At 48.9% G+C, this 270,447-nt stretch overlaps 4 protein-coding genes, 1 long non-coding RNA gene and 1 pseudogene across 13 annotated transcripts in view; all 6 read left to right on the top strand.

Moving 5' to 3' along the window:
- The first annotated feature begins 38,428 nt into the window (after positions 1-38,428).
- UBL4B (ubiquitin like 4B) lies at positions 38,429-39,921 on the top strand. Its single transcript, XM_007977649.3, has one exon. The coding sequence runs from the start codon at positions 38,523-38,525 to the stop codon at positions 39,045-39,047; it is 525 nt and encodes a 174-aa protein (XP_007975840.2). The 5' UTR covers positions 38,429-38,522; the 3' UTR covers positions 39,048-39,921.
- Positions 39,922-78,549: 38,628 nt separating this feature from the next.
- SLC6A17 (solute carrier family 6 member 17) lies at positions 78,550-130,209 on the top strand. 4 transcript variants are annotated; one of them, XM_037998182.2, is made up of 12 exons: positions 78,550-78,956; positions 94,821-95,193; positions 100,402-100,496; positions 102,242-102,368; positions 103,045-103,226; positions 104,900-105,010; positions 119,960-120,201; positions 120,485-120,677; positions 122,565-122,757; positions 123,591-123,750; positions 125,443-125,605; positions 126,091-130,209. In XM_037998182.2, the coding sequence occupies exons 2-12, from the start codon at positions 94,908-94,910 to the stop codon at positions 126,457-126,459; spliced, it is 2,121 nt and encodes a 706-aa protein (XP_037854110.1). In that variant the 5' UTR covers positions 78,550-78,956; positions 94,821-94,907; the 3' UTR covers positions 126,460-130,209. The 4 variants fall into 4 exon arrangements, with proteins under 4 accessions (XP_037854110.1, XP_007975836.2, XP_007975838.2 ...); XM_007977645.3 differs by having other exon boundaries at positions 78,551-78,956; positions 100,339-100,496; XM_007977647.3 differs by lacking the exon at positions 78,550-78,956 and adding an exon at positions 83,530-88,300 and having other exon boundaries at positions 100,339-100,496.
- Positions 127,375-130,209, top strand: LOC119624323 (uncharacterized; annotated as a pseudogene).
- Positions 130,210-139,674: 9,465 nt separating this feature from the next.
- Positions 139,675-208,265, top strand: KCNC4 (potassium voltage-gated channel subfamily C member 4). Of its 6 annotated transcripts, none has more exons than XM_073008497.1 (4): positions 139,675-141,379; positions 152,162-153,098; positions 155,167-155,370; positions 207,807-208,265. In XM_073008497.1, the coding sequence occupies exons 1-4, from the start codon at positions 140,711-140,713 to the stop codon at positions 207,887-207,889; spliced, it is 1,893 nt and encodes a 630-aa protein (XP_072864598.1). In that variant the 5' UTR covers positions 139,675-140,710; the 3' UTR covers positions 207,890-208,265. The 6 variants fall into 6 exon arrangements, with proteins under 6 accessions (XP_072864598.1, XP_007975835.2, XP_007975834.2 ...); XM_007977644.3 differs by lacking the exon at positions 207,807-208,265 and adding an exon at positions 176,442-177,464; XM_007977643.3 differs by lacking the exon at positions 207,807-208,265 and adding an exon at positions 162,034-177,464.
- A 3,130-nt stretch (positions 208,266-211,395) lies between these two features.
- LOC103224252 (uncharacterized) lies at positions 211,396-244,239 on the top strand. The gene is made up of 4 exons (XR_494037.3): positions 211,396-211,517; positions 226,553-226,698; positions 229,029-229,081; positions 242,842-244,239. It is a non-coding gene; the product is annotated as an uncharacterized lncRNA (long non-coding RNA).
- Positions 244,240-267,827: 23,588 nt separating this feature from the next.
- RBM15 (RNA binding motif protein 15) overlaps positions 267,828-270,447 on the top strand; it is a 7,785-nt gene continuing 5,165 nt past the window's right edge. Inside the window, exon 1 of the mRNA XM_007977636.3 lies at positions 267,828-270,447. This exon is cut by the window's right edge and continues 777 nt beyond it. Within this exon, the coding sequence (XP_007975827.1) occupies positions 268,362-270,447 (2,086 nt within the window). The 5' untranslated portion in view covers positions 267,828-268,361.

Below are 270,447 nucleotides of genomic sequence, written 5' to 3'. Positions count from 1 at the left end.
CTTAACACTTGAGAGGTTTATGACCAACACAGCCAGATGTGGGGCAGAATTTCAAGATAATTTGTGAGTTCACCATTCATGCTGTTTAATAACCAATTGAATCATAACAGCATTTGTCACTGAAAAAGTGTCCGTGGAGTAAGAGATGAGTGGATGGCAAGATCCAGATAATTCCAGGCCCTATAATGAAAAAACTGAACAAAATCCCTCTCCATCTGCTGAGAAGAGCTACCTTTTAAATGGAAATGATACTTACTAGCTGTTTTACACTGGCTGAATGTTTAATTTGTTCATTTAATAGGAGAGCCTACCATGTGATCCCCATTTGCTGGTACCAGGATACAGTGGCACACACGACATGTGATCCCTGCCTTCATAGTGCTTACACTTTGCTGGAATGGAAGTGTCTCATCCACATTGAAGAAAATCATCATTTGGATGTGAATTAGAGTAGAATCTGGTCTTGTGAGAAGAGTTCCTGGCTCTGGGCCTCAACTGTAAGGTCAATTCTTCATTTAGAGAAACATCAGCCACGGCACCACATTCCCTTTCATTCTCTACTTCCCTCAGCCTGCACCACAGGAAGGACAATGCGCTCCTTTCCCCCTCAGTGGATTTCCAGAAGGGATTGGCACGATGAGAAAGAGGTAACCTCAGATCTGAGATTTGCTTGACATACACAAAACTTCTTTCCGACAGGGAAAACTCAGTTGCTTTTTTTTTCCTTCAAAGGAAAGACAGTTGGTATTATGTTTGTCCTGTTTAGATACTGAAATCCTAAATTGATTCATATAAAAATTCTGGGTTTGGGAACCCAAGAAGATTGTTTCTCATTAGTGACACTCTTCCTGGAAGGTCAGACTGAGGAATGGTAAATAAACCTGTGGATCTGGTGCTTCCTCCTCACTCATGATGAGAGAGAGTGAGAGAGCGAGAGTGAGAGTGCGAGTGGAGAGGAGAGGAGAGGAGGAGAAGAGAGGAGAGAAGAGAGGACAGAGGACAGGAGGAGAGAAGAGGGGAGGGGAGAGGAAGGGAGGGGAGGGGACGGAAAGGAAAAGAAAAGAAAAAAACTTTGTGTTGTGGACACCCAGACTCCTTGGCTGTGATTCTAACAACCCAGGCTGAAGTCTGCTTTGGAGTAAAATTTCTGGGAAGTTTTTTCTTTTTGACTGATGTGATCTGATTCATTGGGAAAGACACTTTACCTCTCTGTGCTACAGGTTCTTATGCGAAAATGGGAAGAAATGGGTCTGTACTCCAGCTTTGTGGGAATGAATGTGATAGGAATGATATGCGTGTTTTTTGAGCCTGAATTCCCCACTGAACCTATGGTTTTCTGCTCATTCTCTCTGCCCAGTGCACTGAGATTGGGTTGTAATGGAGGGAGGGGCCAGAGAGGTGGAGCTGTGTCTCTTCTGTGGTAGACCTGAGTTTGACCTGTTGCCTTTGTGTGAAGGTGAATAGATTCTGTGGCAAGTGCTGTCATGGACCATAGAGAAGTCATTTCGTAAAGGAGTTTTTTTGTTTGTTTGTTTTTTGAGATGGAGTCTCGCTCTGTTGCCCAGGCTGGAGTGCAGTGGCGCAACCTTGGGTCACTGTAACCTCTGCCTCCTGGGTTTAAGCAGTTATCCTGCCTCAGCCTCCTGAGTAGCTGGGATTACAGGCATGCGTTACCATACCCTGCTAATTTTGTATTTTTAGTAAAGACAGGGTTTCACCATGTTGTCCAGGCTGGTCACGAACTCCTGACCTCAGGTGATCCGCCTGCCTCAGCCTTCCAAAGTGCTGGGATAACAGGTATGAGCCAGCACACCCAGTTTTGTAGAGGAGTTTTTGATGAACTATTTCTTGATATAAAACAGACCCTTCTGTTCTAGGTTAGACTTTTTGGCAATTTTAACAGTTTGATTAATTTTTATGCATTCCTTTATTCACCAAGCATTTATTGACTGCCTGCCATGTGCCAGATAGTGGGGTCACACAGTGAGAACAGATCCTGAGAGAGTACCACTTACTCCCAGGGCTCTTCCAGACTAGCAGAAGAAAGACGCAAAGCAACAGGCATTTACGCCATGGAGTGTGACTGTGCTGAGGGTGGGAGAGCACAGGGGGCCTGGGAGCTAGGAGAAGGGCAGCTGTCCCAGCTTTGGGCTGGAGGCAGCTGGTCATGGAATGCTTTAAGTTTGAATCTGGGAATCTGGAAAGTTGAGTGGGGGGTGCCTGGGTGAAGGAGTACTAAGGGGCAGAGAGAGAGGGCATTCCAGAGAGAATGGCCTAAGAGTGAAAGCGAGGAAGCCAAGCTCAGGGAACTCAATTTGTTGAATATTCCTGGAGCCTGGAGAAAGAAGAAAGGTCGGGGTGGGAAAAGAGAGACAAAGTCCATAAGAATCTAGAGACTAAACTCCGGGGTGGGGAGAATGGCACTATAGGCATTGGGTCTGCAGTGTCTGCCAAGCACAGCTTGAAGTACCGAGTCACTAGTGGGAGATACAGAGGAAGCCCCAGGCCCAGGGAAGCACCCCTACTCTAAAGGGGGGACCCAGGACCCACACCAGCAGGATACTTTAAGAAAATACAAAAACAAGAACACCTCCAGGAAGAAGAACAGAAAGCATGTTTGTTTGCTGGGAGTCATGAGGTGGAAAATTGAATGGATGGGGCAGAGACGAGTGACGTGGGCAGGGCGGTGCAGTCTGTGAGGCCTTTTGTAGCCATATTTTGACTCTTACAGGGAATGCTGGCTAGGGCACCCCTTGAACTCATTTCACCAGGAAATCCATTGGTTCCAGAGTGCAGATTCCAGATTTGTTATTTTACAGAGCTAATAAGTATGTAATTATCACATTTGGAGCCTTTCAAAGGAAATGCAAACACACACCACTGAACACCCTGAAAAATGTGAGTGAAACCCCCTCCAGAGTTCTGGAAGGAACTCCTCACCATGTCCCACAGAAGCATCTACCCCAGCCCAGGGTCTGCTCCTACACTGGAGGAAGAGAGAGGAGGGAGATTGGGCCTGAACTTTACAAGGAACTGGAAGAAAAACAAGAGAAGAGGGTAGAAGGGCCTCTGCCCAGCTTCCAGACTCCTCTGGAGTCTCCAGGGAAGGAGAGGTAGAGGGTAGGTAATAATGATAAAATCTACTATTTACAGAACACTTACCATGTGCCAGGAAAACACCATCTCATCTAATCTTTTCGGTGTTATAAAGTTAGTGTTCATATTCTCGTTTTACAGATGAAGAAACTGAGATTGGACTGCGTGTTAGTTGTCTAATGCTGCATAACAAATCACCCAAAACACAGTGATTAAAACAACAATAGGCAGTGACTGTGGGTCAGGGATTCAGGAGCAGCTTGGCTGAGTGGTTCTGGCTTGAGGTCTCTTAGGACGGCAAGTTAAATCTTGGCTGGGCTACAGGATTCTGCAGGCTTGACTGGGCTTGGAGGACCTGCTTCCACGGTGGCTTGCTCACATGGTTGGCAAGTTGGTGTAGGCTGTTGACTGGTGGCCTCCATCCTTCTCCACGTGAGTCTCTCCCCAGGGCTGACTGAGTGTCCCCACCACCTAGTAGCTGGCTTCCCCCACAGCAAATGGCCCAAGAGAGCAAAGTGGAAGCTGCAGTGCTGTTTATGGCCTGGCCTTGACTCACTCACCAGTACTGCTGCCATAGTCTGCTGGTCACACCGGCCGGCTCTACTTTAGCACGAGAGAGAGGATTATACAAGGTGAGGCCCCTTGAAGGTCATCCTAGAGGCCGGCTACTGGTTCAGAAACTCCCCCATATCCCACCACGGATAAGTGCTGCTGGGATTCAAATCCAAGTGGCTTGACTTCAAAGGCAAGGTTCTAATGCTAATTATTGGGTCAGGAGTGGCTATCTGATGGGTTAAGAGGAGTCAAAGGTTCACAACTGTCACAAATAATTACTGGGCAATGACAGTCATGTTGCCTATCCTGAGAAAGACTGGGGAGACCCTGGAATTGGACCAAGGTGTGTCCTGGCTTTCTCTACGCCGTGGCTGTTCGGCTGTCGTAGCAGGCAAACTCCTGGAGGGCTCCCTCAGTACTGAGAGCTGACCTCAGGGGTCCTTCAGGTCTTTCAGTTCATCTGGGAAGAGGAAGGAAAACCTACTTACCTTTTCTCTGTGCTTTTCAGAGGAGAGCTATGAGAAGCGCATTAGGATTCCGTATTTGCTCTGCTGTTAGCTCACCAAAGGGAACCCTGGCCTTAGACCTTGAACTGAATGACAGGGAAGGGAGATGTTGTTGAGAGCCCACCATAAGTTAGGTCTGAACTGGTCACTCTCATTTTCAAATTTCATATATTATGTTAGGAGGTAGCTATTATTATTTCAATTTTATAGATGAGGATACAGAACTCAGGAAATTAAGCAAACTGTCCAAAGTGTCATACTCCTCCTAAATGACTGAACCAGGAGGGACCTCAGGCAGGTGGCCTAGTAGACTTGCACCTTTGCCAGAGTCTCATGCTGCCTTGAGCCATCTCAGATGGACAAGGACTGTGCCTTCCTTTCCTTCTGCCATTCAGGAGATCTGAGCATTCAGTGGGGCAGAGATTGTGCTCAGCAGAATGAAGGGGCTAAAAAGGTGCCTCCATTCCACAGCCTAGGTGGATCTTTCTTACTACATTTTTTTTTTTCTCCTGGGGAAGCAAGATTTGGACCTATGAACAATTACCCAGAAATACAAGACATTTAATAAGCATGAGACGGCCTGCCCTTGCTGAGGGGCAAATGTGAGCAGGAAGGGGCTGGAGTACTCCCAGGTCACTTTCAGGTAGAGAAGGAAACCATTGTGTGGTCATGAGCATGTTAGTACCAGAGCATGTTAGTACCAATCGCTGGAGTCCCAGCTGTATGACCTTTGGGACCAAGGGAAAGGGCCATTCCCCCTCGCAGAGAATCCTCAGAGGTCTGTGAGCTGCAGCCTGAGAAAACGCCAAGGGCCAGGACAATGGGGACAGATGGAGAGGCAGGCCGGTGCTGACCCTGGGAAGTGGCCTGGGGCGTCAGCCCAGGGAGCTTGGTGCCTCTAGCTGGGGGTTCTGTGAAGGAGTAGCAGAGATGACAGCAGCAGGGACAGACAGACAGGGTGAGACGAAAATGTGGCAGGTGCAGAAAATGCAGCCAACTTTCTTTTGGGCAAGGAGGAGCCATTGAAGAGTGTTGAAAAGCACATGGGGCAGGGCCTGACCTGTAGTAAGTGTTCGATAAGTGTGAGTGTTATTACTGCTGCTGTTGTTATGTAGCAGGAGAATGAGAGCTGTGCTTTGGGAAGATAATTTTGGTAGCTTGACCAGAATAATGACAGTAAATGATAATTTATATTTATTGAACACTTACCAGGGGCCAGGCCCTTTAAGTACATTATTTTATTTAATTTTAAACTCCTTAGGAGGGAGGTACCATTTTCTCCATTTTACAGATGAGAAAACTGAGGCACAGAGAGGGTAAGTAACTTGCCCAAGGTGTGGCAGAGAAGGGGAAACACTCAGCAGGGAAGGGATTGGTTCAGATGTGTGGTGACAAAGGCCTGCACAGATATGTGGTCGAGAGAATGGAGAGGGATGCCTGGAGGGAAGAGGTATTAGAGGGAAGTAATGACCAGACTTATTGCCAGATCCGGGTGGGATGGGGGCATGTGTGTGGGTGACCAGCAGCCCAGAGAATAGGGGCCACAGAGGCCCCACACTGGCATCAGTGGAAGGGATAGCATGTCTCCAGCGGACATCATGAACCTCTCAGCCAGATTTCTATGCAGGAAGAAGTTCTTCATCCAGTATTGTGAACTGAAAACTCAGGGCATCTACAAAGCCCCAGGCTACTCTCTGGACTTTGGGGACCTCTTTAAAGGAGCAGAGGGTAGAGGGCTCAGAGTAGACTTTCCAGGCTCAGGAATCCTGTGATTGGGACAGCACTGGGCATAGTAAGTACTGAATGAGAGTGGGCCAGGCTGCTGGGTCTCTCTGGGTCCCTCAGAGAGCATGATCCACCCCTAGCCTAGGCTGAGAGGCCCCAAATGGGGTTAGAGAGAGAGAGCCCACCCCTGGGATTGGGATGATTGCTGGGAAGCAAGCAGGATGTTGGCAGGAGGGAAAGGGAGATGAGGAGTGACGGAAAGACCAGGCCTGTGGCTGCTTGACTCTTCCTGTGGAGGCTATGAAACACGTGGACGCTTTAACGGGGTGGGGCGGTGGCTCTCTCCACATAGGTCCCAAACTTTAGGACTGAGGCAGTGAAAATTATTCTATTCTATTCTATTCTATTCTATTCTATTCTGTTCTATTCTATTCTATTCTATTCTATTCTATTCTATTCTATTCTATTCTATTCTATTTCAAAACAGAGTCTTGCTCTGTTACCCAGGCCGGAGTGCAGTGGTACAATCTCAGCTCACTGCAACCTCTGCCTCCCAGGTTCAAGCAATTCTCATGCCTCAGCCTCCCAAGTAGCTGGGATTACAGATGTGTGCCACCACACCTGGCTAATTTTTGTTTTTTGTTTTTTGTTTTTTTTTTGAGATGGAGTTTCGCTCTGTCGCCCAGGCTGGAGCGCAGTGGCACGATCTCAGCTCACTGCAAGCTCCGCCTCCCGGGTTCACGCCATTCTCCTGCCTCAGCCTCCCGAGTAGCTGGGACTACAGGTGACCGCCACCTCGCCCCAGCTAGTTTTTTGTATTTTTTTTAGTAGAGACGGGGTTTCACCATGTTCACCAGGATGGTCTCGATCTCCTGACCTCGTGATCCACCCGTCTCGGCCTCCCAAACTGCTGGGATTACAGGCTTGAGCCACCGCGTCTGGCCTAATTTTTGTATTTTTAGTAGAGACAGGGTTTCACTATGTTGCCCAGGCTGTTCTTGAACTCTTGACCTCCAGTGATCCACCACCCAGGTGTGAGCCACCGGCTTCGCCCATTGATGATTTTAGAAGTGGCTCCTGTCTTTGGGACAGCCCTATGCCAGGCCAGTTGAGTGGAGGTGTAGAGGGAGGCGAGCCTGCTGTGGGAGAGGGGGGCTCTGTTAGTGGGGTGCAAACAGAGCATGTACATGTGTGGAGTATCTGTGTCTGTGTCTCCCTATTTGGGAGATGACTTGAAGCCCTACATCTGCTTTGGGGGCCCCTTGCAGTAAGAAGCAGGCAAGCCCTGGATCGTGCAGGGTCCTCACAGGGGAGGTTATTTGTAACCACACACAGTCCCTTGGACGTCTGGGGAAAAGCAGCTCTGTGGGCACATTCACACCAGATTCGTTGGACAAAGATGTTGGATATTTTGCTGTTTGATAAACTTCATAAAACAGTGGAGCTGAGTGGTTTTGCTGTTGTCTGAATGGAAGTATCCTAAGAACCCATGCCAAGAAGATAAATAAAACTGTGGCTGCAGGAGAGGAGCTGAAACAAATGTGTGGCAAGAGGTACATCAAAATAAAACTAGTTTTCTTGACGACTGGGTGCTCTGTACGTGGGGAAGTTTGTGTGCATGTGTGTGCATGCGAACATGTGTATGTGCACATGTGTGTTTGTGTGTGTTGGGGCAAGTGTTTGGCAGATACTAGGCCATGTTGAGGGGCCCGGAGATGTACCCTGGGCTGTTGCCAACTCTTCTGAAGGCAGCCCTTTACACACCAGGCCTGCCTGGGATTTAGCTAGGATTAGGCCCAGCTACACTTAGCATAAAAGAAAACCAGCATTAGCCCCTGTTGGAGGATTCGGGCGCTGTAGTCAGCCAGCTGAAGGAGGAGTTCAGACTGGAATATCTGCCCTGAGAGGTCAAGAATCCCTCAGTGGGCAGGGTGACCAGTCTCTGTGGGCCAGCTGAAAGATTTATTCTGCATTGATGACAGGGGGCATAAGCTTGAGTGTAAAAACATCAGCCCTCTCATATTTGGCTCTAAACACCCCAAGGGGTGTAGGGGAAATAGAGGAGCATGGGATAGAACAAAATGTTAGTTCTGGATGGGAGCTTAAACATCATCGAGTCCAAAGGTTCTCAAAGTATAGGCCTCAGGCCAGCAGCAGAAGCAACAGCTAGGAAGTTGTTAGGAAGGCAAATTGTGGCCAGGTGAGGTGGCTCACACCTGTAACCTCAGCACTTTGGAAGGCCAAGGTGGGTGGATCACTTGGGGTCAGGATTTCATAGACCAGCCTGGGCAACGTGATGAAACCCCATCTCTACTAAAAGTATAAAAATGAGCCAGGCATGGTGACAGGCACCTGTAATCCCAGCTACTCAGGAAGCTGAGGCAGGAGAATCGCTTGAACCTAGGAGGTGGAGGTTGCAGTGAGCAAAAATCTTGCTATTGCACACCAGCCTGGGTGACAGAGCGAGACTCCTCAAAAAAAAAAAGCAAATTGTTGGGCCCTACCCCAGAGCTACTAAATCAGGAACCCCTGGGGTGGGGCCCAACAATCCTTGTTGTCACAAGTTGCTTCCAGGTGATCTTAATGTACTCTAAAGTTTGAGAGCCCCTGATCTAGTTTGCCATCTTCACTTAGAAATGAGGGAACAGAGGCCTAGAAGGGAACTTTTGCCAAGAGCACACAGCTATTTAGGATACAGCGGCTTTCCGCTTCACCCATATGGCCTCAGCTATTTATTTTGCAAATAACTTGGGGGGATTTTAATACATTTTTTCTTAGAGGCAATTGTTGTGTGGTTTATATATTTTCCATTTGTTAATCAGCTACTTAGATCAGTAGTGTCGCTGGAACCCAAACTGTGGAATTATTTTCCATTAAAGTTCAGGCTCTGTAGTGGACTTGGTAGCTACATGGTCCCTTTCCAGTCTGGCCCCAAGCTCAGGTGGACAAGTCATGCTTCCCTGGCTGCTCCCCAAGACAGTGGCACCATCTTCTCCTATCTGTCCCCAGATGCTCTCCCTGTAATGACATCACTAGCACCATAGTCTTGCTCTGTGCAGATGTTTTGGTCAATAATCCCTCCCTTAATTTATCAGGCCAAGTGAGGGTGGATGTGGCAGGAATAGTTTCACCCACTGGCCTTTGCTGCCTTCCTGGGAAGATCTGCCTCTTCTTCCGGCTCTCACAGTGGGCCCAGCATGTTTCCAATATTGCATCAGTCTTTTCCCCAACAGATTAACGCTTTAATGGGGCAGATTTGTTTTCTTCACAGGAAACGTGGGCCCTTGTCAGATGCTGCATCATAGTGAGTTGCCCTCCACCAGCTTCCTAGACCTGGCCCTGTGAGGAGGCATGAGGAGCCCTCTGAGACTTTGGGGTGAGTAACTCTTCTAAAAAAGAGCAGAACCATAATAGACTGTGTTTACATCAGTTCTGATTCCTGAGAAATTCATACAAAAGGTGTGTTGTGGTCTGAATTTTCTAGCAAACAGGGAAGGAAGCATTTTGCTTTGTCCAGTGTAACTGGACCTTACTGAAGGACTTTTATATGTGGTGGGAAGGAAGAAACCCACTCCCTTCATCCTCCAAAAACTGGAATGGAGACAGTTAGCAAGGAGGTGTGGGAGAAAGCCCAGGGTAGGACAGAATCGCCAGTCCCTCTTGTCAGTGAGAGCCTTCCTTGACTCCAAACCTTAATATATTAAATCCCCACTCTCTTGGGAACTTGGTTGTCTTTTCCTGAGCCCAGATTCCTTCCTGAGCCCCGAAATGCTGAAGCCAGCATTCCTCACCTCCAGGGAGCTGTGACACCCTGGGATAGTTTGTTTGATTCACCAACATCCTCTCTACTTCCCCTGCCCAATCAGGGGTCTATAACTTGCAGTTAAATAATTAAAGTTTATTTCATTTTGAGCATTTCCCAAAGCCCCAGAGAAAATTAGAGGCTCCCTGGAGTACTGCAAAGCTGGGTTTGGAAACCTCAGATGAAGAGAATGTTGGGCAATGGATGATGGAGAGAAAGGAGAAACAAAGAGAAAGAGGTGAGGGAAAGACAGAGCTTTCAGTTTCACTGGGTCTCCGCTTGGAGAGGATCTGGCTGGTTTAATGGCGATTCGATGCGAAAACGGTTGATTCCATTCTGATGTACTCCAGAACAGAGATGGCTGGAGACAGAGACAAGGAGAGTCGGAAAGCGACAGAAAGAAAGTCTCTCCGGGCCTCCCCACCCAGCCAGTGACAGTATCGCCTCAGGAAGAGACACTCCCCGTTCCCCAACCTAGGTTCCCCTCCGCCAAAACCGTCTATTTTAGGGAAGCCCCTCTTTATTCATTAGAAACCGGCTGCTTTGAGTTTGGCCCCTAAAAACTTGCCTCCTGCCCCGGAAGATTTATTTTATTAAGTGGTCCACACCTGAAAGTAATTGAGTCTCGGCGTGGGTGCGGGGACTGCGGAGGGGGGGCCCAGGAGCGGCGGCGGCGGTGGCGGCGGTGGCAGCTGCCAGCTCCTCCCCGCTTCGCACCCTGTGCCTCCGGGCTCCCTAGTCTCCCCGTCACGCCGCGACCTTGCACCGGCCTCCCACGCACTCTTTGCGGAGAGGTCCGGGGCCCGTGTAGGGGAAGCAGAAAGAGGTATGTGGGGCGAGCGGGACTTGAGTGTGGATGTGGGGAAGGGGGTGCGTCCTGCGTCGCCCCCGCACCCTCGCGTGGCCGGGCGCTGATCCCCGTGCCCGGGTCCCTCTGCGCACCCTCGCCAGCCCGCAGGGATTGTTCGCCGCGCTGGTGACTCCTTCCCAAAATGCGAATAAAAGATCAAAATAGCTGGTAAGCATGCGAAGTTTAATGTCAACCTCAATTCTCTATAAAACCAGATCAAAGGGAACAGGCGTTTGGTTTCTTCCCGGATCGCTGGGGGGCCTCGGGGCTCGTGGAGCCGCAGGAGTCCAGCTCGCGGCCGCTCACCGCGCTCTTCTCTCCAGCCGGGTCCAAAGGCTGGAGCACCGCAGCCTGCGGCCTGAGTTGGACCCGGGCACACGCAAGGGAAATGTACGCAGTGCCCTTGAACTTGGGGCCTGGATAATTGATAGCAAACCTCTGGGTGCCCGTCGTGCGACCAGGCCTGCCGGGAGCCGAGCCGGAGGCAGCAAGCAAAAGAAACGCACGAGCCGGGAGCGCGGGCGTGCGGGGCCACGAAAGACAGACTGTCCGATGGGCGGCGGGACAAGACGACGGATGCCGTGGGGGCCCCCCGGAACCCGCCGCCACAACTCCCGGCCCACGATGGTCGCAGCCGCCAGCCATAGGGAGCTGCAAGAGCAGCGACGTTCCGCATTCCGTCGGGTTCCCGCGCCCTCCTAGGGCTCGTGCGGCGCGGGGCCTGCGTGTGCTTTCGTTTTCTCGAGTCCATTCTGATGAAACATACGTGGTGGTTCCCTTTCTTTTCTCAAAATGATTCTTCAAGGCGAATGACTCGAAATGGAGATTTCTTCTAACCCCGCGTTATCACCGACAACTTTTGCAGGACGGAATGAAACTCCTCTGGGTTTCCAGTGAGATGTGCGAGTGGGCTCTCTAAATTGTAAACCTGCAGTCCAACAGAGCCTTCAAGGTTATGGCCATAAGAAATGTGAGTGGAGATAAAACCTCACATCTTGAGGATTAACATGGAGAATTTTTTTAGTAGCAAAATTATATTCTCTTTCATCCCACATAAAAAAAGAATTGTAAATTGTGGACTTTTTCTGCGTGTTATCAGTTTTATGTCCTGTAGAATTCCACCCTTCCTGACAAATTTCCATGCCTGCAGAGCTATGTCTATTTTCTGTGCCTGCATGTGCTGGCACAGTTATAACGAGGCAATGGACAGTTCTTGGTGATAGACCTTGGGAGAAGGGTCCCTAGATGGTTGGACACCTGGGAAAAATACCCAGGACTCCTATTGGTAAATAAATCAGCTGAAGAGGAGCTTCACCACTTCCACAGTCTGAAATTGCAGGAAATTCACAAGCAGAAAAAGGGCAGAAAAGAGGCCAAGGAAAAAAGGTTATTGCTGACAGAGAAAGAATACAAAATGTAAAGACAGATACAATGCTGAAATACACAAAAAGGATGGAAATTCACAAAATAAGATTCTGAGAGGGAAACAGTATACAGAAAAAGGACAGAAAGATGGAATACTGTTAGAAAAAGAAAGGACAGGAGAAGAGACAAATGGAGAAAGAGAAGTTACAAAAAGATGTGGGAGAAGAAATGCATCAAGACAGATGAAGAGATAAAGAACCCCAGCCCAGACTAGGGGGAGGGAAGAAAGGATAGAAGCCTTGGAAGCTGGGAGCCTCCCCAAGACCAGGCACCTCCCCAGGGCCTTGCTTCTCAGGTTTCCCCAGTGCGAGGAAAATCCGGGGAAGCCTTTGTGGGCGCCGTTTGTTTGCTCCAGACCTGGATCTGATGATGCTGTTGATTTGGTTTTTAAACAGTGAGTTTGCAGCCTTCTGGGCTGGGGCAGGGGTCTGCTAGCCATACTTAAACCTGAAGATTGTATTGAATTTCGACTACTTTGATGGTCCTGTAATCGTCTCCCAGTTTTCCAATTTCCAGTCCCCTCCACCCGGCTGGGGGTTGGAAGGGGACTTTAAAAACGCCTTTGATAACGTCTCACAGCTACATATTTCTATAACAATTTTCTCTACCAGATCGTTATGTTTGATGCAGCCCCAGATGTTCTGGGGGAGAAAAAGGGAACCAGTTCCTTCTGTCCCAGCCTGCCAGGCACGGGAAGCAGGCATGGGCGGCAAGCTCAAGTAGTGCAGGATGAGACCCTCCTCTAGCGTTTGTCTCTCCTGCCACCCCTACTGCCAGCTCTTTCTCAGCCACACTTTGACTCTTTCACAGGGCCAGAGACCCATCCTGTGCATGCAGCTGTGGTATCACTGGGGCCCTAGATGTCTCTTTTCACCAACTCTTCCTTTTCCTGGATCCCCTTCCATTCTCTCTGCTTGGTGACAGTTTGCTGTATATAAACTACTTCATGCTAATGTCGTAGTAGGTCAAATTGGTTCCAGCTGCTCTCCTGGAGACACAGCGTCCTAAGGAGCATCAGAAGACCTTTCTTTCTTCCTCAAACATTTATGGAACGTTACTGTGGGAAGGCACTGAGATGGATGCCACAGTCAGTCAGACATCTCCCACCCTGGAGCCGTGCAGTGTCCACACCACTGGGGAAATGAGACATGTATGTCAGGAACTTAGGCAGAAGCCTGAGTGAGTGTGAAGGATGCAGGAGAGAGAGGTAAACAAGTGGCTACAGCGTTCAAGGGCAATGAGATGAGTCTGGCTGGAGACATCTGAGAAAGCTGTGTAGAGGAAGTAGTGTTTGCTCTGGGTCCTGAAGGACATGCAGGGTTAGGCTGCATGGTGATGGGGAATGTTAGACACTGCAGTAGGCTGATGGGGAGGATATCCAGAGGCAGAGACACTTTTTAGTGCCCCCTCCCCAAATCTGACCTGAGTGGTGTTTGGAACAAGTTCGTCTCCTTCAGTACATTTCACCCAGCATTTGTTGAAATGAGGAACCAAACTGGGCATGTGTTGGTCACTGGGACATAGGAATGGAGGAAATAGGTTCCTGCCCTCCTGGCCCCTGATGGTGTCAGTCATATTCCACAGATCTGCCAGGGGCTAGTCAGGGCAACTGGGGCAGTGGACTAGGAGGCCAGGTAGGCGGCGGGCAGGCCCCACCTCCACTTCAGCCAGACCAGTTTCACTTTTTCATTTTTCATGTACTGGATTTCCATGAGGGGCTTCCTTTGGAAGAAAAGCACAGTTTTGTGGCAGAGAGAGCAAAGGAAGGAAAAGCCCTGGTTCACGGGTGCCTGTGCATTATGAAAACTAAGTGAATAATCCCTGGTTCACGGGCGCCTGTGCACTATGAAAACTACCTAAGTGAATAATTAGCTAAACGAAAGCACAAGAGCCTGTCAGTAACCAAAGACTATGACTAGGCCATAATCCAGTTCTGGACACGAGTTTCCATTTAACCCCCATCCCCACCCCACATTCCCCCTACCCTGTCCCAGGGTGTGTTCTGTGCCTTCCCTGTGTGTCTGTGGCCTGTGGATAGAGAGTGTACCAGATCGCATGCTGCCCTTTTCTCTGGCATGGTCTTCCTGAGTCCTGCTCTTTTCTCCCATGCCCCAGCTGGTTCGGAGTGGCCGGGTTCCAGCTATTCCCAGAACACTCAGGAGTCCCATTCTAATGATATCTCAAAACCAGACTCCAAAGACTGTCAGACGTCCGTTGGCTGAGCTCACACTCCCTCTTCTGTAATATCCCATGAGTTGCAATATGATAAAACGCCACCAGGGTGCAGGACAGAAGCATGGGGCTCTGCTGTCTGAGGGCCAGGCTTGTTTTCCACATAAAGTGTGGAGAGCTTACTGTAAGCACTGCCCTGTGGCCCCCACCTGCAAAAAGCTTATGGTCCCTCAGTGGCTTCAATGATACAATCCCCTACTCCTTAACTGGGGAGAGAGTCTTGGAGTTGTAGCTGGAACCCCCAGTCTCTTCCAGCACTGCTCCACTTCCTCACCCCCACAGCAAGTCTCTGTGTGTTTCACCTACTTAGCATCTGCCCTGGGTCCCCACTGTCTTCTCCACTGGCAAGGACAGAGGCCAAAGGAGCCTGGGCTTGGCTCTGCCTCCACAAGAAGCCCCCAGGCACACATGGGGCACATTGACTCTTGTGGCTTCTCTTCATGTGCGACCTCTGAGGGAACAGGATGCTGGAACCCAAGGCCAAGGCCTCTCAGCTCAGGGAAGACAAGCCAGCTCCTGTCTCACTCCTCCATCCTAGAGACCCCCACCTCCACGCTAGACTTGGGTCTGCCCACGGGCCTGTCTACTTTCCCCAGCTGAGGAGAGGACAGGTCAGCCCCACCGTGCTGGGGCAGGGAGAATGCTGCTTGACAATGAGGCGTGCCCTGTGCATATGTGTGGGTGCTGGCAGTGGTGGTGGGGGGCTGCGAGCATTGACAGGTGACCGAGGGACCCCCATCTCTAGCTTGCCCTCAACACCTTAGCTCCTCAACCAAAAGACATGTATTAAGCACCTCCCTGCACAGGGCCCTATGTGAGGCACCATGGCAGGCGGGACAGTGATTTAGATACCGTCCCCACATGTGTCTGTGGACCGCACACGGGTGCTCCCATCTGACTCTGGCAGACAGTTCTGTGTGTGAACCACCTAAGACTGTTGAGGGAGGGCTCCCTAGAAACACACCCCGGGGGATGGGCTGGCGAGGCAGGCAGCAGGGGAGTAAGGGTCCCATGTGGCTTTGAAGGATGGATAATCTCCAAGCTGTGGATCACAGAGGGCATGCCTGTCCTTTCACTGCTCAATTCCCAGCGCCTGGCAGCAGGCCGGACACACAGTAGGCATTTTGTTAATGTTTGTGGAATGAATAACCAAGGGGGAGAAGAAGGCATTGAGACAAGGTGGTGGGTGAGCCTGGGACTCTGGAGGGGGTGCAGGTGGCTGGGTTCTGACAGTCCACGAGCCAGGGCTGCTCCCTGGGTGACCAACCATCCCAGTGTTTAATGGGAAGTTCCATGTCCTGGGAAGCCCCTCAGTCTGGGGCAAGCCTGGGTGGCTGGTCACCCTGCTGCTCCTCCCCTTGGGAATGAGCATACAGTCAATGCTCCCAGCCCTTTCCCTCCCCGGCCCTTCCTCCACACCCCTTTCTCTCTCTTCCCTGCCCAGCAGGTCTCCTCTCAGGAGACCTAGCCTAGCCTTGCCCCAGCCACAACCCCCCCGCGGCCTGACCTCCGGGGCTGCCACTTCCCTTTCACTCGGCTACTCCTGATAAGGAGACTGGAAACAGGTTTGCCCTTTCACCTCTGCATATCTCTCCTCCAGCCTGCGGGTCCTCACATCCTGGGTCATATCCTGCGGGGGCCTGTGCACCACTGCATCAACCCCTGCTCACTTGCAGGCCACCAGCCTCAGGCTTTAGGTGGGAGAGGAGTGTGGCATGAGGGGCAGCAAGGCCATAGCCCTTGAGAGATGGGCCTCTCCTGTCCTGGCTGAGGACAGTCCAGGGGCCTGCTCCCAGGGCACAGGAGCTGGCTGGATAGGAGGGCTGAACTGACTGATCCCTCCCTGGGATTTTGACTGACATTCTTGATGGAATTGGCCGGATGTTTCTCCTTCACAAGAGACACAGCCTCAGGCAGGACAGCTGTGCCTTCCTCGGCCCAGCTGCAGCTGGAGGTGCTGAGAACCCAGAACCCACACTTCCTACTTTTGGGATAACATTGCTGGGCCAAAAGGTCTCCTGAGAAGGGCTGTGGGGGCTTCTACAGGGTCCTGGAGAGGCCGCAGGAGTCACATCTGATTATCTCCTGACCTCATTCCTCCGGAGCTTTGGTCTCTGCTTGTGTCTGTGGACCCCACATGGGTGTACTCATCTGACTCTGGCAGGCAGTTCTGTGTGTGTGGACCACCTAAGACTCAGAGACCCCTCGGGGTCGGCCCTAGGCCAGGCACTGAAACGTGCCAAAACCCGCTCATTTTTGCAGAGTGCACCATCTGGGAACACTGCTGTCCAGAACAGAAATTCTGCTCCCATCAGAAGTGTGATCAGTTGTAGTTATTCTTTAAAAGAATAATCAGTAATCTTTGCTGATTCAGAAGTCATTTCATGCATTTGCAGCATTTAGGGGGATACCATTGGTAACAACATCAATTTTGTGGCCTTGAGATGGTAAGAACTGTTTATCAGAGAACTTCTCCCTTTGGTAAAATCCCTGCACAGCAAATCCCAAAGTGGCCTGGAAGAGGGGAAGTTATCCACCTGTGGCCTGCAGGGGGCCGTGAAGGGAAGGGGGATGTTCCCATCCTTGGTCTTAGGGTGGCTTGGGTGATTATGAGATTTCTATATGAATATGAGGCTCAGAGCATATATATGTGTATATATGTGTGTGTGTGTGTGTGTGTGTGTGTGTGTGTGTGTACAATGAGTTAAAGAAAAATGTTAATGATACAAGTGGCACTCAGATGTGGCAAAAATCGTGAAGGTTCTACTCAAGTCACTAAAGTCTGAAAAACATAGCTCTAAAAGATGCTAAAACAAAAATATGAGCTCTGTCTGTAATCCCAGCACTGGGAGGCCAACACAGGCAGACAGCTTGAGCCCAGGAGTTCGAGACCAGCCTGGGAAACAAAGTGAGACCCCGTCTCTACAAAAAATACAAAACATAGCCAGGCATGGTGGTATGTTCCTGTAGTCCCAGCCACTCAGGAGACTGAGGTGGGAGGATTGTTTGAGCCTCCTCCCTACCCATGTGCCATATTTTTGGTGACCAGATGTAGCTATCATTTAAAGGGTGCATTATAATCAGACAGGAAAGAGGACGGGAGAAGAATGACTTTCTCACTCTGTGTTGAGGGTGCCAGCTAAGATTATCTCAAGTTCTGCCCAGGGTTACTGAGGGGTTCCATGGGCCTCTCCAGGAGGAATATTTCCCTGGCCACTGACCTAAAGCGTCCCTCTCAGCTCATTCCTGACTGTCCTTTCCCCAGAGCACCCTGCCATCAGACATCTGCTCCACTGCAGCCACATTCACCAGCCCACAGGGGGAAAATGAATGGAGTTGCTGGAGATGGGGGTACTGATATTGCTCAGAATATTCCATCTTTAATGAGGCAACCCTGAAGGATTGTTTCCACATTCCTCAGTGGAGCTACAGAGAATCTTCCCAAATGACTGTGTGACAATCCCAAGCATGAGAACATGCAGAGAATTCAAGCAACACTTCCTCTGTGAACAGTTGTTAAATGATTTTCTCAGTTCCACATACTCCCCTGCCTTCTAGACTTGAGTGTCCCGCTGTCCATTGGTCCTCCCCATTGGCAGGCCTAGTGGGCATCTCAAACTTAACCTCTTCAAACAAAGCAGCAACTTTGATTTTTGCTCCCTCAGGTCCCTTCTCAGTTAAAGGCACTGCCAGTTTCCAGATGCTCAGGCCCAAAAGCCTTACATGTCCTTTTATTTTGTCCCCACACTCCAGATCTAATTCAATCATCTGTCCTGTTGGCTCCACCTTCCCAGAATATCCAGAATCCAGTGACCTCTGCTGCCCTCCTGACCCAGTCCGTGCCCCCACCATCTCTTGCCTGGACTACCCCAAATTCCTCCCGGCTGGTTTCCCTGCTCCTCCCCATTTGCCACACACCAAAGCCAGAGTGATCTTTTGAAGACTTAAATGTGATTCTATCACCACTTGGCTCAAAATCCTCCAGTGGCTTCCTGTGACACTCAGAGCAAAATCCAGTCTCCTTCCATGCTTTGACTCTTGCCTGCCTTTCCTTCCTGACCTCACAACCTCTGTCCTGGCTCAGCACATGCCAGTCAGGATGAGCCAGCCAGGCTGGCTTCTTTCTGCAGCTCTGACACTCCATCCCACCTCAGGGACTTTGCCCTGCTGTTCTCTCTGCCTGGACCAGTCTCCCCTGATCCTCACATGGTTCCTGCCCATCAGCTACACTTGGTTGGAATATGAATAATAATGGTGAACCATTTACTGAGTGAGTACTTCATGCCAAATGTTATTTGATGGTTTTCACATGTGTTAACTCATTTACTCCTCACAAGAGCTCTTTGAAGTAAGTATGATTATTATCCTCATTTTGGAGATGAAACTGAGGCATAGAGAGGTTAAGTAACTTATTCAAAGTTGCACAAAGAGGTAGAGCTAGAATTTGCATCCATGACATATGGCTCCCGAGTCCGTGAGCTTAATGTCTGACTTCTGCCTCTATTTACTTTTTCATTGAGATGCATCTTATGCAAGCAAGGTGCAGTGATCCCAGGTGCGCAGTTCAGCAAATATCTGCGTGTGTTACATCTGTGTATCTGCCTCCCAGACCTGGAGCCAGAACTTGGCCAGTGTGCCCCAGGCTGCCTGCTATCGCTTCAGTCAGTTGCCTTGAGAGTAACTCCTAGTCTAACCCCTGTCACTGTTGATTGATATTGGGAAAGACTGTCTTTTATCTAATCCTGTTTGTTTTCTTAAAAAGTGCTGAAATACCTTGCTTTTGTTTGTTCTTTAATGCTCTTGCTTGATTCAATGAAAAGAAAATTAAAGTATTTCATGGACTGGACTGGGCGTAGTGGCTCATGCCTGTAATCCCAGCACTTTGTGAGGCTGAGGCAGGCAGGTCACTTGAGCTTAGGCGTTCAAACCCAGCCTGGTCAACATAGTATTGCAACTGTCTCAACAATTTCTTTTTTTTTTTTTTGAGACGGAGTCTCGCTTTATCGCCCAGGCTGGAGTGCAGTGGCATGATCTCAGCTCACTGCAAGCTCTGCCTCCTGGGTTCATGCCATTCTCCTGCCTCAGCCTCCGAGTAGCTGGGACTACAGGTGCCCGCCACCTCGCACAGCTAATTTTTTGTATTTTTAGTAGAGACAGGGTTTCACCATGTTAGTCAGGACAGTCTCGATCTCCTGACCTCGTGATCTGCCCGCCTCGGCCTCCCAAAGTGCTGGGATTACAGTCTTGAGCCACCGCGCCCGGCCTTTTTTTTTTTTTTTTGAGTGTAGTGACACCTGCCTATAGTCCCAGCTACTTAGGAGGCTGAGATGGAAAGATCGCTTGAGCCCAGAAGTTTAAGGCCGCAGTGAGCTCTGATCACCACTGCACTCTAGCCTGGGTGACAGAATGAAATCCTGTCTCAACAACAACAACAAAAATCTGTTAATACCAAATTTGGGAAGCAGCAGTTTAGAGCCCTCACCCCCACCCTGCCTACCTCAGCAGCACCGTCCTTAGTCTCCTAGATTGAGGGAGAGGTGGGCTGTTTGGGGACAATCCTGCATGTTTGTCACAGCGCTGGGCCCGTGACAGGTGTTTAGAACACCTGCTGATGGGTTGATCACCTGTGGTAGATGGTGCATCGCTGCCCTTGGAGTTCCTGGAGATTGAGCTTTTTTTGTCTAAGGAGGAGGCACCAAATTGCGGGATGGTGAGGTTAGATGCTCCAGCCTGCCAGCCTTGTACCAGGAACTGTCCTTTCTTTCTGGGGGTCCCTGGGTGGACTCCCACTGTCACCAGCCCATTCTCACTCAGATGCGCATCACCCTCCCTCACTCCATCTCCATCCGGTGGCCCCTCCCCACATTCCACTAGACCTACCTCTACCTCTGACCTTCCTCGTCTTCCTGCTTGGGACAGTCCAGATTCAAAGCTATGGGGATGTCACAGCCTAGGAATGAGGGCTTTCAACTGGGGGGATGGGTGTAGTTCAGAAGGAAGATAAATCCATAGATGTTTCTTTGCAAGCGGGTTGGGCTCAGCCTCTTACAAGTATTGCACTTGAAAGCCCCAGAGTGCTCTGTGTCCCCGGTCATTCTGTCTATGTGCGTGCACACACACACACACTAGCATGCATACACACATATGCCTGCACGTGCACACGCGTGCGCGCACACACTTCCTAGTGTAGAACAGGGAGCGGGTGGTAACAGTTGGGTGACCTGAATTCCCAGTCTGAGGATCCCTCCCCACCATCTGCCATTTACCCCCAGCCCCCTCTGCAGTTTCTTTCCAAATCTTTGAAATGCTCAGAGGTGCCTGGGAGCCAAGGCATGTTTTTATTGTGACAAATACAGCACAGAAGAGAGACAGCGGGGAAGTGAGAGAGAAAAGGCTGGAGTACAGACCCAGGCTGAGGACATGGAGCAGGCTGCCAGGACGTAGAGACAGGCCAGGGAAAGACACCATCCTCCGCAGGTTAAAGCTGCTGGGGGACCTTTGAGTGTGCACATGGCCCAGCAAGTGTGGGGCAGCCCTGGCTTTGCCCTAAAGGAGGCTGAGAAGCAAGTTTGTACACCTTTGGGGTTGGGGATGTGGAGGAGTCCTGGACCCTCCCCTTCCCCTCAATGCCCATCTCACCCCACGTGGCCAAGCTGGTCACAAGCTCCAAGGTTCCCCAGCCTCCTGGGGCGATCCCAGGAGGGACAGGACGAGGATGGAGAGACTCAGGGACCCAGCCTGCATGGCGAGAATCCCGCTCAGACCTATAGCTATCTCCCCTGCTCCAGCCTGACCTAGCACTTGCTTAGAACTTCACAGGCTCAGACTTCCCAATCCCTGGCCTCCCTACTCCTGGGGCCTTTCCCCAGGTGTCAGCAACAATTTCCTGCCAGGCCTGGTGACAAGAGCCTGAGCCAGCCCAGGGGAAACCCAATGCCGTGGTGTCAGCAGTGAGCGTCCTTCAGTGTCTGGGGAATGGGGCTGAGAATGTGCAGATCTGAGCAGCTCGAGGGGGCAGGGAGGACGGCCACCGCCCCCACCCCATGAACCCCGGCCCCTTCCACACTTAGTGGAGACCACTGTGCCCACTCCTTTTGCACCCAAGGACCCTGGCAGAGACACCTCTTTCCTGCCTCATAACTGGACCAAGGCTGGAAAGAATCACCCACACCTGGGAGACAGTGCCTGGGTGGGCAGTGTCCTGCTCTGGGCAAGCTCATCCTTCCCTTTCCATAGTGATATAAGGATGCTGCTTTGGGGTGGAGTCAGAAGGGCCTTACCCCATCCCCTCCCCTCCCCATTCTAATCCAGCACCAGCATTCAGGGAAATGTCTTCATCTCAGGCTCCTTTGATGACCAACAGTTCACATCTTCTGCCTTTGGTTTTGCCTAGTTGCTAGATATGTGCAGGGGACCCACCTTCTCCTGGGGGAGGCCTGGGTCTCCTCTCTCCTCTCCATCCCCCTTAAGGTCAGCAGGGCTACTTTCTAAGAACTGGTCCTCGAGCATAGAAGCTGATCACACTCATGTGTGATCTGTACCCTGCTTCCTTTCCCTTTGCATCTGTGTGCTCTCTGTACCCAGAGCTGTGCTAAATACAGACAGAATCTCTGTTCTTCGAGGACCCATAATGTAGTGGGGGAATCAGACTGGATAACTTATATAATAGAGTGAGAGAAAGGCTGTAATGAAGAAAATGCTGGCTTTAGGGCCAAACATTCACCCTGTAATAATGTGAGCTTGGGAGATTTGTCAATGGTACACATAACAGCATAACCCAAATGAGATATTTTATTTAGTCTAATTGCCTCTTAAGAGGTTTGGATGCAATAGATACATTGAATACATAGATTCAAAATGTACATTTTGTATCCCTAATATATTCAGTCTCTTCCTAGATATTGAATGTGTCCCCCACCCTTCACACAGAGTAGGGGCTAAGTCAAGGTTTGCTGCATTGGATTGGATTGACTTACCTACAGTGGAAGCAGAAAGGGGAGATGACTCATGATTGTAGGAGACACTCTGAGAAATGAGACTGGTCTCAGCCAGGAGGGGCTGGGAGATGCATCCAGAGGCTTGGGACAGTGGGCAGGGGGCCATTGTTTGGTCTGGTCCCAAGTCCTGGCTGATGTCAGATTAGCTCTTTTCTCTTGGTTGGCAGGCCCTTTGTTGTTGTTGCTATTAGAACTTCTCTTGCATAGGCTGCCTGAGTGAGTGTATCCCCTGCCTCCCTTCATCAGAAGTCTTCTGCCTGGGCCACAGCTGTGTGCTCAGTGCATGAGACTGGTCCAGTACCTGTTTTCCATGAGCTCAGCTGTGGAATGCTGCTGCTAGGATTCATCTCAGAGGTCACCTTATAGTCCTGTCTCCTCCTTTTGCAGAAGAGGAAACTGAGGCTAAACATAAAGTAATTTGCTCAGGCCTGCCCACTTGAGGTTCCAGATTCTAGAGCTCCCAATCCAAGGCCTTGCTGACCCCAGGTATGATGTTGCCCGAGAGTCATTCTTCCCCCAGCCTCTGGCCCCGCCAGGCCTTTATTCCATCAGCCTGGTCCTGACATTTATTAAGCACTTATATCACGCAGCACTCTGGACTGTGCCTCATGCTAGGTGAGAATGTCTTCAAATAAAACAATGTAGTTGTGGAAGAATCACCTGAGCCCAGGCGGTCAAGGCTGCAGTGAGCTGTGATTGTGCCACTACACTCCAGTTTAGGCAGTGGGATCCTGTCTTGAGGCCACCCTGGCCAACACAGTGAAACCCCCTTCTCTACTAAACATACAAAAATTAGTTGGGTGTGTTGGTGGCAGGCACCTGTAATCCCAGCAACTCGGGAGGCTGAGGCAGGAGAATCACTTGAACCCGGGAGGCAGAGGTTGCAGTGAGCCGAGATCGCACCACTGCACTCCAGCCTGGGCGACAGAGCTAGACTCCATCTCAAAAAAACCAAAAACCAAAAACAACCACCACCAAAAAGAGAAGGAATGATACCATTTCAAAATTTTAAACTAAAACATATAAAATGTAGCTGTACAGAGGATTCACTGCTTATTTTTCTGCTTCACCTCAGACTGGTACAAGCATTATCATGGACCAAAACACTTCTGTGGGCCTGAATTAGACCCAGATCTGTCCCAAGGAGCCCATGCTCTGGTCTAAGGTGGGTCCCCCAGCCATCGCCACACAGTTCCCTCTGGGAAAGGGCTGCGCAGAGCATTAGAGTCAGGTTGGGGCGTGGGTAGAGCCAACCCAGGCCCTCCTCCTCCTATCTGGTAAGGGAATGGAGGGCTCCAGGAAGGGCCTCTAGGAGCTCTGCCCTCAATTGTATGACATCATTGTTTCTATCCAGATCCTTTGACCTGCACACTAACCCAAGGCCGTTCCACTCTGGGATTGGGGCACTGGCTGGATATGGGCATTTGTACCAGCTGCTTTTCACACCGGCTGTGTGACCTTGGACCAGTCCCTGAACCTCTCTGGGTCCCTTTCCTTGCCTCACTGAGCTAATGTTAGGTTAGCCATGAATGTAGCAAATGTACAGTTGTATGGCCATGGGGACTTTTTAAGAAGTGACTAAATGTCCCAGTATCCCACAGCACTTAGCTTGCACCCCACTGCTCTGTCTTACGGGTAAAGAGACCACGGTCTAGAGAGGAACAGTGACAGAGACCCACTGCTAGAGGCAGATACAGAGTTGATGCTGGGGCCCAGGTTCTTGGCTCCCACTTCAGAGCCCTTCTCCACACCCCACAGCCTCCAGGTCTTCATCCAGCTTGAGATCTGCCCAGGAATGTAGTTTTTCTGCAAGCCTCTTGCCCTACCAGGCCTTTGTTCCCTCAACCTGGCCTTGACACCTTCCGCTTTCCACTGGATTCTGCATGTTCATCTTACTCAGCTGTGTCCTCTCGGTGCCAGAACATCTAGGCACAGAGCTTGAGTCCAGATGCCATTGCTCGGCTGCCACTGGGTGGTGGAGACCATTGTTGACCCCCCCTCACCTCCTTCCCATCATCCCTCATTCCAAAGGCCAAGAGGTAGCTCCTCCTCTGGAAAATTACTCTCCATTGGCTCCTCTAGGTCCCTGGGGTATCCCATGGCTTTCCATTGTCACCTCCCCTCCTGCCTCACTCCAGGACAGGGATTGTGGGCAGCCCTGGTCCCTCTGACTCTCAGGAAAACCCGTGTCTTCCCTCCCTCCTCCTCATTCTTTTTATCCTCCCTCTGCCCTTGGCCCCAGGTCCTCTCCCCTAGCCTTATCTGCCCAGGATTTGACCTGCAGATGCACTTACTGCTCTGCATGCTCCTGACCCCAGGATGGCATCACCGCCCAGCCTGCCTGCCCTGGGGCCAGCTCCAGCCTGTTCTCCTTTCCTCTAAAAGCCCCCATGTCTTGAAGCTGATTAAAACAAACACAGCTCGTATTTTTGTTCTTAATCCAATTCTGTGCTGGGCTAGGGTCGGAGAGGGAGGATAGGATGACAGAAGCACATTCCTCACTATGCCAGAGGGGAGAGGCAGGGCCAGGTATCTGCCAGGAAGTACCCAGTGCTGGGGAGACCATGGTCCAAGTGGGGTGCTGGTGGGCAGAGGTAGATGGGCCCTTCCCTGGGCAGGACTCAGCTGCTGCTCCCCGGTGAGGGGAGCAGAAGGGTCAGAAGTTCTCCAGGGCTTTCCCAGCGGCGGGGGCAACAGGCCTTTCCGGGAACAGCCAGCAGGAGTAGGGGCTCCCAATAGAGGCCTTTATTCTCTCTTGTCTGGGAAAAAGACAGGATCCTCTTGTCTCAGCCGACCCCTTCCCATGACATGCCTCCTCAACACTTTGCCTTAGGGTTCCTCAGGACACACAGACCTGGATATATGCCATGGGCACCTTCATATCCTGTAGGCAGGGCTCACAGGCCTCTGAGTTGGAGGAGAGGGTATGCAATGGTGCATACAGGCTGGAGGCTCAGCACGTGACTGGGTTTGAATCTTGTTCTAAGACACTAGCTGTGTGACTGTGGGCAAATTCTTTAATCTTTTTGCACCTCAGTTTCACCATCTGTAAAATGGGTGTGGTATTAGTACCTACCTCATAGGATCATTGTGGAGAAGTATGGACCTACAGCATGGACAGTAAGAATAGTATCTGGCATCGTACTGCAGACTGTACTAAAAGTGCTCTCTAAAAATATAATAACAAACATGAGTGTGCCTGACACTGTGCATGGCACATGTTGATTGGATCTTAAAGTTGTGTGATTACATTGCTAACTGGAGCCTTAAGAGACATTTTTGTCCAAGAGAGAAGGGAAGAGATAGTTAACGCAGGTAAAAGGGAAAAGGAGAAAAAGAAAACTTTAAAGAAATAGAATGATTTGGAGGATAAGAGGAATGAGACTACAGAATATGAAAAGGGAAGAGTGAGGAGGGACAGGAAAAACTGCCAGGAAGGGAGGGAGGGAGGGGGCCAGCAAGGAGGGAGGGAAGGAGAAGAAAGCAAACTAGATATGAGGATAAAGAGGGGAGGGGGTAGTAGGAGAAAGATGGGAAGGGGCCCAAAGAGAGGAGACTGCTGGTGAGGGGCCTCAGTGACTGCCTTGGGAATGTGCAAGGCTGGGATTTCTTCCTGTCCACAAGAACACAAGATTTCTTCTTCTCCATCCCCTGGAACAGCCTCATGCCCACCTCCAATCCTCCACCTCCACCCCTGCCTTGCACTTCAAGTCAGGATCCCTGTGAGAGGTTCCTGGACTAGCTAGGATCAGAGGACCAGCTGGGGAAAATCTCTCTTGGGCAGTAGGTTTATAGTAGGTTCATAGAACTGTAAATTCATAATCTTTCAGGGCTAAAAAAAATGCTGGCATTGATAGCTCACCTGCCTGGCCTCCTCTAGAATGGCCTGTGTACCTCTCAGGACAGGGCCCTCACCACCCGTTCAGAGGTGTTTCCTGGGCCCCTTCCAAGGCTGAGCTATAGCTACTGTGGCTGCAAATCAGTCGAACGATAAAATTTTGTGAGTACTTATTTTTTGCCCCACGAGAAGGACAGAGGGCAAATCAGAGGGACCCTAGCATATGCTGGGCCCACAGAGGGTGGCTGCATCGTCAGCCTAACTGGTCATCCTTGCCTCCCAAGTTCCAGGGGTCTTTCGTCCTCCTTCCACACCCCATGGCTACTTGGCTTGGGCTGTGACAGTTCCCCACACCACAGCTGGAAACCAAGATGTGTCAGCAGGTCAGAGGAAGGCGGACTAGAGATGGCCCATAAAAATCTTGGGCTCCCTGTAAACAGAGAGAGTCTTTGAAAGCCCAAAGCACTTTTATGTGCTAGTTAAAGGGCCTTCCTGTTGTGTCGCCAGGATTTATAGGGACGTGGGTTGGGGGAATGGGGGAAGGTGAGGCCACGTGCAGCCTCTACCTACTGATACACCTCACTCCCTGGGCTTTTTGGAGCTGCTACAGTCTGGGTTCAGGGGAGAAGGGAGGAAGGGGATATCTTAGTAACTTCTTGGTTAGCACACCCCACTTACCAAGCAGGGACTGTGGGGCTCCTCCTTGACGCTTTAAGATCCTGAACCAGCCCCCTGGGGCCACATTGATGACCAAGGCAGCAAGCACATATTCTAGGCCAGCAGTGTCTACAGCTAGGGGGAAGGAGGCGCCAAGACAGAGCCAGAGCTCTCGAGGTGGAGGCCAGGCTACTGTATGCGTTGTAAGGGTGCAGGACTAGGAGAATCCAACTGTTTCATGGCAACTCTTTCCCATGCCCTGTGCCTGGTGCTAGCACCAAGGGATCACAGGTAGTGACCAAGTGTCAGTCCCATCTTGATTCTGTCAGTTAGGGATGCCCATCCATCGACCTGCCTCCTCGTGACACTTTGTAGGAATGTGATATCCATGAATTTAAACTTAAAAAGACTGGGCACAGTGGCTCACACTTGTAATCCCAGCACTTTAGGAGGCTGAGGCTGGTGGATCCCTTGAGCCCAGGAATTGGAGATAAGCTTGGACAACATAGTAAGACCCTATCTGTGTTACAAAAAAAAGAGGAAAAAGCTCCACACAATCAATGTGTTATTCCAGCCCACTCTCCCTCTTGGAGTTATGAGCAGCATATTTACTTTCTTTCTGGGAGAGGAGGACCCTCCCTCTCCAGTGTCACGGGAGGAAGCTGCCCCTCCCTGCTGTTCCACAGCAGCCTGCGCTTATACCCTACTGGGCCTGTCACAGTGTTACTTACAGACCATGGGTTCTCCTAGACTGAGCTCAGTACCAGTGTTCACTGCTATCCCCAGAGCCAGGCGTGATGCTGGGGGATTTCTGCACACGGCCCCCTTTCACCCTCCCTCTGCCCTGCCGGGGAGATGCTAGTATCCTCCCCGTTTTAGAGTTCAGGATGGGGAGAGCTGGCACCTGCCAACCTCTTCTCCTTTATCAGCCGTCTTCAAGAAGCAGCACGTGCATTCTCTCCTTTAATCCTCTTGGCCTTCCCACTGGGTCATATCCACCCCAATTTGTACATGAGGAAACTGAGGCTCAAGGAAGTTAGGTAACTGGGGAAAGTTCCAGCCAGGTGCGGTCCAGCCCAGAGCTGTTTCCCTGTCCTTTTATTTCATCTGAGCTGTAGTTTCCTGATCTCCTTCTCCCAGGATGCCGGAACATGGAGAAAATCCCTGCTCTCGGCTGATGTCAGAGGCGCCCCAGCGTTTGCCGCTCAGGCCTGCGTGTGTCTGTCTGTCCTGCAGCCCATGCCCTTGGTGGCCCACTCTGGCTGCTCTTCCTGACTTTCTTCATCCTCATGGGAATCTCCCCTCCCTCCTGGGGAGCAGCAAGCAGAGCCACACTTGGCCTCCTAAGTCTGGGGCCCCGGGTTCTGTACCCAGGCAGGAGGACTTCTGTACTGGCCTCACCATGACCTCCGTCTCCAGCCTGCCAGCCAGGGGTGCCCATCGTGGCCTCAGGCCTCTGGCATTCTTCCTTGATGCTGCAGTTCCCCTCTGCTCCTCTGTGACCCTATTGAGTTTCCCCAGGTCCGGCCAACCAAACACTGCCATATGGGGGAGAGTTACATTTCCTGTATATGTGTCAAAATATCTGAGCGGATGTGAAATAGATCAGACATGTATAAAAATAAACTTTTACAGGGTGACTGACTACTCCCCTCCAGGGAGAACCAGCGATTCGCTCTTCATCTGGGGCCCAGAAACTTGGCTGGGGCCTTGGGGACCACTCCCCATGCCTGGCTCCCCACGGCCATCCTGCTTCACTTCCTTGGGCTTGGGGCCAGCTCCTCTCCTGGAAAGCGTTCTCCCCAGTGCTCTGCTGGCATGGAAACCCCTCCCCAGCAGGCATGGAGTTAGCAAGTCACCTTTCTGGGCCCCAGTTTCTTGATGGGGATGGTAGGGGTTGCTTTTTCAGCTCACCGTTGTCTCTGACAATCCACGACTCTACAACCTGTGAGTCCCCAGTCTAGGCTATGGCAGGACCATCCAGTCACCTATTCTGGTTTGCAGGAAGCAACATCCCCAGCCTTATATCAGAAATTTCTCCCTAAATGTAATTCTCGATCATTCCGGACTTAGATGCCACCCCTTGTAGAGAAGTAGGGGAGGGGTCAGTTGTAAGTGGGAGCTTGAGGGAGTGCACTGTGGTTTTGGATAGCTCCGGAGATTCCTGCCTTGACCTCTCTGAGACCCTGAAGCAGCTTGGACAGAAGACCCTATCTGTTAACCTGTGTGATTCCTACCAAATCCCATTCTAGGGCTGTTTCTTCCTGTCTGGTAAAGAATCCAGTCTGGCCGTGACATCTGCCTTTGCCCAGCCAAGGGGCTGGAGGGTCCCAGTGCTGAGGACCCAATGCCTGGCACATAAACTTAGTCAGGACCCAGAGGCTGGGTGCTCATTTCTGTTTTCCTGCAACCCCATCCTGGTTGGAGGTCTCTTCTTCCTTCCCAACTGGGCTACCAGGAGGCAGGGAAGGAGGCCAGGGCTACCCCCCATGACTCTTCCACCCTGCTTCCTGGCCTCTGGGACATCACTGCAGGTGCACCACTCCCAACAGAGACTGGCATTGATGGGCACCTGCCAGGAACGTGGTGCCCCCAGAGCTTGGGCTGTGGGACTGGCCCTCAGCCTCACTTCAGCCAGGCCTTCCCATCATCTGACCCCTGCCCACTGCCTCTCAGGCCTCCTTTGAGTACCTTGTGTCCAGACCAATTGCAAATGCCAGAGATAACTTCAGGCCAGCAGTTACTGATTCTGGGGTCCAGGCTTCTGCTGGGTGGGAGGCAAAGGGAGGCAGTATTTTGGAGAGGCCAAAGGAGAGGCAGGGCTGACAGCTGGCTCTCTTCTCTCTCTGTAGTTCTCTGCAGGGCAAAGACCCCGTGTAACATTCTTGCCAGCCCCTGCCACCTCCAATTCTGGTGCCAGATACTCTATACACCCCACCTTACCATGAGTCCTGTCCTTTCCAAGACACTTACCTCTAAATCAGGTCCCTGTTAATGAAAGTAATGGGGTGACTTGTCTGTGGGTCCCAGGAGCATTTATTAGGTAATATACTTAATGTACAAAGGTAGTCCATTGTGATATTCTTGCAGTGAAGGAGGCACTTCAGGGCAGAAGCTTATATTGGTGACCCCTGGGATGGCCATCAGCTAGGATTTGAGGCTGCTGGTCCAACAGGTAGTCACTTGGGTTTTGATACCAGGAATGACTCCACTGAAGTAGTTCTGATGGTCTACTGTGGAGCTTGAGGCAGCCCCTGATCAGGCCGGTTTTTCCCATACAGTCCATGCTGCTTGTAGGATCATCCAGTCAGCGGTTGGCTGGATTTAAATATTCTCCCTCTTGCTTTTGGCTCCAGCTTCTTCTGATGAGTGGCTGCATGTAGTTAGTGCTACCAGCTAGAAGAGCAGGAAGTCAAACAACATAATAGGCCAACCCTAACTGTAACCCTAACCCAACATCCCACCTGCCAACTGGACTTCCTTAGGGTTAATCAAGCCTAAGTCAAATCCAAATCCAAGTTTACTAGCGCCTTGTTCAGCTGTAGTTCGGTCTCTCTTCCCTTAGCAGAGATCTGTCTCACAAGTAGCTCAGTTCCCCCAAGCCCAGCTTCACTCTGTTCCCAGCTTTCTCACTCTTTCTCCCTTGGTCCTTCAGTTTGGTCCCAGCTTCCTCTGGGGCAGAGGTCATGCAGCTTGTTCCATGCCATCTTCTCTGGCAGGAGCCTGCTTTCCTCAACCGACAGAAGGGGTCTTGTTGGCAAGAATATCACCTGAGGACTGGCCTTAGCACCTTTAGACAAACGAGAGTCAGGCTGAAAGGCTAGCACAAGCTGCCCTGGTGAAAGACCAGCCTTTGTATCTCGACAGGAGCAACAAGGACTCTTTGGTCCTGTGCGATCCATGTGGCAGCATCTTTAGATTGGCCACAGGCTTCTCCAGAAGACCCGGACCCGGCTGTAGACTTTCAAGACCAGCAAGAGCAGGAGGTGTTCCGGGTGGGGATTTGTGGGCCCCTTCTTGGTCCTGGCTTTTAAAGCATCATGTTTGATCTTTGCCACATGGTGGAGGGTTCCTGTCACTGTGGTTGATGACACAGATCTTCAAGGAAGCAGTCACCCCTGTAGGAAGGGGAACATTTATCAAAACCATTCCCGGGGGGTGCCTGCCAAGTCCAGGCCCTCAGCTGGACCTGTGTAGAATGTCCAGAATATAGCTACCTTTCTGCCTGGCCCAGGAGGCCCTCTGCTTCTCCATCTAATCTGGCCTAGATGGGAAGAAATCTTTTTTTCCTTATTCTTGCAACCAAGATAAAATTGTAGATTTTTCAAGAAACACTTTAAGAGGAAACAAAAGAGAAAAAAGTACTCAAGAACCAGATGGAGGCCAGTGGCTCATGCCTATAATCCCAGCACTTTGGGAGGCTGAGGCAGGATAATAAAATTATAGTGATCCTCCTGCCTCAGCCTCCTCAGTAGCTGGGACTATAGACACACACTACCACGCTCTGTTAATTTTGGTATTTTTATACAGATGGGGTTTCACCTTGTTGCCCAGGCTGGTCTTAAACTCCTGGGTTCAAGCCATCTGCCTCTTGGCCTTCCAAAGTGCCAGGATTAGAAGTGTGAGCCACCGCGCCCAGCCTGTTTGGTATGTTTAAATGCATGGCAGTCCCATGGCTACAGGTTGAAGCAGACTACTTTTTGTCAGCTGAAATCACACAGCTCAGAGTGCAGACGGGCACAGGAGATGCCCCTGTGTTGATCATGATTAAAGCACCCTTGACAGAGATAATGGGCCAGCAGCCAGTGTCTCCTCCAGGGCACACCAGAGAAGGCACTGAGGGTGGGAGAAACTCACTCTTGGCACCATAACACTGGCTGGGGTCCTGGTGTTCTGAGAGCCCCAGTAGAACTCAGAGACTGTGTGGGAAAGAAAGCCGCCTGCTGATCCCAGCTTAGGTTAGCAGGGCATGTGTGTGCATCCGTTTGCGTGTGTGTGCATGTGTGTGTGTAAGAGAGAGAGTGAGCGATAGCTGTGGGCTGCTCCTTGGGGACCCCTTTGCTTGTGCACTGCAGGGATGCAGAAGTCTCGGCTCCAGGAAAGAGCTCTTCTGTGAAGGTGATGGCCCTGCCTGTTTCCTGGCTGCCTCGCCTCTCTCTCCTTTGCTGCACTCCCGCTCACCGAGTCCCACATTTCCACATGGACTTGCGTGTGCTGGGTCCTCAGTCAGGGCATCCTTCTTCATCAGGGCAACTCCTGTTCCTCCTTCACACCCACCCAAGCTCCCTCCCAGGTGAAGCCTGTGATCAGGCCCCACCTCCTGCTGGAGTTAGAACTTCTTTGCCTCCATAGTAAAATTTATGCATGGTGCTAAAATGACAGGTTTATGTGTCCCCCTACAGGGACATGTCTTACTATCCTGTTCCTGCCTCAGTGCTGGGCGATGTCTGTGCTCAGACCATGGCCCCTAAAAGGAGGGCAGGAGGATGGCTGGTGATCTGCAGGAGGAGGGAGCTGGTCCCCATGTGAGACCTTGTGCCCAGGCCCCAGGCTCCGTTGGTTGGCGTCAGCCGCTGAAACTGGCTGGTGAAGTCACCAGTGACATCTAGTGGTCACAGCAGGCTACAGCCCGGCGAGGTTTTCCAGCAGTTGTGAATTCCATGTGGGCTCTGGAGCCAGGTTTCTGAGCTGCTCCCAGCCAGTGTCTGACTTCTCCAGGGCTCCAGGACACCAGCAGAGGGCAGGACTTAGGTCGTCTGGTGTGAGGATCGAGGACTTTCAGATGTTGGACTGCCCACTGTCAGCCAGAGAGGGCTGGGACTGTAAGTGATGTCCCCTGGGCTTCTGTAGTCCCATGGAGATCTGCTGCCTTCCTCCTGCTCCAGCTCCTTGGCCCTGCAGGCCCCAGGCTCTGGTTCACCTGGACCTTGGCTCCCTGAGACCCGGGGAGGGAGGAGGCTTTAGGGCCTTCATGGGAGAAGCCACAGACCCATTTTGGTGCAACTGCTGAGACAGCCAGTGCCAGTCAGTGGATGAGGGGCAGGGAGTGGGCCACACCTACTGAGCACCTACTGTGTGCCAGGCACTGTGGAGGGCAGCCTGGGTCAGGGGCCACCTAAAGAGCTGCCAGTCCTGTCCTGCGCTAGGCCTGACAGGGCACAAAGCAGCCGTTTTCCTCATCAGCAGCCCTGATGACAGCGACAGGAGGTGGCACAGGCTGAGTGGGGTCTCCAGCAGCAGAGTGGTGGGCCTGGGGCAGCCCTTGCCACAGGGCTGTGTCTGGGGACCTGCCAGTCTTCACCTCACCATTGCAGGTGCAGGCACATCATAGGCGCTCGAGACACACTGTTGAGTGATGTGGGTACATGGGCTGGAGGCAGCAGGCTGTGCTGGGGACCACAGCTTTGTGCTCTCAGCTTCCCAGATTCCACTTTCTCTGCTCAAGTTTCCCCAAGAACCATTTGCAGACTGTAAGGAGAGCGGGGAGAAGGACCATGTTCTTAGAAGGGAAGCCTGCAGCGCTACTGACTGCACTTGGTTTGCATGAACTGTCCCTTCCTGCTCCTGCTTCTCCCGCTCCCCCCACCCCGGTTCTTTCCTTTTCTACCTTCTTCCCTGGTGCTGCTCCCCTGCCTGAACTTTTTATTTCATCCGCTTTTCCTCATGTCCCTTCTGCTGTTCTCTCCTTTCCAAGCACTTCCTGCACTCAGCTTTCTTATTTTCCATTCCCTCTCTGTTTCTCTGTCTTGCTTTTGCCCTCCCCTGTCTCCCCAGGTTCTGCTGCATCCCAGGCACCTTCCTTGGAAGGCCAGCCTGACATCATAAAGTACAATAACTTGATCATTTGCCAGGGAGTGAGGTGGGCAGAGGCCATAGTTTATCTTCTATATGAGCCTTTCCTGTGGCCCCTGGGAGTAGTGGTAAACTTCCCACCTCCTGGAGCCCCCTTAGCAGTCAGCAAAGGCCTCTCTCCCTGCCAACCTGTGCAAGCAGTGGGGCCACCCCGGCCTGTGGGGATTCACACTTTGGGCACAGTTCCAGGCACAGTGGAATCTTCCTTCACTATTGAGGGGTGACGGTAAGAGCTGCCATCTACATTGATAAATTAAATCTATACGCCTGGATGTCTTCATGGGTCAGATGCTATGTTAGGTTCTGGGGGCATGCCCTGCCTATTTTGGCCCTCACAGCAACCCTGCAAGGGAGGCTGGGCAGTGACCACACTCCCGTTAGACAGAGGAGGAAAATGGGGCTCGAGGAACAGGATTGCTCAAGGCAGGCCCCAGGCCGGCAGCTGGACACTTGGCTTTTATCCTGAGGAGTTCATACCCTCAGCATTCAATGTCCAGTTTGTCTGCTCAGGAGATTGCAAAGGGCTTCTCAGGAACCCAGATGTTCACAGACCTATTCCAAAGCACCCTCCGACGCCCATCCATCTCCCTGCCAGACACTGTGCTTGTTTCCCAGTGACACAAATTGCATTTGCAGTTGTTTTCAAGAGGGGTCCAAGCCTAATACTATCCAGCACTGTCTGCACACATTGATTCCTTTCCCCAAGTCACCAGACCCACTCATTCCCAATAATCTTCCCCCACTAATTATGGCAATCATTGTCTGATTGCATGTTCCGATTACACAATTACATTTTCTAATGCTAATTGCATAATTATCACAAGCAATTACATGGGAAAACATAAAATTTCCAGGCTCCAAATGTGATTTGAGGGTCCAGCAAGGTGCCTCCACTGTCCCCCTTAGGAAAGGCAGTGAGGTCTCCTGGGCATAGACACAGGGGCTGGGTAGTGACCATCTCTCTCAGCTTCTCTAGGCACCACTAATTCTGAAGCTTCTGTCTTCATGGCCCAACTAGGACTCTCTAGAACAGGTAGCCTGGTTTAGAAAGTGTGACCCAGCAGATATGATTCTCTAAGCCCCGGTCACAAGGGCATCTGCCTGCACACAGCTGCTGGTCTTGGAGAAACAAAGCCTGAGCTGTGCTGCTCATGTGCTTCTAGAAGCCCAGGCCCAGTGTGTCTTCTTCAGCGGCTTCCAGTGTCCTGGGCAACATCTGGCTGGGTGGATGGGTCAGAGGAGGAGATGCTGGAGGCAGGCAGTTGATGTTCATCTTTCTGCTCTGCTCAGGGCATCATCCATGGTGTCACCCCAATCCTGTCCATCTGATGGTTTGTCCACTACAGAGTCCTCCCCTCTCAAGGCTGGGAGTGCCCACATTCCAAGGAGAAACCTCATCCATCCCCTTGCTCCCTCTGCAGGGAGGCCCTGCAATCAGAGAGTCCACAGGTCTCCCCCACACTGTATGTACAGGTACATTTACAAATTCTATCTTATTTCAAATGCACCAGAGGAGCTGGCTATTTAAAGAAATGCTATACAAGATCCTTTGGTAAAGATTGGCCTCACTTTCTGATTGATTTTTTATGTAATTTTGTATTTTCATCTCTCTAGGGCAGGAGGTGGGGGTGAGAGAGAGGCTGCAGGTGGGTTTATATCTTTCCACAGCCTGCTGCACTGGACCTGCCCTGCATGCCCCTGGATGGCTCAGCATGTCTCAATTTTATCTTCTTCATTTGGCAAGCGGGTATTCAAGGCATTCTGTGTACCAGGCTCGTGGTGGAAATGTGGGATACAAAGGCAGAGAAGACCTAGTCCCAGTCTCTGAGAGCTAATGAGCGAGACACAGATGTGTGCTAGGTGCATTCACATAAGTATGTTCAAGGGGAGCAATAGTTGCATGCAGGGAGGTGGGATTATCTCTTCCCAGGGCTGGGGAAAGCAGCGAAGCCTTCATGGAGGAGATGATTTTAAACCTGAAGTTTCTTTTTTCTTTTTTTTGTCCTTTTTTTTTTTTTTTTTTTTTTTTTTTTAAGAGGCAAGATCTTCTTATGTTGTCTAGGCTGGCCTTGGACTCCTGAGCTCAAGCCATCTTTCTTTCTGCCTTGGTTTCCCAAGTAGCTGGGACTATAGGCGTGCATTAACCTGAGTTTTGAAGGATGAGTTGGAAGAGTTCAAATGGGACAAGCAAGTAGAGGAAATGCAGATTGGTGTGGCTACAGTGGAGGATGCTAAGTGAGGAGACATGAGGCTGGGTGACAAGCAGGGCTCAGCCAAGGAGGTTGATTTTGATCCCAAAAGCAGAGGAAACTAAACTGGATGGTGTTACTCAGAGGAGTACACAACCTTGCTTTTATTTTGGGAAGATCCCCTTGGCTGTGGTATGAATGGACCCAAGGTGGTAGGACTGGTGGAGGAGATGAACTATGTGCTGGAGGGAGTTGACAGCCTGAATTGGTAGGTGGTGGGGATGCAGAGGAGGAGGAGTGGATTTTGGAGGCATTTTCAGGGAAGAAGGGAAATAACAAGGGGGCTCATTTAGTGGGGGAAAGGAGAGGAGGAAGGAAGTGAGGAAGGGACAGAAGGTCAGGGAGTTCCCGACTTGTGAGCTCTAGTTTCCCTATGGACTAGAATATAAGTCACCCGGCGAGAGTGAACATGGGGCTGGGGTGAGGGGTGAGGGCCAGCTGAGTTTGTGGCATCCATGGATATTTTCTCTTTTTCTTTTTCTTTTTTCTTTTTTTCTTTTTTTTTTTTGAGACGGAGTATCTTTCTGTCGCCCAGGCTAGAGTGCAGTGGCGTGATCTTGGTTCATTGCAACCTCTGCCTTCCAGTTTCAAGCCATTCTCCTGTGTCAGCCTCCTGAGTAGCTGGGATTACAGGTATGTGCCACCATGCCCGGCTAATTTTTGTATTTTTAGTAGAGACGGGGTTTCACCAGGTTGGTCAGGCTGGTCTCGAACTCCTGACCTCGCTATCTGGCTGCCTCGGCCTCCCAAAGTGCTGAGATTACAGGCGTGAGTCACGGCGCCCGGCCCCATGGCTACTTTTACCAGCTACCCTTGGCTGCCAGGTTCAGAAGACAGGGACAGAGCTTGCAGCCATCTTCGGGCAGAGGTCAGGGCTGGGTACTGTGGAAGGGCAATTCAGGAAAGTCCAAGGATGTTGACAACAGCATCATGCCACTGTAGCTTCCAGGCAGGTGGAAAAGGAAAGGAGGTTAGATGGGAGGGAGGGAGAGGGTGAGTGAGAAGAAGGGCACAGTCGAGCACAGAGCTGGTAAGAGGTGAGGGGATCCCTGACAAAATCAGCCCACTGGCTGTGAGATGTTATTCAGGTCTTCTCCAAGGTTGCTCAATTCTAAAATGAGACAATACTTTCCTCCCAGGCTTAAACGTGGCAACATATGTTAAGGGCTTGACCCAGAAGGCCTTCAGCAATGCGTTGCACTGAAAACTGCCAAATGCAACAGAAGTTGCAGACACAGAGGAGGCCCAATCAGTATCCTCTTTCATATTCACCTTTGAGCTGAGGGTGCCTGCTCAGGGCCTGGGCCACAAAAGGCACTGAGCAGAGATTTGTTTAGGAGGCAACATAAGGTACCAGTGAAGACACGAGCAATGCTGCCTGCTTGCTATAGGATCAGCCAAGCCTCCACTTTCTCCTCTGGCAGATGGAGATCATGGCAGTGCCTGCCTCGTAGGTTGAGGGGATTCAGTTAGGCAGGCCTGTGATGCAGATGCTGTTGGTGGTCCTGCCTCATCACCTCAGCACTCACATTCCTGAAGGCCCAATGGCTTCCTACTTTTCTCTGATCACAGGAACATGCTGCTCACACCTGTGGACCAGAAGTGCCAAGGAGGTAGCACTTCCATTGGCCAAAGACAGGAGTCAGAGCATAAAGACACAGCTTCAGCCAGGTGCGATGGCTCACACCTGCAACCTCAGCACTTTGGGAGGCCAAAGCAGGCAGATTGCTTGAGTCCAGGAGTTCAAGATCAGCCTGGGCAGCATGGAGAAGCCTGTCCCTACTAAAAATACAAAAATTAGCCAGGCATAGTGGCGTGCAGCCGTAGCCCCAGCTACTTGGGAGGCTGACACAGGAGAATTACTTGAACCCAGGAAACGGAGGTTGCAGTGAGCTGAGATTAAGCCACTGCATTCCAGCCTGGGCAACAGAGTGAGACCCTGTCTCAAAAAACAAAACAAAACAAAACACAAAAATCCACACCTGGTGCAACTCAGGCGTGTTCCATGCAACTTCCCAGAGCTCCCCAGCAGGATAACATACTAGTTGCCCACAATGGCAGCCTGCTCATGAATGCACGTTCTGATTTCCCTCCCTTCCTCATCTCACTTCCTCAGTCCCCTCCTGGTGCCTCCAGGGATCACCTCCTAATTGAGTATTTGTGCCCAAATCCCTGTCTCAGGGTCTGCTGCCGGGAAGCCCAATCCAAGAGAACTTGTAAAGTGCTTGACAGAAAGAGGACACTTGATAAATGTTAGCCGGCTCACTAGTGTGAAAGTGTCATGAAGGCAGAAGGCATCCATTTGAATACGACTATCTTCCCAGGTCCAGGTGCTGGCACTGAGATGGCACCTAATACACATGTGTTGAAGAAATCGATAGATATGCTCCTCCCGCCACCCTTCCCTTTCCCGCCCTCCCTTTTCCTAGTCTCACTCTCCTTTCTCCCAGTCCCACATTTTCTCTCCTGGTGCTCTTTGCCTCCTCTCACGGAGGAAGGATGGTCTGGGCTCAAAACCCCTCTGCTGTCCCTAAAGTTCCACTCTGGAAACGAGCCCTCCTGCAGCATTGTGACATCACTGTGCACTAGCCAATGGCTGCCTGCCTAAGCTGGGTTCCTGGTCTCCTGGGACCACTAGCCCTCTGTTGATAGGGAGAAGCCAACATCTCCTGCAGGACCCTCTAATCTTCAGGGCAGCTCCCAGAGCATGGGTCCCTCCTGATTCCACTGTTAGCCTGATGTTCCTCACAGTCAAGCTGCTCCTGGGCCAGAGATGCAATCTGAAGGTGTCAGGGCAAGAGAGTGTATCCACACTGAAGAAACTGGTGTCCAAGCGGCTGAAGGTGCCTGAGGAGCAGCAGCACCTGCTTTTCCGTGGCCAGCTCCTGGAGGATGACAAGCGCCTCTCCGACTACTGCATTGGGCCCAATGCTTCCATCAATGTCATCATGCGGCCCTTGGAGAAGACAGCGCTAAAAGAGGCCCACCAGCCCAAGACCCAGCCCCTGTGGCACCGGCTGGGACCTGTCCTAGCTAAACACTTTGAACCACAGGATGCCAAGGCTGTGCTGCAGCTGCTAAGGCAGGAGCACGAGGAGCGCCTGCAGAAGATAAGCCTGGAGGACCTGGAGCAGCTGGCCCAGTACCTCCTGGCAGAGGGGCTGCATGTGGAGTCAGCTGGAGAGAGGGAGCTCAAGGCGAAGGCACGGCCTCAGAGCTCCTGCGACATGGAGGAGAAGGAGGAGGCAGCAGCTGATCAGTAAACGGGCCATCCTACCCATTTGCACTCTAGAATTCTCCCGGCCTCATCCTTATGTGTTCCCTGGTGACTTTTCCTACTACTTCCTGCTGGTGTGGATGCGTCCACACCCCTTTTTGAATCTTCCAAGCAGCTGGAGAGTTGGGCCTGTCCCCTCTTGGGCCTGAGGTCCTTCCTCTGAAATGCAGAGTGACCTGACCCTCATCACTATCCCCTAGAAGGGTTCTGATCACCGGAGGGCAGCCTCAAAGGCCTCAGTCCCCTCCTGTGCTGGCAGCTTTGCCCACACACACCCAGCAGCTCCCCAGGCTGAAAGCAGCCCTGGCCCAGGGTCTCCATGGTTCTAGGCAGACCCTCTTTCTCCTTTGGAACAGAAAGACAATGTGAGTTCATTTTCCTCCATCCTCAGACCATGACGTCTCCCCTAGGCTCCCCAGCAGCCAAGAGGAGAGGAATATCAGGTAGCTGCCCCTTGCCTTCTGGGTGAGGCTGTCCCTGATGTTCTCCTGCTTGTGCTTCCAGCTTAAGGGACAGGCACAGCAGAGGTGGGATTGGGAGGAGGGCACCTACCGGGTGCCAGTCCTGGAGCCCTCAGGGAGACAGGCGCAGACCAAGAATAGCAGGAAACTGAGCCTTGGGCAGAAAAAGAGTTCAGCAAAGTCACACACTCCCTGTGGCCAGCGTGAACAGAGCCATGCCCCACCCTCCCAGACTGATCAGTCAGTAGGTATCACAGCTCACAATACCTGCCAGCGCTGCCAAAGGCTCCCTGGAAGGAAAAATGGTATCGTCAGTGAGGATCCTTGCCCTGACAGAGCACGCAGCCTAGATGCAGAGAACTGGTATACACATGAAAAAAGTGGTGACATGAAACTAGAGTCTAGCCTCTGTGACTGAATGCCCGGCGCCTCACAGGGCCCTGGGTTCAGCATAGAGGGGCCAGTCCCCTGCAGACTACAAGGAAAGCCAGACCCTTTCTTTACTCTGTTCTTGGAGTGAGAGAGTGGCCCTTGCAGAGGCTGAGGAGTCCCACGCTCTGTGTGTGGGTGGGAGGGAGCGGGGAGCTGTGGTCACTGCTGAAGCCCCTGAAATGCTGTTATTGCAAAAGTTTCAGCCCTGAGTGATGGGGATGGAGGGGGAGGGGTGGAGGAAAATGTCTTGAACAAGCAGGGCTCCCTTCCCTAGAAAGCATTCTGTCCCTGGCCTGCAGGCCCCTCGTCCTCTCTTCCAGTCCTAGTCCAACTGTGTGGCCATGGGTAACCTGCTTTTCCTGTCTGATGCTCAGGTTTCCCACCTGTTACATGGGCATCCTTATAATAGCATCTACTTACCCCATGAGGGTTTGTGAGGGTTAGAGGCAAAGACTGTCCAACTGGGAGGGACGTCTTCTAGCGGTGAGCTCAGCGGCAGTGACAAGGATGGATGTGGAAAGCATTCTGTTTGTGGGAGCCTGCTTAGCAGCCATCATTCCCTCACTTCCCAGAATAAGACAACCTCGTTCAGCTTATGGCCCAGCTCCTTTCCCAGTGTCCCACCCTCTGTCCCAGCCAAGAGAGGAAACCAGGGGCACTGAGGAGACTAATGACCTCTCCCTGGGGCACCAAGGACCCAGCACACACTGGCTGCAACCAGCACTCCCAGGCTGGGGTTTAGGGAGCCCCAGCCTGCTCCTTAGTTCCTGTCCTGGTCCTGCTCCTGGGCCCTGCGTCCTCAGCAGGGGAGCCCTCTTGACAGTTCTGTGAGTGTTTTTATGCTGGGTCTGTGCCATTTGCCAAGGGAGATGAGCCTATTATCTTTACATTAGGGGAACTAATAGCCCATTTCCCAGGAAATCCGGGAGCGATAAAAATAAGTGGGCTGTTTTATTCCTTTTGCTGAGAAGCTGGCATGAAGGACAGGGGAAGCCTTTGTTTTCTCTCTAGTTAGTGGGAGTGTCAGGGCTGGCTGAGAGCAGGCCAGGAGGGGCAGTCACCTCCACTGTCTGTCCCCAGCACTGCAGGGGAGGGTGTCTCCAATCCCAAATGGGGAAGAAGGAAAGTTGGTCTGCTCTTCCATGCACCTCCCACTACTGACTTCCCCCTTCCCAAGGGCCCTGCTGCCTCTGTTCCTCCCTTCAAAAGCAGGAGACGATGCACTGTCACTTGGAACTTAGCAGGAACTTGCATCTGTTTGTCACTGCTCCTAGGAATAGTCTTACTCAGTGCTGTGTTTCTCAACGAGAGGTGACAGGTGTCCCCTAAAGGATGTTGTTATAGTCATCAGAGAACAGAAGTTATGGGTGTATTGAGGGGCTAGGGGCAGATCAACCCCTAATACTCCAGCAATGGGTTTGGATTCCATCTGTGTTGAGAACCCTAGCTCTTGGGCTGCCTGCCACAGGACCCCTCACTGTGCCTAGTTTTGCCCTATTTCAAACTGAAGCCTGTACCAGTGCATGCATTGAAGGCTCCCTATTTCCTCTCTGCTTCACTAGGGGGAAGGCACTTTTTCTAAACTTCAGCCTTGGGCAGAAACTCTTTCTCCTAACTCCCTACAGCACCTCTCCCGTACCTACCCTACAGGTAACAATTTTGCTCATATTGGGGGCATTTCAGGACACCCACCACATCCAGTAGCCAGCTTTGTGTTTCTATCCACAGGAAAATCTAGCTTCTCATCCAAGCTCCTTCCTGGGTCACCTGCAGGCCAACACCCCTCAGTCCACTGGTCCATGGCAAAATAGTCTTTCTGATGGAAATAGAGCATCCTGGCCCATGTGCTATTTAGTCAGTCCTTTGCTTTTCGATCAATAAACATATATGGGCCTCTGTCTCAGTCTGTTTGCGCTACTATAATAAAATACCTTAGACTGGGTAATTTATAAACAACAGAAATTTGTTGGTCACAGTTCTGAAGGCTGGGGTTCCCGAGAGGAGGGTGCCAGCAGATGTGGTGTCTGGTGAGGACCTGTTCCTCAGTGACAACGCCTGCTGTGTTTCCTCACATTGCAGAAGGACAAACATACTCCTTTCAGTCTTTTTTTTTTTTTTTTTTTTTGATAGGGTCTCCCTCTGTCACCCAAGCTGGGGTGCAGAGGCGTGATCTCAGCTCACTGCAGCCTTGACTTCCCAGGCTCAGGTGATCCTCCCACCTCAGCCTCCCAAGTAGCTGGGACTACAGGTGCACACCACCACACTCAGCTAATTTTTGTATTTTTTGTAGAGACAGGGTTTCACCACATTGCCCAGGTTGGTCTCAAACTGCTGGGCTCAAGTGATCTGCCCATCTTGGCCTCCTGAAGTGCTGGGATTACAGGTACTAATCCCATTCGTGAGGACAAGCCGTTGTGATTAATCACTTCCCCAAAGTCCCTACCTCTTAATACTACCACACTGGGGATTACGTTTCAACATGTGAATTTTGGGGGACACCAACATTCAGACCACAGCATCCTATCATGTGACAGGCTTTGTGCTGAGATTTAGGCTCATAGACAAGAGTCCTGTCTCCTGGACAGAGAGTAGTGCACCCCCTGCTGTCCCTTGCAGCATGGTGCAGCAGAGGGGCTTCGGAAACCCCTGACCTCCAGTCCTGGCCTCTAAATAGGATGCGGTGATGTGTTGGTAGGTAGCTGTGGTGCTTTTACCACTAGTCCTGAAAGATGAGGCAGGCAGTGGTGCATCAGGATGAAGTCTTGCAGATATGGAAGAAGCTTTCAATGTTCCAGGGCTCCAGAAACCCCGGATGCCTGATTTTAGAAGCAAATCCAGTCCTCTCCTCTCTTTCCACTCTGACTTGCTCCCTTTCATCAGTCTTTGTTCAGGGTTAAATGAGATTTTAGTTATCATATAAAGCTTCCAGCCATTTTAAACTGGGGAAGAGAGGCCTGGGTAGAAGGAAGTGGAGGGCACGGCTGCACCTCCTCAGAAAAACAGTAGACTCCAGTTGAGGTGTCTGAGGGAAGACATGGTGCCATTGTATTGAGATGTACAGAGACAGGATGGGCGGGCTCTGGGCATCTTCCTTCTGTGCTGGATGGGCGGGCTCTGGGCATCTTCCTTCTGTGCTGGGAGAGGTGCTGTTATAATGGGCAAGGACTAGGGTAGAATGTTAGTGGTGGTGGTTATTTTTTGAGGCAGTGTCTTGCTCTGTTGCCCAGGCTGGAGTACAGTGGTGTAATCATGGCTCACTGCAGGAGCCTTGAACTCCCAGTCTCAAGCAATCCTCCCACCTCAGCTTCCTGAGTAGCTGGGACTACAGGTGTGCACTACATGCCCAGATAATTTTTTTAAATTTTTCTTTCATAGAGATGGTCTTGCTCTGTTGACCAGGCCAGTTTCAAATCCCTGGCCTCAAGCAATCCTCCTGTCTAGACCTTCCAAAGTGCAAGATTACAGGTGTGGGCCACTGCACCCAGTTCGGTTTCTATCTGGGACTTAGCTTGAACACAACTTTGCTTTTGCTAAATGAAAAATATTGATGCCATAATAAATGCAGTAAGCTCTCTTGGACGCAGTTCTAAAACTGTTGAATTCCTTATTCAACAGTTCAACTGTGGGGTGGCCCCATTAATGAGAGAATCACTGCAAATGGAAGTCCAGAAGTACTGAGTCTAGGTCTTCACATCAGGACTAGTTTGACAAAAGCACTGGCTGTGAAATGGAATGATCAGGCTGTCCCCTGAGTAGGTGCACTCTGACAGCCAGAGATCCCAGTGTGGGAAGCCCTGCACTGGACATGGACCTGGGACCCAGTCTTGGCTCTACCATTTGCCTTGAGCCTCAGACAAGTCACTTTATATCTCTGGACCAGGGACTCCCTCATTTGCAAAACAGAAGAAGGGATTGGACTTGACCCCTAAAGTACCTTCTGACACTAAGGTTTTGTGATGGTGTGAAGTCATGAACAGGAGCTGCCGATGCCCCAGGCTGGGGCAAAGAAACAGGAGCTGGCCCTCACAGGGGCACTGTGAGGCCTTGCACATACATCAGGGATGGCTGTTTATTATGAGGATAGACAATGGCGGGATGGTCAGGATGACTTGCTACCAAATAGCATGGACAATATAAATGCATTTTTGTAATGAAATATGAAGCTCAAAATCATACAAAACAACATTATAGATATTATTTAGGGACATATGCCTAAGAAAACATTAATAAATGTTTGGTAGGAAGGGAAATGCAACCAAGGAAACTTTCACGAGGGCTTCAGTTATAAAGTTTATTGTGTCAAGTGGTGGGTACATGGGTGTTAGTTTTCTATTACTGTACAATGAACTATAGTCATCCCTTAGTATATACAGGGGATTGGTTCCAGCACCACATCCCCTCCCCACATTATACCCAAATCCACACATACTTAAGTGGGCCCCGAGGAACTCGAGTGTACAAAAAGTCAGCCCTCTGTATACACGGGTTTTGAATTTTGTGAATATTGTGTTTTAAATTTGCAGTTGGTTGGAAAAAATTCATGTATAAGCAGATCTACTTAGTTCAAACCCATGTTGTTCAAGGGTCAACTGTACTGCAAATTTAGCAGTTTAAAACAACACGCGTTATCTCACAGTTCAGTGCCTTGTCTAACCTGGGTCCTCTGCTTAGGGTCTTAGGCTGCTGCTGTGAAGATATTGACTGGGCTGTGTTCTCCTCTGCAGGCCTGGCAGGGGAGGAATTGGCGTCCAAATTCCTGTGGTTGGCAGAATTGATTTTCTTGCAGTTGTGGGACTGAGGGTCTGGGCTTCTTGCTGGATGTTGGTGGGAGGTCACCCACAGTTCCTAGAGGCTGCCTGCAGTTCCTTGCCACGTGAGCTTTTCTAGCATGGCTGCTTGCTTCAGCAAGGAGAATTTCTAGAGTTAGCTGGCAAGGCCAAGTCTTCCACAACATAATGTAATCATGGGAGTGACGCCCCACCACGTTTGCCAGTTCTTTTAGTTAGAAGCGAGTCATAGGCCCTGCCCACATTCAGAGGGAGGGGATTATACAAAGACTTGGATACCAGGGAGGTGGAGATCACGGGGGCCCTCCTTATATTCTTTCCAGTGCCGTAGGTGTTGATTATGTCATTACATAATTTTGTATGTACAGAACCATGATTCATAAACCAATTAAAGTGGTCTGCGGCCCGGGAGCTGTGGGAACATAGCGTAGATGAGGAGGGACTGCTCTCAGATGTGGTCAGGCAGACTTCAAGGTAGCATCTGAGCTGGTGACTACCAAGTGACTTTTCCTGACACCCAGGGGCCCACATTTACACCTGGGGAATTGTTACTTGGCTCAACATGCCCAGCATATGACCTTGCTGGATGCCTCATGACACCCAGAGACATATGGACACACCCGAGGCACGTGTCCACAAACACACAGACAACCCCTCCCAACACCTCAAACCCGAAGCGTGGGGGTCTACAGTGGCAGAGCCGGGTTTGCCGTAGTGGACTTTAGGTTCAGCGGCACTTATGGTGTCAGTGGTCCAGACCTTGCCTTTTGGATTTTAGGCTGTTAGAGCCCCACTGACTCAGCCCAGCCCAGGCAGCCCAGCCAGAAGATCTCACAGAGCAAATTCAAGGACAGAAGAGGAAGACTTTACAGATTCAAGTTCAGGAACTGCTAGGGCTGCAGGAAGAAGTCACTTGGACCACCTTTGCTATCTTCAAGTGATGCATCATGTAGTCAGGACAGGAGTGTTCATAAGAGTTTGCAGGGAGGTCTCCAAGCATATGGAGATGGATCCATGTGTGCACACATTCATGCATTGGTTTCTAGTAGACTTTCAAGGGTATCTGCACATGCACATCAGTCCACGTATGTCTGAGGGCAGAGACCGCCTTCTCTGTGTGAACTCTCCAAGGTGGCGTGTTTGCTTTCCTGATTCCTGCTCCAGTCTGGCTCACTCTCCCTGTGCTCTGGGCTGGACTTGGGTGCTGCTAGCCTGTGGCAGGGGAATGGCCAGAGGGCAGGCTGCCCTGGCTCCTGCTGCCGAGCCGGCTATAACTCACGGAGGCAGCTGAGGCATGAACAGCTGCAAAGCCCACTTCCTGGTGCCTCTGGAGCAGATGGTGCTCCCTACTGGCTGCCTCGCTCTACTTCTCTCTTAGGTCACCTTTCTCCTTTCTCTGTATTTTTTGATTTTCTTCTTGTACCTCTCGACTACCATTTCTCTCCTGTCCTCTCTAGTCACATTTGGGGCTACTTTGGCTGCATTGTATGGCTATCTGGGTGCTTCCTTTCAGTTCTTTCTCTTTCTGTTCCTTATATCACTTTCTATCCACACCCTGCCCACCTTTCTCCCATTTCTTTCAGCCATCAGTAGCCACCCTTCTGTTAAACAGCATCATCACCACCATCACCATCACCATCACCACCATCACCACCACAACTATCATGATCACCACCATCACCATCACTACCACCATCACCATCACCACCATCACCACCACAACAATCACCACCACCACTACCATCATCATCACCACCACCACCACCACCACCACCACTACCATTACCACCATCGACACCACCACCACAATCTCCACCACCACCACCATTACCACATCACCACCACCATCACCACCACCACCATCACTACCATCGACACCACTATCGACACCACCATCACCACCACCACCATCATAACCACCACTATCACCACTACCACCATCTCCACCACCACCATCACCACTACCACCACCACAATCACTACCACCATCACCACCATCACCACCACCACCATCACCATCACCACCATCACCATGAACACCACCACCATCACCATCACCACCCACTACGACCACCACCACCACCACCATCACCACCACCACCATCACCACCATCACCATGAACACCACCACCATCACCACCCACTATCACCACCACCACCACCATCACCACCACCACCATCACCACCATCACCATCACCACCCACTACCACCACCACCACCACCATCACCACCACCACCATCACCACCATCACCATGAACACCACCACCATCACCACCCACTATCACCACCACCACCACCATCACCACCACCACCATCACCACCATCACCATCACCACCCACTACCACCACCACCACCACCATCACCACCACCACCATCATCACCATCACCACCAACACCATCACCACCATCACCACCACCACCATCATCATCACCACCACCACTACCACCAACACCACCACCACCATCACTACCATCACGACGACCACCACCATCACCACCACCACTACCACCATCACCATCACCACCATCACTACCATCACCACCATCAACACCACCACCACCACAATCACCACCACCATCACCACCACCACCATCATCACCACCATCTCTATCACCACCACCACCATCACATCACCACCTACTACCACCAACACCACCACCACCATCACTACCATCATGACGACCACCACCACCACCACCATCACCATCACCACCACCATCACCACCATCACCACCCACTACCACCAACACCACCACCATCACTACCATCACCACCACCACCACCACCATCACCATCACCACCCACTACCAACACCACCACCACCATCACTACCATCATGACCACCACCACCATCACCATCACCACCCACTACCACCAACACCACCATCACTACCATCACCACCACCACCACCATCACCATCACCACCATCACCACCACCACCATCGCCACCACCACCATCACCACCACTACCACTGCCACCACCATCACCATCACTACCACCACCCACTACCACCAAAACCACCCTCACCATCACTACCATCACCACCATCACCCCCACCACCACCACTGTCACCGCCACCATCACTGCCACCACCATCGCCACCACCGCCACCACCGCCACCACTACCACATCACCATCACGACCACCACCATCACCACCATCACCATCGGCACCACCACCATTACCACCACCAGCACCACCACCACCACCAGCACCACTACCATCGCCACCACCATCATCACCATCACCACCACCATCGCCACCACCATTGCCACCACCAACACCACCATCATCACCACCACCACCACACCGCCATCACCGCCACCGCCACCACCACTGTCACCGCCACCACCACTACCACTGCCACCAACACTGCCATCGTCACCACCACCGCCACCACCACCACTATCACCGCCATCACCATCACCACCATCACCATCACCACCACCACCATCACCATCACCACCGCCACCGCCACCACCATCACCACCATCACCACTACCACCATCACCATCACCACCATCACCATCGCCACCACCACCATCACCACCACCATCACCATCACTGCCATCACCACCACCATCACCGCCATCACCAGCACCACTACCACCACTGCCACCACCGCCACTGCCACCACCATCACCACCATCACTGCCACTACCATCACCATCACCACCACTACCATCACCACATCACCACCATCACCACCGCCACCACCACCACCGCCACCACCACCACCGCCACCACCACCATCACCGCCACCACCAGTGCCACCACCACCACCATCGCCACCATCACCACCACCACCACCACCACCATCACTGCCACCACCAGCGCCACAACCACCATTGCCACCACCACCACCATCGCCACCATCACCACCACCACCACCGCCGCCACCACCATCACTGCCACCACCAGCGCCACCATCACCACCACCACCACCGCCGCCACCACCACCACCATCACCATCACCACCCACTACCACCATCACCATCAGCACTACCAACACTACCATCACCATCACCACCAACACCATCACCACCACCACCACCATCACCACCACCACCACCATCACTGCCACCACCAACACCATCACCAGCAGCAGCAGCAGCAGCAGCAGCAGCTCTTCTCCTTGTCCTCTTGTGTGTCCTCTTTGTTTTATTTTCCCAGACTCACAGTGAGCAGGCATGTGCAGGGATTCAGAACCCACTAGCTTTGAGTTTGTGCCTGACCCCTCAATCCCCACTCACTTACAGTACTTGTTTGTAAGTACCCATAGCCAGCCCAGTGCTCCAGTACAATAAAAAATGGTCTTATTGTATGCATGCACCTATTTGCTGATGTATACCCCTGAACAGACGTGACACATACCCAGAGAAGGGGCACAGACACACTGGGGGCATCTGACCAGGCAATCTCCCACAGTGACAGCAGACAGCAGGGTGGGTGCTGGGTTCCTGCGCTTCCTCCCATGGCTCTGCCCCTGCCAGCCCAGCCCTCGTTCTCCTGCAGTTCCTCCTGGTTCTTCCCCAGGGGTGCTGTATGGCCCCGCTGGGTTCCAGGGCTGTAAATCCCCTCTGGAAGGGACTGTGACCTGAGGAGCCAGCAGGAAGCCTGAGCCCCCCGGATGGCTCTTACCTAACCCTCTGCTCCCTCCGACAGCATTTCCCATCACTGTGATTTAAGGGCTCCCTGGCAGTCTTTAGCAGTTCCCACTGCCCTTGTAGAAGGGTGATAAATCTGAGGTAACTACTGTCGGTGGCTGGTCATAAACCCGTCACGGCCTGCTGCAGTGGGGCCAGGCCTGCCTGCTGCAGCCCGGTGGAGTCTGTCTTGTCAGCCAGTCGCCCTTGGATGAGTCCCAGGGCACCCGTGCCTGGGACATTATTTATGAGCCTCAGACCCCAGGATCAAAGTTGCTGTCCATCAGAGAGGGTAGGGCGGCCCTTCTGGTCCCTGCTCTCACCCAGACAACCTCAGGCTGCTGCTGCTACTTAACCTTGAACGGTAACACGTTAGACAAAGCCTCAGTACTCCTGGCTTCCCCTGAACCCGCTTCCCCACCATCTCCAAGTGCACCCCACCTTCTGCACCCATCAGGACAAGGAGTCTGGGGGAACTTTGGTGACAGAGTTGGGGCCAGGGCTTCAGCTGGAGAGGGGCCTTTCCTGACCCACTGCTGCCTCTCCCTGCAGCCCAGCCTGTCTAGAAGGAGGGAAGCATCGGGCCCCCAAGGCCCAGGATTTTGTCTAAGCAGCCCTAAACTTCCCTCACTGGGCGGGCAAGTTTGAGGAGGAGGCACTCATCCTAAACAAAGAGAGGGGTGTTTCTCCAGACTCTAACTCTCTGGGCTGCCTGATTTCCTGAGGCCGATTTAGCTCCAGACCCTCCCTCATTTGTGCTCGGAAGATGGCAGTCCACAAGGAGAAGGGGGCGCAAGGCGGTGACAGAGAACAGTGTTAGACCTGGAATCTGAAGACTTGGGAGTCAGTCTTTAGATACTTCCTAACTGTGCAAATTTGGGTGGGTCACTTGGTCTCTGTAACCCTCAGGGGCCTCATCTGTACAGTGGGGATAAGAGGGCCCTCCTTGTGGGGTAGTTAAGAGCACCCAGTGATGAGGTATGGGAAAGTGTTTTGTAAATCCTACAGAGCTATGCAGAATTTAGCCTTATTTGTATCCTCCTCTTTCTCTACAGAAATCTCTACTGCAATCAACAGAGACACTTAGGCCAGTTTATACATAGAATAATTTATTGCAGAGGTAGGTGGTTTATTGGGAGGGCCAAGGAACCAGACTTGGACACTTAGCCAGAGCACTGCAACCAAGAGGAGTGCCTGACACACCTTGACCACCTCGCCTGCTGCTCGGCCCTGCGGTTCCAGGGGTGAGAGCCCAAAGCCCCCAGCACGGGTTCTTAGTGGACCCCAGTGGCCCAAGCAGCACCCGGAAGAGCCATCTCTCACCTGACTTTCTTCCACCCAGAGGTCACATACAGCAGCGTCTGACTGGGAGCAGCCAGATTGCAATGAACCCTAGCTAAAAGGGAGTCCTGGAAATGTAACTTCTAACTTTCCAACAAACTGGAAAGGGCGTTGGGCTGTGGGAAAGCCTGTGCAACAAATGACCCAGTTTCCTCGTCAAATCAATTGCTATAGGAAGAAAGAGAGAGAGAGAGAGAGAGAGAGAGAGAAATCTGTAAATTAAAAGTAATTGAACAGACATAACAAATAATTGCAATGTGTGGAGTTATCTTCATTCTGATTTGAACAAACTGTTCCAGAAAAAAAAGCAAGACAATCAGAGAAATCTGAACATCGATTCGCTATTTGATGCTAGTAAATATTAGTATGCATTTTTAAAATGTGTGATGATAGTATTGTAGTGATGATTTTAAAAAATCATCTCTTAGAAATGCACGGTGAAATATTTTTGGATGAAATGATACATAAGATTTGCTTCAGAATAATCTGGTGAAGTGGGACAGAGGCAGTTTCTGCAGCCGTGGAGTGTCAGTGTGATCACCTTAGAAGCTGGGTACAAGGTGCATAGGGTTGTTCATACTACTCTATTTTTGTGTTTGTTTGAAATGTTTGATAACACAAGATTTTGACAAGCTTTACCTCAGTGCGGCTCAGTTTGCTGAAACCTTGCCTCTGACAGGCGCCATGCTACACAGCCTCAGCCCCGTCAGTAACGGTTTCATTACAGTGAGCCACCCACCACCAGCAGCCTGTCCTGTGACGCTGACCAGCTCTCTGTTGCCTCCAAATGCAACATGTTCAGAAAACCAGTCCTAGATTCTCATTTCCTTGAGAGTTTCTTGCTTAGAATCTCTTCTGGTATGAGTTACTGTTCTAAACTGGGGACAACAGATTTCACTCTGGCTGATTTAAGCAGAAGGGAATTTATTAGAGGATATTACATAGAATCTTGGAGAGGGCCAAGACACTGCTACATGGCTCGGAAGAGCACAGTCAGGAGAAATACCCGAGCATCTCACAGGACAGATCTGGTGGAAATACCGCTCTGCTGTCCACTCCTCAGGGGAGACATGCTAGAAACCCCCACAGCTGGCCTGGGGGACTTAATCCCCTTGACCTACCACTGCTTTCCATTTTTTTTTAACTCTATAATTCCTCTCTTCATCCCCTCCCCAGGTTCACATGGGAATTCTCTTGGTGGAACTGGGTCTCACATGAACCCTACCTGCAAAGGAGTTTGGCAAATGTGGTTACACTCTTTCCAGTCTCTTTGGCGCAGGAAAACAAACTCTGCCTTTGTCTCTAAGACAGCTTTTTCCTTGGTTCTCCAGCTCCCAGCAGAGGGACCTGCCCTCGCTACCGGGTGTTCTTTTGTTGTTGCCTGCCAAAGAGGGGGTTATTAAACCCAGGCATTGTCGAGGCAGATGTTCTGCTCAATGTCCTTAACATGTAACATCTTCACAGTTGTAGAGCATATGAAGAGCTCTCATATACTTTTTCTCTGTTAGTCCTCTCAGTAAGCTTGAAAAGTTGTCATTATCATCCCCATTTTATATTTGAGGAGATTGAAACTCAGGTTAAGTGAGTTCCCAAGATCATAGAGCTGGTACATAGCAGATCCAGTATCCAAATTCTTTACTTCCATTCCCTACTCCCCAGTCACATAGGCGGAACAATTTATTGCAGCTTTAGTTTGTGGCTTGATCTCGCTTTTATAACTAATCATCCTTCCCCACCTCAGGGCTGCAGCCAGTCCTTTGTGCAGCCTTGCCTTATACCAGATTTTGGTGAGAGATGGCACAGAGTAGCAGTTAGGGCATAGGTCCTTGAGTTAGAATGCTGGCAGCTGCTTGTGAGCTGGCTGACCTTGGGCATGTTACCTTAACCAAAGTGACTAATAATAGTGGTGTTATGGTCTGAATATTTGGCCCCACCAAACCTCACATTGAAATTTGATCCCCAGTGTTGGAGGTGGGGCCTAATGGGAGGTGTTTTGGTCATTGGGATGGATCCCTCATGAATGGCTTGATGCTATCCTCATGGTAATGAGTGAGTTCTCGCTCTGTTAGTTCTTTGAGAGCTGGTTGTTAAAAAGAGCCTGGTACCTTCCTCATTTCTTTTGTGATTTTGCTCTCTTGCTGTGTGATCCCTGCATGCACCAGGCAGGGATCCCACCATGAGTGGAAGTAGCGTGAAGCCCACACCAGATGTAAATACCAGCACCATGCTTCTTGTACAGCCTGTAGAACCATGAGCCAAATAAACCCTATTTTCTTTATAAATTACCCAGTCTCAGGCATTCTTTATATAGCAACACAGACTGAGAAAACTCATGATACCCTATCTTGTTATCATCCAGACTGAGACAAGTAGCATCTATTACCTTAGTGACTTATAGATAGGATTAAATGAATGATCACAAATGAAGAGCTTAGAACATAATAAAAGTATAGTAAATTTTACTGTTGCTACTGTTTGGGGTGGTAGAGCCAAAAGCAGCAATTGTTAATCACTCAGAAGACTATTCTCACACATTCCTGGCTTTTGTTTTGCCAAATTCTAGGTTCATTGATGAGATTGTGCTGGATTATCTTAGAGAAGGGGTCAGTGGGAGGAAAGTTTGAAGGAAAACAGACTAAAGGGACGTGTTGGAGGGGGGTCCATGGTAGCTGGGACTGGAGCCATCCTTCCTTATGGGACCCCAGGGAGGTGACAGGGCCTTAGGGCAATGGCTGCAGGGTACCCCAAGAAGATTGACTCTCAGCAGAGACCCTTCCCCAAATTGGCCCAGAAACAGGGACCCATCACCCTTCATGAATCATGAGAATTGGTCAGTGAGCATACCTGTGTAGACAGAATGTGCAGAGACCAGCAGACTCTCCTCTAAATGTTCTGCAATGTGGGAGACCCCAGAGTCTTTGCTTGCCTCTGATGGTGCATGGACAAGGAAGCTTTAATATGGCAAATTGAATTTCCCTCTGGACTGGCAGGATGGAGGCTTGGGGCGGATTACATTTAATCTGGAGACAGAAACGAGACCTTTTAAACATATGTTGGAGAGCAAAATCTCTTACTCATGATACCCTATCTGGTTGTCATCCAAAATGAAGTCCCAGCAAAACCAAAAATTAGGCAAAGATTGCCTTGGAAACCTAGGTCTCTATTCCTCTGGCCTTTTCTGGGGTACAGCCAGAAACCAAAGCTCTTTTCTCTTCCCTCTCATTATCAGACTCACACCCCAGTGAGGACCTGAATGAGTCAGGTAAACACAGATTCAGATCCCAGGTCTGCCACTTAGCAGCTGTGTGTGAGGTTAAGTCATCAGTAAAATGAAATAATTAAATTCTCTTCAAAGATCTGTGATGAGGATGGTTCAAGACGACAGAACTCAAATGCTGTTTGTAAGCTATGCCTGTAGGTCGACGTGCAATGTGGCTATTGTGCTCTTGTGCAGATTTAAGCCAGTGAGGTATGTGAGGGCTTTGCAGTGTGTTAGCTTGGCCAAGCAAAATTACATTATCCAGAATTCATTCTCCAGTGTGCTTCCGGATAGGGTGGGCCACAAGTGATAGTCTCTCATGGAAGTTGGGGGACAGAAGAAGGCAGGGCCATTTTGTTACATATACTCCCCTTCTTTCTCTTATTCAGTCAAACACTAATCTAGGTGCTGCTGTAAAGGGATTTTGCACATGTAATTACAGTCCCTAATCAGTTGACTTTAAATTAGGGAGATTATCCTGGGTGAGACTGACTCAATCAGTTTGAAGCCCTTTAAAAGAAGGCTTAGCCCTTCCCTGAGAGAGACTCATGCCTGTGGGATTAAGCCTGCCATGACTTTCCCTTCCTGACCACCAACTCCTCACTTGCATAAGCCAATTTCCTGCAACAAATCCATACACATCTCCTACTGGCTCTGCTTCTCTGTGGGCCTCTGACAGGTACAGGGTGCCTCTCCTGGGACACAGAGTTGTAGGAGGCATTGGGGAACAAGGAATCAGGTGTGCCTGGTGGAGGAACCCCTGTGGAAGCCCCTGCAGTGGTACCAGAGGGATGCATAGGCTGTGGTAGGGCAAGCCTTGCCTCTGCCCACGTGTCTATAGTGTTTGTGGTGCCCTTGCTATCCATCTGCTGGCCTGGCACAAACACAGGGCCACATTATGGCATTTAAACAGAGTGAGACAGGCATCATTATCTCTGCTTTTCAGATAAAGAATCAGACTCAGAACTGAGTGACTGGCCTGAAATCACTTGGCTAATAGGTGGTGGAAGTGAGTCCTGGCTTACCCAAGGGGCCCTCACAGCCACCCAGCAGCACTGCTTGTCTTCTTAGCTGCTTTATAACTGCTCTGCCCCTGAGTGTCAAGTGTCTCTCATGCATGGGCCAGGCCGGAGCTGGAGATGGAGACTTAATAATGTCGGCCAGACACTTTCCCTGCCCTCCTGGGGCATCTAGTCCAGGGATGCCTCTCTGGGGAATGTGTGGCTGCATCAGGGCTAACACTGGACCTGCAGGAAGCTGCAGAGCTGGCTTTCCTAGCTGGTCCTGGTTGCCCTGGGCAATACTCAGGCTTACTGCCTTCAGGTGAAGCCTCTGCGGAGGTAGATACTCTGGGCCTGCAGGAAGAATGGAGCCTCCTGGCACCAGCAGGAAGTGGGTGGCAGTCCCCCAGGGTCCCCCGGGCCTTGTTAGAGGCAATGACAATGACTCTGGAAAGTGCCCTCGCGAGGGAGGCCTTGAGGAAGAGGAGTGCAGGATGCAAGGGATTACCTTCCACCTTTCCCTGCACGCTGCCTCCAGGTAAGCCCTCCTGCCCATCCAGCCCTGAGGGGGCCCTCCACAGATGTGGGGAAACTGAGGCAGGTAGCTCTTCAGTATCGGTCAGAGTGATGTGTCTCAACACACATCACAGCAAAACTGACACGAGAGTATTTCCTGATCTGGGTGGTAAATTGCTTAGTTTTAAAACATTAAAAGTTTATCTGTTCTGGCTATCTGTATAAATCAAAGACTAGCTCCTGGCTTCTCCCTACTTAGTATGATATGTGTAGACCAGCTTCTTCCTCACTGACTCAGTAAATATTGTTTCAGGGTCCATCATGTGCATGCAGCCCCACCCAGGCAAGGCCCCACAACCGGCTGAGGTGCTTGCTGAGGGCCAAGAAAGCATGGACTGGCCAGTGGAAGCAGTGGTCATAAGCGCCTGTTAGGGCCACATGGCCAGTTGTAGAAACAAGGACTGTATTTCCTTATGAATATGTTTTTACATGTGTTTCCAGTAAGCACTTTTGTTTTCTTTCCCTCCCTCATTTCCTACCATTTAACGTAAGATGCCTTGATAGTAGTTAAGTTTTTATCTCAGAACCTAAGTTACAGGATATTAAAGGGGGGAGTGTGAATCAATCAGGAGAAGAATGAGTGTCAAACAGTTAAAAGTTCCTACTCTGATTCAGCTTACATTCTAGTCAGGAAGAGAAATAAAGAAACAAATACATAAAATATATAGGTATCAGTTAGTGATAAATGATACAAATTAAAGCAGGGAAGAGGGACAAGGAGCATGCGTGTGCACATGTGCATGCATGTGTGTGTGTGTGCAAGTGCAGGTGTGTGCATGTACGTGTCTGTGTGTGTGTAATTTCAAACAGGGTGGGTGGGGAGAGAAGACCTTTCTAGAGGTGACATTTGAGCAATGGGAGAAAACAGGTGCCAAGGTCCTGGGGGAGTGGTGTTAGAGGAGGCCTGCTGTGGCTAGAACAGGAAGAAGGAGGCAGAGCACAGCCTGGCAACAGCTGAGGGGTCATGGGGGCTGGATCACACAGGGCTCATGCTGAGGACTTTGGTTTTTTACCCCAGGTGAGACGAGGAGCAGGACAAAACTTTGAGCTGAGGAGTGGCATGCTCTGACTGACTTAGGTTTTCATTCTAATGTCGCAGCTGCCCTGAAGCCTGACCCTGCACATGGCCATCTAGATAAGGAGGACTGTCCCCCTGGACAGTCACATGGTACTGGCTGCCTCCTGCTTCCCACCCAGACCTATTGCAGGAGTGTCAGAGGCCTGAGGTCCATGGCTTTGTGGACAGGTGGCTAGAGAAGGGGAGTGTGGTAGTGCCTCTGCCTCCTAGCCCAGGGCTCCAGCCCTTTGTTGGCTTTGTAAGGTTTTTGAAAGGCTGATGTGCAAATGAACCTTGTTTGATTCGATTCCATGAACATGAGCCAGGGCCTTCTTCTGGGCAGGGCTGAGCTGAACACTGAGGTTGCAGAGATGCCCAAGGTGCCTCTCTACAAATCGGAGCCTTGTAGAAGGAGACAGACCTGTCTGTGATACACTCACATGCAGTGTGGCGGGGCCCTTCACATCAGAGGAGGGTGCAGCCATGGTGCTGGGGGTGGGGAGTGAGTGGGGGATTTAGAGAGTGGACCACGCTGGAGCGGGAGTATTACAGGCTGACCAGAAGGAGGGAACACCGTGAACAAGACCCAGACATGAACATGTGTAGAAGAGTCTCAACCTCAAAATAGATGGGAAGTCAATCAAAGTTCTTTATTTTCTAAAACAGCTTAAATTCTTTCTATCTCTCCCTCTCTTTCTCTCTCTCTCTCTCTCTCTCTCTCTCTTTTTTTTAAGACAGAGTCTCACTCTGTCACCCAGGCTGGAGTGCAGTGGTGCAAACTCAGCTCACCACAACCTCCACCTCCCGGGTTCAAGCAATTCTCTTCCCTCAGCCTCCGGAGGAGCTGAGATTACAGGTGTGTGCCACCACGCCCGACTAATTTTTGTATTTTAGTAGAGATGGGGTTTCCATGTTGGCCAGGCTGGTCTGTAGCTCCTGGCCTCAAGTGATCCTCCCGCTTCAGCCTCCCAAAGTGCTGGGATTACAGGTGTGAGCCACCACGCCCAGCCTAAATTCTCTTTTGACTTTGTTGGTTCAGGGGAGTGAAAACTTAACCTTGGTAATTTTGGGTGGGTACATTTGCCTTTGCCATCATCTGGTCCTGAAGCCTGATCTGGTTGCCTTGTAAAGCCCTAATCCCTGACTAGCCCTTGCAGCCTGTGGCTCCTCTGCTCCTTTGACCCCAGTCCGAGGGGGATGCTGGGGTCTCTGAGAGCAAGCAGGAGGGAAGTCTTGTCTCTGAGAACCACATGCTGCAGAGGATTCAGGGTCCCTCCCTGACATCCACCACTCGTGACTCTTTGGGCCTTCGGGGTATGGTTTGGGAAATCCTGTCCCCAGCACACTGTGTCCTAGCCAGATGCCCTGGGCAGGGGTGGGGGTGGGGAAGGGAGCACTAGACCAGCTCTGAGAAATTCCCTCAGGTCCCTTCTTGGTGCCCCTTCCTTCTCTGGGCACTGGCCGCTCTCAGGAGTGTGTGTATGGTGGGAGCATATGGGGAAGGTGGTGGGGGGAGTGTTTGCAGATGTTCTGGCCAAGGGAGCCTCTGAATGGGGCATTGGGGACCCCGAGACCTCTCAGCAGGCATTCTAGAGGCTTGTCGGCTGCCCCTGCTGTTTGGAGACTCTAAAGAGCCGGGATTTATGTCCCTTCCCCGCTCCCACGCCTCTGGCTGGGGAGGGTGGCTCATTTTTCACGAGTGCCGCGTGACTTTCCAGACTGTATTTTCAGCCTCGGTTTGACGTCAGGCTCTCACGGTCCCAAAGGATGGGCTTTGTACATTTCCAGGCCGCAGGCCGGAGCCTCCCATTCCTTTGGGCCTCTTGGGCGGTCCCTACGGCCACCTCCCGCTGCTCCCTGGGGGCGGGAGGACGCTGGATGAGGGAGGAGGGGAGGTAATGCCGGGAAGGGGCGGTTGGTGGGAAGGAAGTCCAGGTGAGCCAGGCCCAAGTTGGGAGGAGCGTGAGCGGTGTGTCGGCCGGCAGGTGGGGGTGGTCCGGGCGCAGGAGGCAGGCGGAAAGCAGGAGCAGCAGGGGGAGCCAGGCTGGCCGAGCTGGGAGGTGGGCACCTTTGTCTCAGGCAGCTCATTGCCTGACACCCCCGGGAACGGGCTCTGCCCCAAGGCCTAAAATGAGGGGAGGGAAGATGAGGAAATGGGGGTGGGGACGATGGAGAGGATGGAAGGGGCGGGGGCTGCGGTGGTCTGCTCGGTGCAGCTGCGTCCCTGTGGGGTCCCCTCATTTAGTCCTCAAAACAACCTTGCCGCGGGTTGTGGTTGTCTCTTTTCACAGACGGAGAAAAATTGTTGCGGGGAGACTGCTCTTGGCCTCACCCCAGCTTTTGTTCAGCATTGAAGGGGCAACATGTGCTCTCTAGTTGGGCGCCCAGGTGTGCCTGAATTTCATCACAGCGGCCCCAAAGTGCTGGCCATGCTGTATCTGGGTGTCTCCATCCTCATCCGTCTGTGAACGAGGGCTCCATCTGTGCCAGGTACCCCAAATACTGTCAGGAGACGTCAGCTCCAGTTTTTGCCCTAACACTTTCTGTGGGACTCCAGGATAGGCATTTACCTGTCTGGGCCTCGACCGCCCCATTGCTTTGTGCCTGATTAGGTGAGCATGTCCTGGGCTGAGGAAATTTTCTCTGCAGCCTAGGCCCCATGCTGCTCCTCATCCCACACCTGCTCTCTGGTTAATGTTATCCTTGGCCCTTGGCAGTCCCCAAGCAGGACCTGGAGTGGTCCTTCAGCCCTCCCCTGCCTTACCCAATCCAGGCAACTGCCAGGTGCTGCTGAGTGTGCCCCTTAAATACCCTGCATTCAGGGTCCTGAATGCTGCCCTCAGCCCGGGCACTCACGGCAGCCATCTGACTGGCCTCTCGCTTCATAGTCGCGCCCCCCTCCAACCACCACCCGCAGCTCATCCTCTGGCTTAAAAACAATCTCCTGTTCACCCATGGAGTAAATTCATTACCTACCTCAGCAGGCAGTGGAGGGGATTAGGTGGGATGATGGACAGAAAGTACTGCACACCAGGCCCAGTGTTTGGTAGATGCCTTTCTTCAAGGCTAGTTTTTGTTTTTCTTACCAGTCCCTCTTTCTGCTATGAAAAGTATCAAGTGATCTGAAAATGTGAGTGTCCGCCAGGTGCGGTGGCTCCATGCCTTTAATCCCAGCACTTTGGGAGGCCAAGGCGGGTGGATCACCTGAGGTCAGGAGTTTGAGACCAGCCTGACCAATACGGTGAAACCCCGTCTCTACTAAAAATAAAAAAATTAGCCAGGCATAGTGGTGTGCACCTGTAATCCCAGCTACTTGGGAGGCTGAGACAGGAGAATCACTTGAACCAGGGAGGCAGAGGTTGCAGTGAGCAGAGATGGCGCCACCGTATTCCAGCCTGGGCGACAGAGTGAGACTGTCTTAAAAATAAATAAATAGGTAAATAAATAAATAAATAAAAGAAAATGTGAGTGTCACTGTGACACAGCCGGATTCCTAAGCCTCCCTTCTCACCTCTCTACCTGTCATGGTACCCCAATCCCCACCCCAGCAGCTGAGGCTTTAAAACAATCTGACACCCAGTTCCCATCACATGGCCTGGGGCCAGGCTCTAGTGGCCCCCTGGGTGGTAGTACGCCAAAGTGGTTAAGCACAGAGGCTTTGGACTCCAACCCCAGTTCTGCCACTAACTAACTGTGTGACCTGGGCCAAGTTGCTTAATCTCTGTGTGCTTCAGCCTCTTTACCTGTAAAATGGGAGATATTAGATATTATACTTCATAGGCTTGTTACACGAATTACATTAATTTATATACGTAAAGTAGTTAGAACAGTGCCTGCCCCCCCCAAAAAAAGCAACCCACAAAAAAGCATTCAACAAATATTAGCTTTTGTAATTATTGCCTAGAATACAATAATAACCTCCCAAATGGTGTCTTCCTGCTTCCAGTTTTGTCCCCTCCAATACATTCTCCACTCAGTGCCCAGAGAACTTTCTCTGTTGGTCCCATGCAGGACTGCCAGATAAAACACAGGATGGTCAGTTCACATTCAAATTTAGCTGGATGTCTGGTATTCTTATTTGCTAATTTTGGTAATTCTACACCCATGCTTAAAATTTTCCCCTGGTTCTCCATTAGCTTTAAAATAAAATGTAAGCTTTGTAGCATAAAATTCAAGCTCTCCATGCTTCAAGCCCCTGCCTTCACCATTTAATCTCATCTCTTTATTTCTTATCACCCACAGCCCCCTCATCTTCTGCTCCAGCCACTTCCAGCTGCCTTCCTGGAGTCCCAGAGAATGAATCAGAGCATTTTGGAGCTAGGCAGACCACTCGCCACATTTTCAGCTGAGGCAGTTGGGGCCCAGAGAGGTGAAGGGCCCGCCTAATGCCACACAGCCAGTGGGTAAGGCCTACAGTGCTCTTACCAGGACCTCAAACCTTCATTCTGAAACACCAAAAGCCACTGTCATGCCAGAGACGGACCCTCTTGAAACAAACGTATTAGCTTTGAAATCCCTGGCCTCAGGAGGACCAGCCATGTGCTTCTCATCTGGGGAGTAGAGGGGAGGCTGGATCTGCTGGCCTGGAGCAGTTCCTAGGGACTGGCCTGGCAGGCTGTAATGCCCAAGAGGTTTTGAGGGGGCAGGAGAGATGACCTGGAAGTATTTGGGACTCAGGTAAGGACACACCTAGGGTATAGGAGAGTGCTTCCGGGACTTGAGGCTGGAAAAGCAAGGCCCTATTTGCAGACCTGTACTTGGGGGTTCAGCCTTAAATGGAAACTTATTTCCTTGACTCCAGGCAGCTGAGAGTGAGGACACGTTAGGCTGGGGATTCTGAAATGGGCAGAATAATCCTCGGGGGGCAAACACTGAGTGGAAGTCATCCTGATGGGACTGGACGCCTTTCCCACTGGGCACCTGGGCAGGTCTCATCATTCTGCAGTCACCCCCAGCATAAAATATGAAGTGGAGCAGCTTCCCTGCCAGATCCCTGGGAGGCTCTGGCTCCGTTACAGCGACTCGATGAAAATATCTCTGCTCAGTGCTGAGAACTTGGTCTTAGTAATTGACTTGTATAATGTCCAAAGACTGTGCATATAACTGGCCCAAAGTGATGCATCATCTTTCGCAAAAAGATTTATCATGGAATCTGCAGCAGCCTCCCATTTGTCTGGAGCAGAAATAGGAACAACTCCCCTTGCCAGAAGTCATCCTTTGTCTTCAAAGCAAATTTCTCCATGGTTGGAAGCTTCCTGGGCCCAGGCTGAGGCCTATGGCCAACTTCCTGGCCAAGGTCCCAGAGTCCCAGCATCTCTATCTCAGGAACCTCAGCCACAGGCAGCAGCTCCACAGAAAGTAGAGCACTGGGTTTAGGAGTCCTGAGTTCTAGGACTGACTCTGCCATCAACTGGCTTGTGACCTTGGACAAGTCACTGAATACCCCCGGGGCTTTTCCTTCTCCATCCATAAGATGGAATTTGTGATTTCTGCTTGAACTATCTCACAGGAGAAATGGATGAGGAGTTACCCACCACCCACTGTGTAGAGGGGCTGTCTAGAATCATGGTTTAGAGCATGGGCTTTGGGATGTGAAGGATCTAGGGTCAAATCCTAACTCTGTTGTTTGGTTATGTCACATTGGACAAGTTTCTTAACCTGTTGAGAAAGTGGGAACACTAACAGTATCTACTTTGTAGCGTTGTAAGGAATAAAATGAACAGATGCACAAGGAGCTCTTAGATTATGCTGCTATGCACTCAGGTATTAGCTGGAGCTTTCATTGTGTACCCAGCTGCCTGGGAGCAAACAGGAAGCGTGAGTGCAAATGTTTGTTGTTATAAGACAGCTCCATCACTACATGTCATATCATTTAAACAAACCCTTCAGTAACTCTAGATGAGGAAACTGTGATTTGGAGAAGGTAACGACTCACACAAGGTCACCCACCCAGTCAGTGGCAAAGGCAAGCTTTCAATCCATTTTGAACTGACTCCAGGGACTGTGTTTTTCCTGACACACACTGGCTTATAATGTAGCTGGAGAGAGTCAAGGTGTTCAAGTGAGTAACAGTATGGATATGGAGCAGTGATGTGCAGCGTGTGTAAGCATGGGACTGTGGGGGCTTGGGCTTATTTTCCACTTTTGCCACCTTTTAGCTGTGTGATCATGGACAAGTCACTTACCCTCTCCAAGTCTCATATATGTCAGGTTCTTGGCACAGTAAATGGTGTTCCATGCGATACTTCTCACTGTTGCTGTTAAAGGCAAGGTGTGCTATGTGCTGAAGGATGGTGCTGCGGCCACTCATAAGTGCTGGCAGAGTTGGCCTGTGGAACATCACTCTGGGTTGGAGGTGATCAAGCAAGACAGGTAGGAGTGACATTTAAATGGGACTTTGAAGGACAGAGAAGCTTTGGATGAGTGGAGCCAAGTGGAAGGACCTTCTGGGCAGAAGGGATGATGCACAGAAAGGTGCTAGGTATGAAGTCTCAGCAGAATTCGAGGTGAGGTGGAAGCTGGAAACCCACAAGGAAATGCTCCCATTCATCTGCCTACTGTAATAGAAGCAACTGCCTTCAAAATCACTTTCTATGTGCCACTTTGTAATCATCATGTCTACTGTTCACAGCCATTCATCAGGGAGGTGACATTATCTCCTTTTGCAAGATAAGCAGTTGAGGCTCAGATAGACTGAAGAAGGTCCCCAAGGCCATGAAAGTAAGTGACAGCCAGGACTGAGATTCAGGTCTGTCTCCAAGGTGTGCCCTGTCTGCACCGGCATGCTAAATACCAACCCCTCCCAGGCCCACCCAGATGACTTTGTACTTCCATTCAATGTCCCCCATTACAAGCCAGAGGAAGGGTTTATAGAATTATGTTGGGCATTGTCTCAGGACTCCAGCAGCTTGCAGTTCTGGTAAACACACACAGTGTGGGTGCTCAACTGGTTGAGAAGCACAGAGGAAGTGTGGCATTCACACGGGCTGGCACAGCCTCCCTTATCAGACTACATGCTCTCACCCTTCCATGTGGGAGGAGGCTGTGATGGTCAGTCTGCTGGCAAACGAATGGTGGGGTGGGGGCAGGTGAGGTGCTCTGCCCTCTGCTTCACCCCTGTCTTCTGCCATTACCCCTAAGATCCACCAGGACAATCTAAGTGAAGAAGGAGGGAGGCAGAACCTCAGGCTGGGACAGTCTGGCTGCTACCAGGCTCCAGCATGGGGAATTTTAACCTCTGTGAAGCCTGCTGGACTGCTGTCTCAAGACCAGGTGGTGACAGAGCTCACAACTGCTGCTGACGGTCTTCCGGCTTAGTGATGATGTCTGCTTTGTTCTTGGTCTCTTTCAGGAATATTTCAAAGCAAGTGTTTTTTTTTTGTCTTCTGTGAATTCATCTCCTCCTGGACCCTCACTGCCAGCTGCTTGCGCCCACGTGATTGAACCATATGAATCAGCTATGCGGTTGGCAGCCGACCTATCTGAAGGCTTGGTCACCTCATTCAAATATACTCTCCCCTACTCCGCCCACTCAATTCCTGCCCCACTATCTGGTGCCCCTGAGAATGCTCCTTCTCATCCACCTGCCGGGCTACCTCTTTCTCCTCACCTCCTCCTGGAAGCCTTCCCCAACTCCGGTGGCCTGTCCTATTTCTAGACCTGAGAACTGCCTGGAGCATAGCTTGTTGGGTAACAACTTTCTCTTCTACTTACTTAGCCATATGTACATAAGCATGGGAGGTCTGTGAAGGCAGGAAGTGTTCTTTTCTTGCCTCTTCATCTTATCCCCAACACCTATCAAGGAAGGGTACAGGACTTGGTGATGTTTGAGGGATTCAGCAGTGGAGGCAGATCTGAGACATTCTGATCAAAAAGATTTCCATGGATTACCAAGGATGACAGCTAGCTTTGCTCAATAATGCAAGACCTCTCATGATGTGTTAGCCACTGTCTCCCACATTTATTAGCCAAGGGGCCAGGACTGAGCCTTGGCACAGATGAAATGATCTGTTTTCACCTTCTTTGGAGAACCTATGACTCCAACTGTGTTGAACCACCTGGTGATTCAAAGTCCCACTCATCAGAGTCACATTTAAATCTGTGGCCCACCACAGACCCCAGCCAGAGGCCCCAGTTAGATGGAGAGGAATCTGACAATGACACATAGCCTGGTTCTTGCCCCAGTTTTGCAACTGACTTGCTGTGTGACCTTAGAAGAGTTAGTCTACCTTTCTGGGTCTTCTTGTTTTCATCTGTATAAACAAGGGTAGTGGCCTAGAGGATTGTTACGGTGCTTTCCAGCTCTAAACCTTTGATTCCCTGACTCAAAGGCAAGGCTTCTTGAAGAAATATATTCCTCTCCTGCCAGCCAGCCTGGGGAAATCGATAATTCTGTCAGAGCATCCTTGCAGTAAACCTAGAGCTCTGCAGTCTCCCCCAAGACTGGAAACTTTATCTTTATTCATTGTTCATCCTCGTTCTCCCCCTCCTTGGCCCTCCCTCCAGCCCTGCTTCACTACCCCACCCCCAATCCAGGACACTGCAACCTGCCATGAATGAAGAGTGGCTGGTCACATGGCCCGGTCACCATGGTGACGGATCCCCGCAGACGAGGTAGGCATCAAAGTCACATGAGAACCCCGGAAAACTGGCTGAGGTATTTATAGAAGCAGCGGCTGGTGCCTTTATGGAAATGGGTCTATATTTGACTCTGATACTGAAACCTCCATGCTGTCCCTGGGGCAAGGCAGGTTTTGCATCTGATTCTCTCTCCTCGTGCCTGGTGGGGCAAACATTCCCCTCCCCTTCCTGTTGTCTCCTGGCACTACCCCCCACCCCCACTCCCAGCTGATACCGGTCCTGCCAGAGCTGACTCGCCTAGTCTGTTTACATTGAATGATGCTTCCTTCCAGGCTGGAGTTTGGGGCCCCAGGATGCTGGGTGTGTTGGGAATTTGGGACACCCTTTTCCTCATGTACAAACTGGAGGAATGTCCTTGCTGCTCTCTAAATATTAGAGGGATACTGTTTTCCTCAAAGCCTTTGCCACTTGTTTCTTCCTTAAGAGTTTGGAGGTTGCTGGTAAAGGGAGGGAGGATATTTCTGAGTCCAAGCCACAGAAAGGTTCAGCCACCTCTGCCCTTCATGGGTATGACAGTCGTGTTCCAGAAAAGCGAGCCAGCAGGAACTGTTGTTTTTGAGCACTCACTTTAGAAGTTATCTCATGTAATTCTTACCACACCCTATAACAGACTGCTTTTATCCCCATTTTACAGATGAGGACGAGGACACTCAGAGTCAGTGTGAGAACCTGGATCATCCAATTCTAAAGTCTATGCTCTTCCCACAGTCCCCTGCTGTGGAGTGTGGCAGATAGTGTGCCCAAAAGGAGGAGGCAGGAGGGAAGGCTGGCGCTGAGGACAGAGTCACAGAAAGGGCAGTCTAGAGGAGCAGGGAGAAATGCATTTTGTTATTTTAATGAACAGGTAACACATGCACATAATCAAGAAAAAGAAATCGAACAAAATTAAAATAAATCCAATACTAAGTTTCCCTTCTCATGGTCCTCTAGTGTCCGGTCCCCCTCTGCAGAGGAAGTCACTGTGGCTGGTTTCAGATATTCTCCTAGAGATCTCATGTGCATATAGGAGCAGATGTGGATGTACTGAATATATATGGTACAGACATATGGCATGAAATCCAAAAGGTGGATGATGAAAAGTAAATCTTTCTCCCGTGCCTGCCCCCACTCATGCAGTTCTTCACCCTAGAGGCAAGCACTATTATGTTTCTTATGTCCCATTCCAGAAGTATTCAATGCCTCTGTAAGTATATGTATCATATACAAATGGCCATACCCTCTCTACACTATTCTGCTTTTTTTTTTTTCACTTAACAATACGTCTTGGAGATGTTTCCAGATCAGAACCTATAGGGCAGACCTGTTCACTTTAATGGCTGCAAAGAATTTCATTCCTGGAGGTACCATAAGTTATTTAAATGGTTTCTTGATAGACATTGAATTGTTTCCTTTTTTTATTATTACCAACACTGCTGAAGGGGTATCTTTAAATGAACATCTTTAAACAAACACATGTGCAAAATGAGTATGTGACTTCATAATTTTGATAGATATGGCCAAATGATCAATGGATATGTGCCTGTATAATTTTAATAAATATGGCCTAATTATCTTCCACAGAGATTGTATAATTTAACTCTTCTCTCATTAGAAACATGCGTGTTATTAACTTTTTGTCATTTGTTTTAATTATTTGCCAACATAATAGGTAAAATGGAACCTCATTATTTTTCAATTTGCATTTCTCTGATTATGAATGAAATTGAACATCTTTTTACATGTGTAAGGGCCTTTATATTTCATTTTCTATGAGATTTCTATTCATATCCTTTTCTATCTCTTTCTTACTTGATTTTCAGGAGCTTTTTGCTCATTAAAGAAATCTGTCCCCCTTCTTTAACAATCACTCAGTGAATATTTCTGAACACCTACTATGTGTCAGAACTGTTTTAGGTGCTGGTGATACGGCTTTCATCTAGTTTGCTTTCATCTTCAAATGAACAGGAAAGTGAGTGGAATGCCAGATGGTGATATGTGATTTCAAGAGCAATAAAGCAGGATAAGGCAAAGGGGAAACCAGTGATGATGTCATATTTAGAGAGATCTCACCACCCATTTCACCCAACATGATAACAATTTTTTCTGTTTTTTCTTTTTCCATAGTATTTTTATGATTTTTTTAAAAAATTGGACTTTGCAAAAAACAAACTTTTTTGACACAATGTACATATTTATGAGGTACCTGGTGATGCTGTAATGCGTATAATGTATAGTGATCAGATCAGAGTAATTAGCATATATCCATGATCTCAAACACTTATTTCTTTGTGTTGGGAACATTCAATATCTTTCTTCTAGCTATTTAAAATCATATAATATATTATTGTTAACTGTAGCTATAGTTAACTATAATGCTATAGACACTAGAGCTTATTTCTCCTATCTAGCTCCTGTTCCTCCCTTCCCCTACCCTTCCCAGCCTCTGGTATCCCCTTTTGCAAAGAACAAACTTCTGACTTCGGTAATCCTTTCTATTGTATGTTTGCTTTCCTATTTGATTAATTTCTACATTCCCTCCTTCTATTTCCTTTGGGTCTATTTTGTAGTTCTTTCCCTGCATTTTTGAGATGGTTGCTTGGTTCATTGATTTCAACCTTTCTTCTTTTCTATTTAAAGCTATAAATATCCCTCTATGTACCGCTTTTGATGCATTCCTGTGGCTTAATTTTTTCATTTATCAATATTGATATATCTACAATTTATTTTGGTGTGAAGAGTAAGGTAAGGAGTCAAACTTACTTTTTTCAAATGACCACATCAATATCATTGATTAAAAATCCATCTTTTCTCTGCTCGTTTAAAATATAACCTTTATCATGTTCTAAATGACTGTATCTGAGTTTATTTCTGGACTGTGTGTTCTGCCTCTTGTATTTCTCATAACTAAGTCCATACTAATTTATTTATTTATTTATTTTTGAGATGGGGTCTCACTCTGTCAGCCAGGTTGGAGGGCAGTGGTGCCATCTCTGAGTCCAATTTAAACTTGTAGCTTTGTAATGTGCCTCACCCTCTGGTAAGCTAATTCCTCACTTGACACCCACTAATTTTCCCTTTCCTAATTCCCCTGCTTTTTCTTTGTTTCTTTTTCTATATGTGTGTTAGTTTAACTAGCTTGTTTAGTTAAAAAGAAGAAAAGCTTTTGTTATTTTCACTGGGGTCATTTTAGAATTATGGATTAATTCTGAGAGAATTAACATGTTTCTTCTGTTTTGTCTCCCACTCTGAGGACATATAATTTCTTTTCCTATGTTCACACCTTCTTCTGGATCTCTGAGTAGCATTCGGAAGCTTTCTTCACATAGATTTTTTACAAATCTTTTAAAGTTTATTCCTAAGTATTTTTCTTTTTTGTTGTTCTTGCTATTGTAACTGAAGCATTTTTTATATCTTCTTACTGGCTGTTGTGTATCTGAAGGTGTAGATATTTAATAAGTTAATTTTGTATCCAACCATGTTACTGAATTATCTTGTATAAGTTTTTTTGTTGTAAATTATTTTTTATTTTTATTTTTATTTTTTGAGACGGCGTCTTACTCTGTAGCCCAGGCTGGAGTACAGTGGCGCGATCTTGGCTCACTGCAGCTCTACCTCTTAGGTTCAAGCGATTCTCATGCCTCAGCCTCCCAAGTAGCTGGGATTACAGCCCGCACCACCACACCTGGCTAATTTTTGTATTTTTAGTAGAAACAGGGTTTCACCATGTTGGCCAGATTGATCTTGAACTCCTGACCTCAGGTGATCCACCCGCCTCGCCTCAGCCTCCCAAAGTGCTGGGATTATAGGCATTAGCCATTGAGCCCAGCCAGTTGTAAATTATTTTTTAAATGAAGCTTTCAGCCTTGAAGGGAACAATGCACATTATATTTAAAATCCCCAGGGTAAATGGCTATTTAAGAATTCAATGAGCTAATGAATGTAAGTTGCTTAGAGTAGGGCCTGGCACATCTTATGAGCTATCGCTAATAGCAACAGTGATAATACTGCCTTGAGTTGACAGAGTTTCATCTCATTTAATCTTTACAATGACCCCCATGAGGTTAGAGGACAGATTTTACTTCCATTTTCCAAATAAAGATTCTGAAGTTCACACATAGTGGTATGTCAAAAGTCACCTGTTAGGCCAGACATGGTGTGGCTTATGCCTGTAATCCCAGCACTTTAGGAGGCCGAGGTGGGCGGATTGCTTGAGTCCAAGTGTTTGAGACCAGCCTGGGCAACCTAGCAAAACCCCATCTCTACAAAAAGTACAAAAAATCAGCTGCGTGTGGTGGTGTGCACCCGTGGTTCCAGCTCCTTGGGAGGCTGAGGTGGGAGGATTGTTTGAATGTGGGAAGTGGAGGTTGCAGTGAGCCGAGATTATGCCCCTGCACTCCAGCCTGGACACAGAGTGAGACTCTGTCTCAAAAAAAAAAAGTGTCATCTGTCAAGGTAGTGCTTGGGTGAGAACCTAAGTTTTTCTGACTATATACATCACATTGTCTTGAGGAAAAGCAAGAAAGGGGTGAATCTTTTTGTAAAGTCGAGGGACACTTAGAATCACTTGTTCCAAAGGTCTGCTTTGATTTTCACTCTGGATGTTCACACGTAGGTATGTTTAGCTGGGGGCACGCCTGCTCTGCTCGATAAGGAGTCTGTGGAGTCAGATTCTCCAGGGGCAATGTGCTGTGCCTCTGAGCTCCAGCAAGCCAAAGAGGCACGGCTGCCTTGGGAGTTTGGGCAAGGGGGCCTGACCTTTATTTGTATGTGCCTCTTGCTCCTGTGAAGAGTTGTCATCTCCTTCATCATTGGGCATGGTGGTTCAGAGGCTCCTCTGAGTCATGCCAGAGGAAGGTGAGGTGCGGGCACGGGAAAGGATTTGGAGGCACTTCCTCTTGTCCTCCAGGGCCTCTGACCCCTCTCTGCCCCACTCTCTCCTCACATTCCGCCCCATTTCTCCTCCACCTCCCCCAACCCTGCTCGCCACTGGGGTTTATTAGGGTCAGGAATCCTCCTCGGGCCCTGCAGGGAGGCTTCTATTTTGCAGTCTGAATGAAGAACTTTCTAGAAGTTGCTGTGAGGTGGAACCTGGGAATAGAAATTGATGTCTCCTCTGAAGGAGCAGGGATGCTTCTGAAGGGTTCTGAAGTTTCCACCTCCCATTTAAGCCTAGATAGAAAGTCGTCCCCACAATGTCACTATCATGATCTAAAACTTTCAATGGCTCCCTATTATCCTCTGACATAAGTAGAGGCTTTCCACGTCAGGCTTTCCATGTCAGGCCTCCACATTAGAGAATCAAGATCACCTTCCAGCTTTAGTTTCCACTAGTTCCCTAAGCCCACAGCTTCTTAATGGCCCACCTGGATCCAGACCCAGTTCTGTAAGATCGGGGACATGCTGATCTTCCTGAGCTAATCCCTGCTTGTTCTCTGTTTCTTTGCAGTGGTTTCCTAGTTCCAGATAGGAAGCTAGATGTACTTGTTTAATCCTTTTTTTTGTCTGAAAAAATGTAATTCTATTAATGCATCTCAAATTTAAGTTTGCTGTTTCAGTGGCTGTTTCACATTGTTGCCTCACTTTTCTTTAGCTTGAAATAAACTAAAACTCTAGGTAGTTTTCATATAAACTCTGATGGAATTGAGAGATGTATATGGAGAGAGAGAAAGAGAGAATATCAATTTTATATCCTTCTTCAAAGCAACATAACAAAGTCCCCTTGTCACTGCTTTAGGAAACATCAGGAAACATCTCGTATATCTGAATGAAGTTTATCACTGTCTCCATTCCTCTGCGGCTGCTTTGGGGCTCTTACTAGGCCCTGGTCCCTACAGAGGAAAGTTGTTTAGCTCCTTGACATCTTCCAAGTTGTCCTTGGATGACTGTATAAACCTTTCCTCTGGATTCTGCCAGGGGCTGGCTGAACTTGGCACAGTACATGACAGACAGTAGATTTCCCCCAAATATGACTTGCTGGACTTGAAACCCAGACCACTGCCTGCAGACAGGAGCAGGTGGGCACAGAGCTGTGGGAAGGGCTGCCACACCCAAGCTTGGCACCAGGTGGGCCAGGGGAGGAAGGGCAGCTGCCCACTCTCTCCTGACTCTGCCCAAGGAAGTCCCTGTCCCCTTTCAGATTTTCACTGCTCCCTGCTCAACACACGGCTCATGTTGGGACAGATGACCTTCTGGATGGCCTGACTTGCAAGGCAGAGATCCCTCTGTGAGATCGAAGTTCTGTTCCATCCACACAGGATCCCGGGATGAAGAGCTCTGACCTGAAGCACCCCTCCCCACCAACCCCCCGCCTTCTAAGCTCCTGATCCTGCCCCTCACAATGTTGTCATCTTCATCTTCATCATCGTCATCATCACAGCAACAGCAGCAGTTTACATATATTGCATCCTCGTGGTGTGCCAGGCTGCTGTTATAAATGTGTTGCTTGGAAAAATCTCATTTATTAACACCCGGTGAGGGAGGGAACTGTTATTATCTCCATTCCACAGGTGAGGATATGCAGGCCCTGCGACGTCCCAAGCTGCTAATAATAGGGTGAGACGATGAACCCTGGTGCCTCCACTCGTGGGTCGAGTTTTTAACCACACCCTCAGTGTGCTGTCACACTATGCTGCCCCCTCGTTCCTGCCTCTGAGAGTTGAAGCTTCAAGTCTCCTCATTTTCCAACCCAGGATGGCAAACGTGCTTCATTTCTTCTGCTGACTCCAACTGATTGGTGACATAATGAGGCCAAGTAGGGTCTCAATGGGAAATCAAACCAAAATGTATTAGGGATGATGGCCATGGGCAAGGAAAGGGAATGAAGGAAACAGAAGTGTCATGGATGTGGGTTAGCCCTGCAGAAGCATGGAGCTCATGTTCCAGGTTCCAGTTTCTACTTCCCCCAGGCAATGACACCGGCATTTGCATCTTCCTTCAGGTAGAATGCCACCTACCCACACAGATCAGCTTTTTCCTCAGAGGCCACAACAGGATAACCATATCTCAAGACACCACATAGCCTAGCATTCATTCTACACATACATTTATATAGTAAGGATGGTGGCTGGGGACTTTCTTATCAGCTGTGTTTGAGGTTTTGAATGCGAATTTGGTGAGGTTTACTCATCCTCTTTGCTGATCTAACACAATCTAGGAGGATGGGGTTCCTATGATGGCTATGGGAAGAGGCCCCACTTACTGCTTCTAAGCCAGGGGTGAGGGAAATCTCAAAGGTGTGGAGGAGCGGGTGGATAAGTGGTCCCTGATGATCTTGCTACTTCCACACTTATTCAATGATTACATGGCTGTTCTGGTTAGTTACTGCTGCCTAACAAATCCTACAGTGTAGTGGCTTAAAACAACAGTCATTTTTTCTCCCTCATAGTTTCTATGGGTCAGGTGTTTGGGAAGGACTGAAGGGCAGTGGTTTCTGCTTCATGCAGTGTCAGCTGTGAGGCTTGGCTGGAGGCTGGAGGAGCTGCTTCCAAGATAACTCACTCATATGGCTGGCAGACTGGGGATGGCTGGAGGTCAGGAGCTCAGCCAGGGCTGTGGGCTGAGGGCCTCAGTTTCTCTCCCATGGGCCTCTCCATAGGCTGCTTGGGCTTCCTCACAGAATGGTGGGTAGATTCCAAGAGCAAGCATACCAAGACAGGGATAATGGAAGCTACTGTGTTCTTATGATCTGTGTCCAGAAATAAACATGATATTAATTATCTTGTTTACATAGTCTCAGAGGGTAGATTCAAAGGGAGGGAATATAGACTTCACTTCTTGAAAAAGGGAGGGAATATAGACTTCACTTCTTGAAGACGGCATTGTCAAAGAATTTTGAGGCCATGTTTTAAAACATACACAGTGAGGAAACTCTAATAACGGTGCCACCAAAAACAAAGGAGAGGGCGTATCTTAGCATCTGTATGTTTAAGACACTCAGAAACACAAACACGACTTAGGTGAATTGCAACTTGGGTTGATTCCATGTCCTGGGAAAAGGCCAATATGTCCTCCTACATCTTCCTACTTAACATATTTGGGAATAGTATTTTTGAGGCTTATGTAGAAGGAGAGAAACATTAGGAACATCACTTCAATGTCTTTCTTTTCAGGAAAGCAAGCTTGAGTGTATGGGGGATAGCTGGGAAGGAAAGGTTAGCCATACATGTGTCTCCTCTTTCAAGGAGGGCCAGTGCTGGGATGAATGGATTAGGTCATCATGTTGGATCCACCGTGTTTGACAGGGCTGCCCAGTGTGTAAGCTTTGAGTACCTACTGTATGTAAGTCACTGTGCTGGGGCTGTATGGCATGAAGCTATGAAGAAGAAAAGGTCCCTCCCCTGTAAGGAATCACACTCTGATTTGAGAGGAAGCCATAGACACGTGAAAGCAGACCTATGTTATAAGGCCCTGAAGGCCAGGATTGAGAACAAGGGCTTTAGACCCAGGATACATCTCACTGTATGACTTGGACAGATTATTTAACCACACTAAGCCTTGATTTCCCCTTTAGTGAAATGGGAATTTGAGTAATATTGATCTTATAATATTACACTGTATAAGTTTATGTATTTCCATATGCCATAGAAAAGGAAGAATTTGTATTCTAGATTCTCAGAGGAGAGCTGGCCACCGACAGCTGGAGTGTTCAGGAAGATTTCATAGTGGAGGCCTTACTTCTCGTTTCCATCTCAGCCCCTTCCTGTGGCTTCAGGCCCACCTCCCCATGAGTGCTGTCATCGAGGACACCTCTCAGGCTTCATCTTTTTAACTTTGCTGCAGATTTCAACACTGTGAACTACCTTTCCTTCTTACAATTCTCTTTCTTCTGTGATACATGTCGTCTTCTCAGCTCTTGACTCTTCTTCTCTGTCTTCTTTCCTGCCCCTTCCTGCCCCTCCTCCCCCTCAGAAATAAGCACTTCCTGCCAAGCCTCTATCCTCATGACTGTCTTCTGCGTACTTCCTCCAGAGGGTCTCGCCTTCCCCCAACCCCTTTATGGTGATGACTTCCAAGTGTGTGTCTCCTGCCCTCTTTCCTGGACTTTCCACCCATATTTCTAACCACACCTTATGTATTATTTCATCAACTATTTATGGACAGTCCACTGTGTGTTAAAGTTGGGCATGGCCTCTGCCCTGTGAAGCTTCCACATCAACCAAGGAGACTGTCCCTAAGCAACCAGTCATGCCATCAATACTTAATTACAATTGTGGCAAGGACTAAAAAGGAGGAGAAAAGTCCAACTGGGAGGTTGACCCAGTTCTTCTGCATGGTCAGAAGAGGATCCAGTTCAAGGTGAACTCTGTTGGACGAGTGGGCAGGCAGTGAGGGAAGAGGACAAGGGGGACTGAGCAGATCCCTGTCAGAGAGGGCTTATGGGCTAAAGTCTGAGTCAGGAAGGAGTGGGAGGGTGGGAAAAGCTGAGAGAAGGGCGGTGTATTAGGGGGCTACAGGAAGGCCATGGGGGGAAGGGTGCGAGATGAGGCTGGAGACAGGGAAGGTCCCTGAAGGACATGCTAAAGATGTGGGTGCAACTCTGCAAGCTTGAAAAGGGTGCGATTATATTTGTACTTCTAAAAGATCACTCTTGCTGCTATGTGGAGAGAAGGGAGTAAGACTGGAGTTGGTGACAAGAAGGGACTGTGAGAGTTCAGGTGAGTAATTATTATGGTTTGGAATAGGCGGTTGGGGGCAGGAGCTGGTGGCAGCAGTATTAAAGAGAAACGACCAGATCCCAGAGGTATGTAGCGAGTAAGATCTCCAGGATTTACTGATAGATTTTATGAAGTGGGGAGTCTCAAGGGTGATTATTGGGTTTTGTCTGGCTCAACTATTCACAGAACCATGGAGCACAGGAGGAGAAAGAAGCCAAATGCTGACTGTTCTGCAGGGTAGATCTTTGAATGGTGAGTTCATTTCTTGAACATGTGTAGCTCTGTGGAGCAACTGGAAAGGTGGAGTTGGAGGGTGAGTATGTGGAGCTCAGAAGACTGTCTGGAATGGAGGCAGACATGCAGAAGTCATCAGTGTAGGAGATGGTCTAGGAAGGGGTACAGAGTGAGAAGAGGGTTGGGCTGGGAGACGTACAATACTTAAAGATCAGCAACGGAGACTGAGGGGTGAGCAGAAGGCTAGGAGGAAAACCTGGGAGTGCAGAGTTCCAGAAAGGGAGGGAAGAGAGTGTCAGAAGGAAGGAGCGGGCATCCATGATAAGCATTACAGAGAGGCTACTAAGATGAGGACTGGAAGATGTCCTGTGGATTTAGTGACACTGGTGACCTTAGTGAGACACTTCTTGGCAGCATGATGGGGCAGAAGTGTGTTAAGGAGTGTGTTGGGGTGTGGAAATGGAGGCAGAGAATGTGGAAGAAATGAGGGATGAGAGCCTAGTGACTTTTTTTTTTTTTTAACATGGACTCTAGTGACAGTTTAAAGGAAGACATTTGCATATGCTCACGAGCTGCTAAAAAGGATCCAGGAGAAAGGGAAAGTTGATGAGACAGACAGGAGACACTGGATTAACTAATGGGTGGCTGAGGTTCTCAAGAAGGTGTGGGGCCATAGGACCCAGGGGACAGCTGGGGGCTGGTCTAGAGAGGAGAGACTCTCCCTACTGTATCTGGGGAAGAGGGAGAAGAGGTTATGTGCAGATGGAAACGGTTTAATTCTCATTGGAAAACCGAGAGGTTTCCAAATGAAGTAAGGCAGTTCCTGAGACAGCAGGGAAGTATGCGGCATCGGCCGGGGGGTGGCGGGGGGGAAGTAGGATGAGTATTTGGGGAGAGTTCTGGTTGGAGCGGTCTTGATCAGAGTGGGGAAGTAAGTTGACCAGAGAATCATAGGGAAGTCTTTAGGAAGCGTGAGGAGCCCACTTGAAGTTGGTGGCCATGAAGGCAGATGGAGACTGGGCTGTGGTGTGTTTCTGTCTAGAGAACTTGGCACATAGAAACCAGGTATTAAGTTCATTCAAGGTTGGGGTTTCACTGGGTGGATGTGATAAAAGGCAGTGAGACAAGGTATCTTCTGGTTGTCACCTTGATATCCCAAGGACATGCCATTTTCAGTATGTCCCAAATCCATTATCTCTTTACCTTATTCCCCAAATCTGCTCCTCTTTCTAAATTCCCCATCTTGGTTAATAACAATACAATCATCTAGTAATACCCCTAATAACAGTTATGTATTAAGAACATGGTATCAGATATGATAACAGATATTTTACTATTTTTTTTTTTTAGAGATGAGCACTTGCTATGTTGTCCACGCTGGTCTCAAATTCCTGGGCTTAAGCAATCCTCCCAACTTGGCCTCCTAAAGTTCTGGGATTGCAGGTGCAAGCCACCATACCTGGCCAATACCAGATATTTTAGAACAATCATCTCATGATCATCATAACTACCTTATGGGGTACGTATCATTCATTTTACAGACACGAAAACAGAAGTTCAGAGAAGTTATGTCACTAACTCAAGGTCTCTAGTAAATAGCAGTCAGGATGAAAACTTAGATCTATGAACCTCCAAAGTCCTTCCCCTTTCCCATGGCCACACCACCTGTAAGTTCTCTTGCCTTAACACTGCCTGTCTCTGATAGGTTCCTTCCTCCCACCTCCCACACCACATCAGTTGTCACATTCTATTTGTTCATCTCTGTCCTGTCTCTTGCTACTTCCTGCTATGCCATTCCACCCCATCTGCTTCCCTGGTTGGTTCCACCAGAATGTAAACCCTATAAGGGCAGAGATTATTATCTATCTCATATTTTGCTATCTCCTCAGGGCCTGGAACAGTGTAAAGTAACCATTAGGCTCACTAAATAGTTGTTGAAAGAATTTTTCTATCGGGAGATAATTGTCTATGGGTGTCTTGTGTTCCCACAAGTTTTGTGGGCAGGTGCACTGATGGCTTTTTGTTCCCATTATCTTTTGGAGGATGTTTGCATAGCAAACAGCCTCCAAAGAGAGCATCTCCCTCTAGCGGAGGGCAGTTCTGTTTGCTGTCTAGTATAATAAAGATATGTCTAGGGCAAATGTCGGCCAAGTTTGCTTGCAGCACATTATAAAAGATTGGGGTTTCCTAAACTTGGAGTTCCTCACTGTGTGTGGTCCAGTCTCATGTCCCTCCCATGGGACTTCAGAGTTAAGGGAAGGTGATCTGAATGTGAAGCTCTTGCAGCCTGCTGTGCCATGAGTAATTAAAGTCCTTTGTGTCTGGCCCAGAGTTTCCTGTCTTCTGCTGGCATCCATGAAACTGGCAGGCTAACTTAGATTGTAAGTGTAAAATCCCAGACCCTTCAGAGTTCTTGACAATGGCCCTTACCACCTTTCACTAAGACAGCTGAGACAACCTCCATCTCCCATTCCTCCCAAACACCTGCCTTGGATGCCAAAGGTCCCCTTAGTGTTCCCTAGAAGAGAGAGAATTCATCCAGACTCCCAAAACAGCCACCCAAGGCCTTGGCAGGATGGCTCCTGTTTCCCTTTCTAACCTCACCTCTCATCATCCCCACCCCTGCTCCAGTTCAGGCAACCACTACCCCACCCCACGCATACGTTTCTACTCTCTTGCATCTATGCCCTTGTCATGCTGTCCACTCCACAGGGGTCATCCTTCTCCCCTTCTGACTGTCCATCCTTTAGGCCAGGATCTTCCGAGAGGCCTACTCAGAAACCAGTCAGAATTTCCCTGTCACTGTCTCCCCACTTTACTCATCTTGTACGGTTCTCCAATCCTTTTGCTTTGTATTGTGAAGACCTGGGTCAACCCACACTGCCTCTCTAGGAGGTTCCATTCCCTCACCTCTGTGATCCTTTCAGCCTCTGCAGCCCCTGGCACACAGTAGGTGCTCAACAGATGAGTGATGTCCTGAAGAGTTGACCTGCACAGGGAACAGCCTTGCGGAATGGTAGGATGGATGGACAGAGGAGTGGAAGGACATCTCAAGGAAAGGGAAAAGAAGCACGGAGGTGGAAATGTCCAGGGCAGGGGAAATAACCACATGAATTGAGATTGAGTTCATGAAGGAAGGCCGAAGGAGGTGAGTCTCAAAAGAACAAAGTGAGGCCCAGGGTCCAGGAGGGCTTTAACCATTGGGACCCCATTCCCCTCCCAGGGCAGAAGCCCTGGCGAGGGCTCCAGGGTCTGCATCTCCTGACGAGTGGCCTCAAGAAGCTAAGCCCCCTGGCAACTCCCTCTCCCGCCCCCCGCCCACTCTCTCCGCCTACGTCGGCCATCAGAGCCTCGGTAGCTGCCCGAGAGCCTCGCATTGACGCGGGCCCGCGCGTGAGTCAAGCCTGCGTCACGGCGCCCCGCCGCCAGGGTGGCCTTTCGGAAAGCGAGGGAACAGTGCGCGCAGCGCTCCGCCCAGCTCCGTTCCGCTCCGCAGAGCCGGCGCGGGCAGGGCGCAGGGAGGGCGGCACTCGGCCCCAGTCTTCGCAGCCCCGCGTGCTCTGTGCCGTGGGACCTGGGTCCCCGCGCCGCTCCCCTGAGCCCCGAGCGCGCGGCAGGCGGGTGCCGGGTTGGGACTGGCGGTGAGGCAGGGAGTGAGGAGCGAGCGGAGTCGCGTGCGCTGCCGCGCAGCTCCGGGTCGCCCCAGCCCCAGCCGGGGGCCTGTGGCCCAGGGGAGGAGCTGTGCGTCCGCGACCCGTCGGGGACCGCAGTTGCTCGGCCGGAGTGCACGGGCGGAGTCTGCGCGACTACCCACGCGTGACAGGTGAGTCGCTGGCCGCGCCCCGCCTGGCTTTACCGGGCCGGCCACTGCAACTTTCCCTGTTCTGGCCCCGCCCCAGTCAGGGAGGGCTGAGAACGAAGGTGTGAGGCGGCGCTGCCCGGGCATCCGCCCGACCCTGCGCTGGTCCTGGGCTCCTCTCGCCGCTCCAGCCGCGGTTGCCTGGCGACGGAGCCCCGGGGCCCGCTCTCCTTCGCGCATCGGGGTGCCCAGCGGCGCACGCACGGGTTGGACACCAGGCTTCAGCTTCTGGTGCTCAGAAGGGCCCAAGAACTCCGGAGGAAATTGGGCTGACCTGCGGAGGCAACCGCCCGCGGAGAACCGGGAGGGGGCCTGCCCAGCCCATCCACGGCTTGAAACTGCGCGCCCTGGGCGCAATTCCACTGGGAGCCTCCTTCGCAGCTGGAGACCACCAGTCCCAGCCGCTCGGCCTCAGGCCTGTGACCTTGACAGTAACATTGGCAAGCGAAGCAGAACTCTCACGTCCGAGATGAATATTTAATTCTCAGTCCTGGGGCTGGTCCTCGCTGGATTCGGAGCTAGCAGAGAGCCCTTCCTCCCTCGTGGGAAGCGCATCTGGGGAACGGAATGGCTGAGATAGGGGACGTGCGTGGGGTGCCCATCTGGAGGGGGCGCCGTCCTGGCCGGGCGAGAGGCCTCTGCTGCATTTGTGCCTGTGTGCGCCGTGTTCTGAAGCGATGCTGAATGCTCGCAGTACTACAGGGAGGGCCGCTTCCCCAGGGGTGCGGCCGCCTTGGAGAGAAGCGTAATGTTTCCTTTTAAAGCCCAGACAGCCCTGTCAGAAATCAAGTTCAGAAATCCCAAGGCCATTCACCTTACAGGACCTAGGCCCTGTCAAGTTGGCTTTAGAAAATATTTTTTGATCCCATTCCTCTCTCCTTTTTTTTTTTTTTTTTCTTTTCAGAAATACTTTAACAGGCGTTTTGAATTAGGAGATTTCTAACCAGAGCTACCTTTGGGGCAATTCAGCTGTAAACTTGAGGCAGGTGGGGGTGGGTTGGGGCGACAGGGAAGTGGTAATGAGAAAGAAGATTCTTTTCCGGGCATTGTCCTTGTTAACAGGAACTTCAGGAACAAAGACAATCCTGTAATTCAACCAAAAATTCAAAAAAATTCAACCAAAAGTTTAGTTAGCGCCTGTTAAGGCCTTGCTGGACACGCTCACTTATGTCTGGAGAGCAAGGTCAGAGTGTGTTGAGGTTTACAGTGGGGAGTTCTTGTGTCTCGTTCTGTGCTTACGTTATCCCATGGCTCTGTGAGGCAGACCCGTCACCTGGGCAGGAAGAGCGTTGAGGTCACACCTGATTGTCCTTGGCCATGGTCCATCCACGGGGACCATCAGAGGGTTTAGCTCCACTGCCGGATTTTTCTCTAATGGAACATCTGTGGCTAAGTAGGTGGTTGAGTTTCAGCGAATCCCTGCAGCTCAGCCTGGAGGGTGACTCAGTGCAGGAGGCAAATCATGCCCACCAGCTCTGATTGGAGTGAGTTTGTTTGGCCTGAGTCACACACAGAGTCGTGTGTCAGCTGTTTGTGAGTTGAATGGAGTTCTTTAGCAGGACTCGTGAGCAGGAATGACCTGAGCCCAAGTGTTTTGGGCAGAGGTGGGCAAGTCCTCTGAGGGAGCTAAGCACAGCTCTGGCTGCTGAGCAAGGTCCTGGAGCTCTGACTCCATGGGAAGGTGAGCAGGGCCAGGCTGGCCTGGGCAGGGAGATGGGGAGAGGTGAAGGGGAGGGTGAGGAAAGGCTCTGTGATTGTGGTCAAAACTGGGCCCAGTGTTCTGCCATGTGCCAGTGGGGTGACCTTGGGCAAGTCACTTCACCTCGGGAGTCTCAGTTTCCTCAGTTGTAAAACAGGGATGCCTATGATATTATTTCTGCCAGCTTATTTTGAGCCAGACACAGCAGGTGCTCATTAGATGTTACTTCCCCATCCCTTCCCTTACGGGCCTTAACCAGAGGCAGTTCTTTCTCTCATTGCCCCTGCTCCATCATGAAAGGGGATGTGGGGAGACATGAAGGTTCCGTGCTTCCCATGTGATTAAGAAGGACCCATACTCAGCTTCACATAGACCTGTTTCCAACCCTCAAGTCTCCCCATGAGACCCTAAATTGGGAAGCCTGATTAAGAGCAGGATTAGTGTTGGGGTAGGGGTGGGGTTCAGCTGTGCTGGGTCTGCTGGCTGCTCTTGGCCACCTGCAACAGCTCTCGGGTGACTCTAGCACAGACCTTGACTCCTTGGGGTTGTTTCTGACTGTGGCCCGGTCCCAAGCTGCTGCACCTGCTGGGTGGACTTCAGGGGTCATTTCTCTTTGTTCAAGTCTTGCCATCCTCCTCCCCACCCATTATATCCATAAAGAATTGAAAGTTACAAGAGAACTGTTCAGGAGAGCTGAGGCTGGCCTCAGTGAGGTGTGTGACTCCTGTTTTCCTGAAGGACCCTGAGTCCCTAGTTTTCTCTGTAAAATGTCCAGATTTGGTGCTGAGCTAAGATGTGTGTGCCTTAAGAGTGAAGGAAATAAGGGGATCCCCACTGCAGCAAGAAAGAAGCCACGCTGGCTCAGGGGACTCCAATCTGCTACTGGAAATGTGTGTGTGTGTGTGCGCGTGCGCGCGCGTGCACTCGCGTGCACGTGCATTGCATTCACCATTCATTCTGGAGCCAATGCCCTCCCCATTGGATCCAGGAGCAAATTCCAAGGATGACGGAAACAGAGATGAGAAGATTCCAGAGAAGCAGGTTCCTTCTGCCTGTATACCCTCCCTTCCTTTATACTCCTTTTCTGTCCTGGTTTGCTGCAGCAGGACAATTCATCATTAATCCCTTTAAAGCTGCTAAGATAAGCAGCAGAATAGTTTGAAGAGAAGATAGATTTAAGCTTTTTTGCTAGAACTAGCTCTGAGTTATCACTTGCTCCCAGGCTGAGCTATAAGAAGTCCTCACAGCCAAACATCTGGAGCACCAGGATGGGGGAAAAAACCTGTCACCTCAGCCCCTGTGTTTCCCTTCCCTGACTGATGTTGCTGGCTGCCAGAGGTCAGAAGCACAGTGCCATAGGTAGAACTGATTGCTAGAGCACTATCCCAAACTCAAGTGGGGCAGTGATCTGTGAGGAAATGCCTACTTTGCATGCTTTTAGGAGGGGCGAGTGCAATTCTGGATTCCAGTAGCTCACACTGTGCTTGGCAGAAATTGATAATATCCAGTTGCTTATTGAGGCTTCTGTGCTGTGCTAAGTACTTTATTCCCAGACCATCTCATTTAATCTTCACTACAATCCCAGGAGACAGATATTGCTATCTCCAGTAAAATTTAAATTTAAGATTGTAAAATTTAAGGTTCAGAGAGGTTAAATGATTTGTTCAAAGTCACACAGGTAATGAGTGGCGACCAGAGAACTGGAACTCTATCAGTCCAAACTTCATGTTCCTAACCTCTATGTGATACTTTTCCACAATACATTCTTAATAAATGCTGACAACCTAGGCATTTACCCAAACAAGATTGTCTAGAGCTGTGGGTCCAGGTTTTTTTTTAAGTTAATGCCCTGGGAAAAGGGGAAATGGGCCTGTACTAATTGGAAATTGGTGGAAAACTAACATAACCAAATGTCCACGGTTTGGGGAGTATGGTATTTGGCTCCAGGTGAGTTGAAATCCAGAAAAAGATCCCAGGCTCCATCTTGGTGCTTTCTCGTCCTTTCCCTGTCCTTCTCTTCCTGACCTCTGCTGCCCTTGACCTCATTCCCTTAACATTTGTCCAAGCTAGGGGTTCGTGTGTAGACCAGTGAGAGGAGTCAGAGCCGGGTGGATGTTGCCCTGAGAATTTCTGCATATGCAGAATCAAGGACGGCCACTTGCTGATGGGAGCTTGGCGGGTCAGGTGTCTCTGCTTGAGAGTGTATGCCAGGGATTTGTAGCCGTTTCTAGTGAGGCCCCAGACCCCAGAGAAAAACTGCGAACACTTCAAGGTTATTTACAGCAGCTGCTGGCAGGGCTGCTTGGGGAGATGCCACTTGCTTCTTCCTGGTCTTGTCCCATGGAGAGCCCACTTTCTCCTCACTCCAAAACTCTGCCACGCGTGTCCGTGGCCGTTCTGGGAAACATGGCACCTGATTCCTCCAGCTTCTCTGTCTCTTCTCTTTCTCTGAAAAATCACCATCCCCAGAACAGGTCCATGCTGTCCCAGCCTGCCCATCATCTCCAAACCACCTGAGATCTCAGTGGGGAAGTTCCTGAAGGTGGATAACTGAATGTAAGTATTAATGTTCCTCACTGGCAGTGGACGAAGAGGACTTCCCAGAAACCCTTGCTTCATAGGCAGCCATTTTGTGGAGATAAGTCCGTTGATAATTCTCATTCTCTTCCTCCTCCTCCCATGAGTGATTCTTAAAACATTGCTCATTTATGGGAAAATCCAGTTTTAAAAAAAATATATAGTTAAACATTCAATATGTACAGAAAATTAACATGTGAGAACATAAGCTCCGATGCAATATGAATTACTGTATACACTTAGTCTCATGTTCAGAACCAGGTGTATTTTGTTAGAGAATAATTCTGGGTCAGGTGAGTCCTAGGCTGCCTGAGTCCCCAACTAGAGAGTTGAGGCACAAAGCCCTGTCCATTCTGTGTCCTCTTGTGGAGTGGGAGTGAGGCGCATATAGAGTCAGGGGAGTGAGTACACCAGCTCACAGCTCATTAGCTGCAGTTGTCCCACTGAGCTGCCACTCTGCCTTCCCCAGCCTACCTAGCAGTTTATTTGAAGATAACAAGTTGCCTGTCACTGTACGCCATCGTTTCTAATTACTGGTTTAATTAGAATTTCTGCTGAATTCTGTGTACCACTAATTTACCACCTTCTATTTTGCTTACAAATGGAATTCACTGGTCCACACCCCAAAATTCTGCCAGTTACATTTTTCTTTAATTACAAGATTCCTGGGTTCCTGAGGCTTTGAATCTCACACCAGCTCTAAATGGGGCAGAAACAATGTTTGCTAAAACTACCTTGCAAGAGGAATGAATAGTCACTCCATAGGGTGGTTAAAGGATGTACTGCCAAGTGAGTATTCATTGAGGACATGGGTCTCCCTTCCTTTGCCCAGATCTAAAGGAAGAAGAGCAGATGTTCTGTACTGCGTGCGCTACCTGGGGCTGGCTCTCAGAATGACTGGGTGGGCGCTGTCCATGGTCCTGCCACACCACGGGGGCCTTCTGCCTGCTAGTAATTTGGGACTCCAAAGAACAGCTGGAAGGAATCTCCTTGACCAGTTCCCCAAATTGCTTTATATTGTGAGTTTTGGAAGAGAACTCAGTCAAGTGAGGAAGATCCTGATCTCTAGGAGAAATGGTAGTAGTTGGGTTCAGTCCACGGTTGACTTCCTGAACGTATCATTTTGCAAGGCTGCATGGAGCACTGCAGAACTTCCCAACCAGTGCTACAGATGGGTAACATGTGGCCCAGAAATAATGATGCCCTCATTCCTTGGAGTAGCCTGGAATGGCCTAGCATGGTAGCGTCCCCTCCATGTACCCCAGTGTGCCATGCTAATGTTATTTTCTGTGTCATGACATGCAAAAGATCAGAACGTACCAGTATGTCAGAAAGAAAATAGCTACAGTTTGGTAGATGACAGTCTGAATCCCTGCTCTTCCATTGTATGGCTGGGTAATCTTGTACATGATGGAGGCTTCTTTGTCTTGAAGATAAGAATTGTATTTTATCTCAAGTTGTTGTGAGGATAAATAACATATGTAAGCACAGTGGGTCACCTGTGGCTTGTCCCAGTAGGATACTTTTCTGCCCAACACTCTACAAAGCTGCACTGAAGGCTGGTGAGGAAAGAGACATAAACCCTTCTCATTTTCAGGAAAGAGACATCATGTTGGGACTGTAATTAAGGGTTTCTGATCACTATTCCTTCAAGAGCTCTTCAGCAGTCCATTTGGTAACTCAGGTAATTGGACACCCTTGGTTCCCTCTGTCTCTTTCTGAGACAACAGAAAATAGCGGTTTTAAGACAATCCAGGTCAGATGATTTTTGGCAGATGCCGTGAGGAGTCATCTGTCCCCATGGTGGTCCCCCCATGAATGAGGAAAGAAGGGAATGAGGCTTTCATTAGTTGTTCCTGGACTTTTATATGCATATCTGGTCTTTAAAATTTTTCTTTTTCCAAACTGGTATACTCTCATGGGTCCTTTATCTGTCTGAGACCTGGTGTGCCCTTCAGCACCTCAGGTCCTCAGTTTCCCTTTCTCTTCAAAACTCAAGTCTCATCTACAGCCTGAACCACATCACCAATATTGCTTACGTACCCTCCCTGTTTCTTCACTTGTCCTACCAGCAGCCATTGATCCCTATAAAAATAGTCAGGTCAGGCAAGGTGCGTTGGTTCATACCTGTAATCACAGCACTTTGGGAGGCCGAGGCGGGTAAATCACGAGGTCAGGAGATCCAGACCATCATTGCCAACATGATGAAACCCCGTCTCTATTAAAAATACAAAAATTAGCCAGGTGTGGTGGCCTGCGTCTGTAATCCCAGCTATTCAGGAGGCTGAGGCGGGAGAATTGTTTGAACCCGGGAGGCGGAGGTTGCAGTGAGCCGAGATTGTGCCACTGCACTTTAGCCTGGGCAACAGAGCAAGGCTCCATCTCAAAAAAATAAATAAATAAAAATAAAAATAGTCAAGTCACCTTACTCCTCTGCTTGAAAACCTCCAATAGCTTCCTATTAGCCTTGAAAGAAAACCCTAACTCCTTTCCATGCTCCATGAGTCCTGCCTGCTCTGAACACTCACTGTCTTCCTAGCCCAGCACCTCCCACTCTTCCGTTGTTCAGGGTGCTCTAGGCACATGACCGTCTGTCTTTTCTTGTACTCACCAGGCATTCAGGTCCTGCCTCAGGGCATTTGCACTTTCTGTTCCCTCTGCTCTGAATGCTTTCCCAGGACATCCACATGGCCCACTCTCTCACTCTGTTCACGTCTTTATGTCACCTTATTGGAGCATGCTTCCTTCGTCCCATCTCTGTTGCAGCATCCCTGCTGTGCTCCACCCCCTCATACTCTATACTGTATATGCTTATTTGATATACTTATATATACTATCAGATATAGTGTATGTTTGTATGTACACTATAAATTATATATTTGTCTGATTTCTGTTTGTCCCTCTACACTAGAATATAAATCCCATGGGGTAGGGACATTATTTGCTCTGTTCTCTGTTGCACTAGAACAGGGCCTAGCAGGTAATGTTCAGCAAATATTTGTTGAAAGAAGTAAAGGAAAAGAAGGAGGGAAAGAGATTTAAAAAACAGCAAGAGGAGTATTTTAAAATCCCATATTTTAGCAGTACCTCTAGTTTATAGGAGTTGCTGGACTCTATTCTCCTTCCAGGCCAAAAGGAGAGTAGAAGTTGGAGAACTGAGCCCTGGCATCCCCTGTCAGACCACTGTGTCCTTGGGCTCACACGTGCATGTCCCACCCAGCTCCAGGGCATTGTGGAATGTGGGTGAGTATGCCTTGATTCCTGGCTAAGCCCATTTCCCACATGTTCTCACGTGAAGGTGGTAGCTGGCACTGGTTGATGGCATGCCCAGAGGGCCTGGCCTGAGTTGAGCACAACTCTTGTGTTACCTCATTTTATACTCATGACAAGCCCACAAGGTGTAGCATCCTTCATTCCTATCTCTTCGGGTCCAGAAGGTAAAGCCAAGAGGGGTTATGTATTTTCCCAAAGACTAACATCTCATAAATGGCAGAGCAGGACTTTAGGTTTTCCTGGCTCTGAAACCCATGATAGCATTGAGGTTGAGAGTCAGGCTCCAGGGTCAGTCTGTCAGTGCAGATCCAGGGGCTTTGGATGACTTGCCTTATTTCATCAATTCCAAAATGTGTATTTTTGCACATTACCACATCTTAAAATCAGGACATGACATGCAATCAATAGCTGTTTCAACATGGCTGTGGGTCTATGACAGCTCACCCTAGTTGGGTAGAAACCTTCGATGGATCCTTTCTGGTAAGTTCAAGAAAGTGCTAGCATCACAGGATCCTAGATTCAATGAAATATAGGTAATTATCCCTCTGAGCTTCCAAGTCTTCATTCGTAAAATGGGAATAACAGTGGTATCTACCCGTTATAATTACTGGCAGAATTAAAGGAGCTAATATCTGTTTGGTGCTCAGCATGGTGGTTGCCACAGAGATGGGACTCAAGAATTATGGCCTATGTGCTGTGTTATCATTGTTATTATTACTACGCCCCACTCTGCCTTCAGAAGTTCCCCCAGTGGATCCCTCAGCACCTGAATTCCAGTAAAGAGAGAATGCATGGATTGCCGGGGGGTGGGTCCTGCGGCTGCCCTTGTTTACATGCACACAGAGCATGCGTTCTCCCACGTGAGATGGTAAAATGGAGCCACAAGATCTGTTTGCACTGGCCACACCCACATTTTTCAGTGCCAGTTCCTCCCCCTCTGGACCATCTGCCCCCTTTCCTGCTTCCCTTCCTTCTTGACTAAGAAAACAAGATATCAACTGAAGAGAACAGACTCGGCAAATGCAACAGGAAGGTAAGAAAGGGCTGCAGAAGGTGCCACTGGCTCCTCGGCTAGATTTCTTGTTTGGAATGGTCCCACAAGTCCCAAGCCATGCTGTGCCCACCCAAAGATGATTTCCCTGAGGTGAGGATGGATTCTGTCTACAAAGTAGGGAAGGTACAGTACAAGTACTGGCTCTTTTGAAAGTGGCAAAAAGTCACAAAGGGATGGCCAGGTTTCTTAGTGTATCCTGGCTTTCAAACTGTCACTTGGGGCATCCTTGGGGCATGATATGGTCTTGGCATCAGAATATCGCATCAGGAAATGGAAAAAACTGGGAGCTGGAAAAACACATCAGACTCCAGAAACTTTGGGGAGTTCAAAAATGGATCAATTCATTTATGCACTCATTCAATTCAATAATGTCATATTTATCATGCTCATATTATAATAAGATACCAGAATTTGGCCTTGCGGAAGCAAAGATGGTGTCAATTGAGGTATGAAATGGAAAACACAAACCCAACAAATCTGTGAAATGGAGTAAAAAAAATCACCACTCTGTTCATTTGACTATTCAGTGAGCTTTTGTTTCTCTTTCTCCTTCCATCCATGTGGTAACCAGATGCAGCTGGTAGGTAAGCAGGCAAGCACAGCTCCTTGTTTTACAGATGGCTTCCAAGTCTTGGGGCTCTCCCCATGTGTGCTACAGGGATGCACCGGATTAGAGTCCCCCTGGCTGGGACATGCAGACTTCCGGTAGGTTCAAATGTCTCTCTAGTCACTGCTGTTAGTGTTTTACCCTACCTCTTTGTTTCAAAGGTGAGGCAGTAGTAAGATTTCTACATGAGAAGCAGGTTGTTCTCAGAGGATTGGAAGGCAGGGACGCTGGAACACCTGTAAATACCATGTTGTGCCCACAGATAATCTGTGTGTGTGAGGCACTGGGTGGGTAGGAGCAGTGAAGGGTGGGCACCAAGCTGAATGCACCTTCGATCCTGCCTCGAGGTGCTTGCTGTTTAGAAAAGGGATCAGGCATAACGACAACTGGTTGTACCAGACAGCCAAATAGTAAAATAGTGTAAAAGAGTGTTACGAGGAGTGTGCTGAGAAGGGCAGAGCGTTAATGCTCACTCACAGATTCGCAGGAGCTGTCATAGAGGCGAGGGGACCTAGAAGGCTTCAGCTGTCAGGGGATGGGAAGTGGTTAGTCTAGAGTGAGTGGTGAGTGGGCTGGGAGGAAGTGGAAGCTGAGGCCCAGGAGATAGAGCGGGCCCAAATGCCTTGGAAAGGGCCTTGGGCTCCCTTCAGTAGGCAGTGGGAGTGGGGCGGCGTGGCATTTCCAGAAGATGCCACCGAAGGCAATGTGTAGGACGCTGGTGGGGAAAGTGAGCTGGGAGCCTGCTGCAGGCATCTAACCAGAGAGCAGGCTTGAACTAGAGCAGCGGGTGGGAAGAGGACAGAGCTGAGCACACTGACAGGACTTGTGACCTGGATGGGGGTGGAGGAAAGAGAGGTCAAGAAGGGTGTGGGGTCCCTGCCTGTGTCCTGGGCCAGAACATCCAGGGGCAGAAGCTTCCAAGTCAAGGCCAGGCTCTGTCAGGAGCAGTTTGCCCCAGGTGACTGTCAGAGGTTTTAATAAAACAATTAAAAATAATTTGTGTCTCTGATAACAGTCCGGCCTGTTTTGGGCTCAGTAAAAGCTCAGAGGCTCTGAGGTAATTAGGAGAACAGTTTGGGCCACAACTGCCTGTCATGAAGAAACCAGGAAGCTGCCAAGCATTCTCTGACATGGCTCCTACTCACTGCCGATTCTACCTGAGTTAGATGTTGGCTTTGAGGTCCTGAGCAGGGACCACTTCCGCTGCTCTCCTCTTCTTGGGGGCTCTTCAGGGTGCCTGTTGGATCACCCTGAAGAGGTGCTTTTTAAGGATGTGCTTGGCCACAGCCACTCTTTCCAGAGCCACAAGACCCAAGGGTAGCAGGGTCAGGAGCATGGGCAGGGGCTGGGCAGGGTGGGCCTGTGGTGTCTGTGGTCGTTGTAGTTAGGTGACTGCCTGCTTCCCCAAAATGGTGGCTCCCCCACTCACCTCCCCTAGGGGGTCTAACTTGGAAAGTAAATGATTCTCTTTGTCCTTTGAGTTACCTGAACCTCCCTAGCAAGAAACACCCCAGGCCCAGGAGGCGGGTGCTCAGGGAGCTGCCTCCATCATTACAGAAGGGCCCCGCTTCCCTTCTCCTCCGTGGCTGCTGTCGGCTCCAGGCTTTGTCCTGGTGCCAGGGTGAGAGCAGCCATCCCCCACCACCTTGAGCTAATTGCCGGATGCTGTGCTTGAAAAATTTTCATGGAGACCTCACCCTCTGGCAGGAGATATTTTTACCTGTCTGCCTTGCAGTCACACTATTTTTTCTCCTTTCAAGAAGATTCGCAGTTCACTTGCTCCGACCTGTTTCTCTCGCAGGAGCTATTCTGAGCTGCAAGCCACCTCTGTTGCTAAGTGACAAGCTGGCACCGAGGGCTTGCTCAGCACTCGCGCCCCTCTGCGCTGTGCTTTCAGGGATGGAGGCACTCCTTTCAGAGAGCACCTTGCAGCTTCATCATCCGACGTGTTGCTCATGAAAGTCACTTCACAACCCACCCCAGCTACTACGGGGGGATAATTAGAATACAGCTGGGCTGTCTGTCACCACATCTCTACCGTGCTCCAGTGGGCTCTCAGCTGATGGAGGGCGGCAGGGCAGATAGAACTTACCTTTCGCATCCACTGTTACAGGTGCCTGGGGCAGGTGGCTCCTTGCTCACACTCACAAGCAGGAGGGACTTCAGTGGATATATGCTAGAGCCGAAAGGGGTCTTGGAGGCCATCCGTGCCAACCCATTTTACACACAGGAAAACTGAGGTCTGGGGAAGTTAGGGCAATGGTACCAGTTTGCACAGTAGGTTGGTCAAGCCCAGTACCTAGCTGGCCTGCTGATGTCTGGATCGTGGCTGGTTCCATGAGATGCATGGATATGGAAAGAGAGGAATCGCCCCTCTCAGGGTCCTTCTCTGATCCTGATGCTCCTCACAGACAAGGCTTTGGGGTCATTGGCTGGGTACACTTTGGATTTCCAGGCCCTGCCTGCTGTAAAAGCTGGCCTTTCACCGGCACATGGCTTCAGGGAACTGGGGGTGGGGCAGGGAGGGTTGTTCTAAGTCACAGCCTCCACTGGGGTATGAATTGAATGAGAGCTGAAGAAACGGTACCATTTGTGAGCGCTTCTTGGGTGCTACAGGGTTCTAAGACCAGTACAACGTATCCTCCTCACAGTACGGTGAGGTAGGCACCACTGGCACCCTCCCTTGACATATGAGGAAACTGCAGCTCAGGGAGGCTAGAAAAGTTGCCCAGGTCAGGTGGCTGGCACGCAGCGAGCCAGGGTTGGAACCCAGGCTGTCTTACTCCCGAGCAGGATCACCAACCCAGGTTGTGAAAGATAAAAAATGGTTTTAAGTGGTCTCAAGCTATTGCAAACATGAGGTACATTTTAATAATAATAATGCTTAACTTTTACTACAGGCCTTGTTTTTATTAATAACAATAAAACAATTGCTGGTCTTTCGGATCCAAGCTGGGAGCCGTGGGACCTTTGTCTGGCTTTCTTTGACACTGGGGTATGGTGTGTGGTAGGACTTTCTAGGGGCTGCCCTAGGTGGACACTAGTTCTGGAGAAGAAAGTGGGCATCACTGAGGTGGTGCAGGATGCTTCTCTCCACCCACCTCAGCTCCCACGATCAGCTCTCTTTGGCCTTTCTTGAGAAGAAATGGGATTGACGGGATCAAATATCAATATGGGGACTTATATATTTTTTAAATGTGTAAAGGTAAACAATGCAAGACTTCCAGGCAGTGGCTGCTATCATTTGAGTCCTTTCTGTGTGCCAAGCTCTGTGCCAGGCACTCTGTGTGGCTGCTCCTTGGACCCTCACAGCAGCCCTCCCTGGGAGATGAGAGGCGTCATTAAATGCAACCTTTTCACCCATGAGGAAATGGATGCTTACATAAATAAAGTGCCATGTCCAAGAGAACACAGCTAGTGTGTGGCCAAGGCCTCAGGGCTGCCCACCTCCCTCAGAGCGCCAGCCCCAGTCCTCACACACAGCACGGCCATGCTTCTCCCTCCCCAGCGCATTTCTCCCCGTCTCTGCCTCTCATTCTGCCCCACGGCTCTGGCCTTCTTGCTGTTCCTGGAATTCCCAGGGCTGCTTCCTTTTTGGGAGCTTTGTGTCTGCTGTTCGCTCTGCCAATGCTCTTTCCTGTTATTCACGCCTCTGCTCAAATGTCACCTCCTCGGAGATGCCCTTCCTGACTGCCCCCCCAATCCCCGCATCCAGCATAAAAGAGCTGCCTGCCAGCTTGCTGCACCCCTCCGGTGTGATTTTCTTTACAGCGTGTATCACCCCTGGCCATTATATTACACATCGATTTCTTTAGTATTTGGCCCTTCCACGTGAAATGCAAACTCCACAAGAGGAGACAGTTTGCCTGTTTTGTTTGCTGCTATATCCCTCACCTAGAACAGAGGCTGACATATAGGAGGCACTCAGGAAATGTATGTCAGGTGAGTGAGTGAGTGAATGAAGTCTCAACTCCAGGCCTGTCCAGCTTCACAGCCCATGCCTCACACTCCCACACTCAGTGGTCTTCTCCCTGTGTCCCCCACCCCTACTGAGTCTGATTCTGTTCCAGACAAGGCTCTGGTCAGGGTGTTAGGAGAACCTGAGTAGCTTCGGGCAATTCAGTTCCTCTCTCTGGGCCTCAGTTTCCTCAGAGATAAAATGGGAACATTGAGCTGGACAATTGCTAGGTCCCTTAAGCTTTAATTTCTGAGTCTGACCCTGCTGTCACCTGGGCATATTCACTGGACACAGAGGGTTCCAGTCATGACTGCAGCCCAGCCCAGTGCCTCAGCCTGGAGGTTTGTACAAGCCCTTTGCATCCTGCAGACCTAATGGCACAGGAGTCCTTGGGCCCCCATCCCTCAGTGTGGGATGCACATGGCATCAGTGACATCTTGGGAAAAAGGAGGAAGCTCGTGTTAGCTGATGCTCTGTGGTTGCCGGATGCTGCTGTAGGTATCCTTCTCTGGTTTACCAGAATGTCCTTGAGTCCTCCTTGTTTAAAATGATGCTTTTTTTTCCTCCCAGCCCTTTCTCATCTTGGTGACCGAAGCTGCCATTCACTAGGCTATTTATGGAGAAACATGTGCTCCAATTGGTCAGCAGCAAGATAAATTCTGCAGACTTGCAGGAAACCCCCTTGGTTTTCTCTAGTTGTGGCTTGATGATCAGTAAATCATACCTAATGCACTGCAGATTGCTCTGCTCAAACCCTGCTGCAGGCAGAGCGGCCAAAGACAGGCTCTGAGCCAAGGAACCCTAGTGATTGTAGGCTCCAGAGGGACCCCCACCCTCTTCCCAGATCTCATCTTTAGTAACAGCTCTGGATGTAAGCTGTAGGGGAGGGGGAGATGCCTTGACAAGCAGCCATTTCTCTGCACGCCCTGCAGATGGGGGACCTGCTGAGTGAGGAGAGGAGCCCATGCTGGCAGCCCAGGCAAGGACACAGGCCTGTCCATTGCGTAACTCCTAGGGCCGCACTTCACTTGTGTAGCACAAGCAACACGGCAGCCGTCGGGGGAGGCTGAGGGCTGAAAGTTCTACAGATGCACAAGTGCCACCCATGGGGCACCCTTCAGGACAAAATGGAGTGTTCAACTTACCCGCTGTGAAGTGAGTCCCAGCAGAGAGCTTCTTATAGGGAATTCTGTGGTCCTCTAACCAGGCTGGCCCTGTCATCGATACTCCAGAGCCGAACCCTGTCTATTCTTGAGGTGTGAGGGGGCAGTCACTAAAGACCCACTGTCCCCTTGGAAGAGGAGGGTAGCAGGTGTCACCTGCTAATGTGGTCCAAGACCTGGCCGAGGGAGGGCTAGCCAACCCCATAAACCTCCCAGCTTCATTACATGTATAACGGGGCCTGCCTGGCAGGTCTCCTTGACAGTCAGGCCTTGGCTGTGGTCAGCCAGGAGGTCTGGGTTGAGGCTGGCAGGAAGGACAGGCCTGGCCCTTGTACGGCACAGCAACCTTGCCTGTGCCATTCAGGTGGCACGCACCTACGAGGAGAACAAACAGGGAGCCCAGCTTCCAGAGACAGCTCTTTCCCTTAATAAAGTAATTACAGAGCTGGTTAAGTTACATCCCTAGAAAGATGCAGGGCAACCGCAGGCTGGGGTGTGTATGTTTAATTTTAAATCCTCCAACCTTCCCTTAATGAGGGGGTGCTTTGAAATGTAACAGAATGGTGGAATTCTTCAAAGGCTTCATTTTCGTGGTGCTTTATTTCTTTAAGGGAAAGCATGAAAGACAAATGAGGACTGGCAGGAGCAGGGGAGGGTTTTGCCTCCCCCGCCCGTGTTGTGCAGACATTATCTGCTGTAAAACTGTCGCCGAAGGATGGAGAACCAGCTCTTGGCTGCAGAAGTCCTCAGATAATGTCAGTGCTGAGCAATGACCCAAGATTCGCTGGCACTGAGCAAACAGCTCTTGGTTTCTGGTGCCAGAATCTCTAGCTGAGCCTGGTCAGCCACTCCAGCCAGGGGAATGGAGATGCCATAGGCACTGGTGTCCAGGGGCCCCACGGTGATGGCTCAAGAGCCCTTTTTTTTTTTTTTCCAATGTTAATATCCCTTTTAATCACCTGGGGATCCTGTAAAAAGGCAGAGATTGATTCAGGAGGTCTGGTGCAAGCCTGAGATGCCGCATTTCTAACCAGTTCCTGATATAATCCCTGCATTTTGAATGAAAAGGCCCTAAGGAAGGCAGGCACTGGCTTCCATGGCTCCCACCAGTTGGTTCTGGCTAAGCAGAACACCTGGAAAGGGATGGCTGTATGGGCCTCCAGAGGGGCTTGAGCACTCTAAGCTCTGCAGTATGGAAGAGAGAAAAGTCTTCACAGATAACGCTCTACTTGGGTTTGGCATATGGCTTTGCCTATTTTGCCACTTTAGGTTTACTTTTCAAATAATGCTCGGGTAAAGCCTGTGGAGAAACCGAGTCTGTAGGCCTTGAGCTCCTCACCGGGCAGCCCCTGATGGGGAGGGAGGGCAAGCTCAGTATTTGAGGCCCTTGACCTGCCTCAGAGTGTGATGGGGAGTTGATTTGGGTTGTGTCCACGTTGGGCTCCTCAGCTTCCTGGTATGGTCAGATAATCCTCTCCTGCTCTCCTGGTTTCCTAGGTCCCTGGATGAGAAGGAGCTGACAGCAGCTGAATTCCATCTTCTCTGTGTGCTGGGGAGCAGGGCTACCCGCCCCAGGTGGCATCAATGCCGAAGAACAGCAAAGTGACCCAGCGTGAGCACAGCAGTGAGCATGTCACTGAGTCGGTGGCCGACCTGCTGGCCCTCGAGGAGCCTGTGGACTATAAGCAGAGCGTACTGAATGTGGCTGGCGAGGCAGGCGGCAAGCAGAAGGCAGTGGAGGAGGAGCTGGACGCAGAGGACCGGCCGGCCTGGAACAGTAAGCTGCAGTACATCCTGGCCCAGATTGGCTTCTCTGTGGGCCTCGGCAACATCTGGAGGTTCCCCTACCTGTGCCAGAAAAATGGAGGAGGTAAGAGACAGCTCTGCCTGCATCAGGGGTCCCCTGCAAATAGGCCGGGCTGAGGGTGAAAAAGAACACCCCTTTGCTGAGGCAGAACTGGAGCCCTTGTAAGTTGGAGCTCAGGATTCCAGAGTAAGATGCCCCAGGAATAGCTATAATGATGGTTAGTAGTTACCAAGAGACTACAGGATATGATAAGAAAGTGGGCTCTGGCTCCAGACTGCCTGGGTTCAGATTCCAGCCCTGCCAATCAAATTTTGGACCTCCTACAAATTGCTTAACCTCTCTGTGCCTCATCTGCAAAATGAGAATAATAGCAGTTCCTGCCTCACAGGATAGTTGGGAGGATTAAATGAGCTTTACGTGCAGAATGGGCAACACACGACCGGACACGGTAAGGGGCACCTGTTGGCCATTATTACTAAATGCTTACGAGGTGCTAGGCACTGTTCTAAGGGCTTAATGGATATTAGGGCTAAGTGCCTGAAGCTGCTGATATTTGAGCATCTTAGAACAACCAAAGCACCAATTTTATGTGATTCAACCATCGAATCTTCCCAACAGCCTTATATGAAGGAGTTGTTAGCATCTTTGTTTTAGAGACTACAATACTGAGGCAAAAATTGGTTAGATAACTTGTTCAAGGTTGTGTGTGACCAGGTTACAGCTAGTGATAAAGTCAGGATTCAAACCTGGACAGGCTTGCCCAGAGCCTGGGCACTTAGCCTCCACACCTACTGCCTCCGGGTAAGAGGGGCCTTCACACTGTCCCCTAGGCTTGAATCCCTCTTGAGGATGTTGCCCCTGGTATCAAACCACTACCACCACTTCCAGCCCCCAGGAATTGTCCAAAGGCAGCTTTTCCTGAAACCAGGGATCAACTAACTAAAAATAAAGAAAACCCAATAGGCTGGAAACAAAGAGATTTGCAAGCCCAGACCTCCGGTCCTGAGAAAGTCAACTAGCGAGAGCTCTTGTGTTCCTGAGTCCCTGTGCCTGGCGTGGCATGCTCCAGCCTGTTTGGTGGCCCCAGCTTGGCAGGCATTTTACTCCAGCTCCTTCCTTCCTTCCTTGGTTGTGGAACTCTTGCCATGTAGCCTCTTCCAAAGACGCAGTCCCCTCCTCTCCAGAATGCGCCTTTCCCTAGTTCAGAAGGCCACGTTTGACTGGGAGGCTTCTCCTCCTTTCCAGTTTCTTTTGAAGGGCAGGGAGTGAGAATGCCCACCTGAACTCTTGTGATTGAATTAGGCCAAAGGCTTCCATCTTTCCCCCATAGCAAGCTATATTAGCTGCATAGTCTCCTTGCTTGAAAGATCTTTTTTACTTTTTAATAAGTAGCTGTCGATCAGAGCTTGTGGCCTGCGTGGCATGATAACTGAGTTGATAGAAGACTAGCCCAAAGCAAAGATATAAAAGTGTATGGTTTCCTTATGCACTGTGAGATGTCGAGAAGAGCTCCAAGGCGCCTAAAATGACTTCAAAGGACATGTGGCATTGGAGGACTTAGCTGGGAATCTCTAACCTTGTTCTTTCTAGCTTAGATGATCAGTTCTGCCTGGGCACTTGGTGATGAATTAGAGTCCCTTTCTATGCCACACACAAGCACTCACACCCAGGGCGGTGTTCTTGCCACAGTCTGACTGTTCACAATGACACCAGTCACCATGGCACCAGACATAAAGCACTACCCTAGAGGAAAAGCATTGTCAGTTCTCAGAATTCTGAGCTTTCCATTCCACATTCCTGCCTTCCTTTTTCTATCTTCTCTGATTCCTGCAATCCCTTTTTATCTCTACCTTTAACTGTCCCATATTTTTACAGGTTTTTTTTTTTTTTTTTTGAGACAGAGTCTTGCACTTTCCGCCCAGGCTGGAGTGCAGTGGCCGGATCTCAGCTCACTGCAAGCTCCGCCTCCTGGGTTTACGCCATTCTCCTGCCTCAGCCTCCTGAGTAGCTGGGACTACAGGTGCCCACCACCTCGCCTGGCTAGTTTTTTGTATTTTTTAGTAGAGACGGGGTTTCACCATGTTCACCAGGGTGGTCTCGATTTCCTGACCTCGTGATCTGCCCGTCTCGGCCTCCCAAAGTGCTGGGATTACAGGCTTGAGCTACCGCGCCCGGCCTTTTTTTTTTTTTTTTTTTTGAGGCGGAGTCTCGCTCTGTCGCCCAGGCTGGAGTGCAGTGGCGGGATCTCAGCTCACTGCAAGCTCTGCCTCCCGGGTTTACGCCATTCTCCTGCCTCAGCCTCCTGAGTAGCTGGGACTACAGGTGCCCACCACCTCGCCCGGCTAGTTTTTTGTATTTTTTAGTAGAGACGGGGTTTCACCGGGCTAGCCGGGATGGTCTCAATCTCCTGACCTCGTGATTCGCCCGTCTTGGCCTCCCAAAGTGCTGGGATTACAGGCTTGAGCCACCGCACCTGGCCCTTTTACAGGTTTTTGTTTGTTTGTTTGTTTGTTGAGACGGAGTCTATAGCAAGTCGCCTTAAATATTTTTTAGGAGGAGGCAAATTATCACAGGAAGAAGATAGCTATTTGGTCTGAGAGTTGAGTCTGTGCTTTTGAGCCATAGTCGATCTAATCAAACTTTGCATAGTTCTGGACAGAAACTCGGAAACACTCTCCTTAGCTCCACGAAATGTTGACATCTTCCCAGTTTGCTTTTCCTTCTGTTTATTTTTATGAGAAAAAGGCAAGTGTTCAACCATTGCTTGCTATGGGTAAGCCACTCATTCAATCTTTGCAACTGCCCTGTGTGATAGGTGTTGGGTCAAAGCTTATGAAATGGCCATTTTTGTAAGTCAAAAATGGCCAAATATCAGCAATTTTATACATAACGTTTTCATCCTCTTCAACCAGATGAGAAAACAGCAGCACAGAGAGATCAAATATTTTCCCAAAGTTGCACAGCTAGTAAGTCATTAAAACCAGGAGGTCTGACTTCAGGACCTGGCTCTCACCGCCAAGATGGTCTTTTAAACCCCAGGAATAACCTCAGGGTTTGCCAGAAGTGAGGCTTAGAATACTGACCGAGGCATAGATGATAAGAGATCCAAAAGGCCTCAGAGATCCTGGATCCTGGCCCTGTCCTGATAAATCTCCTAACATCCTGAACAGTGCTCCCCGCTATTTGGATGAACAACTTGAGGCTCCCAAAAGCTGTTGAAACATAAAAGGAAATCCAGTTGTGTCCCCAGGTTGTATTTTCTAAGGCGGAAGAGGGTGCTGTTGCATTTTCAAGTGATTGCAACAAAGGTTGATATGAAAAAGTACCTCTGATTAACCACAGATTCTGCCTATCTTGACCGTGGCCCCCTAAGCGCTCTGGTTAGTTGAGGCCTTGGAGTGGTAGAGAGACCTGTAGTCAACTCAGGGCTGGCAGCCTGCCTGAGGTGGACAGAGCCTGGATGGTGAGGGGCCAGTACCTTGTCTTTGCACTCCCACCCCTGTCACTCTTTGGCAGCAGTTACCTGGAGGCTTGCCCTGATTCTTTGGGGAGAAAAAAGAGGCATCCATAGAAGGTGCCAACCCACTTTGCAGACACCCTGAAACTCACCTCCCTGCACATCTTGCCCCACCCAGAACACTGGGGCGAAATACAAAACCAGTGAGGCTGTCTCCCTTTGCCCTCCTGCAGCAGATCACTTAGCTCCTCTTCCATTTCCCCACACCCAAGACCAAGAGACTGAGTTAAAGACAGACCCAGGGGTCTAAGAATGTGGCCCTTTGGGCCCTCTGTCCTTTGAGCACCATGATGGGACTGCTTGTTAGTGACGAGTTGAATGTATGTGTGCATGTGTGCATCTAGTGAGTGAGATGCTCCTATAAAGCTCGGTGGGTTGCCTCCCCAGAAGGCTTTCCTGATTAGCTCCATTGGACCCTGGCCCCTTCCTCAGCATGTATGTGCTTGGTTGGCCTGTGTGACTAGTCTGTGGGGGGTGTGTGTGTGTGTGTGTGTACGCATGCGTGCTCATATTGCTCATGTGACTCTGCCTGCCTCCCTGGTGGTTCGTGAACTGTTCTAGGATGGTGTCTGTGCCTTCTGTTACTCCACTGTCCCCCTGCTGCATGTGCATGGCACAGAGTGGACCTGCAGTAAATAGTTAATTGTTGCCAAGTGGCAGAATTTGTGCGTAGGAGATGCCCGATTGCCAATGTTCATTGGCAGATTGGGCACGTGTTGGTGAATATGTGGGATGTTATATTATGGGGGCAGAGCAGTGTATCTGGGGGCTTCTGGAGGCTCTCTACTGGCAAGGCTTAGTCAGAGAGTGCTGGGTGACCATCAGGGCCCTGGTGACTAGGGCCGGCCTGACAGTGTTTGACAGATAGGCAGGGCCTTGCTAACAGGACTAGGTTGTTGGCACAGCTCTCAGCGGGGTGCACTCGTCTGTGTCCAGACATGGTTTTAATTCTCCTGCTAAATGCCCTGTCACTTGGAATTGAGATTGTTTCTGCAGTGAGGCCCAGGACAGGACAGCAAGATTAATTTATCATCTGGAATCTTTAGCGAGACCCATTCTATCCTTTATGATCCTCCTGGCCACGCTTTTCTGAACTGCTAATTTCTCTCCCGTTCCTCTCAATTAGCTGGAGATTAATGGCAAAGCTGGTCAGACCCCCCTCTCCCTGGAGAGCTTCCAAGCTCTGCTTCCCTGGAGCTGCCCAGTCTGCTGCATCAGCGTCTGGTTCAGGCTCTGGGAAGGCTGCACCCAGTGTCTGTGCGTCTGGGGGCGAGTAAGCCCCCATGCCATCTGCGGCTGCTTCTCTGTGGGCAGCAGGGGGCGTGAACAGGTGTCCACGGAGCACCTCATGAGGTGAGTGTTTCTGCTGCTTGTGACTTGACATGTGGATTCTGGAGAGGCAGTGCCATGTCTGTCTGTTTCTGAGCCTAGCCTTGTGAGTTGACATACATACACTTCCTGCCTTAGTGTTTCAGGTCAGGGGAGCCAAGGGGGAGAAGGTGGGTCTGGGTGGGCTGCTATGTGGTAGGCCACACGTAGGGCCAGATCATTCACGGAGGAGCACCGGGACTGGTGACAACTTGTGGATGACCAGAGATGTGGCTGAGACTGGAGGATATGGCTGCAGCGCCTTCCCTCACTCTGCTGCTGCGCTCCAGAGCCCCTCTGCCATCCCTCTGCTCTCCCTGCAGGTGCTTACCTGGTGCCCTACCTGGTGCTGCTGATCATCATCGGCATCCCCCTCTTCTTCCTAGAGCTGGCCGTGGGCCAGAGGATCCGCCGCGGCAGCATTGGTGTGTGGCACTATGTGTGTCCCCGCCTGGGGGGCATCGGCTTCTCCAGCTGCATAGTGAGTCAAGGGCTGGGGCAGGCACTGAGCGGGAGGCAGGGGGCTGCTCCTGGGCATTGGAGAGGAGGTCACCGAGTCTCCAGGCCAGAGTCCTACATCAGGACAAGGGCAGGGAGGGGGATCCTCAACATGGGAATTACTCACAGCTGGGGTTCCAAGACCCCAGTCACCATGTTTCCTAAACTGAAAGTCGACCACATTGCCTGAAACAGTGTGGAAGATTTGCCACTGGTGCTAAGGAGGAAAAGCTGGGACATATTCACGTAGGGCTGCCTGGGACAGCTCAGCCAGAGTTCTCTGGGGACATATGGACTAGCCCAGATGCCCTTCTCTGCTTACCAGTCCCTCAGCTCCCCATGAGGGAGGTGCCTCCTCTTTCCTTGGTCAAAGAGTATTTTAATCAGGCAAGTAGGGAGCTCAGGAAAAGGCAGGCCTGGGACTCTGGGTCTCCTTGCTATTTTGCTGTGCCAGAGAGCAGAGTTGGAGAACTCACACAGGAAACTTAAGGTCAGCCCAAGGCGGGTGAGGCTTTGGAACAGTGAGAGACAGGGAGACTCCCATGGCCCTGGATGGAGAACTTTGTGAGGTCTCCAGGCTCATCCACAAGGCTACAGACGAGACCCTGCTCAGAGCTCTAGGTGAGGAAACAGCATCCCTTAAGGACAAAGCCTATAGGGGCCCATGCTTACTGCTCACACCTGGGATAAAGACTGGAATAAACTTCTGGAAGGGACTAAGGATTCTGCCAGGCCTGGCAGTAGGGCCAGCCCAAACTTGCCTCAGGCAGAGACTGGGAGAAGGCCTATTGCAGCCCCCTGCTCTCATGGCAGCCATCAGCTTTGCACTGGCCAGTGCCATGTATTCTGCTGGGGCTGGCTGTGTGCTGATACACAGGAGTATGTGTAAGGTCTCCCACTTATACTGAAATCACACAAGTAAAGGAAGTGGGCATCTCACTCTGTCTGTGCTCCCAGAAAGTTCTGCTGTATGAACAGCTGCTCCTGCACACACATGCTCAGGTGAGACTGATGAAGCAAGTGGCCCTCAGTTCTCACACTGACGCCCGTCTCACTGCCGCAGGTGACAGTCATGGCTCTGGAAGGCACCACTCTGTGTCCAGAGTGGATGCAGCAAATCCCTGCCCATAGAAACATTGCTTTCAAAGAAGCTCCTTGGACCCTCAGGCAGAGTCCATGCACTCCTATTTTAAATAAAATTCGACTAACGTTAGTTATTGTGTTTCCAAGAAATGACAAGAGCTGTCTTTCTAGAGGCGGGCTGCTAACACGCCCAAGAGAGAGTAGAATCCACAAGAAACACCCAGAGTCTCTAAAAGCACAGCAATCTGGATCTGTTTACCGTAGGGGTCAAAGCTGTACATGACTTTACAATCCTGGAGGGCATCTCTGCCATCACAATCCCGAGTCATCAGGAAATGAGGAGGAGAAAGGACTTCAAGTATCTTAGAAGAATTTCAGACTGGAAAGGATTAACATTTTAAGAGTTTGTTGCTTAAAAGAGAGAACTTTAACATCTGAAAAATTCCTTTGTGGATTCCCTGAATACCAGATGAATGGAGCGTGAGGGGAGCTCCTCCACAGCCCACACCCCATCCCTCCTTGCCTCCCTTGAGGCTGTGCTGCTGTGTTCTGTGTCGCTGCCCACGCGATGGGCCTCGGGTTGGGCGTGGGGGCAGGGTGGAGTTGCCTGCAGCCTCAGTGACCCCGCAGCGGGCTTGTCCCCAGGTCTGTCTCTTTGTGGGACTGTATTATAACGTGATCATCGGGTGGAGCATCTTCTATTTCTTCAAGTCCTTCCAGTACCCGCTGCCCTGGAGTGAATGTCCTGTCATCAGGAATGGGAGCGTGGCAGGCAAGTATGGGGCCCAGCTGGGGATGCCAGCCAGCTCTGTCCCAGGAAGGGGTCTCACAGGCTTAGCGCACACATTTGGAATTTCAGACTTGTTGTGTCACCTTGGATAAGTCACTTAACATCTCTGATCCTCATTTCCCCTTCCCCAGTGGGAATGGTCTCTTTTCCAGCCTATTTCTGACAGGATTGAAGACAATAATGAGTGTAGGTGAAACTCTGGAAAGTGTGACTTTAATTGTTATTACTCACCCTGTTATTCCACTGCACAGATGAGGAAACCGAGGCCCAGAAGCGACTTCCCCATGTTCACACCACTCATCTAACCAATGATCTGGGATGAGAATCCAGGTCTCTAGCTCCCAGCTCAGGACCTTCCCCAAGGAACTTTAGGCCAATTCAGCCTCACGTTTCCTCCCTTCCATGGAGAGACGTGGGCAGTGGGAGGCATGGGTGGGAATCAGCCAGGCCGGTATGTCTTGAAGCCTCCCAGACCCCATACGCCTAGGATTCCTCAGGGTATGCCAGATCCTGGCTAACCCAGAATGAGCACAGCCCCTCCCAGCTGCGCACCCTCAGCTGCTCCCTCACCCACTACTGCCCTGAGTGGCGGTCCAGCAGAGGAAGTGACCCCATAGGCCCCGCCACTGAGGCCCTGTGACCTTTGCTGCTATTTCAGTGGTGGAAGCAGAGTGTGAAAAGAGCTCAGCCACTACCTACTTCTGGTACCGAGAGGCCTTGGACATCTCTGACTCCATCTCGGAGAGTGGGGGCCTCAACTGGAAGATGACCCTGTGCCTCCTTGTGGCCTGGAGCATCGTGGGGATGGCTGTTGTTAAGGGCATCCAGTCCTCGGGGAAGGTGAGTGCTGGGGGGCACCCAGGACCCAAATGGGGAACAGCAGAAAGGCACAGAGGGCACAGGGCAAAGAATTCCAGGCTGCCCCTTGCAGGGTCTTCCGGGTGGGTTTGGGCTCTGGATGGCTCTGGATGATGACACGGACCCCCAGAGGAGGGTGTGGAAGTATCATTTCTGTAGTGTTGCTTACCATGCACAGCCCACCCGGAATGGAATAGCTAGAAAGTCATTGCCCTGGACTCCAGCCGCTTCCATGCTCAGATAACTCAGGCCTGCTCTAATGCAAACATGAGAAGAGGAAAACTAGAAGTATTGACCCAGGGACATCTGTCTAGATTCTAGACCCTCAGGTTCCCAAGAGCAAAAGCCCTGGAAGAACCAGCTTTGAGCAGTTTTTGGTGAAAACCAGCAGCTTGCCATGCCTACAGCTAAAGGGCCCTTTAAGCAGGTAGATGCTATGAGTGAAGGGGGCCTTGGAGGTCTCAGGGGGCAGCTCCATAGCAGTCTCTGAGGGGTAGACCAGCCAAGCCCCACACCTCTTCCCAGCATTTCAGATCCCCTTTAAATAAGGGCCCTTTCTTATTTGTCACCTGTCAGTATTCATGTGCTGCCAGGATCCTGTATCCCAGACTACTCATTTTACAGATGAGCAAAGTAAGGCCCAGAGAGGGGAAAGCACCTCAGCTAACATCACGCAGCCGGTCAGTCTCAGAGCTGCAGCTAGAACCCTGGCTGTTTGAGGCTTCAGGTTCTTTACTGGATTTGATGAGCAAGGAAGCTAAGCTCTTGAAAGGTAGAGTGACCCCAGCCACTGACCTCTTCCCTTTCCAGAGGCTGAAATAGTAGCTGATGCTTCATGGCACTTCTCAGGTACTGCCACCCATGAACGCATTTGGTCCACAGCAACGTTATGAGTTAGGGATGATTCCACCTATTGTAGAGATGAGGAGATGGAGGCTCACGGAGGTTAAATGAAATGCCTGAGGTCACATGTTGGTAAATGGTAGAGCCAGGGTTACAACTCAGGCAGCCTAACACCAGACATGCATTCTCTTAGCCTTTACACCACCCTGCCCAAACAGCCCTCTTCCTTTGTTTCAGTGCAGCAAACGTTTTGTGAGCATCTGTTTTGTGTGAGGCTGTGTACCACGCACACAGGGATATAGACATGTGCGAGAAATGCGGTGCTAGAGAAGAGCACACGATTCATCCTCACAAGGGGTTAGGGACTTCTTCAGATGGCTTCTGCTTGGGAGCCGTGTCTATAACCTCCTGCAGGTCTTCCATGAAAGGAGCTCTAAGGACAGGGGAGATCCTTAGGAGGCCCACTGGGGGAATGAGACATGGGAGAATCAGGAGGGGACAGCAAAGGACTCCCTCATCCTCTTGGCAGCCCTCTGGGGTGAGGAGGCTGTTAGCTCAGCCCCACCAGCTCTGGAAAGGAGAAAACCAACCCCAGGCACAGCAGCCATGCAGACTCCAGCTTGTCCTGTTCCTGCTTCTGCCTTGGCTCCCTGCCAGATGTGTGGCAGGCTTGGCCCTATGCCCAGGGGTTCCAGGGCTCTGCTTTCTGCTGCCATCAGGGGCAGCTCATGTGCCCCAGATGTGAGCAGGGATGGGGGGTACCAGCTGCAGGAAGGGCTCTGCCTGATGGGGGGTGCCTATGCTCTCTGCAGGTGATGTATTTCAGCTCCCTCTTCCCCTATGTGGTGCTGGCCTGCTTCCTGGTCCGGGGGTTGTTGCTGCGAGGGGCAGTTGATGGCATCCTACACATGTTCACTCCCAAGGTAAGGGTTTGGGGCTCCCACATGCCAGGGAACAGCAACAGGTCTACTGGGCCTGGTCAGCTTCATGCAATTTCGTGGAATTTAATGCACTCCAAATACCTGCTATATGTTGGGTATTGTGCCAGGCCCTGGAGAGATGCACAGGGAAGGGGGCATGGGCCCTGCCCTCAAGGTTCCAAAGAGAGGCATGTCATCGATTTGGGTGAAATTAGAAAAGCTTCAGAGAGGTGGTAACAACTGAAAGAGCCTTAGGGAACAGGTAGGATTGCAGTGAACTGCCAAAGGACATTATAATCAAAGGGAACTGCATGAGCAGGGGTGTGGAAAAACACTGGACATGCTTGAGGCAACAGTGGGAAGTCAGGTTTGGCTAGGGCATGAAAGCAGGGAGCTTCATTCATTCATACATTCATTCATTCATTCATTCATGGAGACTTTCATTGTGTGGCAGCAGGAACCAAGAAGATGCCTAAGAGAAGAAAGCTCCTGGGAATCTCACCTTGTATCCAAATCAAAGGAAAGAAGTTGCTATTTTATTAAAGATAATAGACTACATGAGTGATGATTTTAACCTTAGCAAAACCATTCACACTTCCTCTTAATTCTCTCAGTAGCCCAGGGAGCAAGATGAGCAGGATCACTGTTCACATTTCACGAAGGGTGCAGCAGAGGCACGGGCATCCTGAAGATGTATATGTAGGTTCCTAAAGATGGTCTGTCTCCACCCATGGCCTTGCCTGTCTATGACCCTTCAGACCACTGGGCACAACTGGCATGCCTCAGTCCATAGACGAATAAAAGATTTTCAAATGCAGATGGGCATTCCCTTCAAGTTGCCCCAAGCCATGTACACCGGCAACCCCAGCTGGTCAGGCTGAGAGTCCATCTCTAAATGCCAGCTGATCAGTAGCAACCAGCAGGGACCTGGTGAGATTATAGCCCATGGGCACAGGGTCAGAGCTCAGCCAGGCCAGCTTGAAGGCTTCAGTGTTCATTGGTGCCACCTTGCACATGTGTGTACACACACACACCCCTTTACACAAACAGTTTGTGCAGGATGACACAGGAAGAAGAACCTAGATCTGTAGGGCTGGAAATCCCCGTAGGCTCCTGATGTTTCGGGTGTAGCACTGGTTAGGGCACATGCCACTCCATAGTCACCAGACAGTGCCTAAATGGTCCCTCAGTGTTCTTGGATATATTATCTGAGGTTTACGCATGACCAACTTCAAAGATCCACTTTGTGAAGCACTTAATGAATCTCCTGAGGCATGAATGTGAATCCTGAGCCATGTGGCTGGCCGTAGGGTTGTTGTAAACACATGATATGTGACAAAGAAAAAAAAAATAACCTGGTTTCTTTGGGAGAAAATAGCCATGAAAAGAAAGCCAACTGTTTGTAACAAATTACAACTGTATCTCTAGAACCATGATCAGTCTAAAATGTTCACTTCAGTTTTCCAGTTCTACTTTACTAAACTTTAGGAGGAAATTATATGCTCTGGTGTTGTTCCTTAAGTGTGGAACTTCACAAAGGTCTCCAGATGGGCTCCTCAATGGTGTTAAGAGCCACCTGTATGTAACTCTAGGAGCAAGAAGAACAGATTCATAGGAGCAGCTGCTGGTCTCAACACACACAATACTGCTCCCCACTGGATTCAGACACACTTTAAATTATCTCTTTAATTATGAAATATCTCAGGCGTATAAACACATATCTAATAATATAATAAAAGTTCTTAGGAAATAAAATATTACAGATGCCATTAAAGTGCCAGCATAGCCCTCCCTGATCCCATTCCCTTCCCTGTCCAAAGATAGCAACTGTCTTATTCCATTCCTGCTGCTACAACAAAAATTCTTTAGACTGGATAATTTATAAACCATTGAAATTTATTGCTCACAGTCCTGGAGATTGGGAAGTCCAAGATCAAGGCACCCAGCTTCAGTATCTAGTGAGGACTCTGCTTCAAAGATGGTGCTTTCTCACTGCATCCTCACATGGCAGAGGTTCAGGGGAACTCACTTGAGCCTCTTTTTATAGGAGCACTAATCCCGTCAGGGCTCCACTGTCATGACCTAATCACCTCCCAAAGACCCCCACCTCTTAATACTATCACACTGAGTATTAGGTTCTGTCATGGGAATTTTGAAGGGATACTAACATTCAGATTATAGCAGCCACTATCCTGAATTTGGGATTTATCTTGATCATACATTCTTTGAAATTTGAATTTGTTATACATATATATGTATCCATAAACAATGTTTAGCATTTCTGCATACTTTTAACCTTTACATAAATGGCATCATATTATATGTATCTGCAACTTGCTTTTATTTTTGCTTCACATGATTTTTTAAGATTTACCAATTTTGGTGTATAGCTCTAGTGCATCAGTTTTCATGGATGCATAGTATTTTGCTGTAGGACTAAACTGAAATTTGTTTATTCATTCTCTAGTTAATGATCATTTAAGTTGTTTCCAGTTTTCACCATTGCTAATAATGTTACAATAAACACTACGCAGGTCTTCATGCATACATGTTTCTCTAGGGTATCTATGTTTAGGAGTGGAATTGCTGTCTCAAAGGGTATGTACATCTTCAGTCTTATTCGATGTTGACTAAATTGCACTCCCAAATGGTTGTATCTGCTAACACTCCCACAAGTTGTACATGAAAATCCCAGTTGTTCCACATTTGGCAGTCTTCAATTTTTGCCAATTAGATGGGTGCAAAATGGTTTATGTATACTTTCTTTTCCCTCTACTCTCCTCTCCTCTCCTCTCCCCTCCCCTCCCCTCCCCTCCCCTCCCCTCCCCTCCCCTCTCCTCTCCCCTCCCCTCCCCTCCCCTCCCCTCCCCTCCCCTCCCCTCCCCTCTCCTCTCCTTTCCTCTCCTGTCCCTCCCTTCCCCTCCCCTCCCCTTCCATTTCCTTTCCTTTCTTTTTTGAGGCGGAGTTTTGGTCTCGTTGCCTAGTCTGGAGTGCAATGGTGCGATCTCAGCTCACCGCAACATCCGCCTCCCAGGTTCAAGCTATTCTCCTGCCTCAGCCTCCCGAGTAGCTGGGATTACAGTCATGCACCACCACACCCGAGTAATTTTGTATTTTTAGTAGAGATAGGGTTTCTCCATGTTGGTCAGGCTGGTCTCGAACTCCTGACCTCAGGTGATCTGCCCGCCTTGGCCTCCCTAAGTGCTGGGATTACAGGCGTGAGCCACTGCATCTGACCTTGGGGTGCTTCTTTCTAAAACGGTTTCCTGGATGTTCAGGAAACCATGTGAATCCACTTTGGCATTTGCAGAGGCCAGGGTCTTCATGAGACTTTAAAAAATCAAATCCAGGAGCCAGGTGCAGTGGTGTGTGCCTGTAATTTCAGCTACTTGGGAGGCTGAGGTGGAAGGATCCCTTGAATCTAAGAGTTAGATACCAGCCTGAGTAACAGTAGTGAAACCCCATCTCCAAAAAGTAATTAATTCATTAAAAATCAACATAAAAATAAAGTGACTCTCCTGAAGCTACACAGCCGGCAAGAAGCAGGGGAAAACCTGAACTCATGTCCGCAGACTCCACATCCCATGCTCTCCAGCTGATAAACTGGGTTCATGAAAATTGGTGGCTGAGAGCCAGGTGGCAAGAGTGGAGGGTTAAATAAAAATGTCCCCTACCTTACAATTTCATCTAAAACCGTTCCTCCTTATATTCCTGGAAATGGCTAAAAACAAACCCACATTTTGGGAGATGGGCAGGAGAGGTTTTGCAGGAACAAAAACCCCAGCACACTACTGCTAATCTGCCTTTCCCCATCTCACACCCCATGGTTGAGCTGAACTGGCTGAGAAGGAAGCTCTGGGGGGCTCCATCCAAGCCCCCTCAGGGAGTCAAGCAAGTGAGGCCAATGGTGATGGCTGGGGTGAGGTTCCTATTTACAAATCCCTCCAAGTCATCTGCAGAAGGATGGGCCAACTCTCAGAAACAAATGCCTGACAGTCTATATGTGGCAAACTACTGTTGCAGAGCTGTGACTGTTTCAGCACAGAACTGGGGAAATATGAGGGGTCTTAGGAGCCATTTCAAGTTCTTGCCTTAGAATGGTGCTATAAAGTACCAGGTCAATGCCCTAGCTACCCATACTGTGCACTGCTTCATTCATATAGACTATAATGTAAATGACATCCCCAAGGGTCATGCTGTCTGATACCTCTGGCAGAGTCCAAGAGTTTTTGGCCAGGGCATCTCAGAATCCCTGTGGGAGAAGCATTGGCTCTCCATAGATTATGCTCAATGACCTGGAAGGTCTTCCCTTCCATAGAGCCTTCCAACATCGGAAATTATTCAGGCTATCAGATTTGGACTTTGCAGTACATGTCTTCAAGCAGTTACTGGGTATGATGAATGCAATGTGGCCAGGCTGCCATGATGACCCACTAGCATCATTGATAGGACAGTAACTCGTGGTGACAGCTAATGAACTTCTTGAATTCCTTGGGCAGCTTTTCTCCTGATTACTTTCTTTCCGTGTAGGTAAAAACCCAGGTCAGCATGGGGTACCATGCAATTAAATTAATTATGTGATTTGTTCAATATAAAGTGGTAGACTATGGTAGGATTTTTAACCATCAAAATGTTCAGAGAATGTTTATCAAAATTACAACTGTTCATGTCTTTCAGCCCAATTTAACTTCTACATATTTGTCCTACAGATGTACTTATACATAAGCAAAATGATCAGTATACAATGTAATGTAATGACCAACATTGCTCATTACAACATTTATTTTAGTGGAAAAAGATTGAAAACAACCCAAATGACCATCATTCACTTATTCATTCAACAATGGTTTATTGAACGCCTGTTACATGCACTGTTCTGAGTCCTAGGATCCAGCAGTGAAGAAAGCAGACAGACTTCCTGGTCCTCATGGAGCTTACGTTCTGGTGGAGGGAGACAGATGTTGTCAGATAATATAAGATAAAGAATTGTCATTAACTGTTGATGCCAAGGGGAAAAATAAAGCAGAGAAAGAAGATTTAGGGCATTCGGGGAGAAGAGTTGCACTTATGGACAGTACGGTCAAGGAACGCCTCGCTGAGCAGTAACGTATGAATGAAGACCTGAAGGAGGTCAGGGAGCAGGCTATGTGGATATTTGGAAGTAATGCATTCCATCCCGAACAGAGAGAACAATGAGTGAAAAGGGCTTGAGACTGGCTGTGGCTGGCATATTCAAGGAGGCCAGTGTGGCTTGAACAGGAGGGGAAAGAGGACATATGGTCAGTGGTAATGTACAGCCAGATCATGAGGGTGCTGTGGTTAAGGTAAGAAGTTTGACATTTACTCTGGTGAAAAGGGAGCCATTGAGAGTTCTGAGCAGAGGAGCAGCATGATCTGGCTTCTGTCTTAGGATGATCATTCTAAGCCTCTTAAATGGCTTCTGTAGAAAATCTGAGGGAATAAGGACAGGACAGGGAGACATGCTAGGAGGTCCTCTAGGTGAGAGATGACTGGGGTGTGAGCCCAGGTGATGGCAATGGGAGTGATGAGAGTTGGTTTAATGAAAGATACGTTTCAGAAGCAGAGTCAACAGGATTTGCTGTTGGATTTGTTGTGAGGTGTAAGAGGAAGAGAGGAGTCAAGGATGACTGTGGCCCTTTATGTGAGCAGTTGGAAGGATGGAATTCACATTTATGGAGATGGGGAAGACAGTGGAGGGAACGGATTCGGTGGGGAACATCAAGAGTACTCTTTCGGACAGGGCAGGCTTAAAATATCTAACAGATCTCCACATGGAGATGCTGAGGAGGCAGTTGGATGTATGGATCTAGAGGTCAGGTGTGGAGGTCTACATTTGGGAGTCTGGGATAACAGAGAGAATTTAAAGCCATAGATTGGTTTCCAAACACCTAGAGAATGAACAAAGACAGAGAAGAGAGCTGAGCACTGGGGCCCTGGTGTTTAGAGGTTGAGGGAGGGATAGCTGTGGGGGGGTTGGTGGGGGGGTCGAAGAATAGGAGCAGAGTGAGAGACAGGCAGGCTGACAGACAAACAGACATTCTAGACGCAGAGTGAAGAAAATGTTTTAAGAAAGAGGGAGCTATCAGCCGTGTCCAAAGCTGCTGAGAGGTCAGGCGATGAGGTCTGAGAATTGACCAAGGCACTTGGCAACAGAGGGGTCACTGATGACCTCAACAAGAGCTACTTTGGTGGAGTAGTGCTGACGACAAATCTAATAATAATGGGTTGAAGGGAAAATGGGAGGTGGGGAATTGAAGGGAAAATGGGAGGTGGGGAATTGGAGACAAGTAATAGATACCAGTTATTCTCAGGAGTTTTGCTTTAGAGGAGCAGAGAAATGAGAAATGGGATGGTAACTGGAGAGGGCCATGGGGTCAAGGGTGTTATTTCACAATTTATATGATAAAAATAATCCGTCATACACCACTGGTGGGAATATGAAATGGTATAATGGCTTTGGAAAACAAAGCCTGGCCGTTCCTCAAAAGGTTAAACAGGGTTAGCATATGACCCAGCAATTCCACTCCTAGGCACGTATCCAAGAGAACTGAAAGCATGTTCACACAAAAACTTGTACACAAATGTTCATAGCAGCATTGTGCATTATAGTCAAAACGTAGAAACAACCCAATGTCCGTCAACTGATGAATAAATTTTTAAAATGTGGTATATGCATACAATGGGATATTATCCAGCCATAAAAAGGAATGAGGCAGTGATACACATTGCAACATGCAACTCCTGAAAACTTTAAGCTAAATGAAAGAAGCCAAACACAAAAGACCACACATGGTATGATTCCAATGATATGAAATGTCCAGAATAGGTGAATCCGTAGAGAAAGAAGGTGGATTAGTTGTTAGTACTGGGCTTGTGGGGAGGCTGGGGGAGGCATGCGGAATGACTCTACGTGTTTGAGTTTTCTTTCGGGGGTGATGAAGAGGTTTTAGAAATTGAGTGTGGTAAAAGTTACACAACAGTGTGATATGCTAAAAATGATTGAATTGTGCACTTAAAAAATTCAAAAAAGAGGAGGAAGTTTATGTTATAGGAGAGGAGAAATAAGCAGGAGGGAGAGACTGCAGTGCTCAGCTGGAGGAGTTGGTCTCAGCTAGGACCACACATAGTCCCCATAGTAGCAGGAGGGAAAGGCCGGGCCATGGCGCATGGACGCTGGCAGGTAAGATGGTGTGGGGAGGAGCTTTCTGCCGATTGTGTCATCTTTTCGCCGTGAGGTAGGAGACAAGGTGATCATTTGAGAGCAGGAAGGGAGGAGGAGGACTTGGAGGGCTAAGGAGGAGTGAGTGTGAAGTAACTGTGTAAGAGATGGGGGAAATGTGTGGGCAGAGGCAGCACAAAGGGCCCCCTGGCGGCTAGGGGTCAGGAGTGTGCAGTGGACTCTCCAGCATGGAGATCACCAACACTTCTGCAACTCCAAGAAGGACAGTTTTTCACATTTGAACATCTCTGAAAGCACGCTGTTTCCAACAATCAGTGAGGTAATTATACAAGCCTGTTTTTTTGTTGTTGTTTTTGTTTTTAGGTGGAGTCTTGCTCTGTTCCCCAGGCTGGAGTGTGCAGTGGCGCGATCTAGGCTCACTGCAACCTCTGCCTGCCGGGTTCAAATGATTCTCCTGCCTCAACCTCCCGAGTAGCTGGGACTACAGGCGCGTGCCACAATGCCTGGCTAATTTTCTGTATTTTTAGTAGGGGTTTCACCGTGTTAGCCAGGATGTTCTCAATCTCATGACCTTGTGATCCGCCCGCCTCGGCCTCCCAAAGTGCTGGGATTACAGGTGTGAGCCACTGCACGCGGCCCACAAGCCTGTGTTTTACAATGGATGGTGCTTACTCTGTGCCAGGCACTTTTGTGTGCATTTTGCACATATTAACCCATTTAAACCTCCTAACAACCCTGGAGAGGTCGGTGATCTCATCACCACTGTGCAGATGGGAAAACTGAAGCACAGAAAGGGTGGATAACTGTAGGGAGGAGGCTGTGAGTGGACAAGAGCAGAAGGGGCAGTGTGCCAGGAGCTCTGGGACTCTGTGGGTTCCCAACTTAGCATGTTGAGGAAGTGCCGAGGCTAGGAGCAAGGACAGTGGCCCCAGGAGTGTGGAGAGCTCCATGACAACTCTGGTGTGGACAGCAGGGAAAAAGAGGAACACACCCACAGATATTCATGTGTGTGTATGTATATGTGCATGTAATGTATGTATGAGTGTATACTGCTGGTATATGCATAAAATATCACAGGGGGGTACACAGGAAACTGACATCATGGGTACATCTGGAGGAGAAGAACCAGGTGTTACAGGATACAGGGATGAGGAAAAGGAGACCAAGGGATCTGGGGTGTGCATCAACTCCTAGAGAAGAGAAGTGGGATCTCTGCAAGTTCTAAAGGCCCAGGGGTGGAGGTTAGGGGTGGAGCTTCTTGACTCTCACAGTTAGAGAGAGGGCTTCTCAGCAGGATGATGAAGGAGGCCCAGCCTCATGACCAGAGCATGGGCTCTGGAGCCAGACAATCTGGTTCAGACTCTAGCTCATCACTCAGCAGTTGTTGGGCAAGTTCCTTTGCCCTCAGGGCCTTTGTTTCCTCAATGGCAAGATGGGGTGGACAGTGGCACCTCCCCAACAGGGTTGTCGGGAAAGTGCTTAGGACTGCTCCTGGCAAGTGGAGAGCATGTGGGAAATGTTAGCTATTATTATCCTCGTCCCTTATGAAGGTGACACTGTTCTTGGGCAGCAGGAGCCTGGTGCTCCAGTGCCATCTGGTGCCTCGTGGCCCTGGCTGGCTCCACACCAGCAGGTGCACAGCAGTGCTGAGAAGCAAGGGCGTGTGCTCCTGTCACACATGCGCTCAGGCTAGGGCTCAGCAGCTGCTTGTGGATTCAAAAGCATCATCATGCCCGTGAGTCAAACGCCTTGATACACTTTGTTTCCCTGTGTGAGGAAGTAGTTCAGCCATCGTGCTGAAGAAATGGCAGGAAGCTGTTCCTGTTTTAGAGCAGACACCCCGAGGAGGGGGTGAGCCCTGTTTTCTGAGGGAAAAGCCCATTGCCCATCCTCCTCTTGCAGTCACATCCTGATGCCTGGAAGGGGGGCGGGGTTTTCTGAGTCTGGCCAAGGGTTCATCCTCTGTTGTTGCTTGTTAGAGATCATGCACCATCACCCCAGGAATCCTGGAAAGAGCCCCTTAAATTCATTATGTACTGAAGGTGCCAGGCTCAATTTACCCCCAGATTAGCGCTGGGCATCTGCGGTCATCTCCATCAGCAAGAGTACCCCTCCAAGCTGCAGGCTGGAAGGGAGGACCACCTGTACCAGGCACTTTTCTCCTCAAAGGTCAAGTTCACCCTCAGATGCTTTCCTGGGCCCTATCAATGTCAGATTTGGTTACATCAGTTTGCTGGGTGATGCGTATGTGGGTGATGGGTATTCATTACACTACCTTCTCTACTTTTGTACATTTTATAATAAATATTCCATAATTTTTTAGTGGAAAAAGAGCAGTCTTAACAAACAAACAAATTTTTGTTCTATCCAAAGTTGTTGAATATTCCATCCTCCAAGAATTCTCCAAGCTATATAGGGCCGGCTGTGATCTGCAGTTTGGCACTGTGGTATCCTCCCAGGAGTGGCTGCCTCCATTTATGAAATTTGGCCCTGAACTGTGACTAGGCTGAGGAATTGATTCACATCTTCATTTATCCTAAACCTTATAGGTTTAGGGAGTGATGGAAATCCTAATGATGGTATGAATTTGAGTTTCACAGGTAGTCTGGACCTTTTTGTAAAAATGATTGACGTAGATGAAAAAGGAAATAATTACCAAAAAAAAAAAAAAAAAAAAAAAAAAAAAAAAAAACAGAAAAAAGAAAGAAAGAAAGAGAAGAGGAAAGGATAATAAAATGAAGCCAGTGTTAAAATAGCCGTGTTTTAGAAAGTAGAAGTTTGAAGTCCTAAGATCATCCTCTTGTTCTAGAAAACAGCGTCTTAGCCCAAAATGCTGGTACGACTTTGCAGCCCCTTGTCTGGTCCCTCCTGCTCAGCTCACAACTCATAGAAAAAGGTCAGCTTTTGTCCAGTCTCTCTCTCTCGTGCTCCTGAGTCTTTCCTTCTCTGCCACGTGCCAGGCACTATTCATACAAACAGGAGAGAAGATGGGCACCACCCCTAAGCACAAAGTGTTGAAAGGAAGATTAGACACATAAAACTGTGATGCGGGTATTGACAAGAGCTGTGAGCTCAAGGACCAGAGGCAATCAGGAAAAGCTTTAAAGAAGAGATGATAATCATGCTGCGTTTTGAGAAATATGTAGGAGTTTACCAGAAACTGAGTAGGAGGAAAGGAATTTCAGGAAACAATTACAGCCTAGGCAAGGCCAGAAGTGTGAAAGACCATGGTGCTTTTGAAGAGGAGTAAGTTACCTGCATTTAGAATGTTCAGAATATAAAGGAATGGAAAAAGATTTTCTAGAAGACAGTGGGGAACCATCAAAGATTTTTCAGCATGCAAGCGACGTGACTAGAGCTGTGTTCATCTTGTTAAAACACACACACACACACTTCAGCTGGATTAAATTTAAAAGTTTAATTGAACAATGAACGATTCGTGAATCGGCAGCCTTCTGAGCGAGAGTAGGCTCAGAAACTCCAGTGCAGTCATGTGATGGAAGAAGACTTAAGGACAGAAAAAGGAAAGTGACTTATGGAAAACGGAAATGAGGTACAGAAACAGCTGGATTGGTCACAGCTCAGCGTTTGCCTTATTTGAAGTCGGTTCGAACAGTTGGCCACATTTGATTGGCCAGAACTCAGTGATTGGCACAAGAGTAGGCTACAGTCTGTTTACACCTCTACTTGTTATAGTTTATGATGTACAGAGAAACCTTTAGGCCAAACTTAAAATATGTAAGGAGGCAGCTTTCGGCTAAACTTGATTTAATCATCTCAACATACCTTCTCTTAGAAAATTTCATAATTCTTCCTAGTTAGAGCTCACCAAACTGCTCAGAGCCATGAGGTCCTGGTTTCTAGCCTAGGAGAAGCACCCAGGCTCCAGCAGATTGCCATAGGGCTGCTGTGATTGACATTTGTGAATACCAGAGAAGGCCAGCCAGCATGTCTTCCAGGCATAAGTCACCCTTATGCCCATTTCTGGAGCATGCTTGAAAAAATATTTTTCAAAAACTCACCCAAGAGATGGGAATTAACACAAGTCCTTTCCCAGTGGAACTATGATTATTTTCTTCTCCTTTTCTATTCTCTAAATTTCTACTAGGCACAGTGCAGGCCCCCATTTCCTTATCCACAATACCAAAGTCCAAAGAGCCCTGAAAAACAAAAGTTGGTTTGGTTTGGTTTTGATCCTCCAGAACTCACTTGGAAGCAAAGTGACCTGCACAGATGTGAGGCTATTTATAGTCTTTATGGATTCATTTGGTGTGAATATTCATATTTTGCTGCAGAAATACTAATGTGTTTGATGACAGGGTGCTGCCCCAGACCCCCCCGGGGGTGTTATGTAATTACGTAGCATACGCATCGCATTACCTCTCTAAAATTAAATTAGAAACAAAAGCTTGCATTCCAAAACCAGTCAGCTCCCAGGGCTTTTAGATAAGGAACCGTGGGCCTGTATTACTTTTGTAAAGAAGGTAACATTTCATCTTACTTTAAAAACCAGACATCCGCCTATGCAAGGGGGTGGGCCCCCAGCAGTACAGGACAGCCCTGCCCTGTTTCTCTGGTCACCTGGCTCTCGCATGCTCTGCTGTGGCTATTTTAAACCCTTCCAATCCTCCACACCCTCTGACCTTCCTTCCGGCATACTCATCCCTAGCAGATGATTTTGCCTCCTGCTTTACAGGGAAAACAGAAGCTGCCAAGAAACTCCCTCAGACGACAGAGACAGAAACCGACCATAAAACCTGCCTGCAGCTGCCCCATCCTGTCCTCCCTCCCTCCTCTCTCAAATGAGTAGCCCAAGGGTGGTCCTATAGAGGACAGCTTCCCCCCAACCCCGCCCCGCCCAACATCCTTACCCTCCAACTTTTCAAGACACTCCATTGAAAGCAAAAACAAAAACGAAATCAAAACATACAAAAACACAACCCTTCATGGATTGTGGATTTCGTAGCCGCCTTCTGATAGTGTTCTTCTCCTCTTGATCCGAGGCTTGCTTCTCCAAGGACCTGCTTATCCACATTGCCTCCATTTCCTCCCCGCTACCTCTCTCCTTTCTTCATGTCCCCTGGCTTCTCACCAGGGAGCAACTCTGAGGAAGCCCCTGCAGCCTCCTGTGCCGACTCCCTCAGGGTCTGTCACTGGCAGCGCTGACCCTTCCTCCTCTGTGCTCTGGGTTTTCTTCTTGCCTCTGCTACTTCTTCTCTGACTCCCTTTCAGGAGACTCTCCCTCTTCCCTGCATTCAGTGTTGGAGATAGGAGCAGGCTCTTGCTTCTTATCCCTCTGTAACTATATAGCCACAGCCTCAGCTCCTGCCGGCACACCTGCTACTCAGAAAATCTATCTCCAGCTTGCCTCTCTCTGACTCCAGGTTCATCTGTCCAGTGGACCACTTGGCATTTCATTTTAGATGTCTTAAAGACACATTCAGCTCAACCTTTCTACAACTAATGTCTTGATCCTCCCTGCCCAACACCATCAACCTGTTCCTCTCCCACTGTCCCCATCTCCACCTGCTCAAGTATGCAGGCCGGAGACATGGCCCTCATCTCAGCCTCTCCCTCTCCAGCATCTCCCATCTCCAGTCCATCCCGAAGGTCTCCTTGGTTTGTCCTGCGAAGATCTCTCCATTGGCACCACCCGGCCCCTTAGCAAAGCCACTGTCCCCTCCAGCCTGGACCCCAGAAGCTGCTTCCTCGAAGGTCTGCTGCATACACTTATTTCTTTTGGAAATGCACATGATTGTGTTGCCACTTCTTTAAATCCCCTGGTGGCTTCTTGGGTTACATGCTTTCTTAGGGTAAAGACAAGATCTGTACAGGCCTTTGATCTAACTTCTCTCCTCTCCCAGCCCCACCTGTGCCGCCCCCACCTCGCCCTCACTGCTTCAGCCACCCTGGCACCTTCCATTCTCTTTTACACACCATCCTCTGTCCCATCTCAGGACCTCTGTCTACGCTTCTTCCCGAATGCTCTACCCTCCCCTCATGGCCTCGCTTTCATCAGCTTTCAAATGTCAGCTTGAGGACCTCTTCCTCTGGGAAGCCTTGCCTGGCCTCCCAACTTGTCCAAATCCCCTTCTTATGGGCTCTCGGAGCACTGGGTGCCCAGCCTTCACAGCCCTTGTCACATTTGCAATTTAGCATTTGTTCGTGGGATCATTTGACCAATGTGTCTCTCTCCAACTAGAGTGTAAACTGGGAGACCCTGCTTGCCTCTGTTCCCCATGGTCTCTGCATTGCCTGGCACCAGGCCTGGCCCACAGCAGGTGCTCAGAGATGGCGGCAGGTGGGCCCTGTGTCCTGCATGTTATTTAGGGCTGTGATATTAAAGACGGCTAAAGTCCAGATGGACCCTGAAGTCCAACACCTCACTGTTCAGATGTGGACTTACCCACAGGTACTCAGAAGGGGGGTGCCAGGACCCACACAGGGCTTGTCACCACAGGGAAGTGAACTCTCTAACTGGCTCCTTACCTCCTTAGTCTGTCTGGACTGAGGTCACTTAGGTTCACCTCAGCAGCACAGGTTGCAGGGGAAAATGCTTTAAAGAGTATAAGTGATAGGCAAACTGAGTCAGGAGTTGGTGCTGGGGTCGGGGGTGGGGGCCTGGCCTAGAATATCTGTATTTTAGTAACCACTCTGCCCCAACTAACCAGCTCCATTACCTTGAGCAAGCAATTTCATCTTTGGGGTCTCAGTTTACCCTTTAAAAATGTGAATAGTAATCCTTGCTTCCTGCACCCCCGCAAAACACAAAACACCCTGTCCTGACTAGGCCAGCATCATTCTGTTAGGATTGAGGCCACTATGTACAGGCATTACTTGTTGCTATACATTTGATCCTCACATTCACTCAGAGCCTCTATTACTACTCCCTTTTTTCAGATGAGTAAACTGAGGCTCATAACACAGTCACTGCCACTTACTGAAGGCTTCATAGCCATTTAAACATGGGAGTCAGGATTTGGATCTGGATCTGTCTGAGACTCTAAAGCTCCATGCTGGGTCCAAGGCTTGGTCCCTGCCCCAAGGAACAAACAGTAAAAGGAAAATGGGTTGGAAATTGCTCCATGCCATCCAAATGCTGCTGTGGTTGAGGCTCCTGTCAGGTGTGAGGGCAGATGGAGGCTTCGGCGGGGGCCCTTTCTCCAGGAATTGTCTAGGCTCTGTGCTTGCGCTTGGGTGGTGGTAGGGAGAAGCAGGTGGTTTATTATTATTTTTCCTTCCATGAGGTAGAGGAGTTTGAGGTGGAGAAGGCATCATGGACATTCTGGTATCCTCAGTTTCCTTGTGCTGCTGTGCAAGCTGTTCAGTGCAGGACTCTAGGAGGCATCGGTCACACCATAGTCTAAGTGAATGGCACTCTCCAGAGCTGTGCACTACATGACCATATGTGATGGCCTTGATGATGTTCCTTAGTATGATGGCTGCATGGTAAGCCATGGTAGCAGTTAAATTACTGTGTAAGCACTCGGCATGTATGTTGTCTTACCAGGGCTTCACAGTCATCCTCTGAAGTTGATACTCTTGTGATCTGTGTATTGGGGAAACTGAGGCTCAGAGGAGTTAGGGAAATTGCCCAAGTGCACACAGCTTCTTACCACTATGGGCTGCTGCCTCTGAACCCTGTTGAGGCTGAGAAAGGGGGTGTGCATGTGAGAAAGGGGGTGTGCACATGAATAAAACCATCTTCTCTGTGTCTCTTTTCTTCCTCCTGCCTTGGTCCTCTGCCATAGCTGGACAAGATGCTGGACCCCCAGGTGTGGCGGGAGGCAGCCACCCAGGTCTTCTTTGCCTTGGGCCTGGGCTTTGGTGGTGTAATTGCCTTCTCCAGCTACAACAAGCAGGACAACAACTGCCACTTCGATGCCGCCCTGGTGTCCTTCATCAACTTCTTCACGTCAGTGTTGGCCACCCTCGTGGTGTTTGCTGTGCTGGGCTTCAAGGCCAACATCATGAATGAGAAGTGTGTGGTCGAGTAGGTGGCATCTCTCCTCCTGTCCCTCCTTCTCCCTGTCTACCTTACCTGGGAGTAGGGGCGGGTGTGTGCATGGGGAGAGAGGTCCCCTCCACTCAGGCTGAGGAATGGAGCTCAGAGGAGCATTCTGTCCCCACCAGCTCTGGGCCACAAGGACAAGCTCAGAAATGCCTCTGTCGGTGGCCCATGAGGGTCCCACCTGGGTGCCTGGGAGGAGCCTCCAGGATCTCACCCATTGCCCATCCCTTCCTTCTTACCTGGCTCCCTCGGTTTTGTGCTGCAGGAATGCTGAGAAAATCCTAGGGTACCTCAACTCCAATGTCCTGAGCCGGGACCTCATCCCACCCCACGTCAACTTCTCCCACCTGACCACGAAGGACTACATGGAGATGTACAATGTCATCATGACCGTGAAGGAAGACCAGTTCTCAGCCCTGGGCCTTGACCCCTGCCTTCTGGAGGACGAGCTGGACAAGGTGCGGGGATAGGCTGCCCTTCCCAGGACAGGCAGGAACCCAGAGAGCAGCTGTCGCTGGCTGGAGCTTGGGCTCAGGCCTCAGGATGCTGACAGGTAGTCATTAGTTTACTTAGTAAGCAAGGATCTGCTATGTGTCCAGAGGGAGTGAAAGGGAAGAAAGGTATTGGCCAAAGTCCCTGCCCAGAGGTAGGCTTGAGCCTAGACAAGGAGTAGGGCAGACACACACCTCTCAGAAGTCACAGTAAGTGTATGGGACGATGTTTCCATTTACTGAGTGGGCTTCTCGTGCACCATCACTGCCATAGGTAATGCACTCAGAACAGTGCCTTGACTTGGTATGCATCAAAGAAGTGTTGAAGTTAGTGTTTGTCCATTGCTATCTATCTCCTTTGATGCTCAAGGCAGTTCTATGAATTGAGTATTCATATTGTTCCCTACCTTACAGATGAGTAGCCTATGAGGTGGGGGGCTTGATCAAGGTCTCACAACTAGTAAATGAGAGAGGCAGGGTTCAAATCCAGTTAGTTGGGTCCAGAGCCCATGCTCAGAACCACCCCTTGATGCTTCTAGCCCTCCCCCACCTGTCCCCATTCCAATCTCACTGCCATGATGATACTTAGACTTTAGGGTGGTACTGGGGGGTGCTGACTCCTCCTTAATGCTCAGGCCCAAGTTAGGACACCTTGCTTCTATTTATACTTACATAGCTGGACACTTTCAAAATGACTGTTCTGTTAGAAGGGGAACAGGAAAGGGACATACCCACAGCGTCTTCGGAACCAGGCTGGAGCCAAGGCTCACATGGGGCAGAGCCAGCTCCCGTCAGCCTGGGTCAACCCCGTCCTTCATGGGACCGGGGAAGAGGGTACTTTCCCTGGGATCCAAGTTAAAAGTCAGCTCCATTGGACTGGCACCGTCCTAATGCTGAGGGAGCTGCATCCTGCACCCTGACCCCTTCCCTGGGGATCAAGAGCAAGAGAGCCCAATCTCGGGTCCCCTGCCCTGGTTTCTTCCCCAGGTGACTGGCAGCATAAAGGACCTCCCCTTTTCACGTTCTCTAAAACCCTGCCCAGTTCTCATGGGCATGGCCTGGTTCTCTGAATAAAACTAAATTTATAGCAGTGTTTTCATAAAATGCAACTCCGATAGCATTCAAATGACAAGAATTATACACTCACTTAGTGGGGAAGAAATGTTCCCTTATAATCACTGAATATTACAGGGCAATGTATAAGTGACAGGGGGCAGTGTGTGTCACCTGAGCCACAAGCATGGCCCAGTCATTAAAGCAGTGATTCTCTACCTTGGCTACCCATTAGAGTTCCTGGTTTTTTTTTGTTTTTGTTTTTGCTTTAAAAAAAAAAAAAAAAAACTCCAACACTCAGCTTCACCCCAGACCAGTCTAGTCATTGTCCCTGGGGTGAAACCCAGGTGTCGGTGTTTTTAAAGGCTCCAGTGTGCCTCCGTTGAGAGCCGAGGCTGAGACCACTGCATGAAGATCTGCAGTTCCGAAGTTCTGAGCTGGGAGCGGCCAGTGTGGCTGGAGCAATCAGGAAAGACATCTTAGAGGAGGAGGGTCCTGAGCTGGTGTATTTCTAAACATGAGCATCTTCATCTGAATCACCTAAGCTCCTGGTACAACCTGTAGATTCTAGGCCCCAGAGGTGAACTCCCAAGTTGGTGTTTTTGAGCTACCCCTAGGGGATTCCAGTGCCTGCTAAAGTTCGAGACCCACTGGCCAAAATCAACAGGATTTAGGTGGAGGTGGGAACCCCTGTGAAAGAGGGAATAGTTATTCCAAAAGTTCGAAGGGCAGAGGGAAGGCAGCAGTGGTCTCCCCAGGGAGGGGTGACCTCACAGGTCCTGCTTTCCACCCCGCCTTCAGTCCGTGCAGGGCACAGGCCTGGCCTTCATCGCCTTCACTGAGGCCATGACGCACTTCCCCGCCTCCCCGTTCTGGTCCGTCATGTTCTTCCTGATGCTCATCAACCTCGGCCTGGGCAGCATGATCGGGACCATGGCGGGCATCACCACGCCCATCATCGACACCTTCAAGGTGCCCAAGGAGATGTTCACAGGTAACTCCTCCCTGCCCCCATGCCCGGGCTCTGCAGGCTGCCCTTGTGGACAGCAATCCCGTTCTGGCTTCTGACTGGGTCCTTCATGACCCCACACCCAGAAGTCTCCACCCCGCACTGGGACACAGCTGGAGCCTGGCTATGCCACTCAGTGACGAGCACTCACAAGCCAGGAAGAGAAAGCTACTTGGAAATGTGGAGCAAACATGAGCTGGGAGGCCTGCACCTAGGCCCCTTTGTTGGTTCACTTACCCTTCTCCCCAAGGGTCTGCTGAGTCATCTCAGGCAGGGGTGCTGAGTCATCTTGGGCAGGGGCGCTGAGTCGTCTTGGGCAGGGGCGCTCACTGGCCTTGCGCCCTATTCCATCTTTTCACTCTGGTCCCGGGTTGTGTCCACAGTTCCCTTCGGGGTCTGCTGAGCTGATCTAGGGCCCATACAGGGATACCTCTCACCTGCATCCCGAGAGCAGGTATCTTTCTGTTCTCAAATGGTGAAACCGAGGTGGAGAAAAAGACTGGGAACAATCAGATGAATCATTTAAGTTAAATACAGCAATTAAGTAGAGCACCTGCCACGGGCCAGGCACTGTGCTGGGGCAGAGGCATGGAATGAAAGTTAGACACAATGCCTTCCTCAGTTGCTCCCCGACTAGTAGAGCGGGGCTCAGAACCTGAGCATCTGGATCCCTCGTGCAGGACTGGGCCTGCTGGCAGGAGGGCTGCAGGCACGCGTGGGGGAGGGATGTGATGGGAGGGGCCTGGGTGCCCCAAGACCCTCAGGGCCCCACCCACCCTGCACCTTTGCCCCCACACCGGCCTCCCGGCTCTCTGTAGTGGGCTGCTGTGTCTTTGCATTCTTCGTGGGGCTGTTGTTCGTCCAGCGCTCCGGAAACTACTTTGTCACCATGTTCGATGACTACTCGGCCACCCTGCCACTCACTCTCATCGTCATCCTTGAGAACATCGCTGTGGCCTGGATTTATGGAACCAAGAAGTAAGGGGGACATGGGGGAAAGGTGGGACAGGAGGAGGGGTCTGTCCTGTCATGACTCCCTGGAGAGGCAGATTATAGAGTCACAATGGCAGAGCTGAAAGTGCCCTTACAAGCCATTTAGGGAAATCGAGGCATAGTGCAAGGACATGGCTGCCTAAGGCCACTTGTCCAGGGAGAAACAGAGCCAGTCTGAGGACTGGGTGTCCTAGGTGCAGGTCCTGGCATCATCCTTAAATTACCATAGCACCTTTCCTGGGTACCAACTCTTCAGAATTCTGTTAAGTTTTTATGAAGGGCTTAGTGGGTCTACAGTAGGCCCTTGCCCTCGGAGAACGTGTAGACTTCAGCAGCCTGTTCACAGTTGTAAGGGCCTAGATAGGGGCATGAGATGAGGTGTGGTTTTGGCCCCAAGTTTGGGGTCATGCAGAGTAAGAGGATTCAGCCCTAAGAAAGGATTGGGTCTCACAGCCTAAGCCTAGGGCAGTCGTACACTTACTGTAAGCTCTTGGCCTCATCCCTCATGTTAGGGCAAATACGTGTTCCCAGGAGTTCTAGAACTATGTCTCTCTGACTCACTTAGCGTCGACCATGACCACATTGTCCTTGTCCTTGGCAAGACCCACCGCCACTAACCCATTCGGTCTGACCCTCCCTGATGCCTGGACCCGGTTTGGCAGTGGGGCTCTTTCACAGGGGCCGTCTGCTTCCTAGGAGAGCACAGGAGGGGACAGGGAGTGGGGGAAAGGACACTCCTCTGCTTCCACCTGCTGTGGGCCAGGGCTGTAAGACACTGCCACAAGGGACTCTGGCTGATTTTTGTGTCTCCTTCGGCAGTCTAGTGATGTCCCTGTACTCCTTCTGTTATTTTAAACACATAAGATAAAATGTGTAGGATTATATAAGAAACATAATATTGAAAAATAGCGAAATATTGTTTAAAATCTGTGATATAGTAATGTATGAGCACTTTATTTGTAATGCATTGTTACAAGATCTAGCTATAGATCTAATAACAATAGTAACTTTGAAGTAGTGACGAAAATCAACAATGACGCTATCTTCAATAACTGGGATGTAATATGAAAATATCTGTAATTTAATCTATTGGCGACAGTCACGGGTATTGTTAATACTACTGTAGTTGCTTGCATTCATAATATAATAGAAAGTAATGCAATATTTCAGTTCGGGTTACTGAGGTAAAGATGATTCTTTTGTATGCCATTCAAGCACAAACCTGCCCGCGGTGGGAATTCTGCTCACCCCTTGGTGAGAAACCTCTGAGTCAGGGCAGCTCTCTACCTTTGGACTCTAGAGAAGTGCACTTCTACCACTTTTCCAGCAGGGGGAGCCTTCAGCCAGGCCAGAGTGAAAGGGCTAGGCACTCCCTGAACACACAAAAAACTGTCTATACATAAAACAGATGTGCACCTGCCCAGGGTGGGTCTGGTGGGCCCTATCATATCTCCGGATGGGGTGTGATGTGACGGAATCAGAGGAGGTTATAGGAGGACAGTAGAGCCTTCCCAGGGGCCAGCCAGACCACACACAATGAGCACTGAATGTGAAGAATAGAAGAGCCCAGGAGGGAGGGACTGGGAAACGAAGACTTTCTGGAGGAGATGGTGAAGGGGGAAGAGGGAGGTGTGACTGAGGGATGCCAACTGCTGGACCCTCTGCTATGCCTGGCAGGTTCATGCAGGAGCTGACGGAGATGCTGGGCTTCCGCCCCTACCGCTTCTATTTCTACATGTGGAAGTTCGTGTCTCCACTATGCATGGCTATACTCACCACAGCCAGCGTCATCCAGCTGGGGGTCACGCCCCCGGGCTACAGCGCCTGGATCAAGGAGGAGGTGAGGGCTGGGGCCCCAAACCCCAGGGACATTTGCATCTTCTCAGGCCTTTAATGCAACCGCAGATAGGGATACACCTTTCTAGGGCAGGTGCTATGTGCCAGGCCCTGCCAGGTGCCTCACACCTAAACCGCAATCCTACAACAGCCCAAGGACAGAGGTGGCATCATCCCTGTAGCACAAATGGGGACACTGAGGCTTAGAAAGATTAATGCACTTATCCAGTCTTTCTAACCCATATTCTCTCTCCATGCCTGTGGAGTGGAATTAGTCCATTTTATAATAGTAGAAATCACCCTAGACCCTTTCACCAAGGTGACCAGGTAAACCCCTGTCAACCCCCATCCTTGGCTGTGCCTGGCCAGGATGGTGGGAGGGGAGAGGAGTGGAGGGCCATGGGTGAGGGCAGGAGAGCAGTCTTAGAGGGCTTGGGAGGGAGGGCTGTCACAGTGCCGGCAGCAGCCCTTAAGGCAGCCCACCCGCAGGCGGCCGAGCGCTACCTGTATTTCCCCAACTGGGCCATGGCGCTCCTGATCACCCTCATCGTCGTGGCGACGCTGCCCATCCCTGTGGTGTTCGTCCTGCGGCACTTCCACCTGCTCTCTGATGGCTCCAACACCCTCTCCGTGTCCTACAAGAAGGGCCGCATGATGAAGGACATCTCCAACCTGGAGGAGAACGATGAGACCCGCTTTATCCTCAGCAAGGTGCCCAGTGAGGCACCTTCCCCCATGCCCACTCACCGTTCCTATCTGGGGCCCGGCAGCACATCACCCCTGGAAACCGGTGGTAACCCCAATGGACGCTATGGGAGCGGCTACCTCCTGGCCAGCACCCCTGAGTCAGAGCTGTGACCACTGCCCCAGCCCTGCCCACCTCTCCCCCCACACTCAACCTGCCCACTCGTCCAGGCCTGGCCTCTTCCTCGAGGTGGCCACCAGGCCCAGGCCAGGCCCTTTGCCCAAGAAGAGAGGGTCTGCCCTGCCTCACTCCCCTCTTCAGTCCCAGAAGACTCTGCTCCCTAGCCCTGAGCAGAAGGCTGGGAGCAGCTCTGTTTCCCAATTCAGGACCCCACTCGTCTAGCCCTACAAGAGCCTCCGCCAGATTGCAGCCATGTAATTGGAACAACCCATCAGTCCGGCTTCCCAGTCCCTGGGAGATTCCAAGTGGCCACTGCAGGAGTCACTCACCTCCCTCTCTTCCTGTAACTTGCCACCTGCAGTTCTTAGGGCTCTGGGGTGCCCTGAGCCGCCAGATGGTGGTGGTGAGGGGCCTTGGGGCCGGGGAAGGAGAGTGGACTTCGGCTCACTCTGCCATGAGAACAGGACACCATCCTGCCCAGCCCAGACGGGGTTGCTCCTAGTCTAAGAGGCTACCTGCTTGAAGGCAGAAGGGCTCAGGGCTCAGACTTGGGAGGGCGTAGGCAGAAGCCCCAAATTCTGTTGTCGGAGGTGGGTGCTGCCCTCGGCTTGAGCATGAACCTTGGTAGCAGAAGGTGAGGAACATCCTCCGACCTGGTTCCTGGGTGGAATCTTCCCATGTCCTTGGCCCTGCCTGGGGTGGGTGGTGTGTGCTCCTGCATCTTGTCTGGAAGTGCAGTGACTGGGACCAGAATCTTCCCCACCTCAATTAGGGCCTAGCCGTCTCCCTGTCCCCAGCACCCCTCCCCAGCCCACAGTGGTGGCCTCTGCCTCTTTCCTGGAGAGAGAAGGAAACAGTGCAAGGAGAGGTTTCCAGAGCACACATTGTTGGTTCCCAGCACAAATTAGATGTTTTGGAGCACAATTGTGAAGCACACTTCCCGCCCTCCTCACCTGGGGTCCAATGTTCTGTCTAGTGGCAGCTTTTCCCCTGGAACAGGGGTCCCCAGAGCTCAGGGGCTTATCCCCAGGAAGCCTCACTTCTGGGGAAAGATAGATAATTTCACTGCCCCTTTGAGCCGCCACTCACTCTCCTTATTACACAAGCACAGCCACCCAGTGTGCACATCATATGCAGACACCTTGGAAACCTTTCCCAAGCCTTCCTGGCCCACAGCGGCCAGTGTCACAGGCAGTGCTGTGGACAGTAGAGGCTGCCAAGGGCAAGGGCTGGTCTTCAGAATGAAGGCCAGCCTGTGCAGAAGGCTGCAGCTGACAACAGCGACCCCACCCACCGTTACCTTCAGGGCCTCCTCTGGAAGAGAACCTATTCTCAGAGTGCAGCCAGGGAGGAACCTGACCCAAAAGTTAATGTCTGCAGAGGGATGGATGGATGGATGGATGGATGGATGGATGGATGGATGGATGGATTGGGGGGTGGGGTTGGATGGATGGTTGGATGGATGGATGGATGGATGGATGGATGGATGGATTGGGGGGTGGGGTTGGATGGATGGATGGATGGATGGGGTGGGGGAAGGAAGGAAAGGAGGGAGAAAGGAGGGAATACTGGCTCCATCTTTCAGAGAGCTCTGGTGGGCAGGGCAGAAACAGGCCACAGTGCACAACCCAGACACCCTCACGAAGGGTCCCAAGTCACTCTTGTGGCTCAGATTGCTCTTAGGACCTGGAGGGACAGACCAGAATCAGGGTGCCCTCCTTCACCCCCGAGTTCCTTACTGTCCCCCCAAGCCTGGGAGCAGTCTATCCCCCAACCCTGCCATCTCCGTTACACATCCCTCTTCCACACCTTCCCCTTTCTAGCTCCCTCTGCCCTACCTGTCTTTCCTGAGTGTTTGAGGAGAGAGAGAGACCCACCTCTCAAATAGATGAGCTTTTGGGGCACAACATCCCACCGTAGGCCCCCTCACCTGACAACACCTCCTACCTGGCCCCTTGCCAAATCCCAAGCAGAATTAGCAACAGGAAAAGCAAAGCCCCAGGAGAGACACTCTACTATATATACTCTTCTATATATTCTGTTTCTATTGTATATTCACTCTGTACATGTGGGTGTAAATGCTGTTAAATGACAAACCCAATATTATACTGTGGCTGGTGGACTATTTTCATCCTCAGTGCTGTACAGATCTATTTTCATTGTATATTTGATATATTTTTAATTTTGTAGCGTGTGGCTGGGCCAGGCCCCAGCGGGAGGGGCTGAGCTGGGGCTGTATGCTTGCTAGGTGTGGGCGCGCTAGTGCTCCCTGTAGCTTTTGCTGTGTCTTCGCTGTGTGTTAGACGTAGGGCCCAGAGCTCAGGGTGTGTGTGCGTGCGTGTGTGGTGTGCACATACGTGAGTGTGGGTGTGTGTAGCGTGCTGATCTGTGACTCCCAGTGTTCACCACCTTCCTGAAGACCACGCTCCCTCCCCCTGCCTCCTCCTCCTCCTCTCGGCTCTATCTATCAGGAGCCTCAGGGCTGGCGGGGTGCCTCGGGAGCCCCCTGCTATGGGGAAAGGCATGTGTTTCTTGCTGGTGACTCATTGCCTTCACACCACTGGGTTTGCCAGAAACAGGGAAGGAGGGCGTTAGGGGAAAAAAAAAAATCCTCAAATGTATTTACCAGTCAGCTTCTTGCTGTTCCCAGTAGAATCGCTAGCTCTTCTCCAGAGGAAAAGTACTAGGATTCTTAAGATGGCGAGACCCCAAGAGGGATCTCACAGCACTGCTGCATTTGCCCTTGATGCAGTCCTGATAGTGTTTGGAAAGGGCCGCCTGCCCCCTCCCCACTGTACTTCTGATGCCTTTGGAGTCAAAGGCAGGTGGGGTCACCTGATGAGCTAAGATCCAGCCCCAGAATCCTGGAGGAGCAGGAGAGGACCAGGTCCCCAAGTCCTTTCACAGGGTCCCCATCCCCACTGGCTTTGGTGCTGTCCAAACAGTGCCCACCAGAAGGCAGAGGGAACTCCAGGGCAGGGATGTGCCTGAAAGAGTCAACAGTCTCCTGATCCCTTACCTGTGCCTACCCTCCAGCCCCATCACCAGCTTCTTGCTCAGGGAGCCTTCTGCCCTCCTCACTGAGGCAGCATGAAGCCCGAGGCCCAGATGGGGGCTGAACAGGTAGGGCACATCGGTGAATGCCAGTGAGGTCGGCTTCTGCCCTCCAGCAATACATGTGCAGGGGCTACTGCTTTCCCAGTGCCAGGAGAACCCCTGCTCTGAGTCAGCCTGTGTGGATCATGGGACTGGGACCCAGGAGCCATGGTCCCAGGCACTGCACAGGTCTACAGTATTACCAGGCAGAAGGGCTGCTTTTCTGCCCTTCCTCACCCCAACTTCCCCATCCCACTCCCCCAGAGTACTCCCCTCTGTGAAAAGAGCTGGAAACTGAACCAGTTAGAATGAACCTGGCTCCCTGAGCACCCCTGTATCCTTCAAATAGGCCCTGAGATGTGAGGTCTGCTGCTTCACTGGGGCCTGATGACTTCGGCTGGGGGAGGAGGCCTAGGGCCCCTTCTCACAGAAAGCTCTGCTTTGTACAGACCCAAGCACACATACCAGGCTATCACTTTGGGTTCTGGCATAAGTTCAGAACAATTCAAGTCCCTGTGTCCCATGGCTGGTCAGAGCCCTGGGTCAAAACCACTCAGCCCAGGGGAGGGGATGAGGCATTGTCACCCTAGACCCCTCTTCCTCTCTCCCCCACCATGGTGTGCAATAAAGTGTCTGTTCTTACCAAACCCTTCTTGCCTTTCTCACCTGCTCTTGCAATGAGGGAGAGGGATGGGTGGCCAAGGATCCTGTGGGAAGCTTTGGGGGGAAAAGCTTGGACTGGGATGGGTGGACAGGACTGCTGAGGGGGTTGTGGGTGCTGGGTGGCTGAGGAGCAGCGCGGGAAGTGTGGGCAGGTTCATCTCTGTCTTTTCCTAGGAACTGTCATAGGTATTAATAACGCATACACTTCATCCTGGCTAACACGGTGAAACCCCGTCTCTACTAAAAAAAATACAAAAAACTAGCCAGGCAAGGTGGCGGGCGCCTGTAGTCCCAGCTACTCGGGAGGCTGAGGCGGGAGAATGGCGTCAACCCGGGAGGCGGAGCTTGCAGTGAGCTGAGATCCGGCCACTGCACTACAGCCTAGCAGAGCGAGACTCTGTCTCAAAAATAAAATAAAATAAAATAATTAATAATAATAATAATAATAATGCATACACTTGCAGAGGGCCCTACTGGGGTCCAGCGATTCCATGTATCTAATTTCCTGTCATCTTTGCAACCATTTCCTGAGGGAGATCCTTTGCTGTCTAGATTTTTCCAGGTGAAACTGCATCTGAAATAAGGATGGTATTTGGTGGTCTTTTTTTAAGGACCTTTTTTTTTTTTTTTTTTTTTTGAGACAGAGTCTCTCTCTGTCACCCAGGCTGGAGTGCAGTGGCCAGATCTCAGCTCACTGCAAGCTCCGCCTCCCGGGTTTACGCCATTCTCCTGCCTCAGTCTCCCAAGTAGCTGGGACTACAGGCGCCCGCCACCTCGCCCGGCTAGTTTTTTGTATTTTTTTTAGTAGAGACAGGGTTTCACCGTGTTAGCCCGGATGGTCTCGATCTCCTGACCTCGTGATCCGCCCGTCTCGGCCTCCCAAAGTGCTAGGATTACAGGCTTGAGCCACCACGCCCGGCCTTTTAAGGACCTTTAACCACCTTAAGGTAGTTAAAGTTTTCTCTGTAGGGAAAACTCCTGTCCCGCCTGACTGCCAGGAAAAGCTATACTTGTCAGCCTGGCAGGGGCAGGGTGTGTGGAGGCCCACCTCAGGGAAGGACAAGGGTGGGAAGGTGCCAGTGTTCAGAGGTCTGAAAGCGAGGACTAGGAGGCAGGGGACTCCTGGGTGCTGCGGGGTGGACTCCCCTGGAACAGGCATAAAGTTCTGCCCCTCTCTTCGATAGCTATCCCTTTTGCAAACTTCAGTAGAAGGTAAAGATGAACTAGGGGATCTGACATCACGCCGTTCTAACATTCCAGCCCCAAGTATTCACTTATTAAACACCCACTGAATACTCAGCACTGTGAAGAACAGAATGTGCTGGGGCCTGGGGAAGCTCTTCTTCCTGCCTCACCCTCTAGGAGCACCGACATTGAAAGAGGCAAGAAGTCTGACTCCTGGAGGAGGCCTCACCCCCACCGCACCCAGCTCCAGGCTGGAATGATGCTGCTTGCACTCACACATACAGCCAAGGACCCTGACGAAACCTGTCCTTTTCTTCTCTTGCCATAGAAAGTGTTGTTCCAGGAACAGCCACCAGATGGCAGGAAAAACCTTTCTTTCTTTCTTTCTTTTTTTTTTTTTAATTATTATTACACTTTAAGTTCTAGGGTACATGTGTATACTTGTGCCATGTTGGTGTGCTGCACCCATCAACTCGTCAGCACCCATCAACTCGTCATTTACATCAGGTATAACTCCCAATGCCATCCCTCCCTCCTCCCCCCTCCCCAAGATAGGCCCCGGTATGTAATGTTCCCCTTCCCGAGTCCAAGTGATCTCATTGTCCAGTTCCCACCTATGAGTGAGAACATGCGGTGTTTGGTTTTCTGTTCTTGCGATAGTTTGCTGAGAATGATGGTTTCCAGCTGCATCCACGTCCCTACAAAGGACACAAACTCATCCTTTTTTATGGCTGCATAGTATTCCATGGTGTATATGTGCCACATTTTTTTAATCCAGTCTGTCACTGATGGACACTTGGGTTGATTCCAAGTCTTTGCTATTGTGAATAGTGCCGCAATAAACATACGTGTGCATGTGTCTTTATAGCAGCATGATTTATAATCCTTTGGGTATATACCCAGTAATGGGATGGCTGGGTCATATGGTACTTCTAGTTCTAGATCCTTGAGGAATCGCCATACTGTTAGGAAAACCTTTCTCGCCAGATCGTAGCCTGCTTGCCTTCCTTTCCTCTCCATCATTTATTCCTTTGTGGGTCAGTTTATTTGTTGAGCAAACATTTATTACGTACCCACCCTGGACAGGCTCCATGCCAGCTATAGATGAATAAAGATAAAATCAGCCCCTGCTGTCCTGAGTTTGGCAGAGGGAGGGGCCCTGCCCTATGACTCCACATCTCCCCATGTATCTTTCAAACCGGGAAATGGCCTGGTGCTGGAAAAGTCACTCCTTGTAAAGTATCAGTCTTTTGGTTGAAGATAATGTTTTTGGTTGAGATGTGAGCCCTTCTGCCAGGAGGGGCACACAGACCCGCCAAGATGCAGCATAACAAGGGATTTGGTTTGAAGGAGCTCTAGAGTCATACTTCTCAAGTTCAAGTTCAAATGCCACCCAGCTTCCTGCTTCCTGGGAGGCCTTGAGCAAGTCACATAATCCCTCTGAGCTTAAATGTCCTAGTCTGTAAAATAGAGATAATAGATTCAGTGAGACAACACATGTTGGTCCAGTTATCTATTGCTGTATTCCAAGTTACCCCAAATCTGAGTGGCTAAAAAAACCATTCTATCACGCAGTTTTGTGAGTAAGGAATTCAGGCAGGACTTGTCTGAGCAACTCTTTTGGTGGCAACCGAGGTCACTCAGTGATATTCAACTAGCAGCGAACTAGTCTGGAGGGTCCAAGGCAGCTGCCTTCACATTCACTCAAATGCCTGGCACTCCAGTGAATGGCTGGAAGACTGGGTTCAGCTGGGCCTGCCGGCCAGAGTGAGCAGCTACCACTGCCTCTCCAGCATGGCTACTCGGTCAGACTTCTGACTGAGGGGCTCAGGGTGCCCAGAGAGACCATCTCAAGAGACAGGAGGTGGAAGCTGCCAGGTTCTTAAGGCCTGGGCCTGGAAAATGGCGCAGTACCTCCACCATCTTCTGTGGGTCACAACATCTGCTCAAATAAAGGGGAGGGCACACAGAAGCCCCCACTTGTTGATGGGGAGTGGGGAAAATCTGGCTGTCCATGTTATGGGCCAATTCTAGAGTGTTAGGGATCTTTGTCATCAGTCACCAGCACCTGGGCGGAACTTCCTCCTGAGAGGCTATCAGCTTAGAGACACAGAACTGGACACACAACAGGTCATTTCTGGTGGGGAGGTGAGTGGCTAAGTTTGGGCCCTAGGTTGAGGGAGCAGTCAGGGAGGAGGATGAGAAGGGCATGCGAGAGGACACGTGAGGCCGCTGCTTCTGCCTCAGGTTTGCCCCAGGGCAGGTGGCATGAGTGGTTTGAATCATGGGTCTGTCACCAACCATACCACCTTGGGGAAGCCACTTAAACCCTGGAACCTCCATTTTCTGATCTGTAAAAGGAGGACGACAATAAAATATCTTCCTTAGAGATGGTATGAGGGAAAAATGAACTTCATCAGTAACATCTACTGGAATACAGTATCGAGTTCTTTCTATATGGGGATACAACAGATGCTCATTAAATATTTCCTCCTTCTTGCCATCCTGGGCAAGGCCATGGGGCCTGCTTCATTCTGGGGCCCCATCACCCATGCAATGAGCCATCTCCTAAAGCTATTCACAAAGGACAGTTTCAGCCTAAAATCCAGAGAAGCCAAGGAAGGAGGGGAGGAAAGGAACTCTCTCCAGGAAAGGGAGTACCAGAGTGTGGGGGTCTCACTGATCCTGTACATTATTGTGTTCACCCCAGTAGTCACCACCAGACAGCTCCAGTCATAGGGATTTGGGCCAAGGCTAAAGTATTCCACAGACCACAAGGCTATGGTGGGGTTTTGTTTTTGTTTTCTTTGTTGTTGTTGTTTTAACAAACAAAAGGCCCCAAATTCTTTTTAATACTTCTCCCATCAAAAGTGGAGTCTATCCTCCTCCTCTTGAATCTGGGTGAGCAAATGCCTCCTCTGACCAACATGGTATAGCAGAAATGATGCTATATGACTTCCAAGGCTAGATTCGGAAAGGCCGTTCCACTTCCACCTGGTGTTCTAGGGATACTGGTTCTAGAGGCAGCCAGCTGCCATGTAAGACGGCCAACCGCCCTGAGACTGCCATGGTAGGGAAGCGATATGTTTGCAGATGCTTAAGTTGACAGCTTCAGCTGAGCTTCAAGCCAACAGCCAGTGTCAACTGCCAGCCACATGAACACATCATACTGAACGTTTAGCCCAGCTGAGCTTCAGATGTTTGCAGCCCGCTGACATCTGATTGTAGCTGCATGAGACCCTAATCAAGAACTGTTCAATTGAGTCCTTCTTAATTTCCTGACCCATAAAATAATGAGCAAAATAAAATGACTGTTGGGTTTATACCACTACATACTGGGGGTAATTTGTTTCATAACAATAGTAACCAGAACATGAACCTTACGGATTATCTGGCCAAACCTCCTTGTATAATAATGGGGAAAACTGAGGCCCAAAGAGGAAAAGACCAGATTTCCCACAACCAAGCAAGGGGAAGACTGGGGGCCAATGTCTGGGTTTCTTGACTCCCAATCTAGTGCATTCTCTGCCACACGGCAAGAAACCGACAGGGAGGACTCCTCCCCCGCCACCCCCCCCGCCTCATTAATTCCATGCATCAAGCAAGCATGAATCAGGTATTCTGAGTGCCTGGGATTGTGGTGAGCACTGGGAATATACAAAGGACTAGGCAAGAGTCTCTGGCTCGCAGAGGCAGTCACAATCTGACTTGGGTGTCTCCCCTCCTGGCACACTCACTGGTGCCAGGCACACTGCTGCATTCTTTACTTAGGAAGAACCCTGTGAGATGGGAGACTTTGCCTGTCATTCAACCACAAACCCTTACAAAGATTGATCCATGCCAGGCACAGTGCTGGCTGTGGAGCATAAAGACTCAGTGGGGATCTGCTCTCTGTCCCTGGGTCTGAGCTGCCTGGGTTCTGGGTCCCTCCATTCTGCCCAGGGCTGACCCAAGCAGAGAAGAATCCCTGGACTTCAGGGGCACCCAAGAGGAACCTGAGTTTGGCCTGCCTCGCCAGACAGCTGCTTCCCCTTTCCCCAGGACATTGCTGGAGGGAACCGCCCCATCAGGACTAATTAACTACTCTAATGGAATGAACCAGTTTTTCCTGGAACTTAGCCCAGGTGGGAGGAATCTGTACTTTTCTAGATGGAGAAATGCTAAGTATCGAGGGGTCTTGCCTGCCGGACCCTGGGCTAGCGTGTGTGTGGCGGGCGGCCGGCGGGGGCAGGGGGGTACTCTCTGGATGCAGGCTGAGTTCCCAGCCTAGGAGCCTTAAACAAGGAGGCCTCTAGGGTCCACTCAGCTGGTGGCCCCCACGTCGTTCTCTGTCCTTGGCCCAACCCCAGCCCTAGCTCAGTCTCTCAGAGTTCGCTGCTGCTGCTTAGGCCTGACATCCCTAAGTGGGAGGAATGTGTCCATGAGCTAACACTCAGGTCCCCTCCAACCCTATGACTCCATGTCCATAGTGTATGAGGCCCTGAGCCCTGCCCAGGCCTGAGCTTCTGGTCTCTTCTCTTTAAGAGCAGGGCCCTCAAAGGTTGCCTTTGAGCCCCAGATACAACTTCACTGGGATTATATTATCCCAGCAACCCAACCCTGCTTTTAGTCCTGAGGCAGAGCCGTTCTACTGATCTTCACAAGACCTGAATCACTGGGGCTAGATTCTCCCCAGAGCCCCCTCCCACCTACAACCCCCCCCCCTCCCCCCGGCCCCAGGAAGGCTCTCACTTTTGATTTGGAGCCTGCAAGTCTCTGCAGGCTGCTTGGGGTGGGGGGAGGCAGGATGACATGAGCTGAGACGAAGACAGGAGGCTGCCAGCCTGCTCTTGCCTTCCCTTCTCTTGATCCCCCCTGAACGGTGAGGCCCTATCACCCTCCAATGACTCTGATAAAGCAATTCAATTTTCCAGGCTGGGAGAGAGCAAGGCGTGCTGGGAAAGGATGCTGGCTCCTTGGCCTGGACCTGAAGGAGGAGGGTCAGTCCCTGGCAGGAGCTAGAATACCAAAAAGGGAAAGTGTGAGCACCACTGGATAGGACCTTGCCTTGGCCTACAGCCCCTCACCACAAATGGGTTTCAAAGAAGGAAGATGGAGAGGAGATTGGATGGCTCCAGTAATTCTAAAGAGGCTGAGCCCATACAAAGCTCCCAGTGTGGAAAGGGGAATGGTAAATGGCTTTGATTTCAGGCTCTCAGCTTCCTATGGACAGGGTCAGCCTCAGCATTCAGAGAGTGAGGACCTTATTATGGTGGGGGGGTGGGCCTGGAAAGGGTGCAGGTGCTTGACAGCCTCCATTGGTGCCCCTTTAGAATCTCCCATGGCCCTCTCTTCCTATTCTTTCGCCACACCCTCACCCCTGATGAGGGAAATCCGCTGTGGCTGACACTGTCTGTGAACTGGCTCTCAGACAGGTGCTCTTCCCTGACAGCCTGAAGAAACCAGGACACTCAGGAGAGGACAGAAGAGAAAAGGTGAAACTGAGGGAAAGAAGCTTGGGGAACTAGGAATTTCCAATAGTGGCTGCTTTGTGGTCTTGCTTAAGCCTGTCAGGCATCAAAGTTCTTGGAGGAATGAAGAAGGGAGGGGGTAGGCAGAGTCCCAATGGCAGAGTTAGGCTAGAAGAGGTACCTGAGGTCCTGGAATCAACAGGAAGCCCAGAATCAGCTGCCACCCCATCTGCCCACATCACAGCCCCCACAGCTCAGGGCAAGGTCTGGAGCCAGGACATTCTAGCACCACCAGGGGGCAGCACCCTCACATCCATGGTAGGTTGTGTCACAGTAGCCTGGGCAGGGGGCTCTCCTATCCTTCTCCAGCTGGGCTCTGCATTTTGAGGGAACAGGAAGACCTCACACAAAGAACCGATGGGAACAAGTCCCATAGTGCTAACTGCAGCATAGTGACTCCCACAGAGAGGCACAGGTAACAGGTGAGCCCAGAGCTCTAGAATGAATCTCCAGTAAGGGTGAGGCATTCTCTAGAGGCCTCGGGACTGAGGCTGAGCTCCCCTCTCCGGAGCTGGTCAGTGCACAGAGCCAGGAGACCTGGTCCCACGCACCTTTACCCAGCTGCCTCTCTCAGGCTGGGCCCTCTGTTTTTGTCAGCTCTTCCTAGGTTCCCATGCCCATGTCCCAACTTTCTGATCTCCCTCCCTCCCCTCCTGGCCTCCTTTTTCCCTGGAAACTTTCTCCCTCTACCCATCTCCCCAGGTGCTCATCACCATCCACAAGCACTGCAGAGTGGAAGCACCAGTTGGGCAGATTTACTAGGGCGAGTGGCTGTTTTATTCACTCATGTATTTCCAGTGCCCGGAACTGCTTCTGGCATATCGTAGGTATTCTATAAGTATTCACTGAGTGAATAAGTCAGTCGGGGTGGGATACTATGGATTTTTTCCCCTTACCCACTACACTCCCTTTCTTCCAATGACGGAGCTCAGTCATCCTGATTGACAGAAAGCAGGGGAGAGACTCCAAGGGACTTTGCCAGGACACAGACCAGATAGGACTTGAAAGGTATTCATTACATTAATATTCTGTGGTTCTTTCTTCCTCACTCCAGCTTCTGGTGTGTCCCGGGTCTTCTCTTCCCAGTTACTCTTGGGATATTTCTTTTCACTGCAGCAAATTCAAAGCCAGCTAAACTCTGAAATACAAACATCAGTTTTGAGGAGCAGGGACTGGGCACAAAGGGGGTGCCAGAAAATGTGTGTTTCTGATTAACACACCTCCCCTGTGTATCAGTACAGATCATCAAAGATCATTGCCATTTTGGTTTTCTGGCCTCATTAATAACGAGACTTGCTTGTAAAACTCCCTTGCATTGGCACTGGGCTTTTAACCTTTCCTGAGACACACACAGGCCCTTGTCTTGTTATTCTCAGTTGAGCTAGGTACTGCCTGATCTGGAAATGGGAAGGTGCACAGCTGTCCAGGGTAGGTGTGTCATTTACCTTTCACTTCTGCCTCAAGATCTCCTTACATCATCCAGACAGGCATGGAAGCTGCCTGAAGCTGTAAAAAAATAAAAAAATAAACCATTGGGGATTAATATGAATATGTAAAATAGGTTCTGGACTTAACAAAAACAAATGAATCTGGAAATTGCTCTTGGGATAGGGCCAGTAAAGTCCTGTTGGTGCCTATGTTTTGGGTATGGCAGCTTCTCAATCACTTAGCAAACAGGTTCTCAGAGGCAGGAACTGTGGGAGCTATCAAGATGGAAAAAGCACAATGCTGCCTGCAGGAGCTCAGGGTTAGGGAGGGGAGAGGAGGCATATACACAGGCAAAGTCAAATTTTAATGGGTGGAATAAGAGTAGAAGCAGGAGGGGGTCATGAGGCAGGACACAGGCACTTCCTATGTGGACCCCAGAGCAATGACGAGCAAAGGCTTTAACTAATGACTTTTCAGGGCCACCCACCCACCCCACCTCCATAACACGTTTCGCGATGAACAGAGCCAGAGCTACGGTTTCCTTCCAACTGGCACAAGAGGCGTTTCTCTGCCCAAGGCCACCCGTCCCCCATTCCATCGCGGGGGCTTTGGTGGCTGGGACAGAGGCGAAGAGCATCAAGACCATGGGCGTCTTGGGCTCCCCTGGGCCTCCGAGGCGCAGGATGCGGGGCGGAGTGCTCAGAAGGCCCCAACACGGTGCCTGGGAAAGGAGAGGACAGCCTGATCCTCGCGACAGCGTCTCTACCCTCTTTCTTCCTTGGCCTTCCATCAGCCGCAGTGAAACGGCAACAGTTCGACCAGCTTGGCGGGGAGGGGGCGACGGAGCCGGGCGGAGGTTAGAGGTCAGGGGTCGAGAGCGCTTCGGTGTCTGCGGGCTGCAGTGGGAGGAGCTGCGGGCCCGGGGGAGGCGGGGAGCAGGGCCGAGGGGGGCGGGAGGGGCTGCCGGCGGAGGCGCGCAGGGGCGGCGCGCTGGGCTGGGCACTGGCGGCGAGGAGGTGACGCGCTTGGTTTGGGCTCGGCTCCGGGGAGGAAGACTGCGCTCGGTCGCCGGGGCCTGCAGCTAGCCGGATCGGCCCCGCGCCGCGCCCCGCCCACCCCGCCCGCGAAGGGCGCGCCTGGGCGAGGCGGGGCCCCGGAGAAAAGGCGCCACTGGAGCGTGGCGGCCGCTGCCAGCGCCGGAGGGAGACCAAGAGCCCCTAGGGCCCCAGCCCACCAGCGCCGAGACGCCCCCTCCCCTATGCCACCTCGCGCCCGCCCCCTGCCGCGCGCGAGCCAAGGCCGGCGCCCCGCCCGGAGATGGGCAGACGCGTAGATGGCGTGGCTCCCAGCGCCGCCAGATCGCAGGAACCCGGCGCCGGGGCGTTGCGCTGAGGCTCCCTCTCCGCGCGGCGCGGGAAGCCTGCAGGTGTCCTTGGCAGCTCGGCCGCCGCCCCGGGTACTCCTTCGTCAGTGCCCAGAGCCCCGCTCCCCAGAGCGGCCCCGCCCCCCAGGCGCCGCGCAGCGCAGGACGCCCCGTCTGAGGCCCCCCCGCCCCAGCGCGGCCCCCGCAGCGCTGCGCCGGGTCCGGCTCAGCTCCCGGCCGCGGACGCAGGACCCGAGACTCGCTCCTGCGGGCGCGCTTGTTTTCCAGCTGCCGCCTCGCCCTGCGCAGCCCCCGCCCGCCTGGCAGCCGTGCTCTGCTCTGCCCCGCCTGCCTTCCTCGCCCGGCGCTGGATTTATGAATGGGGGGAAGAGGCTACATGCCGCCGCCGCCGCCTCGTGTTGACCGCAAGCAGCCCGGGCCCACGGAGCTCCGGCTGCCGTGAGAGTGTCAGCACGGCCCCGGCAGCCACTCGGAGGACTTGTTGCTGCTGCGCTGCCGCCGCTGCGGGGAAGCTGGCTGCTCCGGGGCTTGGTGCGGTCTGGGAGCCGGAGGCTGGCCCGTGTGAATGTGAGCGCGCGCGCCCCGGACCTTCGCGGTGCGCCTGAACTGTGCGCTTCCTTGTCTTTGGTCGGGGTGACGGCGGGGGCGTGTCCCCGGCCCAGAGCGTCTGTCTGTCCCGTCCTAGCGGGGGACCGCGTGTGTGCTTGCTTCTACTTCCCCGGGTCTTCCCTCTCTCCGCCTCCCTCTCTCCGGAGCTTCCTGCCCTAACCCCAACCACCTGTGCACCAGAGAAATCCAACTCTTCCCGCTCCGCGTCCTAGGGGGGATAGGCAGGCGCAGGGCCACGCCGCAGAGGGGGCCGCCGCCGCCTCCTGCCTCTTCTTCGTCTCCTCCCCCTCCCCCGTCTGACGCTGCCTCCTCGGGAAGGGTGTTTGGAGGGCAGCGGCCGCCCCAAGCCGGAGCCCCGCAGCGCTTCTTATGATCAGCTCGGTGTGTGTCTCCTCCTACCGCGGGCGCAAGTCGGGGAACAAGCCTCCGTCCAAAACATGTCTGAAGGAGGAGATGGCCAAGGGCGAGGCGTCGGAGAAGATCATCATCAACGTGGGTGGCACGCGACATGAGACCTACCGCAGCACCCTGCGCACCCTACCGGGAACCCGCCTCGCCTGGCTGGCCGACCCCGACGGCGGGGGCCGGCCCGAGACCGATGGCGGCGGTGCGGGCGGCAGCGGCGGCGGGGGCTGCGAGTTCTTCTTCGACAGGCACCCGGGCGTCTTCGCCTACGTGCTCAACTACTACCGCACTGGCAAGCTGCACTGCCCCGCCGACGTGTGCGGGCCGCTCTTCGAAGAGGAGCTCACCTTCTGGGGCATCGACGAGACCGACGTGGAACCCTGCTGCTGGATGACCTACCGGCAGCACCGCGACGCCGAGGAGGCGCTCGACATCTTCGAGAGTCCAGACGGAGGCGGCAGCGGCGCGGGGCCCAGCGACGAGGCCGGCGACGATGAACGGGAGCTGGCCCTGCAGCGATTGGGCCCCCACGAGGGAGGCGCGGGCCACGGCGCCGGGTCTGGGGGCTGCCGCGGCTGGCAGCCCCGCATGTGGGCGCTCTTCGAGGATCCCTACTCTTCCCGGGCGGCTAGGGTGAGTGGCAGGAGCCCATGTCTCCCCATCTTGGGTCTGCAGGGGGCCGTGGTGGGTGGCGTGTAGGGGCTGGGAGGAGCAGGGACCGAGCCTGACTTACCTTACCACCGCAGATTGTTCCCGCCTTCCTCTCAACCCCCCTCCGAGGCCCGCAGGGGAATTACACACTCCCACCCTCTCCCCTGCACGCTCCATCAGGAGATTGCACACACTTGACTTACTACTTGGACCCAGTCCCAGCTGCCTGCTTTGCCGCATCCCCTCCAGTGAGTGGGGTGCCCAGCTCAGCTCCTCCACCACCTTCTTTGGTCTGCACAGGCCGCCTTATCTTCAGCTGCCCTCCACTCCGCACAGGACTACGGTCCTGGAGAGCTGAAATTTGGCCTTCTGCTGGGGGCAGGCAAGGTTGTGAGAGGAAGGAAACTAGGGTGGGTTTTGTTAGATGCTTCCATGCGATGCCACCTCATTTACATCCTCCCAGCAGCTCAGTGTGCCCACAACTATGCACTTCAGAGAGGAGGATATAGGCTTCAGCATCTTCAGCCCAGAAGAGGCAAAGCTGAGACCACAATTCGGCCTCCTTTCCAGGTTTAGGAGAGGCCTTCTTTCTCCCAGGGAGAATGCCATGCCCCCCAGGCGTCCTGCACACCTGGGATGTCCTGGCCTCAGCTGGGGTGAGAAGAAAATTAAACAGGAAGGGCCTAATGTTCTAGGCCCTGGAGGCTCCCACGGCCAGTGGCCAGCCACAGGCTTGCTGGTGATTATACCAGATTTTTGTTGCCGCTTTTCTTTCTGCTGCAGCACAAACTCTTTCCAGAAAGCCCTGGTTCAGATTACTGCTTGAAATGGGTGTATGAAGGAAGGGGGAAGCACAGGTTGATTTAGGCAATACCACCTCCTCCCCAAGTAAATCCAGTTTCCCTAACCCCTTTAGGTGAAAGGGGAAAATGGGGGAGATGCTTGCCCCATTATGCTTGGACAGCTAAAAAAAAAAAAAAAAAAAAAAAAAAAATCCCTGAAGGATGGCTTTAGATTCTTTAAAGAAAGAAAACTCTGGGGGCTGGTGTTGGATCTCATGGTCAGCAACCTAAAGCCTGGTTGGGGGTCTGTCTGGGAGACAGGAAAGAGCAATGTAACTTGTTGGGTCTGGGGACTGCTGCTTGCTGTGGAACCTGGTTGGTTCTTCCGGCATCCCAAATTGTCATGTTAATGAGTCTCAGAGCGCCCTCCCTTTCCCAGCACTCCTGTGCTGGACTCCGTCCTAGACATAGAAGAAGGCAGGGTAGAGAATTGGGGAACAGGCCTGCAGGGAAAAGCCAGGCTGGCATAAATGCCAGGCCAGGGCAGATACATCTTCTGCCTGGAGGAGAAGGGAGGAGCAGAGGTCTCAGGGGCCGGGGCATACTGGGCTGGGGCTGCAGGCAGCCATGAGAAGGCAGGGATCTTTCGCAGGACTGAGAACAAAGCTAGAGGCAACTGCCTGGGGTTCTTTCCTTGTAGCCCTGAGACCGGCTTAGAAGGTGAGGGCACAGTGATGCCCTGGTCTGGGTCTGCTGTGAGTTCTGCGGGCTTCTTATGTAGATCACTAACCTTGCTAGTGTTAGCACTTGGCTGTCTGCATTAGGGGAGAGAGACAGGCACACATCATTCAGACTCTTTCAAAGTTGGGGGTGGGGGAGGAGAGAGAGAGAGAGAGATGGGGAAAGGGGACAAACCAGGGAAGCAGGGCTGGGATGAGGTGGTTAGGGGAGCTAGGCCCTATTTCTGAGCATTCTGGGATTTCTGGGGGCTTTTCACCTACTCTTGTTCCTCTCTGGAATTCTAAGTGGCACCCCACATATCACTGAGTTTATTTTCTTCGTCACACTGCTGAATGGCCAAGCCATGGGGGCCTCTTTGAGTAAGCTCAGAGCCTAGCCTGCCCCTTGAAGTCTTCCAGGAACCCAAGGTGTGCTTTGCCCCTTTGACATGGAATCACATCAGCCCAGGCATTCCAGTTGCGGTCTTGAAGTTCATGATGGAGTAAGGTTAAATCTTTCATTTAAACATTGAGAAAACCAGGATTCAGAGACATTAAGTTTCTTGCCAAAGACATTTAACTAATAGCAGAGCCAGGAAACCACCCCTAGTTTCCAGCCTTCTGGTTGTTCATCCTGATGTGAATATCTGGATGGAGTTCTGGCCAGCGCATGTGCCAAAAGAGGACTTGCCTCCTGCTGAGGAGCCCAGGCAAAGGCAACCCTCACCTGCTCCCGGGACACACAAGTGAGAATACATAATTTTTAAAAATTAATGAATAACTGCTCATTATTGAGCACCCCAGACAGATACATTGCTGTGTATACTTGACATTAATCTCTAATCCTCCCAATAAACTTAAAACCCAGTGATTATCCCTGTTTAATGGATTGAGGCTGTGAGAAGGTAAACAGTTGCCTGAGATCACATAGCCAGATAGTGGCCAGGCTTTGAATCAAAGCCAGAGTCCCTGACTCCCAAGCCCTTGCTCTTGTGATTACAACACCTTCTTTCCACTGAACTAGGCTGTTTTTGAGGCAGAGAGCTTGTTTCTTACTCTGGCCTGAGAGGTGTCCTTCTGAGGTTCTGTAACTCCTGTGGATGGCATCAGAAAACCCAGGGGCAGATGGAGACATCAGAAGGAAGACTTACTGTATTACCCCTCCAGGCCTGAGGGTACTGTGCCATGCGGGGAGTTCTGGGGCTACACTTTCCCCCCTCCATTTGCCCCTGGCTAGTCACGCTGTCCGTTTCTTCCCACCCCTGTTCCCCTGGGTATGTGTGCTTCCTTCCCTCGCTCACAGCTACCTCCTTCCTGGAAGGGCCCACAGCACTGTGGGGTGGTGGGCGAAGAGGGGCAGAGGAGCAGTGCTCTGCCCTGAGGCATCCTTTCGCACCCATCAACCTGGTCATTCGAGTAGTGCATTATGACAGGAGCAAAATGATACAAATGGAAAGTGAACTGAGCTGATTATGAGAGCCTGTTGCCTAGCTACAGACCTGGCCCAAGGAGCTGTTCCGCTCAGGCAGGCTCCTGGGCTGGGATGCTCAACCCTGCTCCACTGTGCTGGGCCCATGGGCAGCTGCTGCTGTGGTTCTGTTTCTGTGGCCTGAGCTGGGAACAGGCACGAGGGGCAGACTGGTCCTGTCCCCACCTGCCTACTGCCCAGGGCAGAGTGAAGGCTCACCATGGAGACTTCACAGCCTCAGGGGGCCCAGTGGAGGTTTGGCAGCGTCCAGAGCTTTAGAAACCTGCACCTTCTTTTCTGAGAGCGGACAAGAGGCCTGAAGAAAGGGGCCAGGACGCCCTTCCCCTACGCAAGTCTCCAAGGTCTCCGGGGCAGGGCTGGCTTTAGCTCAGCTATCAGCCTTATTAAGGATTACAGTTCCTCTCCTTTGGCTAAATCAGCGTATTTTTCCTGTGCTGTTTCCCTTTTGAGTAGAGGAGGGGACCCACAGGAACTCCCTGCTCCATGAAGGCAGCTCCAGCAGGGTCCTCCCCTTTGTTAAGTGTCAGTTACTATGTGGGAGGCTGGGCCTGTGCTTTCTGCTACTACTCATCCGGCCTAGGTGAGGCAGGTATTGTTAACATCTGTATATCAGTATACAGATGAGGAAACAGGCCTGGTGGGGCTTTCTCAAGGGCGCACCGCTTGTGGTAGAAGTAGGATCCAAACCCAGGTCTCATGAATCTAAGTCCGTGCTCCTCCTATGGCCTCTGGCTCCTGCCCAGAGAGGATCTCTGGCTTCCAGAGGGTGGCTCCTCACTGGAGAGCTTCTTCCTCCACTCTGCTCTTATCTCTTCCTTTACTTCTCACTCCCTAGAATTGCTCAAGTCTAACCTCTCTTCTTACTGTGGTATTTCCATAGGAAAAATGAAAGGAGGCATGGTTAGGAGAAAAGACTAAGGGAAGCTCCCTCGCCCAGGCAGAGCATGAAACCAAGGCCTTCTCAGAAAGGAGCGGAGTTGCATTCCTGCCTGCTGCTTCTGAAGCTCCCTGGCTTCTCTGGTCTGGGCATTGCCTGGGGGACAGGTCAGTGGTCACAACAGGCTTTAGAGTGAGGGCCAGTACTCACTGATGCTGTGCCCTCTGAGCTGGGCTGAGCCAGGAACGTGAGCGCAGGAGGGCAGTACCCTGGCTTTCTGAGCTCCCCAGAAGGGCAGTGCCAGCCTGCCCTGGGCAGCCTCTCCACCTCCTTCCTGAGGAGCAGGCAGGGGCCAGGCTGAAGGCTGCAGGACTCCCTGCACACCCTGCCCTCAGGGCAACCTCCCGGTTTCTTTTTGGGTTTGTTTTCTTCTCTTGTTCTGAGAAAACCAACATTTGTCTCTGAACATCTTCTCTCTGAATGCTGAGGTGTTTCTGGTTGTCACATTTGGGGTGGGGTGTGGAGTAGGGGAAGGGGAGAAAATAGACGAGCTATTTTGGAGACTTGGGGGAAGAGCAGGCAGGCAGGAACAGAGCCAGGCAGCTTGGCCTTGAGGGTAGGAGACTCTGAGCCCTTCACCCCCACCCATGGGCAGTGTCAGCCTGGGATGCTGCTGGGCACCAGAGCTCTGTGCCACCCTTATTCCCTGTGCGTAACTGACTTGCCATGACCTCTGGCCCTGCTCCCTTCTGGAATTTTCTCCTGGCTAAGGGGTGGTCACCTGGTCTCTAGCAAGGGTCCTTATCAGGAAGTGGACCTGGCTCATCCTGGAGGGCAGCAAAGGTCCTAGGGCCCCAGTCCCTAGAGGTATCACTGGGCGTATACCCTTGTCACTTCGTCCCAGTCAGTGGGTCTGACGACCTCTTCTTCTGACAGGCTCACCAGGACCAGGAGAGAGAGTTGGGGGTCACCTTGGCCCCAGTCATTCAGAAAACACTTACTGCATACTTACCACACACATGCCATACACACGTGGGGTTCTAGAAATCCAAAGATGAGTCAGAGGGGGTCCCCTGCTCCTGACGAAAGCCAAGTCGGGTGGAGTAAGTGGCGGTCAAGGGAAATTAGGTGACAAGAAATGTCAACAGTGATACAAGATGGATCAGGAGAGGTGCCACAGGAGTCATAAAAAAGTAAAGTTCAATAGGAAGTGAGAGGAGGAATCAATAAATCCCACCTCTATGTGGGATGAGATGTAGGAGGTGTTCAGAGAGGCTTCCACAAGGAAATAGAAGTTGAGTTGGGTGGGCCTTGTAGGATACTGAATTAGCACCTTAAATAATTTTTTAACAGAGGTACATTATAAATAAATACATAAATAAATAAAAGTTCAGTGTGGGTAGTGCTAAACCACGCTGCATTAGGGAAAGGGGGAATTTTCTGGTCAGGTGACCAGCCCAAGCAGAGCTAGTACATTTTGGGGCCCAGATGGGCAATAACCAGGAATTTTGTTAGACTGAATAGTGGCTTCTTAGTTAGTGATTCGGGCTAACCTGAATTCCTTCTGGGGTAGGGACTCATCTGTTCTGGGCAACCCAGAGGCCCTGAGAGGCCCCAAGTGTGGGCTCATTGGAGGGTGAGCATAGGTTGAGGTGGGTTCTGGACACTGGGACCAGAAGGTCCTGGCTCAGCATGGGGTGGGGGCAGGGCCAGGCCCTGTTCCAGGGCCACATCCTGTTCCTAGGGGGTGGAGGGGATGTTTCTCTACTGGGACCTGGGCCTTAGTGCAGGCCCTCAGCTAGGAACCAGGGATAGCTCAGAGATGCTTTGTTTGGCAGACCCTCTCATTTCCTGCCTCTTACCCCCAGGACTGCCCCACTGTCTTCCAGCACTGCCTGGGCATGAGGATCTTGCTTCCCTGGAAGGCTCAGTCCCTCAGTCCCTCACCCCATCCCCACAGATCTTACTCTGCTAGTGTCTTTGGCTGTGTTCTCAATTTTCCTTTCTCCTACACTTCATCCTTAATATAGGTTTTTGGGCCCAAGTCTCCTTATGTTTATCTGTCCATCTGTCTCCCTGGCCCTTCTTCCCTGGGCTCTCCTCCCCTGCCCCCGCTGATTGTATTCAGTTCCCAATGATTGGTGTCTATCACCTCTCCCCTCGACCCAGCCTGTGCCAGATTCCTGGAACGCTCTAGGCTTTGTGCTGAGTTTTACAAGTGTCATCCTCAAAACAACTGTACAAAGTAAATACTACCCTCGTCCCCTCAAACATAGCAAGCAGATTGTAGCCTCAGGACCCTTGCAGTACTCATCCCTTCTGCCTCGAACTTTCTGGGTCTTCATATGACTCACTCCCTCACTGTTCAGGGCTGTTCAGGTGTCACCTTGTCATTAAGGCCTTACCTGATCTCTCTATTGGAAACAACTCCCCTATCCTCACACCCCTTATCTCCTTTTTCTCTTTATTTTTTCATAACACTTAGACCAACTGACATAATGTGTATTTTGCTTGTTTATTTGTTAACAGTCTGCCTCCACTAGAATGTAAGGTCCCAGGGGCAAGGGTGGTTGTCTGGTACTTTCCCAAACACAATATCTGGTACTTGGTAGGCACTCCCTTTTCCGTTTTATAAATGAAGACCTTAAGGCTTGGAGAGGTTAAGGAACTCATGGAGGTCTCATATGCAGTCAGTAGCAGAGCCCAGCTTGAACCCAGAAGTGTGTGACTTTACATTTCTAGGGACGTCCAATGATGGGGTTGGTGGAGAGGCCGGTAATAGTGCTGAACACCTGTGCCTTTGGAGATGGATGGGTTTTCAGCAGGACACAGCCAGCCAGTGTGTCTGAGGAGCCCAGGGGGCACAGGGAGTTGGGAGGAGAGACACTCCTGCTTGGGTGATGGGAGCCTGCTGTCCAGGGTGCTGAGACCCTCCTGCATCCTGCCAGCAGGAGAGGAGCTGCCCCTAGTGGAGCCAGTTCACCGGCAGTTTTCTACTTGGGAAGTTTTGACTTCCAGCAGAATCCATGCCCTTTGTGGTGGAAAGAACTAGCAGCTTCAGCCATGAAAATCAGGACAAGCCACTCCTCCCTGGGCCTCAGTTTCTTCATCTGTAAAACAGCAGAAATGGAGTTGAACTGGGTAACTTCCTCAGTCTTTTTCACTTCTAAAAAGCGAAGATTCTGTGATATTTTGGCTCCAGATTCAGCTCACCTCCAAAAGCTGCACGCAGAGGACCCTACCCCTCCTCAACTCTTATTTCCATTTTATGGAGCACTTATTGGGTGCCAGGCATTTACCATGCAGAAGCTCATTTAATCCTACCGGAACACTGTGAAGGGAGTACTAGTACTGTCCCCATTTTATACAGAGGAAACAGGTACAGAGGTTACCATTCATTTACCTGATTGAGTGGCAGGGCCAGGATGAGAAATCCTGGAAGTCTAAACCCGGGCCCAAGGCTTCTAGTATAGGGTTCCTTAGCTGTTCTCTGCCCTTAGTCTTTCAGCACAGGAGCCCATGGGAAGGAGACTAAGATCTCCACTGCCAGCTCTGTAGGATGGCAGGATGGTCCAGTGGGGAATGAATAGAAGACTCGAGGCTGAGGCTTTGGCCTCTAAGCAGGGTGGTGTTGCTGCAACCACCTCTTCTTCCCTTGGCCCTGTTTTGTGCTAGGAAGCCCTAGTCAAGGGAGCTGTGTATCCCTGCCTCCAGAGGGGAAGGCCTGGGGAAAAGCACCATTTGCAAGCAGGGTCAACCACTTATGAAATAATTCAGTTTGGGGAGCAACTTAGGTCAGAAAGGAATAATTTGGGCCCTGAAGGGGAACCTGTAACCTCAGGGCCCACCTGGAGCAATGTGCCACAGTTCAGGTCGCATCTCTGTCTCCTTGGGGAGGGAGGGCTTCTTGGGGCCTGCTGAGTGCCTGCTGCCCCAGCCCTGGAGAGGCCACAGTGGAGACTGAGGCCCCACTAAGGTTTCAACAAAGGAGGAGGGGATTATACCCACCTGCTTGGTCAGAGGCCCAATTGGAAAGAGCTTTGAGCTGAGAGTCAGGAGACTTGGCCTCAGTGTGATCCTGAGCAAATCATCTGCCCTTTCTTGTGCCTCTATTTCACTTAAAAAATGGGCACACATGACCACGCTTTAGCTCCCCTCCTCTTCTCAGGGTGGAAGTGAGGGGTAGCAGTTAATAGTAGATGGAACAGTTCTGTATTTTGAAAAAAAGTAAAGGTGAGCGGGTAGACAGGAATCCAGAGGGTTGTTCCCTAATCCAGGATGTGGCTGGTACCCACGGGGCCTGAAGGACTCTCTTGCCTGCTGCAGAATGAGCCTGTGGTGGTGGCAGGTGAGGAGGGCAGCGAGGCAGGCTCGCTGGCCCTGCTATGAGAGGATGGCCAGGGCCACGCCATCCTCCCTCCCTCCCTCTGCTCACCCTCTTGGCAGCTCTTCCTGAACTTGTTTTTCCAAGTCACTAATTAACTTTACGCTGAGTCTCCCAGGTGGGCCTACTCTCCTGGCTAACTTTTCCTCAGAGAGCCAGCTTCTGCTTCCCATGGTTCCTGGCAGAATTGGGATATGCTGTCCCTGCCCCTTACCTCAACCACTCTGTTTTTCAGGGGAGAGGGTGGTGCCAGGACTGGATTCCCGGCATGACCAAGGCCATGGACAGGCACTTTTGCCAGCCCACCTATGGATGGCCATGGAGAGCCCACAGGCTGGAGCCGTTTACTTAATGCCCACATCAGCCTGTATTGACTTGGCAGCCCCTTTCTCAGAGGAGGAAGAATAAGGCCAGAAAAGGAACTTAAACTTTACTGGGGAGAAGCAAGCAGGAAAAACTCCAGTAATGTTGTAAAATAGGGAAAGTGGGTCTGTGTAATTGTTATTAAATACGCATTTCATCTCCATTCATCCCCTGGGCCCAGCCTTCTCCTTCCATGCTGTTTCTGATCAACCCATCCAAGTTAAAGTGTAAATGAGGTCCATTGAGGTGTGTGATGGGGGATCTGTCCTAAGTCCGAGACACACATTCCCACGGGTGAAATAGCAGTCGTCAGGGAACTAACTGGGAACAGGATCAGTGATTCAGAGATGGCTTTCCCAGGCCTGTGAATTGACCCTGCCTGGGAGGTGGTGAAAACATTGTGGTATGAAGAAAAGGTACAGCCTTTGAAGTTAAACAGTTCTGAGTTCAAATCTGGTTTTTACCCCTTCTGGACTGCGTGACCTTAAGCACGTATGTAACGTCTCTGATGATCAGTTCATCCTGCATAAAATGGGATGATGAGGCGTGCCGTACAGGGTCGTAGGGAGGACTGAAGGCGATTGAAGCATATACAGAGTGCTTAACAGTACCAGGCACGGAAGAGACAGCTGAGGACTGTTCATTCCCAGATCTCCCCCCTCACTTTCTCCTGCTCCAGAAGCCCTGGAGGTGCTGCTGCTTGCTTCATTTTCCCAGGTCCCCTTGTATTCTTCACTGGTGTTTTGCAGTACTAAGAACAAGGTATGCCTTCCCCATCCCAGTGCAGACTCCCAGGGAGGAAAACCTCTCTGAGTCCTCACTGGATAGGGGATGGGCACATGCCAGTGCCTGCCCACGCAGCCAGGTGGAAATCAGGGTGGGCCAGACATGGGAATTACCAAATGGTACCATGAGCCCACAGACCTCCCTTACCCACCTATTTAGGCATAGCCATATCTGGTCAAGGAGGAAGCCCAGTCCAGCCATCATGCAGGATAGGCGGCAGCAAGAGGCATGAGACTGGACGCCATCAGTGGGCATCCTGACAGTGGTGGATGGCATGGCATGAATAACACATGAAGGCTCCATAATTGGTGTTATTACACATGCATTTCATCTCCATTCATAATGATTGGACACTTAAACGCAGCCGACATTCCTCTGCCGAGTGCTGCTGTCATCCTTCTAGCTGAGATCCCAGCAGCTGTCGGGATTAGCCCCTGCCACTCTGATGCTGATGGGTGTGATTCCTTTTTCTTTGGAGCTCAGAGTTCCAGGAAATGTCAGTTTGTAGGAAGGAGTGAGACTGGTTCTTGTGACCAGACCACCCTCTCCACTGCCATGGTGCATGTTGTCTGCCTTTGGGAACTTCCTCACCATCTAGGCAGTCAGAGGGGACATCCTAAGGTGAGAGGCAGAAGAAGAGACTATGGCTAATAGGCTCAGCCAGCAGAAAGTGGTCCAGGGTCATTCCTTGCAGCAACCTGCCTCTGAGCATCCCTTCATACAGTGGATCTCAAACTAGTGTGCATTAGGATTACTTAGAAGGTTTGTTAAAACATTGCTGGATCCTACCCTTGGCATTTCTCACTCAGTAGCTTTAGGTAAAGTTTGAAATTTGTGTTTCTAACCAAAGGACCAGAGACCTAAAGCTTCTGGTCCAGGACCATACTTTGGGGACCATTGCCTTAAAGCCCAGTTACTGCAACTGTGGTGCATGGACAAAGAGCCTCACCTGGGTGCTTATTACAAATGCAAAATCACAGGACCTGCCCCAAGCCTCTGGATCAGGAGTGCATTGTAACAAGATTCCTGTTGCAGCTTGACAAGCCTTAAAATGCATATGGGTCAGAGGTGGGCAAAGCTATCAAAGGCAAGTCTGGCAGCTGTAGATCCCTGACCAGTTGCTTCCAACCAAGAGCAGCTTCGGTCTTCTATAACAAAGATTGGGAATCATTGCCTGAGAGCCCCCAAGCATATGGATAAAGACCCTCTGAGGAGGGACTTCCAGCCCTGTCTCCACATGTTAATCCCACCTCTCACCCTGGAATGCCCTTTCTGGTAACCTTCATGCAGAAGTCCATGTCCCCAGCTGGGCCCATCCAATCCCTGTCTGACAGCTGCCCCCTGCTCTCCTCCCCTGCCCACAGGTAGTGGCCTTTGCCTCTCTCTTCTTCATCCTGGTCTCCATCACCACTTTCTGCCTGGAGACACATGAGGCCTTTAATATCGACCGCAATGTGACAGAGATCCTCCGCGTAGGGAACATCACCAGCGTGCACTTCCGGCGGGAGGTAGAGACAGAGCCCATCCTGACCTACATCGAGGGTGTATGCGTGCTGTGGTTCACGTTGGAGTTCCTGGTGCGAATCGTGTGCTGCCCTGACACGCTGGACTTCGTCAAGAATCTGCTCAACATCATCGACTTTGTGGCCATCCTGCCCTTCTACCTGGAGGTGGGGCTGAGCGGCCTGTCATCCAAGGCAGCCCGCGACGTGCTGGGCTTCCTGCGCGTGGTGCGCTTCGTGCGCATCCTGCGTATCTTCAAGCTCACACGCCACTTCGTGGGGCTGCGCGTGCTGGGCCACACGCTGAGGGCCAGCACCAATGAGTTCCTGCTGCTTATCATCTTCCTGGCCCTGGGCGTGCTCATCTTTGCCACCATGATCTACTATGCTGAGCGCATCGGGGCCAGGCCCTCCGACCCTCGGGGTAATGACCACACCGACTTCAAGAACATCCCCATTGGCTTCTGGTGGGCTGTGGTCACCATGACGACACTGGGCTATGGAGACATGTACCCCAAGACGTGGTCAGGCATGCTGGTAGGGGCACTGTGTGCGCTGGCTGGCGTGCTTACCATCGCCATGCCGGTGCCTGTCATCGTCAACAACTTTGGCATGTACTACTCCCTGGCCATGGCCAAGCAGAAACTGCCCAAGAAGCGGAAGAAGCACGTGCCACGGCCAGCCCAGCTGGAGTCGCCCATGTACTGCAAGTCTGAGGAGACCTCCCCCCGGGACAGCACCTACAGTGATACCAGCCCTCCTGCCCGGGAAGAGGGTATGATCGAGAGGAAACGGGCAGGTGAGATTAGGGATTGGGAAGGAAAATCCCTTTTCCCCCAGTGGCCTAGGGAGTTTCCAAATGAACCTCAGCCCTTGGGATTTGGGCATGTGTTTTGTGTGGGGCTTCCCTAAGCATAAGAGGTGCCTTTATGGGGGCAGGGTGTTGAGGCCGAATTTCTCTATCCTCTGGCTGGGTCTCTAATAGCTTCCCAAATATCGGATGTTTGGACTGAGTATTCCACCCAGGGTAGGGTGTGATGAGCAGTACATGGGGCTGTATGTTAGACACCCTGGTTTTAAATCCAGTCTTGGCCACTGTGCTGTGTGCCCTGAGGCCAGTCACCCCCCCCTCTCTAGGCACCTGTAAAATGGGAATAATATCATAGCCTACCCTCAAGATTTTGAGAGACCCGAATGAATGACAGATATGAAAGTACTTTGAGAAGTTAAAACCACTTTACAAATGTCAGGCACTGTCAATATTAGCCAATGAGCAGGGCAGCTGTTCTTCCAAGGTACGTCAACACATGAATCACTTCTTTGCAAACGTTCGAGTCTGGTATCTTGGCCTAATAAATGTGATAATGTAATAGCAGTGGGAGGCTGCCTTCTGTTCAGCACAAGCTAGATTGAGTCCTGGGCTCAGGGTTTGACATGGGATGGAAAGGAACTGAGGAAGGAGTGGCCCAGACAGTGTTGGGAAGGGGAGGAACATGGAATAAACTAGTATCTGTGCCCTGGAAGGGGAGAGCCTGGGCATCTGAATCCTGTCCCTCAAGGATGGGAAAGGCCATCCCAAGAAAGCTCATCTCCATCCCTGAATCAGGAGTTGGGGAATGGAAAACAGCTTAATCCCCAACAACACAGATTTAGGTTGGAGAGAGGGAAAATCATCCTGACTGTTATGTGTAGGCTGGGCTCCTGGGAAAGGTATGGAATTCCTGGTATGGGGAGCTGGACTGGAGCCAGGAGACTAAGGGTAAGCTCTGGGGCAAAGTGGGACTGACCCTGCAGGAGAGGCGCCTAGCTTGGGACACTCACCTGTGGCCTTTGGCATGTGCCTATCCTACATGCCCGGGTCCACTTATTCCCTGGGGTCATGTCAGGGGCCTGGGTCTTCCAAAGGCCTTGATAGAATAGCACCCATCAGGCTTCCCATTTCTCCCCCACCAAAGTGGCACTGCTTCCTAATTTGTGAATATTAATCTCCCGGGGAATTTCAGCTGCACTCTGAGGCCCATTCAGTGCATAAAGAGAATCCCAGTATTAAAATGTAGAAGTCCTTAAGTCAGCTCCTCAAGGTACACTTAACTGTGGCCCTATCAGCCTTGCCCTTAGCCTAACCCTGACAGCAGCCACAGTAAGGGCATGCCTGGCCAATGGCAGGGCCACTGTCTTCAGATAGAGTAGCACCCCCTTTTCCAGATCCAAGGGCCCAGCTTCACCTGTGCTACTGCCTGACAGAGGCAAGCGGTGGGGACTGAGCCCACAGCACTTGGGAGCTGCGTCGGAGCTTTTCCCATGGTATCCTCCTCAAAGGTCAGCCCTAATTGCAGAGGGTTCTAGGCCTTTTGGGCACAGGACTCTGGCCTAGATGCCCAGTGAACAAGAATGACTGTCATCCAGGGAGAAAGCATGGATACTACTTTATAGGTTTAACCCTTGCCATGCCACCCCTCACCCCTAGCAAGCCAGGTATTCTCCAAGGGAATGCAAACTCATCCAAGAGTCAGCCTGAGCCAGACCCAAGGAGGAAGTAGAGTCTGCGGCCTGCTTTGGGCTGATCTCCTGGGGTAGCCGTCAGCAGGCAGATTTGAGGAGTCGCTGCTGTAGGGCCTCTGCTCTGTGGCTTCATCCCCGAGGAGAGACCCTAGGCTGAGGCTGGGAGGGAAGTCATTTTACACCAAGTGCGGCATCCTGCCTTTTGCCTTCTGCTCCTTGGCTCTGACAACACTGCCTCCCAGGTAGATGCTAGGCCCCTCCTGAGGTTGAGGAAGTAACACTCTGGGTCTAGGAGACCCCAGATGACTCACGAGCAAGGCCCGGGTGGCCCCTCACGCAGCCTCCTTTCTGTGTGCCCCCTTCAGACTCTAAGCAGAATGGCGATGCCAACGCAGTGCTGTCCGATGAGGAGGGAGCTGGCCTCACCCAACCCCTGGCCTCCTCCCCCACCCCTGAGGAGCGCCGGGCCCTGCGACGCTCCACCACTCGAGACAGAAACAAGAAGGCAGCTGCCTGCTTCCTGCTCAGCGCTGGGGACTATGCCTGCGCTGATGGTAGTGTCCGGAAAGGTATGGCTTCCCAAGCTGCACGGGGGGGAGCCCCCACAGAGCTGAGTCTCCCAAGTCCCCCCCCAAGAGCTTGAGGTCCCCCCCTCCCCTGAGACCATGGCCGCCATCTCCTCTGCCTTGGATGCACTCTCGCTTTTAGAATGGGTACCTGATCTCCCAGTCCCTGGATTAGAAAGGCCTCCTCAATCTCAAAGGGCACACGGCTCCCGTCCAGCTGCCCATGGGAAAGAGCAATGCTAGAGGGTTGAGGGCACGCAAGGCCAGGGTCCCCGCCCGATGCTTCCATTGCATCTCTTTCTACCTCTCGTTCCCACTGCTGCCTTCAGGCCCCATTCCACAGGGTCACTGCCAGCCTCTCCCTAGGCCTCCCTTAAACAGCTAAGCCTTCCCAAGTAGGTCACCCCTTGAGGTGCCAGCAATGTTCAGGAGTCAGGGAGCCCCACACATCCTCCCATCCTGTGCCAGGGGTCCTGGAGCACAGGATGGGCAGACTTCCATCTGCAAGCACCTAGGGGGTGACTGTCCTCTTGAGGCAGTGCCAGAGATGACCAGGGGGTGGGGTAGGTGGGCAGGAAGAGTGGGTCCCATCTGAGGAATGTTCTCAGTATTTGGAGAGGTAGAAGGAGCAGTCCACCCTCTGCTTGTCAGAAAAGGCTGAAATTCTATCCCCAGGCCCTAAGCCTGCAGCAAGGCAAGGGCAGAGGTTAGGCTGTGGAGCTAAGGATTCCTGGCCTCGGAAAGAGGCTAGGAATGACCAAGGATTGTGGAGGGCCCGTGGTGGCTGAGAACCAGGGGTCTTAGGACCAGGCCCTCCTACCCAGTTTTCGATCACTTATTCGTCTCCCTTGCCCTGTCCCTGTTACCTAACCTCCCTCAACGTTCTGCCTATTGCTAGAGTAAACCCTGACTCCCTCCAAAACAGAGCTCTTCCCCAGGTTCTCCGCCACTTCTTAACCAGCTGGATTTCCCATCCCCCACATCCCTCTGTCCCCAAACTCCAGACCCAAACTAGGTTGAGTGAGGAAGGGGCAGTGGCAGCTACAGGAATAGCCTGTGATGCCTCTGTCCCTCTGAAGATGTCCCGTGGCCTGCCAGCCCATGCAGGCTCTGTGGGCACCTTCTAGTTTCTTTCTCAGCCCTTTCAGTACCACTGTTCCCATGGAAGCCCCAGGCCACCCTGAGTCTAACCAGCCCCTGAAAGGTGTGTGTCCAGCTGTGCTGGGCACGTATTCTGTGGACTGGCAGAAACAGGAATCACGATCTGGTGCCTAGAAGGAGGTGGTCCAGCAACCCCAACAAAAGGCTGCAGATGGAGGGTGCTCAGACCTCTACCCTCGCCTGTGTTTCTTTGTTCACCCCTGTGTCCTATTCTTGGGCCCTGGATTTGGCCTTCTCTCTTGCCTACCATCCCAAACAGGCAGTGGGTTCCACTGTGTCCTGTTCATGCCCAAAGCCTTGCTCTGGCTGGACCATGCTGAGCGGACAATCTGGAACGAGCGGTCACTGTGTAGGACTTGAGCACACAGAGCTGAGTGCCACACACACCTGCTTTCCTCCCTGGGCTGTGAGGGGCTCAGTGGAAATAGGTGTGGAAGAGGCCATGAGGGTATCAGTCAGGAGGGACCACGAGGTTCTGGGAGTGGACTGCACCTGGGGAAGGAGTTTCATGTGCACGTGCATGGGGCAGGGGAGCCAGCATCCCACCATCCAATATCCCTGGGGTTCCTGTGGGGCCTGGCTGCTCTATTTTCAAGATGCCTCCACACTGCTTCTTGGCAACAAGCATGTAGCTCAGCCAATTAGAGTGACCTTCGAGAGGAACAGGTGGGTTGCTGGGAAACAGGCCCTGCTAAGCAAGCGTGGCAGTTAACATCGCCAAACTCCCAGTGTGCACTCGGCAACTTTCCCCACACTGTACCGTGCCGCACTTCTCCACACTCAGGTTACGCTTAAGACCAGGAGTGAGTGGGCCTGGGCCTCCTCCACACAGGCCCGTGTGTCAGAGTGTCAGTTCCCTGGGAGGATGGTGGTAGGTGCTAATTATAATTAGGGCTTCTTAGAGTCAAGAAGGCTGATGCTGGAGGCTGTGGGGTCTTTGTCTAGCTGGACTATCAAGGAGCTAGTGGGGAGCTTAACTGGGGGCAGGACAGGACAAAAGTCAGCTGGGTGTGGGCCCCTGGAGTCTGTCCTCAGGAGTCCAGGAGACCTAGAGGCCAGGGAGAGTCAAGGAGGGCCAGGCCCCTCCACCCCAGCCTGGGGCCACCTGCCCTGCAGTGTCTCCTGGAGCGTGGACCCTGAGGAGCTGCGCCCACTGACCCATGTGCCTTTTCTTCACCAAGGCTGTGGAAAGTCCCGGAGTCTAAACAACATAGCTGGAGCGGCTGGAACCAGCCTGGGGCTGTCTCCACTGGCATCACGATACAGCTCGCCCTACCCTCTGAGAAAGTTCCTGCTCACCCCCTTCCACCCCCTCACCGGCCCACCTCCTGGTCACTCTGCCCCTTAGCTGCACCTTCACCTCTGGGCACATGCGCACAAACAGGTGCCCTTCCATGCCCTCAGCGCTGACTCCCCAGGGCCCACAGGGGCAGCAGGAGGGAGCAGTCAGGACACAGGAGAACTCAGGCCCCGAGCCTCCCCTCCATAGTTTTCAGCTTCCCGAAAGGTTCAGCTCTGGAACCGGAGAGCAAAGGGGAGAGCGATCCCAGAGCTTCTCCCCATATTGGACTCTTCCTGGGCTGTAGGTGCACACCCCGGACCTGCCTCTCAGCCTTGCCTCCCTCTTGGGGTCCCACCAGGACCAGTCTCAGCCACCAGGCGTGTATGTGTGCACAGTGGCCTGGGGCCAGTCGGCCTTGCTGAGCAGTCAGGCCTACGTTAATATTTTTAATCACTGTGAATGTATTTCCATTCCTCATAGCCTTTAACCAGTAGCCAAACAGCCTGTCTATCTGTCTGTCTGTCCACCCCACACCCAGACCAGCAAGAAACAAGGCTGTCATGTGGGGCATCTCTGCTGGCGTAAAGGTGGTTTGACTCCTTGGAAGGGCAGTGCCTATGAGCAGTGCTGCCCTGGGAGAAGAGGCCTGATGGTTTCTATCTCTGGCTTGGGGCGCAGGTGGCGGTCCCTAGCGTTGTAGCCTCAGGCTTGGTGCAGGCCGTGGGCGGGCTGCCTAGGCGAGGGAGGCCCTTCCCTCAGGAAGCCTCTGCCCAGATTCAGTGGTGACTCCCACTGGCAGCACCTGGTGTCCCTTCTGCACCCCGAGCTGCGGCATCGCTCTCCACGTTGCTTCCCCTGCTTCTGCGACAGTTTTTCTTCTCTCTCCCTCTCCCTCAAACTCCCAGCCCTGCCTCTGAGTCACCTGCCGTTCCCACCCAGCCTCTGCGCTCCGTATTCCTGCCAGAACCGGAGACTCATCTAATTTCTATAATTAAGTGTATTCATTTACCTAACGAGCCCAGGAGCACAACAGGTTTGTGAGTCACTGGGTGAGCAGGGGTACACCTTGCGCAGGGGCAGCTGAGGGGAAGTGTGGGGACAGAGGCCATCTTGCCCCCACCTGCTCCTGCCACTCCCAGGAAGAGGGCCCTCCACAGCCTGAGGAACAAGGTTGCCTCAGCCAAGACGTTTCCTGTTTCACCTGATGGGAATTAGACCTGACAGCAGAGCCGTGCGCCTGGCAATTTTTAGAGTCAGATTATGCAACTTTGCGGAGAGAATGACTAAGTAAGGTCCAGATCTGCTCCTTCCATGGTCGGCAAAGATAGGATGGCAGGGCAGCATCAGGGCTGGGCAGAGGCAGAGCAGATTATTGCATGGGGTTGGGGGTGTTGTGTAAAGCCTGTGCCGGGAGTGTCCCCATCTCGGCACCTCCCTCAGTCTTGGGCAGACACAGAAATGTCCTTCTGGAAAGGTCTGTTCAGAGTGGGTGCTAGGATTACTACCCTGCAGTGGTTTGTGGGGCCTGCCTCTCACTTGCTCTCAGAATGAAGTGACCTGACTCCTAAGAGTTGAGAAGAGGGGATGTGGGGGCCTCCATGCAACTGCCCTTTAGGAGGGAGCAGGCCCTTGAAGTGACAGGGATGGGGAAGCCTGTGGAACAGGATGGAGATGCGAGGGCCACTCCCCCAACAGTGACAGGGCTCTCTGGCACAGAGGGCCTGAACTCTGACAGGGACACCACAAGCCGGGTGTGCAGGTTAGCAGGGATGCCACTGCTATTTTCTCCTCTGACTTGCCTTTCTGATTCAGGGAACCGAGGCCGCTATTTCTGTGGCAGCCCTCAAGTTGTCAGGAGCCCAAGTTTCCACGGCACCCACCGCCTCCTTCCCTCTCTTCCCTCCCACAGGGCTGGGCCTGCTCATGGCACCCCTATGGTGGGCACAGATGTCCCTGGGCGACAAGATGCAGCAGTGCCAGGCTGGAGCCCTAATGCCTCGGGGAGCTGGCTCCCACACATCCCTCCTGGCTCTCTGGCTTCATCTGGGAGAGAGAGAACCCAGATAGCAGGCGGACTGAGTAGACTGTCTGCCCTTATTACCTCTTAGCACCTCTGGGCCTGCCCAGGGCCCTGGGAAAGGGCAGGGTGAGCCCAGGCATTTGCAGAACCCCTGCATACTAGGCACTGTCGCAGGAAGTGGCTGCCTGCACAGGCGTCAGGCTTACCCAGGCCTTGGGCCTCCCTCCTTGGGAGAAGGCTCTCTCCCACCCACCATCTGAGAGTAGAGTTTGTTTTCCTTGGACTAGACTTGGACCTGCACCCGCTACTTTGCTGTCAGACGCCTTTCCCCTGCAGCTGGAGCTCAGCCCCTTCCCACAGAACTGGGAGGCAGTCTGGGTAGGAGTTCACAACCTCACCTTCCAGTCTGTAGCAGGGCTACTGGCAACCTAGAGGCCAATTTTCAGGGCTTCTGAGAGGTAGAACCAGAGGAGAGAGCACTGCAACCTAGTGGCTGGCTGACAGGAGCCAGAGGGGAGGCCATGGTCTGGCTGCAGGGCCTAGGCTGCCCTTTCACAGAACTTCCTGGGAGAGGAGGGCCTGCTCTGCTCTGGCCAGCGTCACCCTCTGAAATCCCTGCCCCACCCCTGGTGGGTCAAATAGGTAAGAATCCAGGACGAGATTCCTAGGAAGACCCTTCTCCAACTCTCAGAGGTCCCTGAGGTTGGAGAGTCCGTGGAAGCCAGTGGAAAAGCAATCTAAGGCCTTTATCTCAGTATGGGCTGCTCTGCTCCCTGGCTTCTGGGACACTTGACAGCCTTGCTGTGACTCCTTCTGTCTCATACAGTGCCCATCCAAGTCCCCTCAGTAACCCAGGCATTCTCACCAGTGCATCTTAGGGCCTAATTGCCTGCAGTGCCCAGAGGCACTCCCCTGTCCCCTAGTGAGTGGGGATCAGTGGCAGGTGTTGCTTAAGTTATGCAGACGGAAGTCCAGGGCAAGACCACAGCTCTGTCTGCGTGTCCTCAGAAATGGGGCTCTGAAGAACCCTGAGCTCCTCTGATTTCAAGGATAGCACTCAGAGGCCCAGAACACTCGTAGCCAAAGGGGCAGTGTTTAAGGAGGTGACTGGGGCATACAGTCTTAAGAAGATGGAAACAGCATCACCCCAAGATGAGGATACCACTTCCCTAGAAAGGTGATAGAGGCACCCCAAAGCCCAGGATGGAAAACGTGAGGTCTGGATGCCACATCTGCACTCTGCCTTGACAGGAGGCCTAGCCCTGGACCTCAGACCCAAGAGCTACAGGGGTTGTCCCAGCAGGTCTGGAACTCCCACCTCCACTATTGACCCAGATCTGCAGCTGGGACAGCGGTACTCCTACCTGCCCTACCTGTGCTCCCACCGGTAAGGTAGGGGAAGGAAAGACCCAGGTCATAGACATCCCAGGCTGAGGATGGGATCCCAAAAGGGCTCTCTGAGGGGTCGGGTTTCTTAATAAGGTACTATTTCCTGACCTTCTCTCCTGAGACAGGCACATTCGTCCTCCGTGACCTTCCCCTTCAGCATTCACCTGAGGCTGCATGCCCTCCAACTGCTGGGACTCTGTTCCTGCCACATTGAGGAAGGGGGCTGGGCACGACATGGCATCATACTCAGGAGCCTTCTTCATCAGCTCCTTGGGACAATGGAATATCCCAGGGTGGTGACAGCAGATGGAGCTACTTGGGGGAGAGCTCGAGTTGGTCAGGCAGCAGCTGGGGTGATGGCCTGTGAGCCACAGGCCACATCAGGAACTTTCCCCACTGCCTCCATGCAAGGCTGCAGAGCTATGGTCCCTTTCTCCACTGCACTGGAGCTTTGAAGACCTAAGAGGCTAGTGGTTCCTGGAGCTAGTGGTTACCTGAACAGATATGGCGATGAGCTACAACATCACCTGAGTCACCAGAGTTGGGTTGGCAGAGGGGTGAAGGGCTCACCCCATTCCCTGACCCATCCATGCTCTTCCTGGCCTTTTAGCCCTGGGTTCCTCATCCCTTCCAGCTCTGCTCCTGGCCTGCTCCTCAGCCCACACCCTGTGGGTCAGCAGCTGACTTCCTTCTAACATCTCATTCTTTGTTTCTCCCTTACTTTTGCTGAACTCCCTGTCCCCCCAACCCAGAAGGCAATGTTGAGCCGAAAGCATGCGTCCCAGTGTCTCACACCTGTGCTCTTTAAACACAGAGACCTGCCAAGACGCCCTCTCATCCAACTATGCCCAGGCTGAAGTCCTCACCCTCTCTTAAAGCGGCACCAACGTGAGAGAGACAGGCAGACAGACAGAAAGCCAGAGGCTTAGGGAAACTCTGGAACTCAGACAAGAATCTTTTCGCTGGGAAAGACTCAGATATCCTTGTTTGCACAGGACTGGTGGAAAACCTCCCATGCGACCCTCGGGGCCCAGAGCCATCTGGGTCTGATGTTCTGTTCTACTGTACATTGAAGAGATATATATGCACATATAGTATCTATATTCATACATACTATACTCTTGTGTGTAGTGCACGTGCTATTGGTGGTTTGTCTTCTTTGCTAGGCTTTGTCTCCCTAAGCCCTTGCCCCACCCAGAGTTTCCCATCCCCTTCACTGATTTCTGTTGTTTCTGCTGACTGTATGGGTGGAAGGTCCCAAGAAAAGTGCATCTGGGAATTGCCAGTCCAGCTGGGTGGTCCCAGGTTCCTGTCGTAGGGGTGTTTCCCCTGTCAGCAAGTAACCTGGTGAAGTCTATTGAAGGACAGACTGCCCCCCATGGTCACTGCTTCACTAGCCCCACCCCACCCCAGATTGGGGTTCTACCTCCCACCCCACACCCTCGTTGTGGGGGGACTTCCAGGGGGCTCCTCTGCAGCCTCCTCCACTCCTTCCTCCACCCCATCTATGTCCTTGACTTAGGGGGGCATTTTGTCTTTTTTATTTTTGATTTTGTTCTGTCTCTTTTGTCTGTTTGTTGTCAAAGATGCTGCTGGGCAGATGGGCAGGGAAGGGATCTGTCTGCCCATCTGTCCCAGGGGGTCTGAGAAGGGAAGCCTTGGGCGAGAGGAAACCAGTTGCAATACTGTACTTCCTGGCCAGTGGCCAGAGGATGCGTGCAATAGCAGAGGCCAGGTGACCCCTTCAGCCTTGGCCTCTGCCCCTCCCTTGGCCTTCCCTCCCTGCTCCTCCCTGGTGTTGGTCAGTCCTTTTCTAAAGCTGTCCTCTCGTGTGTGTCTGGGGCATGCTCAGGCTGGGCCCTGTGCCCTGTCTGCATGCCTCCAACTGTCATGCTGTGCTCGAGCCCCAATAAAGACATCTGGAGCATCCTGCTGCTCCTGCTGTGTGAGCACCTGCCTCTGCCTCTCCTTTCTGGCTCTGTGTCTATCGGGAACTCCTGGGGCTCTCACCCCTGACACCTGAGGAGTGCACACACTCGGCATAACGCCACTCCAGCAGGAATTGTCAGTGCAGCCTGACCCCTGCATTTTACAGGGAGAGACTAGTGCTCAGAGAGGACAAGTCATCGGCCCACAGCCACACAAAGAGGACTAACCCAGGACCCCGAGTCCCAGACAGTGTTCTAATCTCCACTGCTGTCCCTAAACCCCTGCCATCACATGGAAGAAAAGACTGTTTTTTGTTTAAGGAATTCCACTGTATGCCGTTTGTGCAGCGGGCCTCCCCTCCTCCCTGCAATTGTACCAGTTCTAAATGGGCCAAGGCTCTGGGGATGCCAAAGTTATTGACCAGATGGCTGATGAACTGAGGCCAACTAGAGACTGGTGGCACAACTGGAGACCACTTACGGATGGAGAGTGAACACATCCTGGGCCTAGATAGGACAGGGAGATGGCAAGTGATGGTCAGATGTGGCCCTTGGCTCTCACTGTTGTTATCCCTCTCACATTCACATAGGGGCACACGCAGGGCCAGCTTCATGGGTGTGCAACCTGTGCAGCCACTCAGAAGGGCCCCACGCTGGGTTTAATGCTTGGCTGTCACCATGATGAAGTTAATAATGGTTGAAGAGGGGCCCTGCATTTCCATCTTGCACTGGGCTCTGGCGGGTCTGGTTGCCTGCTCACCTCTCCTTATTCTTGTCTTACTCCTCACTCTTACTCTGGGCATCCACCGAGGGGCCTTAATTTGAAGTCTTGCTTTGCTGCTTGCTAGCTGGGTAACTTGGGGGTGACTCACCAAACCTGTTTCCCTGTTTGTTAGAGGATAATGATGGCCCCTGTTTCAGAGACAGAGTGAAGAGCCTGACCTGGTGTCATGTGTCTACCTGTGACATGACATAGTAGTGGTACAGTGTCAGTTCCCTCCCTGCCCTGTTCCTGTCACTCTCAGACTTTTCTCCACAGATTTCTGAGATCTCCGTGTCCAACTGCACCACGAAAGGATACGAACACACCTGGGAGCTGTCTCGGGCAGTGTAGAACAGCAGGGTGAGGAGGGCATGGCCGAGGAGAGGGGAGAAGCCAGGGGAAGCCTGTTCCTGAAGTGTAAGGAAAGATCGGACTTGGAGCCTGGGCCAGCCGAGGCAAGGGGGTGGCAGACAGCCAGTGTCAATTAAAGATAAAATCTCTTCTCCGGTAGTGGAGGGCAAACAGCAGCTGTGGCCCCCCTAGACAGGAGAAAGCCATTTGCAGCCAGGCTGGCCTTGGAAAAGCTTGGCCAGGCGATAATGGGACGGGATGCGCTGCTGACTCCATAATGACATTACGCATCAGGGCCCACGGCCAAAGTGGCTGTTTTTTCTGTAGATCGATGTGGAACCATTTCATGGTTGGGGGCTGAGAAGCCAGCCAGCAGCAGGGGTACCAGATGCCAGAGTGGTCCTGAGGGAACTGAAGGGGTGGCAGCTGGGGTCCCTCGTGACCCTTTCAGGCTGACGGAAGAGGAGGGGCAGTGTGCAGGAGGGTGGAAGAGTGGGCAAGAGAAGCAGCGGATCGCCCCTTCTCCCCACCTCACGGAAACAGCAGGCCGTGCTGTCAAGGAAGAAAGGGCTCTGGCTTCCTCCTGTCCCCCAAAGCTGGAGTCGAGCCCAAGGTAGGGAGCTGGTTAAAAGAACAGGACATTTTTAAAAGAACAAGACAGACTTTTGGAGTCAGGCAGACTTGGGTTTGAGTCCTGACTCCATCACTTCCTTGTTGTGTGACCCTAGGCAAGTTACTCAACCTGTTTGAACCTCTGTTTCCTCATCTTTTAAATGTAGTTTCTGCCTGAGGTAGTATCTCCCTCATTGAGCCATGAGGAGAAATGAGCCCTCGCCTGCAAAGCCTTGAGCACAGCGCCTAGCACATAGCCATTGCTAGAGGGAGGGGGGAGTATTTTGGGGCAATTCACTCTAGTAACCGATGACCAGTTTGGTTTGATGTCCTCACTTTTCAATGAATCAGCCTCATTTCAGTGAAGTCTTTATCTCCTTGCGAAGGAGTAAGAGGGGATGATTATGCCTAACAGCGAACATTTATTGAGTGCTGGGCAGTACATTTCATGCTTATAAAGATGCATTCCAAGATTGATGTTATCGTTACCTTTGTTTTACGAGGAGAAAACCAACACAGCAGTGTCAGGTCATTTCTCCAAAGTCACACAGCCATTAACTAGCAAAGCTGGGATTCGAACTCAAAACAGTCAGGCTCTGTGGGTCCAATGCTTAGCCACTCTCTGAACTGAATGGGCTCGTGAGTCATAACCCCCAGTGTAGGAGATTGTACTCTTTATGTTATTTCCTTAACTACAGATTCTCATAGCAAAGGTATTGTTTTCCCCCTTTACAGATAAGAAACCAAGGCTTGGAGAAGTGAGTCATTAAACTCACTCTCCCTTTTACGTGTATGTACCACACCCCACACACACAGAAAGAGGAGGAATGACCTCTTGGGATCCATTCATTAATTAGCAGCAGGTAACACCTAGCTCAGTGACTGTTTGGTTCCTTCCCTCTGCGACCCCACTGGAGTTTTATTCTGTGACACACAGGAGTGGGTAAGAGGGGTAGGGCTGCTCTGGAACCCACGTTACGTGAGGAGTGGCTCAAGCTGGAGAAGTCTTGGAAACCTGATCCCAACTTCCAGGTGTTTCAAGGGTACCTGTGGGGAAGTGGGTTTAGATTATTCTCTGATTGCAGAGAGCAGATCTGGAAATAATAGGTGGAAATGTTAGGAGGGCAGATTGGGTTTAAATTGTAAAAAATCTTTTTTTAATGAAATTTTTGATTTGTAATTTTTGTGGGTACATAGTAGGTACATATAAGAACCTTATTTTCTGTTGTTTCCCTTGCTATTATAAATTTAATACTGCCAGGCATGGTGGCTCATGCCTGTAATCCTAACACTTTGGGAAGCTGAGGAGAGTGGATTGCTTGAGGCCAGAAGTTTTAGACCAGCCTGGATAACGTAGCGAGACCCCATCTCTACAAAAAAAAAAAAAAAAAAAAGAAAGAAAAAAAATGAGCCAGGTGTGATGGCATGTGTCTGTAGTCCCAGCTTCTCGGGAGGATCTCTTGAGCCCAGGAGACCGAGGCTGCAGTGAGCTATGATCGTACCACTGCACTCCAGCCTGGGTGACAAAATGAGACCCTGTCTCAAACATTTATTTAATACAAGGTATTGGAAACCATCCCCATACCAAATCAACACCCTGTCACCCTTCCACAGTCCCACTTTCTTCCCCAGAGGTGACACTGTTAACATCTGGTGTGGGTCCTCCCAGGCTTTTTGAAAAAGAAGCTTTCTAACAAAATTACCAAATCAAAATGGGCTTCCCTGCGGGGTTGTGAAGTTCCCTTCCCTGAAAATGTTTGGAGACACAGTGGATGATCATGTGCTGCACCAGGGTTTGTGGGAAGGATTTCTGCTTGGCGTAGGAGGTGGAATTAGAAGACTGTTTCCAATCCTAAGACTTTCTGACTCACGTGGCATGCACAGCTAGTTAGTGGTGGAGGCAGGTCCAGAACAGAAGTATTCAGACAGGGTTCAGATAAACTCCTTTCCTAGCAAGATTTTCCTTAAATTCTTCTCTGCCTCTTCCCAGCCCATCAGGGGTATAGGGCAGGGCAAGAAACATCTGTGTCTCCTCTAGTCTGGGGTGACGGGAGTGCCCTGGGCCTGGGTCGTGATGCCATCCAGTGCCTACCCTCGTGGGGCTCCTGTGGCATTATTGCAGTGAGCACTTTCCTTCCTTTCCTGGCTCCAAGCCCTGTGTATGCATACACTGGTACCCACACAAGAGGTAGCACGTGAGCTGGCTCAGTCACTTGGGGCTGTGGTAACCACATTCAAAATGCAGCATCACACTAAAGGGCTGCTGGGGACTCTGGGGACAAGGCTGTCTCCTGGACAGCCTCAGTTGGGCCTGATCCAGCTTTAGGGGCTAAGGAGAGGGAGCCAAATGGCTACAGCTGCAAGTCAGAGGGGTCAGAGGCCTTCTGATGTTGGTGCTGGAAGCCTCTCCTTTCTTTCCCCACAGGGTTGTGGGGGCTCCTCCACTCCCTGCTCTTACCTGCCTGCTTCTCCAGGGATCCCTAGAAGAGCAGTGGTTAGCAAGCATATGCTATAGCCATTTAATACAAGTCTACCAGAAATGTAGGCTTCTACTTGGGGGTGAGTTAGGGTCTCTGCTTCTGAAATTAGCAGAGTTGCTAATTTCTGGTTGCTGGTGGGGGCTAGGGCTTGCTCCCTTTCTCTCTCCACATACTCTTTCCTGGGTGACCTCATCCCCTCCCATTGCCTTAAACATCTTTCAGGTACTGGTGTCATCCACAGGTATAGTTCCAGTCCAGAAATCCCCTATCAGCTCCATTCATTCATTTTTTCATTCATTCAGCAAACATATGTGGCATCTCTGTCCCAGGTACTGCTCTACATGCTGGGTGTACAACAGGGACCCAAACAGACACCCCTTTCCCCATGCTCTCCCTGCTCACAAACACGCCTGCGTGGCTGTGCCTGGGTGTCTTCACAGCTCCCTGATGCTGAGCTGTGATCCCACCCTTCTGCCTCCCTGGTCCCCCTCAGTGTGCTGCCACCATCCACCTTGAGGCTGAGACAGATATTGTCAAAACTACCCTCTCATTCCTCAATTCACTCACTCATTTTTCATGCATTAAATCTTTATTAAACATTTGTACTCTGTCGTTAGGGAAACAATGGTGAACAAGACCAACAGGATCCCTGCCCTCATGGGACTTACATTCTAATCAGGGAGAGAGGCCAGAAGACCAATAGATAAAAAATGTCTCCCACCCATATTCCAACCCATTGCCAAGTTCTACATTTCTAGCTCTGAAATACATGTTAGGGATTTCGCATTTCCTGCTTTTCACCCCATTCCTGCAGCCGGACTTCTGCAGGAGCCTCCTCCCCAGTCTCCCTGGGTCCCATCTGCCCTTCTGCCACCAGTCTCCACCCAGCCACCAGAGAGAGAGTGTCTTCAAAAGGAAACTGGATCAGATCATGTCACCCCTGCTTATAACCCTGTCAATGGCTGGGTTCCTGCTTCGTGTACAATCTAGACTCCTTAGGAGGGCCTGTGAGGCCCTGCTGCTCCTCAGGCCCTTCCTGCCTCCGCAGACCCATTCGTGCCTCTGCTGTCAGCCCCTGAGGCCAGCAGCTCACTTTGCTGTCAGTTTCCCACACATCCCCAGCTCTCTCACCTTCAGGGGTTTTGCACTTGCTGTTCCCTCACAGGGACCACTTTACCCCCAGCCCAGCCTCACCCCACCTCCTTCTCTTGGCTGAGAAGGCCTGGCTGTAAATTTCACTTTCTTGGTGAGGCGTTTTCCCCTCACACATCCACACCCCTCTGCCTCTGTCAGTTTCCATCACTGCAGCCAGTGCATTTTCTTCATGGTACTTACAGTCCTTTGTAACTATAAATTGTGTATTGCCTGCTTCCCTGTAAGTTGCTAGGGCCTATAGGGGCTCAGTAAATATTTTATGAACAAATGAATGAATGGGCTGGAGATAGGCCTGGCACAAGCAGCTGCTGAACTCCGTCCTCTTATCCGTCACAAGCCCTGTCTCCAGCTGGCTTTTGCACCTCACTTCTAGGACATTCCTGGGAGTCCTTGGGGAATAACGTGAAAGCTTTTTTTACATTATGCATTTCCTGCCTGAGAAACTGTCAGAATAATGAGGAAGCCTTAGAGAGAGAGAGTTCCCATAGCCCTTCCTCTCTCTTCCTTTTAGAAGCTACCATTTTTTTCTACCTGGTACTTTTTGGTACTTGTCAAATTCCTCTTCCCTCAGTGGCGAGTTGCTCAGAGGTGCTGGTTCATCCCAGCTCCCACTCGAGGGCCTAGCTTGGTGGTGCATAAAGAGTAGGTGCTCAGCAAAATGTTGAAGTGAATGAAGAAGATGGTGAGAAAGGAAGCAATGAGTAAGAAGGAAGAGTGAGAAAGAAGGAAAGAGGAAGAGGAGGGAGGGGCAAAGGGGTTGATGAAAAGTGAAGAAGAGAAGGAGGGAAGGCAGTGAGGTCAGGGAGTGGGAAAGAGGGAAAGAGAACCCTGGCCCAGTGTCCACCTCAAGCCAGAACCCTACCCCACGCCTTCCAGTCTGCCTGGACTCAGAGCCTCCTGGGTCTGCCCCAGCCTTAGGTGGGACAGCAGGGCTCCTCCAGCCTGCCACAGACACCGAGGGCACCCTGAGCTCTCAGCTCACAGACCCCGGGCTGCCCGGGGCAGGAGAGACTGCTCCTGAAGAGACTTCTGGAGGGACCAGAGCCCAGGATTCCTTAACCTGAGGCCCAGTTCCATCTCTGAGATCCCTAGAGACTCCCCTCAGCTCCCTTCCCCTCAGCTCCTCATTTTGAGCCCCTGGTCTAAGGACGATTAACTCCAAATCCAGCATCAGTGATCAAATGTTCATAGCAAACGAAGGGAAACAAACACCGGCTTTCCTCCGTGCCTCAGCCCTGGGGCCCCAGAGGCCCGGCTCAGAGACAGGTGCCTTGCCTCCTCCCCGTGCCCGGCCCAGGCCTGCCAGCTGCCCTCGAGAAGACCAGGGGCCAGCCTCAGAGGCCCGGAGGATCTGTTCCCAGAGTAGCCGTTGCCACGGTGACCCTCCCTGGGGTGGCAGCTCCTAAGCTGCCATGGGAAGCAGAGTTGTGCCACTACCACGGCCACTACCACCACCACCAGGGCTGCCACCACAGCAAAGCTGCTCCTGGGGCCTCCCTCCTAATTAGACTGCTGAGAGACCAGTCTGCGCTATCCTCTCACCGCACCAGGCAGCCACAGTACCAGGGAACAGGAGTCACAATCAGCCCCCTTCCAACACCCTGGCAGCATCCCGCTGTGTGCCCCAGGACCCGCTCCTCCCCTGAGGGGACGGTACTATTTGCCCTCCTGGAAAATCGATTAGGGACCTCATTTCTCTCAGCACCCCACTAGAGATGGCAACCAGCTCCCAGGGCACCCGGGGGTGGGATGTTGAGGGCAGCAGTGATACCAGGTTCCCTCTGGGCCTCAGTGCTAGGTGGTGACAAGCTGGGTTTCCCTGGACAGGACTGGAGAGTTGCTCTCTAATACTCTCCATCTTTCTTCTTGGGTTCTTTCCCATCCCTGCCAGAGGCTCTTGCTAACTACTGTCCCCTTACGTACTGGCCCCCAAACATACACACACATTGCCAGAGTCGTCCTGCTCTCTTCACTCTCTTCATTTTCTGATCTATGCACAAGAAAATATCTTGTGTCAGTCACCAGCACTCTAGTATGAATTTAGTATGCAAATATTTTATTTCCCAGGAGACAGGACTGTTGACCTTCTCTCAACTTGTGGAGTGAGAGCCTTGTTCTCTGTGATAGGAAGTCCTAGCACTAGAGGGCTCCAAGCAGGATAGATAATTTTTTGATTAGGAGAGGAAGAAATCCAAAACTTCCTGTGTGGGTCAAATTAGAGGCCAGAGCTCTGCAAGGAATTCTGGCCTGACTCCAATGAACAAAGAAGGACGTGGCACACAAAAGAGAAATCCAAAGTGATATGCAATAGAAGCTGCCTCTGTCTGGAAGATCTTCCTGCTCCTTCTGTTCCCCTCTTACATTCCACTATTGTGTCCTCAGCCTGGCAAACTCTTACTCATCCCTCAAGACCCACTCAACTGTCACCTCTGAGAATCCTTCTTGGGCTCTCCCAGGGAGAATTCCTCTGTCTTTTATGCTCTCACAGAACCTTGTATATTCCTCCATTATAGCACCTACCGCAGTGATAACTTGTTGCTTGTTTACTCATTTATGGATGCCTTCCTTATTGATGATTTTACCTCCAACCCCTGCTCAGTGGTCAGGAGCTCAAAGGTGAACAAAGGAATGAGTGAGTGAATAAGGACTGAATGAATTAGCTGCGCTTTGCTGACTTCTGTCCTTCACCCCTGTCATTCTAGTCCATGGTTGGGTCATAAGATTTGTCCAGAATAATTATCTGGGATCCTGGGCCTCTCACTCTGCCATCCCACCACCACGTGCCAGCCAAGTTTCCTCTCACCCATGCCACCCTCACCATCAGTGCTCCCTTCCAAAGTTCCCCATTCCCCTCAACTCTCCAGGCTTCAGCCATCTGGGCCTTTCTTTCCTGATGTTAGTAGCTACAATTTATATCACAGTCAAGTTGGAACAGCGGCAGGGCTCATGTCCTGGGTACTTTCTGCCTCCATCTTCTTCCTTCTCAGTCTTCATTAGTGGTGTTCTGTGAGCCTCACACCCACCCCAACTCTCTGAGTGCTAGTTAGGTGCTCAGGTTTGTGCTCTTGGACGAAACTCCGGCTACATAAGTGGACATAGAAAAAGAGCCTGGCAAGGGTTGTTTCCAGAGGGGTTGGAGCCAATCCTGTGCTATTGCTGGGCTTGAGGTTCCACATCTGTGAATGGGAATTAAGCTTCCCCTGCCTTCATCCAAGGTGGGATGATAATTAAGTGAGAGTGGATGGATGGGTCCTTTGGAACTCCTGAAGCACCACTGGAGGCAAAAGGTTATCATTCTTCTGGCTTTCTCTCAAGGACTTGGGTGTTCCTCCAGAGTCAGAGGGCAGGTGCCTCTGGAAGTTATAATAGCTAACATGGATTGAGTGTTTACGACCAGCCCAAGCCCCCTACATGGCTTAATGGAGCAGAGCAACGCCAGGAGGTAAGGGCTGTTTTTATCACTCACATTTTACAGGTGAGGAAACCAGAGAGTAATTTGACGGAGATCGCACAGATAGATTTCACAGGCGATTTTGACCATGCTTCTATGCTGGCTCTGTGGCCAGCCGCTTGGCACCAGCACCACCACTGCCATCGATTCCTGGTCCACGGCCAGATTGCTAATTCTGGCTCCACTGGCTTTGCCACTTGTGAGCTGCGTGACCTTGGGCAAATGACTTAACCTTTCTAAGCATGGTCTGTGAAATGGAGATAATGATATATCTAGAGATTTTGCCCAGACGAGTAAATGGAGATGGCGTATGTGAAGTGGCTCTAGACCCAGGCAGTAAACAGTGCTCAGTGTGTGTCCTTCCCCATTGACACTGAGAGACCCTGCCTGGCAAGCCTGACTTGCACAACAGAAGCACTAGAAACCCTTTTCCAGAAATTCCTTGCTAGGGCCACTCACTGTTGACTGAGAGGATGGAGGCAGGTCCAGCTTAAGGCAGGGCCTTGGGACACCAGTGGTCAGGAGGCAACTCACTGTCATGGCCATTTCCCCCTTGGTGACCCAGAAGTGGTGACACCTGTGTGCTTCCCGAAGCAGTGAGAAGCCAGAGGGAGACTCACACAGCTGCTGGCGCGAAAGGCTGCTCCCTGTGCGTGGGCACCTTGGCCCCATCTTCCATTCCTCTCTCTCCCCACTTCCCCAGGACCAGGGGCCAGGAGCTGCCCCCAAGTCCTTTCTACACATACTTGTGAGCTCCTGGGAATGGGATTCAAGGAGGCAGGTAGGTGAGAGGAAGCACAGGGGAAGACTGAAAGCAGATCTCAGAAGCTGAGAAGAGGAAGACGAAGAGCAGGAGGAGGGGGAAGGGAGAGTGGCAGAGAGAGGAGCAGGAGCCAGGGAGCAGTGAGAGAAAAAGCAGGCAGGGAAGGGGGAGGGGTAGAGAAGGGGAAGGAGGAGGGACTGCACCCGGCTGTGGGCAGAGGCTGCGGGGCCTAAAATGAACTGAACAGGCTGGAAATAGAACAGCTGGGCAAACCCCAAACGCTTTGTTTGGGTGTCTGCTGAGCAAGCACGTGAATGAGCAGAACGGGGCAACAATGCAAGGAAGAAGTGGCTCATTTCACTCTGGAGGTGGGTCAGAACAAGAGGCGTGTATTCCAGTCCAGCACAGGTTAGTCGGGGTTCTTTTTCCGGGATGTTTTCTTTATGTAATCATTATTTTTAACAGGCTGGCTTGGTGGCGGGATTAGCCTGACGCCACCCCATCCTTGGCAGGTGGAAGGTTTGGGTTACTTTGAGACCAAGACCACTCTGGGTTCTTACTCTAACTGTGGATGCCACTGGCTTTGGGAGAAGAGATCTTAATCCACTTTCTAAATGGAGGTTTAGGAATCTAAGCTGTGTAATGGAATATCATTTTCCTTATTAGAACAAACCCTAACTCGGGTGCAGTGGCACATGTCTGTAGTCCCAGCTCCTCAGCAGGCCGAGATGGGAGGATGGCTTGAGCCCAGGAGTTTGAGGTTGCAGTGCACTATGATAGCACCTCTAAATTAGTCACGGCACCACAGCCTGGGCAACACAGCGAGACTCTGTCTAAAAATAATAAAAAATAAATAAAGAACAAAACCCAGTTTCAGGACGGGTCAGGACTAGCCTGAGGGGCTCTGCCTGTCTCAGCTCACAGAACTGCACCATGCCTCACACACACCTGCACACTTCACCCTGGGAGGTGCCCAGGCCACCTGAGGCTCTGCCATGGGCTGGTTCCTTCCCTGATCACCAGCAGCGCCACCTCTGTGTTTCTCCCCTCCTCTCCCCACAACCCCTGACACACAATATGAAGAACCTTCAGTCTAGAAATTAGACAAGGGACCAGCAGAGGCTATGAAGATAACTGGAGCCAAGTGGCCCCAAGAGCTGTCATTTAACCCAATCCAAGGTATCCGCACTGTGGGGCATTTGCTCCATCACTGATTTCTCTAGAATTCAGATCAGCTCTACTTGGGACTGAATGTGGACAGGAATTAGGGGGCCTGAACTCTAACCTCGCTTCCACCATGGGCTATGCGGTCTTTGGCAACTTGCTTAACGGCTGAGCTTCAGTTCCCCGTTTGTAAAATTGGGGATAATGCTGCCCACCTCAGTGGGTTCTCATAAAGCTCCAATGAGATCCTGTGTCCCTCCTACTTAGCTCAATAACTTGACATTTTGTAAGGTTTAATTTCCTTCCTTCCTCTCTCCCTTCTTTTCTGGATAAGCTCTAAGAACCTTTCCCAATTCACTAGAGAACCTTCACTAGGAAAGCTAAATTGAGGAGAAAAGGAACACAGCCCAGCCCACAGCCTCCCCACGAGGGGCTGGGGCTGGAGGGGTAGGTCTGGTGGAGGAGGGAAGAGGAGAGATGAGTGATCAGAAGGTCTCAACCTAAGTGCTGGCGGCTTCTGTGACAGAGAGGCAACTGAACCTGTGTATGGTATTTGGATCACAGCTGGAAATCAGACTGGATTTTGGCTTTAATAAAATATTTGACATTTTGTGAAGCTCAGTTTTAAACATGGGGCTGAGAGCTGGTAGACCTAGATCCATTCCTCAAGTTCTAACTCAGTTCCCCCTGCTGCTGTGGGCTTCAGGATTCTCTGCTCTCTGTCATCAGAAGGCATTCATATGAAGACCCAGCTGGTGATCGGTTCATGGCAACAAGTGTCAGAAGCAGGAAGACTTATCTCTGGTCAGTGTTTTCGACTGGGTAGTTATCCTGCACTTGGTGATTGTACAACCCTAAATGGAAATAGGACCCTAAAGTCCACTCTTTTCCAAGACTAGCCACTTAGAAACACATCAGCAACCATAAGGAAGCTGATTTAAGACCCCTTGGCCCTGCTCCCATAACACACCCCTAACAGAGTTGGCTTGACTATGGAACCATACCAAAATCTCTCCTCCACACTGCCTCTTCTCTTCCTGTTAGGCAAGTGCCCTTGGCCTGAAGAAGCTTGCTTAGTGCACGTATCTTGTCTTCAGGTAGAACTAGAAGTTGAGCAAGTCAGTTTCCTCTTTCTGACATTGAGAGGGTGGGGATCAAGAAGGATGTTTCAGAGAACGAAGAGGTTCTTGGCTCTTTGTACTATCTGTGCCTGTTCCAGCTCTGGCTGCCCTTGTTTGACCTGCTTCTTGCAGGAGGTAGTGACCAGCATCGTAAGGAATGCCCATGAAGTACTCTGGGCTTCTCAGATGTAAAGGGCAAGAAAAATCAAAGCCAGCTCTTATCTCCATCCAGATGATGGGGATAAAAACAGCCCAAGCCCGTTTCTTGCCTCACTTGTTCAGTGGCTAAGCTAATGCCAAACTGGGATTTCTCTGACCTCATGTTAACCCGACCTCAAGGCTGCCAGAGTATCAGCTACTAAATCACCAATCTATAAAAGCCATCTTGCAGCCTTTTCCAGATCCCAGAAGGAGATTTTACTCCATCCTGACCTCAGAAGCCACCTTGAACCCTCTGCCAGTGCTTTCTTCTTCCTGTATTTAGGAATCACATCTATCATTTGGGGTCCAGAAAATATTTTTAGCTACCAACCATGACTCAGACTTCATCCCCATCTACAACCGTGTGACTGGAGGGTAGGGAGTTGGAGAAGATTCCTCCAGCCACAGGACTAACAGCTCCTTGAACAAGCTTGTTAAAAGACAAGTCTGGTCATGCCTTTCCTTTTCTGAAAAGTATCCTCTGACTCCCTGCTGGATAAAGGTTAGATGCCTCAGCATGGCTTCCCCAGAACCTTCACAGTCTGGTCAGCCTCCCTTTGGGGCCTCAGTCAGTCCCTGCCCTCCCTCCCACACACGCACTCCAATCCCATGCACATAGAAGTGTTTGAATGAATGTACTTTCCTGCTTTGGGTCACATGCTTCCCTTAGCTTGGAGTGTCCCCTGGCTTTCCTCCACCTTGTGAATCTGCTCATCCTTTGTGAAGTCTTTTCTTTCTGTTCCTTTTTTTTTTTTTGGTACACATTTACTGGGTACAAGTGCAATTTTATCACATGCATAGTTGCACAATAGTCACATCAGGGCTTTTAGGGTATCAGTCACTCAAATAACATACATTGTACCCATTAAGTAATTTCTCATTGTCTACCCCTCTCCCATCCTCTCTCCCTCGAGTCTCCATTGTCCGTCATTCCACTCTCTGCATCCATGTGTACACATTTTTAGCTCCCACTTACGAGTGAGAACATGAGATATTTGTCTTTCTGTGTCTAACTTATTTCGCCTCTTGTTCCAGCTATGTTGGTATAAAAGACATAATTTCATTCTTTTTATGGCTGAATAGTATTCCATGTGCATGTGTATCACATTTTCTTTATCTACTAATCATCTGTTGGTAGACAGGGCATTTAGGTTGATTCCATGTGTTTGCTATTGTGAATAGTACTGCAGTAAACATACGAGTGCAGGAATCTTTTTTTTTTTTTTTTTTCAGGCAAAGTCTAGCTCTGTCACCGAGACTGGAGTGCAATGATGCCATCACAGCTCACTGCAGCCTTGACCTCTCAGGCCCAAGTGATCCTCCTCTGAGTAGCTGGGACCACAAGCCATCATGCCTGGCTAAGTTTTAATTTTTTGTAGAGATGGGGTCTTGCCGTGTTACCCAGACTGGTCTGGAACTTCTGGGCTTGGGCAATCCTCCTGCCTCAGCCTCCCAAAGTATAGGGATTATAGGTGGGAACCACCAGGCCTGGCTTTCTTTTTGATATATTGATTTCTTTTATGAAGTCTTATTTTTTCTTCTTTTTCTTTTTCTTTTCTTTTTTTTTTTTTTGAGACAGAGTCTTGCTCTGTCACCTAGACTGGAGTGCAGTGGTGCGATTCTCAGCTCACTGCAACCTCCGCCTTCTGGGTTCAAGCAATTCTTCTGTCTCAGCCTCCCGAGTAGCTGGGACTACAGGTGTGTGCCACCATGCCCAGCTAATTTTTGTATTTTTAGTAAAGACGGGGGTTTCACCATATTGGTCGAGTTGGTCTCGAACTCTGACCTTGTGATCCACCCACCTCAGCCTCCCAAAGTGCTGGGATTATAGGTGTAAGCTACCACGCCCGGCCTTGTTAAGTCTTTTCTAATCCACCCTGTCCCACCAGCAGAATGTTTTGCCCCTCAGCCAGTGATATGCCTTTACAAGAGCATTTGTTGCACTAGATGTTTACTCGGCTGCTTTCCACAGGCCCTTTCAAGGGCCATAGATTAGACCCACCTTTCCTGTAGCCCTGGCCAATTAGATCACAGGGACCTATGTAGATATGGTAGGAAAAATGATCCAAAATGTAGCTGTGACCTGGAGGATGCCTGCATGTTCCTTCAGTATCATACTAAGGCTTTGTCTGTCATGAAGATTATTCTCTAGAAGTTTGCTATCAACAGATGACTGTTGGACACTTGAAATGTGGCTAGTGCCTCATGTCAAAATGGCAATATTTTGAATATGTTGAGTTAAATAAATTATTAAAATGAATTTCACCTGTTTGTTTTTACTTTTTCATGTGGCTACTAGAAATATTTAAATTATATGCCTGGTTCACATTATATATCCACTGGAAAGTGCTGCAGTAGAAGACAATAATTGTTTGACTTTGTCATTTGCTATTATTAATGAAGGACTCAGAGTGTGAAGTTACATATTAACTTATAGGTTTTTTGTTTTGTTTTTTGTTTTTTTGTTTTTTTTTGTTTTTGCCTGATAGAGATTCAGATGATTTGTATCCAGTTGGAAAAATAACCCCCGTTTTATTTCCCTGTAGGACATTAACTAGATTTGTATTTTTAAAAACTTATTTTGGTGCGCCTTTCTTTTAAATCCCAGTTCTTCAAATGCTCTTTGAATCAACTTTATTATCGTATTGTTTCCCTTGTCAGTTAATGAGTTCAATAAAATCTGTGATACATATTCATACTTTAACTGTGTTTTAAATGAGACTTGTGTTTCTAACTTTTTGGAAATTATACTTTGACATATCTCTGTCTCCTGTTTGGCTGGAGGGCAGAGACTCAATTATTAACATACCTAGTATTAAGTAGGGACTCAGTAAATGTTGAATGAATAAAAAGCACTTGTTTAGAATTGAGGCCGGAAGTTTAAACTGCCAGCCAAACTTTGTGGTGGGATCCCTATCAGCCACACATATCTGGAGAGTGGCAGATGTAGGAAAGATGAGACCCTCTTTTCAGGGTCCTGAACTATTTGGGTGGTTTCCCAGTTTGGGGGCCTGTGATCCCAAGGGGATGCTGGCCAAAGCAAGTCCCTTCTCTTAGCTCAAGGGTGAGGTCCTCTCAGGCTCCCCACCCCGTTCACCCACCCTGGGTGCTCCGGGAAGTATGGAGCCCAGATAGGACTCTTGTACCTTCCTGTCCCATGGCCAACTACATCACTATGAAGATTCTGTCAGACAACCCTAACTGCTTCTCACCATGTGGACACAGAGGCACTTTTGTTGTTAGAGGTCAGTAGCAGAGTAGGCCCCTTTTTTCTGGGGGCCCTGGAAAAAGTTCTTTCGGTCCTGCATTCTGGCAGACAATTGCAAGAATATGTCTCTTCCCCTTTACCCTCCTGTCCATCTCCACAATAGGGGATGGCAGGCTGGTAACTGAGGGTGAAAGTTGCTTGCAAATTTCTTGAGGACAGAAGCTGTTGATTTGTATGCCTGGCACCTGGTTAGCACGTTGCCTGGCATACAGCAGACACTCAGTGAATGCTAATCTGCCTCCCCTCCCTCGGCCTGACTTCAGCACCCGAGCCAGCTTCCTTCCAATGAACCTGATATATAGATGCCTTGGCCTGGACAGAACACCGATTAATCAATCCCCTCTCTGGGAGTCTGAGCAGGATCAGCTGATAATTAGGCATCAAGCTCAGGGTTGGTGACCTTTTAGAAGTGTCACTGCTCTTGTCTGCTCTCCTTAAAAGAAAAGAGAAATTGGTAGAGGCTTTGCTTCTGGAAAAGGAGAATAAAAACATTGCTTTAAAAAAAATTGTTGTCAAGTAAACATAACCCAAATGTGTTATTTTAACCATTTTTTTCAGTGACATTAAGCACATTCACATATTGTGCAACCAGTACAGTCATCCATCTCCAGAACTCTTTTTATCTTCCCAAACTGAGACTGTGCGCCCATTAAACAGTAACTCCTCATTCTCTTCTCCCCCAGTTCCTAGCAACCAGCATTCTACTGTCTTTGTAAATTTGACTATTACCTCATGTAAGTGGAATCATACGTTTTCAAGTCCCACCTTGAAGCTGTTATCAGTGAACACTTTCCTTAATTAACAATTAACACCTTAGCTAGAATTAGTTGCTGACAACAGGAATGGGTCATCACTCCTTTTCTCATGCCAAATGAAACACTCTCTTCCATATGGTTCCCAGACACAGCTCCTCTTTCCCGGGCTCCCCCACCTCCCTTCTCCCATATGACCAGGCCTCGCACACTCATCTGGCTAATGCCTACTCAGCTCAACCCTCATCTCCAGCCAGAAGTCCAGACAGACCTCTGGGGGGGGGGTCTCTCCTCCCTCCTCCATGTCCTTCAGGCTGCCATCTGGTAGGCCACCCTGTATCTTGCCCTACTGCCTTCTACACTCACTCCCTTTGGCCACAAGCTCCCTAAGGGCACAGTTCTCATCAGTCTCTTTGTATGGCTTGCACCTACCAAACCTTTGAGTTGCTTAGAATAATTCATGTGTCACGTTTGGCACCACTGCACAAGCCTGGGCCACTTTGTGGTTGGAAACTCCCAGGAAAAGAGATGGAGTTGTCCTCTTGGAGAAATATGCCTGCATGGTTGGTGTAAGGAAGGGCCAGGGGCACTGTCAGTGTGAATAGAGATTCCCGTCCTGAGGAAAAGCAAATTGCCAAGGGGATGAATTAGTTTTGAGACCTTCAGCACAGTTATTCCTTCCTTTATTCACTCAGTCATCCTACAAACATGCAGTGGCACTTGCTCTGACTGAGGCACCTGGCAAGGCCCCCAAGGGAAAAGAGGAAAGGAAGAGAAGACCCCTTTGGAGGTACTGTGTGCTCATACACAGCCAGTCTTCTGGGAAAGGACCAGTCTCCTAGGAGAGGCCCTGGGCTTCTCTGGGAGGAGGAGAGGAGTGGCTGGGGTAGGGGAGGCTAAGCCAAGCCCATCAGGTGGGGAAGCAGGTGGCTGTTCCTGAAGCCTCAAGCCCATGGACTGCCTTGAAGCCCTGGCCTCACCTCCTGGAGGCTTAGCTATACTCTAGCTTTTGGTCAGTTCTGGGGGACGGGACTAGGGCCATGTAGCAGGCAGAGAGGGGAGACAGGTCCTAGGCAAACAGGAACAGTCAGATATCCCTTGTGGCAGCTGCTTCTACCCAGAGGGTAGCAGGGGAGTGCCTACAGGGTAGTGTGGTCTGCTGGCAGGAGTCCCTATATGACCCCCATGTGAGGGGCCCCAATGTCACTGCATGCTAGTCCAGTTTGGCTTAGAGAGTCCACTTAGAGGACTTCAAGCTCCACAGGCCAAGAACATTGTTGTGGTTTGGCTGTGTCCCCACTCAAATCTCATCTTCAATTGTAGCACCCATAATTCCAATGTGTTGGGGAGGGACCTGGTGGGAGATAATTGAATCATGGGGGCAGGTCTTTCCCATGCTGTTCTCATGATAGTGAATACGTCTCATGAGACTGATGGTTTTATAAAGGGGAGTTCCCCTGCACACTCTCTCTTGCCTGCCGCCATGTAAGACATGCCTTTGCTCCTCCTTCACCTTCTGCCATGATTGTGAGGTCTCCCCAGCCATGTGGAACTGTGAGTCCATTAAACCTCTTTCTTTTGTAAATTACTCAGTCTCAGGTATGTCTTCATTGGCAGCTTGGGAACAGACTAATACAAACATGAAGTCTATAGTAGAAAGTGACAGAATTTGAATCTGCTCAGAGGGCAAGCATTTGGGATTATTTACCCAAGAGAGAAGGAGGAACTTAAGTGACTTGGTTATCATGATTACTTTTAAGGTGTTAAGCTGACAACATTAACTCAAATGGTCCTCACAGTAACCCTATGAGAGGAGCAGGGCAGAAACAGCGATCCCATTATGCAGGCAAAGACAACAAGGCACAAAAGGTTAAGGCCCTTATTGACCACTCACTTCATCAGTAGAGGAGTTGGGGTTTGACCCCAGTGTTTCCATCCTTGGTCCAGGGTCCTAGCTTAACCAGCCTGCCTCTCCTTACTTCATGGGTCTAATGGGGGCCCCACATTAGGGAGACTTTGAGAACAAGCCCATGATGGTGAGCGCTCCAGCTGCTCCAGGCAGCCCTTCTGATGAGGGGCCAAAGGAGGGAGCAAGGGGTGGGGCAGGCTCTGAGTCACTGCAGGCCTGCACAGCTCACCAACTTCTCACCCCCATTCCTAATCAAGGTGCTCAGAACCCAGTAAGCCTGGAGCTTGAGTTCATTTATCTTACCAGGCATTGGCAGGGGGAGCTTGGGGAGCTCAGAAGCCTCCTGGCTAGGGAAGGATGTCCAGGTTCTGTGACTCTCAGTGTGCCCACAAGAAAATAAATCCATTAAAATGATTTATTTTTCCTTCCAACCAAGAAATGAGGTTCATAACCCATCCTTGGCTACCAGAGCACAGCTCTCTCTGAATTCCTTCCCTACCTTGGTTACAGCTGTTAAATTGGTCATTTGGGTTTCACAGGATGAAAGTCTGCCCTGCAAAACCTGTGGTTGGGCCTGGTTAACTCACTGGCTCAGGCCTGAGAGAAGGGTGGAGGGAGGCTTAGCTTCCCACTGGCTGTCTGTCTTGGGCACAGATGGAACTTGCCTGGATGGAGCACTTAGAAATGTTCTCCCTTGATCACCAGAGACAGGTTGGATGGCTCAGCTGAAACCCTGCCTTTCTGCTCAAGAAATTTCCCAATGCCCTGCCTCCCGAGAATGGCTCTGGTACAATACCACGTTCATTGAGCATCTACTCTGTGCCAAATATTTTACATATCTCATTCAATTCTAACACAATCCTTCAAAAAGCTATTATCTCCACTCTAAAAATGAGAAATGTGAGCATCAGGGAAGTTAACTTGTCTGGGTCAGGCAGCTAGTGAGTTGCAGAACCATGGCTTGGATCTATTGTAATCTCACCACAGTCCCTTCAGGTATGTGTTGTTATCAACTTTTCATAGGAGAAGAAATTGGGGCTCAGATAGGCTAATTATACGCCAATTATGCTTGCCCCAGGTAAGCAATGCCCAATGTATGTTTGTGATCTTATCTCTCTGCTCTCTTAGGCAGGCTGATTCCCTCACCCCATATTTAGTGGGGCCTCCACGCCTTTGCTAGGTCTCCTCCACTCAACACTATTCCCCAGCCCCATCCTCTCAGCTGACTCTCTGAAGCCGGCATAACTTCCCAGTTCAATGCACAATGGCTCCTTCCACAAAGACTTCCCTAGCACTTGGAGCCATGCTGACCCATGCTGATCATCCCTTCCTCCCCTTTCCAATCTCCAAACACGTTTACTGACCATGAGGGCACTTCATTGTTGTCTGTTTATGCGTCTTCTTGTTTTGCACATGTATGCCTTGTTCCTGCCCACTCTGGTCTTCCCTAGAGAATAACAACCAATCATGAGAGACGTCTCATTGCTTACAGCCCAGAGATGTCAACTCTAGATTCTACAAGTGTCTTCGCAGTAGAGGCCACAGCATCTAGCATAGTGTCAACCACAAACAGAGTGTTGAATAAATTCCACACATCTGTCTGTTATTATTCAAAGCACTTCAATGTCCCTTATCATGATGCATCCTCCTGAGAACAGTGTGAGGTGGGGCCCAGGCTCTGAGGGGCTAGTGCTGTAGCTAAGGTCAGTGGGAGAGCAGGACCAGGACCCAGATTTTCTGATCCTGAGTCTAGGGCTCTTTCCTCTGCTCAGGCCACAGATAATCAACTGTTTCTTGGAACATGTCCTAATCAGCTTATTTTCTCCACTGTTCCTTCTTCCACAGAGCCATGAGAAGGGAGCCTTCCTTGTTGACAGTGTTATCAGACTGGCTCTGAGGGCAGCAGAAGTCAGAGGGCAGGGGTGGTGAAAGCATCTCAGGTGAAGCTCTGAATGACTCCAGCCACCTGGTTAGGCTGAGGTCCTGGTCAAGAGAGGACCTTCCCAGTTCCCCTCCAGGGCTTCTTGGATCTATAGGGCCCCTGCCCTACTTCATGGCCATGCAGAGAGCCACCAATAGAGGCAGGTGATCAGTTGCAGACCAAGCTCCAGGTACCCTCAGGATCTTTCCTCTGGCAGGAAGGGGAAGGAAAACCCTCAGAGGCCTGTTACTGCCTCATAAGAAGGAAGAAATAGGCAGAAGTTGGGGATGGGGGCGGTTGCTGTTGTTGTGTCGCCTGTGGGGTTCCAGGAGGGAGCCCCAAGCAGCTCCGCTGTGGATGTCCCCACCAGACATATCTGGAGATGCTTTGTCAGAAAGAAGGATTTGGTTGCACAGAACCATTCCCATTCTCAGCTAGACAGCCTGCAGGATTTGGGTGCATCCAGGAGCCCAGCCCCTTCTCTCTGCTCTAAGCCAACCAGCCAGCCACAGGATCTGACCCCTGAGGCTCGGGAGTATGATCAGGGTCATTGTGGCATCTTCATGTGATCCAGTGCATCATCTGCACCTCATGTTCCTTCATAGCACCCACTGCACATCCAAGAACATCCCCAGAAAGTCATGGTCATTTTCAACTTCTCCATCTTGTGGCTTATCTGCCATGTGGAGGAGGCCAGGTTGGAGCTAAAGACAGACTAAGTATGTGACACCTGCTTTTTGAGAACAGCCCCGGCACAGGCTGCTTTCTCTAAACTCTGTACAGCTTCCTGCCCTGGGAAATGCAGAATTAATTGAATGACATGTGCAGTGATTATGGGAAGAAGGAGATGAGTTGGGGGGAGGACTGTCTGTAGATCCTGCCAAGGAGACTAGGAATAAATTCAAACCATCACCTTATACTGAACTCCCTTAGCAGGTGTCAGTGTAGCAGTCACCTCGTCTATCCCAAATACAGCACCTTACAGCCTGGGCATGTACTTTGCAGAGCCAGCCAGAGCCTCTGGGAGGCCCACAAGAAGGCTGCAGCAGTGCTGTAGAACAGGCCACAGCAGTTGTAGCAATGTCATTCCAGTCCATCCCATTCCATTCAATTCTGTATTAGCTCACCACCTACTATGTTCTGAAAAGGGTGCCAACATCATAAGTAAAATAATCTTCAAGTTAAAGAAGCTCCTGCATAGCAGAGGAGACATCCAAGTACATACAGATAGTATTTCTGAACTTGCAGAGATGATTCTGATTTAAGACATTTGGTAAACTCTGGTGAAAGTAGGGAACATACACTCTCTGTTATTCACCCCTGTAATCCCAGGGCCTGGCACAGAGCCTGGAGCAGAGTAGGTGCTTAATAGATGGTTGGCAAATGAGCAAATGCCTAGATCGTCTGAGTTGGACAAACAAGTTCCCTAGAGCTCTGCAGGGAGTTAAGCTCTGCAGACTTGCTCTCTGCTGGCTGTCCCCCTGGAACCCCCTGGTTTCCTCTCAGGAGGTCCTCCTCACTTCATCCTCTTCTCTCCAACACACGCCCTCAGACTTGGGCTCTGCAGTTTTGCATTCAACACCCTACTCCATGTCCCCAAGCACAAGTTGCCAAAGATAACTAATATTAGCAGGTTAGAGTCAGCACAGATACACTTTGAGATGCTTAGTGGGGCTGGAGAGCCCTAGACAGAGCCGGGTGTATTTTTAGCTCTTTGGGTATCTGGAAAGATATTGAGATGCAGTCATTGTTACAGACACCCAGGCAAATCAGTATTCTGCTACTGGCCTCCCTACACCAGGCAGTTTCCATTCAGTGTCTCAAAAGCAAGGGTTGCCATGGAGATTGAGTGCCAGGACAACCGAACTTCCTCTCAGGAAACAACAGCACAGGTGGAGCTCTGGGCCAATGGGGATCAAGAAGCTCCTCAGATGGCCACAGCTTTCTCTCCTGAAGGCAAGTGATGGCAGAGGTCCCTGGCACCCTTGGAAGGGGTCAGCCAGAAGATGGAAGATGGAAGACACTGTCTCTGGAACTTCATTCAGGGAGGGGTTGATTCTATTTCTCACTCACAGTTGCTGTGGATGGCTTTAGTTCTCTTCCTGGCCCTTCCTTCCACAAAGGGATCTGGCCACCCAAGAAGCAGTCTGGAAGCTGCTCAGGGAGGAAGGTGGCAAGGTCTTTTTGTAGTAGAGGCCAGTTCTGGCAGATACGTAGAACACAAGCTCTGCATGAGCCTGGGGGAGGCTAGGTCAGTCCTGCAGTCATCAGAATTACAGTAGCCCACTCTTCTGGGTGGCACTGTACAGGACCATCTTATCCTCTTCTTACTATCATCTGGGGAAGCAGCCAAGACAGGTGGCATGATTCCCACTTTCCTCCTGCATTCAACAAACATTTCCTGTGTACCTGACATGTTAGACAACTGAGATGAAAACCCGAAGCTCCAAGAGGCTGTGAAAGCCTCCTACAGTTACAAAGCTATTAAGGATGGAACCAGAAGAGCACCCAGATCTCTCCAGTCCATAGATTCAGACGGATACGAGCCCAAAGAATCTTTTAGAGAATATTTAGTGTGACCCTCACACTTCAGAGAAAATAAACTGAGGCCTCGAAAGAGCACATAACTTGGTCACTCAGAACTTGTTGTGGAGCAAGGCCAAGATCCTTTTGCCCACTCTTCTCATCACCCCTAACTCTTTCCAGATGTTCCAGCTTTTACTGGACATCACCCTGTGTCAGGAAGTGGATCAGCTAAGAATTACATTTAGTTGTGATTAATGAAGACCTGACCACAGTGACTTAAACAGGGGCTTACGTCTCTCTCATAAAAGTCCAGCGGCAACGGGGGCCTCACTCGCTCCCGGCCTGGTCGCAGTGGTTGCAGTGGAAGAAAGACGAGTCCGCAGTGGACAGAAAGCACCGTCATGCCCCAATATTACAAGGACAAGCTGGAGGACCTGTGTGTGTGTCTATTGCAGTTGAACTGTATGGTCCAGGAAGGAAAATCCACTCTGCAGTGTTTGAAGGAAGGATACTGCAAAGTTTTGAAATACTCATTTTTTGAGTATAAAAGATCAATGTTGGATACCAGGTCAAGAATCAGAGGAAGAAAGGAATATTGATACATTATGTTGAAGCCAAGATGAAAACAATAAAGGATTTTCTCTGGTCATTAACACAAAGAAGCCAAAACAGGAAACATACTTTTTACTACATCTGTTTGGTTGGAACAGTTTTCCCCTCCATGGAACACTGAAGAAAATGAATGAGTTCTGTTTTTGAATATGTATAAAGTAAATGATTCTCTTGATCCAACTTATTTTTAGAAGAAAAACCTAATTAAACAGTTATGGGTTGGGAGCATAATAAATGTGTTTTGAGAATTGTTCTAAAGCACAGAGAATGGAAAGATTGTTATTTGCAAACTTGACTCTTCAATCGAATTACACAATTTGTACAGGCCACTGATGTGAATGACACAGTTGATAACATGGAGCCTGTACAGAAGATGTCAATTGGGAAAGTTTAGGATAAAACTTTTTCTTCAGTTCAATCTTTCCTATCTAGTTCTAAAATAAATTGTGTTCGATTCCTCCCCCCCCCAACCCAAAAAAAAAGAAAAATCCAGGGGCCGGGTGCGGTGGCTCACGCCTGTAATCCCAGCACTTTGGGAGGCCAAGGTGGGCGGATCACGAAGTCAGGAGATCGAGACCATCCTGGCTAACATGGAGAAACCCCATCTCTATGAAAAATACAAAAAATTAGCCAGCGTGGTGGCAGGCACCTGTAGTCCCAGCTACTTGGGAGGCTGAGGCAGGAGAATGGCGTGAACCCAGAAGGCGGAGCTTGCAGTGAGCCAAGATCATGCCACTGCACTCCAGCCTGGGCGACAGAGGGAGACTCTGCCTCAAAAAAAACAAAAACAAAAACAAAAAAAGTCCAGAGGCAGCATTCCAGGGCTAGTATGGCAGCTTTAACCAAGTCATCAGGGATGCAGCTTTCTTCTAGCTTTTTGCATCACTGTCTTTTGCACACAGCTTTAATCCTAAAACACCCAAGACTATTGCTGGTGTTTTAGCCGTCACATCCACATTTCAGGCAGGAAAAGTGAGAACAGAAAGGAATAAAAGGACATGACGTGCATGCCTGACCTGTCTGCCCCGTTAGGAGTTTTTCTGCAATCCCATCCAAGTTCTACTTATAATCCTTTCGCACTTGCCAGTAAGGGAGGTTAAGACATGTTGTCTTTTACCTGGGCACACTGCTATGCTAAACAGATTTGAGCTTGTGGTAGGAATGAAGAATGATAATGGGAGCAAGCAGAAATTTCTGCCATAAACACTTTCCTAGGTACTGTATGGAGATACTATTCATATATCTAGAATCTGTATTTCTCCTAAGATTTATGAATGGTTTTTGTTTCCTGCTTTTTTTTTTTTTTTTTTTTTTTTTTTTTTTTGTGATGGAGTCTCTCTCTGTTGCCAGGCAGGAGTGCAGTGGAGCGATCTCAGCCCACTGTAACCTCCACCTCCCGGGTTCAAGCGATTCTCCTGCGTCAGCCTCCTGAGTAGCTGGGACTACAAGCATGCGCCACCACGCCCAGCTGATTTTTGTACCTTTAGTAGAGACGAGGTTTCACCATGTTGGCTAGGATGATCTTGATCTCTTGACCTCATGATCCACCCACCTCGGCCTCCCAAAGTGCTGGGATTACAGGGGTAAGCCACAGTCCCTGGCTGTTTCCTGCTTCTTAAAATTGTTCCCTACTTTCTAAATTTTCTTCAGCACGTATATGTTGATTTGACAGTGAGAGAAAAAAAAACCATCCATCCTCCTTCAAATCATTCACACAGATGACTATTAACCCTGCCCAGAGTCACCTAGGCTATGCTGCTTTTACAAGGATGGCACAAAAATTCTTAAAACAGGATTTGAGCAAAATATCAATTCTATTCAGCTTGAATGAAATCTACCATATCGCCCTTGGAGGAGGCATGGAGCAGAAGTGGCAAATCCTCCAAGGCGCTGATGAGAATCACAGCTTCACGCACAGCCAGCTCCCCAGCCCTCAGCCTCCCCTCTTCCCGCTCCCATCTCCTCTTGTCTGGGAGCGCCTCCCACACAAGGTCTTCTCCACACTGAAATCCAGTGCCCTCAGGGGCTGCTGGGCTGCATGCCCATCTGGACTCAGAGCTGAATAGCAGGGGTGGATGCTGTGGCTCTGCAGGTGAGGCTTAGCCTTTGCACGGCCTGTCACAGATGGCTCCGTTTTTTTGTGAATCGGAGGTATCCTCCTCAAGCACCCAGAAGGTAGGTCAAGGACCTGGAGGAGTCTCCTTTTCCTCATAGTAAACCAAAGGCTGGGCCCACGCATCCTGACCCCTCCTGTCTGCAAGGAAATTGTTCAGGAATGAATCGTAGGCCAGATCAGCATGTGACTAGGGCACATGAGGAACCCACTCGAAGACTTTCTCTCAGTGTGCCGCTTGTCTAAGGCATGATGAACAGGTGTTTAAGAGGGGATGGCGGACAAGCAAGGATCAGTCTATTCCATATGGAATTGAAGCACGGTTGCTTAATTCATGAGATGAGCCCAGACATTCCTACTTATTCCAGAATCTTCCCTCCCCTTCATCTTTCTAAATGGATGTCAATTTTATTTGGGGCTGTAATGTGCTCAGTTGATGCCTGATCCCTCAGACTCTCTTACAGATGTTCACAGTGCTGGACCATGAAATGTAGGTACAGGATTCTGGGACGGGTATGTGTGCCTGCAGAGAAAGGCCCAAGAGGAAAATAAGGCTGCATTTGATCTTACCCTTTCCCTTCTTCCCACCTGGAGGAGGAGATGTCTGGGAATGAAGCAGCTGTATCACACTCCTAAAAAGGAAAGCCCCATGCTAGGATGGTGGGGCAGGAAGCTAGAAGGATCTGAGGTTCTTCTTGACTTTCTTGACAACATCTCTAGACTGTCTACTTCCTGATTGCTTGTTATATGACACAAATAAAAGCCTCATTTGGGTAAGCCAGCATGGTTGGGTTTCTAGTACAGGGAGCCAAATACAATTTTAAGTGATGCCTAAAGATTGTCAAAGAGGGTGCCTTTTTGTGTGATTGCAGACTTGCCAACCAATGTGCATTTCCTGTCCAGGTTCTGTCCTCAGGCTCACTTCCTCCTAGGTTGGACCTGGCCAGGCTGCATTGTCCCAGCAGAACTCCCAGCAGGCCTGGGCATGCATCTCGGATGAGGCTGAGCTCTTTGACTGTTCATCTGTATTTATCACTCTGGGAGAAAGTGAAGAATAAAATACCATGGATTGTTTTTACTCCTCTCAAGAGAGAATGTGGCATACAAGAAAATGCATCTTGGCTGAGAAGTCCCTGAGCATTAAAAACTTGACCTTCCTGAACTAGGAACAGGGGGGCTTTTCCCTCTCTTTATCAAACCATTTAGGGCATAAGGGTGCTTCCCACTGATAGCCCCATGGATTGTAGATCTTGAAAATCCTTTGGGATCTGTAAGATCTTAGGACTTTGTAAAGAGGAATTGATGATCTTAGACTAGATAGCATGCAAAAAAAAAAAAAAAAGAGGAAATGATGAATATATCATCTATCAGGTTTCAGGCTTTTCTCAATCAACCAACATGTTTTCGAGTGCTTACCATGTGTCTATATAACCTTCACAAAATGAACAAATGTCTTTAAAAGATTCCTGCAAAGAAATCCGAGTTGGAGATAATATCAATAACAAAAGCATAAAAACCGAAAAGAATATTTCTGGGGTGACCCTTTTCCTTCTTTTTAAGTTCTTTATTAGCCACTTTATAAGGCAAAAGCAATGAGAATCCAATCAGATCTGAAAAGAAGTTGACAAAAAAATGCAACATTTAGAAAAAAATTATCTCTTTGGGAGGCAGGTGGATCATGAGGTCAGAAGATCAAGACCATCCTGGCTAACACGGTGAAACCCCATCTCTACTAAAAATACAAAAACTTAGCCAGGTGTGGTGGTGGGCGCTTGTAGTCCCAGCTACTCGGGAGGCTGAGGTAGAAAATGGAGCGAACCTGGGAGGTGGAGCTTGCAGTGAGCCAAGATTGTACCACTGCACTCTAGCCTGGGGGACAGAGCGAGACTCCGCCTCAAAAAAAAAAAAAAAAAAAGAGACAATCCTCTGAAACGTGGTTGCCATTTATTATTGTTAATGAAGGATATTGTCCTAAGAGTTTTTGTCTTGAGATATTAGCTAATGATAGCAGAAAATTGCCCAATTAGTAAGATATTTAAAAATTAAGCATCTAGACCATGAAGAAAAACTTTCTCAATTTTTTCATTGATGCTTAAAGTCATTACAATGCTTAATCCGGTATTTAACAACATTTCATTAAATCTAATGATAAACATATGCATGAATCCTTTGCAGTTCTTAGTAACTGCAAAACACAAAAAGCCATACGCCCTTAGGGAAACACTTGCTTTTTCTGCCATGAAAAATGGCTGAAATAAGACATGAAAAACAATATGGCAATAAAAATTGCAATCTTTTGTCAGCAGGCCTTATTGAAAGATGCACTAAAAACATTGCTGAAAAAATTTTAAATGAATATTAGAACAAAGTGTGCTGGATAGGAAATCTGCTATATATTCTGTTTAAAGTATAGAGATTTCTAACATCTCAGATAATGGAATTTGCTACATTTTGTTGAAATACGAGAATTATATGAGAAAGCACTATTTTTGAGCCACTAAAGGGAAGATGAGTGGGAAAAGAGTAAATGACTTCCTTAATAAAAATGCTTTATAGAAAAAGTATTGACTGGAATAAAAAGAGGGATCTGGTGTGGTTACAAAGATAGAACCACACTTAATATTCCTTTACTGGGCAGCAAAGAAGTTAAAGCCATAAATGTGCAAAATGCTGTATTGTCATTGATAATGTTAATTTCATAAAAAGAAGGTCTGTAAAATATAAAAGAATTCTTACAACACTTTATAATGGGATATGGAGTGACCAGGGAGGTCTTTTGATTTCCATAAAGGTTTACCAATTTTCTCATGGCAAGTACTTAAGATTTATCAAAATTAAAAAGTGACTTGTTTTGCTTATACAAAACAACAAGCATTCCATTTTAAAGGTGATGCTTTATCATCTTTTAAAAATTGACAACATGCTAAGGAAAAAACATTTGAAAACAGATGTTTAGATGTTTCCATCATTACACAATTTTGCCCAAAGCACTGTTTTGTAATACCTTTAAATCTCTCATACCTGTACACTTAGAAAAGAATTGGAAACAAAATTTTCTACCTTATTTTAAAATCTTGTGACTGAGGCCATAGGTTTTGATTCCATTTTATTAAAACTATAAAGATATAATTATATAATAAATGCTTATAAAATATAAAGTTATAAAAATAGTTCTGTTTGCTTAAAAGAACAGACTCTGGGTGCTATAGCAATTATGTGATGCTTATTGTATACTGCCTTAGACCTCTGGCTTCTTATCTCGAATGCCTGACTTCAAGCCATCCTTGAGTACTGGGATTGCAGGTGTGAGCCGCTGCACCCAGCCAACCTTGGGCTTCTTATCATAGAGTACTTTGTCTTTTGATGCAACTGGGAGCTCAGTGACTGCTTCTTCTTTCTGTGCCTTTCCTCTTCCCTAACTTCCCCAACCCTACCCTGGCCCAGCGCCTACCTCTTTGATCTGCAGCCACTGCATTTGTGAAAGTGAATTTAAAGTTCAGGCCAATAGAGAGTTTCCGGTTCTTGTAGCATACATTTTAAGGCCCATTTACTTGTCCTACTCTGGCTCCCAGAAGCCCATAGGATAAGCTCTAATTTCTTAGCAATACAGCTCTGCTTCTGCTTCACTGTCTCTATCAACCTTGTCAAACCCATCTTTCCCCAATACTTCTCCAGAAGCCCTTCCTCTCCCCTACTAAGTGGAGGTCTAGATTTGTGACAAGGTACTTCTCAGGTCCCATTTCTTTGGCCCTGACCCCCTCCTTTTGGTCTTTTCCTCCTCTGAGAGCTTTCCAATAGTGCTTACCTGCACAATCAGGCTTGATAATAAGCATTTGTCATGATGAGGATATCCTGTCTTTCCTGCCTGTCAGGCCTTGAGCACCTGTGGTGAGATTCCGCGTAACCCCATCACCCAGGATAGCCTTGGGAGCAACAGAGGATGCTGTGCACAGGCCCTGTCAGGAAATGCTCATTGGTGACAGCATGACCTCTGGTGTCTGCTTCATGACCTGTTTGCATCTGTCACTTGCACATTTTTCTATAGTGGAGGGAGTTGACGTGTGCTGTGGTTCTAGAATGGCTGCCTGCCTGGTGGCAAAGGGGACATGTGGGGTCAGCAGTGGTGGGGCTTTTCAACCTGTTTTGGGGACAGCCAGCTATCCTAAGCCCAGGAAACTGAAGGCTGAATGCTGGCTCATCCCTTGGGTAAGAGATACGGTAATAACAGCTGTTCTGGGCCAAAATACATTTAGTGACATCCTGGGAGATTTTGGTGCATGAGGCATGCTTTAAAAATACATGAGAACTTAAGGGTTTTTTTCCACACCTGCTGGGGAAACATGTCCACACATCTAGGCTAATATTAGGGCTGTTTATTTCCTAGGGTTGACATTTCCTTGGCTGTCTAAGATTGCTGCTGGAGATAGAATGACTGATATTCACTTTGGCATCCTTCAGCCAGAAAGGACGATCAAGGTTAAATAGGAGCACGTCTGGGCAACACAGACAGACACGCAGAAATATGTAGGCCACTCCAAACAGGGTCATCAAATGACCCACAGTGTTGCTCAAAGTGGCCTTTACATAAAGGACTCCAGTTTACAGTATACATTTCATATGGGAGACTGATGGTAGGTTCAAAAATCCAGTTTTATACATAGAATAAGAAACAGCTCTTCCAGTGGGAAAGACTACTTTGGGGAACAAATTGAGGCCTGGAAGGCAACCAGCCTTCCTCTCTTAAAAAAAAAAAAAACAAGCTCTTGCAAGCTTTCAGTGAGGAGGGGAGCTGAATGGGGGTCTCCATTTGGGGAGAGTCCTTCTCAAGCATCTCTACCTCTGGTCTTTTTCTCTCCTCTGGGTACAAAGCTCCCCCATTCTCGCTGGTCAAATGGATGGGGTGCGGGAGTCTCTTTCCAATGTTATTCTTGGTACAAGTGAGGAATTCCAAAAGGGACTTTGCATACAAAAAAAGAGAAAGTTTTTCTTTTTCTTTTCTTTTTTTTTTTTTTTTTTTAATTGAACAGGTGTCTTCTGACCCAGGGTAGCAAAGCCAAACACTGACACTGGGACTGCAGCGAGAGAAACCAAGACATTTATTGTAGGGCACCAAGCAAAGAGAATTGGGCAGCTAATGCTTAAGCCCTGAAGTCCTCAGTGGCTTACAGGTAAGAGTTTTTAAAAGCAAGGAGGCAGAGGTTACAGGCAAGGTCATAAATCAACACATAGAGGTGGTACATTGGTTTGACCTAAAAAGGCAAGACATCTCAAAGTGGGGGAGAGAGGAACAGGTCATAGGTGGATTCAAAGATTTTTTTGGTTTGTGATTGGTTAAGGAGTCTTTGTCTAAAAATTTGGGAGCAGCAGCAAAGAATATTAGTTCTGACTTGTGGGCATGATCTCCTCCAAGCCCTTCAGGAAGAAATTTAGAAGAACAGAGGTCGCACTTCAGTCCTTAGTACCCCCTTATCTGAGGTTGACATGCCAACAGATCCATTTGGTAGGCGTCCAGGTTTCTGAAAAAAACTCAGGGACATTTGTTGAGATGTTGTCTTTAGTTTCTACAGGGAACCAAACAGGACTTTAACTTCCTTGGCTATTGTTTTAAGCCGCTGTTACCGTCCTGCTTACCAAGTTGCTCATTTACTTCTCAAGGCTAGCCAGGAGCCTGCAATTTTCCTGGAAGGAACTCAAGATTTTTCTTTATTTAGGCCCCTAAGAGGGATCCCTGCTCGTCTCTGGAGAAGGAGGGGGAGAAAGAAGGGGGAGAACAGGCAGGGTCCGGCGGCTCATGCCTGTAATTCCAGCACTTTGGGACACCAAGGCAGGCAGATGGCTGAAGGTCGGGAGTTCGAGATCAACCTGGCCAACGTGATGAAACCCCATCTCTACTAAAAATACAAAAATTACCCAGACATGGTGGCACGCACCTGTAATCCCAGTTACTCAGGAGGCTGAGGCAGGAGAATCACTTGAACCTGGGAGGCAGACGTTGCAGTGAGCCGAGATTGTGCCACTGCACTCCAGCCTGGGCAACAGAACAAGACTCCGTCTCAGGAAAAAAAAAAAAGAAAAAAAAAAGAAGGGGGAGAGTGAAAAAAATAAAGTACAAAACCACTTGCAATGAAAATAGAATTTATTGATGCTATGCTAGTGACTTCTTTTACCTTGTCCATTCCCCGCACTCTTTGAGCATCTTCAGAGAAAGATCTCCTTTATGGTGTTTAGGTTCTTCCTAGGCTAGAAGCCTCGGAAAATAAGTTTACAAGTGACTGATGAGTGAACAGTAGAACTCGCAGGCTCCCTGAGTTTCCAGCAGCAGAAATAAAACATAAATAAAATAAAATAAAATAAAATATTTCCCACCCAGAGGATGGCCCCTAGCAATCAGGTTTTAGGCTGCTAGGCTGCTAGAAGAGGGCTGTAGCCAGAGCCCAAAGGACTTTTAGAGAGGGCTGCCCAAGAAGTCATCCAGGCCTCTGTTCCCAGGCAACACTGAGGAACTCTGCACTCCTCTGGGCTGCTTGAGTTTCTTGCATTACATCAGTACTTATGTCAAATGTTAACCCTCTCTGGTTTGGAGAAAGCCCCAGTAGTCATCATCTTCCATTTTAGCACCAGGGAGCCTGTTCTGGGGCCCTCGAGGAACTCAGAGCCAGGGAAGAGGCCCTTGGAGGTGGGTAGGACAGGGTAGGTCCTGCCGAGCACTAGACCCTCTCCTCCTTGAAACACGGAGAAACTGGACCGCTGGTGCTCTAGCCCCAGAAAGGCCCTTGGTTCCTTTGTTGACCTTCCCAAGTGACTTGTTGCACCTACCTTCCTAACTTGTCATTTGTTCACTCATTCATTCTTTCAGCATAGATAGACCCAGCCTACCATGTGATAACATTAAACCTCAGAGGACAGCAGGAATCCAAAATAAGTACATGTAACCTTGTTCCCCTTTTACATGGAGAGCTAGGGACAGGGTGGGGACTGGCTCTTGAAGTTCTATGAAGGCAGAAGAGGCTCTGTGGAGCATTTAATAGATGTAGCCATTCTTCTGCTTAAGTACAATTCACCCAATTCCCCCGACAGCCCTGTGGAATAGGGGGAGAAATCATGGGCAGGAAAGCAAGTTAAGTGGCTGATCAGGGACACAAGTACCAGCTTTGTGGCAACCAGATCCCAACACTGTTGCATGGGGAGAGAGTCTCAGCTGACTGAAAGGATCAGATATTGAAACATTCATAGCCACAACACTGAAACTGCACACTGGAGGGCTGAGTGAGGAGGGGAGGGGCTGGAGTGCAGAACAAACCTGGTCCCACAAATAAATCCAGTCCCAGGACATCACTTTCCTAATGAGAAGCAGCAAGAATTTCTGCAAGGTTCTTGGAAGACCCTCTGGAAACATTCATTCATTGTTGGTAATCCTCATTGAGTGCTTAGGAACAACTAGGCTTGCTCTAAGCACTTTACATAGGATAACTCCCTTAGTCTCCCTAGCAACCCTAGGAAGTAGGTACTATTACTATCCCCATTTTGCTGATGAGGAAAGGTAAAACGACTTGCCCAAGGGCACAGAACCCATAAGTGGCAGGGCTGGGATTTGAACCCAGCCTAGCTCCAGTCTCTGCTCCTAGCTATAAGTCTGCCACAGCTGTTGTTGCCATTCTTGACCCAGATTGACCCCCTTGCTCTTCGTATGGGCCCCAATTCTTCCCTTTAAGCCCTTGGCATTTGTACCCCAAGGGACCCGAATACCAGGAGAGACCTAAAGTCTGTGTTCCCCAGACCCAAGGACCCCGTGCCTTAATGTGCCATTGTTATGGGGATGTTTGCTCCTTCTGATGTCTCCTTCTTAGCTCCTGGTTAGTTCTCTTGAAGCATCCCACTTTCTCACTTTGGCTTGCTGGGCAGGCTGAGCAAGCACCATCTGCCAAGGGGCCTGCAGCAAAACAAACTGCAGCAGCCCCAGAGGTCTTGTAGCTTCCACTTAGCAGGCAGCCCGCACGCCTCTGTGGGCAGAACCCTTGGGGAGAGGGCTGCTATTCATCGCTTGTTTGGCTGTGGGAGGCTCAGGAGTCTGTGTAGGGTGGGCTTTGCTGGAGAGAAAGGTGCTGGTTTTCTGGGAGCTGAGGAGGCCACTGGGAGGGGTTGGGGCCCAGGAGGGCTGCTGCTGGACTCCACGTTGCTCAGGACCAACGTCTTTTCTCCATTCTGATGCAGAAGAACATTGTGCTTGCTTGTTTGCTATTTATACTGCAGTTGCTGTCTAGGGGTTTTCTTTGAAGAGAACGAATAGACTCTGAGGCTCTAAGTACATTTCTGGCTCAGTGCTGTGCTGCACACACCCCAATTCAGCTGATATGAGGCCCATCCTTATTCCCGCTGCCTCCATGTCCTTCTGGAATCCATACATTCCAGATAGCACCACTACCCCAACGCCTCCACCACCCACATGAACACACTCCTAAGGACATTTAGAATCCGGCTCCTGCTTCCTTCCCTGGCCAGCAAAACTTCATTTCAGCCTCTCTTAGGATTAGGTTATACCCTTAGTCATCATCTTATTCTGTTGCTTTTAGCAAGATGCGACCCTCTTCCTTGAGTCATTCTTAATCCTCCTTGCCCCACTTCCTATGTATCTCACCACCAGGAAGGGACTGAAATCGCCTTTGCAGAATTCTAAGTAATGAGAGAAATCTAACATGACAGACTGCATCTTGCTTCTAACCTCACAGGCTAAATTGGTTTTTTGCTTATTCTAGTCTGGAGGCCAATATAACTATGAGAGGAATATGGTTTACAGTTAAACTTTGAGGCCAGAAAAACTGCCCCTTCCTTGTTTGGAGATTGAAGTCGCATTTGTAATACGTGGTTAGAATCATGGTAAGGGCTCTAACTTTGCTGAAGAATAGACATAGTTAAGCAATAACCTGCCATGGCTTAGCATGTTTTTCTTGAAGTTTTTTTACTACCCCAGAGTCATGTAAGCAAGGGTCGCAAGATTTATAACTTCCCCAGCTATGCCTATAGATGACATCACTATTGTGAATCCTAAAGAACTTCCCCATGTGTATCTGAGGTATTTTTGAGATTTTTTTTTCAGATTTGGCATTTTGGCAGACCAAGAGATGCCACCTGGTCTTGAGACCCCCTCCCAGTACCTGCCTCAGCTGCACAAAGGCAGTTTTAGACATCCCTGTGATCTCATCCCCCGCCAATCAGTTGTTTCAGTTTCCCAGCCCCCTGGCTGTCAGAGTGCCCTTAAGAAACCCTAGCCTTGGAATTCTTGGGAAGACAGGCTTGAGAAGTTTCTCCCGTTATGCTTGTGTGGCTGGCTCTGAGATGATTAAACTCTTTTTTTGCTGCAACAACCTGCTGTTCTCATTGTTTTCTTCAGGGCAACGGGCAAGAAGAACCCATCAGGCTGTGACAGGGCCATCTTTTCAGAAAGCAAATCTCCCTGGGCCTTCCTGTAGCCTGGTACCTAAACTACGTGGTATTTTTTTTTCATTCAGGCTTATTAAAGTGCAATTTACCCCAAGTAAAATACAACTCAAGATTTTTGACAGACACATCAGTTGAGTAGCCACCACCACAATCAAGATACAGAACAATTCCATCACCCCAAAACATTCTCTCATAAACCCGTAAAGCCAACAACTTCCCCCATCCCCAGCTTCTCACAACCACCAATCTAATCTGTGGTGGTTTTATTTTTCTCCCCTCTGGCTTCGCCTTTCCCAGAATGTTACATAAACGAATTCTGGAGTCTGGCTTCTTTCACTCAGAGAGATTCAGCCATGGTGTTGCAAGCAGCAGTAGTCCATTGCTAGGTAGTATTCTGAAGCATGGATGTACCACAGTTTATCAGTTCACCAGTTGAAGGACATTAGAGTTGTTTCAAGTTTGGGGCAATTATGAATAAAGCTGCTATAAACATTCATGTAGAAATTTTATGTGAACATATGTTTTCATTTCTCCTGGTAAATACCTAGGAATGGGATTTCTGAGTTGTAAGGTAAATATATATTTAACTTTTTTTTTTTGCCAGATCTCAGGCAAGAGGATATATTTAACTTTTAAGAAACTGCCAAACTGTTTTCCAAAGTGACTGTATTATTTTGCATTTCTCCAAGCAGTGTGTGACAGATCCAGTTATTCTGCATTTTTACAATGTCAGGTATTGCCAGTTTCCCCATTCCAACCTCCCTCCATTCTAAAGTTGTGCTACATGACACTTTTGTGATCTATTTTTGTGCTGCTTTTTCTCAAGTGGCAGCCCTAGAAGGCAGGAAATGGGATTTGTTTATTTCTATATTGCCTACACAGAGTATATCAGGGTAGGAGCTCAATATATCTTTAACACATATATGAATGAACAAATGAAGCTTTCTAGGTTACTTGGCAGTTTCTAGAGGACAGAGCTACTGATGCTCCATCCTTCTCACCTGGAAAAACACTGACGTCTAAACAGCTTCCCTTGGTCATGAGCAGTTCCTGATCTACCTCTGTCCTCACCCCTTCTTGAAGTCATGCCACCCTCAGACTCTCCTCTCTGGGTCCTTTCTGTTTGGATGTTGCCTGCTGCATTGGCCTCATTCCTCTAGAAATAAGCTGAGTACAGAGAGGACCTTCCCCTCCAGTACCAGGTTATGATCAGCAGATCCCCCAGGGAACAAGCTACTGGAAAGATTTAAGGACTGTGTGATTAAGAGAGGGAACAGCCATGAAGAACAGTTGCATCTGCCTGGAGATCAAGCCAAAGCTAAGGAGTTGGATGAGGCTATACTAATAACGTCAGGGTGGACTTAGAGGCAGCCTAATGACCCTGTCCACACAGGCACTGTGAGTCCTACAAGAGTCATGTGAGCAGTCGCCATATGTGGCTACTGAACTTCTTTAGGGAGATAAGCTGCTGACTGGTGGGTGTGAACCAGGAGGCTGAGCGAATGAGCTTCAAGAAAGGAACAGGTGCGAGGGAGCTGGTTGTGAGGAAGATAAATAGAAGCAGTATGTGTGGGGAAAACAAGGCTACAAAGGTGGGAAGGGATTGCCTCCACAGTGCGCCTGGCTCTTCTCACCCAACCACACCGCATCAGAAGTGAGCAACCTATCAGGGCCTGAGGGTCTGAACACAGGATGCCTGGCCTACCCTCTCAGTCACATTGCATTTTTCAGCCCCTGCAGACTGGCTGTGAGATGGCCTCAATTCAGAGGTACACATTCCTGGACATTGGAGGAGTCGGTTGATGTGGAAGTTCAGCTCTTCAGTAGATTTAGACCCTGGGGGGCTGAATGGAACCCTCTTGAAAGATCTTTTCAGGCAGGCTTGGAGGCAAATGGAAGGATCCTGAGGATAACAGTTCCGGAGAGGGTAGAAATAGAAAACAAACAAACAGTGAATGACTCTCCAGAGTCAAAGGCATATGCAGTTCTCCTTATGTGAACTGGCAAGGGCCAGATGCCACTCAGACCCTGGAGAAATTGAGCACAGAGAAAAGAGAGGTTAAACCTTCAGAGGTGGGAAGGTTGTGAGAGTTCAGGGCATATTCCCGGAGGTGAGGACAGCTGAGCACTGATGGTGTGGTTGGGTAAAAGCTGGGTAACAGAAAGTCAAGAAGAAAAGAGCATTAAAGATCATCTACTCCAAATTCCCTCTTTATACAGGGGAGAGATCTGAAGCCTGGGATCTCTCCCAGATAGGAAAGGGATAGCCCACAGTTACATTGCTAGTTAGTAGTAGAGCTAAAACTGGAACCCAATTCTCTGGACTCTTGAGAGTAGTTTTGAAACCTGGCAGCTCATTAGAAAAATCTAGTCTAGAAAATTTATCTTAAAGAGCAAAAAGCTAAGAATGGGAAGCAAGACTCATGTGAACCCAGATCTGTTTGGACTGGTTTATTCCTATCCCAAATACCTGCACTTGTGTAGCCTCCGATTATAGGGGCTTAAGCTTGTGAGTTTAGTGCCAGCAGACAACTTTCTCGTTCTTTAGAAGGCCATTCCAACAAAAAGTGGGCTAGCTGCCTCTGGAAACATTTAGGTCCAGTTTTGCTAGGAAGCAAACAATCATGTGGGGGCTGTTTCTAGTGCAGGGTAGGGAAGAAGGGGGTTGGGGTGTGGGGTTGGGGAGGAGACTGTTCCCATCGCATGCTTTGAGAATCTTCCCCCTCTTGCTGCCAACTGTACAGTGACTCTGAAAAGCGGCTGAAAGAGGAGGAGGAGGAGGCTCTGTTCACACATGAAAGGCTAAGTCACTTAGGTTGTATCACACACTCACCCATAATTACCCCATATTCCTCTAAATTATCCACACCAGGATGGACAGATCTCTCCTTCCTGCCACAATTTTCCCTAAAGTTGTGGACCTCTGATGACATCGAAACTGATCTAACATAGTAATTTTGTTCTGGGGTAGCTGGCCCACTCTTGTCTCCTTCTGTGATCTGTAAGCCCTACTGAAGGGACCAACTTGATTGCCTTATGTGTTCTATGTGACCATCCAGCTACAGCTGGTTGAACCAGAATCAGATCCTGTCTCAATGTTGAACAATCTATTGGCTGGTCAGCAGCCAATCAGATTCACCCTCTTGAGAATTTCAAGTATGTGCTGCACAGCCAGAATGCAATCAGAGCTCAAAGGTTACTGAGAGTTAGGAACTTTACCTACAGTCAATGCTGTGAACAGGCTGAAGTTATTAAGAGGCAGAGATGCTTCTTGAACAAACTGCAGAGAGAAAAATGGCCCAAATGTATAAATAGATGAGACCATAGAGACACCATAGAGGCCCCAGAGAAAGAGAATCAAAGGGAGGGACTATAAGTCATTTTAAAGAGGGCTTGGATGGCTATGAAAACAGAGCTCTTAAGGTTATAATAAGATTGAAATTTTCCGTAGGATGCTGTAGTCATGCAATAGTGCTGTTTTCTTGTGGAGATAGAAGACTTAGACACTCATAATCATGACATTTCATTCATAATAATCCATGATTGGAGGTGTGGGAAAGTGAATAGGTATCTCACAGTTTAAAAAGGGAGAGAGAGGAAAAGAGAAAAAGAGGGGGTGGGGGGGAGAGAGAGAGAGACAGAGAGAGAGAGAGAGAGAGAGAGAGAGAGAGAGAGAATACCTCGAGCCCTAACAGTTCAGATTTCCCAGATTCAATTTTCAAAAGGAGACTGGCTGCACTTTATTTCCATGAGCTGTCTTAGAACCTTACATTGACTACCTCGTTCATTTTGGTTTGCTTTTCTGTCCTTTGCATGCAGCAAATTCATCCTAAAATTCATTTATCTTCATGTAATCTGATTTCCTTGTATTATAAAAATGCTCACTCCCAAGTCTCCAAGGGATAGTCCTGGAGTTGGTTGTGGTGTCTATCTAAATCTCCACAGTTCCCCTGACAATTGGCCTTGGCAGAATGAAAGACCATTAAGAAGCTGAGCAAGGCGAGGAAGGAGGAAAGCTTCACCTCTGTAACTGCATGTAATGTTTCCTGGAGAAAATGAGCCCCGGAGCTGAAAGAAGGCATCTAGTTAGAGCTACACAGTGCCTTTCACTGACCTGGTGTGGTCCCCAGAGAGAAAGTGCTGTGTGTTTCCTAAACTGGTTCCTTTACTCATTCCATAAACATTTACTGTACACAGATATGGGCCTGACCCTGGGTTTGGCGCTAAGGAAGCAGATAAATACAACACTAAACCTTCACTACATCATGAATTTCTTCTCATGGTTTAGTGGAGACACTTTGGCATTCTGTTGGTACTGCAACAAAACGGTCTGCCTTCTATGAGAGTTATTTATCTCTGTGTCGGCCTCTTCTTTGAGACAAAGAGTCTGGAAAGAACAGGGACCCTGGGTTATCATCTCTCCTTTCCTCCGCTGAAACTAATGCTGAGCCTGGCACTCAAAAAGTGACTGGAGAATTGGCTACCAGGTTTGGGCTGTGGATTTGAACTGTGTTGCTCCTCCCCGCCCACTGATGGCCACCCTGGCCCTCTCCTCCCCGTCCACTGATGGCCACCCTGGCCCTCTCCTCCCTGCCCACTGATGGCCACCCTGGCCCTCTCCTCCCCGCCCACTGATGGCCACCCTGGCCCTCTCCTCCCCGCCCACTGATGGCCACCCTGGCCCTCTTCTCCCTGCCCACTGATGGCCACCCTAGCCCTCTCCAGCAAATCATGGAACTATGTGCTCCTGGTCACAGTGGGAGGCTAAGGAGCATTGAGGAATGTGGATAAACCACTCAAATTCATTTTGGGGGAAGAGCTCAAAGCACATGACCACTGGATATGGGTTAGTGGTATCTGTAGGGAGGTGCCCTGGAACTTATAGATAAAGCCACTCACCTAGAAGTAGAGCAGGTAACAAAACTAGTTGTCCCTAAGTTCTCTGGATGCCATGAGTTTTCTGAGGGAGTCATCCAAATTTCAGAGTCGGCACTGGTGGTAGAGAGGACTCTAAACACTCCCAGAACCAACCCAGGAACATAAGGAGCTTCCTTAGGACTAAAATGTTATTAAGAACTTAATGTGGAAGTCAGAGCCAGAGCAATCAGGCAACAGAAAGAAATAAAAGGCATCCAAATTGGAAAAGAGGAAGTCAAATTATTTCTGTTCACTGATGATATGATCTCATATCTAGAAAGCCCTAAGGACTCCTCCAAAAAAACTCTTTGATTTGATAAATAAATTCAGTAAAATTTCAGGATACAAAATCAACATACAAAAATCAGTAAGATTTCTATATGCCAGTAAAACTCAAGCTGAGAAGCAAATCCAGAACACAATCCCATTTACAATAGCCACCAAAAAAAATTACCTAGGAATATATTTAACCAAGGAGGTAATACTATTCAGCCAAAAAAAGAATGAAATCTCAATGAGGAAAACTACAAAACACTGATGAAAGAAACTGTAGATGATATAAACAAATAGAAAAATATCTCATGCTCATAGATTGAAAGAATTAATATTGTTAAAATGACCATGCTTCCCAAAGCAATCTACGGATTCAATGCAATCCTTATCAAAATGCCATTGTCATTTTTCACATAATTAGAAAAAACAAGCCTAAAATTCATATGAGACTTAAAAAGAGCCCGAATAGCCAAAGCAATCCTAAGCAAAAGTAGCAAAGCTGGAGCCATTACACTACCTGACCTCAAATTATACTACTGGGCTATAGCAACCAAAACAGCATAGCATGGGCATAGAAATAGACATATAGATCAATAGAACAGAATTTGAAAACCCAGAAATAAAGCCACATATCTACAGCCAACTGATCTTTGAAAATGTCAACAAAAATATACACGAGGGAAAGAATACCTGGGGAAATTGGATTGCTATATGCAGAAGAATACAACTGGACCCCTGTCCCTCGCCATATACAAAAATCAATTCAAGATGGATAAATACTTAAATATAAGGCTTGAAACTACAAAAATACTAGAAGAAAACCCAGGGAAAACTCTTCTGGACATTGATCTAGGCGAAGAATTCATTACTAAGACCTCAAAAGCACATGCAATAAAAACAAAAATAGACAACTAGAACTTAACTAAAAAATTTCTGGACAGCAAAAGAAATAATCAACAGAGTGAACAGATGACATGCAGAATGGAAGAAAATATTTGCAAACTATGCATCTAATAGGAGACTGATGTCCAGAATTTACAAGGAACTCAAACAGCAACAAAAGCAAAAAACAAATAACCCCATTAAAAAGTAGGCAAAGGAAATGAATAGACATTTTCAAAAGAAGACATACAAATGGCCAAGAAGCATATGAAAAAAATGGTCACCATCACTAATCATCAGGTTTTAATGCAAATTAAAACCACAATGAAGTATCATCTTATGTTAATCAGAATAGTTATTATTAAAAAGTCAAAAAAATAGATGTTGGTGAGGATGCAGAGAACAAGGAATGCTTATACACTATTGGTGGGAATGCAAATTAGTACAACCTTTATGGAAAAGAGTATGGCTATTTCTCAAAGAACTAAAAACAGAACTACCATTTGATCCAGCACTTCTACTACTGGTTATCTACCCAAAGGAGAAGAAATCATTATATAAAAAAGATACTTGCACTTGTATGTTTATCACAATAGCAAAAATAGGGAATCAACCTGAGTGTCCATCAATGGAGGGCTGGATAAAGAAAATGTAATATGTATATACCATGGAATACTATTCAGCCACTTAAAAAAGAATGAAATTGGCTGCACACGCGTGTAATCCCAGCACTTTGGGAGGCCGAGGCGGTTGGATCATGAAGTCAGGAGATCAAGACCATCCTGGCTAACACAGTGAAACCCCGTCTCTACTAAAAATACAAAAAATTAGCCAGGCATGGTGGCACAGGCCTGTGGTCTCCACCCAGGAGGTGGAGGTTGCAGTGAGCTGAGATCACACCACTGCACTCCAGCCTCGGTGACAGAATGAGACTCTGTCTCAAAAAAAAAAAAAAAAAAGAAAGAAAGAAAGAAAAGAAAAAAGAAATCATGTATTTTTCAACAAAATGGATGGTACTAGAGATCTTAAGTGAAGAAAACCCAGAAACAAATTCAAATACCACACGTTCTTTTATAAATGGGAGCTAAATAATGTTTACAGCTGGACACAGAGTGTGGAATGATAGACATTGAAGACACTGAAGGATGGGAGTATGGGAGTGGAGTGAGGGATGAGACACTGCTTAATGGGTACAATGTACATTATTCAGGTAAAGGTTACACTAAAAGCTCAGACTTCACGACTACATAATATATCCATGTGAAAAAACTTATATCCTTTCAATTTATTTTAAAAAAAAAAGATAAGGAAAAAAGGACCTTAGTGCTCTGTGATCTTTATACGTGAAGAATGGGTTAATACAAAATGGCTGGGTTTTCATGGTGTTCAGGTAAACAGGACACCTCGACCAGAGAGAGGAAGAGAATTTCAGTGTCTCCAGCTTTTTCAGAAGGAGAGGGAGCCCTGACTAGCCCCCATGGGTACCTGGACTTCTTGAAAGGACTTTTTCTGGAGTGAAGACATAAGTACCTAGCTCCCATGGCATAATATATTGACCATCAAAAGCATAAACCAACCCCCGTGCCCCACATTCTGCCTCAGGACCACCCAGTTCAGCCTGTTTGAGTTCTATTTCTCATGACAATTCTGATTTACCATTAATCTCTTAGGAGGCTCATTGGCATGTGTTAGTCCTATAGTGCATCTAAATGCAAGAGCATCATCTTCAGGCAGAGAGAGCAGGACATTTTGTATTCAACACATCTTAGAACAGCCCTAAGAGCTTAGTATCTCACACAGGAATAGTGCCTCATGTCACCAAGCCAAAAACAAATTAAAGACTGACAAACATGGGCCTTCAAGGGGAAGACTGCAAAAGTGAGTTGATAACAGACAGTTGCCACCAGAAGTTCTCAACAGTGCTGAGAGCTGGGTCATATGTATATACCAATACCACCCACACATTTTTAATTATTAGAGACTCAAATTTCACCAAATTGCAAAGGACATGTAAACTGTCTTCTTCTGAAGCCTCTGCTTTCAGCATTACCTTCTACCCCACATCCCGCTGAAATCTAAATTTAGCCATCTGTTTTCACCATTCCAATAATCACAGGGACTTAGGCTTACTTGATAGCGGTGATAACGTAAGTGAAGTCAAGAAAGAACACACATCATTAAAAATGTTCAGGGCCAGCCAAATGCCTTTGAAATCACTTGCTTTTTAGCTGGAAATGTGAAATAGCATAGTGGCAGCTTGATGCCCACAACATCAGGAGGATAATAGAAATGTAATGCTATTCCCTGTGTCACTTTTAATGCCACAGGCAACTCTGGGCTCTAACAAATTAACATTGGGAAGTTCTTTTCTTTAAGAAAGAAGAAAATAAGTTTTATTGGTGAAATGGACAGCCCACCACATTTCTTATTCCATCACCTTACCTGTCCCTGAGGTAGCCCATCTGCTACCCACCTTGGAGTGCTTCCTCTCCAAATGAAACTTACGGCCTTCATCTTCTTTCAATACCAAGATCTATAAAGTCTGACATTCAAGTCAGTGGCATTGCCATGGGAGCTGAGAGTGACAGTGCTCCTATCTCCAAAACCTGGTACACTTTGTTCTAAACCAGATTCCAGGAAGGTCAGAGTGAGAAGTAACATCGTAAAAGGCCCCAGACCCAGCACCCCCAGGAAAGGGGACAGGAGCAGAGCCCTCTTAATTAAATGTAGGCTAACTCTAAAAGGTTTTATATGGCTCTGTGCTATAAGTTGTATGACCTCACTAGGTGCAGATTTATAAGACCCTTTCTTTTTATGTGCAGTGTTATTAGAAGAATTCTTGGCCTGGGCATGATGGCTCATGGGCCAGGCACACTGGCTCATGCCTGTGATCCCAGCACCTCGGGAGACTGAGGCAAAATTGCTTGAGCCCCAGAGTTTGAGAGCAGCCTGGGCAGCTGGTGAAACCCCATCTCTACAAAAATACAAAAAATAGCCGGGTGTAGTGGCTTATGCCTGTAGTCCCAGTTATTTGGCAAGCTGAGGCAGAAGGATCACCTGAACCCAGGAGGTCGAGGCTGCTGTGAGCCATGATCGCATCATTACCCTCCAGCCTGGATGACAGAATGAGATCCTGTTTCAAGAAAAAAGAAAAGAAAAGAACAGACAAGAAAAGAAGGAGGGAGGGAGTGAGGGAGGGAGGGAGGAAGGGAGGAAAAAAAAGAGAATTCTCTAGGGAGAGTCACCAAAGAACATACCAAATGTCCCTTGGGCAGATCACCTTTCTGGACCTCAGTTTCTTTATCCATAGGTTGAGATGATATGAGTCAGTGGTTTTGAACCAGGGTGACTTTGCTTCCTGGGGACATTTGGTATCATCTGGAGATGGAGGTTTTTGGGTTGTAACAATGAGAGGGAGTATGCAGTGCCTCTATCATCCACGGACGCCGCTGATCAGCCTACAATGCACAGGCTCTGTGTGCCCCAACAACAAGCAAGTATTTGGTTTAAAATATCAATTGTGCCAAGGTTGAGAAACCCTGGAGTGGATGATTTCAAAGTTCTCTCCCACCTATAAGATTATCTTCTCTTTGGTGTATTAAAAACCCATGTGAACATGTATAATTGGGATCCCCGGGTTTTAATGGCAAGGCCCAAAATGTATTCCAGGTGCCAGGAAGGCGCCCTGCTTCTGTGCCCATGTCCTGATCTCACCTTCCTAGCAAAGCAGACCCAGGGCCATCTGCTGCGATCGTATCTGTCACCCCAGGGTCAGCAGAACACCTATCATCATGGAAGGCATTCCCAGCTAGAGAAGCTTGATGGGAAGTGGGGACAGAGGTATCACTTGTCACCGGGCTTTTCTAGCTTCCGGGTTCCTCTCATTATCTGGTGAACTCTGTTCCTGTCTATCAACATGCCTGTCAGGGGCCGAACTGCAATCTACCTTCCGTCTCACGTCTATTTCTTTCCTCTTCTGGGACTTAGGTCTGCCAGCTCTGAAGACTCACCTTCCCCGGCGGGGGGACTCAAGCTCTTCATCACTCCACCCCTCAGGCTCGGCTTCATAGTCCTAAAGAGATTTGAGCTGTGGGCTTTTCTTCCAGGATACAAACGCAAGGAAAGGCTTGATGTGCATATCAGTGGAACATCTGTGCCACTTCTCTTTCCTGCACCCATGGCAGACATCACTAATCACCACAAAACTTTTCCCCATTGAGCTGGAGCATGGCTAAACGTGGCTGTCTACAAAGCCACTTCCAGTTGATAGAGTCGACATTCTGATTTTAACCAAGTCGCCATCCTATTCTCTGAACCATCCAAGTGAAGATAATAGGAGTTGGGAGAGATAATGAATGAAATGAAATTCTCAACTAGATTGTAAGTTCCTTGCGGGCAAGGGCAAGTTCTGTCTCATTCACTTGTCTATCCCCAGTATACACAGGAGAGGCCCAATAAACATTTGTTGAATGAATGAAGAGCCTCCCAGTTTGTGGTGTCCCTGAGATGTACGCTCCCCACCTGGATCCCTAAAATTGGAATGGACTCCAATTCATAGCTTGCCATCTGGACTAATGCTGGGTAGAGTGATCCTGGGAAAGGAGAGATTTCAAAAAGTAAAGACGATATAGTGAGCTCTGTTCTCAGGTGTAAACGGGGAATATAGGACTGATGCTTTCTTTTATTTCTAAAAGAGCGATAATGGCTGTGAGAGAGAGTTTTGAAAGAGTCTGGAACCTGTGTCATTTCCCCATGTTAATTTTTTTTTTTTTTTTTTAAATCCCTTTCTTGGTTCCTGTGGTGATTTAAGGGCTTTAGGATTTTTTTTTTTTTTTTTTTTTTTTTTTTTTGAGACAGAGTCTTATTCTGTCACCCGGACTGAAGTGCAGTGGCACGATCTCGGCTCACTGCAACCTCCGTCTCCCGGGTTCAAGTGATTCTCCTGCCTCAGCCTCCCGAGTAGCTGGGATTACAGGTGCCCGCCACTATGCCCAGCTAGTTTTTTGTATTTTTAGTAGAGACGGGGTTTCATCATGTTGGCCAGGCTGGTCTCAATCTCTTGACCTTGTGATCCACCTGCCTCAGCCTCCCAAAGTGCTGGGATTACAGGCATGAACCACTGCACCCGGCCGGAATTTTTAAGCTATCATTTATTGAATGCTGTGTTCCATCAGCTTTGTAAACATTGACCCACTAGATGATCGCAATAGGTTGGTTCTCTTTTTAACCATTTCTCAGAAATCGAGGCACAGAGGGCTTAATTACATGCCCATGATGCCCAACTAGGGGGTGACTAAGTTCAGATTCATACCCAGGCCAGTGTGCCTCCAAAGCTGGTCTTCATAAAGCCCTTCAAACAGAGAGATTCTGCATGCTTGTGCTTGGTGGCCACAGGGTGGGAGATTGTGCTCTGTCTCTCTGCCAAGTTTGAAGACAGAGAGATTCTGGGGGCGGGAGTGGCAATGGGAGAAGCTAAGGGAAGGTCTCTTCCCTGAGACCTTAGGCAAGACAGAAACAAGTCCCATGAAATTGGCGTGGGTAGGAAACAGGTCCTGAGTATACAACTCTGCGAAACCCCTGAGGGGAGAGGCCCAGCTCAGAGGCCCGGGTGAGTCTAGCTCTGGTCCGCTGCCCACAATCCCCTAATCTCCTGCTGCACCATCTCCTGATTGTCTCCCCCAACATTTGGGTGGCCAGATTTAGCAAATAAAAATACAGGATGGCCAGTTAACTTTGCAATTCAAATAACAACAACAAAAAATTTTTTTTAGTGTAAGTATGGCATATTTGGGACAAATACTAAAAAATTATTTGTTGTTTATCTGAAATTCATATTTCATTGACTGTCTTGTATTTTATGCAGCAATTCTATCTACCATCCTTGGCCACCTCCCACGCCATCCCCTGGTCTGCTGCCCTGCTATTCCCAGTGGAAATTCCTGGCCCCACATAGACCAAATTGCTGTGTCACATTCCCTGCCCAGAGCTGCACGGAGATCTTTACCTAGCTCAGTTTCTCCAGGAGCCCTCCTTGAAGCAAACAGTTACATCCCTGAGGACAGGACCGAGAGCATCCCGCCCAAAGTCACTCAGATCCTCCTGGGGGTATTAGGTTCAGGCTCCCTGTGGTGGTGGTGGTGGTGGTACGGGGGGTTCTGGATAGCAAAGTAAAGAAGCTAATGAGACAAGAAACCTTGCCTCATAGTTTGGAAAACTTCATCACTTCCCTGGGTCTGGGCCAAAGCAATCATTTTAAGGTGCTTGGAGCGGGGAAGGGGGACTGAGAGGAGGGTGGTTTGCTGCGGGTTTCTCCTCCCAGACTTGCCAGCTGCAGACAGGATAGGTTAATGAGCCGTGGAAGCAGAATTCACCCAGGAAATGATGTGGGGCCACCCTACACCTGTTCCCAAAGGCTGTGGAGCTCCAGGCTTGGAATGAGTGAAATCTGAAAACTCACTACCTATTTGGGGGCTCCCACTCCTCTCTTCAGACATAAACAGAGAGATGGGAAAGGACTTGGCAGGAACCCATGGATTGAGGAGGATAGCAATGAGGGCAGGAAGAGGGAAGGGGAATTAGAGGAGCTGTGCTTTATCTGACTCCCCACATAGGTACACACACACACACACACACACACACACACACACACTGCACTTACAGCTCAGGAGCTGGGGAACTGAGTTCTCATGCCTGTTCTGCGGCTCATGGTGAGCCAGTTGCTTCCCTTGTCTAGGCCTCAGTTTGCTCATGTATACATTTTAGGAGAAGGGCTAGAATCTTTCGGGCCCTGCCTGCAAAGGTCCAGGAATTTGCTATCCCCACCCAAGTATGAACTCTCTGAGAGCAGGGATTTGGCTTCAATCTCGTGGATGACTGGTCACCCGAAACCCAGCCAGCCTCAGGGAGGGTCCAGCAATGCTGGCTTCTGCTGCTGCTGCTGTCCCTAGAGCTGAAGACTGGCCACAAAACCAGAGGCATTTCCTAATGTGTGAGCCTCTGCACTGGCAGAGGCTGCACGGGAACCAGAAGCCTAAATTCCCAAGCAGGCAAATTACCCAGTGAGCACCCTGCACCCTAGTGCCTCGGGATCAGTCCAGGAGATGGGGCAGAGGAGGACACATCTGCCAGGTGGCTCCCAGGGTCCCACCCCCGAGTCATTCTTATACCCAGCGCCACTGTGAATGTCTTCCGCTTTAGCTTAATTAAGCCATCTGCCCACATTAAATGGTAAATTATCTCAATCACTCCCTGGATCCCAGAGGGGAGAAAGAGATGAAAGGGAAATGCCATCCCTTGAGTGGAGCTGGAGGACTCTGCCCCGCCTGTGATGACTTCTGCCTCAGCGAGGACAGCCTCCAGTGTTTACAAATCCTTCCGTGTCCTTGAAACTCTAACTCCACCTGTCATCTCTCTGCTTCTTTCTTTTCCTATAGGGAGGAGCGAGGCTCTTGCATGTCTGACCATGGGTAGGAATAAAGATGAGAGCTTTTCTGTTTTTCCTCTACCTGAGGGGTGCTTGAGTGTCTGTAATGTTGCTCTCTTCCAATAAGCCTGTTATTTTTTGCACCCCTGTCAGCTCTCAGTTCTGCTGAGGAAGCCCTGTGCTCCCAGTGAAGTGACCTGTGAACACCACTCTGCTCTGCAGGCATGTGGCCAGAGGCTGGAGGATGGAGGGATCTCATTACAGGCATCTGTGGGGTAAGTGGGGAGGTGTCTCCTAGGGTAGAAGCACCTTCTTCGAAGGGTTGCTGTGGGCCAGGGGATGGCCCTCGCTTGGCTTTGCAGTTCCAGACATTGGATTTATAAGCATGCTCATAGTTGTTCAGGTTCAAGAATCATTGACTTACAGTCACTAAATCCCTAAGAGACTGATGAACCTGAGTCCAGTAAAAAACTGGGGGACATGACTTAAAAGAGATTGACTCACAATCACAAACTTCTAAGAGACTGAGTGTCTTAGTTCATTTTGTGTTGCTATAGCAGAATACCCAAGGCTAAGTAATTTATAAAGAAAAGAGGGTACATTTAGCTCATGGTTCTGCAGGCTGGAAGGTTCAAGAAGCATAGTGCTGGCATCTGCTTGGCTTCTGTGTGGGCTTTCCTACTGTGTTAAGACATGGTGGAAGATCAAAGGGGAAGTGGCCATGTGCAGAGAGGCAAATTTCAAGGAGTGTCCTTGTTCTATTAAAGCCCCCTCTCAAGGGAGCATTCCTGTGAGAACTAGTTCAGTCTCACAGAGAGCAAGCACTGACTGCCACCAAACCATTTATGAGAGATCTGTCCCCACCTGTCACTGAGCCCCACTTCCCAAGACCACCACATTGGGGATCATTTTCAACATGCATTTTGGTGGGGTCAAACTCAAACCATAGCACTAAGGAGCCCAAGGTAAATGTAAAATGGTGACAATTCCTACCAAGTATTCCCTTTTTGGTATCAAGCTTACCCAGAAAACTAATAACCAGAAGATTGCTTACTGAGTTCAGAACAAAGAGACATTAGGTCAGGGGATAGGAAATTATGATTAGCTATGTCTGGTCCAGAGCCAGTTGTCTCTCTCAGTGGAACTGGAGACACACTAACTGGTTGTATTATTTGACTGCCCCTTTTCTGGACACCCAGCAGACCCAGATCTTCCAGTTGCTCTACACTTCCTTCAGTCAGACTGGGGACTACTGACTGGGCCCCAGCTCTCTTTAGCTACATTTAGTCCTGATGACTTTTTCTGGACTTGGATACTTCTCAGTCTCTTCATTATGCATTTATAAAGCATCATTTAGAATGGGTCTTTTCTAGGTATGGCTAATGCTTAGCTGTTGTACTTTCTTGAAAATGATTGAAGTCCCAGGTTCTGTCAATCTCTTTCTGTAGTTCCCTAGCTACACAGTTATTTTAAAGAATCATTTCTGTAGCTCCCTAGCTACACAGTTATTTTAAAGAATCATAAGTCATGCCCCTGGATCTCAGATAGACTTCGTATGCTGTTTCAGGGCACATTGGGCTTCTGCTGAAGCATCACTCAATGGAGCCACTTGCTAACTGTGTTACTTTGGGAACAACACTAAGCCTCCACAAGCCTTGGTTCCCTTGGGATAAAATGGGGATATTAATGATGATCTCACAGGGATACAAAGATCAAGGGAAATGGCCAAGTGTTATATCTTGATCATGTATCAAAATGGGCTGTGATCTCCTTACAGTGACTGTCATCACTCAGGAGCCTCAAGGGATGCTTTCCCAGACAGAAATAGTCTTGGGAATATGCTTAATTTGTTTATTCATGAAACATTTATCAAGCACCTACTGTGTGACAAGCATGGCACTTGCAGTGATAGAATAAATTTTCTTAAATGCTGAAATAATTACTTTACCATGAGAAGTGAGGATAGTACATTGACAACTAATATGGGGAACTTATTGTGTGCCAGATGGAACTAATTGCAGATATCATTTTATTGAGTTCACACAATAGTCAAATGAGGTAGACACTTTTACTATGCCCACTTTGCAGATTAGCACACTGAGCTAATCAAATTCTTTAAGGTCAGACAGCTTGTATGTGGTATAATTAGAACCCTGATCTGAGTGGCTGCAAAGATCATGCTCTCAACTAAACTCCAGAGAGGGATAGATTACAAGTGCAAAATCAAGATTGGTACAGACTAGACCCTCTTGCACGGTGTGTGTGATTTTCTTGCATGGTTATTAAATGTAATGTGTTGTATTCAAACATGACTGTGAGTTTAAGGCTACAATGTTTGGGTGGGTAAAAGGAGGATCTGCTTCAATAGGGTGAATAGTGAAGAAAGAGCCCATAATGGAGACAAAGAGGATTATCAGACTAGAATTCAGGAGGCAGAGGGAATCCCCCATGTAGGTGTGGCCTCCTGGAACGTTAAGTGCAAAGGCAGCATCCACCACTTTGAGGTAAGCAGGAATCAGGAAGTGGGGAAGGGGTGGTAGGTCAGGGAGACCTGCCATCTCTCTTAATAAAATCCCAGACCTCCGAAACCAGCATATAAGGAGACCTGGGCCTCACTGCATCCAACCCAGGGATTCAGACTCCCCTCAGGGATGTTGACAATGCTGCCTCTCTCATGGGGCCTCACATCTAAAGGTCCAGCCCTTGTGTCTAAAGGACAAAAGATTGTCTTTAAAGCCTATTGCTGGGTGGGTAGGGTGTCTTGAAGTCATGTTCTATGGTCATATTCTATTGCCTGCATTTAGTTTTTCTCTGTTATTCCTAAGCCTTTAGTCAAGTCTCATGTAACTGGCCCAGCCTGATTTCACCATACGAAAGAAAAGGTCTTGTGTTCAGGCTCTAATTGGAGCATTAAAGAGATTGCAAGCTCCCTTCAGCTTTGTGGAGAGAATGTATTCCAGGTTAGAGCGTCATCTGCATCCTCATCAGAAGATGTGCTGGAATGGCCTTGTCACCACAGGACTGCCATGAAGCCTGTGAAGTTCATGGAATCAGTCTAAGGCCCCAACCCACCCTCAGGCCCCAGCAGCGGATGCCCTGCTCTCAGATTCCCATAATGGTTCCAGGTGGTGACCATTACCCAGTACCACACTTTCCAGACTGTGCTCATCTCAGGGGCCAGCCTGACAAACTCATCCCTAGAGTTTGTCAAGAATGCAGAGCCTCAAGCCTACTCCAGACCTCCTGAATCAGAATCTGCATGTTAACAGAGCTCAAATGATTCAGAAGCACATGGAAGTTTGAGAAGCACAGATCCAAGGCAGGGGCTCTTAATCTGGGCCCATGAGCTCAATGGGGGAAAAAATAGTATTACATCTTTATTTTTTTATTTTTATTTTTATTTATTCATTTATTTTGAGACAGAGTCTCGCTCTCTTGCCAGGCTGCGGTGCCACTATCTCGGCTCACTGCAACATCTGCCTCCTGGGTTCAAGTGATTCTCCTATCTTAGCCTCCCAAGTAGCTGGGACTACAGACATGCACCACCACGCCCAGCCAATTTTTGTATTTTTAGTAGAGATGGGGTTTTACCATGTTGGCCAGGATGATCTCGATCTCCTGACTTCGTGATCTGCCTGCCTCGGCTTCCCAAAGTGCTGGGATTACAGGCGTGAGCCACTGCACCTGCCCACATCTTTATTTTTACCAATCACTAACAAAACATTAGGATTTCCTTTCATTTTGGATGTAGGTTGCAAATCACAGAAGTGTGTGCGATACTTGTGGCTTTGTCACCAATAGAAATCATGGATATTTTTGTAACACATTACAGTTGTTTTAGACATCTCAAAATAGCATATATGTTCACCACTACTTCAAAATAACAATAGCTATTAGATCTGAAGTTATATTATACTATATAATATAATAGTAACCAAACTTATGTTATTATATCACAAAACTTGAAAAATATTTTTGGTAAGGATTTCAAAGGACTTGACTTCCCTTATTATCCCATGTGTTTTATTTTCTGCATGAGAAACTTTATTCTGAGAAGGGCTCACCAAGTTGCTGAGGGATCCGTTACACTAAAAAGGCAAAGAACCTGTGCTCTAAGAAGCACAGCAGGGCCGGAATAGTGCTTGGAGAATTTAAGACATGTGGGGCGAGCATAAGTCAATCTGGAAAGCCCCAGAAGTCACATGCCGCCACGGACAGGCAGCCTTCAGAGCAGACCTGACTGGCAGCTAGTGGTCTGCTTCGATGGCTTCTTCATTCTCCCTTCATTAAAAAGTGGGTTTGATAAAGCCCGTGCTAAGGAATAAAACCAAGATTCCAAGTAGGGAAGATTGCTGTTGTCAGCCCAGCAAGAAAATCAGGGACCCAACTGAAAGAGTATCAAAGATTGTTCCTTTTATCAGTCCCTCTCTATTTCCCCACAGTGATCCACAGAAAAACACTTAAAAGGAAAATCACCTGTGTGCCTGTCTTTAGGGGCAGAAAGGAAGGAGCCAGTAGGGACACCAGCTCCCTTTGCTGTGAGGAGAGTCCTGGGGAATGAGAGTGGGTGGTGGTAGCTTTAAAAAGAAGATCCTGGCCAGGAGCAGTGGCTCATGCCTGTAATCCCAGCACTCTGAGAGGCTGAGGCGGGTGGATCACCTGAGGTCAGGAGATTGACACTAGCCTGGCCAACATGGTGAAACCCCATCTCTACTAAAAGTAAAAAACTTAGCCGAATGTGGTGGCGCACCTGTAATCCCAGCTACTGGGAGGCTGAGGCAGGAGAATCACTTGAACCTGGGAGGTGGAGGTTGCAATGAGCTGAGATCGTGCCACTGCATTGCACTCCAGCCTGGGTGACAGAGCGAGACTCCATCTCAAAAAAAAAAAAAAAAAAAAAAAAAAGAAAGAAAGAAAAGAAAAGAAAAGAAAAGAAAAGAAATCCCTTTACACAGTGTTAGGCATAAGTAAAACATAAATAAATAAAAATAAAAAGAAGATCCCATGGTGGGGGAGCAGCATCCCTAGGCCTGAGAGAATGGTGGGGGTGTCTGGGTGAGATGTGACCCTGAGGCCAACAGCAGGCCTGAGCTGGTTGGTCCCCAGAATTCTCTTGAGGAGGGGGAAGTGGCCACTCCTAAAAAAAGCTCCTCTGGCAAGAGTGTAATGGAAGGGATATTAAGATCAGGGGTCAGTGCTTCTCCCTGGGTCCTCAGCTGGAGGCAGGGTGGGCACAATGAACCATTCCAGGAGCTGGGATGGACCAACAGCCCTGTGCTCATTGAGGGCCTTGAAAACATGGTCCTATAGGGCTCCTGGCAAAGATGCTTTGGGCCAACAATGGGGCTCTCTAGGGTAAGACTAACCTCATGCTGTCCTTTATGAATAATGATAATAACTTCACAAACTGTTTAATATTTTAGACTTTTCAAAGTTGCCTTAAAGCAACCTTATATGGGAGTGGAAAGAGACCAAAACTGAAATCTACTTCTGCCCATGGAAAAAAAATAAATAAAGAAAGAACGCCATAGCCAAATTTATTTGGCCCTCTTGAGCTTCAGTTCTTTCCATCTGACTGATGGGGATAATAATAGCTGAGGAACCTGCTCAGTGATTTGTGTGCAGATCAAATGGCACATGGGCATGAAAGACGAGGGCTTTGCCATGGAAGTGGAAGGTCCTATTTTATGTGAGCACTGTCACCTCCTGTATGAGTTTCCTAGTGCTGCTGTAATAAAGTGCCACAGTCAGTGACCTAAACCACAGGAATGTATTGGCTCACTGTTCTGGAGGCTGCAAGTCCAAGATCAAGGCATTAGCAGGGTTGGTTCCTTCTGAGGGCTGTGCCTCTTCCTTCGCTTCTAGTGGTGGGCTGGCAACTGTTGGAGTTTCTCAGCAAGTGGAGGCATCACCGTGACCTCTGCCTTCATCTTCACATAGTGTTCTTCTTGGTAGGGTCTCTGTGTCCAATTTCTCCTTTTTATAAGGACACCAGTCATACTGGAGTAGGGGCCTACCCAAATCTAATAAGACCTTATCTTAGCTAATTACATTGCAACAACCCCATTTCTAAACAAGGCCATAGAGTGAGGGAGGGGTGGGACTTCACAATTTGAGTTTGGGGCCAACACAATTCAGCCCATAACACTCCATTAGCCCACTGATGCTCCTTGGCCGTGGGTAGCCCAGAACACACAGGTCAGGTACAGAGGATGGAGCAGGGTGGAGGAGTTCCAACTCTTCTAGGCAGATTCTGCTCTCAGATCAATTGAGGTCTTCTACTATCTCTTTTATTAAACACTTAAACATTTATTAAACATCTACATTATGCCAGATATAGAGAATATAAAATGAATAAATTATTGTCCTTAACTTCAAGGGAAAAGAGAGATAGACATGTAAACAAATCATTGCAAGGCAGCATGATTCACACAATAAGAGATTTGTGTGGCAAAAAAGATGGAGTCCAGGACAGGATTGTCAAGGAGGGCTCTTAGGAGGTGGCAACATTGGAACTAAATCTTGAAGACAACTAGGGATTTTCCAGGCAGACAAAAGGCAGAGACATTTCAACTAAACTGAAAGCACCACAGCACAGAAGTGTAAGAGCCTGGCTTGGGTAATTGGTTGGGCTAGAGATGGGAGCAATGGGAGATAGGAGTCAGAGGTAGGTTAGGGCCAGGTTAAGGGGGTTGTCCACCAACCTAAAGAATGCAAACTTTAGAATGGAAATCCTATAGGACCACCATTGAAAACTTACTATGCTGTAAGTTCTGAAAAGACAATGATCTCATTGGTTGTGGGAGATGAGGCCAGAGTGCTAACATAGCAGACACTCAATATATACGCAATAAACACATGAATGAATGAATGAATGAATGAATGAATGAATGAATGAATGGTTTTAAGCAGCAGAGTGGTATGAGAGTCTTAAGAGTAGGGTGCACATGGAAGCAGATAAACACAGTCAGGATAATTTGCTGTACACCAGGCAAGTCCTGTGAGGACCTAAATAGCCTCCAAGAAGAGCAGAAACATGTGGCCTTCAGTGGGGTAGGAAAGAGTGAAAAAGGTGAAAATAGTGGTACATCTGTAGGGGTCTTAAGACTGATTTTTTTTTTTTTTTGAGACAGGGTCTCGCTCTGTTGCCCAGGCTTGGGTGCAGTCATACGATCTTGGCTCACTGCAACCTCTGCCTCCTGGGCTCAAGCAATCCTCACACCTCGGCCTCCTGACTAGCTGGGACCACAGGTGCACCAGGAATACAAAAATTGGCCACCATGTCCAGCTAATTTTTGTATTCTTTGTAGAGGTGGGGTTTCACCATGTCACCCAGGCTGGTCTCAAACTCCTGGGCTCAAGGGATCCTCCTGCCTCGGCCTCCCAAAGTGCTGGGATTATAGGTGTGAGCCACTGCACCCAGCCTTAAGGTTTGAATTTGGAGGACTTCCTGCCCCAGATCTCGGCCATCTCTGGGGAGATACTTCCTGAGGGAAAGGAAAGAAGAGGCTGTAGGAGGTGCTCTTGCTGAGGAGCACTGAGACCAGCAAAGAGCAGGAGGAGCTAAGAACGGAGCTCAGCTGCCCCAAGGCCAAAAGGGAGATAGATGCTCGACTGTGGGCCTGCACTCAGCTTGGGGAACTTGGAATGCAATAGAAGGAAAAAGGGGGCTATAGTGGGTTGAATAGTGTCTCCTCAAAATTCATGTCTACCCAGAACCTTGAAACGTGACCTCATTTGGAAACGGGGTCTTTGCAGATGTGAAATGAGATCATACTGAATTAGAATGGGCCCTAAATCCAATGATAGGTGCCATCATAAGAGACAGGAAAGGACGCAGACACACAGGGAGGAGGACCATGTGAAGAAGGAAGCAGAGACTGGAGCTGTGCTGCCACAAGCCAGGGAAGGCCAGGAGCCACCAGGAGCAGGAACAGGCAAGGAAGTGCCGTCACAGAGAGCAAGGCCCCACCAACACCTTCATTTTGGACTTCTGGCCTGTGGAACGATGAGAGAATACATTTTCCATTGTTTTAAGCCCTTAAACATGTGGTACTTTGTTATGGCAGCCCCAGAAAACTCATACAGAGTCAGAATACAAGGGGCTGGTGAAGGTTAGGTCAAATGGTCAACCATGGAGTAGGGACCCAGGCAGGAAAAGAAGGGACATCAGGAGGGACTGGTAGACTCAGAGAGGTTTAGGGCTGAAGGTTTTGAGGAAGAATGACAGGTTTGGGGAAAAGCTGAATGAACAGATTTATATCCTGAAGGTGGTATATTTAAAATTAAGATTTTAGAGGTGTCTGTTAGACAAGAAGATGTAAACAACAACAGAGATTTCAGCGGTGGAACAGTTCCAGGCGATTATAGGTATAATCAGATTAATCTCTTTTTTAGTGGAGAAAAGCTACCTGACCAACAGATTTACCCAACCTGGCAAGACAATTTACCCTCCTTGGAATCTGCATTTTAAATCCAAGGACTAAAGAAGAGCCTACGTTCTTCTGAGAAATTACTATTAGCTCCCTTCATGTCGAGGCTTTCAGACACTGCCTGGGAGTTTTGTGTTTTAGGAAGGTCATGGGGTGGGGGACAAGGTCTCAAATTTCAGTCTGTGGGTGAGACTTCCCAGGCCTGGCCCAGGCTTTCAGAGAAAGGCACCCCCCGGAGGTTTTCAGAAAGGTGTGTTTGTCTGAAGACCCCTGGGACATTAGATGGCAGAGAAAATAAAACCCACCAAAATGGCAAGGCAGAGCTGGGCCATTTGAGGAAATTCAGAAGGAAAAACTCCCAACAGAATCTTAAGGTAATAAAGTGACACCTCTGGTGCAAGCCAGAGAAATTCTCAGAGTTGCCCTGGGGCCAGGAATTACTCAATTAAATAGCAAAAGCCCAAAGGGAAATGGAGAAACAGTACCTCTTCCTCCTTTACCTGAAGCTCTGCTCCCCCTATTCCCTTTACCCCATATGCCCTCTGCCAGCAGCTTCTCCCTGCAGGCCCTACCCTTAGACCAGTCTGCCATCACATCCCAGCTGTCAGTACATTCCTCCTTTCCGGCGAGGACACCAGCACTGATTGATCTTCTCTCCTCCTGCTCCTCTCTGGCCCTGGTCCAGGCTGTTTCCTATCACTTTCTCCTTGGAGCATTCTAGCTGATCTTTCCTATCACTTTCCCCCAGGGCGGGGAAGGGTCTCACTTCCACCTTCTTAAGATATTGTCTCCTATGATATATTTATTTTTTCTTTTTTAGCTATCTCCTACCGAGAGGGTGGTCTCTTACTATTTAAACAGAAAAGAGTGTTTATTTTGAGGGAGAGTGGACAGGCAATAAGGAAGCTACATTTATTTCCTTACACAGTGCCTGAGCCAAGAGGACTCTGGCCCTAGTATCCACGTGACCAGAGCATCCTCAAGCCCACCCTTCAGCCCCTGCACTGTCCCCCACAGGCGTTTGCATTTGCCAGCCCAAGACTGTCAGGGGCATACCCCTCTGACTACGTCCTCACACTCTACATTTAGCTCATTCTCCTCTCCCTGTGGCATCCTGGGCACCACTTCGTCCTCTCCCTCTCCCCAGCCCTTTCTCCAAATCCCCCAAGTGGGAGGGATAGTTGGGAGCAGAAAGCATTTTAGCTTTTACAAGCCTGGTGCAAGGATCTGCTAAGAGCTATTCCAAGGACCATGTTTGCCAGAACAGATTTTGTATTTAATCAATGAAGGTGTTTCTCTCCCAGCAGACAGCTAATCGCCAAGAGCCTCACATTCATCTTCTCTTGGTATTTACTCAGATGGGAAAAGTGGCTCCTCTTACCCTTACTGCCTGAAGATCGTTCTTCCTTTCCCCAGCTTCTCCCCATTCACATCGGGGAACTGTACTATTCGACCAGCTCTCTCCTGTGGGAAGAGTCAGAGGCGGGTGAGAGGATGATGACCTGGGGAGGCAAAGTGACAGAATATGTCAAAGAGCAGTGACAGTCTCTAGGTTGTAAGCTGCCTGGGATGGCATGGGGGATGGTGATTATATTGAGTCACCACTGATGAAATATTTATTGAGCTGTGAAGGAAACACTCCAGGGTAAAGCAGAGAAGCAGTAACTGATTTAAGATGCAGAAGTTCAAGTACTCACACCATTGCCTCACTGTGCAGGAACAGCAAGTTCTTTACCTCCTCTGGGTGTCAGCTCATAGGCCTGGGCTATCGGGGCTGGAAGGGAGCAGAGAGAACCTTTATTGGAACCTCACCTATTAAAGATGGGGCATTTGTGGGTTGCTGATGAGAAAACCTGAAAAAACCTACTCCTCTACAGCAGGTTGAATTCATGACCTGAAGCTGAATGCTTCCAGCATGTTCGTTCAGGGTGTAGATGGGAATAAAGTATCTTTGCAATGCTCTGTTCCCTCCGTCTCCCCAGACATCTGACACCCTAAAAGCCATCCACAGCTATGGAGCCTGAGCGACACCTTGATTTGTGTTGTCACCCGACCAAGCCTAAAGACCTCTAGCTCAGTCCCCTACCTTCATCCCACCCCCCGGATGATAAAATTCAGACCTGTCTCCTGAAAGGCAGAGGTTAAACATTCAGGACTGTTTCTGGCCAAGGACTTCTTCCAATTAAAATCCCCACCGTGGGCTGTCTCCCCTCATTTCACTTTTCTAAAGGGGCAGAGGCTCTTTTAGAAAATAATAACATGCAATGTGTATGATTTACTTTTCTGATCTCTTTGAGAGATAGAGAAATATAAAAATGTGTTCTTAACTCCAGAACCACTCTTTTTGCATAAATACCTCATCGGGCAGCTTTCTAAGTGTGATTTTCCTGAGCCTCCCTTTGTTGGATCTGCTGGAAGACTTGTCGGGGAACCTTTAGTGAGGGTACTTCTTCCTATTTTTCTTCTGTTTTTGGAGGCATACACATTATGCATAACCAAAACAATGGCTCAGCTGTGTTTAACTTTGTATTTTGATTGTTGAAAATAAAAACAAAAAGTATCAATATGTATGTGGCTGTTTGTAGTGAGTTCATTGAAGAATGAGGTTGTCTGTGTCCTTAACAAGCCAAGGGGCAGGAGGCACTCTCTCTTATCCCCTCCTCCAAGAGCAGTAGAAAATTTAAGCACAAGCCTATTTGTGAAAGAATATTTTGCTTAAGTGTCATTCACTTTAGTCTTGGAATTCCTTCGCAAACGTCAGGAGTTCTTTTAGCTTCCAAACTAGCATACGTATCTATGAGTCTGACAGATCGCCTGAACACCATTAAGAGGTGTGGTGTTTTTGCTTTCATTTGTCCTGCTGGGAGAAGTAGCGGTTCATGTGTCATTCCAGTATCTCACATACTCATACGGGGCAGGGAGGAGGGGGAAACAGGGAACTATATCAAAATTTAAAGATGCTTTGGAAAGCAACCGTGAACACATCAACACAACAACGTCTATGATTACTTGCTATTGACCCTCGGACACATTTAAGAGAAAGAGACAGTCACTCTTTTTTTTTCTTAAATGATATACACACAGTCATTTTTATCCTATTATAATTGTCTTTTATCTTTATCTAGCACTATGTGGAAAGGGTTTGCATCATAGATTTTTCCCAGCCTTATAATATACCATAAGCTCCTACTTCCTTGCTCCTCTCTAATCAGTATTCTTTCAAGAGTTCTTCGGTGAAGCCATCTATCTGAAACTAAAATGAACCAAACCCATATTTCACTGGTGGTTGGAGAAAACCATAGCCAAAACGATTGTGGCAGGTCTCAGTCTTGGGAGTTTTTAAGAAGGAATGTGCCAGAGGCGTTTCCCAAGAACGGAGTTTTGTTTTGTTTTGCAGAGGCATTCAGTGTGTCTAGTGCTTGCTGGCCACAGCAGTTACTACCACAGAGCCTTCTGGGAGGGGCCGTTATGTTGAAGGAGGCTCCTGCCTGAGGGACAGCATCAGGCAGCGGGCTCTGTAGAGTGAGTACCAGGTGGACGCCTTCTGTGCCCAGCTCAGAGTCCTGCACCACAACAGGACTGCCCAGGCCAAGGGCTACTGATGCAACTTCCACTCATTCCACTCTGTGTGGGGGGCCTTGCACCTCTCCTGGAAGGGCTCTTGGAGAAGGAATTGTAGTTGCGTACAAGTGACCTAAAGGGGAAGCTTTTCTTTCTTTCTTTTTTTTTTTTTCAGATGGAGTCTCACTCTGTCTCCCAGACTGGAGTGCAGTGGCGCTATCTCGGCTCACTGCAAGCTCTGCTTCCCGAGTTCGTGCCATTTTCCTGCCTCAGCCTCCCGAGTAGCTGGGACTACAAGCGCCCGCCACCACACCTGGCTAATTTTTGTATTTTTAGTAGAAACAGGGTTTCACTGTGTTAGCCAGGATGGTCTCAATCTCCTGACCTTGTGATCCGCCCACCTCGGCCTCCCAAAGTGCTGGGATTACAGGCGTGAGCCACTGCGCCTGGCCAATGTGAAGCTTTTCTAGATGAGATTGGATTAAATTCCATGTGATTTCTCTTTACCTTTAATCCAGGTTGGGACTCGTTTCTTTCTGGTGAATCACAGCTGCCCAGATGTTGCAACTGATTTTTATGTTTCTAAATATTTTTCTTGCAGCTTCAGGATTTTTTGGCCACCAAAGGAAAACATGGAACTCTGTGTTTCCTCTTGATCGTGATTTCCCAGTGTTGATAGTTAAGTCCTTAGTGTCATAGGTCCCAGCCCACCAATACTATATCAAACACTGTTATGCACATAATGCAGCACTGTGATCTAATGTAAATAATACTTTTTATTATTTACACTACTATATATAATATACATCAACACTTTTGCTATATCACCTAAGTGATAACCCTCTTTTAGTTACCTGCCAAACTCTGGACTTGGTTTATATTGCAGTTAACACAGTTACAAAGTTGTAATGGTGTCTCTTTTTCCTTTGTAATGGAATGTGTAAATCAAAGTATATACATTGTGTGGTGTTCCTGTTTCTGGAGTTTCATGAGGATTTACACATGGCATTCAGTGTTCTGTATAGGTCTGCCTACCTTTGTGAATTCATCTGTTAAACCTTCTTCCTTTGAGAGAGCCCCGGCGATGGTGGTTAACTCCTTGTATTTTCTCTCTCTCATACTGGTTATTCTTGAATTAAGCACAGACTTGTCAGTTCGGTTGCTTTGTCATGAATAATGTGTGTGACCTTACAGTTCTGCCACAGTTCAACAAACAAGTGCTAGCTTCACTGACCAAAAATTAAGGAAGGAAAACACAGTTTTTAAAATGATCCATCTTTTAACAGCCAAAACCGATGTGTCTATGGTACTGCATCTTGTGTTGTACTTCTGAAATCAGACCTGTGTGAATGATCATTTCTGACTTAACTGTGAGATGCTCACGAGTACCTTTCCTGTTGTTTTGTTAGCGCTGAAATCAAGACTGTTTATTTGGAATATATACAACAGTGTTTTTCCACTGTATTTCATTTGCAAAAGTTGAGAACTGCTTTCTCTACCTTTTGCAAAATAATTGATATTCCATATTGGATTCTCAAAGATTTCGATATGGTGAACCTATTAAACCTAGAACTTGTATTCATCCTTTCATGACTGTGGCCTGAGTTCCCCAGCCCCTCTCCTCCTTTTTTCAGATGAGATTTAGCACACTCTCAGTTATTTAAACATGCAACATTTCTTGAGTATGTATGTTGAGGCCATCTGAGCTCATAGCTGATTCCATAACCAGTTTCATGCTGTGTCATTCACACTCACTACTTAATACTGCCATGGTGAAAATGTGGAGGAAAAATGTATCCATGTGTGTCTGGGAAGCCTATACACTTGTGCAGTTTTTAATACTCTGAATTCTGTAACACTTCCGAGTTTTGTTTTGTTTTACAGACAAAATGAAGTGATAAAGCAATCAGAAGATCAAGAGGTTTACTATTGATGCTTAGGGTCATCTGACCTTGGCTAGCCAATAGATCTACACAGCCAATCTAATTTACGAGAGTAATAATTTTTCAAAAGTCAATTTTTTTCTGTATTTTCTGTATGAAACTGCCAATATCATGAATAGAAAGGGAGAACCATAAAGGAGAAAGAACATGATGTTCAGTTATGTTCGTGTGAACCTAAAGAAACAATGTGGAGGCAGGCACGATCAGCTAAACTCTAGGGACTAGATGGTGTTGCTTGGAAGGCATCCATACCTGCATTTTGGATTCTTCGTATGTAATCATATTGCCAAAGACAAACTATTTCATCATTTATTGTAAACAACACTCTTCCCCAGACCTACCACAAAGTTTCTGTGATGTATTGTCTTCCAGTTGCAATAAAAATTACTGAGTTACATCAATTGGGGGAAAAAAAAAAAGATGATGGGGCATTGGACTTGGAGAGGCTGAGCTGCTCCAAACTGTAATTCCAGATGGATGGAGGCAGGGACAGCATCAAGAGCCAGCCTCCAGTCTCTGGCCCCTGTCCTGTCTATCTGCTAATTAGTTTGGGAAAGACCTGAACCTGTTTGATCAGCAAAGAAGCCATTGGCCTTCCTTCCAAGTAGCTCCAAAAAGAGCAGCCTCAGATGAACATTAGGAGGCTTGGTCAGGTCCTGGCAGGAAATAGAAGGATTCTCAACTGGGATTATGAAGGTAATTGCATAAGGGAACCATTTGCAGAAGTACGGCAAGGTTAAGGGAATCAACAAGGAATACTGAGACAGGTAGGGACCAGCAACAACAGGAAGCTCTTCCTACACTCAGCCTGAGGAGATGCATGGAAGAATGGAGTCCTCAGGACCCAGAAAGTGTGGGAGCCATGCAAGGGGGCTGCCCAGAAGGAGCTGTAGTTGAAGAATTAAAGCAAGGCAGGGGAGGAGGAAGCAGAAGAAACTCCCTGACCTATCTCATGCCTTTGATCTCCTGCCAAAGCTTCCTGTTAATCTAACCCAAACTGGAAGACAGAAGACAGGAGAGCCCTGTGATACTATCCACAGAGATTTGTCTCCTGGAGCATAGAGCAGGCAGAAAATGGATCTTGGACTGGGAGCAAAGCAAAATTGCAAAACCAGCAGATGGGGTGTTGTAGATGGTGCACCCCAGTATAAATAACAAGTCCTTGGAAACCAGTAGTCAGTATGAATCCTGAGTTTCCCGCTTACTAACTGTGTGATCTTGAGCAAGTCACTTTGCTCTCTGAGCCTGGGTTTTCCTCTTGGGGCTAATTATACCCTGTTGATGGAGTAGTTGTGAGGATTAAATGAGACACCTTATGGGAAAGCAACGACCATGTACAAGGTTCTTATAAAGATTGTTTTTCCTTCCCTTCAGAGCCCCCCTCCCAAGCTCTGCTGGACTGGAGGCACTGGAGTAGAGTGGAATGGAAGAAATACACAGACTTTGGATTCAGACCCTGGCTCCACAGCTACCAGCTGCATGACTTTCCGCAAGTCACTGAACTGCACGACCAGGGGCAGGTTATGTGTCCTCTCCAACTTTGTTTTCTTAATGGTAAAAAGGGACTACTCGACTCATAACATTGTTGTGAGGATTAGAAATGATGTAAGGTACCTACTAAAGTATTGGGCTCATTGTAGGTAAGCCCCGGAATTAGACTAATTTCAAATCCTATTTCCCTCCTTATGAACCATGTAATCTTGCACAAGTTTTTGGATCTCTCTGAACCTGTTTCTTCATCTATAAAATGGGGATAATAAAACACCTCTTTTTTAGGGTTGTTGATAATGAAGTGAAGTCATGGGCACACAACGAGCCAGGCATAGAGTTGGCCCTCAAAAGTTTGTTGTTATTGATCATTACTATTATCAGTCTTACAATGTTTCTTGTGTATCTTTCCCCAATCAAGCATCCAACCCTTCTACTCAGACCCCCAGAGTCTTTGCTGGAGAAAAGCAAGTAGGGAATGGGACCAGGGGAGACAACTAATTCAGAGGGGATGGGTTCATGGCATAAGGATGGCTCAACCTGCTTGGCAAATGCCTTTGCACACACATCCAGACATGAGGCACAGTTGAACACCCGGCCTGTAACTCTTTGGCCTTCCTCTATCAGGTCGCCCAAACAAGAGGATGGCCTATCCTCCAGCTTTCTCACCCTCACCCTGGGCTGCCTGATGTCATGTTGAGACTGACTGGCTTTCAGTTGGATGAAAACAGAGGGAAAGGGGGAGTGTACAGACCTGACACTGTATGCCCCAATCATAATTTGCCAAACCCTTACTATGTGCTGGGCATTGTGGAGACTTAACGTAATTAACTCATATCAATTTCAACAATATTGTGAAATTAGTCAAATTGAAATAGTAACATTAGTAATATTGGAAGCTAAATCTCAGAGAGGTTAGGGAACTTGGCCAGCATCACACAGACAGTAACTGGCAGAGTCCACATTTGAAATCAGTTCTAATTGTTCCCAAAGCTCAAGCTTGGGCTGCTGTGCCAGGTGGCCTCCCGGAAGGATGGCTCATATGTTGAACATCAATGTAAGGGTTTAGGGAGAGAATGGGAGGACAGGAGTGAGGAATGAGCCTGGAACAGATGTGAGAACAGCATTATCTGCCATTGCTGGTCACTTCCCTAGGAGGCCTGGAGACTGAGAATTGCTGAGGCTCCTTTCCCTCTGATACTCTGAGCCAGACCCTAACTGCCAGGGTCCTGGAGAAGAAAGACAAAAATCCAGCTTTCCAAGGCCCCAGAAGCTGGCCTCTTTCCCTCCTCCCCATCCTAGTTCCTTAGGGCTCAGATCACCTTTTCCTACCCTGAGCTGCAGAAAGCCTCTTAGCTAATGGTTTAGTGTGCCCCAGAGGGTGCCTAGAAAAAGATGGTGGACTTTCAGATGGGGGCCAAGGACTTTTCCTTACATCATAATGCCCAGGTGCTTTTGATCCCTTAATCTGCCAGCCTCTCAGGCGAAATCTGTGGTCATAAGTGTAAATGGACTGGCCAAAGGGTTGTGGGGAGCAGCACCAGACTGCTACAGCCTCTGTTGGCCTCTTCAGAGCATACATACTCTTCTTGGGACTTCTGCAGCCAGGAAATGTGGGGGCCCAGCACAGTGAAGGAGCTCAGCCATGGGGTGGGGGAACACACAGCCCTGGGTGCCCCTCAGAACTGGAGCCCCCAGGATGTTCATTGGTTTCTTCACGGATTCCACAAACAGTTTCTGAGAACTTACTTTAGGTGAGCCCTGTATAGGCCAAATCAGATAGAATCATGCCCTCGAGTTGCTTAGATCTCATGGGGGAGATAAAACGTGCAACACAAAAATACCAAAGTGCTGGTCATAGTGGCTCACGCCTGTGTACCCAGCACTTTGGGAGGTTGAGGTGGGTGGATCACCTGAGATCAGGAGTTCAAGACCAGCCTGACCAACATGGTGCAACTCCGTCTCTACTAAAAATACAAAATTAGCCGGGTGTGGTGGTGCATGCTTGTAATCCCAGCTACTCAGGAGGCTGAGGCAGGAGAATCACTTGAATCCAGGCGGCAGAGGTTGCGTTGAGCTGAGATTGCGCCATTGCACTTCAGCCTGGGCAACAAGAGTGAAACTCCGTCTCAAAAAACAAAAAACAAAACAAACAACAACAACAAACAAACAAACAAAAAAAAAACTGAAAGCGTGGAATGTTATCCAAACCTCTTCTTGGCATTTATAAGTGTTTGAAGGGTTCAGAAAGACAGCAGGTAGGGGGAAGGGGATGCTTCCATAGCACTTACTATATACCAGTCACTGTTCTAAATGCTTTGCATACATTAACTCTCATAATCCTTACCCCATCATTCTACAGATGAAGGAACAGGCATAGAGAGGTGAAGTGACTTTCCTCAGGGCCTAAAGCTGGTAAGTGGATTTCACCCAGGCTGTGTGGCTCAGAGTCTGTGCTCTTACCTAGGTTATTGCGCGGGGTTCCTGCCTTGCCCTCAGGTCTTATCACCTGATTGTTAAAACACAATGATAAAAAACAAGCAGTAATATTTTCACCTATATTATGCTCAGTTGTTAAAAATCAGTATATCTGCAACATGTTAATATGTGTCATTGTTAGATTATAAGCTACAAAGAATCTCATTCAGCTATACTCATTGAGTGTCTGCCAAGAGCCAGACACTGTTGTAGCTGCTTAGCATATTCTAGGTCAATTCACTTCTTGCAAAAGCCTTGGGAAATAGGTGGCAATTTCCCCCTGGGTTCCAAAGGAAGAAAATGAGAGACAGACAGCAAAGATATTTGCTACACCAGTAACTCCTGGAACTAAGCTTTGGATACAGTTCTTTTAACACCAGTTTTAACTTTTACTGCTTTTAATTTTAAAGATGAATATTAATATGGTTAATCTTCAGTATATAGAACCACATACAGTGTAGCCTATACCTAGTATATTTTTCATTTGTTTTTGCATGTGAAGTAAGCTTTATTTAATTTTTTTTTTTTTTTTAAGCACTAGCATCTTAACTCCTAATATTAAAGAGCGTGGAATGTGGGCTTTGAGTTTGGCTCTGAGTTCAAGTTTTCTGGTTATCAGTATGAGGATGTAAACTTGGGCAGATCTCCTCAAATCTCAGGCTCCTCATCTATAAAATGGGGATTATAATAACCAACTCCAAGAGATTATTGTGAGGATTACATTAAATTTCATACAGAAAGAGCCCAGAATTGTCTGTGATACCCTATAGACTCCCAGCAAACATAGCTATTCTTTATAGATAGCTACATAGCATGGGTCCAATAAATATGTCATGGAGTGATGGGTCTTACATAGTCCTCTAATACACATCTTCATTTCATCCCATCAGTATCGTTGGGAGAAGGATATTCTCATTTCAGAGATAGATATCCCACATCTAGTAGGATTTGAGATTCTGTGTATCTCCTCAATCTCAAATGCATATCTTGTGACTCACCATTCCAGTGAGCTCGCTGCCTTCCCTCATCTGTTCAGTGGGGACAATGGCAATGCTAGTCTTACCGTCCATTGTGAGCCTGGGAGATTTGTGTGATGCGACAGTTGCCCAGAAGGATCACAAAACGTTAATGGTGACCATATAGTGCTTATGGTGCTGCCTCTCTGATGGTGAAGACAGGTGAGGGACTCCAAGGCACATGTACCAAGGTACTATCCTAGAAATATCAATCCTATGAGGTGTTAAAAAAAAAAAAAAAAAGGTTCTTAGCTAAATTTGTTGTCTATGGCCACTGGCTGTGGCCAGTCCCATCTCAGAAAGCCCCTATTTGGTGAATAAGTCCTGACTTAGAAAATTCCTAGGTCTGCAGCTTAGTTAGAAATTCAGTATCTGGAATCCGGCTGTTGCAGCCAGGTGTATGTGGTTTGAGTGAAGGTTTTTTTGGTTAAGATATTGATGATGGCCCACTACCTCCCTGGGTTGAGAGGAGATAGGCACCTGAGAAAGGAGAGACTCCTGTTCCCCTCATCCTATCGGACTCCCATTTAGCATTAACTCTGTGATTCAGAGTGTATCTGTGTGAGGTTGGATTTACTTGTTGATCTTACCCAAGTCTTTGTCTAACCCGCTGCCTTCCATTCTACACTTGGTTTTAGCCATAAGGCCAAAAAGTGATGCCTTCTAACCTTTATCTGAGATAAGTAGATGCTCTCCACCATCCTGAGCACTGTCAGGATTCTGTATCTGGTTGCCCTAAGCCATGTTGATCTTGACTTCCCACACCTTTCTTCTTGGAATATCACAGCGTTCACTAACATATTAGGGCTCTAAGAAATGTGCTTTAGTTAATCATAGGTCTCTTCATCCTACAACACCTGTTAATAGCCTACAGCCCATAGAACACACTTTGGGAAACATTGTCCTAACGAAAGAGAACCGAGGTTCCATTGCCTAACAGAAGGGAACCCAAATTTCACACACCCCTTAATGAGCCTCCACTTCTGAGTAATCAATAGAAGGCATTAAAGCTTACCATGGGCAGGGGTCTGTGGGAGAGCATGGAGAATGTGGGAGGCTACAAAGCTGTGCTGAGCCCCCAGGCCCGCTCTCGAGGAATCCACGGCATGATTGAGAGAGATAAAACGCCCACACAATCAATGCTGAAGGAGGCTGAGTGTGGTTTAGTGCCAAGAATGGTGTAGGGAGGGCATCAACGTTGCTCTAGGAGAACTCACCCAGGGAGCAGGCCAGGGGAGAGAGAAGGAGTTGGAAGGTAAATTGATGATAGTCCTGGCACCATGGGTGTTCTTTCAAAGGAGAAGTTGGTCCCAGCTTGAAACCAAAGAAAACAATCTCAAGTGAGGCTGAGGACCTGGCCAGGTATGCCATCAGGTGGAGGCTTGGCAGGGCTCTGGCTGAGCAAGCAGCAGGGCGGTGGAGGAGCAGCTACCACCAAAGCCCTGCACAGCAGGAGCATCCATGAATACGATGTCTCGGCTGCTCCTGGGGATGGAGGAGGCTGTGGGAAGTGGGTCCCAAGACAGCAGTCCAGAGATGGGGGAGATCATGCTGGCCCCAGCTTTGGAGTCTGTGACTCTAGGTTCATAAAGGGCAGAGTGGGTAGGGAGAAAGGGCATATACCAGTTGTCCATGAGACTTCTTAGCATGGTTCTGTAGACCAGAAAACAAAGAATAAAACAGTAAGGACGGCCGGGCGCGGTGGCTCAAGCCTGTAATCCCAGCACTTTGGGAGGCCGAGACGGGCGGATCACGAGGTCAGGAGATCGAGACCATCCTGGCTAACACGGTGAAAACCCGTCTCTACTAAAAAATACAAAAAACTAGCCGGGTGACGTGGCGGGCGCCTGTAGTCCCAGCTACTCGGGAGGCTGAGGCAGGAGAATGGTGTGAACCCGGGAGGCAGAGCTTGCAGTGAGCTGAGATCCGGCCACTGCACTCCAGCCTGGGCGGCAGAGCGAGACTCCGTCTCAAAAAACAAACAAACAAACAAACAAACAAAAACGAAAACAAAAAAAAGCAGTAAGGACAATGAAACTGAAGTCTGAGCTCAGCTTCATCCAATAACTATGTACGGAGCACCTACTCTGTGAAAGAGACTGCACCAGCCCCACCTGGGTCTCTGCCCTTCTGAGAGTAGAGGGCTAGGGGTAGAGGCCACACATGGGAAACAACAGCTTTTAATACCAATTTGTAAAAAGTGCTTGGCAAACTCTACCAACTGTAGGTCCTGCATTAATTCTCTCATCTGGCTTTGGGCAAGAGAAAGCTTCCTGGGCTAGTGACCAGGTGGACTTCATTCCATTTAGCCAAACTGATATGAATGAGCCAACCAATGTGCTGGTTGCTAGAAGTGGGTTCAGGGACAGATAAGGAAATTAAAATTGTAAGACCTCATTTAGGTGCTGTGATAAAACCAAAAAGATCCTAGAAGTGTTTGATGGGCCCTTTTTGGTTCCGTCAAAGCACCTATGCCTGGCGTTAGGGAGACAAGGGCTATGCCACAGAGGTAGTATGCCCGAGCAGATCAGAAAGGCAATGTAGACTAAGGGCACTGCCTGGGGAGAACAGAAATGGGCAGACTCAGAGGTAGCTTACAGGGAACTGTGAGTAATCTTGGCCAAGTCCAGAGGACTAGGCCTTCCATAGGACCATCACAGCTCAGTGTGGAGTAGAGGGGAAAAGGTGAGTATCCCAGCCTGGTTAGAGTGTGGGCTGGAGAAAAGGAACAAGCATGACAGATCTTCCAAGGCATGCTAAGGAGTCTGGCCTCTACTGGGGAGCCACTGAACATCTATTGGTGGATGTTGCACGGGGCAGGATACCATTAGCTTTGCCCTTTAGAAAGAGCTTTCTGGGCTGGGTGCAGTTGCTTATGCTTGTAATTCCAGCACTTTGAAAGACTAAGGCAAGAGGAGTGCTTAAGCCCAGGAGTTGTAGACCAACCTGGGCAACATAGTGAGACCCCATCTCTATAAAAAATACAAAAATTTTCTGGGTGCAGTGGCACGCACCTGTAGTCCCATCTACTCAGTTGGCTGAGGCGGGAGGATCTCTTGATCCTGAGTTTGAAGCTGCAGCAGTGAGCCGTGATTGTGCCTCTGCACGCCAGCCTGGATGTGAGACTCTGTTTCAAAAAAAAAAGAAAAAGAAAAGAAAGAAAGAAAAAGAAAAGCTCTTTCTGGTGCCTCAGCTGGTGCGGCCAGAGGCAGAGGACTCCAGTGAAGCTTAAACTGGGACCTGAGGGTGGCTACAGTTCTGGTGTATGGAGAGAGTGGGTCAGCCTTCAAGGCTGGGAGAAAACCCTGGCCTTAAGGAAATGTTGACTCCAGGGATGGAAGTAAGAAGCAGGCTAGACCCCACTTGGTCCCTGATTCATGGCCCCTGTGGCCACACTGTGCTCCATCTCTTTCCTATCAACTCCCTTTCACCACTTTCAAATACTGTTTTGGGACTAGCCAACCTTGTATCCTGTAGAGAGGATAAAAACCAGCTGTCCCCCAAAGGGAAGGGAGGATAACAGAGGAGAGAAAGAACTATGAGTCAACAGAGGAGGGGAAGGATTCAGTCTAGGTTCTGCCCCTCTAGCTTGGTGCCTGGGCCAAGAGGTGGGCAGGGGGAAGTCTCAAGGGTAAAGCAAGCTCCAGGGACTCAGATGTTGGCTTTGAAGCACTGGCAAGGCAGCTCTGGGCCTAAAGGTCTCTCAGGGACCAGAAATGGACAGTCATGTCTGTTGATAATGTTCTCCTTCAATATTTTGAAGTGACAAGAGGATGCAAGATGATGACAATAGGCTTCGAAGCAGAGCTGATTCAGCTGATGTGGGAACCACATGTTAACATGTCAGAGATAACATGTTAGATTCAAAATGAAGCAGGGGTTCCAGAACACCAGAATTAAAGCATTTATAGTGTAGGTAGTCTGGTTACAGAGCAAGTGAGTGGCATTAGACAGTCTGGGCATGTACTAGGTGAGTGGCAAATGAAATTATGTTTCCCATCCTTGTGCTATGACACTTTTCCCCGAGCATCTTGCAGAATGCTACCACATCAGCCAGACCTCAGTGCCTCAGGTCCTCCTACTGATGGCAGGGCAGTGACCAAAGCCCTATGCCTGGAAACCAAGGGCAGAGAACGCAAGGCCCAAGCCCCTTTTGGAGCTGCAGAACTAGGACCATGAAGATTCAGCAATGCTTCCTGGCTGCCTAGCACTCTGCCCAATCTCTCTTCCCTACACTGTGCTGCTCAGTCTCAGAGACCCACAGGGATAAATGAGAATCTCAGAGTCCAAAATCTGCCCAAGCCCAAGAGTAGAACTACATAGGCATCCACCAGGGTTCGTCCACAGGGCAAAGCTGGGATGGAGCTGAGGGCCCAGGAGTGGTAACAGGCAGAGAATAAGGACATTTGGCTGAAATGACTATCAACTACTCTACTTCTACTGGGCTGAAACTATGCCTGTGCTGTCTAGTACAGTAGCCACTAGCCACATGTGTCTGATTGGATTTAAATTAGTTAAAATTGAATGCAATTACAAATTCAGGTCCTAAGTCACACTAACCACACTTCAAGTGCTCAGTCACCACATGTGGCTAGTGGTTAGCTTATTGGATAGCACAGGTGGAGAATGTTACCTTACTGGATAGCACAGGTGGAGAACATTTCCATCACTGCAGAGGTTCTGTTGGATAGGTCTGTGGCACTCCAAAGTAACTTCCTCCTTTCTTTCTCTGGTCCCCTCCTCCTCAGATGCCTGGGGCTCCCTCCTCCATTATGGCCAGACCTTTGCAGGCAGTGATATTCCTTGCCTGTTGAACTCTCGGTTAGTTCCTCCTCCCAGACCTTGGCTTCCTGGCCCCCTTCTACAAAAGTGGAGCACAGGAGAATTGCACAGGGGGCACTGCAGTGTGGAGTGTATGTTCTGGGCTCCTGCCTTTTTTCCTCCGCTGGTGACTTGCACTGGACCTAAGATTGCCTGAACCCACCTCATCTGAGCCCAGAGCTGGCCCTAGGTTACCGGGCCTCTCTTCAGAGAGTCCTCTAGACCTTAAGAGCACCCTTCCCCTTGACCAAGAGCTTCCCAGTTCTTTGAGCCTCCAAGTCAAATACTCCTGGCACATCTTCCCTGCAGGACACCATGCTGCTAAGGTGAGGAGATGGGTGCTCACCCCATGGTAGCATTGGGATATTGTCCAAGCTCCTGTGTCTTTTCCATCTGTTCCATTCTCAGGTGCTTTTTCCCAATCCTCTATCACCAAATGTCCTCTGTGCTTTTAGGCATGTGACAGAGATTGCTGATTGATCACCAAATCCATGTCACCTTCTCTGGCATTTGGCTAGGCCTCATTTCCCAGGTTGCCTTCCAGCTTAGCTGTGTTCTTGGGAATGAGTTTTGGTCAGTGGAATGTGAGGTGATGTGTGCCACTTTCAGACCTGATGATAAAAACATCCCAGTGTGGTCTCAATGTTCTTTCTGCATCCGCTGGACACCAAATCCCAGGGCAGCCTTGGTTAGAGATGGCGAAACCATGGTCACCCAAGTCCCTGAATAACTGAGTAGGGCACAAGCCCCTGCTACCAACCTGGACCTGCCCTGGAGTGAAAGGGGCCAGGAGACGTGGCGCATTCACACGTATACATGTATGTGCACAGGCTGTCATCACATCTGGCTGGGGGTGCTCCTTTGGGCTCCTGGCCTGGTACCATTTCTAGTTAACAGGCAGGGCATGTCTGCCTCAAAGATCTGTGGATGAGGGGCCTTCTGCTTCCCCAGACACTTTCCTGTCCATGTCGCCTTTCAAGTTAGTCTGTAAATTGCTTTGGACAATCTTGCTCAGATCCTGAGGCCAGAAAGAACATTTCTTTTCCTGCAGGCTGATGACTTGGCTCTTGCCACTTGGCAAGCTTCTTCCTCTTGCTGTGGAGAAAGGGGCCAAGTGATGGTCAGAGGAGGGACCAAGGACTCCAACTGAGACCAGATCTGATTCTAAGCAGTCAAAGGAGGCCCCTAACCTTGGCCTTCCCTGCCTACCTCTTGCAGATAGAGCCCCTGTGTCAGCAAATTTTGATTCAAGTTTCAGAAACTAGATTTGATGCACAGAAAGACCCTGCTTGATTTATCAAAGAGGCACAGGACAGAAGGCCTTCCTCAGGCTGTCTCTGGCAACTTCCCGCTGTCCTGCCCCAGGGATGAGACTGTGCCCATGGGTCTGGGGGTCCTTCCCCTTCCACTACTCTGTGGTGCCTGCTGGGTGGGGTCGTCGGTGAGGCGCATGCTCCAGCTAGTCTAAACTGCGTTAGAAGTAGTTTCTTAAACTACTTCTTAGTCAAGTGCTCATCAAGCCACAAATGAACAGCTGCCTCCTGCCTTGAGCCTGATGCCTGGATTATTCATCCTTTTTGGCTTTCAGATCCTCTTTTTGGATGCAGACAGATACTGCTCCTTCCACAGCCACCTTAGTTTGTAATGTCATCCTCCCAGTCACCCCCTCCCCACTCCTGGCCCTTTTCTCTTTTTGGTTGGGTGCATCTACCTCTTTTCCAGTCCCCTCCTTTCATCCTGGATAGAGTCTCTGGGGCATGGCTCCAGGCTTCTCTTGTTTCTAATCAATTCCTTTCCCCCTTATCCCAGCAGCCTCACATTCATTTTGTTGGCTCCTGTCCATTTTACTGAGCTTTCCTTAAAATATCTCCTTCCTTTTTATCTATCTCTGTTCCATCCCCTTGGAAGTGTGGTCTTTAGTAGTCCCTTGTTTCTCGTGTCTCCTGGGGCTCTTTCCTTCCTCATTATGACCATCCACCTTGTCCAGGTGCCACCCTGCAGCTACTAGAATACATATCACTGATGGAGTGTGGAATATGTGCCAGGCACTATGTAAATGTTTTGCCTGCATTTTTTCATTTTATTTCCTCACAATAACCCCTTGGCAGCAAATACTATCGTCCCCTTTTAGAGTGAGGAAACTGAGGGAGAACCATAGAGGTTGAGTAATTTGCCCAGAGCCAGACAGTCCTTGGGAGGAGGAATTCCAATCCAGCTCTCTCACGCTCCCTGCTCACCCTGCATCACACACAGCTCAAGTCAGCAGATATTTATGAAAAGCCTACTGCATACAAAGCGCTGTGGGTAATAGTTATGTGGGGAGGAAACAGAAAGAAAACAAGATTCTGTCTATGCCCTCAAAGAGCATCGCCTAGTGTAGGAGACATGCATACGTATGTATAACACTACATGGAAAGCCTAAGGGTTAAACATAAGCACAGTTTCTGAGTGCTTAGGAGAGGGAATGGCCTAGCATGAGAGATGGGAATCTCCCTCAGGAGGCTCTTGCTTCCTTGAATCAAAAACCTAAACATGGAACGAGAGTGCATTTCAGGCAGGAATGCTCCAGTCACGACAGGAATGCAGGATTTGTTGCAGAGCATCTTAGATGTTCAGTACTTGAGCTCTGCATTAGATTCCTGATCACGTTGCCCTTGGACAAGGAATCTAACATCTTGAGGTATCAGTTTTTTAATCTGCAAATTGGAGGATGCATACTACCTGCATCATAGGAGTGCTGGATTAATTGAGATAGCACATTTTGAGTAAAGAATTGAGCGTCGTAACTGGTATGTTTTAAGTGCTCAGTGATTATCATTCCCATAACCTTTCTTCTTGCCACAAAGTTTCCTGCTCCTATGCAGTGAAAAAGGGCATTTATTGAATATCTTCTTAGAGTGAGGTGGCTTCACATGGGTTAATTCATCCAATTCTCAGAACAAAGCTGTAAGTTTTGTTTGGTGTAGCTGGTTGTCATCATTTTAACAAATGAGGGAACCCAGGCCCGGAGGGCTCAGCAATTTGCTCAAGGTCATCTGGTTAAGAGAGCCTTCATCAGGACTCCAGTGGCTCTGCCTGGCTCTGCAAGGCCATGTATTTTCCCTCTGCATGAGTCACCAAAAAGTCCTGGAGTGGAGTCACAAAGCGGAAGTGGAGGCATCAAGATCCAGGGGGACCTCAGAGTACATCAGGCCCCAAGATGTGGGCCTGTGGAAGGAGAGAGCCTAGTGGACTACTTTAAGGCAATGCTGGGCATTCTCCTGGTGACCCTGTGAATACTGAGCTATTTTCCTGCTCACGGTGGGGACAGGCAACCAGAGCATCTGGTTTTCCCTGAAAATGTCTACATTTCCACCACAATCTGCCCCGTCTGCATGTGGAAAAGGTAGGAGGATGTTGTCTATCCTTGCTACAAGGTAATAGGAGGACACTGGGAGTTGGCATCTTGCTGTAATAGACACAGGATTCGAAGATAGATAGACATGGATTCCAATCTCAGCCCCAAGCCTTGGAAGCCGGGTGACCCTGCATGAGGCACTTCTGACTGGCCCTTGCTTTTCTGTCTCTAAACACGGATGATCATAATCACACCAGTCTCCACTAACTCCAGACAGTGGTCAGTAGATCCAATGAGTCAACGCATGGGAGTACACTTTACAGAGTCAGTTATAACCGGGCATTCGTTGTCAAATGAATGAATCGGGTATTTGGGAGAGTTCACTGCTTGAGGAAGGAAATCCAACCAATCCCCTGCCTGAGAGCCTAAAGCAGCCAGCTCCAAGACACCTCCTAGGGGGCTTGCAGCCCTCTGGCACTGAGTTCTTTCTTCTCCAACTGCCTACCCCCCACATGTAGTCCACACCATATCCATTTCTCACGGTTCAGAAAGTCTTCCACGCCAGCCCATCTGAATCCTTTAATGACACCCCCACAGCTGTTACCCAGCACCACACACAGAGCAGACGCTGAATCACTGCTTACTGACTGAATCAGTAATGGGGTGCCTGCTCCTGCCCTGCTTGCTTTCCTTTGCAGAGCCTCCTTCTATCAATACTTTCCCCCTCACATGAAATCCATCCTCACACAGGCCTTTCAGCAGGAAACTTCCCCTGGGCCCCTGGCCAGTGTTTCTTTTCAGAGCTTCATCATTTCCCAGGTGGCTGAGGTTGTAGATTTCAAAGCAAGGCCACAGAACGTAAGCTCCAGGCTGGTTTACACTGCTTCTGCCAGCCCTGCTGCTTACCCTCACATGTCCCTGAAAAGCTTTGGCTGGAACCAGATGCCAATAGGCTAAGGTCCCTGTTGCCTGGCCCTCCACAGCATCCAAACCAGCAAACCAGGGGCTTCCCTAGGGCTGAGTGACCTTCTCTGGGAAGTGGGCCAGAGCTCAGCAAAGTGCTGCCTCTTCAGCCACTGTGACTGTGTGAGACCTGGGCTGAATCCCAAAGAATGAGGGCCCAGCTCTGTGGCCGAGAATCTCAGTAGGGGCAGGGCTACAGGACCTCCATGGTCAACAAGCTCAACCTTGTCATTGTCCAGAGGAGGATCCTAAGGCCCAAAGAGGCTTGGCAATGTGGATGAGGTAGCAATCTGAGAGCAGAGATGTGCTAGGCCATGGTACTTTCTCCCAGTCCGGGGCTATTCACACCACCCAACAGCTCCTAGTGCCTGGACTAGAAGATTCCAAAGCCCAGCTTCCAATTCTTTCCTTTTGAGTTGCTCTTTGGCTTTCCCAGGGAAGAAGATGGCTGCTTAATTTATTCATCCTTCCAATTTCAGACTAAGAGGGACTGGAAAGAACAGGGGCTGTAAGGTAAATACTATTATTCTCCCTATTTTATAGATGAGGACACTGAGACTTGGAGATATCAAGTATCTTGCCTAAGGTCCCACAGGTAGTACATGGTGGTGCTGGAATTGCAATGGAGGTGACTGGCTGTATCCCATTATGCTGCCAACACTACACACCTGGCGAATTACCCCTCAACCTGAGAAGCACTTGCTGCTCCTTGGAGCCCTAAAGGTTCGGCTGGAGTGAGGAAAACTCAGTCTGTCTCCCACCTGAGACTGGGTAACATAAGCAGTGGCTAGAGTTTAGTAGAGAGGATGTAGGCAAAGAGAAATCCCCAAGGAGGCAGAGAGACTCCAAGATTTGAGCAGCTCACCATAGGGTTCCAGCCACTTTCTCCAGATGGTCACAGATGAGGATTCTAGCAGCAATTGCAAATGACAGGAACTTTCCTTCTCCTGGTTCCACTGTTCTCTGAGCCTCAGTTCTATTTATTTTTTAATCAGTAAAACTGGGAGCTCAAATTACTTGTCCAAGATTCCTTCCTCATCAATAGCCAACAAGTATTGAGCAAGGTGCTGAGCCTTTACACAGCAGCACCAGCACCCCCCATCCCTCCTGGAGAGGAATGGGCAACAAAGTCCTCGCTCTGAGGTCTTAGATTAGTTGAGAAAACACATTTTGAAGAGTGCATAAACTGGCCCTTGATTGCAGGTTCCAGTGGCCTTTCTAACCATCAGAGTCCATAAGGGAAATGGGAGTTTGGGGAATGGCTCCTTCCCGTTCCATCCTCCAGTTTCCTCCCATTCCAGGCCCGTTTCATCTCCTTGATTTCTTAACCCTCAAAGACTTCAAGAGGCCACACGAGCCTTCACACACTTCGCATCTTTCTGCAGCAGGACTCTATGGGGTCCAGAGAAGCCTGGGGAGAGGTGGCCCACGTGCTTTACCCAGAACAGCATTCCTTCAGGTTGAGTTCACCCTGCCCAGACTGACAGCACAGTGGGCATCCACGCCTCACTTCCATTCTCAAAAAAACATCTGCTTCAACTGTTATCCCAGGTACACAGTCCCCCGACCAGGATGGGAGAGAGCTGGGAAGGAGAAAGAATCGTAATCTGCATGCATGCTTCATTCTTCCACTTAATACTCACAGTAGCGCCACCAGTTCAGAGAACGGGAAATCAAGTCTGAAAATGACTTACCCAAGGTCCTATGACATATAGATGGAAAACCAGGACACAAAGGCAAATCTGACTCCAAACCTGCCTCCTAATCACTCAGATATCAGATTTGGCATTCACCCATTCATATCCAGCGAGTTAGCCTTTTACGCACCTCCAAATGGGGGTTTCAGCCCAGCCTAAGGAGAGCCTCAAACTCCTTAAGTGAAGTCCAGGAATTCTCTGAAGCAAATGGCCCCATCCATCCACTGTGGTAGGCCCGGCCTCCCATGGCGCCTCTGTAACGCATAGACTGGGCTGTCCCTGCTGCTTGAAACACTTTGCTGGGAAGAGATCCCTCTAGGCTTCTCCCTGAGCCATCGCATGTTATCAGCCTCAGCCTTCCTTCCTTCCCCATGCAGGAGGGAGCGAATTTGCCAGTCCAGAGGTCTGAGGTCTCAGCCTTGCCAGGTGACATCTGGGGCCTCATAGCCCTTGCTGGAGAGGCTGTTGCCGGAGAGGCCCAACACGCCCACACCCCTCGGAATGTTTGCAGCTTGGCAGGACTGAGTGACCCAGTTTCCCCGGCGGGGAAGCTCACTTGGCTAGTGGGCGCTGCAGGGTTTGGCATCTGCACGTCTCTCCTGCCCTCTGCTGGTCACCAGGCAGGAGGCTTGCCAGGGCAGGCAATCCCACGCTGCGTTCGCTGCGGGAATTGGCTCTCAGGCCTGTAAATATTTGCTGAATTAACTGAATGAATGAATGTATTGTGTATAGTTCTAGGCTTTAGGGCCTAAAGTGGCCGAAGAGACAGGAGCTACTCTGGGAAAACAGTGAATTCTGCTGAGCTGGGCCTGTGTTCCCAGCAGGCCTCTCCCTATACTTTCCTCCTGCCTCCCTGTATAACCAGCCCTCCCCTCCCTCCCAGACCCTCCCCTCCCTCACAGCGTGCTGCCATCCTAGGATGAATGAGATCTTCCCAGGCCCAGGTCAACAAGTTTCATCACCACCTGACTCGTTACATTTCCTCCACCACATTCCCATGGAGTGGTCTCAAATCTCTGTTTGAATGCCTCCAATGGCAGGCACTCACTGTCAAGCAGCCCTTTCCACTTTCTGAGGGCTGTAAGCAAAAGAATGCTCTTCTTTCTTCAGACCAAATCAGCCCTAACACTTCCACTTGGAGACCCAGTTCTTACCTGTTGGTCACTCAGAAGTCTGACCAGGCCACCCTATGACAGCCTTTCAACTCCTCGAAGACGGCAGTCATATTCCTGAGACTTCTCTTCTCTCCCGGCAAACACACTGGGCTCTCTGCTTCCTGTGATTTATCTTAGTAAGTCTGGAAGACTCGGACAATGACTCTCCAGTGGTGGAATTGTAAAAGATGAAGGGATTTTCAGTCTGAAGACCTTTTGCGCTTGATCTTAGCCAAAAGGCTGAGAAGTGAGTCTGAAGACCTTCTGAAAGGCAACTTTCTGTCTACTCTAGGAGAAGTCCTAAATCGCAAAATGGGATAATTCTTTGGTCACAGCTTGCAAATTTACAAAGCTCTTTCATAGGCCACCATCTCAGTGAATAAAAGTATTTTCATCCCAATTTTAGGGAGGAAAACAGCAAGGCCTCACAGAGAAAAAAATGCTTTACTGGTGATCACACAGGAAGCAAAAGCTAAATGGTACTCAGACTCAATCTTCTGATTCCAAGTCTGCCATCCTTTCTACAAATGCATTGTTGCTTCTGCCTTTTGAGAATGTAAAAAGGAAAAAAAAAAAAGGCATATAACAAGTATTGAGCATTTACTATATGCCAGACATTGTTCTAAGGGGCTTGATATTTATTAACTTCATGTTCAAAATGACCTTGTAAGGTATGTACACTTATTATCATTCTAATTTTATTTTCCAGGGTTGGTGAATTCAAAATCCAGGACACTAACCAGTGCGATTCAGCTCCAGAACTGACACTTAGCCATGTCACCATAGCTCTCCATGCTTGCCTAAGTTTATACATACATCCATCTTTGTTTCTCTCCTTGCCTCTCATTTATCTGACCGGTGATACTGTGGAGAAAGTTAAAGAAAAGTTCCCCAGTGGTGGGAGTGGGGAGACTTTCCTTCCTTCCAAGGCAGTGAACCAGAGGCAGTGAATCCTGGCTCTGCCACTTTTCAGCAAGTGACCTTGGGCCAAGTTATTCAACCTCCCTCCTCTCCTCGGTTTCATCATCTGTAAAATGGAGGTGCCACCAGCACCAACTTCATTGGGTTTCTGTGAGTTATGAGTTAATGTTTTTGTAAAGTGGTTAGAGAAGTCCATTTCTATTACTAAATTTGGGCCTTCGGCTGTTTGAGGTGACTGGGGCTAAGTCTAGAGGGTGGGTGAAAGCAGGCACTATCCTGGGGGAACACAGAAGGAAAGAGCCCTGGATGGGCTGGGGGAGGTTGGGTGGAGAGAGAAACTGACGGAGAATCGGGATGACTTTTGGTGGGATCTGACCCTTTCAAGGAGTCACAGTTTCTCTGAGTTAAAAGTATCTATCTAGGGCATCTAATCCAGTCAAGCAGTGGAGCAGACACAAGTATCTAGTCTCAGCCAGAGGCCTTGGAAGATGAAGAATTCCATTTCCTAAGACTGGGGGCACACTGCATTAAAATAAATGATACTTGGCAGGCTGGAGTTCAGGGAGGTTCTCTCTGGCCTCTTGAAGAAACTAGACAGCAGGGATATAGGGTCCAGATGCCTTTACACCTGGCCTCAATTTGGTCTCATATTCTGTTCTCAGGAACAATACAAATTTGTAGCAGAACTGTATGAGTTGCAAGCTGATGGCACACTGATAATAATAGCTAACACTTATGAGGGATTCCCATGCACTAGATGCAATTCTGAATGCTCACTTGTGTTAACTCATTTACTTTTTACATCATTGCTTTAATGGTATTAGCCCCACTTTACCCAGGAGGAAATGGATGCACTCGGAAGTTCAAACACTTGATCATCCTCATGCAGCAAGTTATGAACCAAATCACAGGATGAGAACCAGACCCTCTGACTCCAGGAGCAGTATTCCTAACTGTTATAAAAAGTCAGCCATAGGTGGATCACTTGAGGTCAGGAGTTCAAGACCACCCTGGCCAACATGGTGAAACCCTGTCTCTACTAAAAATACAAAAATTAGCCAGGTGTGGTGGTGGGCGCCTATAATCCCAGCTACTCAAGAGGCTGAGGCACGAGAATTGCTTGAACCCGGGGGGGCAGAGGTTGCAGTGAGCTGAGTTCGCACCACTGCACTCCAGCCTGGGTGACAGTGAGACTCTATCTCAAAAAAAAAAAAAAAAAAAAAAAAAAAAAAAAAAAAAAAAAAAGGCTAGCCATTACCCTCATTTCAGAAATTATTGAAATTGTGTATTAAAGAATATTCATTTTGAAAATGTAACCAAATCTTTAAAGGCTTCAGAGAAGCAGATTGCTCTTGTAGCTTGTGGCAGGATTTTCTCAGAACTGGACAGGACCACCAGTAGCATCCTTCATTCCTCCAGCACATATCTGGGTGCTTGTTCCATGCAGGCATGGTATTAGGTTCTGGGGATGCTGCACACAGTGACACACACTCCGTCACTGCCCTGATGGGATTTTACCACCTGGTGAGGCAGAGAGATACTGGTCAAATAGTCACACCAACATATAATCCACAACTACAATAAATGCTATGAAGGAAAAGTCTAGAATGCTGTAAGAGTGCATTATGGGTAGCAAGAACTGCCGCAGACTGGGGTGCAGGGTTGGGGAGGGATGTGTCAGGAAAAACTTTGCCTCTAGGTTTTTATGTAAAAGAATGTCTTTGGGTTGGGTGCAGTGGCTCACGCCTATAATCCCAGTGATTTGGGAGGCTGAGGTGGGAGGATTGCTTGAACCCGGGAGATTAAGACCAGCCTGGGCAACATAGTGAGACCCTGTCTCTTAAAAAAAAAAAAAGAAAATTAATTAGCCAGATGTGGTGGCACATGCCTATAGTCCCAGCTACTTGGGAGGCTGAGGTGGGAAGATCACTTGAACCCAGGAGGTTGAGGCTGCAGTGAGCTAGGATCAGCCACTGCACTCCAGCCTAGGTGACAGAGTGAGACCCTATCCCTTTAAAAAAATGTATTTTCTGGCATAAACCCGGGAGGCAGAGCTTGCAGTGAGCTGAGATCTGGCCACTGCACTCCAGCCTGGGCGACAGAGCGAGACTCCGTCTCAAAAAAAAAAAAAAATGTATTGTCTCCTAAGGTTATTTCTGAGTTACATGGACTCAAGTTTCACTTAGAGTTTCAATACTTAGACACAGGAAAGCTTCACCAAAAAACTTCTGAGACTGCATAGTCCTGGGGTAAAGAGGGTCAAAAATGCTTCTGGGGTGTCCATAGTGAGCTGGCATGAAGGAATCTTCATTGATCCCAAGAACTTACAGTGCTCTGGCTCTTCTTTCTAAAAACAATCCCTACAGATTCACAGCATGCCCCACCCAGCCTTTAGTAGCAGAGTGATGTTAGGAGCCCTGGCTCTGGACCAGATGGACATATGTAGTAAATCCCTTAATTTCTAGAATCTTCAGTTTCTACTCTATAAAATGGGTTGATAATAATATCTACTTCCAGGGTTAATGTGAGATGTAAAGGAGATAAGACATAGGAAGTACCTGAGGTTTATGTGGATCGCAGCAAGTGTTCAATCAATGTTAGCTAGTATAGCCTCCAACTCTAACTACAAACGGGCAGGACCGTGAGATGAACCTGTATTTATCTCAAGATATAACAAGGAATTTCATTTCTTTCTAAGCAAACCACTGCTTATTTCCACACAATTGTTTCCTTCTTTTCTTCCTTCCTTTCCTGTTTACCTGCCAGTTTACGTTATCTAATTCTATAAACCTTCATGGGAAAAGATCACATGACAAAAAATTGCTTGGTATTTCCTATGTGAAAAGACAAAAGAGAATCAATATGGAAATTGAATTCTGTTCAGCATTCCCAATGGTTATTTATAAAATTTACCCAGAGGGAGAGAAAGAATTCTAAATATAAAAATCACATAGAAATTTCCATTTAGGGATCTCCAAAGTCCTTTTAATGTATTATTATGATTGCAGAGGCTATTGTTAAATTTCAGATGCTGTGGTAACGCTGTGGGGGTGGCAAGAAAACCTGCAGGGGGATTTCACCCACAACATCTCTGGGGTCCAGAGGAAGACGGGGTCTTCATGAGTGGCTTTCAGAGCGCAACCACACTCTAAGAAACTACCTTGATGGTGGCTCCTGGCAGTGCACTTCAGAAATGCTTTTCTCTCTCCCCAGTTTGGAAATGAATCTATAAAGAAAAATATGACCCCACGGGGGATTCCTACCTAGGTGTGTCCTGTGTGTGGGTGAAAGCTGCATCCAGATTCCTGACCCTCTGAGGGCAGGAAAGCAGCTCCTGCTCCCCGAGTCTCTAAGAGAATACTCTATCACTTATCTCCCTCCCTCGACAATGGCTGGAATGCTGCCTCTCCAGGCAAAAGTAATTGCTAACCATAATTATACTCGACATTTAGACAACACTTTATAGCCACTCATTAGTTAAATGCACATAGCACCCCGTGAGAACAAGAAGGATCCCAGCTCTACTTCCTGAAGGGAAAAGGCCGGGTGGGGAGTAGGACCTCAGGTGCAGCTTGAATCAGAGAGGCACTGTTTCCAGGCACTACTCCCATTCCCTGCCCAGCACAGCAAGCTCTGGGCAGCTATTAATAACAAGGATGTTAGTTTTCTTCTCCCTCAGAAAGACAATGAGGTGAAGGTCCCCTAAAACATTTCTTCTGCTATGGTAATGGTAATACAAACATTACGGTCAGCAATCTCTGCATCAATCCAAAGCCCTGGTAAACTGATTACGAAGCACCTTGTGAGCTCTGACTATACATATATCTGTACTTCACCTGTGCTGAACATTATGGGGAAAAGGCCGGCCTCCATTCCTTTCCTCGAGCTCATAACCTAGCTGCACTGGAGTGGGGCAAAATAGCGGCCATGAAATAATCAGAGGGTAAGTCAACATGGAGAGAATGATGTGGAACAAAGTTTGCTGAAGACTGAATGAAGGAAGGACTTGTTGCTCCAGCTCCTGGGAGTGCCATGAGTGGACAGCCAGCAGCTGTCAGCCACTTGGGGATTTCCTCAACTGCAAAGAGCTGCCTTGCCCAAGTTCATGCTCCTTTCCATGGTGGCCCATCCAATGACTGGACAATGCAGAAACATAAAGGCTCATCCATCTTAGCCCATTGTGGGACAACTCTGAAGGAACATTGTAACTCCAGAGCTTCCCACTGAGTCAGCTGAGGCTGTGTTGGGCCAATATTGCAGCTCCACTTTTTCTCCTTCCCAATTCTAGTTCCTTCTCTTCCCTGTCACAGGTGTCCATCTCAAAATAACCCCTTAAGAAAAACCATGCATGCTAAGCTGTGCCTCAGAGTTCACTTCCTAGGGAACCCAATATTAGAAATTTAGATAAATGGACTTCAGTTAGGGGCCCACTCCAGAATTAGGGAAGTGGGATGTGGAACCAACATAAAGGAAGAAGAAAAAATAGGACTTTGTAGCAGATTATTTTCAGAGTGAGAAAAGTCAAACATAAAAGGTTTTAGTCAGCCTATGCAACATGGAGAAACCCTGTCTCTACAAAATATACAAAAATTACATGGGCATGGTGGCGTGCACCTGTGATCCCAGCTACTTGGAGGGCTGAGGTGGGAGGATGGCTTGAGCCCAGGAGGCAGAGGTCACAGTGAGCCGAGATGGCACCATTGCACTCCAGCCTGGGTGACAGCAAGATGCTGTCTCAAAGAAAAAAAAAAAAGAAAGAAAAATGTTTTAGTCTATGGTTTTTTAAAAAGTTATCATATTACAATAATAATAATAATAATAATAATAATAATGGGATGGAGGTTGGTTGTGATAAATTCTCCTTTAGACTTGAGTTGACAACAAAACTTCCAAGTGGAGAGATCTTGGGGGCAATTGTGTATATAAAATAAGTCAATTTGGGAGCTATGTCAGATTGTTTTTTCAAAGATGGCCACAACACGTGTTCCCATCCCTTGTGTTCTTCTGTATTGTCAACTCGCCATTGCCCTCATCAAGAAGTGGAGTCTAATTCCTCCCACCCTCCTTGACTCTGGACCACTTGATACTGCTTTGACTAATTGAGTACAGTAGAGGAGATGTTGTGTGACTTCTGAAGCTAGATCAGAAAAGGCCATGCAACTTCTGCCTGGTTCTCTTGAAATGAAGCCATATGTCACGTAAGAAGTCTGACTACCCCCAGACTACCCTGCTGGAGAGGCTGTGTACAGCAGATGACAGCTGGCATCAACTGCCAACCATGCATCTTTATTTATCTTAGCACAGACAAGATAAATAAAGCCCCAACCAACATCTGACTACAACTAAGAGGGAGATCTCAAGTGTGAATCACCCAGCAGAGCCCTTCCCAGATTTCTGACCCACAATTGTTTTAAGCTACTAAGCACTGGAGTAATTTGTTATGTAGCAATAGTAAGGCGGAAAGGGTCATTAGCAGAGAAAAGAATAGAACCTCATCATTCTGTCCTGTACAATACCTTCCTGTCTTCCAGTCTTGCTCCCCGCTACCCTGCCCTGATTCACCTATCCTACCCTATCACTATCTATCTACCTTCCACATAGTCACCAGGGATCCTTCCTAAGTATGTCCCAGCTAATCTGATCAAATCACTTTTTTTTGAAAACCTTCCATGTCCCTAATGGCCTATAAAAGTCCTCAGATTTCAGTGTGAATTCAAAACCATCTATATGATACACAGTATGTATCAGTAACCATCTGTGTGATGGCTAATTTTTGTGTCAACTTGACTGAGCCACAGGGTGTCCAGACATTTGGTCAAATATTATTCTGAGTATATCTGTGAGGGTGTTTCTGGGTAAGACTAACATTTGGCTGGGTGCAGTGACTCACACTTGTAATCCCAGCACTTTGGGAGGCTGAGGCAGGCAGATCACTTGAGCCCAAGAGTTCAAAACCAGCCTGGCCAACATGGTGAAATCTCGTCTCTACAAAAAATACAAAAATTAACCGGGTGGGCATGGTGGCAGGTGCCTGTAATCCCAGCTACTCAAGAGGCTAAGGCATAAGAATTGCTTGGACCTGGGAGGTGGAGGTTGCAGTGAGCTGAGATCATACCACTGAACTCTAGCCTGGGTGACAGAGTGAGGCTCTGTCTCAAAACAAACACACAACACCTAACATTTGACCTAGTAGACTGAGTAAAGCAGACTGTCCTCCCTAATGTGGGTAAACCTCATCTAATCAATTGAAGACCCAAATAGAACAAAAGGGCTGAGTAAAAGGAAACTCTTTCTGCCTGACTACTTGAGCTGCACACGGGACTTTTCCTGCCGTCAGATTCCCACTAAAAAACGGGTTGTTCTTGGGTCTCAAGCCTGCCAACTTTCAGAATGAAACTAACATCGAGGCCAGGCACAGTGGCTCACACCTGTAATCCCAGCACTTTGGGGCTGAGGCAGGCAGATCACCTGAGGTCGGGAGTTCCAGACCAGCCTGACCAATATGGAGAAACCCCGTCTCTACTAAAACTACAAAAAATTAGCTGGGTGTGGTGGTGCATGCCTGTAATCCCAGCTACTTGGGATGCTGAGGTAGGAGAATCACTTGAACCCAGGAGGCGGAGGTTGCGGTGAGCTGAGATCTCTGCCGTTGCACTCCAGCCTGGGCAACAAGAGCAAAACTCCATCTCACAAAAAAATAAAAGAAACTAACATCATCAGCTCTCCTGAGTCTCAAGCTATCTGACTGCAGATCTTGGGACCTCTGAGCCTCCATAATTGCATAAGCCAATTCCTTATAATAAATCATATACATATGTATACACACACACAGAGTCATGGGCCACATAATGACATTTTGGTCAATGATGAACACTGTCTTATAGGACAATGGTCCTATAAGATCATAATACTATATTTTTGCTATATTTTTTCTAGGTTTAAATATGTTAGATACACAAATACTTCTGTGTTACAGTTGCCTATAGTATTTAGTACATTAACATTCTGTTCAGGTATGTAGCCTAGGAGCAAAAGGCTATCCATATAGCCTAGGTTTGTGGTAGACTATGCCATCTGCGTTTGTTTAAATACACTCTACGATGTCTGCAGAATGATGAAATCACCTAATGATACTTTTCTCAGAATGTATCCCTATTATTAAGTAACCCGTAGGATCCAGGAATTTGCTTTTTAAAACGAGATCCCCAAAACAAAAACAATAAATAAACAAAAATAAAATAAAATGAAGATAAAAAAAAAAAAGATCCCCAGGTGATTTTCATTTTAATTCTGACGCCAGTTGACAAACCTTAACCTACAGAATACGGTCCTTCAAAACCCATTATTCTACACCCCCTTTTGTTAAACATAAAAATCTCACCGCCATTCTCAAGAGGACAATGGCTTTGCTGCAGAACCTCTGGAACTTCTATATTTACCTATGTTTATCCAGCTTTCCTAGTTTCAGCTTTACTTTCTGTAATTCATATTATGAAAATAATTTTATTCTCATTCTTGGTATATAAATGTATAAAATTGAATCTATAAATATTTTGTGTAATGTGGTTTTAAATATGCATGTGTGTAAAATTTATAAGTCAAATAGCAACAGTAGGATACATTTTTCATATGCAATCCCCCTTCAGATACACATTGTTCCCTTCACCATCCCTTCCTTGCCCCCAGAGAATGTAATACTCTGCCTCACTGTGTTGAAAACCACTACTTTAGCTAGTGAGGGTTCCTTGGAGATCCCTGTTTGTGTTATTCTCTCTGCCTGGAAGACTATTTGTCTCTTTGACAAATATTTGTTGAAAATTTAGCACACGCCAGGCATGGTGCTATGCAATGTACCCCCTTTCCCCATAGAGAAGTAATTGATTATTTCTCTGCGGGCCACAGGCGCTGAGTGTGCACTTCTATAACAGCCTCTCCACTCCATGATATAGTGAGCTGACTCCTTCACTACACTGTGCGGCCTCTAAGGTCAGGGATGACATCTTGTTCATCTTTGTATCCCGTCACTGGAGCAGTGCCCAACACCCAGTAGGAACTCAATTCATGTTGATGAATGAGTTAATAAACCAATGATGGTAGTCCAGTGTCTGGCACAGCATAGATGATCAATAAATATTGGTTGAAATAAAACTGAATTGAAAGTGCAGGTCACAGAAACAAGGGCAGAAAGAATTGAAAGAAAGAGGAGTTGTGACACTGTCAAAAAGACACCAAAAGATCAAGGAAGGTAAGCACTGGGGTGAAAATGAAAAAGAAAACATTGGATTTGACAAAACTGAAGTTAATATTAAGTCCTAGCATTAGCAGCGATGGACAAAACATTTATCACAAAACCAACAAGATCAGTATTTAATTGTCTTCAGAGTGTTCATGGTACTTCTTTAAATCCAGTTACTAGGTATGTAAGTTCCTGTGAATGCTGCAGGTTTATTATGCCTCACTCTTCACTACATAGCCAGAAAAAATGCTCACATATAAAGATTTCTACTCACACTTGAATTTTAGATTTAACAATATAATTATATTTTCTTTGAAAAGATGAGACCACCAGCTAAGATGTGATCACCCCAGATACTTTCTCTCTCCATTCATTCACCAAACAAATGTTTACTGTGCTACATACCATGCTGAGCAGAGTCCATTCTTCAGCTACTTGTGCGGGTTCTATTTGTAGAACTTGTTTGTGCTTGTGGCACCATTTAAAACATCTTAAATCCTAGACTTGCCTGGATTCCCAAGGCAGCTTGACTCTTGTGAAATTTCTCTCTCTCTCTTTTTTTTTAAACAGACTCTCACTCTGTCACCCAGGCTGGAGTGCAGTGGTGCGATCTCAGCTCACTGCAACCTCCACCTCCTGAGTTCAAGCAATTCTCATGCCTCAGCCTTCCAAGTAGCTGGGACTACAGGTGTGCACCACCACACCTGGCTAATTTTTGTATTTTCAGTAAAGACGGGATTTCACAATGTTACCCAGACTGGTCTCAAACTCCTGATCTCAAGTGATTCACCTGCCTTGGCCTCCCAAAGTGCTGGGATTACAGGCATGAGCCACCATGCCTGGCCAACTCTTGGGAAGTCTCTTTTACTACACATTTAGGATATTTCCTGCCATTTGCTGCTTCCAGAAACAGCACTAGCATGGGTATCTAAGTTGTCTCTCCTGAGTAGAAGTGTTGCCCACAGTATGTCCTGGTTTATATCCTGTGGTCAAATAAGTTGAGGGCTTCTTTACTGCAGGATTTGCCAGTCTTTTATATGAAAATATGTGTGGGGGGTAGAGATGGAGGCTTAAATAATACTGCGTAAAGTGTTTTCTAAAGTCATTTAACTTTTTACTCAACTTCATTTTATAGGATATTTGAAAATATCATCATAGATTAGGTTCATTCATTCACTCAGCAACAATTTTTGTGTACCAGTTATGTGCCTGGCAGTGTGCTAAGACTGGATAAAATAGTGACTAACCAGTCATACAGAGCTGACATTATGAAGACTTGGGGGGAGATACACATATATCAAATGCACTAAACTGTAAATCAAATAATCATAAGAAACATAAAATTGCAATTTTGACAGGTGCAATAAAGAAGAGTCACATTCCATGGCCAAATGAGAGCCTGTACTAGGGAGCTTCAGTCTGGTCAGGGAAGGCTGCTCTGAGGAGGTGACCTGGGGCTGATATCTAAAGTATGAGCAGGAGTTCACATGGGGATGAGGGTGGAGAAGAGCATTTGTCCCAGGATGGGATAGCAAGAAAGTCAGTGAAAGAATGGAGAGCAAGATGAGGCTAGAATGATAGAAAAGGTCACACCATATAGGGCCCTATAGGCCATGTTGGGAATTTGTTTTTATCCAAGGAGCATGGAAGCCATTCAAATTGCTGAGTGGAGAACTCATCAGAGGTGAGCCAGAGTGAATCTAGGTGAGCTGTTTAAAAAGCTATTGAAGTGGTTCAGGATGGTGGTAACTTGGCCTAAGATGATGGTGGTGGAAGAGATGCTGAAAAAAAAATCATCTCACGTGTCTAGACCAATCCCTCTTCTACAAAGCAGCTGAACCCACACAGAGCTGGCTTTGTAATAACTCATAGATACCCATTCACTTCTCCAGAAATCTCCCCTCTTTACCTAAAGGATTGGGAATGGGGAAAGAAGTGGTCTGCTCTCACCTCAATTCACTCAAGCAAAGCATTGTGTAGAAACATGTCTTAAAATTAGAGATGTTCTCTGGAACATCTATTATTAGGACCCAAAAGGAGCCACAGGACTCTCTTTCCAGCCTAACACCCACCTGTAACCATGCTCTTTGGGGCCTACCATTTACTCTTCATGACTGCAAGTTTGATTTATGTATCTGGGAATTTCAAAGCTGGGAGGGATCATAGAAGTCATCATCACTCTCAACCATATGCAAAAATTCCTTCTTTATTTCTGTAAAACATCTCAAACGAGAGTCAACTTATTCTACTCCCAATTATACTAATTATTAGAATCCCAATTACAAGTCTTTCATCCTGTCCCTAAACCTCTGGGGTCTTTAGAGTTTAAGCATCATCTCACAACTGCCCATAGCAATTCCTGACATTCTTACAGTTACTTACTCTCTTATTTACTCACAACAACTCTAGTTTACAGAGAGGTTAAGTGCCATGCCCAAGGTTACACACTAAGGACACTTAGAGTCAGCACCCCTCATAAAACATTGCTTGGAAAGTAATCAGAATTCTATACTGTGCATTCTGTACTCTATGGAATGTTACAGTGAACACATATAACTGGCCTGGTTTCCCCAGTCTGTGTTGATTTACTTTCACTAAATTTTTACACTTGACAACTTTTTTTTTGACAGATAAAGTTTTATGTATTTATTGCATACAAGATGATACTTTGAAGGTTTAACTTTTAAATATTTATATTTTAATTATTCACTGACTAATTTTTAAGTATACCTGGTTTTTGTCCCCCTATAAGCAAATTCTGGGTAGGAATCATATCATGATTTTCTCCCTGTATTTTAACTGTACTAGGCACATAAAACATGACTAATAATGATTAATTTGTTGATTTATTAAAGGAAATCACAATTTTTTTTTTTTTTTTTTTTTTTTTTTTTTTTTTTTTTTTTGAGACAGAGTTTTGCTCTGTCACCCAGGCTTGAATGCAGTGACGTGATCTTGGCTCACTGCAACCTCTGCCTCCTGGGCTCAAGCGATTCTACTGCCTCAGCCTCCCAAGTAGCTGGGACTACAGGTGCCTGCCACTATGTGTGGCAAACTTTTGTGTTTTTTGTAGAGACGGGTTTTCGCTATATTGCCCAGGCTCGTCTCCAACTCTTGATCTCAAGCAATTCACCCACCTCAGCCTCCCAAAGTGGCTGGGATTTCAGGTGTCAGCCACCGTGCCCTGCCTGGAACTCACAATTTTAAGATTTCATGGCAATACTGCTTTTACTCATGCTACATATATACAAACATTTGCAGAAATCCACTTTTTTGCTTTTTTTTGGAGACAGAGTCTCTATCTGTCGCCTAGGCTGGAGTGCAGTGGCTCGATCTCAGCTCACTGCAACCTCCACCTCCTGGGTTGAAGCAATTCTCCTGCCTCAGCCTGCTGAGTAGCTGGGATTACAGGCACATGCTACCACGCCTGTATAATTTTTGTATTTTTAGTAGAGACGGGTTTCCTTATGTTGGCCAGGGTGGTCTTGAACTCTTAACCTCAAGGAATCCGCCTGCCTTGGACTCCCAAAATGCTGGGATTATAGGCGTGAGCCACCGCGCCCAGGCAAAACTCCACTTTTTTTCTATAAGATGATTTACAGCTGTTTCAAGAGGCTGGATTTCTCTAAACTTGGTCTCGTCTTGCTAATAGTGGGCTCACAGAGATAGTTTGTGAGATCTCAGAAGTTGATTGCATTTGACAGACTTTATGTGCTAAAACACCCCAGAAAATAGCTGAATCTACCACTTTTTGTCCAACACAGTTGGCTGGGAGCAGTGGCTCATGCCTACAATCCCAGCACTTTGGGAGACCAAGGTGGTCTTCTATTTAATTAATGTTAAAACCATAAAAAAAAAAAAAAGAGGAAAAAGAAAAAAGAAACACAGTTGGTAACAGATGTACTCATATTCTAACAACTTTATAACCATACCAGTTTTTATAGGTGGGTGGAATTTCAGATGTGAGAGATAGGAACACTACATGGAATATACTCTTAAGAGCTCTTTAAATTGGAATCTCCACCAGACACTAGAATCAGCAAGAGAATTTTGCCTAATACCCAACAAACAGCTGCACATCAAACTTTTACTGTCTCTGACTGTAGACGCTTTGCCCAATAACTGAGAGTCCCTGAATCTCCATCTCCTTTGCAAGACGCCTAATTTTTTTGTCTTTAAACTGTCCACAATCAAGTGAAATACTCTCTTGCGGTTGCTATAAACTACTGAGGTTAAAGTACCACTCTTGAAGCAGGCAATTAATAACATGGTTACTGTATATTTCTATAGAATTGTCTGTACCACTTGTTATCAAGTTTCCCCTGTTAAAGTATTGCACTTATTCACAAAAAAGAACAGGAGAATGGATATTGGTTAGGCAACAAGCAGTGTCATCCACAATATGGAAGGATGACTTAAAATCAAATGCTTTGCACAGACTGTGGTGGCGGCCAGGGGACCAACCAGGGTACACTTATTATTCTTCTTAAATATTTGTAAAATATATTAGATCTCTAAGCCTCAGTTTCTTTTTCTGAAGAAAAAGGGATTATAAGCCTACCTGTCTCCTGGGGTTGTTGTGAGGGTAAGGTAAGCTAATGTGAGGAAAGTTTTAGTGGAGTGCCTGGCATGTAATATGTGCTCAATAAAGGCTGGCTTTTATTTGTCAGTGAATGGATCATGTGATGATTTATTTGTTCAAATTTCTACTTGTGGGAAGGAGAGGCAGCTGCTCAAGACCCATGTCATTTCCAACAACCTGTTTCACATGGGATACAGTGGAAAGTGTCCAGTGGTGGTAGTCAGTGGATTTGACTTCTGTCCCTTGCAGACTTACGAGCCAAATTGGGAAAGTCACAAAACATAGAATTACAGGGCTTGACGGGGAGAGATTCTGTCAAGAGAATCTGGGGCTCCTGAATGGTACTACTGCTCCTTTCCCTTCAACTCTACTGTCTCCCTCTTTAAAAACAAAACAAGGCCAGGTGCAGTGGCTCACGCCTGTAATCTCAACACTTTGGTAGGCCAAGGTGGGTGGATCACCTGAGGTCAGGAGTTTGAGACCAGCCTGACCAAAATGCTGAAACCCTGTCTCTACTAAAAATACAAAAAATTAGCCAAGCCTGGTGGCAGGTGCCTGTAATCCCAGCTACTCGGGAGGCTGAGGCAGGAGAATCCCTTGAACCCAAGGGGCGGACGTTGCAGTGAGCAGAGGTCGCGCCATTGCACTCCAGCCTGGGCAACAAGAACGAAACTCCATCTCAAAAAACAAAACAAAACAAAACAACAACAACAACCACCACCACCAAATACCACCACCCGGCTGGGCATGGTGGCTCATGCCTGTAATCCCAGCACTTTGGGAGGCTGAGGCGGGCGGATCATGAGGTCAGGAGATCGAGACCATCCTGGCTAACATGGTGAAACCCCGTCTCTACTAAAAATACAAAAAATTAGCTGGGCGTGGTGGTGGGCGCCTGTAGTCCCAGGTAGTCTCAGCTACTCGGGAGGCTGAGGCAGGAGAATGGCTTGAACCCAGGAGGCAGAGCTTGCAGTGAGCCGAGATCGTGCCACTGCACTCCTGCCTGGATGACAGAGCAAGACTCTGTCTCAAAAAAACAAAAACAAAAACAAAAAATACCACCGCCACCAACCATAATTACCTGAATTTTAGTTTTCTAATCTGCAATTAAGATATTCATATTTGTCTTTACTCATATAATTACTGTGAGAATAGAATTAGATAATGTAAATCAAATCATGAAATGACATGCTATAACTGAATCCTACTAAGTACCATGGACTTTACATGCATTGTGTCATGTAATTCACCCAGTACAGAGTTGTGGAAAAAACTGCTGCTTGGCCCCAGTGTCTGCTCTTCTCCTTTTCCTTAGATATAAAACCTCTGTTTTTTAGCTGGGCTAAAATAAATGTACAAATACATTTCCCAGCCTCCCTTGCAGCTAAATGTAGCTGGATGTCTATGTTTTGGCTAATGAGATACAGGTGGAATTTTAGTGTGTCACTTCCAGGTAGTGTTGTAAAAGGAAGCCAGCATGCTGCTGTTCCTCCCCTCTTCCCTGTTGGCTGACTGGAATGCTTATCATGGCTGGAACTTGAGAAGCCATATCAGATCATAATGCAGTAGAAGTGCAGAGCAAGAAAACAGAAGGAAATAATCTGTTCCTTGAAAGTTTTCTGAGTCATTTAGAGGAAGTTGGAGATATTCCTTTACACTTTGTGAACTGGAAGTATCTGAGATAGGTCTCAGTCAATTAGAAAGTTTATTTTGCCAAGGTTAAGGATGCATGCCCGTGACACAGCCTCAGGAGGTCCTAACAACATGTCCCCAAGGTGGTCAGGGCACAGCTTGGTTTTATACATTTTAGGGCAACATGAGACATCAATCAATACATGCAAGATGTACATTGGTTTGGTTGGGAAAAGTGAGACAGCTTGAAGTGGAGAGGCAGCTTCCAGGTCATAGGTAGATAAGAGACAGATGGTTGCATTCTTCTGAGTTTCTGATTAACCTTCCGAAAGGAAGCAATCAGATACGCATTTATCTTAGTGAGCAGAAGGATGACTGAGTTCTGTCTGTCCTTTGTCCGCAAGGAATTTCCCTGTGGACAAATTGTGAGTGAGGCATGTAGCTTTTTTATCTTAGTAGCTATCTTTTTATGGACTAGAATGAGAGGCATGTTTGCCCTAAGCAGTTCCAAGCTTGATTTTTCCCTTTGGCTTAGTGATTTGGGGATCCCATGATTTATTTTCCTTTCATACCTTAAGTATTTCAGCATGTATTTCTGACCTTAAAGGCATTATCTTAATAACCCCAGAACACTGATCAAAATCAGGAACTATAACATTGGTACATTACTATTAACTAATTCATAATACATATTCAAATTGTATTAATTGTCCCAGTATGGGTTGAGCATTCTTAACATGAAATTTCAAATGCTCCCAAACCCAAAACTTTTTGAGTACCGACATGAAGCTGCAAGTGGAAATTTCCGCAAACAAACATTAACACAAACTTGGTTTCATGCACAAAATTACTATTATTTTATTATTTTTTTTTTTGAGATGAAGTCTTACTGTATTGCCCAGGCTGGAGTGCAGTGGCACCGTCTTGGCTCACTGCAACCTCCACCTCCCAGGTTCAAGTGACTCTCCTATCTCAGCCCCCTAAGCAGCTGGGATTACAGGCACATGCCACCATGCCTGGTTAATTTTTGTATTTTTAGTAGAGATGGGGTTTCACCATGTTGGCCAGGCTGGTCTTGAACTCCTGACCTCAGGTGATCCGCCCGCCTTGGCCTCCCAAAGTGCTGGGATTACAGGTGTGAGCCACCATGCCCAGACAAAAGTATTTAAAATACCATATAAAATTATCTTGAAGCAATAAGGTATATATGAAACATAAATGAATTTCATGTTTAGACTTGGGTCCCATCCCCAAGATATCTCATTATGTATATGCAAATATTTCAAAATCCAGAAAAAAAAATCTGAAATACTTCTGGACCCAAGCATTTTGGATAAAGAGATACTCCATCTGTTTTGTGCTTTATAGCTTCTTTTTCCATCTAGGATATAAGGTAGCATTAGGCATTGATTTTATTGACATGTCTCTCTTTTACTCTGGAAGAAATTCAACTTCTATAATTAAAAACTTGATAGCTAACTGGAATAAAGTGAATTTTCTTAAGGTAAGGATAATAAGAAAACAAACAAAATGTGTAATGAACATCATCTTAAATGGAGAAACATTAGAAGTACTCCTTTTAAAATCAGGAATAATAGACCGGGCGCAGTGGTTCACACCTGTAATCCCAGCACTTTGGGAGGCCGAGGCGGATGGATCACCTGAGGTCAGGAGTTTGAGACCAGCCTGACTAAAGTGGTGAAACTCCGTCTCTACTAATGTAGCAGGACTAGCCGCAGACAAAACCCCTCAGACACTGGGTTAAAGAAGGAAGAGGCTTTATTCGGCTGGGAACATAGGTAGAATTGCGTCTCAAGAACCGAGCTCCCCGAAGAAAGATTTCCTGGCCATTTTAAGGGCTTACAACTCTAAGGGGTCCACGTGAAAAGGTCATGATAGATTGAGTAAGCATGGGGTATGTGACTATGTCCACATACAGTAGCAGGGGGTGTAAGCAAGGCAAGTATTTCTCCATACCGTTGTCTGTGATCTATAGATAGCACGAGTGGTTAGGGTGGGGGGTAATCTTTTTTTTTTTTTTTTAAAGATGGAGTGTCACTGTGTCACCCAGGCTGGAGTGCAGTGGCGCAATCTTGGCTCACTGCAAGCTCTGCCTCCTGGGTTCATGCCATTCTCCTGCCTCAGCCTCCCGAGTAGCTGGGACTACAGGTGCCCGCCACCACACCCAGCTAATTTTTTTGTATTTTTAGTAGAGACAGGGTTTCACCATGTTAGCCAGGATGGTTTTAATCTCCTGACCTCTTGGATCTGCCCACCTTGGCCTTGGAAAGTGCTGTGATTACAGGCGTAAGCCACCGTGCCCAGTCAGGGTGAGGGTTAATCTTTAACCTACAGGCCTGGCCAATGGCACTGCTCAGTCTGTTATTTTTCAATTTTTACTTCCTCCTTTTCTTTGGAGGCAGGGGACAGTAGGAGAAATGGCCTCTCTCCTCACTAAAAATACAAAAAATTAGCCAGGCGGGTGGCGCATGCCTATAATCCCAGTTACTCAGGAGGCTGAGGCAGGGGAATCATCAGAACCCAGGAGGCAGAGGTTGCAGTGAGCCAAGATCGTGCCATTGCACTCCAGCCTGGGCAACAAGAGTGAAACTCTGTCTCAAAAAATAAATAAATAAACAAAAAGTAAAAATAAAATAAGGAATAATAATGCTTACCATCATTCTTTCTATGTAACATTATATCAAAGATTCTATCAATCAAAGTCAGCACAGTAACACCAGAAAAGCAAAATCATAAGGATTAGAAAGGAAGAAATACTCTTACTATTTGTAGATGATATGACTGCCTACATAAAAAACTAAAAGAGGGTCAGGCACAATGGCTCATGCTTGTAATCCCAACACTTTGGGAAGCCAAGGTGGGGAGATCACTTGAGCCCAGGAGTTCAAGATCAGCCTGGGCAATACGGTGAAACCTCATCTCTACTAAAAGTATAAAAACTGAGGTGAGAGGATCACCTGAGCCCAGGGAGGTCGAGGCTGCAGTCAGCTGGGATCACACCATTGCACTCCAGCCTGGGCAACAGAGTGAGACCCTGTCTCAAAAAAAAAAAAAAAAAAAAAAGGAAATTTAGCAAGGGGCTGTATTTCGAATCCTGACAACAGACAAATAAAAAGCATAATTTAATTTAAAAAGACACCATTACCAATAGTAACAAACCATACTAAAAGAGATGCAGGAGTACTCATCAAGTGTACAAATTTTGCTGAAGGAAACGAGATAAGACCTAATTAAATGAAAAAATATCCATATTCACTAAAATACTTTTTTAATAAGGAAAAATATTTTTTTTATAGGGAGACTTTGTTTTGCCTTTTTCTTTCCTTTTTGTGGAGAATGGGGTCTCGCTATGTTGCCCAGGCAGGTCTCAAACTCCTGGGCTCAAGCTATCCTCCCACCTCTGCCTCCCTAAGTGCTGAGATTACAGATGTGAGCCACTCTGACTTATAATTTATAAGAAAGAACAAAAATTTCATATAGTCAAATACTGGTGGCAGGGTTGGGGAAAGTGATGAGGATTTCTTAGACAAGATACAGGAAGTGCTAACTATAAAAGGTTGATAAATTCAATCTTATTTAAATTAAGAATTTGTTTCTTAAAAATCAGCTTAAATTGTGTGAAAAGATAAGCTACAACTAGAAAAAGATATTTGCCATACATACACTCTATGAAGGATTAGGATCAAGAACATGTGAAAAACTCATATACCTATAAGAAACATACAATTCAATAGAGGAGCAAAATACATGAATAGATATTTCATAGATGAAGAAATATATATGGCCAGTAAATTTATAAAGAGATATGCAACCTCACTAGTAACCAAGGAAATAAAATATCAAAACCACAGAGACATGCTATTTTATGTCCATTTGATTAAAAAAAGTTATAAAATGTTAGTGACATGGATCAATAAGATCTCTTATACACTACTGATGAGACTGTAAATTGCTAACACCACTTTAGAGAACAATTTGACATTATCCTCTGAAACTGGACATTCAATATAACCTTTTTTTTTTTTTTTTATTTTAAGAGACAGGGAGGGTTTCACTGTATTACCTAGGCTGACCTCCTGGGCTCAAGTGATCTGTCCACCTTAGCCTCCTGAGTAGCTGGGATTACAGGCCAGCTTCAATATAACTTTTTAATCCAGTAATTCCACTCCTAGGTATCCTTCACCTCCCACCTCTCCATCCTATCCCAGGGGAATTCTTGCATATGTGCCTCAGGACATATGAATAAGAATCTTCATCATAGCACTGTGTTAGGCCATTCTGCGTTGCTATAAAGGAATGCACAAGACTGGGGTAATTTATAAAGAAAAGAGGTTTTAACTGGCTCACAGTTCTGCAGGCTGTACAGGAAGCATGGTGCTGACATCTGCTCAGCTTCTGGTGAGGCCTTGGGCTGCTTACAATCATGGCAGAAGGCAAAGGGGGAGCCAGCATATCACATAGTGAGAGTGGGAGTGAGAGAGAGTGGAGTGACATTTACTTTTAAACAACCAGAACTCTGGAGAACTCACTCACTATCACAAGGACAGCACCAAGCCATGAAGGATCCTCCCCCATGATCCAAATGCCTCTCGCCAGACCCCACCACCAACACTGAAGATAACATTTCAACATGAGATTAGAGGGGACAACATTCAAACTATATCAAGCACTCTTCAAAATAGCACAAAAAGTAGAAAATATTCATAGCCCAGATCAAAAGAAGAGTGGATATATACGTAGTAGTATATTCAATATAATGGAATATTTTACAACAATGGAAATAACTATAGCTACTATGTATGATAACATGGAAGAATCATAGTAACACAATAAATAAAAAATGGAAATCTCAGAAAATTATGTATAGTATGTTGTTCGAATATAAGTTTGTATAAAGTTCAAAAACAACCAAAATGAAAATAATATACTTTTAAAGTATGTGTGTGCACACATGTGCAAGCACACACACATATGAATTGTTTAAAATTCTTTTAAAAATTCTTTTACAAGGCAAGGATTGTTAAATGCTAGATTCAGGATATCTATGAAGGTGGGCAGTAGACAGGATAGAGGAGCAGCATTTAGGTAGATGTAAATTACTGGTAATTTTCTATTTATTTGAGTGCTGGTTTGAGTGCTGGGTTCATGGATATTCATTATGTTATTAATAAATAATAAATGTTGAAGGGCCCATATATGGACCATTGATGATTATATACCATGAATTAAGGATTACTATTAATCCAATTCTATGTACTCAAGTTCAAAGAGAAAATATATTAATAATAGCAATCATTTATATAGTGCTTACCATGTGCCAGGCACTGTTCTAAGCTCTTTATATGGTTTAATCCATTTAACCTCCCCAGTGAAGAGAAAACCAAGGCCCAGAGAGGTTACCAGTAACTCGTCTGAGGCCCATAGCAGAGCTGGGATTTAATCCAGGCTGGCAGGCTCCAGAGTCTGTACTCTTAATCATTACACCTATAAGGTGTCTAAATAAATAAAAGAGATAATTATATTAGGACTTAGTCATGAAGAAGTTATAGCAGAGTGCTTTCTATAAAAATATTTGGGGAGAAACCACATGGACGGCTCTGTAAGGATACTAAAACCCCCTGAATTGTATTACTTTGGATGGGTAAACTTTATCGTATATAAATTACATCTTAATAAAGCTGTTAAAAAAAAAACTCACAGACCACAAATAGTGATTTTGTAACACAAAGTGGTCCTGAATGATTGTTTGCTACTTTTGGGATTTAATATTTGCCTAAGGGTAAAAAGATACACTTTTTCTGCAGACCAAACAAAATAAACCTCACTGTCAAGACACTACTCACTTTACGGAGGAAGATGAAATAGAAAATTTTAATCTGCTATTATCGGTGGGAAAAATTTTCAATTCCCAGCTTTAGCCTCTTTTTTGCATCTGCCAGGAAATTGGATGGCTCTCAATTCCGAAGATAGAGTTCATATTGCAGCTGTAATTGTGTGTATATTGAGGATACACAAACAATAAAACCTAGGAAAGATGAGGGTGGAAAGAAGACATTTGACTGAAAACATACACGTAAGTTTAAGATGCCAGTATGTTTTCAATCTTTATTAAGCTTAATTTATATACCATAAAGTTTATGCATTTATACAATTCTAAAGTTAGCTGGGTGTGGTTGTGCATACCTGTATCCCAGCTACTTCAGAGGGTGAGGCAGGAGAATCCCCTCAACCCGGGAGATGGAGGCTTCAGTGAGCCAAGATTGCACCACTGCACTCCAGCCTAAGCAACTGAGCAACACTCCGTCAAATAAATAAATAAATAAATAAATAAATAAATAAAATAAAGTATACAATTCAGTGGTTTTTTTAGTATCCTTACAGAGCTGCTCTGATGCTCAGGGAATCTGCTGGTGACTTAAATCTGTTTTCTTTTTTTTTTTTTTTTGAGACGGAGTCTTGATCTGTTGTCCAGGCTGGAGTGCTATGGTGCCATTTCAGCTCACTGCAACCTCTGTTTCCTGGGTTCAAGCGATTTTCCTGCCTTAGCCTCCCGAGTAGCTGGGATCACAGGCGTCTGCTACCACACCTGGCTAATTTTTGTATTTTTAGTAGAGACACAGGGTGGGGTTTCACCATATTGACCATGCTGATCTCCAACTCCTGACCTCAAGTGATACACCTGTCTTGGTCTCCCAAAGTGCTGGGATTACAGGCGTAAGCCACTTTGTCCAGCCCTGTTTTCATGACCACTGAAGATCCTCCTCACCTAGGTCAGCTCTCCTCACAAATCTGGCCATTGATCACAAAGAGATCAAATGAAAGCTCGGGTTGCACCTTAACAATTCCATCATCAACAGCAAAAGAAGGGTTCAAAGTCCTGGCCAACTGAACCATGGGTCACTTTTATCCACTTTTACACATGTGCCCTCTCTAAAGCACATATGTAAACAGAGGATAAAACCTAACTTGGTTGGGTACAGTGGCTCACATCTGTAATCCCAGTGCTTTGGGGAGGCTGAGATAGGAGGATCACTTGAGGCCAGGAGTTTGAAATAAGCCTGGGCAACACGGCTAGACCCCATTGCTACAAAAAATTTAAAAATTAGCTGAGTGTGGTGGTGTGTGCCTGTGGTCCTACCTACATGGGAGGCTGAATCGGGAAGACTACTTGAGCCCAGGAATTTGAGGTTGCAGTGAGTTATGACTGCACCATTACACTCCAGCCTGGGTGACAGAGCAAGTCCCTGTCTCTAAAACTAAAACTAAAACAAAACAAAACAACAAAAAAGAAAAAAAAGAAAAGAAAAAACTCACTAAGCAGCTTTATGCTTTAAAGCAGGAGTTCCCAGCCCCCAGGCTGTGGTCAGTTGCCTGTTAAGACTGGCTGCACAGCAGGTGAGGGGCAGGGGAGGGAGCATTACTGCCTGAGCTCCACCTCCTGACAGATCAGCAGAGGCACTAGATTCTCAGAGGAGGGCTAACCCTATTGTGAATGGAGTATGTGAGAGATGTCGGTTGTGTGTTCCTTATGAGAATCTAATGCCTGATGATCTGAGGTGGCACAGTTCCATGAAACTGGTCCCTGGTGCCAAAAAGATTGGGGACCACTGCTTTAAAGAACACAAAGGATTTTCAGGTAGTATCTGCTGGGAGCCAGGGAAGGGGGTAATTTTTGGGGCAAGAATACAAAGGAAATGAAAACAAATCATTTAACTACAGCATGGATCCAACTTATGTCATTATTCAGTTGTTGTGGAAACACACACATGTACACACATACACATCACAGACAATATTTTGGCTGTTACTGTAATAGAATCTAGGCCTTTTCCATCTAAGCATAAAACTTACTAGTCCTCTTGGCTCCAGGCAGATTTTCAGTCCCCCTCGTCAAGCCTTTGTACTATAGCCAGCCGCGGGCAGTAGCTTCCATCAAGCTTCCTGGTATTTGAAGTGGCAAGCCACTAAGCTTGGCATGCCTCTGGTGCATGTTCACACAGACTGGGTGTCTGCTTGTCTCCCTGAATTATTTCTCTCAAATCTTGTGCTCCCTCAACCCCTTATCATGAGGTCTGGAAAACTACTGATTTGGTCACTATCTTTTTCTTTGATCAGTGAGTCACCTTAGCAGGTCAATTTAGGTTAAAAAGTCACTCTAGTGCCTGGTTTATTATCTCGATTGGCTGTTATATTGAGTAATTAGATAATAGCTTAACTTCAATTTCCATTTGTGGTCTATTAATATAACCTTGAAACATTTAAACCCAGGTAAAACTTTTTCTTTTATTTCATGCTTTTACAAATAATATGTTCATGTATTTTTTATCTTCCAGTATCCAGATTTTTATCTTTAAATACCATTTCCCACTAAAAGGAACCAGAGCTCTCTGGAGAAATGGCTGACTCCACAACTGGGGCAGGAAATGTATATCAGGTAAGTCCGGAAGAAAACAATGGAGAAAGGAAGAGTGGGAAGAGTGATGCAGATGAAACAAGATTGACATGATTTGATAATTGTTGAAATAGGGTGTTGGGTACACGTGGGAGTTCTTTATTCTTTTATATATTTTAAACTTTTTCCATAAAAATAGTTTAAGGAAAGTTAAAAATGTTATTTTCTAAACTGAAGGAGTAATAGCGCGCCCTTTGTAGAAACAAAAGATTTCTACAAAGAAAAGTGAAGTCTCCCTCTGACTCCAGACCCTTACACCCCTCCTCAGGGCAATCCTAGGAACAATTTCCCACGTAGTTGTCAAGAAAGTTTCCACGAAAATATTTTTAAATGTACATACTCATAAAATACAAATATTTTTAAAACCACAAATGGTAGCGTATTATACACGTTATTTTATGCCTTCTGAAGTTTTATTTCCTATTTTAATACAATGAATATGTCTACACATTACAATATTGTGGATTTTTATGCTTTACAATTGAGCTTCTTCCTTCAAGTTTCTTTGATTTATTCAAGAGATAAAAGGCCTACAGCTTCATATTCCTCAGGATTATTTACAAAAAGAAGGATGGCTCAGCCAAGGCTAAATTTAGGTTACAGTTCCTAATATTAACAGTTTTCAAGTTTAGGTTTCAGCTTTTGGGACATTATTGTTACCCTGAAAAATGTCATGTTTAAAAACACCTCACACCTCTACTATAGATTGGATCTTGGGAAATAGGGTTGAGGACGGGATCAATATAACCTCCGCCCCGGCGCATACCCGGGAGAGCTGCAGACGGTCTAAAGGATGTGGTGACCTCAGCGCTGCGTCCCTGCAGCAACCGGCGAGTGCTGGGGCACAGGCCATATCTCCCTAAGCTCGGTATCGCCTGCACCTCTCACAGGTGCTCTGTCCGCCACAGTAACGCTCTATGGAAATTAAAGTTGTAAGGCGAACGACTGAAGGAGCCAAACGAGGTGGATCCGGAGCGGCCCCAAGGTGCCTGTGCTGCTGGCTTTTAACACACAAAAAGAGGAGTGCCAAGGAATACAAAAAGCCACAGGGGGAATAAAAAGCGACATATCTGCATGGAGCCTAAATTTCGCTCGATGATTTTCAGGGAAGAAACATTACATATTAAAAACAAACATTGCTATTTTACGGGAATACCGGATTTAAAAATCCACACAGATTCGCAACATAAAACAGGCAGCTCTAAGACACGTCCGTGGTGTCCTGACAGTTCCGGCTCCGCCCGCGGGCCACGAGGCGGGGATCGACGGTCACTCCCCTCGGTTGCCCATAGTACTTGGGCGGCAACGGGGAGCGCCCGGGGGAGACAAGCTCCTGGGCTAGGGCTGCGTCTTAGCCACCTTGCTTAGCTCTCGAGGTCCCGCGTGTTACATGTTAGCACCGCCCCGGGGCGTCAGCGTGACCCGGGGCTGCAGGAACCGTGAACTCCCTGCCCCGCGGGCCTGGGTGACCGCGGGCATCGCTCTCCCGCGCGCAGGGGGCGGGGCTTCCCTGGCTGTGCACTCAGCTACCACAGCGACATAAGATGGTGTCCGCTAGGCGTCCCAGGACGGCTTCCTAAGGGACTGGAGGGCCCCGACAGCCGGAGAGTCTGCCCCGCCCCTTGGCCGGCACAGGTAGGACGGCGGGGAGCTCAGAAGTTTCGAACTCCAAGGGCCGAAGCACAGCCAAATACCCCACGGAACTTAACAAATGTTTGTGGGGAGAACGCCAAAAACGCGGGGAGGCGGGGCTGGCGCACAGTCACCCTCTCGCGACATCTAAGTGACGTCGCATAGCAAGCACGTGTTCTAGTCTTTCACCTTCAGTCAGCCTCCTCCGTTATATGGGCCTACCCCTTTAAGCGAGTGATGGACAGTTATTTTAGCCTATCAACTTCCTTGCAGACATCCAATCAGATTTAAACTTCTTTTAGCCGCCGGAGGAGTTGGAAAAAGGGGGTCGAAAGAGGGAGCTCATCGTCTCTCGCGATATCGCTGTGAGCCTGCCTCTCGAAAAAACGCCGAAACTTGGCCCCACCTCCCAAATAGTGGTTTAAAGGACGGGTTTATAAGCCAATGAAAGGGATGAGGAGGCGGGGTTGCTGCTTTCACTGAGCAAGAAGTACCGTTACAGGGCAGACTTTTTGTCCAATCAACACAGCTACACTTTCGGTCACGTGACCGCAGAGTGCGAGGGGCGGAGCTACAGCCTGGCGCGAGGAACCGTTAAGATAGACAACAAATGTAACCAATGAGGTACTCTGACTAGGGGGTTGGGAACCCAATAACAGTGGTTGGGCGGGCGCCTTCCTGGAGCGCGGGGAGATGTAAAGATAGACAAATAATTTTCCCAATGAGACTGTAGAAGAGAGAGCTAATTGGCCAATGAGGACTGCGGGGCGGGACCCTGTGCCGCGGCGGAGTCCAAGATGGCGGCGTGCGGTTCCGCTGTGTGAAACGAGCGCGGGGCGGCGGGTTGATCAGCTCCGCGGAGACGGCCTCCGAGGACCCGCAACAATGAAGGGAAAAGAGCGCTCGCCAGTCAAGGCCAAACGCTCCCGTGGTGGTGAGGACTCGACTTCCCGCGGAGAGCGGAGCAAGAAGTTAGGGGGCTCTGGTGGCAGCAATGGGAGCAGCAGCGGAAAGACCGATAGCGGCGGCGGTTCGCGGCGGAGTCTCCACCTGGACAAGTCCAGCAGTCGAGGTGGCAGCCGCGAGTATGACACCGGTGGGGGCAGCTCCAGTAGCCGCTTGCATAGTTATAGCTCCCCGAGCACCAAAAATTCTTCGGGCGGGGGCGAGTCGCGCAGCAGCTCCCGGGGTGGAGGCGGGGAGTCACGTTCCTCTGGGGCCGCCTCCTCAGCTCCCGGCGGCGGGGACGGCGCGGAATACAAGACTCTGAAGATAAGCGAGTTGGGGTCACAGCTTAGTGACGAAGCTGTGGAGGACGGCCTGTTTCATGAGTTCAAACGTTTCGGTGATGTAAGTGTCAAAATCAGTCATCTGTCGGGTTCTGGCAGCGGGGATGAGCGGGTAGCCTTTGTGAACTTCCGGCGGCCAGAGGACGCGCGGGCGGCCAAGCATGCCAGAGGCCGCCTGGTGCTCTATGACCGGCCTCTGAAGATAGAAGCTGTGTATGTGAGCCGGCGCCGCAGCCGCTCCCCTTTAGACAAAGATACTTATCCTCCTTCAGCCAGCGTGGTCGGGGCCTCTGTAGGTGGTCACCGGCACCCCCCTGGAGGTGGTGGAGGCCAGAGATCACTTTCCCCTGGTGGCGCTGCTTTGGGATACAGAGACTACCGGCTGCAGCAGTTGGCTCTTGGCCGCCTGCCCCCTCCACCTCCGCCACCATTGCCTCGAGAGCTGGAGAGAGAAAGAGACTACCCGTTCTATGAGAGAGTGCGCCCTGCATACAGTCTTGAGCCAAGGGTGGGAGCTGGAGCAGGTGCTGCTCCTTTCAGAGAAGTGGATGAGATTTCACCCGAGGATGATCAGCGAGCTAACCGGACGCTTTTCTTGGGCAACCTAGACATCACTGTAACGGAGAGTGATCTAAGAAGGGCGTTTGATCGCTTTGGAGTCATCACAGAAGTAGATATCAAGAGGCCTTCTCGCGGCCAGACTAGTACTTACGGCTTTCTCAAATTTGAGAACTTAGATATGTCTCACCGGGCCAAATTAGCAATGTCCGGCAAAATTATAATTCGGAATCCTATCAAAATTGGTTATGGGAAAGCTACACCCACCACCCGCCTCTGGGTGGGAGGCCTGGGACCTTGGGTTCCTCTTGCTGCCCTGGCACGAGAATTTGATCGATTTGGCACCATACGCACCATAGACTACCGAAAAGGTGATAGTTGGGCATATATCCAGTATGAAAGCCTGGATGCAGCGCATGCTGCCTGGACCCATATGCGGGGCTTCCCACTTGGTGGCCCAGATCGACGCCTTAGAGTAGACTTTGCTGACACCGAACATCGTTACCAGCAGCAGTATCTGCAGCCTCTGCCCTTGACTCATTATGAGCTGGTGACAGATGCTTTTGGACATCGGGCACCTGACCCTTTGAGGGGTGCTCGGGATAGGACACCACCCTTACTATACAGAGATCGTGATAGGGACCTTTATCCTGACTCTGATTGGGTGCCACCCCCACCCCCAGTCCGAGAACGCAGCACTCGGACTGCAGCTACTTCTGTGCCTGCTTACGAGCCACTGGATAGCCTTGATCGCAGGCGGGATGGTTGGTCCTTGGACCGGGACAGAGGTGATCGAGATCTGCCCAGCAGCAGAGACCAGCCTAGGAAGCGAAGGCTGCCTGAGGAGAGTGGAGGACGTCATCTGGATAGGTCTCCTGAGAGTGACCGCCCACGAAAACGTCACTGCGCTCCTTCTCCTGACCGCAGTCCAGAATTGAGCAGTAGCCGGGATCGTTACAACAGCGACAATGATCGATCTTCCCGTCTTCTCT

Source organism: Chlorocebus sabaeus, chromosome 20, assembly GCF_047675955.1.
Source record: "Chlorocebus sabaeus isolate Y175 chromosome 20, mChlSab1.0.hap1, whole genome shotgun sequence".
NCBI classification, from domain to species: domain Eukaryota; kingdom Metazoa; phylum Chordata; class Mammalia; order Primates; family Cercopithecidae; genus Chlorocebus; species Chlorocebus sabaeus.
The sequence above is the reverse complement of the archived record's forward strand: the minus strand, read 5'-3'. Positions and strand labels throughout refer to the sequence as shown.

Coding starts and splice junctions, on each gene's coding strand:
- KCNC4 (XM_007977640.3), top strand. CDS start 140,711: ATGATCAGCTCGGTGTGTGTCTCCTCCTACCGCGGGCGCAAGTCGGGG. Junction 153,099..155,166: donor GATCGAGAGGAAACGGGCAG/GTGAGATTAGGG, acceptor TGCCCCCTTCAG/ACTCTAAGCAGAATGGCGAT. Junction 155,371..157,709: donor TGATGGTAGTGTCCGGAAAG/GTATGGCTTCCC, acceptor TTCTTCACCAAG/GCTGTGGAAAGTCCCGGAGT.
- UBL4B (XM_007977649.3), top strand. CDS start 38,523: ATGTTCCTCACAGTCAAGCTGCTCCTGGGCCAGAGATGCAATCTGAAG.
- SLC6A17 (XM_007977645.3), top strand. CDS start 94,908: ATGCCGAAGAACAGCAAAGTGACCCAGCGTGAGCACAGCAGTGAGCAT. Junction 103,227..104,899: donor GCATCCAGTCCTCGGGGAAG/GTGAGTGCTGGG, acceptor TGCTCTCTGCAG/GTGATGTATTTCAGCTCCCT. Junction 123,751..125,442: donor TGGATTTATGGAACCAAGAA/GTAAGGGGGACA, acceptor TATGCCTGGCAG/GTTCATGCAGGAGCTGACGG.